Raw genomic sequence first — 288,358 nt, forward strand, 5'->3', positions numbered from 1 at the left:
GTTTCAAACTGCATGCAGAGTTCCATTGTCATGGACCCAAAAATCTCCAATTCCTGAGGTTCTGTAGAAGCCACAGGAAGTAGATGTTTCCAAGCACACCACTCTTTCACAGGATCTGTAATGACCTGCGAAATGTTAACTGCAGAGTGCCCTGGAACTGGACATTCGTCCACTGGCAACCCAACCATGCATGCTGAAAATGGTTTCCCTGGCCTCGAGTGTGTCAGGCAAATACTATCTAAATTCGCTACCTGAGCTAAAGTCTCCCATACATTTTGCTTTGGTTGACTAACAGGTAAATTTCCTCCATTGCTTACTGCAATGAATGAAAGAATGATGCACATAAGCATCATGAAACTCATTACTTCGCTTTTATGTGAAATCCCCAAAGTCCTTAGTCTCTTTTTATTTCTCTTCTGAGTCACTCTTAGCAGTCTGAGTCTCGACTTCTGTCTGAGTACTCATCTCTTTGTTTCTCAGATCAGCGTTCTCGTGTTCTCGTGTTCGAAATGGCTTCACGTGTCGCGCTGACACCCACTTCAGACCTCGATCTGTGGAAACACAAGCGAAACCCTTGCCCCAAGTGATTAGTTTAAAAGGACCCTCTATTTGTCCTGTCTCTGGGGTTCTGATCAAAACTAAAAGATTTTCCCTTAGCTTTGCCTGTGTGCTGTTTAGAAAATGTCTCACGATTGGTGGATTAGGTTCTGAGGATGAGCTATTTAGGAAATTCAACACATACAGTGCCTTATTTAATTTCATGTGAGGTGTTGCCTCTGGCTCACCCCTTCTTTGTCTGTCCAGAAGGGATTTCAGGGTGTGATGTGTTCTTTCAATGATCGCCTGACCTGTGGGCGAATGTGGAATACCAAACATGTGTTTGACACCCCATCTTTCAGGAATCTCTCAAGCACCCTGCCTGGATATGTTGGACCATTGTCTGTTTTTATCTCCTGAGGCACACCTAATGATGCGAATGCTTGCAGAAAATGTCGACAAGCATGGTCCGCTGTTTCCCCTGCATGTGCTGAAGCAAAGACTGCACCTGAGAATGTATCTACAGAAACATGAACATTTTTGAGCCTCCCAAAAGATGGATACTTCGTGACATCGGCTTGCCACAACTGAAGACTTGGCAGTCCCCGCGGATTGACTGCTCCGGTAGAAGAAGGTGGCTGCACAAGCTGACAGTCTGGACAAGCACTAATGATCTCCCTTGCCTGACTCTTTGTGAGACGAAAGGACTCCATCAGCGCTTGCGCATTCTGATGAAAGAACGCATGACTTAATCTTGCCTGCTCAAAAATGTCCGGCAGTGTTTGCGAAATGGGCATTGTCAACCTGTCCGCCCGAGCATTCCCTTCTGCTAAAAACCCCGGAAGTGTTGTGTGCGCTCTAATGTGTGTGATGAAATATTCTCTTTCCTTGCTCTCTAGCAGTGTTTTCAAGCTCGTCAGATATGAGTACAAAACCTCATTACTGACTTCTTTCAAGAGTGAACCCTCCAATCTCTTGACCACACCCGCAACATATGCGCAATCTGTGACCAGATTGAGAGGTTGTTCGAACAACTGAAATGCTCGGACAACGGCTGCCAACTCCACAATTTGTGGAGAGCCCTGAACCATCCTCACATCTGATTCCCAATCCCCTGTCGTTGAGTCTCTCCACGTGATCACCGACTTGTGTGTCTTCCCTGAGCCATCTGAGAACACTGTGATCCCGTCCAAAGGTTCTCCACTTATTCTTGGTTTTGCTCTGTAGCAGATTTGCGATTGCAGTATTCTATGCCGTGGAAAGTGGACTGTGCAAGTTCCTGGGAACGCTAACAACGCGATTAACAGGTCTTTCGATTTTTGCATTGCCCAATCGAAATAGTCTTGCTTCAGAGGTAATCTGATGACTGAGAATTCTTGTCCTGCCATTGTCAGCAACCTTGTTCTCGCCTTTATGATGATTTGTGCTGCCATCTCCAAATCTGTGAGAATTGTTTTTGCGGGCCTGTGTGGTAGGAAAATCCACTCTATGATTATCAAAGAGTCCTTTTGTGATTCATCCCATTGGAAGATCAAACCATGGAACTGTGTTTTCTTCCCCAGCACTGCCAACTGAAAAGGCAACGTTGGAACAAATCGATGTGCCTGCCTTTTCTGTATCGTGTCCGTGACTTTCTCCAACTCTTTTTTCGCTTCTGGCGTGAGCGTCCTAGGAGATCGAATGTCTGTGTCTCCTCTCAAAAGATTGAGCAACGCTGGAATGTCGCTGTTTGTGATTCCCAAAACCGGCCTCATCCAGTTGATTTCTCCCAAAAGCTGTTGCAAATCATGCAAATTGCTGATCTTAGTGCTGATCTCTATTTTCTGAGGTTTTATTGTTCTCTCTGAAATTTTCCACCCTAGATATTTCCAAGGCGTAACCTCTTGAATCTTCGAAATGCTGATTTCCAGACCTGCCTTTTGCACCTCTGCAATCACACAGTCACGAGCTTCTTGCAGCTCCTGTCGTGTTGATGCTGCAATGAGCAAATCATCCATGTAATGAATGATCTTCACCTTCTGAAATTTCTTCCATGCTGCTGCCAAAGCTCGTGCCACGTACCATTGACAGATCGTCGGAGAATTTTTGAGGCCTTGTGGAAGAACGACCCAATGGTACTGCTGCAGAGGCGTTTCCTTGTTGATACTCGGAACTGAAAAGGCAAATCTCGGAGCATCATCTGGATGGAGTGGAACAATGAAAAAACAATCCTTGAGGTCAATGACCACAAGCTGCCAATCTCTGGGAATCATTGAGACAGATGGAAGTCCCAACTGAAGTGGTCCCATGTCTTCTATGACTTCGTTGATCTTCCTGAGATCATGTAACAACCTCCATTTGCCCGATAGCTTTTTCTTGATGACAAACACTGGAGAATTCCAAGGGCTGTCTGTTGGCTTGATTTGTCCCTTCTGCAATTGATCTTGGACCAGGTCTTTCAAAGCACTCAATTTTTTCTGCTCAAGGGGCCACTGATCCACCCAAACTGGATCATCTGTTTTCCATGTCAACTTCAATGTGGCGAGGGCCGCAGTGACCCCTATTAAAAATCCACTTCGATCTTCGCGCCCCATTGTGCCAAAAGGTCCTGACCCCAGACTGTGATCGGCTTTTGGACGACAAAAGGACAAATGATCGCCGTCTTGTCTCCTGGTCCCGTGACAACGACAGAATTCTCACTTTGCAGACACAGAGATGCTCCCCCTATGCCTGAGAGAGAACCCATTGGCGCGACCAAGCTCCAATTGCGTGGCCAAAAGATGTACGATATTACCGTTACATCCGCCCCTGCGTCGAGCATACCCCTGATCGTTATTGTTCTGTCCCCACATGTCAATTGACATGTCAGCGTGGGTCAGTCTCGACCTATGTTCTTCACCCATGTTGTATGTACTTCAACATGTTCCTTCATGGGGAAACCTTCTTCCTCGAAGATTGACATGACCTCTCCAACTGCGTGTGGCGGCAATGCAAAAGCTCTCGCAACCACAGCACTTTCCGGTACAGTCAATGGTGGACGAAGCGCTCTTGCCAAAACTGTTAATTCTGTATTTTTGTCTGCTGAGACAACCGTTGGATAAACAATGAGTCCAAGAATGCTGCATTTATCTTGTCCAACTATCAAGAAATCTTGTTTCTTGTATGAATCCCTGCGGATACCCGTTGGTATCTCCGCATGACTTTCATCTAGAAAGCATACTAGTTTTGAAGCTGCCAATGCACACTGTGCCCCTGGTGGGAGGAGGTCTGGGTCGCTGTGGAATCCACTGAGGGTTTTGCTGAGGGCATCTGCTTGTCGCTCACTGATGATTTCCCTGTCTGCTCTTGTGACACCGCCAGTACTTGTGTCTGAGCGCACTGGCGAGTTACGGCCACGCTGCGCTTCCCGTTTCCTGGATGCAGTAACAGATTTCCGTCCAAGTCTGTCTGGGAGTAACATTCTTTTACAGAGTGTCTTCCTCTCCCGCACTGCGCACAAATTGGCCTTTCCGCCTTCTGTGCTGGCGCTGGCGTATGTGTTCCTGGACAATTCCTTTTCATGTGCCCAAACTCCCCACATTTGTAGCACTGTCCTCTTGGGGGATTGTTCTTTTTCTGCATCCTTGCAAGAACTTTATTGATGTTCTCGTCCTGTTGATGGAGTATTTTTTCGAGCATCTTCTCCAATGTCTTGTCCTCTGATTGCCTTTCTGAATGTCCCTTTAACTGTTCTTCCCATTCCTCTCTTAATTCATTCTTCACAATCGCTGCGACATGCTGAGGTGTCCCCACCTTGCTGCATGCCTCCACCATCTCTGCCAAGGATGGCCGTCCTGGCATGGCGCTAATGACCCGTTGACAACCCGGGTTGGCATTGCCGAAAGCTAAGCTCTCCAAGAGAGGCCTCTTCGCTTCTTCGATCGTCACCTGTCGATCCACGGCTTGCGTGAGTCGATCGATGAACGACATGAATGGCTCTGCGGGAGCTTGCCTGATGCAAGTGAACGGAACATCCGGAGCTCCTGTTGGTTTAATTTGCATGATTGCCATTCATGCTGCTTCTTTGATGTCGCTTAACACTCTTCGTGGAAGCCGCGCTGCTTGTTCCCCTGGGTTGTCATCTGGAGGATCTCCTGCTAACTGCCCTTCTGTGAGGTTCGCGTTTGGCCCACCTTGATATCTATTCTGCAATTCAGAAAGATATTTTCTCCACCTTTTTTCCCAGACGAGACTCTGTGTGTCAGTGAGAATCATTGCCACAATACTTCGAATATCATATGGCGTGAGGTCATACGTGGTGAATGTCCCTCTTAGTAGCTGTTTGAAGTATTGTGAATTCATCCCAAAAGTTTAAGCCGCCATCCCCAAGTCTTTCAGTTTCTCATGACCCATCCTTTCCCACCTTGGATTCTGTCCCTGGGCATCATATGTCACCGGCATTGTCAGATCTCCTGATCCCAGAAATAAATGCTTTTCCTTTGCCAATGCTTTTCTGATTCGCTTCCAATCCATCATCTTCACCGGCTCTTGAAATTCCTCTTCTTGAGATTCCATTGGGATTTGCATGAATAATGGTGTGGTGGATGTCATCGGTGATTCATCGTACCTCATTTTTCGCCTTGAGGTTTTTGACCTCGCTCCTAAGTCCGAAAAGGAAACTCAAGGATCTTGTTGATATTTCTTTTTTGCTGTATCAAATTAATGCAAGAAGCTTTTTGCTGCTTCTGCTGCTGACAGCATCCATGTCAGAACACCTTCCGATGCTGTGATCCTTATGACATCTTCTCCTTGTTGCTGTGCTTCATCTGAACTTTCATCGTCTTCGCGAAATCCCGAAGTCGAAGGATAATCCATTTGTTGTGTTAACATTGTCTTCTTTGAAGTGCTTTTCCTTTTGTATAATGTTGGGAAAAATTGCTGCATTGTTGCAGTCTCGCCACGAGATGGCGCTGTGGCTCCACCGAACTGTTCCGGCATGTCGTGCACTTCTGTCCTCCTCCCACTAGGTGGCGCTGTCACCGGCCTCCCCAGCTCGGATGACGGAATGAGCTTGACTGCCCCTTTTCCGGTCGACTGCTGTATCATCTGCCTGGCTTTTAATTCAGCTGAAAATGGAGCTCGAACACCAGAACGTCTCCCTTGAAGGGATGAGCCTAGGACTCCAAGGGTTTTGACTAAAGGTACCAAGTCTGGAGAGGGTGTGGAGCCCCGGGACGTAGAATCCCGAGCACGGCCCCTCCTCATCCGAGACGTCACAGGGGACCTGGCTCGCCCCCGCCCGCGTTCTGCTCTCCGGGCATGCGTGCTCTCCGAGCCGCTCCCTGTCTCTCCCCAGCTGACTTCACTCTCTCCCCCTTGTTCCACCTCCGAAGTCTCCTCCCCTCGATCTGTCCCTGAATCTGTCTCCTCCTCCTCTGATGCTGTGACCACTCCTTCCACCGGTGTGCGCAGCCCGCCTCCCGCCGGCCCCCGGGCCCGCTCCGCGATCCAAGCCGACCTCCGCACCGGGTCTGAAGTCACAACCACGCGCCTCCTGCGTCTCTCTACGGTGGCCCTTTGGGGCTGCGCAGCTTCCCCCAATTCGCCGCCTGTGCCTAACGCCTCCGCGCTGGTTTGTGACTCCCTCCCCGGGTCTTTGCGAGTTCTGCCCCTCACGTGCATCTCTGCTACCCTGCTGGCCGGGGCAGCCGCCCCCCCGGCGTTGCGCTGACAAAAGCCGCACCGGAACTCGTGTCTCCCGTTATCTCTTCACCCACGCCCCCCGCCTGCACCGCCGCAGCCTGGCCGCCATGCTCCGCCGCCGCGCCGCCGCGAGAAAGCACCCCCCCGACCCCTTCTCTCCCCCCTGCATTCCCCCTTCCGATCCTGACTCCCCTGTACTCTCCGGGGTTTCAGGACGCTTTAGGAGTTTCCTGGGGTTTCTGGGTCTTGGGACCGGAGGTTTTGATACTATTTCCTGCTCCCTTTCCTCGAGAGCCCTTTCCCCCTGGCTATCTGAGGCCAGAGCTAATTTTTTCTCAGAGCTTTGCTCCCCCCTCCTTCTGAGGGTCCCGCCAGTCTTTTCGACTGCACCGAAATGCCTTCTAGCATTATTCTTGCTGGCAAGAGCAGCTTTAACGCTGTCTCATCTTTTTTCGTTGCTAAGAGATATAAATGTCTGTTAATTTCCTGCCAAAACCCCACTTCGAATAGCAGGCATGTCTCTGCAAGTGGATAATTGAGCCTCACCCACAACAATAACTGTTTTAATTCCTTCTTTGGGATCCCTTCCGTGTATGATTCAGCCACGCCTTGTAAGGCGGACAAGATTTCCCGCTGTTCCTGGGAGAGTGTGCCCCCCATGTTCTTATTTTTTTGACCTTCTCACCGAATCTGTCGTCAGAGCTGTCCGAAGGCTCCCAGTCTCCGTCCAGCAGGTCACGAGAGATGGATCCAGAGGCGCCTTTCTGGTTCCGATCTGGGCTGCTCTGCTACGAACTTTCTTCGGCAGAAGCTGAGAGATGTAATTCTCAGTGACTGCTGTTTTTTGCAGACTCTCCTGGCCGTTTTTTTTTTTTTTTCTCTTCTTTCTTCAGGCTTCTCTCCTCAGGAGTTATCAGTGCTCTCCTGGGAACTCGTCCTAGGCCGGAGCTGCCCTCTTGGCTCTTCAGCTCTTCAGCTCTTCAGGGCTTATCCCCCCTCGAAAGGTTGGTGGGGAGTAGCCCACGCAGCGAACGCCACTTGTCGGTTTCTCGGCTGTTTCAAAGACCTGGAAAGGCCCGGGGTGGCCTTGGACAGCCCGCGCTTCAAAGGACGAGAAGAGGCTTCAGGGTTTTTCTCGGTCTCGGTGTTTATTAGTTGTTTATCTAAAAGATTTTCTCTCAGCCCAACAGAGGTCTGCACAGCAAGCCAGCCATGAGCACACTGAGAGCCCCCGGGGCGGTCACCTATCTTTATACTCAAAATTACGTATACAATATTTATCATTTTTCTCCAATACCTTTTACCCTTATTAACCAGTGCACTTTTAGTAATAACCAATCCCAAAGTGCCAACATCACCACAGAAGATGGAGGCCAAGAAGAAGAAGAGGAAGGACAGGACACGCCCCAATTCCTCCATCTTACTTCTTTAGATCCCCCTCTACAGAAATCTTAAACCCTGTGTTTCACTCTAATTAACTTATCCCTTCACCATTCATCCCAGTGAAATCCTCCCATCCTCATACAGGTGTCGTCTCCCATGTAGGATCAAAGTCCAGCCACCAGACACTTCTGGCAACATTCCAGGACTCCCGAGCCCCCCAAGGGTGGTCTCATTGACTCGGTACATCAGTCCTGAGGTGCTGAGATCCCACATTTTTTAAACGGAAAAGGGTGAGATGTCACCCTGGTTTTTTAAGATTTTCTAAGCCTTCTGATGTTGACATTCTTGTAGTGAACTTTCTCACATACTTTCTGTAAATAACTCGTTGTTTTGCATTCCTTTATGGAGGAGGAGAGAGTTGATGGACTGTTGGTTTGACCAGTGTCATTGGAGAGGTGTCACTGTCACCTTCCAATCCACTGTCACTTTTGTAAAACTATAAATATTGGAGTCAGAGAATAAAACTTCCCTTTTTTCCTTCACCTTGAGAACGGTGGTGTGCTTGTGTTCTTTCGTGTCCTATAGCGACACAGGAGCAGACTGTCCCTATGTGCCATAAGATGAGCCAACAGGAAAGATGACAAGCCTGGATGGGCAAGGAACTTTTGAAGGAACTAAGGGGAAAAAAAGAGGGTGTATCACATTTGGAAACAGAGGCAGGTAACTCAGGAAATGTTTAAGGATCTTACTAGGTCATGTAGGAAAAGAAATTAGAACCTAATCTGGCCACTTCTATAAAGGAAAATAGAAAATATTTTTATAAATGCATTAATGGCAAAAGGAGGGGTGAGGACAACCTCCATTCTTTGTTGGATGTTGGAGGGAATTTAGTAACTAAAGATGAGGAAAAGGCAGAGGTACTTAACACCTTTACCTCAATTTTCAACAGTAAGACAGGTCGTCCTTAGGACAATTGGCCTCCTGAGCTGGTAGAGGGGGTCAGGGAGCAGAACAGCCTCCCAGGAATCCAGGAGGAAGCAATTAGAGACCTGCTGAGCCACTTGGATGCTCACAAGTTTTATAGACCAGATGGGATCCATCCTAGGCTGCTGAGGGAACTGGCAGATGAGCTTGCCAAGCCGCTCTCCATCATTTATCATCAGTCCTGGTTAACCAGGGAAGTCCCTGATGACTGGATATGCCAATGTGACACCCATCCATAAGAAGGGCTGAAAGGAAGACCCAGGTAACTACAGGCCTGTCGACCTCACCTCTGTGCCCCACAAGATTATGGAATAGATCATCCTGAGTGTCATCATATGGCCCCTGGAAGATTGCCAAGAGTATCAGACCCAACCAGCATGGATTTAGGAGGGGTGGATCCTGCCTGACCAATCCGATCTCCTTTTCTGACCAGGTGACCCACCTAGTTGATGAAGGAAAGACTGTGGATGTAGCCTATCTGGATTTCAGCAAAGCCTTTGACACTTTCTTCTATAGCATACTCCTGGAAAAGCTGGCAGCCCATGGCTTGGCTAGGTGTACTCTTCACTGGGTTAAGAACTGGCTAGATGGCCGGGCCCAGAGAGTGGTGGTGAATGGTTCTGCATCCAACTGATGGCCAGTCACCAGTGGTGTCCCTCAGAGATCTGTGTTGGGCCCAGTCCTGTTTAACATCTTTATCGATGATCTGGATGAGGAGTTTGAGCCCACCATCAGCTAATTTGCAAATGACACTAAGCTGGGAGCGAATGTCAATCTGTTGAAGGGTAGGAGGGCTCTGCAGAGGGACCCAGACAGGCTGTATAGATAGGCTGAGTCCAACAATATGAGGTTTAATAAGTCCATGTGCTGGGTCCTGCACTCTGGCCACTACAATCCCCTTGCAGCACTACAGGCTGGGGACAGAGTGGCTGGATAGCAGCCAGGCAAAAAGGGACCTGGGGGTGCTGGACAACAGCCGACTGAATGTGAGCCAGCAGTGTGCCCTGGTGGCCAAGAAGGCCAATGGCATCCTGGCCTGTATCAGGAATAGTGTGGCCAGCAGGACTAGGGAAGTTATTCTTCTCCTGTACTTGGCACTAGTGAGGCCGCACCTTGAGTACTGTGTCCACTTCTGGGCCCCTTAATTCAGGAACAATGTTGAGATGCTTGAATGCATGCAGAGAAGGGCAACAAGGCTGGTGAAGGGTCTAGAACACAAGCCCTTTGAAGAGTGGCTGAGGGAGCTGGGGATGTTTAGCTTGGAGAAAAGGAGGCTCAAGTAAGACCTTATCGCACTCTACAACTACCTGAAAGGAGGATGTAGCCAGGTGGGGCAGCAGCCTCTTCTCCCAGGCAACCAGGGACAGGAGGACACAGTCTTAAGCTGTGCCAGTTTAGGCTAGACGGTAGAGAAAACTTCCTTTCAGAAAGAGTGATTGGGCATTGGAATGGGCTGCCCAGGGAGGTGGTGGAGTTACTGTCCCTGGTGGTGTTTACAAAAAGACTGGTTGTGTCACTTAGTGCCACAGTTTAGTTGATAAAGTGATGTTAGGTCATAGGTTGGACTTGATGATCTCAAAGGTTTTTTCCAACCTAGTTGATTCTGTGATTCTGTGATATAGTGGGATGGATTTTAGAATCCATCTTTACTCCTCAAATACCTACCTTTAGGAACAGACTAGCCATATGCAATTTGACTCTACAAATGGAAACTTTATCAAATGCAACTCAGTTGGAATTTACTGAAATAAATGAACAATTGTAAGCCACGACTTAAATGACCTTACAAAACAAATTTGCTTTAGACCTATTGCTGTTACATGAACATGGAATATGTAGTTATGTGAATTTAAACAACAATATTTTTCATGTGCACATTTCAAATGTGACTGCTAAATTGGATGGTCAGATAGAGAAGATAAATTTGGTTGCTGTATCTAGCAGAGAATTAAGAGCAGGATTAGAAAGTAACTGATTAAAAGAAATATTTAGAGGATTTGGATTTTCTTTAGTTGGTTGGTCTCACTTTTGCAAAGTATAATTGTGATCATTGTAATAATTGTGAGTATGATACTTGCTTTAAGGTGCATATAAAACATGATCATCAATGCAATGTGAGGAACTTATGTGATGTTAGTAAAAAAAGCAAAGTGAGGCTTATGAAAGATTGAAGGGAAGACAAGCTACATCAGCCTCAAAGGGGGAGAATGTCGCCAGATGAAAAATTGTTTGCACCTGGTAAGCTAACACAATGCTTATTCTTCAGAAAACACTGGCCTATGGAACTGCACAATGCTTATTCTGTAGGAAGAAGAACTGGAAAGCAACTCGCCCAGTTGTGCCAACTTTTACCAGCTCACCAGGCCGTCAGGTATGACTTTGGGGTCACCGCCCACCAGGGACCACCAAAGAGACCTCCAGGACAGAAGAATGCATGCATAAAGGGGAGGGAACATATGTTAAGGACTTCAGGGAAATTATTATCATATGTATGCTTATTCTGGGAAAATCAATGAATATGAATGTAAAATACAGTATATAAACAGGAGCTTTTCTGTACTCAGAATGCACACTATTTCAGAGGAGCTGTCTCCTCATGCATCTGTCAAAATAAAGAATGCCTGCTTCTTAATGCTGCATTTGTGGTAAGGAGTTTTTATTTTTACTGATTTTTGGTAACAGTACTTAGTAGCCAGCTTGGCTTAAACTATGACACTAGGTGTTCTCTAAAAGATCCTCTGCAACCGAAACCATTCTGTAACTCTATGTGTTGCTGCCTTTGATATAATCTCAATCTGTTATAAATGCTACTTTTAAAAGCACTAAAAGATATCTAGAGAAACAAAATAAAAGTTTAATGTTTCACAAGATACATTTATTTATTATCATAATTACAGAAACATGATTTTGTACAGGAATGTGTAAGTGAACATTAGTCAATACAATTAGTTTTGTTTCAAAGAACAGGTAAACATACTACAGAACACTACTGTAAAGAATAAAAATATCTGCTTTTGGTGCAAAGTATTAAGATGCAATAGTGTTCAATTCAGCAATGTATTGCAGAACATCATGCCACACTGTCCTGGGTTGACTATATGATGCTTTTATCCCCAATCGTCTCATTCTGTTTATGTTGAATAATAAGTTTTGTACCTTTAAGAGTGTTCCAGAGAGTGAAGGGGGGGAGAGAAGAAGTGCACAGTTTGTTTTCAGACACTGCACTCACTCCTCCACATTCCTGCTCCTGACTGTGTTGTCTGCGGACAGACAGCAGGACAGAGAGCTCCTCTTTTGCTTTTTAGTTAGTTTTTAGCTAGCTGAGGCAAAGAAGTTCCCTGGACTGTTTTTTTTCCTTTTTCTTTGGACCTCTTGGAACTGCTCTGGACTGAACACCCAGGAGAGCACTGGCAGCTGCAGCTGTGGCCATCCGGGGCAGGCCTGGCCTGTGACAATTCCAGCACCGGAGGGACTGACCAGAGACTGAGTGAGCTGCTGCTTGAACCCGGGGTTTTCTCAGTTTGTCATCTCTTTTAGAGTGGCAAGGGGTCTCATTGTTTGATATTGTTTTGGTTTTATTGTTGAATAAACAGTTTTTTTCCGCCTTTCTCCAAGGAGGTATTTTTTTTTCCCTCCCGGACCAGTTGGGGGGGAGGGGCCGATTGGATCTTCTTTTCCCACCGGAGCTCCTTGGGGGAATTCTTCCCCAAATTTCCTCTAAACCTGGACAAATAAATGAATGCACTGTTTTTTTCCTTTTTCTTTGGTTCCACCCCTTATCCCCATATTGTCTGCTAACTGTTAACACTAATATAAATTCTAACTCTACAAGTACATACATGATACATCCATTATGCAGCTATACACAGACAATGGTAACAACATTCAGCAAACAGTGATATTTACACAGGTTTTATCCAACAATCAGATCTCCCTGAGGTACACATCGTGTTCTTCCATCTTTTTGCATTATCCACCATGTGCAACCTGGTCCCTGAGCAAAAACAATCCCACGAATGGGTTTTTCTGTATTCGAGGCAGGATTAATCCAAACTGTCTTCCCTAATAAACCTCTGACATGTACCACTGGGACTTTGTCTCCATCTACTCCCTGCAAAGGCTCAGATTGGGCAGGGCCCACTCAGTTAGTAGAGTCTCGGGTGTTAACTAACCAGGTGGCTTTTGCCAGATGCTGCTCCCAGTTCTTGAAAGATCTCCCACCTAATGCTTTCAATGTGGTTTTTAACAGTCTGTTGTACCTCTCCACTTTGCCTGCAGCTGGTGCATGGTAGGGGATATGGTACACCCACTCAATGCCATGTTCCCTAGCCCAGGTGTTGATAAGGTTGTTCTTGAAATGAGTCCCACTGTCTGACTCGATCCTCTCAGGGGTGCCATGTCTCCACAGAACTTGCTTTTCAAGGCCCAGGAGGGTGTTCCGGGCCATAGCATGAGACACAGGGCAGGTTTCCAACCATCCAGTGGTGGCTTCCACCATGGTCAGCACATAGCGCCTGCCCTGGTGTGTCTGGGGCAGTGTGATGTAGTCAATCTGCCAGGCCTCCCCATACTTCTACTTGGACCACCGCCCACCGTACCAGAGGGGCTTCACTCGTTTGGCCTGCTTGATGGCAGCACACGTTTCACAGTCATGGATAACCTGGGAAATACTGTCCATGGTTAAATCCACCCCTTGGTCTCGTGCCCACTTATAGGTGGCATCCCTGCCCTGATGGCCTGAGGCATCATGGGCCCATCAAGCTAGGAATAACTCTCCCTTATGTTCCCAAACTAGGTCTATTTTGGACACCCCTATCTTTGCAGCCTGGTCTACTTGCTCATTGTTTTGGTGCTCCTCATTAGCTTTACTCTTGGGTACATGGGCATCTACATGGCAGACCTTCACAGGCAGTTTCCCTACCCTGGTAGCAATGTCTTTCCACACTTCAGCAGCCCAAATTGGTTTTCCTCTATGCTGCCAGTTGGCCTCTTTCCACCTCTCCAGCCATTCCTACAGAGCATTGGCTACCATCCATGAATCAGTATAAAGGTAGAGCTTTGGCCACTTCTCTCTCTCAGCAATGTCCAGGGCCAGTTGAACAGCTTTGAGTTCTGCAAGTTGGCTTGATCCACCTTCTCCTTCAGTGGCCTCTGCCACCTGTCGTGTGGGGCTCCATATGGCTGCTTTCCACTTCCTGTTAATTCCCACAATGCGGCAAGAACCATCAGTAAAGAGAGCGTATCGTGTATCTTCTGCTGGCAGTTGGTTGTATGGTGGAGCTTCTTCAGCCCGTGTCACTTCTTGTTCCCCTTCATCAGAGAGACCAAAGTTTTCACCTTCCGGCCAGTTTGTAATTATTTCCAGAATCCCAGGGCGATTCAGTTTTCCAATACGGGCGTGCTGTGTGATAACAGTAATTCATTTGCTCCATGTAGCATTGGTGGCATGGTGCGTAGAGGGAACCTTTGCTTTGAACATCCACCCCAATACTGGTAGTCGGGGTGCCAGGAGGAGTTGTGCTTCAGTGCCTATTACCTCTGAGGCAGCCTGGACTCCTTCATAGGCAGCCAAGATTTCTTTCTCTGTTGGAGTATAGTTGGCTTCAGACCCTGTGTAGCTTCGACTCCAAAATCCTAGTGGTCGGCCTCGAGTCTCCCCAGGCACCTTCTGCCAAAGGCTCCAGGACAAGCCATGGTTCCCGGCTGCAGAGTAGAGCACGTTCTTCACTTGTGGTCCTGTCCTGACTGGGCCAAGGGCTACTGCATGAGCAATCTCCTGCTTGATCTGTGCAAAGGCTTGTTGCTGCTCAGGGCCCCAGTGGAAAGTGTTCTTCTTACAGGTGACCAGGTAGAGAGGGCTCATGATCTGACTGTATTCGGGAATATGCATCCTCCAAAAACCTATGGCGCCTAGGAAAGCTTGTGTCTCTTTCTTATTGGTGGGTGGAGACATTGCTGTGATCTTGTTGATGACATCGGTGGGAATCTGACGCCTTCCGTCTTGCCACTTCACTCCCAGAAACTGGATCTCTTGAGCAGGTCCCTTGACTTTGTTCTTCTTAATGGTGAAGCCAGTTTTTAGGAGAATCTGGATGATTTTCTCCCCTTTCTTGAACACCTTTGCTGCTGTCTTCCCCCACACAATGATGTCATCAATATATTGCAGGTGTTCTGGAGCCTCACCCTTTTCCAGTGCAGCCTGGATCAGTCCATGGCAGACGGTGGGGCTGCGCTTCCACCCCTGGGGCAGTCGGTTCCAGGTGTACTGCACGCTTCTCCAGGTGAAAGCAAACTGAGGTCTGCATTCTGCTGTCAGAGGAATGGAGAAAAATGCATTGACAATGTCTATAGTGGCGTACCACCTTGCTGCCTTGGACTCCAGCTCATACTGGAGTTCCAGCATGTCAGGCACGGCAGCGCTCAGGGGTGGAGTCACTTCATTCAATGCACGATAGTCCACTGTCAATCTCCATTCTCCTTCAGATTTTCGCACAGGCTAAATGGGGCTGTTGAAGGGTGAGTGGGTCTTGCTGACCACCCCTTGGCTCTCCAGCTCACGGATCATTTTGTGGATCGGGATCACAGCATCTCGATTCGTTCGGTATTGTCGGCGGTGCACTGTTGAGGTGGCAATTGGTACTTGTTGCTCTTCCGCCTTCAGGAGACCTACTGCAGATGGGCTTTCTGACAGTCCAGGCTAGCTGTTCAACTGCTTGACACCCTCTTTCTCTACAGCAGCTATTCCAAATGCCCATCTGAGTCCCTTTGGGTCTTTGAAATACCCACTTCGAAGGTAGTCTATGCCCAAAATACACGGAGCCTCTGGGCCAGTCACAATAGAGTGTTTCTTCCACTCATTTCCAGTCAGGCTCACTTCAGCTTCCTCCAAATTAAAATCCTGTGATCCCCCTGTCACATCAGCAATAGAAACAGACTCTGTCCCCACATGTCTTGATGGGATTAATGTACATTGTGCACCAGTGTCAACAAAAGCTTTGTATTCTTGTGGTTCAGATGTGCCAGGCCAACGAATCCACACAGTCCAAAAAACACGGTTTTCCCCAGCCTCTACCTGGCTAGAGGCAGGGCCCCTCTAAGCCTGGTTATCCTTCTTTCCCTGGGCATATGTCTTGGAGGTTCCTTCAAGGGGATCAAAAATATTGTCATTATCATCATATGTGACAGTTTGGTTACCGGCCACTGGAGCTGCTTCCCTTTTGGAACTTCCTCTCTGAGTCTTCAGTTCACGCACCCGTTGTGCCAGAGCAGTGGTAGGTTTTCTATGCCATCTCCCCATGTCTTGTCCACAATCACGCAGGTAGAACCACAGCTCAGCTTGTGGGATGTACCTTCTCTCGCTATCTGGGGAACGTCTGCGTTGGGTACCAGAACCTCTGATCTGTACTGCTGAGATTTGGAGAAAGCTCTCTTTAATGTCCTCCCTCAGTTTCTTTTGACCCTCCTCTATCTTGTCCTCTAATTTTTGCAGACGTGTTTCCACCACTGCGATTCTGGCATGTGTTGGGCCATGCACAGCGTCTGCATATGCTCGGATCTTCTTTGCCTTATCCAGCACAGTCTCCTCACCATCATCCTGCTTCGTTATTGCTAAAGCAGAAGCGTATTCTCGTGGCCCAAGTCATACAAGTTTTCTCCACATCACAGATGTGCATGGTACCAAGTCTGGATTTACAGTGTTTCCATCATCTGAGAAGACAATCTTGGCCACTGCCATTTCCCTCAAGTGTCGAATCTCTTGTTCTATGGTTTTCCACAGGGTTTGCTGCATATAGAGATCGTCTGCGCACAGGTATCTTTCTGCTACACTTCTTAGGACCCGTTCCCAGAGGCTGTGAGAGTTAGCCCCCCTGATCATTCCTTGGTCTATGACAGGATCCTGTGACAGGGATCCCAAATGCCTGGCTTCAGTGCCGTCCAGAATTGTAGCCTCGCCTGCAGCATCCCAGAGACGGACCAGTCAACTAATTATGGATTCATCAGGTTGTCGGGTGTAATCCTTCCTTAGGCCACGAATGTCCTTCAGGGAATAAGACTCAATATTTGCGTCTGATCTTGCACCTGCTGCTTTGACTCCTGATTTTATGTCAGGAGGCATTGAGGGTCCTTCTCCTGCATCATCATCATCATCCACTGGTCAATTAGTCTTGTCTGTGCATTTCCCACTTCTAGTACCGGTAGCAACAGCCATGGGTTTAGATGCTGGCTTAGGCTCATTATCTGGTTTGGCTGCTGGCTTTGAGCCTGGGCTGTTGGCTACAGCTTGAGTGACTGGGATAGCTGATTTATCTCCCTGCCCCCCTGCCTCTGTCTTCTGCCCTACACTATCTAACAAAGTGTGATAAGCATAGGCCAGGGCCCAGCTTATTGCAATTAGCCTTATCTCCTTAGAATCGTCATGGCACTTCTCTTTTAGGTATTTCCCCACTTCTGCTGCGTTCTGAATTTGTTCTTGTGGAAAATCCCAGTCTACAGGGTCAGAAAATTCCTTCAGGGTTTGGCCTATATTTTCCCATTGTCCACACTACTCAGGATTTTTCACGCCTGCATCTGCTTCTGAGTCAGGGGTCTCACCAGCTCCTCTGGATATCTCAGCTCTCATTCTAGAGAAGCTGCAGACCATATAGAGGAAGCTTACCAGATTAAATACCAGAAAGATGGTCTCTTTAGCATTCAGCGGAAACTGAACATTCTCAAGAAGTGACATAACCAATCTAAAGGAGAAGAGGGAAAGGGAAGGCTGGGAAGTCTCATTCTTGGCTCCTCCTCCAACAGACTGAGTGTAATTACTAATAAATTCCCAAAACGTACTACTGGAATTGGGATACAGGATAGGATGAAGAAACCATAAACCATACATATTGTAAACAGAGGCCAGTATCTTTGTAAATGCTTTATAAATCATTATCACCAAGGCCAGCACAACAGCTATTCCAATCCGTACCCCTCTACCGTAAAAATTACTTGTTAAGGACAATAATCCTAATGACCAGAAAGGTACTGAAACCGCAAACAGGTCTAGAGCCCAGAGCCACACAGAGGCTTTCACAACTAGACACATCAGGGGTCCAAGCAGCATGGATACTAACTGCTTTAACAACAAGAAACACACAATTAATAGAGCTTTTTTCCACCTTTTCCAGCTGCGCGTTGGGCGCCAATTCATGTATTTGTTCAGGTTTAGAGCAAATTTGGGGAAGAATCCCCCAAAGGAGCTCCAGTGGGAAAACCAGATCCAATCAGCCCCTCCCCCCCAACTGGTCCGGGAGGGAAAAAAAAATACCTCCTTGGAGAAAGGCGGAAAAAAACTGTTTATTAAACAATAAAACCAAAACAATATCAAACAATGAGACCCCTTGCCACTCTAAAAGAGATGACAAACTGAGAAAACCCCGGGTTCAAGCAGCAGCTCACTCAGTCTCTGGTCAGTCCCTCCGGTGCTGGAATTGTCACAGGCCAGGCCTGCCCCGGTGGGCCACAGTTGCAGCTGCCGGTGCTCTCCTGGGTGTTCAGTCCAGAGTAGTTTCAAGAGGTCCAAAGAAAAAGGAAAAAAACAGTCCAGGGAATTTCTTTGCCTCAGCTAGCTAAAAACTAACTAAAAAGCAAAAGAAGAGCTCTCTGTCCTGCTGTCTGTCCGCAGACAACACAGTCAGGAGCAGGAATGTGGAGGAGTGAGTGCAGTGTCTGAAAACAAACTGTGCACTTCTTCTCTCCCCCCCTTCACTCTCTGGAACACTCTTAAAGGTACAAAACTTATTATTCAACATAAACAGAATGAGACGATTGGGGATAAAAGCATCATATAGTCAACCCAGGACACACAGTCTACTTCAAAGAGGGTAACAACATGCAGTTTATTAATAAAATGCTGTGGTATATAATACCACCATGTGTTAATTCATTATATATATAGTGGTTTATTTGAATTATTTTGAAGTTATTTCAGTGTGGAATTTCATTTTTTATCCAGGAGAAACAGCCAGAATCTTTTGCTATTTGGAATAGTCTTCTTTTAGGCAATGGATTTAGCTTCAGGTAGGAATGCTTCCCAGTATTTTATTAGCTTGTAGAGAAGGAAAAAAAAGCTACCTTACTTTAAGTATTCAATGCTGGAAAAACCCACTCATACTCTTCCTCTTGTAATGACCTTGTCTTCACTAGACAAAGTAAGAACACAGATGCTTATCCATTTTCCATTCATTAATTATCCATTCATATTATTATATTATGCAAGAAAAACACTAGTAATAAACACACAAATCTGCTTGTGCAATCAGAGTTATTCTTACCCAGTGAGTACAGAATATAGCTGTACAGAATTTGTTTGCAGTGTGAGTTTGGCATTCTTCCCTCTTTGGGGTTTCTTTAATTATTTTAATTTTTAAAATCAAAGCTGGAGTGCTATATTCCCAGACTGGAGAAAAAAAAGGAAATTAGTTTGGGAACCAGGCCTACTTCTGAGTCACCAAAGGCTGTTTTATTGCTGTACAACATTCAGAACTTTTTTTTCTTTAAGCAGATAAACATTTGAATATTCAAGTCTCTTCAGTAAGCCTAAGCATGTATTTTACTCCAATCTACAAGTAAAAGTATTATTTGAATAGACCCTCTACTCCCTTCCCATCTCCCTGAATTAGGGCTCTGCAAGTAAGAACAGTAATAGCCAGGAAATAGCAATCACTATGTCCTTCTGCAACAGATTACAGACTCGAGTTAGTTCTTCATGTTTTAGAAAATGCTGTACTTAAAGCTTGCCTTTTTTAACTAACCTAATATGGAACTGTTATGGTTTGGGCCTGGCAAAGCCAGAGCCCCCATGAGTACACCTTCTCCCCGGTGTCTGCTGTGAGATGTGACCAGGAATAAGCAAAGCAGGCTCCAAACTTAAACATAAAGAAAATTTTATTAACTAAGCTACACACAAACAATTACTAAACTACACACAAAAGAAGAAAGAAAGAAAAAAAAACAAAACACGAGGAAAATGAAAACCTCACAAAAAACACTCTCCCCCTCCTCCCCCCTAAATTCCCAATACAATACATCCTCCAAAATCACCAATTCTAGGTCCAACACCACCCTTTAGATTGCTCAAACTTTCAGCTCCTCAAGAGGAGAGGGAGTCCTTCCATGTGTCATGGTGGCCTCTTCCGTCCTTGTTCCCGTGCTCTCACCACCGAACAGGGATCAGGGCTGCTTCCAGGGTTGTCTTTTTTTAAGGATGCTTTGTCCAGTTCCAGAAAAGCACAGTATCTCACCTTCCCACCTTTGGGACATCTGTCCCCCCCATATTTTATATACCCCCTGGGGCCGAAGGGTACCCACACTGAATCTTCTTTGGCACTGGGACATTTCTCCCCCTGGACTCAGTCTCTGTATCACACGGAAACATGGCTCTATCCATGGCTACACGAAAAAGTCCAGCATAACATGCCACTCCATCTTCTCCATTCTTTCAACATCTCTCACTCTCTCTCTCTGGTCCAGACCTCCATCACTCGTTCATTTCCTTCATCCTCCTCCACTCTTATCACTCGTCTAGGAAGGGTTAATGTTCTGTAAGGCTTTCATTGTCCAAAAAAAGGGTTAAAAAACTCCTCCAGGCGGCTGGACTCCTGGCTGCACCCCCCCCCCCCCATCTCCTCAGCTGGGCTGCCTGCTGCCCGCACATATTTACTGAATTTCAAGGTAACGACACAGGCTGCACTCTCTCTCTCTCTGTCTGTCTCCAAAGGGGGGGGGGGGGGGGGGGGGGAAAGGCTGCCCGATGTCTCTTGTTGCTCTCCACCTTTTCATCCTCCAAGGCCTCCTCACTCCCATCTCTGTCCAGGCCCAGGCCTACCACATGGCTGCCCCTCCCCCGCCCAGCAGCAGCAGCCGGACGGGGGAGAGATCCGTCCTCCGTCCCTCAAAGTCCCAAGAGAGCCTCCCAGGGCCGAAGCTCTGCTTTTAACCCCTGGGTGTTCTCGGAGGTGTGTCCTAAAACCCACTGGCTATACCAGGTGCCAATATCAAAATCCAAGCACCCATTGGTTTGACCACAACATCCCAGAATTCCCACTTCTTCCTGGTCAAACCACCACAGGAACATAGTAACTTGTTCAAAAAGTTTTAAATTTCTTACCTGCTGTTGTGTTTGCACTAATGATTCTAGGTACTTGATAATACCAGTTTTAAAGTCTTTCAATCGTTCCCTCTGTTAATAAAGTAAATAATTATGGCAGATTAACCTCTTAACCAAGTTTCCTTGGAACATCAATATTATCTAAAGCAAAACTATAATTTATTTTAACAAAATTATACGTGCCTCAAATCTTTTCCTCACGAATGGTTTTGGAGATCTGTTCAAAATTATTTTCCTCTTGCTGAACTTTTGTCTCCCACTGGGAAAGGAAAAACATACAGAAATAAGACAGCATTCCATGTTCAGTCTATCACTATCTGAACTTTTTTTTTAGTATATTAGGTATAGTTATTCAAGATTTGAAAAGCACCTATTTGTTTTTTACATACTTAAGGGAAAGTCTCAGTACAGTAATTTCAAAACAACAATTTATAGAGAAGAATACCATCAGATCATTTAAAACAATTATATCTAGGGCAATATTATCTTCATACCAAATATAAAAATATCTTAATTGTTATCAGCTGTCGCAGACATTTCTCCACAGAAATCCTTTCTTTCGGATTTCTGTGTCTTCTGGAGGCCAGAGGCTTCAGAAGACAAGGTAAACAATTATTATCAGCTGCTGGGGAATGCAACAGGGACACCTTGATTGGCTCATTTCCTATGTTTATAATTAAGGGCCAATCACCAGTGCAAGCTAGGGGACTGAGTCCTTGGTCACAACTTTGTTATGGATTCTTTCTTTTCTATTCTTAGCTAGCCTAGCTGCTCTGCAAACCTCTCTCTATATTCTATTTAGTATAGTCATAATGTATTATATATAATATCTTAATAAATCAGCCTTCTGATCAAGATACAAGATTCACCGTCTCTCTCTCACCAGCTGCGACCCACTCAGGCGCGGTAATAATCAGCAATATTAAGAAACAAGAAATTAAAAAATTCTTTAATGAAAAGAAAGGATCTCTATTAGCTATTCCCTTTACAAGAACTGCTAGGAAAGGAATCTAAACCTTTAAGCTTTCTTATCTGTTCAATCAAATGTGAAAAAGTCTCAAAAAATAGTTTTCTGTACTTTCCTATTTACATAAGAGATTATTAAATCTTCATCCCCACCTATGGTCAAGTAAATGTTTTTTTTGCCACATTTCTCCTGCAGATGACAAGCTAACAGGGATGTGTTTATTGGTCAGAATGTATGTTGTTTAGGCAAGACAAAACACAAGCTCTCTTGCTCAGTGGGAATTGTTTAAGAGACAGCAGGAATTTAAAAAAAAAGAAAAAAAAAAAGAAAGAAATGCAGGTAAGAGCACAGAAGGAAAATTCAGAGGAAGTGAAGTTGGTTGTAGGGTTTTGCCATACTGGTAACAAGGCATTAATATCAATACTACAAAACACTTGGTCATGTTTATCCTTATTTTATGTCAAAAGACATTCAGCTACACAATTAAGAAAGCATCACCAGCTGTATTATCTTATTACTAGACCTTCCTTTGCTCCTGCTTTTATGTAACTGTCATATTGCTAAATTTACACCATCTGTGTTAGTATATTATGAAAAAAGCTATCATCCTGACACTTCAGACATATACATGCTAACAGAAATTATAAAAATGCAGCTGTATCTGTTAATCTCAATATACTAACTGAATTATGGGAGCTAATAGATCTGGTAACAGCTATCTTCCTCTGAAAAAATGCAGCCAAGAATCAACATGCACCAATAAAATGTATTCCTGCTAGCAATCTAGTGGTGCTATTTAATCACCAGAGCATTTTGTGGTGCAGTGTTATCTTACTGTTGTGATATGTAATGAACATCTATTCAAATAAATATCTTGAGATATTTATGTATTTAGTCTGTATTTATTCAAAATTCCCTTAATGTCTTTCCAGATGTACTCTTATGGAGCTATGCAATAAGTCATAACAAGATGTGCTTCAAGGAAACATTAATATGTACACAGCCTAGAGAGTTAGCTAATAACTAAAACTATATAAAATTCAGTCTAGGAAAGAGAGATTAGGACTGCTTTGAAATAACTTGTTCCTTCGTATTACAGCATCTTTAGAGGTGCCCAAGACTTCAGTGATTTTGCCATCTTACAGTTTCTGACAAGGAAAAATCACCTTCTTGTTTATATCCTGTTTTGAGGACTACTCTTTTACCTTTTATCTGAACAAAGGAACTGAGTCACATATGAAGCTCAAGCTGGATAGGCTTCCACTTTTCAATATCCCTGTCAAAAGGACTACTATTAAAGAATTCAGCAACTCTGAATATATTTCAGTGGAAGAAATAATTTTCTGCCAGCATACTCAAATTTCAAGTTTACTTAACAAGCTTCTCTAAGCACACAATAAAGTAGAAAAAAAATCCTTCAAGAACAAAATCATTATTCTTTTTATATTAAGGATGAGAAAGGGACATTTAGTATTTCCTACTGCTCCAAACAGTCAGGAATCAGTTTTGCCAATGAATTCCAGCTCACTTCTGCATGATGGATGGATGACATCAAGAGAGCCAACCAGTAAGAATGTGATCACAAAAAAGTGACTTTTTTTTTCTCCTAGTCAACAAGGTCCTTTTTAAAGAAAATAAGAAAGCCATGTTAATGAGAAACTTCAACACTGTATGTAAAATATATTGAAGTGCATAAAGAACAAAGCAACTTGAGTTAGTGACAAATGAGGCAACCAAACAAAGTACATAAGAGATTGAAATCTGCAATTATGTTCTCCATTATTTAATGAGAAAATAGTGGTTCATGACTAGAATACAATAATGTTAAATAATTATGCTGTCTTACCTCTTCAATTTCCTTAGTGAAGCATGTTTAAAAAAATGTATAATCTCTGAAATTTCTGCATTTTTGATTTTTACTGAAATGATATATGTTTTAAAAATTAAATATAAATGTAAGCAAAACATGAGAACGGTTCTCCTTTAGTCCTTTTAGCTAGATTTTAGCTTTAGAAACCAAGAAATGTCCTTCTGACTATCCAAGTCATCTGTAACAGTTAAAAGCATTTTTAAACTTGTTCATGTTCTCCTCTTCCCATCTCCCTGACTCTTTAGAGACTGTATTTGACTGCCTTAACTATCTCAGAATGGGTAACAATAATATCCATCTCATATTTTAAATAAACTCCATTTAAATATGTCAGTAAATATGGAAAATCGCTAATACGCAATTTGTAAAAAAAAAAATTGTATTAAATGGGACAGTAAAGGGGAATGAATCAATTAAAAAAGTCTGGCTGCCAGAATAATATTTATACTTGACAACATTACCTCTTTTATATCATCTTTAGCTTGCTGCAGTTTATCAGATCTGTTGGCAAGTTGGAACTTTGCTTCAGTTTCACCTTTTTTTGTAAAGTGACCTGAGCTTCTTGCCATTTCTGCCAGGATTTCATCTGATCATCAAACACCTCCTGTAAGTATGGGCACTTATTAAGCAATTGCAGCTGTTAAAGCTGTCTAAATTCCTGTTAGAAAAAGTTATTTCTGGATAAAACTGGAACAAGTGTACTCAAAAGAAACTTCACTGTGTCTTAGATTTAATTTGACATCATCCTTGCACAGCTAAATACCATCTAAAAATAACAGAGGGCGTTCAAGAAGCCTCTTTAGAGCAGACACCTTGATGCTTTAATTTTTTTTTCCTTGTTCCATCACAATACTACCAAAGCAACCACTGTAAAATGCTATAATACCCAAATGCTTATATAAATACAGATTCTAGCAAACCTTTTCATTCACTATATGCATAATTGGCAGTACATTTTTGTTAACAATGGATGGAAGCAGAAGAATCAAAGTATAATTTTTTTTATATATTATGTATTTGATAGACTATAACTATATACATAATGCAAGTGAATGCTTATAAAATTTAAAAATATTTTCCCGACAGTTTGACACTTTCAAAGTTATTTCTGGATAAAATTCTAAGACATCACTGGCTTGACACTTGGCTTGCTGGCTGCCAGACTCTCACCCACAGCTGCTTTCTCATTCCCTCTCCTCAACAGGACAGGGGGAGAAAAAGAGATGAAAAGAAGCTCACAAGTCAGTACAAAGACAGGGAGATCACTTACCAATTACCATCACAGGCAAAACTGATTTAACTTGGGAAAGATTATTTTATTGACAATTAAAACCAGAATAGAATGATGAGAATCAAAGGCAAAAACTAAAACACCTCTCCTCCCCCTCCTTCTTCCCAAGCTCAACTTCACTCCTTCATTCCCAACTCATCTACCTCCCCCTGCCTGAGCAGCACAGGAAGGATAAAGAGGTGCAGTCAGTTCACAACAGTTCCTCTCTGACACTTCTTCCTCCTCACACTTTTCCCCTGTTCCAGTATGAGTCCTTCCCCCAGGCTGCAGTCCTGCAAGGACTGCTCCTGCGTGGGCTCCTCTCCACAGGCCACAGATTCTGTCAGGAGCCTACTCCCATGTGGGTTTTCTAGGACTGAAGCTTTCTTCAGGGCATATCCACTTGCTCAGGAGTGGTCCTCTCCACAGGCTGCTGGGAAACACCTGCAAGCACCTCCTTCCTCTCCTTCTTTGACCTTGGTGTGTGCAGGATTGTTTCTTACACTTCCTTCTCACACACACACTCTGCTAAACAGTAATTTGACCTTTATTAAATATGTTTTCACAAAGGTACCACCAGCTTTGCTGGTTTGCTTTATTTTGACCAATGGTGGGTCCATTGAGGAGCTGTCTGGAACCAGCTGTGCCTGATGTCTTCTCACAGAGGTCACCCCAGAAGTCATCTGCTACCAAAACCTTGCCACATAAACCCAATGCAACCCCTCCCCATGTCAAAATCTAATTGTACTGTACACCAAAATTGAATACTCTTTAATGAGATGTAAATCGTCAAGCAATATTTGTTGCTTCTTTACTGAAGCTATTGGTTATATAATATAGCCAAATTATGTTCTTGAAAACATTTTATGAGCATAGTGTAAAAATCAGTTACTTGAAAGAAACATGTACAGCATGCTAACTAGTATGATATTAACATTAATCAAATTAGAAGATAGTCACCATTTAGATTTTGTCTGGATCTTATTAATCCATGCCCATTTTTTGTTACAACAATTTTTAACATGGGAATAACTGATCATGGATTTATTCATTTTACTTGATTGGAATTTCAAACAAAAACTCAGGAACTCTTAACTGCATAATGAAGTGTGCAAATGCATACAAATATTCATAGAATCATAGAATGGTTTGGGTTGGAAGGCACCTTAAAGATCATCTAGTTCCAACCCCTCTGCCATGGGCAGAGACACCTTCCATTAGTTCAGGTTGCTCAAAGCCCCATCCAACCTGGTTATTTACCTTAAATATACAAACTGCAAAATCTGATAATAAACACAAAAATTATACTTTTTTCCTAGCAGCAGTTAGTTTTACTGCAGCAATAAGATGAATGTAGTCACCAAGTAGTTCTGAGAAGACCTAAAAATCAGCAAAAATTTGTTCTTGATGCAACTCATCTATCTTCTCCTCAACCTCTGCAAGCTGAGACAAAGCTCTAGATAGAGCAGTGTGGTCCTCAGAATTACCTAACATGACAGCACTTTCAGCAAAGGCAGCTGTGTTGGCTGAAAGCTCTGAAATACAGGAGTGACATCCAATAAAATGAAGTTAATTTATTATGTTACTCTTCAAGATAGATCAGTCAACCAAGCAGACCTCTGTCCTACAGGAAATGTAAGTCTATCAACTGAAAAATATAAATTATATTTCCCAAAGCTCATGATAAAATACTCAAGGACATAACAATGAAAAACCATTTAGGAGAATATAGTGAACACAAAACTCTCCAAAACCAGTAAAAGATTTGCTGAGCCTGTTATGTGATATCTATTGTGTTTTGCAAAACACATAGAAGAAACTGTCACTTCAGTATTATCCAATTTCTAAGTTCAGAAAAAGTTCAAACCCACATGATTTGCAGAAACAAACAAACTCCACAACTTTTCTGAAAGTTGTAAAGCTGATATGTGTCCGGTCCGGCTGTTTGTCTCTTCCCGGACACGCGTAGGATGGCATTGGGACAGCCCGCGCTTCAAAGGACGAGTTTGGACTCTTCAGATTTTCAGTCTTCAGATTGTTTATTATTTCTTAGCTACAGAATTTTCTTTCTGCCCGACAGAGGTCTGACCAGCAAGGCAGCCAAGGGCACTCTCACCTCCTACTGGGCGGTCGTCTCTTTTTATACTAAAAACTACGTGCATCATATTTACCTTTATTTCCCAATACCTTTCACCCATATTAGCAAGTGCTCCTTCACCATGGACCAATCCCAAAGTGCCAACATCACCACTGAAAATGGATGACAAGAAGAAGAAAGAAGAAGGACAAGACACGCCCTGATCCCTCCATCTTGTCTCCATAACCCCCCTGTACCAAAACCCTAAGATCTATATTTCACGCTGTAAATACATCATTCTTACACCATTCATTCCCAAGTGACTGTCATGTCCTCAAACAGGTGGCACATCCCTCAAAGGGTCAAAGTCAAGCCACCAGGCACTTTTGACAACATTCCAGGATCTCCGAGCCCCTCAAGGGTTCTCTCGGTAACTCTGGATATCCGGAGTGATGTGCTGAGTTCCCACAGGTATGTTTATTACAGAGCTGGATGCATGTGGGAATCGTTCCCCTAAAATTACATGGGTACCCCTGGGAACTCTAGATTTCCTTTTATCTCCCTCTCAAATATATATGCATGCAATTTCACAATAGGTTCATACATATTCATTCCACTGATTTCGTGTGACACATGCCACTAATTCTTCTTTATCAGAAAGAACTCCTGGGTCAGGTTGCCCTGCTCTGTCTGCCTCCCCCTTCCCCCTTATCTCGTCTTTCAGCTGAAGCAGTCTTTCTAAGCACAGGCCCTTCTTGAGAACAGGCAGTCAGGCTAAACAGCAAGCTACAGACTTAAACATGTACATTGTACTTAAATCAAAATTAATTTCTACTCTGGAAAATTTCAACTCTGCCTCACACAAACCAAAAGTCAAGTCTCCTATACAGCAAATTCAAGACAATCTGAACTGGTCTGTAGTGAAGTTGTTCCATGCAGCTGGGGAAGGGGGAAAGAAGAGGAAGAAAATTATTCAATGGCAACATCAACACCAGAGTAGAATTTGCTTCCATTATGCTGTTCCACTGACTGAAGTATACTTAACAAGACTGTTTATACTGTAATATATTGCCATGTTTAGATATGCCTTTAAAAAAAGGCATGTGACTTTGTGCCTGGCATCCATAAAGCTGATGTTTTGAGCTTATTCATTAACAAACTCTTAGGGAACTGTGTTATCAAACCTCAAGTTGTGTACAATGCCAACTCCTCTGAAGAACCTTTGAACAAAATCTCATTGCAATCCAATTTAGTTAAGGATTAAAAGCATAGGTTTGTTTATAACTGCCACTTTTACTGAATCAGCAGAACATCATATCTGTAGAAATGTCTTCAGATATTTAAAACTATCACAATTTAAATGCCACTCAAAAAAAAAAAAAAGCATTACTTGAAATCTAAGATAAGGTGTCAAATCAGCAGTAATGACATACATTCCCATTTTCATTACTTCTTAAAATACTTTTTAACCTTGAGGACATCTGATATCAGAGACATCTGCCTCTACAGAGAATAATTCCTGGTAGAGGTATGAGAAAGCAACTTAAGACACAGAATTACAGAATGGGTAAGGTTGGAAAAGACCAGTGTGTCATCTGGTCCAACCTCCCTGTTCAAGCAGAGTCATTCTAGAGCATATTGCACAGAATTGCATCCAGATGGTTCTTGAATATCTGCAGTGAGGGAGACTCCACAACTTCTTGGGACAATCTTTTGCAGTGCCCCATCACCTGCACAGTAACAAAGTTCTTTTTCATATCCAGGTGGAACTTCCTGTCCATCAGTTTCTGCTCTCCAACTCTTGTCCTGTTGTTTGACATCACCGAGAAGAGCCTGGCTCCATCTTCTTGACACCCACCTTTCAGATACTTATAGACATTGATGAGGTGCTCTCTCAGTCATCTCTTCTTGAGGCTGAACTCAGCCTATCCTCATAGGAATCACAGAATCATTTAGGTTACAAAAAATCTCTGAGATCATCTACTCTTATTCCTGACACAGGTGGTGAGTTAGCCTAATAGGAGTCATGGCCCACTAGACCTGCTGTTTAGGAACCGAGAAGGGCTCTTAGAAGATGGGGTGGTCAGAGGCTGTCTTGGGCACAGGGACCATGAAATGATAATTTTTAATACTCAATGAAGTAAGGAAGGGGGTCAACAAAACCTTTGCTTTGGACTTCTGGAGGGCAGACTTTGCCCTACTCAGGACACTGGTTAAGAAAGTCCCCTGGGAAAAAGACCTTAAAAGTAAAGGTGTCCAGGAAGTCTGGACATACTTTAATGTTGCAGTGCAAGCTGATCTGTGGTTAGCATTAATCCAGTTATAAATAAGAAATCCAGCCCAGCTCCACGAACCAGACTCTGGGCTGACAGAGGTTCCAACCAATAACAACTCTCCTAAAATGCAAGCATTTGACTGGTTGAGAGTCTGGGAGGCATGGAGATTAGATGAATGGCTGTGTAGCACTGAGAGTTTTTGAATTGCCTATAAAAGGTGGTGGGAAACAATAAACCAGGCTGTTTGGCTGATGAAGCATGGGAGGTCTGTCGTGTGTTAAGTCTTAGACATACAAACACCAACACGTCACTTTAAAGAAGAAATCTTGAAGGCACAGGAGCATGCCTATGTGCTGAAAGATGAGCTGTAGGGAAAGAAGATAGGCCTGGCTGAATAGAAAACTTTCTCAGGAATTCAGGTGAAAAAAGAGGGCGTCTCACCTTTGGAAAAAGAAGCAGGCAACTCATGAAGAGTACAAGAATGTCATTAAGTTGTATAGAAAGAAAATTAGAAAGGCAAAAACTCAACTAGATCTCAATCTGACCACTGCTGTGAAAGATAACAAGAAGTGTTTTTACAAATACATAAACAACAAAAAAGGAGACAAGGAAAACCTCCATTCTTTATTGGATGGGGGGGGGAATATTGTCACCAAGGGTGAGGTACTTAATGCCTTCTTTGCCTCAGTCCTCAACAGTAAGACGGGTTATCCTCACATCAAACAGCCCCCTGAGCTGGTAGACAGGAAGTGGGATCAGAATAAACCCCCTGCAACCCAGGAGGAAGTAGTTACTGACCTGCTGTGCCACTTAGACACTCACAAGTCTATGGGACCAGATGGGATTCATCCCAGGGTGCTGACAGAGCTGGCAGAAAGAGCTCGCTAAGCGTCTCTCCATCATTTAACATCAGTCCTGGTTAGCTGGGGAGGTCCCAGATGACTGGAAGCTGGCCAATGTGACACCCACCCACAAGAAGGGCCAGGAGGATCTAGGAAACTGCAGGCCTGTCAGCCTGACTTGGTGCTCAGGAAGGTTATGGAGTGGATCATCTTGAGTGCAATCACATGGCACATACAGGACAACCAGGGGATGCAGCCCAGACAGTATGGGTTTAGGAAAGGCAGGTCCTGCCTGACCAACCTTATCTCCTTTTATGACCAGGTGACCAGCCTGGTGGATGAGGGAAAGGCTGTGGATGTAGTCCATCTGGGTTTCAGTAAAGCCTTTGATACTGTCTCCCATGGCATTTTCCTGGAAAAGAAGGCAGCCCATGGCTTGGACAGGTGCACTCTTCCCTGTGTTATGAACTGGATGGATGTCCGGGCTCAGAGAATGGTGGTGAATGGTGCCGCGTCCAGATCGAACAATGTCTTTATTGATGATCTGAATAGGGGGATGTTCTGGTTTTGCATGGGAGACATTTATGGAAGTGATGCAAAGCTTTTAGCCACTAGAAAATTGTACATTCCTCTGTGAAAAACGCATGTTAAAGATGAAAAAAACCTGGGAACTACCTCTTTCTCTTCCAGCTGGCAAAGAGGTAACATGCCTCAGCCCCCTCTGTTGGCCAGGCTGGGCTGGGCAACGCCTGTCCCTTTTCCCCCAGGGCACCCACGAGCCACCCATCGGCTGCTGGGCCAGGGAGGGAGTGCCAGGCCGAGCTGGGTCGGACCATGGCTGCGATTTCTAACATCTTGCCACTAGTCCGGGGCCAAGCCAAGTCCGCTGGCCCCCAGAAGCAGCCCTGTGCTGGGCCAGTTCGGCCAAGATTTTGCTACCATGGAAGTTTGCCCGCAACCACCATGCAGGGAGAAGGAAAAACCACCTCCCCCAACCCCACCCCTTCCCCCGGCGTGCTGCTGCTGAGTTCTGGCGTGGCTGAGTAGATCCAAGCCACCCCTCCCAGCCACAATTCCCCCTTCAAGCTGCCCAGCTCAGCCATGCTGAGGTGACCATCTGCAGATATTAACTCTTTCAGTGCTTCAATGCTCCCTTGAGTGAGAGAAGAAGGACAAGTGCAGGCATGTAAAGAAGCAACATGAAGACATCGAGGTCAGTGAAGAAAGAGTCAAGTACCAGATAGGAGGGATGAGGAGATGCCTTGATCTTGGGGCTGAAATCCTCTTGTAAAGCTATGGAGGAAAAGACTTTTTCCCTATAACACATGAAAGTATGGGGAGATGAAAGTGTTCAAATTGTAGGTATTGAGTAAAGGCCTCCATGCTAAGCAAGCAGATGTTAAAGTGGCTGTGATCCTGATTGGCGGAAAGAAAAAAAAAACTGCACAAAATCTCCACAACTTTTTAAAAGTTGTAAAGCTGGTATGTTTATTACAGCACTGGACACATGTGGGGATAGCTCCCTATAAAGGACATGCACACCCCTGAGAACTGTTGTTCCTTTTTTATCCCCTTAACTGGTACATATGCATAGAATTCCACAATAGGTTCATACATATTCATTTTACTGGTTTCCCGTTAAACTTGCAGCGAGTTTTTTTATCAGAAAATAGAGAAAGAACTCCTGGGTCATCTTGCCCTATCTCCCGTAGCCTCAGTTTTGGTTTTCATCTGTTTCAAAGTTCAAGGGGTTCCTCTTGTTATAAATGATCAGCGAGAAAGCCAAATTAATAATAATAGTGAAAGATTTTATTTTCACGATTGAAAAGGCAGTCCTCGATAGCCACAGTCAAAGAGACAGCATCGAGCCCGGGGGACGGCACTGGGTGAACCTAGATCTGACTTCTATGGCATCGGGCCTCCCTCTGTTCATACATGCCGTCCCTGGCAGGGCTGTTTTATACAGTTTTTTATACCTGAGACAGAGGTGCTCTGATTTCTTTTGTCACCCTGCATATGTATGAAGATTCTTTTTACTGTACAGGGCTGGACAATTGCTGTTTCTTGGGTGGTGGCGGGTGCTGATCATGTCAGGAGAACTGTATTCAGATGTATGTTCTTGACGACTTTGGTTATCTTTAATGATGATATTTATCAAGTGCTGATCATCCTTGGGTGTTCCCAGGTGGTTCCTGGGAGAAGCCCATCTCCGCACCATCCACGTCCTTTTACTTGTTAACGAGGCATTCTTTCCTGCTGCCACAAGGAGTTTTGCAACTTCGGTGTGGTAATCTGTCTCTGGGCTGTCCATGGTCAGAGGCTCATTGGATTTTCGTTACATGCTTAATTTATTTTACAATTTTTATTTTATTTTTACATTTTCTACCCAAGCATGAATTTCTTTACATCACATATTACGCTCTTCTCTCTCTTGCATTTTTCCTTCGGCTAAAGCAGGTTTTTTTCGAACATAGGTTTTTTTGTGAGAAAAGGCAGTCCTGGGAATAAGCAAGCTACAGATTTAGTAACTCAAAACAGCACATTTCACCTAAATCAGAAATGGATTTCTACCCTAGTAAATTTCCCCTCAGTTTCATTGCCCCCTTTCCTAGAAAATAAGTAAATTCTTTTACACACTGCCCCAGACATTCCAAGGCAAGTGCCATGTGCTCACAATGGTAGAAGTCACCACGGGATGGATGGAAACCTACCCTGTGTCTCATGCTACTGCCCGTAACACCAAACTGGGCCTCGAAAAGCAGGTCCTTTGGAGGCAGGGGGGCAGTGTGATGTAGTCAATCTGCCAGGCCTCCCCATACTTGTACTTGGACCACTGCCCACCATACCAGAGGGGCTTTGCTCACTTGGCCTGCTTGATGGCGGCACATGTCTCACAGTCATGGATAGCCTGCAAAATACTGTCCATGGTTAAATCCACCCCTCGGTCTCGTGCCCACTTATAGGTGGCATCTCTGCCCTGATGGCCTGAGGCATCATGGGCCCATTGAGCTAGGAATAACTCTCCCTTGTGTTGCCAATCTAGGTCTATCTTGGGCACCCCTATCTTAGCAGCCTGGTCTACCTGCTCATTCTTTTGGTGCTCCTCATTGGCTCTACTCTTGACAACAAGGGCATCTACATGGTGGACTTTCACAGGTAGCCTCCCTACCCTGGTAGCGATGTCTTTCCACTCTTCAGCAGCCCAAATTAGTTTTCCTCTACACTGCCAGTTAGCCTCTTTCCACCTCTCCAGCCATCCCCACAGAGCATTGGCTACCATCCATGAATCAGTGTAAAGGTACAGCCTTGGCCACTTCTCTCTTTCTGCAATGTCCAGGGCCAATTGAAAGGCTTTGAGTTTAGCAAGTTGGCTTGATCCACCTTCTTTGGTAGCTTGTGCGACCTGTTGTGTGGGGCTCCATACAGCTGCCTTCCACGCCCAGTTCATCCCTATGATGCGACAGGAGGCATCAGTGAAAAGAGCGTAGCGTGTTTTCTTTTGTGTCAGTCGGTTTTACGGAAGAGCTTCTTCAGCACGTGTCACTGGTTCTTGTTCTTCATTTCTGAAACCAAAATTCTCACCTTCTGGCCAATTTGTAATTACCTCCAAAATCCCAGGGCAATTCAGTTTACCTATATGGGCTCACTGAGTGATAAGAGCAATCCACTTGCTCCATGTAGCACTGGTGGCATGGTGAGTGGAGGGAACCTTGCCTTTGAACATCCATCCCAGCACTGATAGTCGGGCTGCCAGGAGGAGTTTTGCTTCTGTACCAATCACCTCTGAGGCAGCTTAGAACCCTTCATAGGCAGCCAAGATTTCCTTCTCTGTGGGAGTGTTGTTGGCTTCAGAGCATCTGTAGCTTTGACTCCAAAATCCTAGTGATCGACCCCGAGTCTCCCCAGGCACCTTCTGACAAAGGCTCCAGGAAAAGCCATTGTTCCTGGCTGCAGAGTAGAGCATGTTCTTCACATCTGGTCCTGTCCTGACTGGGCCAAGGGCTACTGCATGAGCGATTTCCTGCTTGATCTAGGCAAAAGCTTGTTGCTGCTCAGGGCCCCAGTGGAAATTGTTCCTCTTGCAGGTGACCAGGTAAAGAGGGCTCACAATCTCATTATACTCAGGAATATGCATTCTCCAAAAGCCTATGGCACCTAGGAAAGCTTGTGTCTCCTTTTTATTGGTTGGTGGAGACATAGCTGTGATCTTGTTGATGACATGTGTAGGAATCTGATGCCTTCCATCTTGCCACTTTACTCCTAGGTACTGAATCTCACGAGCTGGTCCCTTTACTTTGCTCTTTTTAATGGTAAAATCAGCTCCCAGGAGGATTTGGATGATTCTCTTTCCTTTCTCAAACACTTCTGCAGCTGTGTTCCCCCACACAACAATGATGTCATCAATATGCTGTAGGTGTTCTGGAGCCCCACCCTTTTCTAGTGCAGTCTGAATCAGTCCATGGCAGATGGTAGGATTGTGCTTCCACCCCTGGGACAGTCGGTTCCAGGTATACTGCACTCCCCTCCATGTGAAAGCAAACTGAGGCCTGCATTCTGCTGCCAGGGGAATGGAGAAAAATGCATTGACAATGTCCATAGTGGTGTACCACCTTGCTGCCTTGAACTCAAGCTCATACTGGAGCTCTAATATGTCTGGCACGGCAGCACTCAGTGGTGGAATCACTTCATTCAATGCACGATAGTCTGCAGTCAATCTCCATTCTCCTTCAGATTTTCGCACAGGCTAAATGGGGCTGTTGAAGGGTGAGTGGGTCTTGCTGACCATCCCTTGGGTCTCCAGCTCATGGATCGTCTTATGAATGGGAATCACAGCATCTCGAGTGGTTCTATACTGTCGTCGATGCACTGTGTAAGTGGCAATTGGCACCTGTTCCTCTTCTCCCATCAGGCATCCTACTGCAGACGGATTCTCAGAAAGCCTAGGCAAGTTGTTAAATTGCTGGATGCCCTCTGCCACTACAGCTGCTATTCCAAATGCCCACCTGAGTCCTTTTGGGTCTTTGAAATACCCACTTTGAAGGTAGTCTATGCCCATAATACGTGGGGACTCTTGGCCAGTCACAATAGGAGGTTTCTTCCACTCATTTCCAGTCAGGCTCACCTCAGCTTCCACCAAAGTGAAATCCTGGGATCCCCCTGTCACACCAGCAATAGAAACAGATTCTGTCCCCACGTCTTGATGAGATTAATGTGCATTGCGCACCAGTATCTACCAAAGCTTTATATTCTCGTGCTTCCGATGTGCCATGCCAACAAATCCACACAGTCCAGAAAACACGGTTTTCCCTAGCCTCTACCTGGCTAGAAGCAGGGCCCCTCTAAGCCTGGTTATCCTTCTTTCCCTGGACATATATCTTGGAGGTTCCTTGAAGGGGATCGGACATGTCATCATCATCATACCTGGCAATTTGGCTACGGGCAACTGTAGCTGCTTTCCTTTTCATGGAACTTCCTCTCTGAGCCCTGTCTTGCTTCAATTCATGCACCCGATATGCCAGAGCAGCAGTAGGTTTTCTATCCCATCTCCTCATGCTTTCTCCACAATCATGCAGGAAGAACCACAGCTCAGCTCGTGGGATGTACCTTCTCTCGCCATCTGGGGAATGGCTTCGTTGGGTACCAGAACCTCTGATCTGTACTGCTGAGATTTGGAAAAGGTCTCCTTTTAACTCCTCTCTGAGCTTCTTGTGATTCTCCTCTATCTTATCCTCTAATTCTGCAGACGTGTTTCCACCGCTGCGATTCTGGCATGCGTTGGCCCATGTACAGCATCTGCATATGCTTGGAGCTTCTTTGCCATATCAAGCACGGTCTCATCCCTCTCATCCCTCTTCACTATGGCTAAGGCAGAAGCATACTCATGTGGTCCAAGTCACACAAGTATTTGCCACATCACAGACATGCATGGTACCAAGTCTGGATTCCTAGATGTTACGTCATCTGAGAAGATAATCTCTGCCACTGCCGTTTCTCTCAGGCATTGGATCCCTTGCTCTATGGCCTTCCACTGTGTTTGCTGCATATAAAGATCATCTGCACACAGGTATCTTCGTGCAACACTGTCCAAGACCCGTACCCAGAGGCTGTGTGGATTAGCCCCTCTCATCATTCCTTGGTCAATGACAGGATCATGTGACAGGGATCCCAAATGCCTTGCTTCAGTGCCATCAAGAATTGTAGCCTTGCCTGCATCATCCTGGAGACGGACTAACCAACTAATTATGGATTCATCAGGTCTTTGAGTGTAATCCTTCCTTAGGCCAAGAAGGTCCTTCAGGGAAAAGAACTCAATATTCGCTTCTGATCTTGCACCTGCTGCTTTGACTCCTGATTTTATGTCAGGAGGCATTGAGGGTCCTTCTCCTGCATCATCATCATCATCATCATCATCATCCACTGGTCAATTAGTCTTGTCTGTGCATTTTCCACTTCTAATGCTAGTAGCAACAACCATTTGTTTAGCTGCTGGCTTAGGCTCATTATCTAGTTTCGCTGCTGGCTTCGAGCCTGGGGTGTTGGCTCCAGCCTGAGTGACTGGGATAGCTTATGTAGCTCCCTGCCCCCCTGTCTCTGTCTGCTGCCCTACAGTATCTAGCAGTGTGCAATAAGCATATGCCAAGGCCCAGATCACTGCAATGATCTTTTTCTCCTTAGGGTCATCCTGGTACTTCTCTTTCAGGTATTTCCTCACCTCAGCTGGGTTCTGAATTTGTCCATGGGGAAAGTCCCAGACTATAGGGTCAGAGAATTCCTTCAGGATTTGGCCCATATCCTCCCATTTCCCACACCACCCAGGATTTTCCACACCTGGGTCTACTCCTGGGTCAGGGATCTCATCAGACCATCTAGAAATTTCAGCCCTCATTCTAGAGAAGCTGCAGACTGTATAGAAGAATGTTACCAGATTGAATACCAGAAAGATGGTCTCTTTAACATTCAGGGAAAACTGAACATTCTTCAATAGTGATGCAACAGATTCAGAGGAGAAGAAGGAAAGCAAAGGCTGAAAAGCCTCATCCCCTGCTCCTCCTCTAACAAGCTGGGTGCATAACCATAGCCACGAACCATTCATACCTGGAGCAGAACCCAGCATGCTTATAAGCTTCTTACAAACCATTTCCACCAATCCCAGCAGAATAGCTATTCTGGTCACTGGCCCTCTGCTGTAAAAACTATGTATTAGGGACAATACTAGAGCTATTTCTGGATAAGAAAATAATCCTAGGGACCATAGAGGTATTAAGATCTCAGAAAATCCTAGGGACAAGAAATGCATTCAACCCTTCACCCCAATAGACATTATGAATTGAAAAAACATGGCTATTAGCTGCTTTATACCAACACAGAGTAATGGCAACCAAAATGCACTCAAAACAGGTTTTTTTCCACTCTCTCTCGAGCCCTACATGTTGAGCCCCAAATTTTGTCCTGGTTTAGGGCAAATCTGGGAGAGAATCTCCAAAGGGGGGCCCCTCCAGAAAACAAACCCACAGGGCCCCTCCCCCCAACCGGGTCAGAAAGAATTCCTCGGAGAGAAGTGGAAAGAATCTGTTTATTTAACAGGCACAGTACCCCCCAGCACACAAAATAAACAATACCAGATGACACCACTCTTTCTCCGCTCTGAAAAAGATGACAAATTCAGAAAGTCTCTCTCTGGTGCTGGGGCAGCTGCTGCAGGCCACAGGGTGCAAACTCTCACTGTTCCCAGGTCCCAGTCCGGAGCAGGTTTGAGTAGGTCCAAAAAAGGAAAGGAGAAACAGTCCAGGAAGAAATTTGGACTGTTTAGCTAAACCAGCTAATGAGCAGAAGCAAGAGCGAGCAGAAGCAAGAGCGAGCAGAAGCAAAGCAGAAGCAAGAGCAAGAGCAAAGCAAAAAGCCAGGCAAAAAGCAAAAAGCAGCACAATGTACTGTCCCATCTGTATGTCCCGCCGGCTGTGGGGGAGTGGCTGATAACAAACCAATACAAAACTTTCACTCTTCAGAGCCAGTATTGAAGGCACAGAACATAATATCCAGCATAAACAGCACACACGAATGGGGATACAAGCATCCTAACATCACTCTAGGACCTTAATGTAAATCCCTACGCTAACAAGTGTCTCTTAATGCTTTACTATGTACATTTGATAAGGAGGTTTTTTAAGTATACACAACTTTTACTAGTATATACAAGTACAGTTTTCTTATTAGTGACTGGATGAATCTCGAAGTGGCAAATACTTTGTTCGGTGTTGAGACACACATCTTGAGCGCTAATCCTAGTCGTTCCTTAGTAACAGAAGATTCTAAGCTTACTGTTTGCTACTTTTCATTAACCTTTTGTGCCCACACTCTATGTTCTGAGGGGTAGAGCACTGTTTTTTCATTATTTATTCTTAGTGTGATGATGGGGTGGATAACTGTCCTAGGGTGACATTATGATGTTTGTATCCCCAATCGTGTGTTCTGTTTATGCTGGATATTATATTCTGTGCCTTCAAGACTGGCTGAGAACGAAGGCAGGGAGAAGAAGAAGCACAGAGTTTTGATATCAGGGACTGGACTCACTCCTCCACAGTGGGCTGGAACACTGTTGTTGGTTGTCTGGGCATGGATGGAGCAAAACAGAGCACTCCTTTTGCTTTTTAGTTAGTTTAGCTAGCTGAGGCAGTCCGAGTTTCCCCTGGACTGGTTTTCTTTCCCTTTTCTTGGGACCATTCGAACCTGCTCCGGACTGGGACCTGGGGAAACACTGAGAGCTTGCACTTTGTAGCCTGCCGGGGCCTACTCTGCAGCCTTTCCCAGTGCTGGAGGGACTGATAACAGAGCAACCACCCACCGGAGAGACTTTCTGAATTTGTCATCTCTTCAGAGCAGCAAATGAGTTTTGTTATCCAGTACTGTTCATTTTGTCTGCTGGGGAGTGCTTTGCCTGTTAAATAAACATGTTCTTTCCACTCCTCTTGGAGGAAATCCTTCCCGAAACAGTTGAAGGGGAGGAGGGGGGAGGGGCTGTGTGGGTTTGCTTTCTGCAGGGGCCCCTTTTGGAGGTTTTCTCCCAAATTTGTCCTAAACCAGGACAAATAATATAAACAGTGGCATTACATATAGTAAGCACAAAGTCAGTGGCTACATTAGAACTAGGATCATAGGTGAAATTTACCATAGTCCACTAGGACTGAAACTTTCTTTCACAACCAATCACATTATCCAAGACAATCTCTTGAATTTTAGCTGGAAAATTACCTTTACCCCTTCCCGTATGATCAAAGCTGCTGCTGCCTGCATCCATAACTGTGCTTGTATATAACTGAAAGCTAAAGACACATTATCTTGAACTGTACTAAGTGCTTCTACTATTAACTTGTGGTCTTGGTCCTTGGCCTTCTCCTACTTTGGCAGTACTTTTGAAATTTGCCACTGGCTAGTTCCTAATTCTAAAAGAGATGATGGTAAGGGCTGTTTTAATTTTGCTAGACTACTGCAGTGGCCAGAGTGCTCATCATTATTTCTGAATTAATTTCATTTAAAACTCTCAATCTTGTCTCTAATATCTCAGTTAGATCTTTTCTTATTCTGCTCTTGAGGTGCACTTGTCATGGTAACTACGTTGTCCAGCTTTCAAAGGATGTCCTTAGGAAAGAGGAGCAGGCTGGTTGGATTTCTGAGATGTTAATTTGTGGAGAGTCTGGTTCTAGCATGGCTTAAAGAAAGAGGCCATGAAGTTATACAGCAGAGGGAAAAGTAAAAGGTAGTTGTAAAGCATTTCCTAGGCTTGATTCTATAAACAATTAGGCTCTCTCAAGCATCACTTTATAAACAATAAGGTTCTCAGACAGTCTTCCCATAACAAGTTAAACACTCTGTCCCTGGGTTCTCTGGGAAAAGATAGCTCCCTGGGAACAGATATGAAAGTTTTGGGAACCTTTCATATCACAGTGGGAACACTAGTTCTGTTATTAATAAACAATCATAGGTATTGTAAAACAAAAGGAGTGGTTAGAGTTTTATCTGTTAACCTATCGTGAGCTTGGATTTTGCAATATGCATGAAGTTAATTAACACTGTTATATAAAGTGGCTGATCGATCAATAAATTGGAGTTCGATGCATCAATCGGATGGTCGTCTCCCTTCACTTCAATATTAATTTGCATTAGCAATTATAGGATTTATTGTAAATTTAAATGAGAGCTTGATAGCATCATGAGTCCAAAGACAAGTCACTTCCACAGGCTGTATTGATGTGAAATTACACTAACAATTTGATTTATTTGTACAATCAAAACCTCCCGGTACCTGTATACAGGAGAGGTTGAGACACTAATTTGATTTGGTCTCTCATGAGAGGTCCTATTGACCACCTGGTATTCTACCCTGATTTCTTCTTCTCTGATCCACTGAAGTGTCCACAGTTTCTATTCTTTCTACTCCTGCTCCTCATATACCTGATTCCCATGGATTACTACAGTGGATAGGTTTAAATCTTTTTATCTCAGTAGGTTCTCCCATGGATCCAGTATACTGATAAAAAGCTTGGGACTAACGCCATTTAGCATCAGTTTGGATAGAGGTGGTCTCTAATTCTAAGATTCCAATTATAATTATACACAAAACAATTCTGTACATGAAATTACAAACTACCCCTGGCTACAATATACTCATTTTGCCTGCATAAGTTTTAGTCTCAGTTCATTGTCTCTTGGTGTCACTTTCTAAGGGGCTTCTGGGCCTTCTTCACCCGAGAGTGATGGATCCAGGCATTCTGCTCCTTGATTTTGATTGCGGTGAAGGTGGTGAGAAACACCTGGAATAGTCCTTCCCACTGTGGTTCCAAAGTCTTTTCTGCAAGAGGCTTAACATATACATAATTCCTAGGCTGTATGTTATGTACTGATCCATCTAGCTCTCTGCTCTGAGTTTTAGTTACATGTTTTTTTAATTTTTCTGAGTTGTTTACTTAAAGTCACTAAATAGGGGCTAATGTTACTTTTTCAATGTGGGTGGACATTCCCTTTGTATTCTATTTGGTCTTCCATAAAGCATTTCAAAGGGACTCAGCTTTTCTTTAGCTCTAGGTTTAGTTTGAATTTGCAACAGTGCCAGTGGAAGAGCTTGGGGCCAGGGTAGATTAACTTCCTGCCCCAGTCTTACAATTTGCTGTTTAATCAAATTATTCATTTTCTCTACTTGGCTGCTTGATTGGGGGTGGTATGGAGTATGAAGTTCCCAATCTATGCTCAGGTGGCTACTAATCTTTTGCACTATTTTGGAAATGAAATGTGATCCTCTATCCGAGGATGTTGTGGCTGGAACTCCGAAGCTTGGTATTATTTCTTGTAATAATACCCTGGTCACTTTTTGAGTGTTGAGAGTTCTGGTGGGGATTGCTTCTGGCCACCCTGAAAATGTATCTGTCAATACTAATAAATACTGATACTCCCCTTTCCTTGGGAGTTCTGAAAAGTTAATTTTCCACTATTGTCTAGGCCCATGGCCCCTCCCAACCTGACCGAGTCTTGGTCTGGGGGTATTTTTGGGGTTAGTCTGGAGGCAAAGATCACACTGTCGGGTCACTTGAGTAATAGCGGCATATAAATTCTTGGCAATGATTCCTTCACTTAAATAGGTGTTTAGGGCATCTACTCCCTAGTGTGTTTTCTGGTGCTCCTCCCTTACTAGTGACTACAACAAATGGGAAGGAATTACTAGTTTCTCTTGAATGGTAGCCCACCCTTCTTGGTTATATGTCCCTTTTTGAACTTTGATTAGTTTTCTATCTTTTCTGGCTTACCTTCAAGGGAAATTTGTCTATCTGGAATTAGAGCTCTTTCAATAGTTACTTCACCTTTCACTGCTTCCTTTGCCTCTCTATCTGCAAGCTCATTTCCTTATTTTAATTCTGAGCTCACTATCTGGTGTGCCTTAATATGCATAATTGCTACCTTTTCAGGCAGCTGAACTGCTTCTAGCAGCTGGATTATCTCTTGCGCAAGTCTGATGTTCTTTCTTTGTGAGGTTAGCAGTCCCCTCTCTTTCCAGATGTTTCCATGTGCATGCACGACTCCGAATGCATACCTCGAGTCCGTGTAGATGTTTATTATCTTTCCTTTTCCCATTTCCAAGGCACAGGTCACGGCAATTATCTCAGCCTTCTGCGCAGAGGTACCTGTTGGTAAGGGTCCAGATTCTATTACCTCTTGCAGGTAGTCACTGCATATCCAGCATGCCGCTTTCCACTGGTAACGTGGCTACTCCCGTCAGTGAACCAGGTCTCTGCATCATCCAGAGGAGTGTCCTTCAAGTCTGGGCAGCTGGAGTAAGTAGCTTCAATGGTCTCCAGGCAATCGTGGTGTACTGCTTCTCCTTGATTTCTACTGAAAAAGGAAGCTAGGTTGACAATATTAGTCACCACTATCTCTACATCATCTTGTTGTACAGTGATGCTCTGGAATTTCAGGAACCTCTGTGGTGAAAGCCAGTGGCTGCCCTTTATTGCCAGTACTGCGGACACTGTGTGGGACACTAGCACAGTCATTTTCTGTCCCAGGGTAAACCTGCATGCCTCTTGAATATTCAGCACAACTGCTGCTACAGCTCTGAGGCAACCTGGCCATCCTTTGGCTGTTGCATCTAGTTGCTTGGAGAAGTAAGCAACTGCTCTCTAATAGGGACCCAAGTCCTGAGCTAATATTCCTAGGGCAATTCTCTGTCTTTCATGAAAATAGAAAGAATGGTTTACTTACATCTGAAAGTCCCAAAGCTGGAGCTGACATGGGGGCGCTCTTTAGCTGGTGAAAGGCCCATGTGGCTTCCTTTGTCCACTGGAGATCTCTGTTTCCAATGGCAATAGGAGCATAGTGGAGTCTTATGAGCAGTCTGTAATTATAAACCCACAGCCAGCACTACCCTGCCATGCCTAAGTAGATTCGGAGTTCCTTTGTTGTCTGGGGTTTTGGGGTTTGGCATATGCCTTCCTTGTGAGCCTGCCCTAAAGTCCGTTGCCTAGCACTGACTATGTACTCTAGATAGATTACCTTCTGTTTCACTACCTGTGCCTTTTTCATTGATACTCTGTATCCTTGGAGCCTGAGATATTTAAAAGGTTTACCATCTAGACCACACATGCTTCCCTTGTCCGAGTGGCTACTAGATTATCTACATACTGCAGTATCCTTCCTTCTTCTTGTGGAGCTTCTCAGTACTCTAGATCTTTTGCAGGTTTTTCCCTAAACAGAGTAGGGGAATTATGAAGCCTTGAGGACCTTGAGGTAACACAATCTGTGTGAGCTGGGTTTTGCGCCTGCTTATAGGGCTTTTCCATTCGAATGCAAAAATTGTATGGCTGGTTTCATGGAGAGGGAGGCAAAAGAAGGCATCTTTCAGATCTAAAACGGTAATCTAGGTTAGTTCAGTTGTTCAGACATGTTAGCAAGGTGTATGGGTTTGCCACCACTGGGTGTAGATCAGGCTTTTACTGCCTGACTTTAGCTGGTTGTTTTTTTTTAACTTGCACAGGAGGTGCCTTCTCTGCCCTCCCTGGTATGTTAGAGGCCCATACCCCGGGAAACATCGGATTTATTATTTTCTTGTTAATTTCATCCTTATTTTCAATTTCAGTTTCACTAATTGTTAAAATTAAGTCAAGTATGCCTACATATTGTTGATCCTTTACCTCCACAATAATTTCCCCATCTTTAAATGTGTTCTTTGCTTCCAGCTGCTCCAACAAGTTCTTACACAACAGGGCCTTTGGAGAGTTGGGCATATACAAAAACTTATGAATATTTTGATGGTTTTCAAGGTATACTTTTCCAGATTGGCCAGTTGCCCCCTTACCATAACATAATCATCTCTTATAGGTATTGAGGTTTTATTAACACTGAATATGTTGCCCCCATGTCTACTAAAAACTCAATTTTCTTAGCTCTCATCTTTCTATCCCTCCTAACTATTTGCCTTAATTTAAGGCTTGGGGTATAAAATAGGCTGAGCACACTCAGCTTTCATTATTTATGTTTGGTTTCTTAAATTACTTGAAACTCTCTAATAATTTAAACATCCTGTTACTTCTTTGTTTCTCATGACTGATTGCCACTAAAATCCTTATAGCTCTCTGAGCAGCCTTCGTTTCCTTAGAATAACACAAATGACAAAGCGCCTGTCTTGGTCTCCTCCACCAAAATTCTGTTTTACAAAGTCTCAGTCTTTTCCAGTTCTCTCCCCGCATAATCTAATTAAAGCATTGTTCCCACTGACACTCACTTTACTGCCTTGCAAAAGGCTGTGCCTGTTACAGCAAAACCTCTGATATGCTCACAAACACAGACACCCCCCCTCCGCCCCTGCCTCGTATCTCAAATTCATGAGAGTGAGGGCTTAAGTTGCTGTGGGAGGGGAATTCCTGGAATTCCTTTAATTTGTTTTACCACAGTTAAACATAAATCACCATACTGTAGTTCTTCTGCGTAAAATGCTACACTTGTCGCCGACAAAATCCTAAAATCTCCACAAACACAACCATACAATCCCAAGAATCAAATTACTACAATGCTGGGGAAGGACTACACAAACTCACCGGGAAAGGGGCATCTCTCAAAGTGCCCACTTTTCTCAACACAATACAGCATACAACACTTCAGCATTTATCCACATCAGCTTTCTCTGGTCTTCACACACTCTGGACACAATCAAAATAACAGCACACAGTAAAATTCCAGGGATCAAGTCCAAACTACTAGGGCAGAGGAACCCCCTGAGTTTGTCGAGCTACAGTTAAAATGTGCACAATCTACACAAAACACTACCTTTAAACACAATAAATGTCCTCATCCACATTTCTCCACTTGTTCTACTTCTCCACGAGGCACTCCCTGCCCCCACAGGTTGCCCCAGCCAGCGCCCCAGGCCTCCTCACCCGGCCGCTTCAGAGGCAGGTAGAACTGCCCCCCACACACTGTGGGTACACTCACTCGCTGTTTATTATACACTACACATTCACACAATTACAAACACATGTCTGGACACATCACAAGGACACAAAGTTCGGGTTCACTCAACTCACCCCCAGAATCACTAGCGGTCACTCTATCGAACAGTGAACCCATCCCCAAGTTGCTCTATCAACCAGTGACCTCTGCCGCCAACTGTGCTCTCAGCCAATGGCTGTCTGCAAGCACAGGGACAAGGCTGTGTGCTCAGATGTCTCTGAGTGACTTATCAGCACCCCTATATCCCCCGGGGTCCTCTGATATACATACTGTTTATCCGCACACCAGCAGGTCCTTGTCTGTCTTTGCAGGAGGCAAGCTGAGACGGAGGGAGCTCCTCCAGGGAAAATCCTGGGGCACACCTCAGAGGTTCGTACTCCCCTTTGCCCCTGCGGGGAGAGAGATGATCTCCTGGCTGGCTCACCAAAATGATTTGCGGAAAGAAAAAAAAAACTCCACAACTTTGTAAAAGTTGTAAATCCAGTATGTTCATTACAGCACTGGATGCATGTAAGGATCGTTCCCCATAAAGGACATGCACACCCCTGAGAAATGTTGATCCTTTTTTATCCCCCTTACTGGTACATATGCATAGAATTTCACAATAGGTTTATACATATTCATTTTACTGGTTTCCCATTACACTTGTACCTGGTTTTTTTATCAGAAAGTACAGAAAGAACTCCTGGGTCATCTTGCCCTGTCTTCTGCAGCCTCAGCTTTGGTTTTCGTCTGTTCCAAAGTTTAAGGGGTCCCTCTTATCTCTCTCACATTTTTCCTTTGGCTGAGTCAGGTTTTATCGAACATAGGTTTTTTTGCGAGAACAGGCAGTCTTGGACACAAGCAAGCTACAGACTTAATAATTCAAAACAGCACATTTCACCTAAATCAGAAATGGATTTACACCCTGGTAAATTTCCACTCTGTTTCAATCCCATGAGAAGTTTGAACAAAGAAAGAGAGAAGAGCGATGAGACCCTGTGTCCCCAGGGAAAGAAGATCTCTGTTCTCAGAGATGAAGATGAATCTAGACATAGGTAAAAAGAACCTTTGCCTTTAAACAGCTCATGTTTAAAACAGTACCCCATAAGTTGACATGGCCCATAAACACAGCTGTGGGAAGAGCTTGTGGAAAATGGGAGAGAATTAATAGTTGCAGATTTCCCCAGGCGGCTGCTATTCCTGGAAAATTGAGAGCCACAAGAGAACTCTTTTTTCTTAAGGAGAAGTCTCCATAACATTAACAAGAGGGATTCCTCTCCCTAAGTGAACTGAAGAAAGACTATTCTAGAGGTCATAAACTGACTGAAATTTTAGGTTTTGTTTCTTTACATTGTCAGTGGGAAAGAAAAGGTTTGGGACGAGAAGTGTTCTGAAAGTTTTGTTCTGATTCTTATCACTCTTTCTTTTAGTTAAGGTTAATAAATTTCTTTTTATACCCTTTAAAAGTTTTGAGCCTGTTTTGCCTTTCTCCTAATCCTACCTCACAGCAGGAAGTGAGTGCACTGGTGATTGGTCAGCACTGAAACCCACCACACTCATTCGTGAGTTGGCCTGGAAATCTCAAAATTGGCAAAATCTCAAATTAGTGAACTAAAACCACTACAGGGGATCAAGTGCACCCTCAATAAATTCGATGATGACACCAAGTTTGATGAGCGTGTTGATCTGCTGGAGAGTAGGAAGGCTCTGCAGAGGGATCTGGAAAGGCTGAATCAATGGGCCAAGACCAACAGTATGAGTTTCAACAAGAACAAGTGCTGGGTCCTATTGTTTAGTGGAGATAAACAAAACTCCACAACTTTTCTGGAAGTTGTAAAGCCGGTATGTTTATTACAGCACTGGACGCATGTGGGAATCGTTTCACTAAAATTACATGCGTACCCCTGGGAACTCCAGATCTCCCTTTATCTCCCTCTCAAAAACATATGCATGCAATTTCTCAATAGGTTCATACATATTCATTCTACTGATTTTGTATGACACTTGCCACTAATTCTTCAGAAAGAACTCCTGGGTCAGGTTGCCCTGCTCTGTCTGCCCCCCTCCTCCCCCCTTATCTGTTGTCCTTTGGCTGAAGCAGTCCTTCCAAGCACAGGCCCTTCGAGAGAACAGGCAGTCAAACTAAACAGCAAGCTACAGACTTAACTCAAAGATGTACATTCCATCTAAATCAAAATGGATTTCTGCCCTGCAAAATTTCCACTCTGCCTCACTATGCTTCCTCCACAACAACCCCAGGCAGCGCTACAGGCTGGGAACTGAGTGGCTGGAAAGCAGTCCAGCGGAAAAAGACCTGGGGGTGCTGGTCGACAGCTGGCTGAACATGAGATGGCGGTGTGTCTGGGTGGCCAAGAAGGCCAAGGGCATCCTGGCTTGTATCAGAAATAGTGTGACCAGCAGGACAAGGACAGTGATTGTCTGACGCTGTTGAGTCAGGGACGGACGAAATGACTCCATGGTACAGAAGGTGAAAAAGAGAGGTACTTTATTAAGAGGTAGCATCCTTTTATAACCAGGATTGCTAAGGTGAAATCTGATTGGTCTCAAAGTAAAAACCTTCCACACTATTGGTGAACTATGAATAGCACACTCTGAAGGTACATATCTATAAACAACATGAAGAGAAAGAGATAATAATTGTTTTCATTCTTCCTCTCTAAGTTTCCCAGGCCTGAAGCCTGGGATAATTCTCTTCAACTGAACTGAGAATCTCCACAATTGTCCCTCTGTACTCAGCACTGGTGAGGCTGCACCTTGAGTACTGTGTCCAGTTCTGGGCCCCTCAAAGACATTGAGGTGCTGCAGCATGTTCAGAGAAGGGCAACAGATATGGTGAAGGGTCTAGAACACAAGTCCTACAAGGAATGGCTGAGGGAGCTGGGGTTGTTTAGCTTGGAGATAAGGAGGCTCAAGTGAGACCTTATTGCTCTCTACAACTATGTGAAAGGAGGTTGCAGACAGTTGGGGATCAGCCTCTTCTCCAAGGTAACTAGTGACAGGACAAGAGGACATAGACTCAAGCTGTGCCAGGGAAGGTTCAGGCTGGACATGATGTGGAATTTCTTCACAGAAAGGGTTGTCAAGCATTGGAACAGTGTGCCCAGGGAGGTGGTGGAGTCACCATCCTTGGAGGTGTTCAAGAAACAACTGGACATGGCACTTAGTGCCATGGTTTAGTTGACATGGTTTTGTTTGGACAAAGGATGAATTTGATGATCACAGAGGTCTTTTCCATAACCTAATTGATTATCTCATTCTGTGAGTCCATACTTTGATCACAACCTTGTCAAATAGACCATAGCACTAAATGTCACATCCAGTAATTTCCTGACACATAAAGAGAGACACCCTGGTCCCTTATCTTTGTCACCCTTCACTAGACCCACTCCAGGAGCTCCATGTCTCTCTTGTACTGAGGAGCCCAGAACTGGACACAGCACTCTAGATGTGACCTCATCAGGGCTGAGTAGAGGGGCAAAGTTATCTCCCTAGACCTGCTGAAAATGCTTTTCCTAAGGCATTCCAGAATGCCATTGGTCTTCTTGGCCACAAGGGCACACTGCTGGCTCATGGACAGTTGTTGACCAGGAACCTCCTGGTCCTTCTTGGCAGAGCTGCTTTCCAGCAGGTCAATCTCCAGTCTGTACTAGTGCATGAGGTTATTCTTAGCCTGCATTTGTCTTTGTTGGATTTCAGACAGTTCCTCTCTGCTCATCTCTCCAACCTATTGAGGTCCTTCTGAAGAGCTGCACAGCTCTCTGGGGTATCGGTCACTCCTCCCAGTTTTTTGTTGTCCGTGAACTTGCTGAGGAGGCATCTACCCCTTCATCCAAGTCACTGATGCATAAGTTAAATAGTACTGGGTCCAGTACTGAACCCTGGGGGACACCACCAGTGACAGGCCTCCAATTAGACCCTGTGCCACTGATTACAACCTTCTGGGATTTGCCATTCAGCCAGTTTTCAATCCAGTCCACACTTCCTGAGTTTGTCTTTGAGGAAGTCACGAGAGACAGTATTGAAAGCCTTGCTGAACTCAAGGTAGACATCTTCCTCTGCCCTGCCCTTATCCATCCAGGGAGTCATATCATCATAGAAGGCAATCAGGCTGGTCAAGCATGATTTACATTTGGTGATCAGAAGTAGTCAGCATGGATTCACATTCTTGTCATGCATGTGGAGAGAGATTGCCTCCTGAATGAGGCACTATGACAGTGATACAGCTGGACTGGTTTGGTCACAGAGAGCAGACTAGCTAATCCCTGACAACAGATGTAAGCAGGCAGCTATTGGTCAATGAGCTGGGTGGTAACCAATCATAGCCAATCAGTTGAACGCAGAGTCTTACAAATAGGGTATATAAGAGCTGTGTAAGCCATGAAAGCTCTCTCTGCTGCACAAAACCCGATGTCATGTCATCTCTCTGTCTCCCCCAACTGCAACAAGGCACTCCATCCCTTTTCCAGGAATTGACGTGAGGCTGACTGGATGGTAGTTCCCTGGGTTCTCCTTCTTGCCCTTTTTGAAGACTGGAGTGACATTTGCTTTCTTCCAGTCCTCAAGCACCTCTCCTGATCACCACAAACTTCCAAAGTTGATTGTGAGAGGCCTAGCTATGATGTCCACCAGCTCACTCAGCACTCTTGGATGCATCCTGTCAGAGCCCATGGACTTGTGGATGTCAAATTTGCCTAGGTGTTCTCTGACCCAATCCTCCTTGACCAAGGGAAAGTCTTCCTTCCAAGATTCCTTAACCATGTTCTCCTGGGTCAGATATTCCTGAGGGCTGGTTTTGTCAGTGAAGGCCAATGCAAAGAAGGCATTCAGAAACTCTGCCTTCCCTGTGTCCTCTGTAACCAGGGTCCCGCCTCCATATTATCCTTTGTTTTCCTTTTGTTATTGATGTATTTGAAGAAACCAATCTTGAAGTCCTTGACATCATTAGACAGATTTCATTCCAGATGTGTGTTGGCCTTCCTTGTCTCATTTTAACTTATTCTAACAACCTCTCTATAATCACTCCTAGTGACCTGTCCCTGCTTCCATTTCCTGTGTATTTCCCACTTGTGCTTGAGTATTGACAGGAGTTCCTTGTTAATCCATGCATGTTGTCAGAGACAGAAATAGTTCATGCCTCAAACTTTGATATAAGAGTTTTGCCCATTATAACAAACACTGTATAAAGAAGCTGCAACCAAAGAAGCCTCCCTGAAGATACATGACTGGAACTTTGGACTGTAAGTTAAGTAATCTAAAGAACACTTGTTCAATCATCCCAGCCTAGGGAAAAACAAACATGGCTGAGGGAGAAGAATGCATCCACAAGAAAGCCAAACGCAGCAGAGATTCTTCCCAGGCTAAATTTGGGATGGAGGAGACCACAGACCACAGAAGTCATGTTTACTCCCCCTGAAACAAGGTGAGGGAGGAGGTTTCGGGTATAACCTCTGGTTAGAGGCAATGAACACCCATCCTCCCTCACACAAACTGGCCCAGCTGTGGAACCCCCAACCCCACAGGCCACATCCATGGGACATTCACATGAGAAGCAGCTGAAGGGTTGTCATAATCTATCAAAGACCCCCCCGAAGTGCCCCCCAGAGTCATTCCTGAAGCCTTGCACTACAGGACTGCATGTGATGCAACAAACACAGTCTGTTGTTAGAGACAATGGCAACCTGACCCTCCTTTCCCCTCCCTGCCCTGAGAGGTACCTAGCCTGAGCATATATTAACCCATCAGGTTCTATGCTTTTTGGGGGAACCTTCACCACCAAGAAGACCAGCTGAAGAGGCTCAATGGAACATTGCTGAGATCCACAGAGTGGTGATATTTTCCTTATGTCTGTCTCTGTCCCTCTCTTTCTCTCCCTTCCACCTATTCTCTCTTTCTTTCTCTTCTTTCCCCCATCTTTTCTCTCTCTCTCTCTCTCATATTTACTATAAATAAGTAAAACCTATACTATTAACATTGGCATATGGTCTTGTTTGCACTCTAATTTGGGTAGAGCCATTTCTAAGAACTTTAATAACTGGATCATGACACATCTCTTGTCCCTTTATACCTGATTTCTTGCCAGCGCAACAGGTCAGGACCAGGTAATAAGTGACATAGACTCTCAAGACATTCACAAAAGGCTAATTCACTTTATTAAGAAACCCATTGCTTTTTATACCCTAGTTCGCTACAGGTGGATCTGATTGGTCCTTTAATTAAAACACCATCACCATTGGCTAATTAAGAAGCCACCTTTTTTTGTAAACATATCTCCATAACACATTCCTATTGTTCAAAACACCAGGTGCATCAAGTTAAGATAAGAATTGTTTAGAATTCTCTCTAAGCTTCTCACAGCCTTTCCCAGAACGATGCCTGGGAAAGTTGTCTGTTGCTCTCTGTGACCAGAGAGCTGCTGCCACATCTGTTCTCATGGGATTCTTTCAAGAAGATCCCTGAAGTGCCTAAAGTTAGCTCTCCTGAAGTCCATGGTTGCAATCTTACTTGCTGTCTTGCTTCCTCCTCACCAGATACTGAACTCCACAATGTCACAGTCACTGCAGCCAAGGCTGCACCCAACCTTCACATCTCAGAATCACAGAATCACAGAATCGCTAGGTTGGAAGAGACCTTCAAGATCATCGAGTCCAACCCATGCCCTAACACCTCAACTAAACCATGGCACTGAGTGCTGTGACAGTGTTCACAGGGGTTTTCAGGATGAGGGAAGAGACGAGGATTTGACTCCATATTTCAGAAGGCTTGATTTATTATTTTATGATATATATTACATTAAAGCTATACTAAAAAGAATAGAAGGAAAAGTTTCATCTCAGAAGGCTAGCTAAGCTAAGAATAGAAAGGAATGAATAACAAAGGTTTGTGTCTCGGACAGAGAGTCCAAGCTAACTGGGCTGTGGTTGGCCATTAATTGTAAACATCGAAGATGGGCCAATCACAGATACACCTGTTGCATTCCACAGCAGCAGATAACTATTGTTTACATTTTGTTGCTGAAGCTTCTCAGCTTCTCAGCAGGAAAAATCCTAATGAAAGGATTTTAATGAAAAGATGTCTGGACAGAGTGCCACATCCAGTCTTGTTTTAAACACATCTGGGGATGGTGACTCCACCACCTCCTCGGTCAGACAATTCCAGTACTTTATCACTCCTTCTGTAAAAATCTTTTCCCTAATATCCAACTTATATTTCCCTTGGTGCAGCTTAAGGCTGTGTCCTCTTGTTCTGTCACTTGTTGCCTGGAGAAAGAGACTGACCCCCACCTGACAACAACCAGCTTTCAGGTAGTTGTAGAGAGTGATAAGGTCACCTCAGTGTCTCCTTTTCTCCAGGCTAGACAATCCCAGCTCCCTCAGTCATTCCTCATATGGCTTGTGTTCCAAGCCCCTCACCAGTCCTGTTTCCCTCTTTTGGATGCATTCAAGTGTCTCAACATCCTTCCTAAACTGAGGTGCCCAGAACTGGACACAGTACTCAAGGTGCAGCCTCACCAGTGCCAAGTACAGGGGAAGAATGACTTCTCTGGTCCTGTCCTGCTGGCCACACTATTCGTTGTTGTACTTTGGACTTGATTAGTGTAAGATATTTGATAATCAAGTTGCCTTGGCAAGAACAAACTGAGCTTTGAAGACTGCAAGAGGATTAGATCAGACTGGCGACTGGGAAGAAGATTGAATCAATTTGTGCAAGTAGAAGAGATGTTGCAAAAATATATGTTTGTTTGTGTGATGATTAACTCATTCATTGTAGTAAAAAATTACTAGCCTTCCTAGAATGGTATATAAGCATATGTAGTCCACAATAAAATCCAATTCTGATCAACAGTCAGTTGTCCCTGTCTCTCTCCATTGCCAATATTCCTGATATAGGCCAGGATGCTGTTGGCCTTTTTGGCCACCAGGACACACTGCTGGCTCATATTCAGTTGGCTGTCGACCAGTACCCCCAGGTCCCTTTCTGCTGGGGCACTGTCCAGCCACACCATCCCCAGCCTATAGCATTGCAGGGGGTTATTGTGGCCAAAATGCAGGACTTAGCACTTGGACTTGTTAAACTTCATCTTATAGGACTCTGCCCATCTATCCAACCATTCCAAGTCTCTCTGCAGAGCCCTCCTACCTTCCAACAGATCGACACACTCCCAGCTTAGTGTCATCTACAAACTTACTAATGGTAGACTCAATACCTTCATTCATAATGTCAATAAAAATATTAAACAGAACTGGCCCCAGCACAGATCCCTGAGGGATACCACTAGTGATTGCCTGCCAACTGAATGCAACACTGTTCACTACCACTCTGGGCCTGGCCATCCAGCCAGTTCTTAACCCAGCAAAGAGTGCTCCTGTCCAAGCTGTGGGCTGCCAACTTTTCCAGGAGTTTACTGTGGAAGACAGTGCCAAAGGCTTTGCTGAAGTCCAAATAGACAACATCCACAGCCTTTCCCGCATCCACTAGGTGGGTCACCTGGTCAGAAAAGGAGATCAGGTTGGTTAAACATGACCCATTCCTCCTAAACCCATGCTGGCTAGGTCTGATACCCTGACCATCCTGTAGGTGCCACATGATGACACTCAATATAAACTGTTCCATTATCTTACCAGGTACTGAGGCCAGACTGTTTGGCCTATAATTTCCAGGATCCTCCTTCCAACCCTTATTGCGAATGGGTGTCACATTGGCCAGATTCCAGTCATCTGGAACCTCACCAGTGAGCCAGGACTGTTGGTAAATGACAGAGAGCAGCTTCACAAGCTCATCTGCCAGTTCCCTCATCACCCCGGGATGGATCTCATCTGATCCCAAGGATTTATGAACATCCAAGCAGCTCAGCAGTTCTCTGACTGCTTCCTCCTGGATAACAGGGGGACCGTTCTGCTCCCTGACACTGTGAACCAGCCCAGCAGGACAGTTGTCCTGAGGACAAGCTGTCTTCCCACTAAAGAGTGAGGCAAAGAAGGCGTTAAGCACTTCTGCCTTCTCATCTGTAGTCACTAAATTCCCTTCTGAATCCAGTAGAGAACCAAGGTTGTTCTTACCCTCCCTTTTGTCATTAATATATTTGTAAAAACATGTTTTATTATCCTTTACAAAAGTTGCCAAATTAAGTTCAAACTGAGCTTTGGCCTCCCTAATTTTTTTTCTACATGCCCTAGCAACCCCTTTAAATATTTCCTGAGATACCTGACCCTCCTTCCAAAGATGACACATCCTCTTTTTATTCCTTAGTTCCTTCAAAAGCTCCTTGCCCATCCAGGCTGGACATTTGCCTCATCGACTCATCTTTCAGCACACAGGGGCAATCTGTTCCTGGGCCCTCAAGATCTCTGCTTTGAAGCAAGCCTACCCTTCCTGGACTCCTTTGTTTTTAAGTGCTGCTTCCTAAGGGACTCTCTGAATAAGTCGCCTGAAAAGGCCGAAATCTGCCTTCCTGAAGTCCAGTGTGGAAGTTTTATTGATGCCCCTCCTTATTTCACCAAATATTGAAAACTCTATAATTTCATGATCACTGCGCCCCAGACGGCCTTCAACCACTACATCTCCTACTAGCCCATCTCTATTTGCAAACACTATGTCTAGCACAGTCCCTCCCCTGGTGGGCTCACTCACCAGCTGTGACAAAAAGTTGTCCTCCACACTCTCCAACTAGACTTTCCCTTTTTGTTGGTATGAAGTCAAGCAACATACCATTCCTTGTGGGATCCTCCACTACCTGTGACAGGAAATTGTCATCAGTGGTTTTCAGGAACTTCCTGGACTGTTTGTGCTTCACTGTGTTACTTCTCCAGCAGATGTCAGGGCAGTTAAAGTCTCCCACAAGAACCAGGGCCTATGACTGTGAGGCTGCTTTTTCCTGCCTGTAGAAGGCCTCATCTCCTTCTTCCTCCTGATCAGGTGGCCTATAGCAAATACCCATGACAGTGTCACCCTTACTAGTCTGCCCTTTTATCCTAATCTATAAAGTCTCAACTCGCTTGTCATCCACCCCAAGACAGAGCTCAATACACAATGTGTTGCCTCACATAAAGGACAACTACACCACTGTACCTTCCTGGTCTGCCATTCCTAAACAGTGTCACTCTTTCTAGTGGGTTGATGCTGACCAGATGCCAGGCACCTACCAAAGATCTTCTATCACTCCCCTCCACATCAGGACTGAGGAGAGAAAACATAATGAAGAGTTCATGACTTGAGATAAGGACTGGTAGAGATCACTCACCAAATACTGTCACAGGCAAAACAGGCTCAACTTAGAGATTAAACTGGAATTTATTACTAAGAAAATCAGAGCAGGATAATGAGAAGTGTCACGGACATTCTTTCATAAAATCCTTTCTTTTAGGATTTTTCCTCTTCTGGGAAGCTGAGGCCCCAGAAGAAAAATGTAAACAATTGTTATCAGCTGCTGTGGAATGTAGCAGGTGCACCTATGATTGGCCCATGTTCCATGTGTACAATTAAGGGCCAATCAGGACCAAGCTCTCTGGGACAGATTCACAGAGAGCTCTCTTGTGTTTGGAGATTCCTATTCCTATTCTATTCTTAGCTTAGCAGCTTCTGCAACTTCTCTATCTATTCCTTATAGTATAGTCTTAATGTAATATATATCATAAATTAATAAATTCAGCCTTCTGATCATGAAGCAAGATTCTCGTCTATCTCTCTCACCCTGAGGAACCCTTGAAAAGCCATGTAAGAGAGAAGTAAAATAAGACCCTTAAAAACACCTTCCTCCACCCCTCCCTCCTTCCCAGCTCTACCTCCTATCATCCCAGTGGTGCAAGGAGAAAGGGAATGGGGGTTATGGTCAGTCCATCACCCATAGCTTCTCCCACTGCTCAGGGAAAGGAGTCGTTCTCCTGCTCCGCCGTGGGGTCCCTCCCACGGGAGACAGTTCTCCATGAACTTCTCTGATATGAGTCCATCCCATGGGCAGCAGTCCGCCTCAAACTGCTCCAGCGTGGGTCACTCTTATGAAACAGTGGTAATTTACCAGGGTGGAAATCCATTTCAGATTTAGGTGAAATGTGCTGTTTAAAAAAATTGCCTCAGCTGAAGGAAAAATGCGAGAGAGATAAGGACCCCTTGAAATTTGAAACAGATGAAAACCAAGGCTGAGGCTGCAGGAGACAGGGCAAGATGACCCAGGAGTTCTTTCTGTACTTTCTGATAAAAAAACTAGCTGCAAGTTTAACAGGAAACCAGTAAAATGAATATGTATAAACCTATTGTGAAATTCTATGCATATGTACCAGTAAGGGAGATAAAAAAGGATCAAGAGTTCTCAGGGGTGCGCATGTCCTTTACGGGGAACAATCCCCACATGCGTCCAGTACTGTAATAAACATACCGGCTTTACAACTTTTACAAAGTGATGGAGCTTTTATCCTTCTGCAAATCACTTCCATAGGGTGCAGTCCTTCAAGGACAGGCTGCTCCAGCATGGGAGTGGGGCCAGTCTCTCTACAAGTCTTCCACAGGATCACAACCTCCTCCCAAGCATCCACCCACTCTGGCTTGGGGCTCCTCCATGGGCTGCGGGTGGACATCTGCTTCCCTGTGGACCTCCATGGGCCGCAGGAGGACAGCCTGCTTTGCCGTGGTCATCACCACAGCCTGCAGAGGAATCTCAGCTCCAGTGCCTGGAGCACTTCTGTCCCCTCCTTCTTCACTGACCTTGGTGTCTGCATAGCTGTTCTTTGCACATGTTCTCACCCCTCTCTTCTCTGGCTGCAATTACAACTGCGCAATAACTTTTTTCCTTTCTTTTTAAATGTATTATCACAGAGGGGTTACCACCATTTCTAATTGGCCCAGCCTTCACCAGCTGCACGTCCATCTTTGGAGCCACCAGGAATTGACTCTGCTGGACATGTGTCACGGTTTGAGAGGAAATGGGTTTTTTGGGATGCTGTGGTCAAACCAATAGGTGCTCAGATTTGAATATTGGCACCTGGTGTGGCCACTGAGGACATGGATATGCCTCTGAGAACACAGGGGGTTAAAAGCAGAGAACTCCCAGGAAAACTTTCTCTTGGTTCCGGTCAGTGAAAGGTTCAGACCTCCCCTGCCCAGCTGCTGCTGGCTGGGCGGGGGAGGGAAAGCCATGCGGCAGGGTGAGGTAGGGCCTTGGGCAGAGAGGGGAGGTGAAGAGGCCCTTCCAGGATGGAAGGGTGGAGGAACATTGGAGAGTCATTGGGCAACCACTCCTCCCCAGGAGAGAGAGAGAGAGGGAGAGACTGTGCCAGTGCTTGTGCCACCTTGAAACTTGACAGCAGGCCGGCTGAGAAGGATAAGGGGCGAGGGGGGCGGCGAGAAGGTGCCCCGGAAGGGCAGCTGTGGGAGTACTGGACAGGCAGAGCCTGAGATTTTTAACCCTTTTCTTGGATGATGGAAACTTTACAAATGCTGATCCTCCTGGAGCTGGATGAGAAGAGAGATAGAGATGAGATAAGAGGACATGGGCCATGAGAGAAGTGAAGAAGAATCTTAGGTGGGAGGAGGTGATGGAGTGGCCTTTGGCATGACTTTTCTTGTATTTTCTTGTATAGCCATGGACAGAACCATTTTTTTCCCTGTGACACAGAGACTGCATTTAGGGGGAGGCAATGGCTTGGAGCCAAGGGAGTGCAGTGATGTTATGTGGAGGAGTGCGTGAACAGAGACAACGGGTGAGGAGGGTATTTGGTGCGCTCAATCTTCAGTGGAGGAAAAGATCTCTGTTTTTGAGACCCCTCAGCCCCAGGGGGTGAAATTTGGGGGGGACAGGTGTCCCGAAAGTGCTCTTTTTTGGACCTGGACAAAGCACCCTGTCCTAGGGTGACGTTATGATGCTTGAATCCCCTTTCATGTGCTCTGTTTATGTTGGATATTATGTTCTGTGCCTTTTAAGACTGGCTCTGAAAAGTGGAAATTTTGTTTGGGTTTTTCTTATCAGCCTGGCGGGACACAGAGGGCTGCTTTTGCTTTTTTTTTTTTGCTTTTGCTTTTCGCTTTGCTCTTGCACTTGCTTCTGCTTGCTTTTTGCTTCTGCTCTTTAGCTAGTTTAGCTAAACAGTCCAAATTTCTTCGTGGACTGTTTGTCCTCTCCTTTTTCCGACCATCTCGAACCTGCTCTGGACTGGGACCTGGAAACACCGAGAGTTTGCACCTTGTGGCTGCAGCAGCTGCCCCAGCATCGGAAGGACTGATAACAGAGCGACCACCCCCAAGAGAGACTTTCTGAATTTGTCATCTTTTTTGAGAGTGGTCTCATCCGGTATTGTTCATTTTGTGTGCTGGGGGGTGCTGTGCCTGTTAAATAAACAGGTTCTCTCCACTTCTCTCTGAGAAATTCTTTCTGAACTGGTTGGGGGGAGGGGCCCTGTGGGTTTTCTTTCTGGAGGGGCCTTCCTTTGGAAACTCTCTACCAAATTTTCCCTAAACCAGGACACACCCTTAAAAGGAAAACCCTAGAAGCAGCTCTGGTCCATGCACAGTGGTGAGAGCACTGGGCATGGAAGGAAGATGACATGATGGCAAATGATCTCTGGGAGGTGTCACATGTGACATGGAAACACAAGAGGTCTCAACTGTGTTTCCAGGGGAAGTCTATGGCACAAGAAGGACTCCTCACTTGTTGATGAACTGAGAATTGATTATCTAAAGGATGGTGATGGACTGAGAGAGTTGGTGATCTGAGGGATGGATATATTGGAAATTTGGTGGGGGGAGGAGGAATGTTTTTGGAAGGTTTTCATTCTTTCTGTGTGTTTCTTTTTACGTATAGTTGTAGGTTAATAAAGTTTTCTCTTCTTTATTCCTAAGTTGGAGCCTGCTTTGCTCTATTCCTGGTTACATCTTACAGCAGACACCAGGGAGAATGTATTTTCATGGGGGCACTGGCATTGCGCCAGCATCAAACTGTGACAACATGGAAGAAGTTTTTAGCAGCTTCTCATAGAAGTCACTCCTGTAGCCCCCCCTGCTACCAAAACCAGGCAATGCAAACCCAATATACCCTTCATGACAGCAGTCCAATCATGTCAGCTATCCCACCACATCTCTAATTGCAATGAGATCAAAGCCCTGTGACTGCACACAGATCTCTAGTTCCTCCTGTTTGTTCCCCATACTGTGTGCATAGGTGTACAGATGTCGCAGACATCTTTTTTGAAAATCCTTTCTTAGGATTTTTTTCCCTTCTGAGAAGCTGAGGCCTCAGAAACAAAATGTAAACAATGGTTATCTGCTGCTGTGGAATGCATCAGGTGTGTCTGTGATTGGGCCATCTTGAATGTTTACAATTAATGGCCAACCACAGACCAGATAGCTTAGATTCTCTGTCCGAGCCACAGACCTTTGTTATCTATTCTATTCTATTCTATTCTATTCTATTCTATTCTATTCTATTCTATTCTATTCTATTCTATTCTTAGCTAGCCTTCTGAGAGAAAACTTTTCCTTCCATTTCTTTTTAGTTATTTATAATGTAATATATATATCATAAAATAATAAATCAAGCCTTCTGAACATGGAGTCAACATTCTCGTCTCTCCCCTCACCTGAAGACACCTGTGACCACTGTCACATACAGGCACTTTACAGAAGTGGGATTTTGTGTCAATATCTCAGTAGGGTGCAAGGAATTCCCCATACTCCTGTCTTGTGATTGCATCTTTGGCTGCTTGCACTTGCTGGAGGTATCCCCTCTTAAGCGTTCTTTCACTACTTGGGTGAGCACTATAGTTCTCCCCCTCCCACACCTTATCCCTGTCGAGCCTGGCTATGTCCCTGTTCCCCTTCAAATCTAGTTTAAAGCTCTCCCAACAATCCCTGCGAACTCCTGAGTCAGGATCCTTTTATCCATTTGAGACATGTAGACATCATTTGTTGCCAGCAAGCTCAGCGTCATTTAAACTGCCCCATGATCAAAACCCCTAAAATTCTGCTGGTAACATCAGTCTCGAAGCCACATGTTCATCTGCATGATTTTCCCATTTCTTGCCCCACCATTCCCTGCCAATGGCGGGACAGAAGAGAACACAACTTGTGCTCCAGATCCCTTGACCGGTTGTCCCAAGGCCCTGAGGTCCCTCTTTATTGTCCACAGCCTTCTTGTTGCAACTTGGTCAGTACCCTGCTGGAAAACCAGTAGTGAGTAATAGTCAGTGGGCTGTACCAGACTGGGAAGATTCTAGGTGATATCTCTTACCGAGACCCTAAGGGGGGCAGCACATCTCCCTATAGGTTGGGTCCAGTTGGCATATCTAGCTCTAAATTTCTTTCAAAAAGGAGTCACCGATGACTACTACCTTACTTTTTTTCTTAACTGTGGAGGTCATGATGCTGGAGGCTTCTCTGCCCTGCCCTAAGTGACGTCTCCAAGCTGGATGGACCTTCATCTACTTCCTCATTTCCCTGGTCCTCAAATTCCAGGGCCTCATATTTATTGTGTAAGGGCACCTGGGGAAGTGAGGTAGGTTGGGAGAGATTTGTCTGCCACCTGGAGTAGAAACCCATTTCTATTCTCTTCTGTCTCTAAGGTCCCCTCCATCTGGCTAGCGGTAAGAGGGTAGGGGATCCATTGATTCTTGTGAAGTGGATGGCAAGTCTGTTTGTCTGAGGCTTAGTAGAGTGAGGCTTCCCCAGTCAATCTCTTCTTCAGAGTCCCTAATACTTCTTAGTCTTTTTACTTCACCTCTCAGTTAGACCACTAGGCTAAGTATATTGTTGACCTGATTGCATCTCACACAGCTGTTCTTTCTGCGGCCCTCTAAGAGCAGCACCAGGCTCTGGCACTCCCTGCAACCTGAGACATGGACCCCTGCATGCTTTCATGGGCATTCTGTCTGAGTTGCCACATCCTTTCTGGTATGCACAAAGGAAACAACTTTTGCCTGAGTGTACACCATAGCTGAGCTCTCTTTGCAAGGGTGATGACCACTAACTGAGCTAACTGAGGTGGCAATGCCTCAGCCCACTTCCTGCTCTGCCTGCATGAACTTCCACACTCCTGGTCACTTGCTCTCTGTGAGTTGCTTATCTATGAGGGTCTGGGGCACCCCTCTCTGCTCTGGTATCAAGGTCTTGCTGGTTAGGAAAGCTCATCTTCCTCCCTCGGCACGATCTTGAGCTCCAGAGCACATCTGTCCGTGCAGATTGCCTCGGAGTCTTCACTGACATAGGCCACACATTTTCATGTACTTTTAAAAGTGCAGAGTTAAAAGGTGACCCTGTACTTAAATATAATGCATCTGTGTCAGAGGGTACATTTATGGTCTTTAATGTACTAGAAATCAAACTTTGATTTATTTAATTTACAATAAAAAAACAGCTGACTGAAAGCAATATTGACAAAACTGCTACATGGATGATTAAAATATTAAGCTTATGAACACTTCTCTCAAAACTACAATTTCTAAAAAAAGAAAGAGAAAAGGAGGAAAAGCTATCCACACCTTTGCCTAGTGCTCCTCCCATACAGAGAAACTCCTTAAAACCGCAAAAATATCTCTATTTGTCTCCTATCAGAAAGTAGTGTTGGGGAAACTAGACCAGGGATTTGACTTGGAAGAGGTCATAGTAAGTGATAAATTAAAAACTATTTTCCTCAGAGATACTGGAGCACAATCATTCATGGTTAAAGCAGTCCTGAAGTCCTGAAGTCATCCCTCTGACACATCAGAAAATATTAGTGAATCGATTAAATGGAGTAGTGGTTCCTTACTCAATAGTTAAGGTATGATTGGAATTTCCTTTTCTCACCCATAGTCATCCTTGTGCCCCCTCCCCCCCAGTAGTGAATGCTGCTAAGAAACTTAAATATAACGTGTATGGATATTCTGTGAGGCAAAAGCTGGATACAGGGCAAAACTGTGACAGTGGTCACAAGGGTCTTCAGGGTGAGAGAGAGCCAAGAATGTTGACCTCATGTACAGAAGGCTTGATTTATTATTTTATGATACATATTACATTATGACTATACTAAAAGGAAATAGAAGGAAAAGTTCTCAGAAGGCTAGCTAAGGTAAGAATAGAAAAGAAATGAATAACAAAGGTCTGTCTCCTGGCAGAAAGCAAGACCCAGCTCTGCCATGAGTGGTCAGTGTCCTGGTTTAGGACAAACTAGGGGAAATCTCCAAAAGGGAGCCCCCCAAACAAAACAAACCTCCAACCACCCCTCCCCCAACACCGGGTTCGGGAAGGAATTTCTCGGAGGAGCAAAGTAGAAAACAAAATCTATTTATTTACAAGTAACAAAAGAACACTCCCCAACACAAGAAAAGGAAAGAAACACACTGTGTGGTGAGGGCGCTGAGCTTCTCTCGCAAGCTCCGGGTGTCCTGGACGTCTCAGGTCAGGTCCGGAGCCGGTCCAGTATCTTCAGGGGAGGGTAAGAAAGAGGGAACAAAAGAAAGAAAATAAACAGCGCAAAAAGCAGAAAGCAAGCAAGCAAAGCGGCTAGTCAAGCCAAGCAGCAAAAAGCCAAAAACAAAAAGGCCTGGTCAAACACTCCCCCCCCCTCTCTTCCCCGCCCCGCCGCAGCAAGACGGCCGGGGGGGGGGGAAGAGAGAAAAGGCACAGCTGCCAGACACAACACACGATATTGGGATAAAGGCTGTCAACCCACGACACTCCACCCCTTATCTCATATCGTGAATATACAATAAAAACTTTCATTTCACTTGCTCACACCTTTGACACTTATGCATTCCTCTCATCTTACTTGCTCAGACCTTTGACACTTACAGTTTCCTTCTGTCTCACATTCAACAAACAATGACATTCATATATGAGTCTCATCCCACAATCAGGTCTCCCTGAGGTACACACCGTGTTGTTCCATCTTTCTGCATTATCCACCATGTATAACCTGGTCCTTGAGCAAAGACAATCCCACGGATGGGTTTGTCTGTACTCGAGGCAGGGTTGATCCATACTGTCTTTCCCAACAAACCTCTGACATGGGCCACTGGGGCTTTATCCCCATCTACTATATTAAGGAGCTCAGACTGAGCAGGACCCGCTCGGTTGGTGGAACCTCGAGTGTTAACTAACCAGATAGGCTTTGCCAAATGCTGCTCCCAGTTTTTTAAAGACCCCCCACCCAATGCTTTTAAGGTGGTTTTTAACAATCCATTATACCTTTCCACTTTCCCTGGAGCTGGTGCATGATAGGGGATATGGTATATCCACTCGATGCCATGTTCCCTAGCCCAAGTATTAATAAGATTGTTTTTAAAATGAGTCCCATTATCCGACTCAATTCTCTCGGGAGTACCGTGCCTCCAAAGGACCTGCTTTTCAAGGCCCAAGATAGTGTTACGGGCTGTGGCATGAGACACAGGGTAGGTTTCCAACCATCCAGTGGTGGCTTCTACCATGGTTAGTACATAGCGCTTGCCCTGGCGGGTTTGAGGCAGTGTGATGTAATCAATCTGCCAGGCCTCCCCGTATTTGTACTTAGACCACCGCCCCCCATACCAGAGGGGCTTCACCCGCTTGGCCTGCTTAATGGCAGCGCACGTCTCACAGTCACAAATAACCTGAGAGATACTGTCCATGGTTAGATCCACCCCTCGGTCTCGTGCCCACTTATAGGTGGCATCTCTACCCTGGTGGCCTGAGGCATCATGGGCCCATCGTGCTAAGAATAACTCTCCCTTATGCTCCCAGTCGAGATCTATCTTCAACTCCCCTATCTTTGCAGCCTGATGTACTTGCTGGTTGTTTTGCTGCTCTTCATTAGCTCTACTTCTGGGGACATGGGCATCTACATGGCGAACCTTCACAGGTAACTTCTCTAACCAAGTAGCGATATCTTTCCACTCTTCCGCAGCCCAAATTGGTTTTCCTCTTCGCTGCCAGTTCGCCTCTTTCCATCTCTTCAGCCATCCCCATAGAGCGTTGGCTACCATCCAAGAATCGGTATACAAATAGAGCCTTGGCCACTTCTCTCTCTCTGCAATACCTAGGGCCAGTTGAATAGCTTTGATTTCAGCAAATTGACTGGATTCGCCTTCTCCTTCAGTAGCCTCTGCAACTCGTCGAGTGGGACTCCATACAGCTGCTTTCCACCTCCGTTTCATCCCTATGACGCGACAAGAGCCATCGGTGAATAGAGCGTAACATGTTTCTTCTGCCGGTAACTGATTGTATGGCAGAGCTTCCTCAACCTGGGTCACTGGCTCTTGTTCCTCATCCGCGACACTAAAGCTTTCACCTTCGGGCCAATTTGTAATTATTTCCAGGATCCCAGGGCGATTTAACTTCCCAATTCGAGCGCGCTGCGTAATGAGGGCAATCCACTTACTCCAAGTAGCATTGGTGGCATGGTGGGTAGAGGGAACCTTTCCTCTGAACATCCATCCCAGCACCGGTAGTCGGGGTGCCAGAAGGAGTTGTGCCTCTGTACCAATCACCTCCGAGGCGGCTTGGACTCCTTCATAGGCGGCCAAGATTTCCTTTTCTGTTGGGGTATAGTTATCTTCAGGCCCCCTGTAGCTCCGACTCCAAAATCCCAATGGTCGGCCTCGGGTCTTGCCAGGCACCTTCTGCCAAAGGCTCCAGGACAGACCATGGCTCCCGGCTGCAGAGTAGAGCACGTTTTTCACATCTGGTCCTGTCCTGACTGGACCAAGGGCTACAGCATGAGCGATCTCCTGCTTGATCTGGATGAAAGCTTGCTGCTGCTCAGGGCCCCAATGGAAGTTGTTCTTCTTGCAGGTAACCAGATAAAGGGGTCTCACAATCTGACTATACTCAGGGATGTGCATCCTCCAGAAACCTATAGCACCTAAGAAAGCTTGTGTTTCCTTCTTATCAGTTGGTGGGGACATAGCAGTGATTTTGTTAATAACATCCGCAGGAATCTGACACCGTCCATCTTGCCACTTCACCCCCAAAAACTGAATTTCTCGGGCAGGTCCCTTGACTTTGCTCTTCTTAATGGCAAATCCGGCTTCCAAGAGAATATGAATTATCTTCTCTCCTTTCTCGAACACTTCTATTGCCGTGTTCCCCCAAACAATGATATCATCAATATATTGTAAATGTTCTGGAGCCTCACCCTCTTCTAGTGCAGCCTGGATCAGTCCATGACAGATGGTAGGACTGTGTTTCCACCCCTGGGGCAGTCGGTTCCAGGTATACTGCACTCCCCTCCATGTAAAAGCAAACTGGGGCCTGCATTCTGCTGCCAGAGGGATGGAGAAAAACGCGTTAGCAATATCGATGGTCGCGTACCACTTTGCTGCCTTGGACTCCAGCTCGTACTGCAGTTCCAGTATGTCCGGTACAGCCGCACTCAGTGGTGGAGTCACTTCATTCAAGGCACGATAGTCCACAGTCAGTCTCCATTCTCCGTCAGATTTTCGCACAGGCCAAATGGGGCTGTTGAAGGGTGAGTGGGTTTTACTGACCACCCCTTGGCTCTCCAGCTCTCGGATCATTTTGTGGATGGGGATCACGGCATCTCGATTCGTCCGGTACTGCCTGCGGTGCACTGTTGAGGTGGCAATTGGCACTCGTTGCTCCTCTACCTTCAAGAGTCCTACTGCAGATGGGTTCTCTAATAGTCCAGACAAGGTATTCAATTGTTTAATACCCTCTATCTCCACTGCAGCTATTCCAAAAGCCCACCTGAATCCCTTAGGATTTTTGTAATAGCCATTCCGGAGGAAGTCTATGCCCAAAATACACGGAGCCTCTGGACCAGTCACAATCGGATGTTCCTGCCACTCCTTCCCAGTCAAGCTCACCTCAGCTTCCAACAAAGTCAACTGTTGTGATCCCCCCGTCACTCCAGCAATGGAAACAGGTTTTGTCCCCACATGTTCCGATGGCATTAAGGTACACTGTGATCCAGTGTCAACCAATGCTTCATAGTCTTGTGGCTCTGATGTGCCAGGCCATCTGATCCACACCTTCCAAAAAACCCGGTTCTCCCGTGCCTCTTCCTGGCTGGAGGCAGGGCCCCTCTAAGCCAGGTTGTCCTTCTTTCCTTGGGCATATGCCTTAGAAGTTCCTTCAAGGGGATCGGACATGTCATCGGCATCAGCATACTTAACATCTCGGCTACGAGCGACTGGAGCTGCTATCCTTTTGGTGATACTTTCTTTTTTCTTCAAATCACGCACCCGTTGTGCCAAAGCAGCGGTGGGTTTTCCATCCCATCTCCTCATGTCTTCTCCAGACTCACGCAGAAAAGCCCATAACTCAGCCCGTGGGATGTACCTTCTCTCCCCATCAAAGGAGCGCCAGCGTTGGACACCAGGGCCTCTAATTTGTACAGCTGAGATTTGAATAAGGTCCTCCTTAATCTCTTCCCGGAGTTTCTTATGATTCTCCTCTATTTTGTCTTCTAGTTTCTGCAGTCGGGTTTCCACTGCTGCAATTCTGGCATGAGTTGGGCCATGCACAGCATCTGCATATGCTCGAAGCTTCTTTGCCATATCGAGCACAGTCTCATATGTATCATCCCGCTTCATTATTGCTAGGGCAGAAGCGTATTCAGGTGGCCCAAGTCGCACAAGTTTCCTCCACATTACAGGTGTGCATGGTACCAGGTCCGGATTCCTAGTTGTTGTATCATCTGAGAAAATGAGCTCTGCCACCGCCATCTCTCTCAGGCGTTGGATCCCCTGTTCTATGGTCTTCCACCGTGTCTGCTGCATATAGAGATCATCCGTACACAGGTATCGTTCTGCTACGCTTCTTAGGACCCGTTCCCAGAGGCTGTGAGGGTTAGCCCCCCTCATCATACCTTGATCGATGACAGGATCATGTGACAGGGATCCCAAATGCCTCGCTTCAGTACCATCCAAAATCGTAACCTCCCCTGCAGCATCCCAAAGGCGGACTAACCAACTAATTATAGATTTGTCAGGTTGTCATCTGTAATCCTTTCTTAGGCCTCTGAGGTCCTTCAGAGAGAAGGAGTCAATATTAGCTCCAGATTCTGTGCCCCTTGATGTGGCCTCTGATTTTGGTGAGGGTCCTTCTCCTGCATCATCATCATCATCCTCCACCTTTCGATCGGTCTTGCCGTTACACTTTCCACCTCTTGTATTAGCTGCAACAGCCATAGTTTGGGGCCTACTGTCTGATTCAGCTGCTAGCCTGGAGCCTGGGATGTTAGCTGCAGCCTGGGTCACTGGGATAGTAACTAACTTATCTCCCTGTTCCCTTTCTGCTATCTGCTGCTCCACAGTATCTAGCAGAGTACGGTAAACAAATGCCAAGGCCCAGCTCACTGTAGTAACCCTTTCCTCCTTAGTATTACCATGGCACTTCTCCCTCAAATACTTTGCCACCTCGACTGGATCCTGAATTTGATCAGATGGAAAGTCCCAGTCTATAGGATCGGAAAATTCCTTTAAAGTCTGGCCCATGTCCTCCCATTTCCCACTCCAGTCAAGATTTTTCCTGCTTTGTTTTACTCCTAAGTCAGGAGTGTCTCAAACCCCTCTAGAAATCTCAGTCTTCATTTTATACACACTCCAGACAGTATAGAAAAGGCTTAATAAATTAAATGCCAGAAAGATGGTTTCTTTCAAACTCAGGGGAAATTCAGTATTTTCTAATAGAGATGTCAACAATTTGGAGGACAAGAAGGAAGACAAAGGCTGAAAAGCCCCTTCCCCTTCTTCTCCCCAAACAAACTGAGTAAACAACCATAACAACAATCCATACATTCCTGAAATAAAGTCCAGCATTTTTATCCGACACATCATCACACATAAGACCAGCACAATGACTATTCTGGTTAGTGCCCCCCGCTTACAAAAGCTACTTATTAGGGACAACATCAGAGCTATTTTTGGGTAAGGAAATAACCCCAGGGACCACAAAAGTATTAAAACTTCAAAAACCCCTAGGGACCAAAAATACCGGCAAGCTTCCACTCCAAATGACATTATGAATCACCAATATGCCCACAAAATAGCCAAAACCAAAATATTATTGTTATAGGTTTTTTTTCCACTGTTTTTTGGCCTCCGTTTCCCGGCCAACGCACCAAAAAGTATATTGTCCTGGTTTAGGACAAATTAGGGGAAATCTCCAAAAGGGAGCCCCCCAAACAAAACAAACCTCCAACCACCCCTCCCCCAACACCGGGTTCGGGAAGGAATTTCTCGGAGGAGCAAAGTGGAAAACAAAACCTATTTATTTACAAGCAACAAAAGAACACTCCCCAACACAAGAAAAGGAAAGAAACACACTGTGTGGTGAGGGCGCTGAGCTTCTCTCGCAAGCTCCGGGTGTCCTGGACGTCTCAGGTCAGGTCCGGAGCCGGTCCAGTATCTTCAGGGGAGGGTAAGAAAGAGGGAACAAAAGAAAGAAAATAAACAGCGCAAAAAGCAGAAAGCAAGCAAGCAAAGCGGCTAGCCAAGCCAAGCAGCAAAAAGCCAAAAACAAAAAGGCCTGGTCAAACACTCCCCCCCCTCTCTTCCCCGCCCCGCCGCAGCAAGACGGCCGGGGGGGGGAAGAGAGAAAAGGCACAGCTGCCAGACACAACACACGATATTGGGATAAAGGCTGTCAACCCACGACAGTCAGCAAATGCAAACATCCACAGGAGACCAACCACAGATCCACCCGCTGCACTCCACAGCAGCAGACAACCACTGCCCAAACTTTGTTGCTGAAACTTCTCAGCTTCAGCAGGAAAAATCCCAACGAAAGGATTTTAAGGAAAAGATGTCTGCGACACAAAACTAAACAGGCTTTTGAAACAACTGATAAAGAAAAAATGCTTGTTACCTTTTTCAGCATCAAATAGTTAGGGGATAGGAAATAAGTCCCCATGTCCACATGGCAAATTGATTATGTCAAACCTTTCCCTCAAATACCTGACAAGTGATGTTATATCCTTACTGAAGTTGAAATAATATTGGGCTCAGGGAATGTTTTTCCATGCAGGGAAGTTGATAGTCTAACTCCTGTGGCAGGACTTAACGGATAGTTTTCTGACACTCCTATGCCTTCTGCTGTGCAGTCTGACAATGGCTCTCATTTAAAATTGTACAAGAGTGATGTGAACATAATGGAGCTGCCTGAGTATTCTACCTGCCCAACAGACTCCAAAGTAATGGCGTGGTTGAGAGATGGAATGATCTAATAAAATGAACTCTAGAGCTCAACTTATATACAGAAAAACAAAGCAAAGCCCTACCTGAGGCTGTCTGATGCTTAAATAACTGACAGACACCCGCCAGCTGCCCAGTGGAATGAGCTCATTTTTCTGGTCTCCAAACAACAAAACTTTTAAAACCCCTGCTGTCAGCCTGTTGCTTTTCTCAGGGTGATGCTGTTCTTGACTGGAACAATAATCATGTCATACAGTTCATGAACATTATCTCTCAAATGGGTAATTAATCAAACTTTTGGTATTGTTTACACCATTCTCAGTCTTTACATGCTAATTCCGCCTGGTTAGCTGAATCTGTTCCTGAAACATCTTGGTATCAATCTAAACTGGTATACTTACTTCCCAATCCTCCAACTTATGAAGTCCAAACTTTTAAGGCACATTTTTATGATAAAACCCTATGGTGCATTACAATGCCCAAACACATAAATACAGTGTGGGAAAAACAAGCCTTTGTGACTAAGTAAAAACAACAATTGGACCACCTGTAACTGGCATAACATGACAGGCTCTACATATGCAAGTTCTTTTTCATACTATTGTGGTAGCTAGGGAAGAGGCGCTGCGGAAGAAACTTGCAATGTTACGGAAAGCCAGGACCCTCTGTTTCCCGTAGATAAGACCCGCTGTTACTCATAGATAAGAAACTAACATAGGAATGTGGCCCCACTAACAATAGGAATGTGGCCCCACTAACAGTAAAGTCAGCAACTTTCCACTCCTTACCCAGTACTTTTCCATTCCCTACTAACCATAGATAAGAAGGACAAACCCCTTTTTGACGTAGAGACCCCTAAGACTATAAGACCCCATGAGAAGAAGTAATAAACGCCTTTTGACCATCCACCACATTGGTGTCTGCGTATGTCATTGGCCCGAACGGCCCTAGAGAGAGGGCCGTCGAGCTGTACCTCAGAACCAGGTCGCCTGCCTTGATCTAGAAGGCAAAATTTTGGTGCCAAGACCCGGGAAAGCGGCTTGCGCCCGGCGAACGTGGATTCTCCTGGAAAGAGGACGGCGGCTGTGGCAGAAGGTCTGACCACAGCAGAGGGGACGCCCTCGGATCCGCGTGGACTATTGAAGCCATAGCGAAGGTCGTAACAGAGATGCATGCACAATGGGGTATAGAATGTAAACTTAGAGATTTAACTCTCGCATTGAAGAGATTGATTAAGCTTGGGGCTATTGAAAGCCCCGTGGATGTCCTACATTCGGACGTGTGGGATAATTGTACAAAAGCCCTGGCGGAGGACACTATGTCCTTGGGTTCAGGGAAAGCCCTAAAATCGTGAGGCAGAGTTGTCCAGGCTCTGCAAAAAGCTCGACAAGAGCAAGAAACCTGGATGGCCGCTCGAACTTGTTTATTAGCCGTGCCGCAGTTGGGGGTGGGCGCGGCGACACAAACCGCGGAGGTGCTTGACCCGGGCGGACGCGCGGAGGCGCGAACGCCAGATCCCACTCAGCGAGCGGACTCACCATCAGAGGGGGGGGAGCACACGGGGGCGTTCAGGCAGGGGCTTGCGGAGGAGGCGCGGAACGCGGCCGGAATGTCGGACCCCATAGGGACCGATAAAAACGCCCCCCCACCATATGCGTTTGAAAATGGCGCCGGACCGCATGGTCAGGGCGGAAAGGAGGAGGCGGGGGGCGGAAACGCAGTCAGCCAGCCTAACAACGCATGCGCGGGCGAGCGGGGAGACGGGGCGGCCCCCGCGGAGGTGCGTAAGACCAATCATAGCGCTTTATTCAAATTAAGTCCTTGTAGGGCAAGGACCTCCCCCAGCAGGAGGCGGGGCGAACCCAGGGGGAGGGAACGGCCCGACCCCCGCAAGAAGGGGCGGGGTCGGAGACCGAGGAAAAGGCAGAGCAGCCCGGAAGCGTCTTTTTACTCGACTTCCGGCTCGGACTCTGACTCGAGCTCGGAGCCCGAGATAGGGTCGGAGGATTCCGACTCAGATTCTAGCTTTAAAAGAGAGAGAGCAGCGGCATGTAAGGTCATTAGCCACAGCGCTCCCGCACGGGTGAAGGGGTTACCAGAGAAAAACCGAACCCCACTTACAAACTGGCGGAAAATAAAAATGGCTTGCGCGGAATGGGCTCCGTCTGCCACTCTGGTGTTCCCGGTTCGTGTGGGGGGGGGCAGGCGGAAACCAAAGGACTTATTCACCGGTCAATCTGAAAGATGTGCAGGCAATTGTTAAAGCGATTGTGGATAAGGGAATTAACTCTGCCATGGTTTGCACACTCATTGACGGCCTTTTCGGTGGGGACGATATGCTTCCCTTTGATATTAAGCAGACGTGTAGAATGATATTTGATGGTGCGGGGATGATCGTTTTTAAACAAGAATGGGAGGATAATTGCATCAAACAGCTAGCCTTGGTAACAGGGGCAGACAACCCACTGCACGGCTCCAGCATACAGAGGCTAATGGGCACAGACCCCACTATGATCACCCCCCAGCAACAGGCTGAGGGCTTGCGTGCCCATGAGGTCATGACAACAACCCGTGCTGCCCGAGAAGCCATCCGTGATGCTCCTAAAGTGGTAGCTAAACCATCTCCGTGGTCTTCCATAAAACAGGGTGAGAGTGAGAGCTTCACTCAGTTTGTGGACAAACTTCAGGCCGCATTAGATTCCTCTGCGTTACCCTCAGAGGCGAAGGGTCCCGTGCTGGCAGAGTGCCTACACCAGCAATGCAATTCAGCCACCAAAGACATTTTAAGGTCACTGCCGCAGGGGTCTAATATAGCTGCCATGATCAGACACGTTGCAAAGGAGGAACATCTAGCTCCCATTCAAGCAGCAGTTCACACTGCAATAACCAGTGTGGTGGCGTGCCTTAAGTGTGGCCAGGCAGGCCACTTGGCAGTAAACTGCCCCCAGCCAAGGCGCCTATCAGCAGCTGCTCCACCACGCTAAGGGGGAGATAGGGGGCCGTGCTGGGTGTGTGGAAGGAAGGGGCATTTAGCTAAGGAATGCAGATCCAGGCCCCAGGGAAACGGGAGAGGGAGGGGGCACCTGGGCCGCAGCCAGCCCCCTCCCACCTGGAATATGCAGCGGCCCAGCTACAGCAACCCCCAATGGGGCAGGGGACCCTCATACCCTATGCCCCCACAGGGAGCAGTCACCTTTGCATCCCCTCCAACAATACAATGGCAGAGCTGTGCAGCACCCTCAATACCCTCGCACCACCCACCGCCACAACCCGCGCCGGAGTCACAGGAACAACAGGGGACGCCCCAGGGTGGGATCCCTGGGTGGCCTTGGTCATGAAAATAGGGAAGGAACCCCTGATGGTGTTGGGGACATGCCGCCTTTAAGGCAGCCAGGATCCCCACGTCATAGGGTTTCAGTTCTGGGTGGACACGGGATCAGACTGCACGATTATTCCCCAAGCACACTGGCCCGGACATTGGCAAATCAAAGAAGTCCCTCCAGTGAATGGAGTGGGGGGGCAGTCCCGGGCATGGAAAAGCACCCAGCTGGTGGCTATAACACTTCACACGAAAAAGGGACCAGAACAGACAGTAGCAATCTATCCCTACATTTTGCAAAATTGTCCACCCCTGTTAGGAAGAGACGTCCTTTCCATGCTCGGATTTCGGATTACAACTTTATCATGAGGGCCACTGCCGTACACCCCCCGCTGCCAATCAAATTGACTTGGAAATCATCAGACCCTGTATGGGTTGAGCAGTGGCCCCTGACAGAGCCTCGAATGGCAGCATTGCTGGAACTGGTCAACCGCGAATTGCAAAAGGGTCACATAGAACCCTCCACCAGCCCATGGAACACCCCTGTATTCGTGATCCCCAAAAGGTCCGGACAAGGCTATCGTCTCGTCCACGACCTGAGAGAGGTGAACAAGACGATCCGACCCCTGGGTCCGGTCCAGAAACTGCTACCCGCAAACTCAGCCATCCCCGCAGTGCAGCCGTGCGCAGTACTGGACATCAAGGACTGTTTCTTTTCAATACCCCTGCACCCTAAAGACAGAGAACGATTCGCCTTTTCCGTGGCGTTTCGGAACAGCGAGTGGCCCAACCTTCGCTTCCAATGGAGAGTGCTTCCCCAAGGCCTGGTCGACAGCCCGACCATATGCCAGATCACCGTGGACAAAGCACTGATGCCAGTCCGACACTCCAATCCCACCGCAACCATCATCCAATACATGGACGACATCCTGGTCGCAGCACCATCGACAAGCCAAGTGGATCACCTGGTGACCACAATCACAGAGACCCTTCAGGCCAACGGCTTCGAGATCGCGAGCGCAAAGATCAAGAGAGGACCCTGTGTGACCTTCCTGGGAGTAGGAATCACAAGCTCCTACGTGACACCCCCCGAGATGAAGATCAACCGAGACGTCGAGACGCTCCACGACGTGCAACGCCTGGTGGGATCGCTGCAGTGGCTTCGCAACATCGTCCTGATTCCTCCTGAGGTCATGGACCCTCTGTACGACCTCCTGAAAGGGAAGAACCCCTGGGATCCCAAGGAGCTGACACCGCAAGCAACGAGCTCCCTCGACTTCATCGAAAACCAGATATCCACTGGCACACTTGCCAGGTGGAACCCAGCCATGCCACTGGACCTGTACGTCCATTTTACGCCGAAGGGGGGAGTGGGAGCACTGGCTCAAGGACTCGCTGAAAAGGCCCGACCGATCAAATGGGTGGTCCTCGGAAGACCCGCTCGTGCATTTTCCCCAGGAATCGAATGCATCGCCAGCCTCATCATGAAAGGCAGGAGACTCGCCTTGAAACACCTAGGGACAGAGCCGACAAGCATCCACCTTCCGTTTCGCAAGCAGCCGACCTCGGAGTCAGCCACAATATCGGAGTACCTGGCCCTTGCTCTCTCTGGCTTCGGAGGAGAAATCTCCTACGCTTCCAAGCCACCCTGGACTAAGCTGCTGACCGTAGTCGACATGGACATGCCACCGAAGGTCAAGGACAGACCGCAGCTGGGACCAACGGTCTTCACAGACGCTTCCTCCACGACTTCAACCGCAGCGGCAGTGTGGCAGGCAGGAGAGCAATGGCACTGCGTCAAAGCGTGTGACCCCACACTGTCAGTGCAACAGCTGGAGGCAGCAGCAGTGGTCTTGGCGTGCGGACTTTTCCAAGACGAACACCTCAACATCGTAACGGACTCTATATTCGTGGCAAGGCCCTGCCTAGCCATGGCAGGACTAGGAGTGTCAACATCAGCAGCAGCCCTAATGCTGGAAGAAGCACTCTCCTCGCGACAGGGGACCGTGTCAGTCATCCACATCAACAGCCATGACCCAGTCAAAGGTTACTTCCAGATCGGCAACGACAAAGCGAACGCCGCAGCAAAAGGCGTTTGGACCTTGCAAAGAGCTCGTCAACTGCACGAGTCGCTCCACATCAGAGTCAAAGCACTGGCGAAGAGATGCGGAATCTCGACGGCGGACGCAAAACATGTGGTAGCCACCTGCCCTTACTGCCAGAAGTCACCCCTTTGGACCTACGGAGTCAACCCGAGAGGTCTCAAGCCCTCAGAAATCTGGCAGTCGGACTTCACCTGGTGCGAACTGATGAAGCCCCGAGCATGGCTTGCAGTGACAGTGGACACTTATAGCGGAACGATCATAGCCACACAGCACCCCAAAACTAACTCCAAAACCACAATTCAGCACTGGCTGACAGCCATGGCTTGGCTTGGTATCCCCAAGTAGATCAAAACGGACAACGGTTCCAATTTCACCTCCAAACAAGTACAGGAGTTCGCCTCGAAATGGGGCATCACGTTAGTGCAAGGCATCCCATATAACAGTACCGGGCAGGCCATAGTTGAGAGAGCAAACCAGACCCTAAAAACCAAGATAGAAGTGTTGGCGAAAGCAGAGGGCTTTGCCAATGCCATTCCCCCAGGAGATCAGGCACGTATGCTGGCAACCGCTTTGCTGGCACTGAATCAATTCCCTAGGGGAGATGAAACAAACAGTCCCGTCCAAAAACACTGGGCCACTCGAACGCTAGAAGAGGGCCCACAGGTGGTAATTAGAAACGAGCTAGGCGAGTGGGAACGGGGCTGGAGGCTGATGCTCACGGGGCGAGGGTACGTGGCTGTCAAAAAGGACGGCAAAATATGGTGGTGTCCACTTAAGTCGATTAAACCGGACCTTCATAGCGAGCAGAATGAGACTGACGAGAATTGCGAGTCTTTGTTTACAGGACCTGCTCGTGGGACGTCCTCGTGACGCGTACATCCCGGTTCCAGACAAAAGCGACAGACCACCAAGCCATCAGGCAGCACCCGAGAGACCCGCATGGGTGAGACCCAAGCACCAAGGGTGTTTCTGTGTGATTTTGCTGCTGGGGCTTGTCGCCAGAGGGCAAGCCAGCCTAGACCACTACCCCCATCGGCCCTTCAGGTGGGTCATGCGACACCTTAGTAGTGGCAAAGCACTCAGAGAAGTCACCACACCAAACACCCCATCCTTCGTGCTCCACATCACCGACCTGTTTCCAGGACAGCCAAGGGTAAACCCCTATTCCCCACACGTCACACACTCGTACCTATCCTACTGGTGCCCAGCTTCAAACCCTGGGAAAAGCTACTGCAATCACCCAGGGTGGGGATATTGTGGGCACTGGGGCTGCGAAACCATAGTTACAGATGCCAGACCGTCGGGGCCTGGGTGGGATCCACAAGAGCCAGACAAATTCTTACAGTTCACCTGGGCACCCATCGGCTGCGAAACACCCTTCTTCTTTCACGAAAACTTCCATCAAAACCAACATAAATTCCCTAGATTTCGGGCATGCACTGATTACAACATGACGGTCTTGCAGCCAGATCACCCTAGCTGGGCCACAGGCAAGACGTGGACAGTGGTCCTTCAAGGGTCAAAAGAGAGGGTGAACGTGCAAATTATCAGGCTCCAGCCGTCAGCACCCCGAGTGGTCGGACCCAACAAAGCGATTAAAAGCATGCCGAAAGGGAGAAACATAACCTACCCCAAAACCTTACCCACAGGGGTCAGCAACGTCCCGACCGGTCAAGCGGAAACCCTTCAGATGAGTCGCTTAACCGAGTCAGACGCAGACCCAATCCTTCGTATGTTAGAAGCTACCTTTGTATCCCTGAACGAATCCAACCCTAACCTAACCGAATCCTGCTGGCTTTGTTACGATGTCAAACCCCCCTTTTACGAAGGAGTCGCTTTAAACACTCCCTTCAGTTATTCCTCAGCCGACGCCCCTCACCAGTGCAGATGGGACACCCCTCGCGAAGGAATCACCCTGAGTCAAATCACAGGCCGAGGCAGATGCTTTGGCAGTGCAACCCTAGCCAAGCGGGAAGGCAACGTCTGCACCAAAATTGTCAGGCCTAACAGGAAAAACAATAAGTGGGCAGTCCCATCCGCATCGGGGATGTGGGTTTGCCAGCGATCCGGAGTGAGTCCTTGTGTGTTCCTTCCCAAATTCAATGACTCTATCGACTTCTGTGTCCAAGTTCTGATTGTTCCTAGGGTCTTGTACCACTCAGACGAAGAGATGTACCATCTTCTTGAGGGACCCGGCCGGATCCACAAAAGAGAAATAATGACAGGTATAACTATCGCAATGCTGCTCGGCCTGGGAGCAGCCGGAACGGCAACGGGTGTTTCAGCCCTAGCAACTCAGCACCAAGGACTGTCATGCTGCAGGCAACGATTGACGAGGACCTGCAGAGGATCGAGAAATCCATCTCCTTTCTAGAGAAGTCAGTCTCCTCACTCTCAGAAGTGGTCTTGCAGAACAGGCGAGGCCTGGACCTCCTGTTCATGCAGCAAGGGGGCCTGTGTGCCGCCTTGAAAGAGGAGTGTGGTTTCTATGCAGACCACACGGGAGTCGTGAGAGACTCCATGACAGAACTCCGGAACCGACTGGCACAGAGAAAGAATGACAGGGAAGCCCAACAGGGGTGGTACGAGTCCTGGTTCAATCAATCACCTTGGCTAACCACTCTGATTTCTGCCCTGATAGGTCCATTGGCGATGCTGTTTCTAACAGTTACCTTCGGACCATGCCTGCTGAACAAGCTGGTCTCGTTCATTCAGAGCCGCCTAGAACGGACCAACATCCTGTTCATAGGGCGACAACAATTGCTGTGAATTCAACCAGGGAATTCAACCAAGGAACACTGCCAGTCACAAGATTTTCTAAACTTGTCTGGTAAAAGCTTACTCAGGTCTCCCAAAACCCCTTTCCCTTGTCAAGTTACAACCTTATACCTCATTTCAGTACCTATGTACATGACTACCTCATTCATTTGTGAAAAGGGGGGGGGAGATGTGGTAGCTAGGGAAGAGGTGCTGCGGAAGAAACTCGCGATGTTACGGAAAGCCAGGACCCTCTGTTTCCCGTAGATAAGACCCGCTGTTACTCATAGATAAGAAACTAACATAGGAATGTGGCCCCACTAACAATAGGAATGTGGCCCCACTAACAGTAAAGTCAGCAACTTTCCACTCCTTACCCAGTACTTTTCCATTCCCTACTAACCATAGATAAGAAGGACAAACCCCTTTTTGACGTAGAGACCCCTAAGACTATAAGACCCCATGAGAAGAAGTAATAAACGCCTTTTGACCGTCCACCACATTGGTGTCTGCGTATGTCATTGGCCCGAACAGCCCTGGAGAGTGGGCCGTCGAGCTGTACCTCAGAACCAGGTCGCCTGCCTTGATCTAGAAGGCAACATACTATTTGAATGAACCACACTTGCCTACTCAAATCTCATCATCTTGACAATGAAAAGGAGGTTTATCAATGGTATGAGGAATATTTCCCTCAATATTCTTATGAAATCAAATTGGTGGCCTACCATTCTAGCATGTGGATAGTTCTGGCTCTGTAGCAGAAACACATATAAAAGTCTTCCACCACAATGGGAAGGAAGTACTTGAATCATAGCACATCTTGCTTCCTGTGCATTTCAAACCAAAAATTTAACTATTCTGTTTTCACACAACCATTAGCCTGTATGCCATAAGCATTTTGTGATTAAACCTCTGATAAAAACACCTATTTACACCTATATCACAATTAGCTATTCAAAACCATTAGGCCATAGACTATCTTCTAGCATCACAAGGAGGTGTATGCGAACTGCCAAACACCATTTGTTTTTATACTAATGAATCTAAACAAATCAAATATCATATAAACATAATTCAAAGACCGATACCTTGAGAGGCTACCTAGAGCAAAAGCTAGACAGAGTTAAAGGATAAAGTAGGTATTTATTAAAAAGGCCTTCAAAAGAAATACCTTGGGCAGTACAAGAGCCTGGCTGAGGCTACACCCAAGATGGATGATGGGTCACGAATTTTCACACTTTTATAAGTTTGTTCCATTTGCATATTGGGGTTAATTGTCCAATTACAGCTTCAGGTAATGAAGTCACATTCCCCTAGTTTGCTCCCCCCAATTCACTTTTGTTTATACTTTTGGGCCTGAGGCTGCAATGGTGACCTTGTTTCACAGGCTGGAAAAGGATTGTTTTGTCTAACTAAACTGTGAAGAGAACTTGCTAACACTCTATATGAAGTTCAGAGTTGTATACTAATGCAGTACAGAATCTGAAAAATATGAGAGCTAAAACTTAAGGCATCAAGACAAGTTCATACCTTTCACCAAATAACTCGAGCAACTCTTGTCAGAAGGTCTATGAACTGCCTAGTTTTGGCTGTGGTCTTGGTTACTTTACTTCAGACCATGGGCCTGTCATGTTCTGTTAACATTAGCTCTTACTATGGCTGTTGGAATTATGTTATGGAATATGTATGTAAAATATCATATCTAAACAGGAACTTTCCTGTACTCAGCATGCATGACTTTAGGAGGAGCTATCCCTTCATGCATCCAGCCAAATAAAGAATGCATGCTTCTTAATGCTTCATTGGTGTTAAGGCATTTTTATTTTTACTGATTTTTTGGTAACACTGTGCTACTTTATAAAATTGTACTACATTGATTCTGCTTATAGAAATCTTGTATTATTCTGATTTATAAATTATATTCTATACTAATCATAAAATCCTGTTAAGTAAAATAAATCTTCAGCTGTAACTACGACTTAGTGCTGTCATCATTCTGCCAAAGATCCCTGAAAAAACCTGTCTGCCCCCTTGGTTTCAGGTGACACCATGTGATCTAAATACATTTATCGATGGCTACTGTAGCACATCACTTATTAGTTAAGCTATTAAATCTCTGAAAGAAAAAAAAAAGCCATGCTAATCAATACAGTAACTTTCAAGTTCAGTGGAAGGTATGATATATTTTTTATAAAATTAAGATTAAAAACAGATATACGGATATACCAGAAATGCTAGAGCAGTTTAAACAAAAGGTAATGTTAGAAGACTTTTGCATTGAAATTTACTGCAAAAACTATTTGCTAGTTAAGACTTTTGACATACTAAGTTCCTGTTTCATTAACATTTTCTAAAGCTCTAAGCACTTAGGCTCATGCAGTCATGTAAAAGTCAAGCTACCTTTTTTGTGGCAGACTAATGCTTCAACACTGGCATGAAGTTTCCCAAGTTGCTGATCCAGATTCTCAAATTGCTCCTGTTTTTCTTCAAACCACTCACAAAAGAGGGAAAAGTCTAGCATTATAATTGAGATTGCCAACAGCATTCCTTGTTTTAAAGAAGCAAATGATTCATTTATTGCTAGGATGGTCAATTGATACAGCTAAGAATCCAAGCCCATAAAGCAGATTACTATTCTATTTTCTATGTGCACAGCTTTAAAATACAATTGTTGAGCTTCATTAATTTGATTCATTCATTATTTAAGTTTAAAAAAATGAAGCCTTACTGCAACTGATTCATTCATCTTAATTGTCATTTTGTTGACAGCATCAGCAGCCTTGTTTACCATCCTCAATATTCCTGCTCCACTCAGAGCCTGTGTGTTAACCACTCTAGGTAGCTGGAAATTAATGACAAATAAGGGCAAACAGATTGGTTAAAAGGCTGAAGGTTTAACTGGGTGCAAGGGGGATAAAAGGATAAACTATTTTCTTTACTCCTATGTGTTATAATTTAGTGAAATACAATTTCTCAGTTTTACTAATTTTACATTCTCAGAGGAAAACTTAACAATACAGACTATTGACTTTACTTCTACACCTTTATATTTAAATGGAACAAACAACCTACTTTTCAGAAGTTATGAACTAGCCGAAGGCCATAGCTAGTCAACTATATACTACCAAGAACAAACTGCCACTACAGAAACAGAAAAGCTTAGATTTATAATTACATACATAAATTCTGTAAACCACTTCATTATAATGCACGATTCACACTGTGTACAGTTCATAGAAAGTTGATGTCTTTTTGCTTTTAAATATAGGCCAGGTTTCAAAACCTACCTCATGAATATTGAGAGAACTGTGCATTTTGAGGTACTGCAAAAATCCTCATTAATAAGTTAACAAACTTGAAATTGATATTATTCTTTGTTAACATTAGTCTGAATATATCAGTCCATTTACCTTTCATATCGGATACTTTGTGTCAGCAGCACTGACGCTTTTATGTTATCTATCAATTATGCTTCTGTCAGTAATGAGGCCTCTGTGACTTATTAGCATAGCTAAGATACTGACAATGGCCAAAAGATAACCCACTATTACAGCAAATCAACTGTGTACATTTATAGATGTGTTTTTGGAGACATAATAGACAACCACAAAATATTTCATTTTGTGAAAGGGGCCAGATTGATAGTACTGGTGACTCAAGTCCTCAAAATGTCTAGTGTGGCCAGCAGCACGGCATGCTTGTTCACGTTATGTCAATAAACATCAAGCTTGACTCCTAGAGGCAAGAACTGCTTCCAAGCCAGTCTAATTCATTATTTTAATTAACTCTCAGTAGCACTGATTATGGACTTTTATTCTGTGTATGATGAGCTGCACACAGAACCGGAAAGACCAACTCACTTAGCAGAAGTCATTGAACAGCGGATAGCTTTTGGTCACTACTAACCTAAGATTTATCAAAGGCAGTGGGAGTAGGCTTTGTACACAATTACCTAAGTAGCCTTTTGTCACTCTGTCCCATGAACAGTACAATCCAATTTGATTTCATATTAATTTAGGAGATAAGGTCTCAATACAAAGAGTGCATTACTTGGTAGATTACCACATCTTGAAACAAATAAAGAATTTAAAAGACTAAATACCTCAGAACTTTCCAAGAATAGCCTTAAATCTGGTTCTTGCAACAAGGTAGGGTGTTTTACTGTTCTTTGTAGATACCTATGATTTTAAAAAGTTCAAATATTAGGTAACAAAATGGACTTTATGTGCCTGACGGCATTGGAAAGTATCCTTTACATAAAGAATGGGTACAATGCAGGCAGCATGTAACTTTTTTTATTATCTAATGGGGTTTGAACAGTTGTAGTCATCTCTAGAGACAAGTTGTTGGCAGTGGTTTCTAACCTAGTTTGTTTATATTAAATTGAAGGTGTCATAATGTGCCATAAATCTATGTTGCACAGTATTAAAATAATATACCCGTTATTTTCAACACCTCAGTGAAGGCTTCCTGTTCTAACAACTACCAATTTAAATGAACTATTTATTTGTTGGCTAGACAGCCTTCTACCTATATTAGTTTCAAAGGACTCATCCACCCAGAAGTTAAATTAGTGCAAGTCTTTCTTTTAGCAATTTTTTGCATTTCTGCTTGGCTCTAAAAACCATTGATTGTACAAATGAGTTGAAGATGGAAATTTCTACATTTCTAATTCACTAAAAACTGCTGCAAGTTTTTCTAAACTGTTTTTAATATTATATATTAACAGAAAGTGTCTGTCATTTAGAAGAATGCTTTACAGAAACTTAATACTTGAAAATACCATGAGAGCATGGGAAAGTATTCAATATTGCCAATTAAGATGCAATAACAAAACACCATTAGCAGCATTTGTATTTTTTGCAGAGCTTTAAGTTTGCTCAAGCCTCAGCTGTAAAGTACCAAAACTGATCCATTACAGGCACAAATTGCTTGGAAACTGTCCCAGAAAGTTATATAGACTGGGACTTAACTGAAAGTTTGAGTACATCGATATTGTAAACAGAATGTATTGTCTCTATCCTCCATTAGATATGGTCACCAGACCCTTATTTTTCTTCCTAAAGAAGCTAAGAGTTGCAGCAAAACTTTTTCATACATTAGATTGCTCAACCTACACTTGCTTGTTCTGATAGTCAACTGTAGGCACAGTTTGTGGAAATTGGGAGTGGGGCTGTGGCTGAGCCTTATATCTAATGGGTTACAACTGTGTAGGAGAGGTGACCAGTATTGAAGGTAATGAGACATGGAGTGCCCAGGTGTACTGACCAATCACAAAAGGGTACAGAGAGCACACAGGTGTAATGCATGTAAGATGAAGGGTATAAAAGGTTGTAGTGAAGAACAATAAAGTCCTGATGCTTAGAACCATCTTTGGAGTCAATCGTACCTCCACCATGTCAGGGGTTGAGAGGAAGTGAGATTTTTTGGGATGCTGTGGTCAAACCAATAGGTGCTCAGATTTGAATACTGGCACCTGGTGTGGCCACTGAGGACATGGATACGCCTCTGAGAACACAGGGGGTTAAAAGCAGAGAACTCCCAGGAAAACCTTCTCTTGGTTCCGGTCAGTGAAAGGTTCAGACCTCCCCTGCCCAGCTGCTGCAGGCTGGGCGGGGGAGGGAAAGCCATGAAGCCGAGTGAGGTGAGCCAGGGTCCTGAAGATGGAAGGGTGGAGGAGCACCAAGAGACATTGGGCAGCCACTGCCCTCCCCCCCCCCCCCCCCCCCCCCCCCCCCGCCAGGAGAGAGATAGAGAGAGACGGTGTCTGTGCCTGTGCCACCTTGAAATTTGATAACATGAGGAGGAGAAGGAGGAGGGGGGTGCGGTGAGAAGGTGCCCCGGCAGGGCAGCTGTGGGAGTTCTGGACAGGCAGAGCCTGAGATTTTTAACCCTTTTCTTGGATGATGGAAACCTTACAAATGCTGATCCTCCTGGAGTTGAATGAGAAGAGAGATAGAGATGAGATAAGAGGAAATGGGCCACGAGAGAAGTGGAGAAGAATCTTAGGTGGGAGGAGGTGATTGAGTGGCCTTTGGCATGACTTTTCTTGTATAGCCATGGACAGAACCTTTTTTTTTTTCCTGTGACACAAAGACTGCATTTAGGGGGGAGGCAATGGCTTGGAGCCAAGGGAGTGCAGTGATGTTATGTGGAGGAGTGCGTGAACAGAGACAACGGGTGAGGAGGGTGGTGGTGGTGCCCTCCGTCTTCAGGGAAGAAGAAGATCTCTGTTCTTGAGACCCCTTGGCCCCAGGGCATGAAATTTGGGGGGGGGGCAGGTGTCCCAAAAGTGAGAGACTGTGCGCTTTTTTGGACCTGGACAAAGCACCCTTAAAAGGAAAACCCTAGAAGCAGCTCTGGTCCATGCACAGTGGTGAGAGCACTGGGCATGGAAGGAAGATGTCACGATGGCAAATGATGTTCAGGCAGTGCCATGTGTGACATGGAAATACAAGAGGTCTCAACTGTGTTTCCAGGGGAAGCCTATGGCACAAGAGGGACTCCTCACTTGTTGATGAACTGAGAATTGATTATCTAATGGGTGGTGATGGACTGAGAGAGTTGGTGATCTGAGGGATGGATGTATTGGAAATTTGGTGGGGGGAGGAGGAATGTTTTTGGAAGGTTTTTGTTGGAATAATAGCTAACCAGGAATTAGAAAAGTACAAGGCCGTGGCTCAATTGAGTCCCTGCAGCTGCAAAAACAATGTCCTTGAGCATAGCTGTGGTATGATAACAAGTAGTGAGAGAGACATGAGAAAAAGAAATGTACGTTCTAAAGAATGAGGAAGAGCTGATATTGTAGTATAACCAATAGACTGCTTAGCTTACAGAATATGCTTGAGCTTATTACTTGTAAATAAATGTCTGGTGCTCTAATTAATAAATGAAGCTAGCTGATTCTCATATTGACCGTCCCAAATTTCCCTGCGCCGTGACAGGTTTTCATTCTTTCTGTGTGTTTCTTTTTACGTATAGTTGTAGGTTAATAAAGTTTTCTCTTCTTTATTCCTAAGTTGGAGCCTGCTTTGCTCTATTCCTGGTTACATCTTACAGCAGGCACCAGGGAGAATGTATTTTTCATGGGGGCACTGGCATTGTGCCAGCGTCAAACTGTTACACACAATAATCTGCTGACCCTGATATGATTCCAAGGTAATTTGGGTAGACGACTGTGGACCCAAGAGCGGTAAGATGATGGGGCCCAGCAGAACTGAACCAGGCAAGAGCCTGAGGAACTGAGTGGGTGACTTTCAAACAAGCACACCACCCCCAGGTGAGCAGCTGGGATCTTAGGAATGGGGGCTCAGATATCAGCAGAGGAAAAGTCCATCTTGGACATCCTGCTGTGAATTCTACAGAGGAAAGGTAAAAAGTGTAAGGAACGGGTGCTACCATTTTGTTTGTTTGGTTTGGATGAAACAGCATGACTATGAATGCACAGACTGCCTTCATTTTTGAAACATGGGAAGAAGCAGGGCATGCACTGTGGGACACAGCTACACTGGGGGACGAGACAGCTGCAGGGTTGCTTACAATGTGATGTGTAGTTTGGGATACCTTGTTACAAATACAGGCCAAGAGAGAAATGGTAGTCACCGCCATCGGTCCCCCCAGCTCCGCTCGCAGTTGCCGCTTCAGCAGCTGACCCCCCTGCTGCAGCCATGTCCCCTTTGTCTCCCCCTCCCTCCATGACTGCTCCTTCTGTGAACAGTCCTATCCTGATTGTATTGCCTGAGAATTTCCCTCTTCTCCCAGACACTGATGATGAAATTCCAAGATCTTGGGAAGCAGCACTGGTCTAGCCTGGCCATGACAGAACCACTGTGACCCCACCGCCCACATGAGCGTGGAGGCCCACAGAGGTTTGGGGTGGCGGCCAGGAGCCTGCGCGGGTTGCTGAGAAAGGGCTGCCAGCTGCTGCAGCTCCCCTTGGCAAACAACCACCTCTGCCACTACATGGGAAGTATGGAGATAACCAGAAGCTGCTTCTGAGCGCTGCTGCCGCAGACAGAGCTGGGGCTGCTGAGCCCTGGGGAGAATTGGTAGGGCTGTATCAGCAACACTGAATGACTCCTGTCTGTCCTCTGCAGCCATCAGGACACTGTAGCAGAGGCTGCGTGGAGGCTGCAGATGGGCAGGCACACTCCCCACAGGCAAAAGCTGATGGTGCATCCTGTTCACAACCAGAGCATGTTTTGATCGATTCATTTGAGTCAACAGAGTTAAAGGAAGTAAGATGTCTGCCAATCACCCCTCTGCTTCAAGAAATACTTGTACCAGAACCAGTGACAGTTCTGGTAAGAAGGGCAGATCCAAAAAGATTTTAGCAAAAATTCTATGAACAAGCAAAGGAGATGGGGGAACTAGACTTGGCAAATCAGATTCTAGCATGTCCCATGATCTGAAATAATAGTGACAGCCCAGATGAGTGGGAACATTTTCACTGGAGTGTGATCAAAGACTTAAGAAACACGATGATGCAGCATGGTTTTACTTCTCATTTTGCTCCAGTCTATGGTGCAAGGGATCTTTACTACTGAGTTAACCCGCTTCAGTTGTCGGCAGATAGCTCCGATTTGCTTGTCCTCAACTCAGATGTTGATTTTTGAGGCACGGTGGAGATGGTTAGTGAATGAGGTCGTCTTAAGTAATGTAAAACGCTCTCAGGATGACCCTTGCTTTGGAAAGGGTCCGCCCCAGCTCATGGGAGACCCTCCAAATAGCACCCCACAGCTCCAAGCCAGGCTGCACCCCTTAGTGCTAGAGGAAGGAGAAGATCTTGCATTTTTTGCTATGCAGCATGTGCCGGATATGGGGGCTCCTTGTCAGTCATGGGCAACTATTAAACAGAAGCCTAGTGAGCCATATATCACGTTTATAGATTGCCTTAGGGAGGTGATTGAGAAACAAATTGATAATGTAGCAGCCCAAGAGGCTTTGCTTTTACAACTGGCTAAAGATAATGCTAATACAGAGTGTAAGCAAGCCTTATTGCCACTGCAGAATCCTATGCTAGTAGATATGATTGAGGCTTGCAGCAAAGTTGGGACAACACAATATCAAAAGGAGCAGGTTACAAAACAGGTTACTGCAGCTGTGCAAATCTCCAGAAGTTGTTTTCAATGCGGTCAAAGAGGGCATTTCAAGAGAAATTGCTCCAATCAGCCCGGTGGTTTTTCGGTGCCAGGGAACAGCAGGCAACGCCCTGTCGGACTGTGTGTACACTGCAGCTGACCGGGACACTATGCCAAACAGTGCTATTCTAAGTTTGATAGCAAAGTACGAGCATTGCCACCCAGAGGGCCGCCGGGGGCTGGGAATAGGTCCAGATACCCTTTCCAGGCTTATGCGGCACACTCAGTGCCAGAACCAGGGGTAGTGCCGGAGTGGATGTGATCACACCTGCCTAAGTCACCATAGGCAAGACCAAGGCACATGAAATATCGATGGATGCTTTTGGACCTTTGGGATACAGGGTAAGTACATTACTGGTTATTGATGTGGACTATCTTGGGCAGATTAGTGCCATGGTGTGAGTGCTCGTATTGTTCAATTGCCTTACATATGTCTATGTCTATATAGATACATAATTTAGCAGGTGAATAATATAAGGAAGGAAATGAGCCACAGGACATTCCTATTTTCTTTTTCACTACATTATTTTTCAAAAATGTTTAACTACAAAAGGTAGTTTGCACTCATGCACTGATCCAAAGCATCTTGAATAAACCCTAGATCTCAGTTAAAGGTGAGAGGACTCAGGAATTTCAGAGTCACTATAATGCATTTGTAAAAATCTGATGTTGGCAAGAGGTGCAGTTAGATTAGTTGGTCTCTTAAAAATGGACAGAAATAGGTCATTGGAGGCAGTAGGAAAACGGGGAAAAGTATGAAGGATACTAAGAAAGCTGTGATGTCTCAATATGAAGTTCCTCTAGCAGATACATTTTGCAATGCAAGTACCTAGTGCCGAATCTCTTGAAAGAGAAGCTGGAGGTTTCAGATCTACCAGCACCCCCAAGGTCTTTGGACCTAAATGGTTACTGACTCTAGATCTAATAGGAAGTGTTGTTTACACATATGAGGTTTTCCCCCCTACCCGCCCCCCGCAAGTGACTGTTGCTGGTAGACCTGACACTGGAGCTGATGTCACTATTATTTCAAAGACACAATGACCTTTTACTTGGCCCACAGTAATTTCTGCAGCAGTGGCAGGAGTTGGGGCAACAACTGACAGTTGCCAAGGTCCAGTACCTGTGAGTCTTGTTAATCCTGATGGGCAGGTAGCTACAATCTGCCCTTATATAATCTCAGTACCTTTAGATTTGAAGGGATGTGATTGTTTGACTCCATGGTACAGCAACACACTCCCTGGAAGTCTTTGGGAATGGAAATCTTAGACCAAACTGTTGAACTGCAGATGGTGACTATTCTGCATTTTATACAAACATTGACCTACTTGCAAAAATTGCTAAGTGCAATTAATTGGATCAGGCAACTGTTGGAATTATTGAATGTGCTGTTGGCACCACTTTTTGATGTAATAAAGGTGATCCCTCCTTGTTATCGTCCAAGAGCTTATCCCCAGGAGAGCTTGATGCATTAGGACGGGTAGAAATAGTAATGCAAGGGAGACAGCAGAAACATGTGGATGATGGGAACATATAGACTCTATCTTATTCTTGCATGTTACTTTATGAAGCTGTATAGTTATTGATGCAATTAAAGTTGTATAGCTATTGACAGAATTGTATAGCTGTTGTATTTGTTACTATCCTGATATATGGCCTTTAGCTTATTCTTGTGTGTTGTTTTATAAAGTTGTACAGCTATTGACCTTGTCAATATTCTGTAGGTATAGGTATAGGGATTTTGATAGGGTGCGGGAGAACATTACCAACTATGAGGGAGAAGAAAGGGACTTTGAATGCCTGTTGGAGGCTTTTAGGACTAAAGATGACAGGATAAAAGAGTTAGAAGAACTAAACAAAAAAAAAATCTACTATTTGAAATCTAGAAAGTAAAACAGTAGCTCTGCAAGGGAAATATACCAGCATAGACAGAAAACTAAAAGATGACATTAGAAGGACAAGGCCAGACTCAGTTTGAACAAGATCAAGTGCTTGAAGCCAAATCGGAGGAGATCAACAGATTAATTTTGGAACTGGCAGCATGGAAGCCGAAATATTGAGAGCTGAATACTCAGTACAATGTGTTTATTTGCTAGTAAAACCTATGTGTTGTACTTCAACATGTCTTTCTACCTATTAGCCACAAGTGAAAGATGTGAAATATGTCATAATGTCAATTTACCTAAACATGTCTTTCTAGGGATGTTGCAATTTTATAATTAAAGAAGAATGGGGGAGTTGTAGGGGGACAGATAGCGATAGTGCTGAAGGCAGTCTTGCCCCTGATAAATTGCAGCTGTGCCAATTACCAAAGAGTGGGAACAGTCTTGCCCTCACAGCTATGGATGGATGTTATGAAAACAAGTACAAAACTAAACAAGGGGAAGCGTTGAAAAGAACAAGACAAGAGGGAGAGAAGCAGCAAGCAGAGACATTGCTTCAGCAGACAGAAGAACTGAAATTACAGCAGACAAAAGCAACAAAAACTGAAAAAGGAACAAGAGAATTTACTATAGCAGCAGTGGGAGTGAGAGACAGAGTAGATATATTATTCAATACAATGTGTATATTTGCTGGTGAAACATATGTGTTGTGATAGTGAATTGCAGCTATTAATCTTTGTTAATAGTCCGTAGGCATAGGTATGAAAACTGATTCCATAGTCATAAGTATAAAGACTTTGATGGTGCTTGTTAATATCCCATAAGTAAAAAACTTTGATATGTATGTTGGTTTGGGGAAGGAATTAAGGTCAGTACACCAATGCAGTCCAGAATTAGTGGAGCCTACACAAAAGATACTTGTACCATGCTTGTACAATTCCTTCTGCAAGGGCCCTGTAGAAGGATGGTAAACACAGCATTTATTTAAAAAAAAAGAAAGGGGGAATTGTAGGCACAGTTTGTGGAAATTGGGAGTGGGGCTATGGCTGAGCCTCATATCTAATGGGCTACAACTGTATAGGACAGGTGACCAGTATTGAAGGTAATGAGACATGGAGTGCCCAGGTGTACTGACCAATCACAAAAGGGTACAGAGGGCACACAGGTGTAATGCATGTAAGATGAAGGGTATAAAAGGTTGTAGTGAAGAACGATAAAGCCCTGATGCTTAGAACTGGCTTCGGTGTCAATCATACCTTCACCGTCAGTCATTAACAAGTACTATCTGACATGGCAAATAGTTTTTTCTTTTGAACTTTGCTACTAGAGAATAGCACTTACTGCAAGAGTGATAACTAGCATTTTCAGCGGAGACAACTACAGGTATGCTTGAAGACACCTGTCAGGCTTGCAATACTTAAGTTCACTATTCTAAGCCATAACCATCAATGAATTTTAAAAAAAGGCAAATTGCTTTTCTGCCCACTTTTCCCATGATATCAAAAGGGTTAATTAAATTTTTACTGTTTCTGTGAAACTTTAAGCAGAGAAACAAGGCATGCAAAAGCTGCTATCAGCAAGAACCTTTGGAAGATAACAAGAAATCTGGCTCAAGAATACCATGACAGACAAAACAAAGGACTGAATCTCTGGGAACTTGGGATGGGATTTATGGTAATGGGTAAATTGTAATATGTATGTAGTGATTGTATATAAGCAACACACTTGTAGAATCATGTGTCCACATGGGGTTAGAATGTCCTTCGTGAACCTCAGGCCTGAATAGATGATGCTCTCTTTTGATGCCAAACTGATTTTTGCCTTTTTGCTTTGATATATTCTTTATATATTCTTCATATATATTTGTAGCTCTGTAGCCAATTATTGTATAACTACAGAGATTGATACCTAGCATTTCACCAACTCTGTTAGACAGAAAGACAAAACACGTTCTTAAAGGCGCCAATCTCAATCTTGCTTCCTCCGAGAACCAAGGTTAAACCAGCTTCTCGAGACACTTTCCCATAAACAAAGTTTTGTTAGTATCTAAAGGGGATGTACAGAAGAGGGTTGAACCAAGGGAGGAATTACCTCATCACCTGTGTCTCTAATTGGGATTCTTGCCAGTTATGCTAATTTGATAAACTCAGAAAATTGTGCCCACTTTATATCATGGGCCGTACCTTCAGTGCATTTTAAGTGTGTATCTCAGCATGTTGTGCACCAGAAAGGATTCTTTAGAAAGGTAACCACATTTTATCACCTAACTGTGTCTGACTCATGAATTTAGGACCAGAAAAAGGCATCACTAACACAACTTCCGTGTTGGAGACTTTTATTCTGATATTTCAAACAATTGGCAGTGGGAAGAGCTATCACCCCATGCATCCAGCAGAATAAAAAATTCCTGCTTCTTAATGCTACATTGGTGTTAAGGAGTTTTTTATTTTATAGAATTTTTGGTAACAGTTTTGGACACCCAGGTGAAATGTACTCCTGAATTTCAAGGGATCTGAGCCGTCACCAAGGGATTCTCAGGGAGAACCTTTGATTTCCCCCCCCCCCCCCCCCCCCCCACCCCCCGGTAAGAAGGAAATCAGAGCAAGACCCCTGGTAAGATAAAGGCATTCTTTACTTTAAAGGTGTTAACTGTTAACCTGCCTGTAAGGTGCAGCAAAAGCTATGCAGGGTTCAGTTTAAAGGTACCTAAGGTGGGAACAGGGAAGGGTTAGAGTGCCTTTTAGGAGCTCCTAAATGGTAATTGGTTATAATGTGAAACAAAACCTCAAAAGAGGCATCACAGGTGTCACCACGGGAATGTATCTTGAAACATCAGAGACAAATTGAGGGTGATCCCCTTACACGAGAAAAACTAAAAAATATTGTACTCAGTGGTGACCACTTTATACATTGGAAAATAAAGAGAAGTGGCATAAGGATGGAACATTACAGTATACCATATTGTAATTAATGTTGTTTTGTAGAAGGGAGAGTAAGTGGTATGAAGTTCCCTATGTTGACTAGTTTTTCACCTTAAGAAATCATCCAGAGTGGCTGTCCTGGGGTGACTTTATGATGCTTGTATCCCCATTCATCTGTTTAGCCCAGAAATAAGTTTTGCACCTTTAAGACTAGTTCTGAGAGCAAAAGCGGGGGGGGGGGAGAAAAAGCGCTCAGTTAGTTTTCAGAAACTGCACTCACTCCCTCACTCCTACACATTCCTTCTCCTAGACTGTGTTGTCTGTGGATGGACAAACAGCAGGACAGAGTTCTCCTTTGCTTTTTAGTTAGTTTTTAGCTAGCTGAAGCGGAAAAAGTTCCCTAGACTGTGATTTTTGTTTTTCTTGAAACTGTTCAAACCTGCTCTGGACTTAAGACCCAGAAAAACACTGAGAGCTCACACCTGTGGCCCACTGGGCCTGGTTTAGGCCACAGCATTTACAGCACCAGAGGGACTGATAACCGAGTTAGCTGAGCTACAACCCACGAAGTGGACTTTCTGAGTTTATAATCTCTTTTGGAGCGGCAAGAGGTTTTATTGTTAAATATTGTTAATTTTTTTTTTGGTGCAGGTGAATGCTTTGCCTGTTAAATAAACAGGTTTTTTCCACTTTTCTCCAAGGAAATATTTTCCTGAACCAGTTGGTGGAGGGGCCATTTGAATCTGCCTTCTAAAGGGACCCTTTAGAGGTTTTCTCCCAAATTTTCCCTAAACCAAGACAAATATGTTTTTTGGTGCCCAACGTAGGGCTTGATAAAGTGGAAAAAACCTGTACTGATTGCATTTTAGTTGTACTTTATTGGAATAAAGCAGTCAGTAGTCATGTTGCTTGAATTCGTAATGTCTCTCAGGGTAGAGACCTTCATGTGTTTCTGGTCCCTAGGGTTTTCTGAGGTTTTAATACCTTTCTGGTCCCTAGGATTATTTTCTTATCCAGAAATAGCTCAAATATTGTCCCAAACATGTAGTTTTTACAGTAGAGAGGCACAGATTAAAATAGCTATTGTGCTGGGCTCGGTGATAATGATTCATAGGGAGTTTACAAAGGTACTGGAGTCTGTTCAAGATATGTATGGTTTATTGTTTCTTCATCCTACCCTACATCCCAGTTCCAATAACATGCTTTAGAAGTTTATTAGTAATTGCACCCAGTTTGTTAGAGGAAGAGAAGGGAATGAGGCTTTTCAGCCTTTCCTTTTTCTCCTTTGAATCTGTTACATCAGTTTTTGAGAATATTCAATTTCCCCTCAATGCCAAAGATACCACCTTCCTGGTATTTCATCTAGTAAGCTTCATCTATACAGTCTGCAGCTTCTCTAGAATGAGGGCTGAGATTTCTAGATGAGCTGATGAGACCCCTGACCCAGAAGCAGACCCAGGTGTGGAAAATCCTGAGTGGTGTAGAGAATGAGAGAGAATGGGTCAAACCCTGAAATAATTCTCTGATCCCCCAGCCTGGGAATTTTCACGTAAACAAATTCAGAACCAAAATCAGGTGAGGAAATATCTGGAAGAGAACTGCCATAATGACTCTAAAGAGAAAAAATTCATTGCAATAAGCTGAGCCCTGGCATATGCTTAGCACACGCTACTAAATACTGTAGGGCAACAGATAGAGGAAGGGGGGCAGGGGGATAAATCAGCAGCTACCCCAGTCACTCAGGCTACCGCCAACACCCCAGCTACTCAGGCTGTAGCTAAACCAGACAGTGAGCCTCAAACAATGGTTGTTGCTCCTACCACGAGAGGTGAAAAACATGCAACCAAAACCGATCAGCCAGTAGATGATGTACCAGGGGAAGGACCCTCAAAGCCAATTAATTACTGACATAAAATCACAAGTCACAATTGAGTCCTTTTCCCTGAAGGACCTTCATGACCTAAGAAAAGATTGCACTCGATGACCTGATGAATCTATAATTAGTTAGTTAATCTGTGTTTAAGATGCTGCAGGCAAGGCTACAATTCTGGGCAGCACTGAAGCGAGGCATTTGGGATCCCTGTCATATGACCCAATTATCGACCAAAGAATTATGAGGGGGGCTAACCCTCACAGTCTCTAGGCATGGGTCCTGGGAAGTGTGGCACAAAGATATCTATGTTCAGATGACCTCTATATGCAGCAAACCCAGTAAAAAAACATAGAACAAAGGACTCAATGCTTGAAAGAAATGGCAGTGGCAGAGATTGTTTTCTCAGATTACCTAAACACTGTAAATCTGGACTTAGTACCATGTACATCCATGACGTAGCGAAAACTTTTACAACTTTGGCCGCAAGAATATGCTTCTGCTTTAGCAATAATGAAGCGGGATGACAGGGAAGAGACCGTGCTTGATATGACAAAGAAGCTCTGAGCATATGCAGATGCTGTGCATGGCCCAACACATGCCAGAATCACAGCAGTGGAAACACCTCTGCAGAAATTATAAGATAGAAGAGAATCACAAGAAACTCAGAGAAGAGATTAGAGAAGAGAGGAAAGAGGGCTTTCTCCAAATCTCAGCAGTACAAATCAGAAGTTCTAGACCAAATGCAAACATCCCCCAGATAGGGAGAGAAGGTACACCCCATGAGCTGAGCTGTGGTTCTTCCTGCATGGTTGTGGAGAAAACATGAGGAGGTGGGATGGGAAATCTAGTGCTGCTCTGGCACAACAGGTGCTTGAATTGAAGGACAGCAAGACTCAGAGAGGAAGTTCCACGAAAAGGAAAGCAGCTCCAGTAGCCTGTAGCTGAACTGCCAGGTATGATGATGATGACATGTCCAATCCCCTTGAAGGAACCTCCAAGACGTACACCCAGAGAAAGAAGGATAACCAGGCTTAGAGAGGCCCTGCCTCTAGCCAGGTGAGGCCTAGGGAAAACCATGTCTTTTGGACTGTGTGGATTTGTTGGCCTGGCACATCAGAACCACAAGAATGAGGCCTTGGTCGACACTGGTGCGCAGTGCACATTTAATCCCATTGAGACATGTGGGGACAGAATCTGTTTCTATTGCTGGCGTGACAAGAAGATCACACGATTTCACTTTGGTGGAAGCTGATGTGAGCCTAACTAGAAATGAGTGGAAGAAACAACCTATTGTGACTGGCCCAGAGACTCCATGCATTTTGGCCATAGACTTCCTTTAAAAGACCCAAAAGGACTTAAGTGGATGTTTGGAATAGCAGCTGTAGTGACAGAGGGCGCCCAGTAATTGAACATCTTGCCTGGACTATCAGAGAAGCCATCTACAGTAAGACTCTAAAAAAGCAACGAGTACCAATTGCCACCTCAACAATGCATTGCTGACAGGACAGAACAATTCAAGATGCTGTGATCCCCATCCAGAAAATTATCCCTGAGCTAGAAAGCCAAAAAGTAGTCAGCAAAACCCACTCACCCTTCAACAGCCCCATTTGGCCTGTGCGTAAATCTGAAGGAGAATAGAGATTGACTGTGGACTATTGTGCCTTGAATGAAGTGACTCCACTGCTGAGCGCTGCTGTGCCAAACATGTTAGAGCTCCAACACAAGCTAGAGTCTAAGGCAGCAAAGTAGTATGCCACTATTAACATTGCCAATGTATTTTTCTCCATTACTTTAGCAACAAAATACAAGTGTCAGTTTGCCTTCACTTAGAGGGGAGTGCAGTACATCTAGAACCAATAACCCAGCAATGGAAGCACAATCCTACCATCTGCTATAGAGTGATCCAAACTGCACTAGAAAAAGGTGAAGCTCCAAAACATCTGCAGTACATAGATGACATCGTGTGTGGGAGCACAAGAACAGAGGTGTTTGAGAAAGGAAAGAAAATCATCCAGGTTCTCCTGAAAGCCAGTTTTGCCATCAAAAGGAACAAAGTTTAGGGACATGCTCAAGAGATCCAGTTGCTGAAAATAAAGTGGCAAGACAGCGTCAGATTCCCACCAATGTCATCAACAAGATCACAGCAATGTCTCCACCAACCAACAAGAAAGAAACACAAATTTCCTAGGCACCGTAGGCTTTTAAAAAATGCATATTCCTGAGTACAGCCAGATTGTGAGCCCTCTCTACCCAATCACCCACAGGAAAAACAGTTTCCAGTGGGGCCCTGAACAGCAACAAACCTTTGCCCAGATTAAGCAAGAGATCACTCATGGAGTAGCCCTTAGCCCAGTCAGGACAGGACCAGATGTAAAGAACGTGGTCTGCTCTACAGCCAAAACCCATGTTCTGTCCTAAAGCCTTTAGCAGAAGGTACCTAGTGAGACTCAAGGTCCACCTACAATTTTAGAGTCAAAGCTACAAAAAGTCTGAAGCCAACTACACTCCAACAGAGAAGGAAATTTTAGCAGCCTATGAAGGAGTCCAGGCCACCTCAGAAGTAATAAGCACTAAAGCACAACTCCTGGCACCCCAACCACCAGTGCTAGAGTAGATGTTCAAAGCAAAGGTTCCCTCTACCCACCATACCACCAATACCACATAAGGCAAGTAGATTAACCTCATCACACAGCGTGCCCATATTAGAAAACTTAATCTCCCTGGGATTTTAGAGATAATTACAAATTAGCCTGAAAGTGAAAACTTTAGTCTCACTGATGGAGAGAAACAAGAAGTGGCATGGGCTGAAGAAACGCCACCATACAACCAACTGCCAACAGAAGAAACACATTATACTCTTTTTACTAATAGTTCTTATTGCATTGTAAGAATAAAACAAAAGTAGAAAGCAACCATATTGAGCCCCACACAACAAATTGCAGAAGATACTAAAAAAGAAAGTAAATCAAGTCAACTTGCTGAACTCAAAGCTGTTCAACTAGCCCTAGACATTGCTAAAAGAGAGAGGTAGCCAAAGCTCTATCTCTACACTGATTCATAGATAGTAGCCAATACTCTATGGGGATGGCTGGAGAAATCTAAAAAGTCTAATTAGCAACATAAGAGAAAACCAATTTAGACTGCTGAAGAGTAAAAAGACATTGCTACCAGGATAAAGAAACTAACTGTGAAAGTCTGCCATGTAAATGCCCATGTCCCCAAGAGTAGAGCTAATGAAGAGCACCAAAACAATCAGCAGGTAGATCAAGCTGCAAAGATAGAGGTGTCAAAGACAGACTTAGATTAGCAACACAAGAGAGTTGTTCCTAGCTAGATAGGCTCATGATGCCTCAAGTCATCAAAGTAAAGATGCCACCTATAAGTAGGCATGAGACTGAGGAGTAGATCTAACCATGAAAATATTTGTCAAGTTATCCATGACTGAAATGTGTGCTCCCATCAAGCAGACCAGGCAGTTAAAACCCCTATAGTATAGTGGGCGATGGTCCAAATATAAGTATGGGGAGGCCTAGCAGATCGATTATATCACACTGCCTCAAACCCACCAAGGCAAGCACTGTGTGCTCACAATAGTAGAAGCCACCACTGGATGGCTAGAGACCTACCCTATGCCTCATGCTACAGCCTGTAACACCATCCTAAGCCTTGAAAAGCAAGTCCTGTGGAGACATGGTACCCCTGAGAGGATTGAATCAAACAATGAGACATTTCAGAAACAGCCTTATCAACACCTGAGCTAAAGAACACAGCATTAAGTGGGTGTACCATATCCCCTACCATGCACCAGCTGCAAGCAAAGTGGAGAGGTACAATGGACTGTTAAAAACCACCTTAAAAGCAGTAGAGAGATCTTTCAAAAATTAAAAGCAACATCTAGCAAAGGCCACTTAGTTAACACCTGAAGTTCCACCAACCAAGCAGACCCTACCCAATCTGAGCAGCTGCATACAGTAGACAAAGTCCCAGTAGTACTGTTTTGCGGAGAAAAGAAGAAACCTCACAACTTTATAAAAGTTGTAAAGCCCGGTATGCTTTTATTACGACATGCGCAAGCCTCCCCAAAAGGCATGCATACCCCTGAAGAACTCAGGTCTCCTTTTATCCCCCTTCCAAATGCATATGCATACAGTTTCATAACAGGTTCATACATATTCATTCCGCGTGACATTTATCGCCAGTTCTCCTTTATCAAAGGAATTCTTAGGTCGGGGGCAAATTGACCTTGTGGTCATTTCTGTTTTTCTTTCTCTGTCGTCTTGCTGTCTCCGGCATCTGACTTTTCCTTCAGCTTTGGCCTCACAGACTTTTCACCTCTCTTAGACACTTCACCTAATTCAGAATGGATCTCTATTCTGTCTCATTCCCCCCTTTCCTAGGAAATAAGTAAATTCTTTTACTTAATGAAAACTCTCATGACAATAAGTGTCTTTTAATGCTCCACCATGTACATTTGATAAATAGGTTAATACAGCTATTCGTTGGTGTATTCCCCAGTCCCAAATTAACAATATAATAGATAATCCTAAACTTATCCCAACTAATATTAGTAAAACTACAATGGGGTGGCACAACTTATTAAAGATTCCATTTGCAGTTGGTGACCACCCAAAGATCACATCCCACCAGTGATGATCCATATTTTGTTTTATTCTTTGTAGAACTCTGGTTATCTCCTTTGTATCATGTTGGACAGTAATTAAGGTTTTCTTTCCACTTTCTTGGATTTCCTTTAAGAGCTCCAATAGGCCTTGGTGCTTAATTAATTGTTTTACTAATGTAGGGTTCATCCCAATAGGAGTAGGTGGTAGTCTGTGATACATCGTGTAGTTAGCTTTAATCAGCTGGTGGGATGTCGCTGGGGCCAAGTACGAAAAATCACACCCTATAATCTTAAGAAAATGACAAATACAGAAATTAGAATGATTTCTACTAGACAGAATAAAACCATTGCTATCAATTTTTACAGCAGCACAGGAGCACAGGCAGCTCTCAGACATATACACCCTTTTCCAGTATATACGAGCACAGTTTTCTGGTCAGTGACTGGATGAATTTCAAAGTGACAAATACTCTGTTCAGTGTCCAAACACACATCCTGAGCATTAATAGTATTGCTTTCACAAATGAGTCCCATCTGTTCCCTAGTAATGCAGGATTCTAGGTTTACTGTCTGCCGCTTTCCATTCATCTTTCGTGCCCACACTCTATGTTCTGAAGGACAGAGTATTGTTTTTTCATGGTTTAATCCTGGGGACACGATGGGATGGATAACATAAACAGTGGCATTATGTATGGTAAGCACAAAGGCAGTGGCCACATTAGAAACAGGATCATAGGTGAAATTCACCATAGTCCACCAGGATTGAAACTTCCTTTCAAAATCAATTGCATTATCCCACACAATTTTCTGAATTTCAGCTGGAAAATTACCTTCACACCCTTCCCGTATGATCAGAGCTGCTGTTGCTTGCATCTATAACTGTGCTTGTATACAACTGAAAGCTAAACACACATTATCTTGAACTGTACTAAGTGCTTCTACTATCAGCTTGTGGTCTTGGTCCCCGGCCTTTTCATACTTCCTTACTTTGGCAGTACTTTTGAAATCTGTCACTGGCTAGTTCCTAATGCCAATAGAGATTACTATAAAGGCTGCTTCAATTTTGTTAGGCTACCTGCTGCAGTGGCCAGTCTATTCACCAGTATTTCTGAATCAATTCCATTTAAAACTCCTAATCTTGTCCCTAATCTGCCAGTTAGATGTTTGTTATGGGGAACAGGAACTGCTTTCTGTCCATGACCATCCCTCCCTGCCAGAGGGATGTGCTGGGCTCACTGCAAATTCAGACACACTTCACAAGTGTATCTGACAGAGGTTTAGGTCATACTTGAAGCAGATGTTTGCTCTGAAATGCAGAGACCTCAGGGAATCTAACCTCTCCTTCCCCCTCCAAAGCACCAGATTTCCCAGATGTGTGGCAAGCAGGAATGTCTCTCCTGGTCTACAAAACTTCACCCACCTTGCCCCTAGCTAAGATCAAGCTGTGGACTGTGTTCAGGGCAGGTCCAAGCCTCAAGTAAATGATGAAGGGGAAATCTGAGATAAGAGGTCGCAGACTTCCTGGTGTTCATATACACCAGGGGAGGTTCAGACACTAATTACATCTGGTCTCCCATAAGCCGTCCTATTGATGACCCAGCACTTAACTTTGATTTCTTCTCCTCTGATTCCTTGAAGTGTCCACAGTTCCTGTTCCTGCCATTCTTGCTCCTCATATACCTGATTCTCGTGGATTACTACAGTAGATACGTTTAAATCTTGTATCTCAGAAGGTTTTCTCATGGATCTAGTATACTGATTAAACGCCTGGGACCAAGGCCACTCAGCATTGCTTTGGATAGAGGTACTCTCTAGTTCTAAAACTTCAAGGTTTGGCATATGGCGTCCCTGCCTTAAAGTCTGCTGCTCCGCACTCACTTCTTACCCAGGGTAGATTACCTTCTGTTTCACTACCTGTGCCTTTTTCTTTGAAACTCTGCATCCTTGGAGTCCTAGGAAATTCAAAAGGCTTACCGTCCAGGCTTCTCTCGCTTCCCTTGTCCGAGTGGCTACTAGAAGATCGTCCACGTACTGCAACAGCCTCCTTTCCTCTTGTGGAGCTTCCCGGGACTCTGGGTCTTTGTAAGCTGTTCTCCAATCGGAGTGGGGAATTTTGAAGCCTTCAGGCACATGGACTATGTGAGCTGTGTTTGAATGCAAAAATTTTCTGGCTGGCTTCGTGGATAGGGAGGCAAAAGAAGGCATCTCTTAGGCCTAAAACAATGAACCAGGTTAGCTCAGGTGCAAAACAAGTTAGTAAAGTATATGGATTTGCTACCATAGGGTATAAATTCTGTGTCATCTTATTGACAGCCCTTAATCCAGTACTATCAGTTATTGGGCTGATTCCTTCCTTATCTTCCTTTTGAGGGTACTACTCAGTTCTCACTAGTTGTGTTCTTTCCTTAAGCTTGATTACCATGGGGGGCATCTTTCATTCTCCCTGGTACAGCAGAGGCCCATACCCTTGAAAACACTTATTTACTTATTCTAATATCTCCTTACTAATGTCTTTTATTTCAGCATCTGTTAATGTTAAGCCTAACCTCTTTATATCATTTGCCTCCAGAGTAACCTTTCTCATTTGAGAATGTTTAGCAAATTGAGCGAATTTTACAAAAGCTTTTAGGTACACATAGTACACATGTTACTTTAAAGGTTTGCAAAAGTATGCCTTCTCAGACTGGCCAGTTGTTCAGTTGTTCCCCACACTACAACATAAACATTCTCCATAGGTACTAAAGCTTTAGTTAAAACTGAATATATGACCCTTGTATCGACTAAAATTCTTCCCTTTTGGAGAGGTCATCTTTATCCTCCCTTCCTTACCTTGGGACCTTAACAAATCATATGTACTCATTTTGCGAACTGTGATTGCTTTGCATTTCAGCATGATAATCTTTGTTTGACTTCATACATTGCTATCTTATGCTGTATGCTGAGCAAAACGTTTGATTTACATTCTCTTTGCCTTGTTCTCCTTTTCAAGGGCCAAGACCAGAGGGCGGTCTGATCTCAGTCTCTTTGCCATTCTGGGTGATTTCTTAAAACAAAAAGACATATCAGCATACAAAAACCCAACCCCGTTTATCTTCCTATTTTAAAACAGTACTAACTGCAATGAAGTACTATAAATCTTTTTATTTTCTGAGCTGCTCTTACTGGCAACCTCCTCCCAGTGAGCCACTCCCAAAAGGGGCTAGTTTAGGAACCTCTTTGCTCTGGTCAGTTCTCATTATTTATTTCTCCTTGCCCTATCTCGCTTCCACTCAAACCTTTTTACACACACCTTCACAGTAGTTTCTCAGTTTTCCTCCTACACACACACAGCTCCAGGTGGCAGGTATCAGATGTGATTCCCACACACAAGCTCTAAGACCTTAGGTTCTGAATCCGCTTGACCAGAAACCTCTAATTTGCACTCAGGGCATGTGCCCTGACGCTTATTAGAACAGCAAAACAGCAATACCAGCGTTTCTCACAAACACCGCACTGCAATAATACCTGCACATCCAGCTTTTGCCCACAGGTCATTCCCGTGTTCCCTGGGGAGACAGGGCAGCCAGAGCTGTCCCTGTGCCCAGGGGACACCCACTGTCACCTCATGCAGCGTGCCAGCTTCTTGATGCACCAAAGGCTCCCTGAAATCACCCAAAGAGGCAGGCTCTTCTGTTTGTTACAGAGAATTTAAAATCCCTATAGCAGACTATTCTCAGTCCAGACTTGCTATGGTACCAGCTGAAGTGAAGTCTCATTAACTAATTCATATCTTCTATCTAAACTCTCTTTTAAAAAATTATGCACTGTGTCTACTTACACTTGGTTTAGTGCCTTGAAAAAAGTCTGTACTTGTCACAGCCGAAACTCTGATATGCCCACAGACACAGACACACATGTGCACCCCCCCCCCCCTTTATCTCAAATTCACTACAGCCAAGGCTTGAATTGCTGTGAGGGGGAGAATTCTTGGAATTCCTTTAACTCGCTTTATCGTAGTTAAGCATAAATCACTGTACTATAGTTCTCCTTTGTAAAATGCTACTCTTGTTGCAACAAAAATCTTAAAACCTCCACAAACACTACTATACAATCTGAGAAGCAAATTACCACAATGCAGCGGAAGAAAATCACCACACAAAATCACTGGGAAAGGGCATATCTCTCAAAGTGCTCACTTTTCTCAACACAACACAGCATACCATAATTCAGCATTTACTCACATCAGTTTTTCCTGGAAACAATCAAAATAACAGGACACAGTCTAGAGATCAAGTCTAAACATCCAAGGCAAAGGAACTCTCTGAGCTCATACTCACGGTTAAAATGTACCAAATCTACACAAATCACTACATTTAAACACAATAAATACCATCACTGACGTTCCTCCACTCGCTTCTCCGCAGGGCACTTCTCTCCCTGCCCCCGCAGCCTGCTGCAGCCGGTGCCTCAGGCCTCACTCGGCTGCTTTAAACACGGGTAGTACTGACCCCCCCGCACTGTAGGGCACTGTAGATTTACTCTCTTTTATACACCATACACTTATACACTTGCACGATTAGAAACACAGTGCCCTGACCACACAATGCATTTACCTATACAGTGACACAGTGTCCGGACATCACACACACACAAACAAAACACACACGGGCTCAGCAGTTCTGCTCTATCAGAACAATGAACCCCCAATACACACATACACAGGTTCACCCGGCTCACCCCCAGAGCCACTAGCGGTTCCGCTCTATCAGAACGATGAACCCCGTCTCTAATATAGCTGCTCTATCAGCTATACCCAGACGTCTCTGGGTGGTTTACTCCCTTGGTCTCCTTTCCCTCCCTCAGGGGCCCCTCAGTACATACCGTATCTTCCTCCGCAGGCCAGCAGGTCCTTGTCTGTCCTCACAGGGGGCAAGTTGAGACGAGCGGAGCCCCACCAGGAAAAAAAAACCTAGGGCACGCCTTGGAGGTCCGTCTATCCCCCCTGCCCTTGCGGGGACAGAGAACTCCTGGCTGGCTCGCCATAATGTTTTGCGGAGAAAATAAGCAACCTCACAACTTTATAAAAGTTGTAAAGCCCAGTATGCCTTTATTACGACGCGCGCCGGACGCAAGCCTCCCCAAAAGGCATGCGTACCCCTGAGGACTTCAGGTCTCCTTTTATCCCCCTTCCAAATGCATATGCATACAGTTTCACAATAAGTTCATACTGAGACAGAGTAAAGATCCGTTCTGAATTAGGTGAAGTGTCTGGAAGAGGTGAGGGGTCTGTGAGGCCAGAGCTGAAGGAAAAGTCAGATGCCGGAGACAACAAGGAGACAGAGAAAGAAAAACAGAAATGACCACAAGGTCAATCTGCCCCAGACATAGAAATTCCCTTGATAAAGAAGAACTGGTGCTAAATGTCACACGGAATGAATATGTATGAACTTATTGTGAAACTGTATGCATATGCATTTGGAAGGGGGATAAAAGAAGACCCGAGGTCTTCAGACGCACGCATGCCTTGTTGGGGGACTTGCGTCTGGCACGCGTCATAATAAAAGCATACCGGGCTTTACAACTTTTATAAAGTTGTGAGGTTTCTTCTTTTCTCCGCAAAACATTATGGCGAGCCAGGCGGGAGTTCTCTGTCCCCGCAGGGGCAGGGGGGATAGACGGACCTCCAAGGCGCGCCCTAGGTTTTTTTTTCCTGGTGGGGCTCCGCTCGTCTCAACTTGCCCCCTGTGAGGACAGACAAGGACCTGCTGGCCTGCGGAGGAAGATACGGTATGTACTGAGGGGCCCCTGAGGGAGGGAAAGGAGAGCAAGGGAGTAAACCACCCAGAGACGTCTGGGTATAGCTGATGGAGCAGCTGTATTAGAGACGGGGTTCATCGTTCTGATAGAGCGGAACCGCTAGTGGCTCTGGGGGTGAGCCGGGTGAACCCGTGTATGTGTGTATTGGGGGTTCATTGTTCTGATAGAGCAGAACTGCTGAGCCCGTGTGTGTTTTGTTTGTGTGTGTGTGTATGAGATGTCCGGACACTGTGTTGCTGTATGGTTAATGTGTGCATTGTGTGGTCAGTGCACTGTGTTTCTAATCGTGCAAGTGATAAGTGTATGGTGTATAAAAGAGAGTAAATCTACAGATCAACAGTGCCCTACAGTGCGGGGGGAGGGGGTCAGTACTACCCCTGTTTGAAGCAGCCGAGTGAGGCCTGAGGCACTGGCTGCAGCAGGCTGCGGGGGCAGGGAGAGAAGTGCCCTGCGGAGAAGCGAGTGGAGGGATGTCAGTGATGGTATTTATAGTGTTTAAATGTAGTGATTTGTGTAGATTTGGTACATTTTAATGGTGAGTATGAGCTCAGAGAGTTCCTTTGCCTTGGATGTTTGGATTTGATCTCTAGACTGTGTGCTGTTATTTTGGTTGTGTCCAGGAAAAATTGATGTGAGTAAATGCCGAATAATGGTATGCTGTGTTGTGTTGAGAAAAGAGAGCACTGTGAGAGATATGCCCTTTCCCAGTGATTTTGTGTGGTGATTTTCTTCCGCTGCATTGTGGTAATTTGCTTCTCAGATTGTATAGTAGTGTTTGTGGAGGTTTTAAGATTTTGTTGCAACAAGAGTAGCATTTTACAAAGGAGAACTATAGTACAGTGATTTATGCTTAACTACGATAAAGCGAGTTAAAGGAATTCCAAGAATTCTCCCCCTCACAGCAATTCAAGCCTTGGCTGTAGTGAATTTGAGATAAAGGGGGGGGGGGTGCGAGTGTTTGTGTCTGTGGGCATATCAGAGTTTCGGCTGTGACTAGCACAGCCTTTTTGCAAAGCAGTAAAACAAGTGTAAATAGACACAGTTCTTATTTAGATTGTGCAAGAAGAGAACTAGAAAAGACTGATATTTTGTTTGATCAGAACATAGTGTCTATGTCATGTTTTGGATTAGCATGCTGTGTGAGGTGACAGTGGGTGTCCCCTGGGCACAGGGACAGCTCTGGCTGCCCTGTCTCCCCAGGGAACACGGGAATGACCTGTGGGCAAAAGCTGGATGTGCAGGTATTATTGCAGTGCGATGTTTATGAGAAACACTGGTATTGCTGTTTTGCTGTTCTAATAAGTGTCAGGGCACATGCCCCGAGTGTAAATTAGAGGTTTCTGGTCAAGCAGATTCAGAACCTAAGGTCTTAGAGCTTGTGTGTGGGAATCACATCTGATACCTGCCACCTGGAGCTGTGTGTGTGTAGGAGGAAAACTGAGAAACTACTGTGAAGGTGTGTGTAAAAAGGTTTGAGTGGAAGCGAGATAGGGCAAGGAGAAATAAATAATGAGAACTGACCAGAGCAAACGCAAACAGGTTCCTAAATTAGCCCCTTTTGGGAGGGGCTCACTGGGAGGAGGTTGCCAGTAAGAGCAGCTCAGAAAATAAAAAGATTTATAATACTTCATTGCTCTTAGTACTGTTTTAAAATAGGAAGTTAAATGGGATAGAGTTTTTTGCATGCTGATATGTCTTTTTGTTTTAAGAAATCACCCAGAATGGCAATGAGACTGTGATATCAGACCGCCCTCTGGTCTCGGCCCTTGAAAAGGAGAACAAGGCAAAGAGAAATCAAATCAAAACATGTTGTTCAGCATACAGAATAAGATAGCAACGTATGAAATCAGGCAAAGATTATCATGCTGAAATGCAAAGCAATCACAGTTCGCACAATGAGTACATATGATTTGCTAAAGGCTCCTCCCAAGGTAAGGGAGGAAGGTTAAAGATGACCTCCCCAAAAGGGAAGAATTTTTGTTGACACAAGGGTCATATATTCAGTTTAAATAAAGCTTTAGTACCTGAGGAGAATGTTTATGTTGTAGTGTGGGGAATGAACAACTGGCCAGTCTGAGAAGGCATACTTTTGCAAACCTTTAAAGTAACATGTGTACTATGTGTACCTAAAAGCTTTTGTACAATTCGCTCAATTTGCTAAACATTCTCAAATGAGAAAGATTACTCTGGAGGCAAATGATATAAAGAGGCTAGGCTTAACATTAAGAGACGCTGAAATTAAAGACATTAGTAAGGAGATATTAGAATAAGTAAATAAGTGTTTTCAAGGGTATGGGCCTCTGCTGTACCAGGGAGAGTGAAAGATGCTCCCCCATGGTAATCAAGCTTAAGGAAAGAACACAACTAGTGAGAACTGAGTAGTACCCTCAAAAGGAAGATAAGGAAGGAATCAGCCCAATAACTGATAGTACTGGATTAAGGGCTGTCAATAAGATAACACAGAATTTATACCCTGTGGTTACAAATCCATAGACTTTACTAACTTGTTTAACACCTGAGCTAACCTGGTTCACTGTTTTAGGCCTAAGAGATGCCTTCTTTTGCCTCCCTATCCACGAAGCCAGCCAGAAAATTTTTGCATTCAAACTCAAGCTCACATAGTCCATGTGCCTGAAGGCTTCAAAATTCCCCACTCCGATTGGAGAACTACTTGCAAAGACCCAGAGTCCCGGGAAGCTCCACAAGAGGAAAGGAGGCTGTTGTAGTACGTGGATGATCTTCTAGTAGCCACTCGGACGAGGGAAGCAAGAGAAGCCTGGACGGTAAGCCTTTTGAATTTCCTGGGACTCCAAGGATGCAGAGTCTCAAAGAAAAAGGCACAGGTATTGAAACAGAAGGTAATATACCTGGGGTAAGAAGTGAGTGTGGAGCAGCAGACTTTAAGGCAGGGAAGCCATATGCCAAACCCTGAAACCCCAGACAATGAAAGAACTCCGAACCTTCTTAGGCATGGCAGGGTAGTGCCAGCTGTTTATAATTATGGACTGTTCGCCAGACCCCTCTATGCTCTTATTGCCGATGGAAACAGAGATCTCCTGTGGACAAGAGGCGCCACACGGGCCTTTCACCAGCTAGAGAGAGTGCCCTCATGTCGGCTCCAGCTTTGAAACTTCCAGATGTAAGTAAACCATTCTTTCTATTTTTCCACGCAAGGAATTGCCCAGGGAATATTGGCTCAGGACTTGGGCCCATACTGAAGGGTAGTTGCTTACTTCTCTAAGCAACGAGATGCAACAGCCAAAGGATGGCCAGGTTGCCTCAGAGCTGTAGCAGCAGTTGTGCTGAATATTCAAGAGGCATGCAAGTTTACCCTGGGACAAAAATGACTGTGCTAGTGTCCCACACAGTGTCCGCAGTACTGGAAGTAAAGGCTGGCCACTGGCTTTCACCACAGAGGTTTCTGAAATACCAGGCCATCATAGTAGAGCAAGATGATGTAGAGATCGTGGTGACTAATATTGTCAACCCAGCTTCTTTTCTCAGCGGAAATCAAGGAGAAGCAGTACACCATTATTGCCTGGAGACCGTGGAAGCTACCTACTCCAGCCGCCCAGACCTAAAGGACACTCCTTTGGATGATGCGGAGACCTGGTTCACTGATGGGGGCAACTACGTTGCCAATGGGAAGCGACATGCTGGGTATGCAGTGACCACCTACAGAGAGGTAATCAAGTCTGGACCCTTACCAACAGGTACCTCTGCGCAGAAGGCTGAGATAATTGCCCTGACCCGTGCCCTGGAAAGGGCAAAAGGGAGGAGAATAACCATCTACACAGACCCAAGGAATGCATTTGGAGTCATACATGCACATGGAGCCATCTGGAAGGAGAGGGGACTGCTGACCTCACAGGGAAAGAAGAGACAATCCAGCTGCTGGAAGCAGTTCAGCTACCTGAAAAAGCATATTAAGGCACACCAGAGAGTGAGCTTAAAATTGGAGGAAAGAAATGAGCTGGCGGATGGAGAGGCAAAGAAAGCAGCAAAGGGTGAGGTACAGATTTTCCTCGAAGGTAAGCCATAATACAATAATACTAATCAAAAGAGACGTACAACTGCAAGGGGTGGGCTACCATTGAAAGAGAGCTAGTAATCCCTTCCCATTTTCGTGGTTACTAGTGAAGGAAGGGCACTAGAAAGCACACTAGGGCCTAACTACTTAAAAGCCTTTTATAGAGTGTGGCTCCTTTCTCAAAATGACCAAGGCTGCGAGTGATACAGAGTGCATTGAAATGAAGTGTTGACTTTGAAACAGTAATTTCCACATGCTTTCTAGAACACACATCTGATTGAAACAATCGTTGTATCGTTGTCAGGAATTTATATGCCACTATCACTCAGGTAAGCCGACAATGTGATCCTCGGCTCCAGACTAACCCCAAAATACCACCCGGCCAAAACTAGGTCAGACTGGGAGAGGCCATGGGCCTGTACAGCAGTGGCAAATTAACTTTTCAGAACTCCTAAGGAAAGGGGTGTATCAGTATTTACTGGTATTGACAGATACATTTTCAGGGTGGCCAGAAACATTCCCCACCAGAACTGTCAAAGCTCAGGAGGTGACCAGATTATTTTTACAAGAAATAATACCACGCTTCAGAGTTCCAGCCACGATATCCTCAGATAAAGAATCACATTTCATTTCCAAAATAGTGCAACAGATTAGTAGCCATCTGGGCATAGATTAGGAACTTCACACCCCATACCGCCCCCAATTTGCTGATTAAGCAGCAAATCCTAAGACTGGGGCAAGAAGTTAATCTACCCTAGCCCAAGCTCTTCCACTAGCACTATTGCAAATTCAAACTAAACCTTGAGCTAAAGGAATGCTGAATCCTTTTGGAATGCCTTATAGAAAACCATATAGAATACAAGGGGAATGTCCAGAATGTCCACCTACATGGTAGCATTAAGCAAACAGCTCAGAGTAACTGAGAAACATGTGGCTGGAACTCGGAGCAGGGAGTTAGATAGCCTGGGGATGATGTATATGTTAAGTCTCTTACAGAGAAGACTTCGGAACCACAGTGGGAGAGACCACTGCAGGTACTTCTCACCACCTTCACTGCAATCAAAATCAAGGAGCAGAATGCCTGGATCCATCACTCTTGGGTGAAGAAGGCCCAGAAGCCCCTTCAGGAGTGACACCAGGAGACAATGAACTGAGACTAAAACTTACTCAGGCAAAATGAGTATATTGCGGTCGGGAGTAGTTCATACTTTAGTTTACAGGATTGTTTTGTATGGAATTATAACTGCAGTTTTAGAACTAGAGAGTACCTCTATCCAAAGCAATGCTGAATGGTCTTGGTCCCAGGCATTTAATCAGTATACTGGATCTATGGGAAAACCTTCTGAGATAAAAGATTTAAACATATCTACTGTAGTAATCCATGAGAATAAGGTATGTGAGGAGCAAGAATGGCAGGAACAGGAACTGTGAACACTTCAAGGAATCTGAGGAGAAGAAATCAAAGTAAAGTGCTGGGTCATAAATAGGAGGGCTTATGAGAGATCAGATGTAATTAGTGTCTGAACCTCCCCATGTGTATATGAACACCAGGAAGTCTGTGATAACCTAAGTGAATCAGACTGTTGGTGTAATTTCACCTTGATACAGCCTGTAGAAGTGACCTGCCTTTGAGCTCGAATTACTATCAGACTTTCATTTGAATTCAAAGTGGACACTGCACTTTTTACCACAGCAGGGCCTTATACACCCCATACTAGTTCAGACTCTACCCAAACTCCAAACTTGAACCTAACGTAGTAAAGAATGTGACTGAACAACAGCTATTATTCAATCCAGAATGGTCTCTCAAATGTGCGGAGTTGATAATGCAAATTAACATCTCAAAAATCCAACCAGCCTGCTCCTCCTTCCTAAAAACTTCCTTTGAGGGCTGGACAACATGGTTACAAAAACAGGCATATCTCAGGAGCAGAACAAGAAAGGAAGGAGACAGCTCTCCTGGTGCCTAAAACCAGGAACACCAAGAAATCAGTTTCCTTAGGTCATTTTCCAAGCTGGTTGGCTGAACGCTCAGGCAATGGCTGGTAAAGGGTGCTGAACTGCAGGTGGTAAATTAACACAAGCAAGGAAGGTGATTATCTTTATTTATAGCTATCCCTTTTCCTACTGAGATCTGGATCAGTGATTGTCCCAGTCTGAGGCAGTTGGATTCTGCTTAAAAGAGGTAGAGACCCCCCCTCTCAGAGCTCAGCAGCAGGCTGTAGGATTTTGAGCATCACTTTTGTGCTGAGTGTTTCAAGTAGCAGAAACCTGATCCCAGTTTCTTCTGAGGCACTGCAATGAATTTAGGCTCTTCTCTCAGACTTCCCCTTCATTATTTACTTGAGGCTTGGACCTGAAGCTAGGGGCAAGGTGGGTGAGGTTTTGTAGACCAGGAGAGACATTCCTGCTGTCCATACATCTGGGAAATCAGGTGCTTTGGAGGGGGAAGGAGATTCCCTGAGGTCTCTACATTTCAGAACAAACATCTGCCTCAAATAGGACCTAAACCTCTGTCAGATACACTTGTGAAGTGTGTCTGAATTTGCAGTGTGAGCCCAGCACATCCCTCTGGCAGGGAGGGATGGTCATGGACAGAAAGCAGTTCCTGTTCCCCATAACAAACATCTAACTGGCATATTAGGGACAAGATTAGGAGTTTTAAATGGAATTGATTCAGAAATACTGGTGAATAAACTGGCCACTGCAGCAGGTAGCCTAACAAAATTGAAGCAGCCTTTATAGTAATCTCTATTGGCATTAGGAACTAGCCAGTGACAGATTTCAAAAGTACTGCCAAAGTAAGGAAGTATGAAAAGGCCGGGGACCAAGACCACAAGCTGATAGTAGAAGCACTTAGTATAGTTCAAGATAATGTGTGTTTAGCTTTCAGTTGTATACAAGCACAGTTATGGATACAAGCAACAGCAGCTCTGGTCATATGGGAAAGGGGTGAAGGTAATTTTCCAGCTGAAATTCAAGAAATTGTGTGGGATAATGCAATTGATGTTGAAAGGAAGTTTCAATCCTGGAGGACTATGGTGAATTTCACCTATGATCCCGTTTCTAATGTGGCAACTGCCTTTGTGCTTACCATACATAATACCACTGTTTATGTTATCCATCCCATCATTGCCCCAGGATTAAACCATGAAAAACAATACTCTATCCTTCAGAACACAGAGTGTAGGCAGGTAAGATGAATGGAAAGCGGCAGACAGTAAACTTGGAATCCTGCATTACTAGAGAACAGATGGGATTCATTTGTGAAAGCAATACTATTAATGCTCAGGATGTGTGTTTGGACGCTGAACAGCGTATTTGTCACTTTGAAATTGATCCAGTCACTGACCAGAAAACTGTGCTCGTATATACTGGAAAAGGGTGTATGCTTGAGAACTGCTTGTGCTGCTGTAAAAATTGATAGCAATGATGTTATTCTGTCTAGTAGAAGCCATTCTAATCTCTGTATTTGTAATTTTGTTAAGATTATCGGGTGTGATTTTTCGTATTTGGTACCAGTAACATCCCACCAGCTGATTTAAGCCAATTACACAATGTATCACAGACTACCACCTACCCCTAGTGGGATGAACCTTACATTGGTAAAACAATTAATTAAGCACCAAGACCTATTGGAAGGCTTGAAAGGAATCCAAGGAAGCAGAAAGAAAAGAAAACCTTAATTACTGTCCAACATGATACAAAGGAGATAACCAGAGTTCTACAAAGAATAAAACAAAATATGGATCATCACTGGTGGGATGTGATCTTTGGGTGGTCACCAACTGCAAATGGAATCTTTAATAAGTTGTGCCACCCCATTGTAGTTTTACTAATATTAGTTTGGTTAAGCTTAGGATTATCTATTATTTTGTTAATTTGGAACTGGAGAATGCTACAACGAATAGCTGTACCAACCTCTTTGTCAAACATACATGGTGAAGCCCTAAAAGACACTTATTGTCGTGAAGGTTTTCATTAAGTAAAAGAATTTACTTATTTCCTAGGAAAGGGGGGAATGAGACAGAGTAAAGATCCATTCTGAATTAGGTGAAGTGTCTGGAAGAGGTGAGGGGTCTGTGAGGCCAGAGCTGAAGGAAAAGTCAGATGCCGGAGACAACAAGGAGACAGAGAAAGAAAAACAGAAATGACCACAAGGTCAATCTGTCCCAGAAACAGAAATTCCTTTGATAAAGAAGAACTGGTGCTAAATGTCACACGGAATGAATATGTATGAACTTATTGTGAAACTGTATGCATATGCATTTGGAAGGGGGATAAAAGAAGACCCGAGGTCTTTAGAGGCATGCATGCCTTGTTGGGGGACTTGCGTCTGGCAGTCTGGCACGCGTGGTAATAAAAGCCTACCGGGCTTTACAACTTTTATAAAGTTGTGAAGTTTCTTCTTTTCTCCGCAAAACAATACATATTTAATATTTGTGAAAAGCCAATCATAAAATATACATTTTTCATACCTGCTCTAAAGACCCAGAAGAGCACCAGCAGCTCACATCTGTGGCCCACTGGGACTGGCCTAGGCCACAGCATTTCCTGCACCAGAGGGACTAATAACAGACTAAGTTAGCTGAACTACAACCCACAAAGAGGACTTTCTGAATTTATCATCTCCTCAGAGCAGCAAGAGGTTTTATTATTTAATATTGATGGGGGGGGGGCGGGGGGGTTTTGCTAGTGAATGCTTTGCCTATCAAATAAACAATTTTTTTCCACTTTTCTCCAAAGAAATATTTTCCCAAACCAGTTGGTGGAGAGGCTGCTTGAATCTGCTTTCTAGAGGGACCCCTTAAGAGGTTTTCTCCCAAATTTACCCTAAACCAAGAAACCAAGACAGTGGCAAAAGGAATGTGGGAGGACCCCACAAGATTGATTAATTTTAACATTTGAAAAGGAAAAGAAAGGGAAAGGGTTGAAGCAATGTTGTTCTGCATGCAGCATATGACAAGTTTTTAAAGTGTGGATGAGAGGAGGAGGAGGATTTAGAGCTGGTGGTTACTCTGTGGCAAAGAATGGGGGAGGGGAATGATGCATCACTGGGAAATATGTTTAGACCTATGAGTACATTGTGGCAAAGTGGACTGGAATGGAGAGAATGTTTTAGCGGATGAGAGGATTTTAGTCCGATTGTGAGATGCACTAGAAGGCAGAAAGTAAATGTTGGGGGAGATGCCAGGAAAGTTCTTATGGCTCCCCCACAGCAGGCAGTCAGGAATCACGGTCCAGTAACCCCATTTTTAATAGTGAATTTAATGTTTGAAGAAAGGTGGCAGGAGTTTATAAGGCAGATCCAAAGAGAATTGCTAAAGTATTTGAAATCACAATTACGACTCAGGACCCCCTAACTTGGAAACAATTGGTTGAATATTGTAATAGTTGGTGGCTGAAGTATATTTAGCAATTTGTAAAGAAAGGGGACATTGGAAAAGGGAGTGCCCCAAAGCCAGGGGAAATCAGACAGGAAATATAAACCTGGCTCTTCAAACCATTAAGCTCAAGACCTTAAGTGAAAATTAAGCATTTCCCTGAAGGGGACCAGGGGGAATCATCCTCAGATGAGCTCCTGGTTACATTATAGCTGGGGAATGAAAATGTAATTTTTTTTAAATTGATACAGGAGCAACTTATTCAGCACTAAATACGTACAGAGGACAACTTAGCTTGGAACTTGTAAGCATTATGGGTTTGACAAGGAGGAAAGAGAACATGCCTTTTTTAAAACCATTACTATTTAAATTAAGAAAAAAGTGGAGGACACACCAAATTGTATATGCCTGAATGCCCAATCCCCTTGTTGGGGAGAGATTTATTGGGAAAATTGGATGCTCAAATAACTTTGAGGGATGGGGAAATATAAATTCAAATACCAGAATGAAAAACCGTCAAGGCAAAGATATTTATGTTACAGGAATCAAATGAGTGGGAAGAAATCCCAAAGGAGGTAGAGAATGCTGTAACCTCACTGGTGTGGGCAACTGAGATGCCTGGATGATCAAAGATGGCCAAACCAGTGAGGATTACTCACAAACCTGAAACCAGACCGGTAACTCAAAAACAATATCTTATTAAGGGGAAGGCAAGGAAAAAGTTGGAGAAGCTTATAGAAAAATTTTCAGAACTAGGTTATTGAAAGAGTGCGAATCAGAATATAGCACACCAATATTACCAGTTAAAAATCAAACTAGGGAATATATATTAGTACAAGATTTTAGGGCCATTAATAAAAGGTCCCTGATATTCATCTAATAGTAGCTAATCCATACACACTCTTGACAGCACTGAAAGGGGAATACAAATAGTTCATGGTGCTCAATCTTGAGGATGTCTTTTTCTGTAATACCTCTTGACTCCGATGTTAATGATTTTTGGGAATGATTATCATATTTATGTTTATTCTGGGAAAATCAATGAATATGTATGTAAAATACTATATATAATCAGAAACTTTCCTGTACTCATCATGCATGACTTTAGGAGGAGCTACCCCTTCATGCATCCAGCTGAATAAAGAATGCCTGCTTCTCAATGCTACATTGGTGTGTCACAGACATCTTTTCTTAAAAATCCTTTCTTTAGGATTTTTCCCTTCTGGGAAGCTGAGGCCCCAGAAAAAGAATGTAAACAATGGTTATCTGCTGCTGTGGAATGCAACAGGTGCATCTGTGATTGGCCCATGTTGGATGTGTATAGTTAATGGCCAATCAAGGACCGAGCTCTCTCTGGGACAGAGTCAGAGAGAGCTCCTTTGTTATTCATTCTTTTCTATTCTTAGCTTAGCTAGCCTTCTGAGAACATTTCCTTCTATTTCTTTTAGTGTCGTCACAATGTAATATATATCATAAAATAATAAATCAAGCCTTCTGAACATGAGGTCAACATTCTCATCTCTCTCTCACCCTGAAGACCCTTGTGACCACTGTGACATTGGTGTTATGGAGTTATTTTATTTTACTGAATTTTTGGTAACACTCTCACAACTGCTATCCTGAACACTGCTGCATTAACTGTCACCCTCCAGGCAGCTGCTCACCCCTCGATGACAGTACTAGATATTAAAATATATGTTCTTTAAGGTGCTGCTACAGGAGGAAGATAAGGAAAGATTTGCTTTTACCTATGCTTTTGTTTAAAAGATGGGTGTCTGCCAAGGAAGGCAGGCATGTCCCTTGGAATGGAAAATATTACCCTCTTCCCTCTGAATTATTATAACTGTTATAAATTATCAGATCGGTAGCCAAATTTATGAAAAATTTAACAATAACAAAAATAGAAATTTCGAAAAAAAGGAAAAATCACCAGAGCCAAGACAGCATCAGCCCCGGGTACAGGCGCTGGGTGACCTAGGGTTCTGGCTAACAGAGAGACAGCATTTTCCCAGAGGTACATCCCGAGTGCTTCCAGTGGCCAGCTTATATACAGTTTATTCTGCCTGAGGCAGGGATGACCACATATTTCTTTGTGTCTCTTCACATGTAGAGTTGGATCCATACAGGTGTAGGAACAGACAAAGGCGAATCTGGAGATGCAGACAGATATCTGAGTATCCAGGCAGAAGCTGCATTCACATGTAATAGAATGATACCAGTTCCTGAGCACCGCAATGCAATCATGTCCAGGTGCAGGTCCTGTGAGCTCCTGGAGACATTCCATTCCAGGAAGGTCCAGATGCTATCTCCCAGGTGTAGGTCCCATTCATATGGTAACAGACCTGATATTATCTTAAGGCTGTCCAGGAACTGGTTACAATAAGAATAGAACTCTGTTCCCAGACAGAGTGGTCAGAGGCATAACTTTGGATCTTTACAATATTTTATACACATATGTATCTACTTCTATAGCATGAATTATCTCTACCATACACTACATAACTTTGAAATTAAGGGGTTTTCAGGCAAAGATATGGGAAAAGGTATAACAGTTCTTTACTAGTATGTATATGCATAATAAAGTGTCCTGATTTAGGGCAATTTTTGGGAGGAAACTTCTGAAGTTATCTCCTCTAAAAAAAGCAGATTTCAGTAGCCCCTTCCCCAATCAGTTAGGGAGAATAATCTCCTTGGAGAAAAGTGGAAAAAAATGTTTATTTAGCAAGAAAAGTACTCACAAACTTGCGAAAATGAATAATATTTAGCAATGACACCTCTCATTTTTCTTGTTATAAATGATCAATCGAAAAGCCAAATTTATCAAAATGCGAAAAATATTTTTTTTTTTTCACGACCAAAGAGACAGCATCAAGCCCAGGATCGGCACTGGGTGAACCTAGATCTGACCTCCATCACATCAGACCTCTCTCTGTTCATGAGTACCGCTTCCAGCAAGGCTATTTTATAAATTTCTTATGCCTGAGGCAGAGGAGTCCCGATTTCTATTGTAACTCTGCATATGCATGAAAGTTTCTTTCACTGTGCAGAGCTGGACAATTGCTGTTTCCTGAGCAGTAGCCAGTGTTGATCGTGGTAGGGGAAGTCTTAGGGGGAGTCGAGTATTCAGATTTATCTTTCTGGCGACTTCTGCTATCTCCATCGATGGTATCTGATGAGTGATGATCGTTCTTGGGAGTCTTCCAATTACTCTGAGGAGCAGTGATAATCAGCGCTGGCCATGTCTATTCATAAGTAAACGGAGTATTGTTCTCCTGCTGCCTTCAGGAATTTCGAGATTCTGAAGTAGATATCTGCCTCTGGGCTGCTTGTGGTCAGAGACTCATTTGGATTTTACAATCTTATTAATTACATTCTCTATAAAAGCATAAATTATTTCATAACATATATTACATTCTGAAGAGATGGCAAATTCAGAGAATCCTTTTCCTGCGCTGGAAAATGCTGTGTCCCAGGCCCCGGTGGGCCACAGGCATGAGCTCCTGGTGTTTTTCTGGGTTTTTGGTCCAGATCAGGGCTGATCAGTTCCAAGAAAAAGAAAAGCCACAGTCTGGGGAACTTCTCTGCCTCAGCTAGCCAAAAAAAAAACCCTAACTAAAAGCAAAGGAGAGCTCCCTCCCACTGTCTGTGCTGCAGACAACACAGTCCGTGAGAGTGAGGAATGCGGGGGAGTAGAGTGAAGCTTCTGCAAACTGCACACCACAGCTTCCGCCTTCCTTGGGTCTCAGGTCTAGTCTTAATAGCACAGAACTCAACATCCAGCATAAGCAGAACAGATGACTGGGAATATAAGCATCATAAAGTCACCTTAGTGTGAGAGTCTGTCCGAAAATCTTTCATTTTTGCCTCACAATTGTCATGAAGAGAAAGACCACCGAAAGGTTAAAAACTGTTGAGCCAGTTGGGAGGGAAAGTCTTATGCTTATTCAGTGTGTTCACTGGTGTTGTTTGCAGAACATGCCATGCTGAACTCTAAGGGGGCATGCTGCCCTTTCTGAACAATGGATCTGGACTTTCTCCCTACCTCCTGACCTGGCTGGTCTGAGCTCTGGGGTGGTTTCCCCCCTCCAAGAGAAGACCCCTCTTGCCTGCCTTCAACCATTGCGACAGACAAACAGAGATGTGAGCCTTTTCATCAAGGAACCGAGACAAGAAATCCCCGTACAAGAAACCCCCCTGGCACCCCTTCCAGAGACTGGGACTGAACACCCCCCCAGCTCGGGGTAGGTGTGCACGAAGGGGGGGAAAACTGACCAGAATAAATGCACCTGCGAGCATTGGGCCATGAAAACAATGGAGTGAACACCCCCTCCTTCTTTTCCTATTCTTTTCTCTTCTTGGAGACCTTATTTCGGCCACCCTTCCCCCAACGAAAACCAGTATATTTTAGGGTGCAGTTCTGACCGTGCTTTGAGATCTCCCCGGACGTGCCCAGTGAGCTTCGACAGCTGGACCCCGAACAACGGCGTCACGTTTCGGTAGCCATACACCCCCCCCTGTCCTCCTTTCCTCCCTCTTCCCTTATCCTTTTCTTCCCCAGATTCCCTCACCAACGCATATCAGCTGTGGTTATTTCAATAAAATTGCATTTTGTTGATTTATTACTGCAAACCCCCTGTGCCTTGTTGGTTATTTTTGCACAAAAAAATCATCCGTCACCCGTTCACTCGGGTGGACCTCGACACTTAGGACACAAGGCAAACAAGCAACAACAATGGCAGCAACAACAGACAAAAACAGAAATGCAGTAACAGCCTTCTCTCGGTTGTCAAGCACTTTCCCCTTTAGTGTAGTTATGGTCACAGCCGGCAGGGCAGGTGCGATGATTCCCCCCCCCCATGGCTTCAGGGGGCGCTGTGGCGCAAGCTCAGTTGCCTTCTCCACGAAGTTACTGGGGGGCACGCCAGGGGAAGAGATAGAAAAGGGGCTTCCTTTACAACCTCACAGGGGCAGCCGGTCCCGATGTCCCTCCAGATAGCGAAATGGGCTGTAACAGGATCCTTGGAGCAGTGGCTGGAACGGCAGAGGCAAGCACACGCGGGGTAGTACACTAAATGTAGCAGAAACTCCGCAGCTGTAACAGGAGATATGGGGTGTCCCAGCAGGCACAGGGTTCTGAGTTACAGTGTAGCGAAAAACCTGGAGCAGTGGCAGAAAAACCGACAGGGCTGGGCAGCGGCAGCCAGGCTCCCAAACACAGCCGAGAGATGTTACAGGGCTTGCAAGGGTTTTCAGGGTGAAGAGAGAGATGATAATGTTGACCTCATGTTCAGAAGGCTTGATTTATTATTTTATGATACATATACTACATTATAACTATACTAAAAAGAATAGAGAGAAAGTTCTCAGAAGGCTAGCTAAGCTAAGAATAGAATAGGAATGAATAACAAAGTTCTGTGTTCCGGCAGAAAGCGAGAACAGCTCTGCCGTGAGTGGTCAGTAAATCCAAACATCCACAGGACACCAATCATGGATCCACCTGTTACATTCCACAGCAGCAGATAACCATTGTTTACATTTGTTGCTGAGACCACAGCTTCTCAGAAGGGAGAAAAATCCTAAAGAAAGGATTTTTCACAAAAGATGTCCGTGACTGAGTGAGGCTCCCTCAGAGTGGGCTTGGGGTCCTGGGTTTTCCCCTGAGGCATCTGAGTAGATGGTGAGGGTCCTTTCCAGTCAAGTAGGGTGTTCATAGGGTCCCAGTGCAACGGGCACTCTTACGAGCAGAGCCTCACTCACAGTAGAAGACACTAGGAGACGAGACTCTGCAGTAGTGTCGAATTCTTCCCATGGCAACCACTGCCTGTTTCTCCTATCCTGAGAGCAAGAGAGACAGAAGCCAAGCCCAGCCTCTCACCCCGCAACCAAATTTCTCAAGGTATCTCTGCCCTTCCAAAAGAAAGTCCCTCTGCTAGGAGAGTGCAGCTGCCCCCTTTCCCCCCATCTTAGCCACCTCTTTTGTCTCTCTTAAGTACCAGTCATTATTATCTCTTAGGGAACATATGGGGAAAAATTCCCTGAGAGAAAAAGAAAAAAAAATGAACAATTCTAACCTCCAACAACATACAATAGGTTACAATTTACTCTTAACAGACTTTCTCATGGCTATAAACATTCACCCACTATAGCTCATGCAGCTCTTGCTGAATTGTTGGACAAGCTGCTGCTGCCATTTGGCAAGCACTGTACAAAACAAAAGACAACAGTGGAGCTAAACATCATATTAGCTCAGGGTGGATATACCCTAGGCACTCACTAGAAAGGGTATTCAATCCAGTCTCCCTGATGAGACTTGAGTTATTTTTATTTCCCTTTCCAGGAACAGTACCAGTGACAATACCAAAACACCTTCCCTGGAGATGGTCTAACACTGGAAGAATACTTATCCTTGCCACAGGACTAATCATCTCCAGTATGAATCAGATCCAGTTTATACATTGACAAGTCCAACACATGGGGTGGAAGCTCACAATTCTTTTATTTGTACTAGTCAATATGGTAACTGCAGTAGTGTGGAGATTCTCAGTTCAGTTGAAGAGAATTCTCCCAGGCTTCAGGTCTGGGAAACTTAGAGAGGAAGAATGAAAACAATTATCATCTCTCTTTCTGTTCATGTTGTTTATAGATATGTACCTTCAGAGTGTGTTATTCATAGTTCACCAATAATGTGAAAGGTTTTTACTTTGACACCAATCAGATTTCACCTTAGCAATCCTGGTTATAAAATGATGCTACCTCTTAAAAAAGATTCTCTCTTTTTTGCCTTCTGAACCATGGATTCATTTCATCCATCCCTGACTCAACAGCATCACAGTACTTTCTAAATTATACATTTAAGATTGTTGAAAATACAGGAATATTGGGGAATAAAACAAAATATTAACAAAACCAGTCATTAGTCAACAATACAGTAAGTGGCTAAAATCTGAAAAGGTAGAAGGGAACTGTCACTTTTTTGTCCCACAATGCAGAATCATCTTTATTAGACTACACAAACAGAAACACCCTTTTAACTATAAAAATGGTGAATCAGATAGAAATAAAAGAACAGTCTGTCCACAATGCATCCTACTGTCTCTAAGGCCCGTGATAAGACTGGTGACCTTATCCCCACAGGTTTTTGAAGATGGACCTTATGCTATTAAAAAAAGAGTAGCAACAAGTGGTGTGTAATCCATCATGGTCCTTGAGTAATTTCAACTATCAATGCAAGTTAATATCTCTGCAATTAAACCCACCTGCTCACCATTCCTAAATGCATCCTGTGAAAAATGCATATTATTAAAAGAAATACTATATGTGTTATGTTGGAAAGTTATATTGCAATAATTTTGTAGTACTGTATTGATCTTTTTAAGTAGTGTGTTAAATATAGTTTAAGCGATAACATAATATTAAAATAGAAACTATGCGATGTAAGATAATTATTCTAACTAGCTCAAGAACTGGATAAGATAATCACGATATTCTTCGCACAGCGATAACAGCAACAAGACAGTAAAATCGAAAAGAGAAGAATTACTGCCTCCTTATCGGGAAGAATCAGGCTCCTTCTACCTCCTTCCAGACTTCACGAAGCCAAACCATGATTTACAAGATGAAGGGGGGGAAGTTGACAATAAACAGAAAAATTCTTCGATTGAAAGGAATGTTTGCATCATGTATGAGATATATGAATATGCAACAGGTATAGTATATGGTAGAGATAATTCATAATATAGAAGTAGATATATATGTGTATAAAATATTGTGAAGATTCAAAGTTATGCCTCTGACCACTCTGTCTGGGAACAGAGTTCTATTCTTATTGTAACCAGTTCCTGGACAGCCTTAAGATAATATCAGGTCTGTCACCATATGAATGGGACGGTCTCTGCTTATTACAGGGGATTTCCTCTGGCACCTACACCTGGACATGATAGCATCTGGACCTTCCCGGAATGGAATGTCTCCAGGAGCTCACAGGACCTGCACCTGAACATGATTGCATTGCGGTGCTCAGGAACTGGTATCATTCTATTACATGTGAATGCAGCTTCTGCCTGGATACTCAGACATTGGTCTGCATCTCCAGATTCACCTTTGTCTGTTCCTACACCTGTATGGATCCAACTCTACATGTGAAGGGACACAAAGAAATATGTGGTCATCCCTGCCTCAGGCAGAATAAACTGTATATAAGCTGGCCACTGGAAGCACTCGGGATGTACCTCTGGGAAAATGCTGTCTCTCTGTTAGCCAGAACCCTAGGTCACCCAGCGTCTGTACCCGGGGCTGATGCTGTCTCGACTGTGGTGTTTTTTCTTTTTTTCGTTTTTTTTTTTTTTTTTTTTTTTTTTTTTTTTTTTTTTTTTTTTTTTGTTATTGATCTAACAAATCTTTGTTAAATTTTTCATAAATTTGGCTACCAATGTGATCATTTATAACAACAGGCTATTGCTTTCAAGGGTAAATACTTTGCTTGCCGACATGCTTTTTTTGAGGAAAGCATCCGGACCTCTGTAATTCTTTGCTTTTTTATTATCCTAATTCTGATTGTCCAAATTCTTATAGCTCAAATTTGTATTGCTATTTTTATAACCATCTTATTACTATTAAACTTTTAAAATTTTAAAACAAGTGGTTGGCTTTTTTCAAAATCCTGTACAGGGTGGTTGACATGGTTGCATGGGCAAACCCTCACCTCCAAAACAAGCAAGGAGAGATGTGATTGGCATTATGGGAACAGGATTAGGAGTATTAAACAGCATAGATGCTGAAGTTTTAGCAAACAAATTAAGCTTGGAAACAAGTGATTTGTATAAATTGGAACATCTGTTAAGATCTTTGCTGGCACTAGGAACTACTCAATGTCTCTTAGCTGTTTGTCCTAGGGTGACATTATGAAGCTTGTATCCCCAGTCATCTGTTCTGTTTATGCTGGATATTATGTTCTGTGCCTTCAAGACTGGCTCTGAAGAGCGAATGTTTTTTTTTGGTTTTGTTATCAGCCTGCTCCCCCACAGCTGGCGGGACACAGACAGGGCAGTACATAGTGTAGCTTTTGCTTTTTGCCTGGCTTTTTGCTTTGCTCTTGCTCTTGCTTCTGCTTTGCTCCTGCTTTGCTCTTGCTTTTTGCTTCTGCTCATTAGTTAGTTTAGCTAAGCAGCCTGAATTTTCCCTGGACTGTGTTTCCTTTCCCTTTCTTGGAACCAGTCAAGCCTGCTCTGGACTGGGACCTGGGAAACACCAAGAGTTTGCACCTTGTGGCCTGCAGCAGCTATTCCCAGGGCCAGAGGGACTGATAACAGAGTGACCACGCCCAGGAGAGACTTTCTGAATTTGTCATCTTTTTCAGAGTGGTGAAAGAGTGTTGTCATCCGGTATTGTTCATTTTTGTGCTGGGGGGTGTTTTGCCTGTTGAATAAACAGGTTCTTTCCACTTCTCTCCTAGGAATCCTTCCCGAACCAGTTGGGGGGAGGGGCCGTGTGGGTTTGCTTTCTGGAGGGGCCCCCTTTTGGAGGTTTTCTCCCAAATTTGCCCTAAACCAGGACACTGTTATATTGCCTAAATGGGAAAGAATGAATGAGAAGGATCACCAGCTAGTTGTAGACACCATCGCCCAGAAGAATGTTTCTCTAGCTCTTACCTGTATGCAAGTTCACTTATGGGTGTGTATTGGTTTTTTACGGCCTGTTTTTTGGTAGTGGGGGGGCCACAAAGATGGCTCCTGTGATAAACTCCTGGAAGCTTCTACCATGTCCATCAGAGCCAATGGCTGACGGCTTTGAAAATGGACTTGCTGCTGGCCAAACCTGGGCCAATGAGAGAGGTTGGTAATACCTCTGTGATTACATATTTAGGAAGAAAATAAAAAAAAAGTCACAATTTCTTTCTCCTAATCAGAGAAGAGTAGGAGGTGAGAACATGAGGGAAACAACATAGCAACCCCAAGCTCAGTGGAGAAGGAGGGGGAGGAGGTGCCCCAGGTGACAGAGCTGAGATTCCTCTGCAGGCTGTGGTGAGGACCATGTTAAAGCAGGTTGTGCCTCTGCAGCCCATGGGTCCACTGGGGATGCAGAAATCCACCTGCAGCGCATGGGGGAGGTGCCCATGCCGGAGCAGGTAGATGCCTGGAGGAGGCTGTGATCCAGTGGAAGACCCGGTGGAGAGAGAGGGCCCTTGCTTCCAGGCTGGAGAAGCCTGTCCTTGGAGGATGGCATCCTGGGGAAAGAGAGACCCATGTTGTAGCGGTTTTGGTAGGACTGTTTGCCCGTGTGAGGGACTCACATTGCAGCAGGTGCAGTATGGCTGCTGCTCATGAGAGTGGACCCACACTGGAGAAGTTCATGGAAAACTGTCCTCTGTGGGAGGGACCCCATGGTCTCACAGGGGAAGGACTCCTCTCCCAGAGCAGTGGAAGAAAATCTCTGTGATGAACTGACCAAAACCTCCATGCCCTGTCTCCCTGCGCTGTCGTTGGGAAGGAAAGACTGACTGGGGAGAAATGGTGTTTTAAGGGCTTATTTTGCTCCTCATTATGCTACTCTGATTCTGTTAGTAATAAATTTCACTGTGCAACCTTAAGTTGCATCCCTTTTGCCCTTGAAGTGTTTTATCCTGGTCCTTATCTCATCTCATGAAGCATTCGTTAAATTTTTTTCCCTCTCCTCTGCCCAGCTATGGCAGGAGAGGGTAAGCGAGAGACTCTAGTGGGTGCCTGGTGTTGGGCCAGTGTCAAACTACGACAGGGTGCAATCAGCTTCAGCAGCAATTATAAAGAAAGGTGATGAGGGCACATTACCCAGTGAGATTCAAAATTTACTTTGAGAAAATCAACTCAATTTGAAAAGGATTTCCAGTCTTAGTGGTATCTAATCAACTTTGCTTATGACCCCACCAAAAGTACAACCATAGCTTTTGTTTTTATAAATACACAATGCTTTGGTATATACTATATACCTAATCCTTGCACTAAGATTAAATCACCATGGAACTATATCTTTTAGAACAGAGAGTATGGGACCAAAAAATGGGAACAAATGTCACACTGATGATGTTGATATATGTTGTACAGCGTCTTAGGTTGGAAATGGGGGTGTGTATTCTATTTGACATCTGTTAGAGGTGGGGCAGTTATCTTTTGTTAATTGGGCAAATTTCTTTATCTCTTCCGCAACCAATCCTCTGTCTGGAGAGATGTCTTCTGCTAATGGGCCATTGAGTCTCACTGCATGACTGATAATATTACATCATTCCATTGTGAGAAGCTCCGCCCAGAGGGAGGAGACAAGCATTCCAACCTGGATGTAATCTGACATTTGGAACACTACAGGCAGCCTTCTCCACTGGATTCCCAGAGGAAGACCAAGCCCATCTACACCACCACCGGACCTCCAGAGGAAAACTACACCCTTCTACAGGATTACTGCTTCAACAGAACCACATTTGTCACTCCAGGAAGACTGCAGCCACCATTTAATAGGACTGCGACCAACACCCTGACCAACATGGTGTCAGGTCATATTCTGACTCTGTCAGTGGGTTTTTTTTTTTGTTTGTACTATTTGCATATTTGCATTTGCATTTGGCAGAAGGTGCCTAGGGAGACTCAAGGCCGACAACTGGGATTCTGGAGCCAAAGTTACAGAGGGTCCAAAGCCAACTACGCTCTCACAGAGAAGGAAATCTTGGCCACCTATGAAGGAGTCCAAGCCGCCTCAGAGGTGATTGGCACAGAAGCACAACTCCTCTTGGCACCCCGACTACTGGTGCTGGGGTGGATGTTTAAAGAAAAGTTTCCCACTATTCACCATGCCACCGATGCTACATGGAGCAAATGGATTGCCCTCATCACACAGTGCACCCATATTGGAAACCCAAATTGCCCAGGGATTTTGGCCATAATTACAAACTGGCTGGAAGGTGAAAACTTTGGTCTCACTGATGAAGAGGAACAAGAGCAAGTGACACATGCTGAGGAAGCTCCACCATACAACCAACTACCAGGAGAGGAAACACACTACACTCTTTTCACTGATGGTTCCTGTCACATCATAGGGATGAACCAGAAGTAGAAAGCAGCCCTATGGAGCCCCCCACAACAAGTTGTACAAGCTACCAAAGGAGAAGGTGGATCAAGTCAACTTTCTGAACTCAAGGCCCTGGACATTGCTGAAAGAGAGAAGTCGCCAAAGCTATACCTTTATACCGATTCTTGGATGGTAACCAATGCTCTGTGGGGCTGCCTGGAAAGGTGAAAAAAGCCCAACTGGCAGTGCAGAGGAAAACCAGTCTGGGCTGCTAATGAGTGGGAAGACATTGTCTCTTGGGTACAGAAGTTACCTGTGAAAGTCCGTCACGTAGATGTCCATGGCCCCAAGAGTCGAGCTAATGAGGAGCACCAAAACAATGAGCAGGTAGACCACGCTGCAAAGACAAAGGTATCAAAGATAGATTAGCAACATAAAGGGGAGTTGTTCCTAGCTCGATGGGCTCATGATGCCTCAGGTCATCAGGGCAGAGATGCTACCTATAAACAGGCATGAGATCGAGGGGTGGATCTAACCATGGACAGTATTTTGCAGGTTATCCATGACTGTGAGACATGTGCGGCCATCAAGCAGGCAAAGCAAGTGAAGCCCCTATGGTTTGGTGGGTGGTGGTCCAAATATAAGTATGGGGAGGCCTGGCAGTTTGACTACATCACACTGCCCCAGACACACCAAGGAAAGTGCTATGTGCTGACCATGGTGGAAGCCAGCACTGGATGGCTAGACACCTACCCTGTGCCTCATGCTAATGCCCAGAACACCATCTTGGGCCTAGAAAAGCAAGTCCTGTGGAGACATGGCACCCCTGAGAGAATAGAGTCAGACAATGGGACCCATTTCAAGAAGGGCCTTATTAACACCTGGGCCAGAGAACATGGTATTGAATGGACAGGATTCAGAGTAGGTTGAACCGGGGGGGGGAATTACCTCACCATTTGTGCTCCTAATTGGTGATTTTTGTCAATTATGCTAATTTGCTAAACCTCTAAAACTGTATTCACCCCATATGGGAGTGGGCATTTTAGGTATTTTTCATATCTACCCCTTAGAGGCCTCCGATAAAGACCAGCCTTTATATTACCTCCTATATTAATTTTATCTCAAGAGTTTGTTGTTTTATTTGTAGGTTCTTCAAGGCATCACCACCAGTGAGTAGGCTGGGGATGCACAGGAGGTTGGGAGGGGACACAGCCATGACAATTGATTCTGGTGGACCAAAGGAAAATTCCATACGGTATGATGTCATGCTCATCATATAAAGCTGGGGGAAGAAGAAGGAATGGGGCACATCTGAAGTTACAGTGTTTGACTTCTCAAGTCACCATTAGGTGTGATGGAGTCCTGCTTTCTTGAAATTGGCCTGCCTGCCCATGGGAAGCAGTGAATGAATTCCTTGTTTTGCTTTGATGTGTGTGTCTTTTGCTTTGCCTATTAAACTATCTCGACCCATGAGTTTTCTCCCTTTTACTCTTCTGAATCTCTCCCGTATCCCACCAGGGGAGAGTGAATGAGTGAGTGAGTGAGTGAGTGAGTGAGTGAGTGAGTGAGTGAGTGAGTGAGTGAGTGAGTCGCTGTGTGGTGCTTAGTTGCCAGCTGGGATTAAAGCAGGATAGAACCCTTTGCTATTTTCTATTTATAGACAACACCACTGTAGATATGCAAATATCTGTATTTTCAATTTTAGTGAAATTATGGGATGTCATTAGGCATTGAGCTCCTGTTACAATCTAACTATACATTGTATCAAGATTTATTACCTACCCCTATAGGAATCAATCTCACATTGGTAAGAAAACTGTGGCAGTAGAAAGACATGTGTCAGTTGCTAAAATGAGTTAAAAAAAAAGAGGACAAAGTACCTTGATCATGGCACAGATGAGATACACCATGTCTTAGAAAGAGTGAAGAAAGTGGAGAACATCACTGGTGGGAACTACTTGAATGGTCAACAATGTCAACTGAAGCTTTGAATTTGATGTTACACCCAATTGTAGCCTTGTTAATCTTTGTATTTTTGTGTTTATTGCTAACCCTTTGTTTATATATCAAATTACAGTGATTATCTCAATGTATAATAGCTATGAGTACACATGTTGATATTAAAGAATCAGAGAATCTAATATTTTAATGTATTTACCAGCCTATAAAAAAGGTGATGTCTTTGGCACCCTTTATTTATGGCACAGAGGCAAGAAATGACCATACCACCACTCTGGGAATAAAATGGATTGACTGTAGTCACAGGGTGGAGAATATGTTGGGCACACTCTTCCTGTTTAAAATAACTGAACTTTGGTGTGGGCAGGTGCTTAACAAGTAGGCCTATTCAAAGTTAATCCTGTTGTGTGAGGCTATCAGTAAACACAGCATCAAAACCACAAACCTCATTTAGTTGGAAACAGGGCTCATAAGTGCCTGAAACTGCATGAACACAGCACAAAATCTGACTATGAGTCAGTCACTTGACACTACCAATATGTGCAGCCATCAGGGTCTGTTGAGCTCTCCCTCCATAGCAGCTGGCTAAGCAACAGTCATCTCCCCTCAAGTGGAGATGCTTCTCAAGGTTACCCCTCAAAGCTGAGAGATCCCCTACCTGACACCAGGAATCGATGGGTTGCAAAGTGACATTTTTTGCATGCATGTAACATTTAGATACATAGAGTAAGATTTTACAATGGTCTTTGTTTTGCATGCTAACTTTAAGTGTAGTAGATCATAGAGCATTGACTGCTAATCCATCTGTACTCATTAACTATCTTACATACCTACATTTACTGATTAGAACTCAATAAACTAACTACTAGATCAGATCTGAGTGATCTAATCTAGTCTTGTAACACCTTTCCACAGCAAAGGTATGCGAACAATACAAGTTGTATGCCAGTTCTGGGTGTCAGAGATCTGCTATCTCATACCAAAACACAGCTGGTTATGCTAATGCACTATAAGTCATCAGAAGGCTGTTATACAGGAGAGCAGACTTTGGCCTCTTCAGGAATCTGCTTGGTAAAGGACCATGGGATAAAGACCTGGACGGAAGAGAAGCCCAACAAAGCTGGTCAATATTCAAGGATCACCTCCTCCAAGCTCAGGAGTGATGCATCCCAACAAAGACGAAGTCAGGCAAAAATGCCAGGAGGCCTGTATGGCTGAACAAGCAGCTCCTGGAAAAACTCAAACATTAAAAGGAAGCCTAGAGAGAGTGGAAGCAAAGACATGTAGCCTGGGAGAAATTCAGAGGGATTATCTGAGCAGTCAGGGATAAGGTTAGGAAAGCTAAAGCCCTGATAGAATGAAATCTCTCCAGGGACATGAAGGGCAACAAGAAAAGCTTCTGTAGGTATACTGGTGATAAAAGGAATAGGGAAAACATGGAGAAGGATGAGGTACTAAACAATTTTTTTGCTTGTCTTCACCAGCGAGTGTCCCAGTGACATCAGCTAAGTCACAGAAGGGAAAGGCAGGGATTGGGAGAATGAAGAACTGCCCATACATGAGAGACTGGACTTTTATGGGTTAATGACTCAAAGCAATTCTAAGTTGGGAAGGCTCAGAGTGCTTTGCTGGAGCTATGTTTGGAGGTGGGGGAGGCAGGCTTTTGGGTATGTAATGGACAGAGGGTGAATCATTGGCTATGAGTGAAATAAGAGATGGAAGGTCTTGTCAGTCTAAATTGCCCTCCCTTACACAAACCACTGGGTGGTAAAACTCTTCCTCCTCCCTTCCCCTGGGAGATTCTGATGGGGCAGATAATATTATAGATAATAATAATCAAAATGGCTACATACTTGCTTTCCTTTGCAATCAAATTGTTCTAAACTAAGCCCTAAATAAATCTATTTACAAACATCGATCATCCAATGTTGTTTAATTCTAATCCACCCCAAGAGATGTATTAACAAGAACCTGGCTTACTCTCATTTCCCGGGATGTGTTGTAACACCATTGTAGGAGAGGATCTGGTTTGAGACTATCTAAGGAACCTGAAGGTGCACAAGTCAATGGGACGTGATAAGATGCATATGCAGGTCTTGAAGGAACTGGCAAAGTGGCTAAACCACTATCCATCATATCTGTTGTGGCAGTTTGGTGAAGCTCCCACTGAATGAAAAAGGGGAAGCATAACCCCCATTTTTAAAAAGGGGAAAACGATAGACCCAGGGAACTATAGGCTGGTCAGTCTCAATTCAGTGCCTGGCAAATTCATGGAGTCGATCCTTCTGGAAACTATGCTAAGGCATATGGAAAAGAAGGAAGTGCTTGGTGACAGCCACCATGACTTCACTAGGAGAAAATCATGACTGAAATATTTGATGGCCTTCTACAACAGGATTACAGTGATGGTGGATGAGTGACTGTTGTCATCTACCTCAACTTGTACAAAACATTTGACACTGCCCTGCATGACATCCTTGTCTTTAAACTAGACATACATGAATTTGATGGATGGACCACTTGGTGGATAATAATTAACTGAATGTTTGCACACAGCTGTGGTCAATGGCTCAATGTCCATGTGGAGACCAGTGACAAGTAGTCTTCATCAGGGGTCCATATTTGGACTGGCATTATTTAACATCTTTGTCAGCAACATGGACAATGGAATTGAGTGCACCCTCAGCAAGGTTGCCAATAACACCAAGCTGAGTGGTACAGTCAACATGCTGAAATGAAGGGATGCTATCCAGAGGGACCTTGATAGGCTTGATGGGTGGGCCTGTGCAAACCTCATTAAGTTCAACAAGTTGAAGTGCAAGTTCCTGCACATGGGTCAGGGCAATCCCAAGCACAAGTACAGACTGGGCAGAGAATGGATTAAAAGCAGCCCTGAAAAGAAGGTCTGGGAAATGTTGGTGGATGAAAAGCTTGACATGATCTGGCGATGCACGCTTGTGGCCCAGCAAACCAATAATATCTTTTTAAGCATGGCCAGCAGGTTGAGGGAGGGTATTCTCCCCCTCTACTCTGCCCTGGTGAGACCCAACCTGGAGTATTGCATCCAGGTCTGAAGTCTTCAGCACCAGAATGACATGGACCTGTTGGAGCAGGTCCAGAGGGCCACAAAGATGATCAGAGGGCTGGAGCACCTCTTCTGTAAAAACAGGCTGATAGAGTTGGGCTTGTTCAGCCTGGATAAGGGAATACACTGGGAAGACCCTATAGAAGCCTTCCAGTACCAAATGGAGCCTACAAAAAAACTGAAGAAGGACTTTTTACAAGGGCATGTAGTGACAGGACAGGGGGGAATGGCTTCAAACTGAAGGAAGGTAGGTTTAGATTAGATATTAGGAAGAAATTCTTTACTGTGAGGGTGGTGAGGCACTGAAACAGGTTGCCCAGAGAAGCTGTGGAAGCCCTTGCAGCAGGATGCTCTGCCTGGAGTGAGGGTTAAATAATTCAAATAATGCCCTATTTGCAAAGCTTCCAGTGGTGGATGGAGAAGGGAGGTCATGCTGCTTTTGGTGTTGAAGAATGCTGAAACTAGTCTGACTCATCAATCCCGAAGTTAAATAACCTGATAGCAAGGTGAAGATATGGCAGACTTGGCAAAGTTCCTAATAAAGGAGCAAACAAGGGATACTACTGAAAACTTACCTAAAGTTGCTAACCTGACACAGATAGCCTGGAGACTAATGACTAACAGTCCAGTACTTCATACTATAAAATCCCAGTCCCACTTTCTAACTTACAGGGTCTTCTAACATATCTCTTCTTGGACTATGTGTGGAGATTTCCCCCCTTGAGGGGGACATCCCTCAAGTTTACTCCTTGAAGCTGAGTGAAAGAGATTTGCCCACACTCCCTAGGTATGGGTGAGCAACATCAATCTCAATTTAATAAATATTTTTGCTATCTTTAATATAATAATTTGCTATCTTTAATATAATTGCTTTAATATTGCTTTTAAAATAGTGCACTATACTGTACTAATAGTTATAGCTATTTTACTAGTAGCTATAGTTACTATACTATGTAGTAAATAATTCTGATTAAGATATTTTGTTTAAACATTATAATAATAAGCAAATGATTTTTATATAAATATATCTGGGTTGGCATCCTCAATCCTGTGGGACAAAGTTGTATAAAGGTTCAATTACACCTATACAATCTTTTAGACATAAACAATGGTTTATGTCTAAAAGATTGTATAGGTGTAATTGACCAAGTCTGTGACTAGGATTGGATCCAGCCACACCCAGACTCCTCTCTGAGAAGGAGTTTAGAAAGCAAAGGGGTCTTTTCTGCACCTTGTGACTCTAATAAAGGTTTCTCTAATAAACTTTGTCTGAAGCTCCCACTCTGCTCACAGAAATGCCCCATCCCTGGAGGTGTTCAAGGCCAGGCTGGATGGGGCTTTGAGCAACCTGGTCTAGTGGAAGGTGTCCCTGCCCATGGCTGGGAGGGTGGAACTTGATGATCTTTAAGGTCCCTTCCAACCATTCTATGATTCCACTATTCTATAGTTTCAACTGACTAAAGGTTTCTTTCATCCTTCCCCCTGCCCAACAGTCAATTTTATATAAAATGGTTTCACTGAAGTGATTTAATGCCTTAAAATTACAGTGTTTAAGTAAGTTGAAAAAAGTTTTTCTTACTGGAACTCTGCAACCTCAGTTTTAACAAGTTACCTGTTTGAAAAAAGGTAACTATAATTTTCCCTATATATTTCCTATTAATGTAAAGTATTCCATTTCTACACAAAAGTTGTGAAACTGTGTACAGACTCCAGAATCCACCTAAGTACAAGTGGTTCAGATCCCAGTTACAGACTCCATGTAATATATTAAAATTCCTTTTGACGCTAAACAAGTTTTAGTTAGATACATACATTACCTTTCTAATGCTGCTCTTCTTTTTTCTACAAATTCAGCAGATGAAGAATCTTCCTTGCCTATTTTCACCTTGGTCATGCCTTTGAAGAAGAGTGCATCATGCTAATGTTATGTTATCATAAAGAAATCATTAATCTAACCGATATGACTGAAAGATTAAGCTCAGATAATCTTAAGCCAAATTACAATGAAAACACCACATAGGAATGCAAAGAACACAAACACTGTATGCTGCACACTTTTGTGGGAACAGAACTATGAAATATGCAATTTCCTGTAATACATCTATTGTGATCAAAGGTTTTTAGTAACTAGTTGAATTTGCATTTATGAAGACAATCTAAATAAATGTGACAGTTTCACTGGCCACTTGTGCTCTGAAGAAAACAGTTACTACAATAAAGCAGAACAAGAAATTAAATCTTAGTTTATAAGTATATTGCTTGGTATGCTCATAATTAATATTTTGATTATATTATTTTTTATTTCTAAAAAGAAATGTGGAGGATTTTTTGGTTTGAGTTGTTTTTTAGGGTTCCTTTTAAATTAATGCATTGGGTATACATGGCAAAGCTATGCGTGTGGGGGGGGGGAGAGGGTCAGGTCTTGCAGGGGTGATATTTATGGAAGATGGTCAAGTTCTATCCAATGTTGGTCACAGCTGGTTCCATTCAGCTTAACAATGGACCCACCACATGCCAAAGCTGACTCAGAGAAGTTTGTGATGCCTCTATAAAAACACAGAAACAAGGACAGAGCAGTAGGGGCAAGTCCATGCTGGAGCAGGTACATCCCTGAAGGGACTGCAGCCTGTGGAGGGACCCATGCCACAGCACAGGAAACAAGTAGAAGGGAAGAGAAGTGGAAGATAAGGTTAAGGAACAAGGAGTGGCAGAACAAAGCCCCTATGTCTCAATCCCAACCTCCTGCACCATTTGTGGATTTGTGGCCTCACTGAAAAGGGACTGAGTGTAAGATGCACCAATAATAGGAGGAGTAAAGACTATGAAGGGGGGACAATAAGTGTCTGGCCTGAAGTTAAGCTGGAGAAAGACAGAGGGAAAGTGTTTTCTTTAAGTGTTTGTCTTCTTTTTTTTACCCCCCCATTTCCTGGTTCCAGCCCACATCAGTGGGAGGGGGCATGGCCAAGAAACTGTGTTATTCAATACTATCTTATGTTATTGCCAGGTGTGGGGGAAAGGTACTCCCTCTCACTTCCAAGAAGAAAGGACATTCCTTTCTGGTTGAAGGAAAGCATCGTGGGCAGAGGTTCTGTCCACCATTTTTTCCCTTATCTTGGGCTTGGTGAATCACTGGCATGGTTTAAGCCCAGATGGAGATTAAGCACCACACAGCCACTCACTCAACCACCCCTCTCTCTCCCCCAACCCTGGTGGAATGGGGAGGAGAATCAAAGTAAAACTTGTATGTTAAGAACAGTTTAATGATTGAAAAGAAAATCAAATACACTAATAATTAAAAATGATAACAATAAGGGAAAAACAAGTGATGCACAATGCAATTGCTCACTACCCACTGACTGATTGCCCGATCCCCCTTCCCAAACCCAGATTGGCCACCCTTCCGGGTGACTTCCCCCAGTTCATATACTGGGCATGACGTTCTATGGTGTGGAATATCCCTTTGGTGAGTTTGGGTCACCTGTCCTGGCAATGCTTCCTCTCAGTTTGTGTTTTTTGTGTACCTCCTCACTGGCAGAGCATGAGACAAGAAAAAAAAAAAGTCCTTGACTCAGGATAAACATGGCTAAGCAAAAGCCAAAACATCAGTGGGTTATCACCACTATTCTCATTCTGAATCCAAAAGAGCACTGTACCAGCTACTGAAGCTGAAATCAGGACAATCAACCTCTCTTTGTATACTTTTGTTATTAGTATTGTTTCTGTTACTGCTAATTTTCTTATCTCATTGCAATTTCCAGCAAATTGTTCTTATCTCAACCTGTGATCTTTGCCTTTTGTGCTTCAAATGTGAGGGGGAGGGGAAGCAAGTGTTGGTGCAGTTTCAGTGGGAACACTAAATTGGTGAATTCCATTCCTAAATCACTGACAGCCTTAATTGGTGCCTAACATGGTGCATAAAGGGTTGAGATAACAACAGATCTGCCCAGAGTGGGTTAGAAACAAATTTGATCTAAGCATTTGCCGTAATTAAATATGGAGTCATTGGTCGCAATGTTGTTTGGTCTGTTTGTGTGGGTATGGTACCTAATCCTGTATATATTCCCATATGTGCTCCTCACGGGGAGCTGTTCCAGAGTGGGAAAAGAATCAGCATTACTTTGTTGCTGTACTGTGGGATATCAGTTTATCACATGATAACTTCAAGAGAAATGAGGATATTTTGGGATATGTATTCAGTGTTGCTCTCCTGCTCTGGCCTGGAGTGCTATCTGGGAATCTATTAATAATCATACCCAGCCTGTGTGGGGAACAGGGAAGGATGATTTTCTCCAGTCTTTCACTCCCTTTTCTTCCTTGAGGCATGTTACAACAGCTTTTGAGAATTTTGAAATCCCTTTGGATGTTAAGGAAAGTGTGTTCTTGTTGGAGGTAATCTATAGGGAAACAAATAATGAGCAGTCCTCTGTCAATCCAGATGAGATCCAGCGTACACAATCCATGTGGCAGAAGTTTGCGTGGAGCACACCATCATTGTATGCCAACTCACTGGAATTGATGTCAATGAAAGAAAGAAAACAAAGAGTGCATCAGGTGACTACCCAACTCTGTCAATATGAAGATCATCTTTTTCCTCCCTACCGAGCTGCCCCTTCACTGTGGAAAGAGTATCAAAGCCGGCAGACAGACTTGAAAGACTGGAGCAAACTAGAGAGGAAATGTCCCATACCCCTCCAGTATATACCAGTCTCTGCTATTGGGAGCAAGTGACCTCCTGATCAAGAGAGAGGGTACACACCATGAAGTAACCTGTGGTTTTACCTGCATGACCATGGAGAGGACATAAGGAAATGTGATGGAAAACCCACCTCTGCCCTAGCAGCATGGGTACATGAGTTGAGAGGAAGAATAGCCACTGCAGGAAACTCTTCAAGGATTAATCTCGGGATCTCTAGCTGGTCAGAGTGACCCTGAGATACGTTAGAAAGTCTCTTTTCCCAGTCTGGTGCTCAAAGAAGGAGTCAGAGCTCTTCAGTTCTTGGTCTCAAGATTGTTTATTGTATCTTATCTATAAAATTTTTTCTCCTGTCCAGCCGAGGTCCTCTCAGCAAGACAGTCAGAGGCACCCTGCCTGCCTCAGAGGCGGTGTTATCTTTTTATACTAAAAACTATGTAAACAATATTTACAATTCCTTTCCAATACCTATCACCTATGTTAGACAGTGAGCTTCTACTCTAAACCAATCTAAAAGTACCAACATCACACCAGAAGATGGAGGCCAAGAAGAAGGAGAAAGGCTGGACACGCCCAGATCCGTCCATCTTGCCCCTTGAACCCCCATTCTAAAAACCCTAAAAATATATTTTTCCACCCCATGATAAATTCACTATCATTCTACTTAAACTGTTGTGAGTTGCAGATCTTCATATAAGGTTGGTAATTTGCTCCATGGGTCATAATCAAAACCACAAGCATCTTGGGCTCTGTGCCAGGTTCTCTGAGCCCCCTGGCAGGGGTCTTGGCAGTCCAGGACAGCCAGAGGGATGTCCTGAATTCTGACAGATTAATGCCACTCCAGTTTCCCGTGGGCAAGTCCTCAGGCAGAATAGAAGGGATGATGTTATGTCCGATTCTTTTGAAGGGACCTCCAGTTCATATTTACAAGAAATGAGCAATGACTACTATGACCAGGACTAGAGAGGCTCTGCCTCCAGCCAGGTGGAAGAAAGAGACAATTAGACCTATTGGACTGTGGGGATCTGATGGCCTGACACATGAGACCCACAAGAGTATAAGGCTTTAGTTGACACTGCCTCACAATGTGCCACCATCAATACTGCTAAATGTATTTTTCTCCACTCCTTTAGCAACAGAGTGCAGGCCACAGGTTGCTTTCACATGGAGTGGCATCCAGTACACCTAGAACTGACTACCCCATGGGTGAAAACACAGCCCCACTATTTTCTATGGACTCATCCAGACTGCACCAGAAGAAAGGGTGAGGCTCCAGAACCCTTGCAGTATATTGATGACATCATCGCATGGGGCAACACAGCAGAGGAAGTTTTGAGAAAAGAGAGAAGATAATTCAAATCCTCCTGAAGGCCAATTTTGCAATAAAGCAAAGTAAGGTCAAGGTACCTGCCCAGGAAATTCAGGTTTTAGGAGTAAAATGGCAAGATGGACATCATCAGATTCCAATGGACATGGTCAACAAATTAGCAGCTATGTCCCACCAACCAGCAAGAGGGAAACACAGGCTTTCCTAAGCACTGAGGGTTTTTGGAGGATACCAATTCCAGATTACAAGCAGATTGTACACCCTTATCATCCGAGCAGGCGAAACTTTTACAGCATCTTCTTTGCTGGAATCAGATGGGGTACACCTCTCCGTTAAGGGCAAAAGGATTTTAGCTCATGAACTGGCAGACCTCATTGAGCGAGCTTTAAACTAAGCTTGAAGGGGGAATGGGAACCAGCTGAGCTAACTGGAAACAGGCCCAAGAATTGCAAACGTAAGATAGGGGTGAACTCAGTTGCCCAGATGAGGTGCATGTATACAAATGCACACAGTTTGGGCAATAAACAAGAAGAGCTGGAGGCCATGGTACAACTGCAAAGCTATGATGTAGTTGCCATCACGGAAACGTGGTGGGATGACTCATATAACTGGAGTACTACATTGGCTGGATACAGACTCTTCAGGAGAGATAGAAAAGGAAGAAGAGGAGGTGGCGTAGCTCTTTATGTTAAGCAAACCTTCAATGCCATTGAAATTGAAACAAAGGAAGAAGGTGTCGAATGTTTATGGATAAGAATCAAGGGGAAGACCAACAACGCCAACATCATATTGGGAGTCTGTTATCGTCGACCCGATCAAGAAGAAGAAGTAGACTATTTATTCTATAAGCAGTTGTGCAATGTTTCAAGATCATCAACCCTTGTTCTTGTTGGGGACTTTAATCTACCAGATATCTGCTGGGAACTTAATACAGCAGTAAAGAGGCAATCCAGAAAATTCTTAGAAACTACGGAGGATAACTTTTTGTTACAGCTGGTAGATGAACCCACCAGGGAAGGGACTACATTAGATTTGTTATTTACAAACAGGGATGGGCTGGTGGGGGATGTGATGGTTGGAGGTCGTTTGGGGCAGAGTGACCATGAAATAATAGAGTTTTCAATACTTGGCGATATTAGGAAGAGCACCAGTAAAACTCATACACTGGACTTCCGGAGGGCGGACTTTGGCCTGTTTAAGAGATTAATTCAGAGCGTCCCTTGGGAAGCCGCCCTTAAAAATAAAGGAGTTCAGGAAGGGTGGGCTTACTTCAAGGCAGAGATCTTGAGGGCGCAGGAACAAACCATTCCTGTATCCTGAAAGATCAGTCAACGGGGCAAACGTCCAGCCTGGCTGGGTAAGGAGATCTTGGAAGAACTTAGGAATAAAAAGAGGACGTATCAGAGTTGGAAAAAGGGTCAGGTCTCCAAGGATGTATTCAAGAGGGCTGCTAGAGTATGCAGGAAAAAAATTAGGGAGGCCAAAGCCCAGTTTGAACTCAGGATAGTGACCGCTGTTAAGGATAATAAAAAATGTTTTTATAAATATATTAATAGTAGGAAGAAAGGTAGGACCAGCCTTTGTTCCTTACTGGACAAAGGTGGGAATTTAGTATTTACAGACGAGGAGAAGGCAGAAGTGTTTAATGCCTATTTTGCCTCGGTTTTTAATGAGAAGATGACTTGCCCTCAAGACTCCTGTCCGTCTGGACTGGTTGATGGTTTTAGGGAACAGAATGGTCCCCACATTATCCAAGAAGAGGCAGTTATAGAACTATTGAAATGCTTGGACATTCACAAATCTATGGGACCAGATGGGATCCACCCCAGGGTAATGAGAGAGCTGGCAAATGAGATTGCAAAGCCACTCTCTATCATTTACCAACAGTCATGGATTACTGGTGAGGTTCCGGATGACTGGAAGCTGGCCAATGTGATACCTATTCACAAAAAGGGTGCAAAGGATGATCCTGGCAATTATAGACCAGTCAGTCTGACCTCTATACCTGGCAAAATAATGGAACAGTTTATATTACGCGCCATCATGCAAAATTTGCAGGATGGCCAGGGTATCAGACCCAGCCAGCACGGATTTAGGAGGGGTAGATCATGTCTAACTAACCTGATCACCTTTTATGACCAGGTAACCCGGCTAGTGGATGCAGGGAAGGCTGTAGATGTTGTTTTTCTGGATTTCAGCAAGGCCTTCGACACTGTTTCCCATAGCATACTCCTAGACAAGCTTGCTGGCCGTGGTCTGGATAGGAATACCCTTTGCTGGGTTCAGAACTGGCTGGATGGCCGGGCCCAGAGAGTGGTGGTGAATGGTGTCACATCCAGCTGGCGACCAGTCACCAGTGGTGTCCCTCAGGGGTCTGTGTTGGGACCAGCTTTGTTCAATATTTTTATTGACGACATGGATGAGGGCTTAGAGTCTTTTATTAGTAAATTCGCCGATGATACTAAATTGGGAATGAGTGTAGATCTACTGGAGGGGTGTAGGGCTCTCCAGAGAGACTTGGAACGGCTGGACGTATGGACAGAATCAAACGGGATGAAGTTCAATAAGTCCAAGTGCCGAGTATTGCACTTCGGCCACAATAACCCCCAGCACCGATACAAGCTGGGGACGGAATGGCTGGATAGTGCCCAGGTGGAAAGGGACCTGGGGGTGCTGGTTGACAGTCGATTGAATATGAGCCAGCAGTGTGCCCAGGTAGCCAAGAGGGCCAATGCCATCCTGGCCAGTATCAGAAATGGAGTGGCCAGCAGGAACAGAGAGGTCATTCTTCCCCTGTACTTGGCACTGGTGAGGCCTCACTTGGAGTATTGTATCCAGTTCTGGGCCCCTCACTTTAGGAGGGACATCGAGTTACTTGAGCGTGTCCAGAGGAGGGCAACGAGACTAGTAAGGGGCTTGGAGCACAAGCCATATGAAGAGTGACTGAGGGAGCTGGGGTTGTTCAGCCTGGAGTAAAGGAGACTAAGGGGTGACCTCATCACTCTCTACAACTTCCTAAAGGGTAGCTTTAGTGAGCTGGGGGTCAGCCTCTTTCTACGGGCGACAACGGATAGAACAAGAGGACACAGTCTCAAGTTGCGTCAAGCTAGATGTAAGTTAGAAGTAAGAAGGAAATACTTCACAGAAAGAGTGGTCAGATACTGGAATCATTTACCCAGTGAGGTGGTAGAGGCATCATCTCTTGAAGAATTCAAAAAAAGACTGGATGTGGCACTTGCTGCCATGATCTAGTTGAACAGTTAGAACATCGGCTGGACTAGATGATCTTATAGGTCTCTTCCAGTCTTGAAATTCTGTGATTCTGTGATTCTGTGAATGGTTTTAAGTGGGGTCCTGAACAACAAGCTTTTGAACAAATTAAGCAGGAGATTGTTCATGCAGTAGCCCTTGGGCCAGTCAGGACAGGACAAGATGTGAAAATGTGCTCTACACTGCAAGCTGGGGAGAATGGTCCTTTCTGGAGCGTCTGCCTAAAAATACCTGGGGAGACTTGAGGATGACCCCTGGGGTTCTGGCGTTGGGAATAGAAAGGATTCAAGGCCTGTTACACCCTGTGGTGGTTTAACACCAGCAGGAAATTAAACTCCAAATAAGCCACTCCTCTTCCCCTGCCCCTTCTGGTAAGGGAGGGATAAAAGCAGAGATTATGGATTGAAATAACAATTTACTGAAAGCAAAAGTCAATGGAATAAGAAACTCACGGTAACAACAGCAATATTAATATCAAAAGTATACAAAAAGAGAAGATGTTTTACCCACAAAAAAGGTGTTTGCCATTGGGAACAGAAAAAGTTGGTGGATGCTTACTGTAGGCCATGTCTACATGGCTTCCCCAGGCAAAGATAAGATGGAGACTATTCCCGCATGCCATGCCACTTGGCTGTCGGGAACAAAGGCAAGATAGTGACGGCAGTCCCATGGCTAATATTTTCCGCCCCCCCAGCCCGAAACAATGAGAAACAATAATGAACAAAACTCCCCCAATGGTAGGTGTGGGAACTCCGCACATCACTCCTGATGTCCAGAGTTGCCGAGACAACCCTTGGGGGGGCTTGGAAATCCTGTAACGATGCCAGAAGTGCTTGGTGGCTAGACTTTGACCCTGCACGGGATGCGACACCTGTGTGAGGACGAGAGGATCACGTGGAGATAAATGGTGAAGGGATAGATTAATTATAGGGTGAAAACACAGGTTTTAGAATTTCGGTACAGGGGGCTTTTAGGAGACAAGATGGAGGAATTGGGGCGTGTCCTGTCCTTCTTCTTCTTGTCATCCATCTTGATGGTGATGGTGGCACTTTGAGATTGGTTCTTACTGAATTTGCACTTGTCAATAAGAGTGAAAGGTATTGGGAGGAAAAGGTAAATATCCTACACGTAGTTTTTGGTATAAAAATAAGCGGCCGCCCCGAGGGAGGTCAGTGTGCCCATGGCTGACTTGCTGTGCGGATCTCTGTCGGGCCGGGAGACAACATTGTAGATAAGAATTAATAAACAACACTGAAGAACTGAAAAACCTGAAGACTCCTTTCATCCTTTGGAGCGCGGGCTGCCTCAAGGCCATCCTGAGCCTAACCAGGCCGGGACAACAGCCGAGAACGGAGAGGTAGGTCATCTGAGTCAGGTTGTGCTGCCATTTTGCTGGGCTCAGTTCCACACTGGTGCCTGTGCTGCTGCCTCCACCACTCCACTGTGTTTGATGTCAGCCCCGTGGGTCACTGTCACTTTCCCATTGCTCTGCCATTCTCCTTTTAGGTCAGCTCAGCTGGATGGGGCTCAACTCCATTCCTGTCATCTGGGCTCCCCTTGGCTGGACTAGGGGCCACACCCCTGGTCCGCTCCCTGCTGGCAGCCTCCCCACTTGAGCTGCTGTTCAACATGTCAATTTGTGTTTTGCTGTTTTCCCTTCAGCACCATGTCCTGTAGCCATGCTCTATAAAAAACTGGGAAGGGGACTGGTGGGGCAGGAGAAGGACCCAGGTCCACAGGGGCTGATCCTGACAGTCCCTCCACTGGAGAGAGAGAGCAAGACAAAAATGGCAGCCACTTCCTTGGGGTGGGGTCATTTTCATCCCGAAACTATGCCCCCCAGCGATAATGTAAGTGGTATAGAATAGCAATTTAGATGCACCCACACTGCACTAAGCTCCCCCCCCTCCCACCCCCCCCAACCATGACACACCTCAATGGAAAAAGAAATATTGGCATCTTAGGAAAGGGGTTGGAGCTGCTTCAGAAGTAATTGGCACCAAAGCACAGCTCCTCCTTGTAGGAATGTGCCCCCTGTTGACAGAGTGACAAAACTATCCTTTGTCCCCTCAAAAAGGAAAGAAGCCCAGAAGTTTCTCTTCCTAATTAGGTGAAAAAGCCACCTCACAGGCCTAGGGGACTTCACCTCAAACTTAAGGATAGCCAATTGGACAGAAGCCAAAAAGTCCCGCCTGGGCAATTTACTAGAAAAAGAAGTGAACAAAGAAACTAATCACTTTTGTGAGGTGTTTTACCAGGAGCAAGAACCTCCTGCACCTTTCTCAGTTTTTCTCTGTTTATTTTGCCTTTTATTAAACCTTTTTGTTTCCAACACTGCAACAGAAGCCATCCTGCTGGTTTTTATGCCTCCAAGGGTAGCTGAGCTCTCTTGGGTGTGTTATAGACCTCCAAGAGCTTATGAGACCTGGCTCGAGGAGGCTACTATAACACCTCCTGGCACCCTGACTGTCAGCTGGATGTTCAAAGAGAAAGTTCCCTCCACATAAATGCCACTGATGCTACGCAGAGTAAGTGGGTCTTGCTGGTCACACAGTGAGCTCAAATAAGAAAGCCCACTAGCCCAGGGATCTTGAAAGTCATCATGAACTGGCCCAAAAGTGAAAGTTTCATGTTGCAGCTGGCCATTTGTCTCAGTGCAGGGAAGGCTCGAGACCCTCAATATGAGTGTTCAGCAAGCTCCGTTTATTGAAGAGAGCATCAGACACTTATACAGCAAGTAATAAGCTTATGAATATTCTGTAATTTACACCGTCTATTGGCCACACTACAGCATCAGCTCTTCTTCATTCCTTAGGGGTTACATCTCTCTTTTCTCATGTCTCTTTCACTATTTGTTATCATACTACAGCTAGGCTCAAGGACATGCTATCTTGCAGGTGCAAGACTTAGAATTAGCCACGGCCTTGTACTTTTCTAATTCTTAGTTACTCTCCTAACAGTTTCAGACTATCGTCATTATTAGAGGAGGAAAATGTGACTTGTGCTGAGGAAGCCCCACCATATAATGAGCTACTGGAGAGTGAAAGACCATATACCCTCTTCACTGATGGTTCCTGCCATATTGTAGGGATACATCGAAAATGGAAAGCTGCCATATGAAGTCCTACATGACGAGTTGCAGAAGCTTGAAGGACAAGGTGGATCAAATAAGGTTGCAGAGCTGAAAGCCATCCAGTTGGCTTTAGATATGGCTGAATGAGAGAAATGGGCCGTGCTCTACCTCTACACTGACTCATGGATGGTAACAAATGCTCTGGGGAGGGGGAGGTAAACTGATGGAAAAAGATCAATTGGAATTGTGGCAAGACACAGCTGCCTGGATAGAGAAGTTGTCTGTAAAAGTATGTTATGTAGACACGCACGGACCTGAAAGTCAAGCTACTGAAGAACATTGTAACAACAGACAGGTGGATCAAACTGCCAGGATTTGTGTCTCAGATGGATCTAGACTGGCAACATAAGGGTGATTTATGGCTCACTGGGCCCATGACGCCTCTGGTCATCAGGGAAGAGATGCAACATACAGATAGGCTTGTGATTGAGGGGGAGATTTAACCATGGACACCATCTCCCAGGTTATCCCTAACTGTGAAATGCGCTGCAATCAAGCAGGCCTAAGTGGGTAAGGCCCCTCTGGTATGGTGGACAATGATCAAACTATATATAAATATGGGGAGGCCTGGCAGATTGATTACATCACACTCACAGAAACCTACCAAGACAAGAGCTACATGCTTAGTGGTGGAAACAACCACTGGACGGCTGGACATGTACCTTGTGCCTCACACCACTGTCCAGAACACCATTCTGGGCCTTGAAAAGCAAGTCCTGTGGTGACATTGAACCTCGGAAAAAATAAACTTGGACAATAGGACTCATTTGAAAAATAGCCTCATAGACACCTGGGCCAGAGAGCACAATATTGAGTGGGTATATCATATTCCCTATCATGCACCAGCCTCAGGGAAAATTTAATGGTACAATGGACTGTTAAAAACCAAATTGAAAACAATGAGTGGTGTGACCTTCAAACATCGGAATCTACCTTTAGCAAAGTCCACCTGGTTAGTTAACATTAGAGGCCCTACCAATTGAGCTGGCCCTGCCCAATCAAAACTACCATGTATGGTAGAGGGGATAAAGTCCCCTTGGTGCATATGAGAAATGAGTTAGGGAAGACAGTTTGGATTAGTGCCACCTCAAGCAAAGACAAACCCATCCATGGGATTGTTTTTCTCAAGGACCTGGGTGCACTTGCCACCTCAAGCAGACAAACCCATCCATGGGATTGTTTTTCTCAAGGACCTGGGTGCACTTGGTGGGTAATGCAGTGGGATGGGGAAACATGATGTGTAACACAAGGGGATTTGATTTTTGGTTGAGAACAGTCTGTAATGTTGAATTGCATAATATTGGTTGCTGAATGACACTGCCACTGTTTGTCATAACTACCATGGACAATGAATATAGACTGCTCCAGATACATCATCATGAGCTCCTGATGCAGCTTGCAACCAGCTGACAGTACACCAGCCCTCCTGCCCTGAAAGACATTAAGGACATATAGAAGCCACAGTCATGGCCTAAATGAACTCATCAGACATCTTGGAAGGATGGCCATTGACTATGGAAATAATACTTGTGTGTATGTGTGTGTATAGTGGGGAAAAGGGACTCTCTCTTGCCTCTGAGAATAAAGGGTGTTCCTTTCCAGTCAAGGGAAAGCAGTGGGCAGAGAGTTTGTTTGCCATTATTTTTCATTGTCCCGGACTTGGTGAGTATATTGCATGTAAATCACCCTCTCTTTGTACACTTTTGTTATTAGTATTGTTGCTGTTACTCTTAATTTTCTTATCTCATTGCTATTTCCAGTAGATTGCTCTTATCTCAACCCATGATCTTTGCCTTTTTTGCTTCTAACTGGAGGGAGAGGGGAAGCAAGTGCTGGTGTGGTTTAGGTGGCAGCACTAAATTGTGGAATACCATTCCTAAACCATGACACCCCAATACCTAAATTAGTAATTAATTCTTAAAATTTGAGTCAAATACTTCAAGTCAAGTCTGTTTTTCTCACAACAGCCAACAGATGCCCTGTTGTGTTGTGATTTCAGGGTTTACCCCAGAACCTCGGGTCCCTCCCCTGATAATTCCCTCCCAGATGTGTGTCACCTCTCCTTTCCCCTGCCGAGTACTGTCTGTCAATCCTGGAATTCCAGAAGGGCGTTGAGTGATTGGCAGATTCAAAGGATGCCCTCTACCCCTGGAGGGGCATTGGACCATCCAGGTGTCCTTTGTACCTTAAGACCTCCTTCTATGTACCTGGTTGGTGGGATTCCTACCCCTTTTCTCCCCCTCTCCCCGGGGTTAAAAGACCCAGCAACCATGCGGTTTGAGAGTTCTGTTGGAGCTGTTGCTGGATTCAGAGGCCTGTGGGCCAGAATAAAGCTTTGGATCAAAACCCTCCATCAGAACCGACTCCTTTCCTTCACCATCGCCTTAAAGCTTCTCTGCCAAAGGTAAACCCGAGGAGCAGACACTGTTACAGGGAAGCTCCATCCCACAGCCACCGGAGCTCCTGCATGCCTGGACTTGCCTCCAAGTGCCCAGCTGCAGCATCCAGCTAGCCAAAAGTGTCTCTGGGGTGAAACCACCACAGTAGCTGCTATTTGGTTCAGCACCAAGGGCCAGACAAGCTCAGGCACGTCCCATCCGGCTATATTGGTATTATTCCAATAATGTCCATAGAGGAAAATCACTGCTTCAGTTTCTATTTGGCAGAGTAGAAGGGCTGATCTTACTTCTAACCCTAAAGAAGGGACTTCTGGTATGCAGTTACAAAAAATAAGTAATAAATACTCCAACCAGAAATAAATGGGCCCTGCCTCCAGCCAGTTGAAGGAAAGCAACAACTGGGTTTACTGGACTGTGTGGGTTCAGTGGCCTTGCACACTGGACTCAAAGCAGTATAAGGCTGTGGTTGACACCAGTGTATAGTGTACCCTAATGCCATCAGGTTACAAAGGAGCACAACCCATCTGTATTTCTGGAGTGATAGGGGAATCCGAACAACTGTCTGTGTTGTAGGTTAAGGTAAGCCTAACTGGGAGTGAGTGGCAAAAGCATCCTATTGTGACTGGCCAGGAAGGTACATGCATCCTTGGCATAGACTATCTTGGGAGAGGGTACTTCAAGGTGGGCTTTTGGTATAACTGCCTTGAGTATGAAGAAAATTAAACAACTATCTACCCTGCCAGGCCTCTTGGAAGAGCCTTCTGTTGTGGACTTGCTGTATGATGCCAGTGTTTTATGGTGCTGTATGTCACCACTTCTGGGGCTGCCATATGTCAAAGATATTACAGCAAGAATCACACAAACCAATGAAGCATGAATCTCATGAGAAAGCAGGCAAGTACAGCAGTGATGCAACCAGAGCTGGTTTTGTTACACAACATTCCAACACAACGCACAATTCTGCCTGTTTTGAGTGACCACCATAACAGCCAGACCCCAAAGTCATAGAGTAAATAGACTCAACAGACATTTTTATTGCCATTTTATGGACATTTTACAGGGATGGCCCATAAGACTAAAGGAATTATGTCTGTGTGTATATCAAAGGGTGGGAAGAGTGGTGGTAGTTAATAATGAATGGGATAATGTGGGACCTGAGCATGATGTAAACAGTACGAAATAAGGGGTGGAGATGGTACTGGATCTGGCTAGGATGGAGTCAATTTTCTTCATAGCAGTTCATATAGCGCTATGTTTTGAATTTGTGATGAAAACAGTGTTGATAACACTGGGATGTTTTAGTTCTTGCGGAGCAAGGCTTTGTCCTAGATTGCAAGGCAATGTGTATTCTATTTGCCATCTGCTAGAGGTGTGGCATTTGTCTTCTGTTAATTGGGCAGTTTTCTTTATCTCTTCCACAAACCAATCCTCCCTCTGGGGAAACATTTGCTGTTAATGGGCCATCAAATGTCACTGCATGACCAATAAAAATTACAGCATCCCATTGTGAGATGCTCCGCCCAGAGGGAGGAGCCAAGCATTTCTAACTGGACATAATCAGAGATTTTTGGGACACTAGCACAGCCTTTCCACTGGATTCCCAGAGGAGCAGCTGCCTCTTCCATTGGATCTTCAGAGGAAGACTACACCCTTCTACAAGATCACTGCTTCAACAGAACCACATCTGCCACTTCAGGAGGACTGCAGTCACCATTTCAATTGGACTGCTACCAACACCCTGACCCACAGGGTGTCAGGTCCTATTCTGACTCTGTCAGTGTTGTTTTCTTTTACTGCATTGTTTATTTTTTTTAATTTATTTTTTCTTCCCTAATAAAGAGCTGTTATTCCTGATCCCATATCTTTGCCTGAGAGCCCGCCTTATTTTCAAATTTATAAAAATTTGGAGGGAGGGGGTTTACATTTTCCAATTTAGGGAAGGGTCCTGCCTTCCTTAGCACACACCTGTCTTTTCAAACCAAGACAGATTTACAGTGTCAAGGCCTACTCTTACACACTGTCCTGCCAGTGAATAGGCTGGGGGTGCACAAGAAGTTGAGAGGGGACACAGCTAGGACAGCTGACCCCAACTGACCAAAGGGATATTCTCTACCATATGACATCACTTAGCAAAAAAACCAGGTGAGAGGGTGGGGTGTGTGTTTCTAGTGCTGCTGTTACTCAGGGACTGGCTGTGCGTTGGTCAGATGGTAGCGAGCAATTTGGTTTTTTTGCATCACTTGTTTATCTAGGTTTTGATTTTATTTATGCGTTAGGTTTTTTTTTTTCTCTTCCTTTTTGTATTGTCTTTATCATCTCAACCCATGAGTTTTTTCACTCTTACCCTTCTGATTCTCTTGTCAGAGGGAGCGATTGGGCAGCTGTGTGGTGCTTATCTGCCTACCAGTGTTAAATCCTGAAAGCGGGACATTTCACAGAATCACAGAATCACAGAAGTTCAAGACTGGAAGAGACCTATAAGATCCTCAAGTCCAGCCGATGTTCTAACTGTTCAACTAGATCATGGCAGCAAGTGCCACATCCAGTCTTTTTTTGAATTCTTCAAGGGATGATGACTCCACCACCTCACTGGGTAAATGATTCCAGTATCTGACCACTCTTTCTGTGAAGTATTTCCTTCTTAATTCTAACTTACATCTCGCTTGACGCAGCTTGAGACTGTGTCCTCTTGTTCTATCTGTTGTCGCCCGGAGAAAGAGGCCGACCCCCAGCTCACCACAGCTACCCTTTAGGAAGTTGTAGAGAGTGATGAGGTCACCCCTTAGTCTCCTTTTCTCTAGGCTAAACAACCCCAGCTTCCTCAGTTGCTTTTTGTATGGCTTGTGCTCCAAGCCCCTTACTAGTCTCGTTGCCCTCCTCTGGACACGCTCAAGTAACTCGATGTCCCTCCTAAAGTGAGGGGCCCAGAACTGGATACAATACTCTAAGTGAGGCCTCACCAGTGCCGAGTACAGGGGAAGAATGACCTCTCTGTTCCTGCTGGCCACTCCATTTCTGATACTGGCCAGGATGGCATTGGCCCTCTTGGCTACCTGGGCGCACTGCTGGCTCATATTCAATCGACTGTCAACCAGCATCCCCAGGTCCCTTTCCACCTGAGCACTATCCAGCCATTCCGTCCCCAGCTTATATCGGTGCTGGGGGTTATTGTGGCCGAAGTGCAATACTCGGCACTTGGACTTATTGAACTTCATCCCGTTTGATTCTGTCCATACGTCCAGCCGTTCCAAGTCTCTCTGGAGAGCCCTACACCCCTCCAGTAGATCTACACTCATTCCCAATTTAGTATCATCGGCGAATTTACTAATAAAAGACTCTAAGCCCTCATCCATGTCGTCAATAAAAATATTGAACAGAACTGGCCCCAACACAGACCCCTGAGGGACACCACTGGTGACTGGTCGCCAGCTGGATGCAACACCATTCACCACCACTCTCTGGGCCTGGCCATCCAGCCAGTTCTGAACCCAGCAAAGAGTATTCCTGTCCAGACCACAGCCTGCAAGTTTGTCTAGGAGTAAGCTATGGGAGACAGTGTCAAAGGCCTTGCTGAAATCCAAGTAAACAACATCTACAGCCTTCCCTGCATCCACTAGCCGGGTTACCTGGTCATAAAAGGTGACCAGGTTAGTCAGACCTGATCTACCCCTCCTAAATCCATGCTGGCTGGGTCTGATACCCTGGCCGTCCTGCAAATTTTGCATGATGGCGCGTAATATAAACTTTTCCATTATTTTGCCAGGTATAGAGGTCAGGCTGACTGGTCTATAATTGCCAGGATCTTCCTTTGCACCCTTTTTGTGAATGGGTATCACATTGGCCAGCTTCCAGTCATCCGGAACCTCACCAGTAAGCCATGACTGTTGGTAAATTTCATATTAAGACATCAGTCCTAAAAAGTAAAATACAATAAACATGTGAGTGGTGTAAATGCATGTCATCTACTTCAAACTGTTTTGTCAGCTCTCTGCTTCAAGATGCCTCATTTTAAATCAGCCTAGACAACTATATTTTTCCTTCTTCTCTCCAAGATTATAAACATGTGGACTGTACACTTTTAGATGGGACTAAATACTGCCCAAGAAGTGAAAGGTTGGCAGTTTAAGTTTCAAGTAGGAGCTTCGTGGTCTTTAGAGAAAGGTCCAACAGTCTGTGAGTATTCCCAACTTATCCATAGCCAAAGAAAGTCTCTTCATGAGGACCTTAAGTTACACCCAGAGCTTGCTTACATAACAGTAAGTCCCGCCATTTTACCACGTTCCATGTATATTTATTGTACAAGCACAATTGGTATTAAAATATTTCATTTATGTTTTAGTACTGAAATTACAGGCATACATTCAACCTTGCAGAAAGTAGACTTAGCTCCAATACTTTTTTCTGGAGCGGGAGGCACAATGTAACCAATATGCATGTACTTCATTGCTAATTTGCTGTGCAAGCCAAGGAAATCACTGAATCATCTTTTAACAGAGAATTCATTTTTGTGAAACACAGAAAGAGATGTCTAAAAAAAGATTCATTTTAGTTATGACTTACTGATACTTTTACTCAGCTGTGATATAAAGTTATTTGCAAATATATTTGTTGCACTAGTTACCTTTGTTGTTACTCTGTAAGCCATATAAGCATTCATGCCATCCCCTGTAATAAAATTAAAATACTTGTAAGTTATTTTAATCCCTCCACACACTTTATTTTTCCAAAATACACATTAAATAGCTTTTTATTCACATGCTAAAACCATCAAAAGATAACTGAATAAGGAATTGTACTAACATTTCAGAAGTCTCTAAAAGATATGACAGACTAACATAATAGGTTCAAGTAACTTACCAATTTTCTCTAGGACTTATACATTGATTTCTATTTCAAACAAATCTCCATTTGCTTCCTCTTCAATCTAGAAAAATGTATGTCATTTTTTATAAGTTAATGTGCATTAAAGCAACATATTGGTACAAAGATAAGGATATATATGAAGGAAGAGTCAGTGTGTCTCAATGACTAAAAAGCTCTTCTAGATCTACCATCCAATTTAAAGTGAACATAATTTCACATCTTGGTTTCTCATTTTGAGTCTTCCTGAAAATATTTTAGTGTGGCAACTTCTTCAGACTTGTTGGCCTCAGAGCTTTAGTAAACATTTATCTCAGGGCAATGCTCATTTTATCTCCTCCAATCCTAGCAGGCACGGAGGTTCTAAAATGCTCTCACTTGCAATGTTTCTATAAGTTTCTAATCAAAAGACAGCTATATTCCTCATTATTAATGGTATCTGAGGTTGAAGAGTTGGGGATGAGGAAAGGAACATCTATGGAATTTTCAGATACTTCCCTGAGCTGTGTAATAACAGAATTTCCTAATCTTTTGTGCAATATACATAAGTTTATTAGAACAGAAGTAAAGAAAGACCATGACAGAACAATGTGTCAAGGCTGAGAAGGAAAAAAATTCTGAATGAAATGTCAACTTAGGGAATCTGGGAAAGCAGCCATCAAGTCCCAAGCTAGTCTTATTTGCCAAACCTCACTCATCGGTGACATTTTCTAGGAGCATATTGTAGAATAAATGGTATTTGCCAATGCACAGACTTTGAATGGAATGACAAATGTAAATAGCAAATTAAGTGGTAAAACTATGAACAGCCTTATCTGTTTGTTAGTATGCAGAATAATGCTAACAACAGTTTCCTCAATTTCCTTATTAACAGCAGCTTCAGAAATCTGAGTTAAAACCTGTAACATGCTAGCATGAATTAATACACATCTTTAACACATAGCTCAACACCTGTTCCCTTCACACACTTTTGCAATGCCTATCCTGTAGAAATGGAGCATGTTACTCCTCATACTACAGATCTCTCATCACCTAAGCAATGCACACATATGATTTCATGAGTCAAATACATATTAAACACAAAATAAACAGAATAGTTGTTCTCTTGCATACTTCCCTTTAACAAGGAGTGTTCCAGTAGTTAGGAACTGCATTAAAAAACCAAAACCTGCAAATAGTAAACACATGCCACACACACACAAAGACATTTCCATAGTCATCAAAATATAACTTAAAAATTTTCTCAGTACCTCTTCTCTGTACCTATCAAAAATAACAGGGGCTGTTATACTTTTCTAATTCATTCTGGCAGCTACTAATGTAGTAGGTGTTACAGGAGCGATTCCAAGAGTAGATTCTGGTGAAAGTACTGGATCCCTCACTGGACTGTCCAATGAAACTTCTTCTGTGGCTTCTAGATAAAGATTTTGAGTTCACAAAAAAGATATTTTTCATAGAGATATATGTACACCACAAAAGATACCAAGCATGAACATTAAAAAGTGATAATACATAAGTTTAATAAAATAATTTATAAAAAACATCAATTTCTCGGTCAGATAATTTAAATACGTCAGTAAAACTAGAGGTGACATCCGAGCTTCTAGTGAACAATAGGTTTAAGTAAAATTAAGTAGACAATTTTCTCTGCTGCTGCATAAAGTCTTTTGCAGTAGTCACAAACTGCTAAATCATTCATTTCTATACATGATGAATATAAATGACATTTTTTCCACCACAGACTGCTTTTTTTAGCACCTATGTCAAATGTAGTTTTTGCACTCTGAACAACTGCTGATTGTCATATAGGCATATTGAGCATAAAAGTTATACATATACACCCCCTACCAAAAGCCCACAACTCATAAAATAGAAATATTAGTAGATGAGGAATTCTGACCAGTAAAACAAACTACCTATTTTTACTTTCTTCAGATTGTAGATAGTTCATCTATATTTAAAGAGTATGTATATCTCTGCTCTGCAAACCCTTTACGCTTTCTTTCCTCCACTACTTGATTTTGACCACCAGCAAACCATACATTTCAAATTGAATATTTTAGTCGGAAGTGACCTATAATGATGTGTTGGTTTTGCACAGCCTGGTTTTTAGTAGCAGGAGGGCACAGAGATGGCTTCTCTGAGAAGCTGCTAGAAGCTTCCACCATGTAAGGCAGAGCCAATCCCTGATGGCTCTGAAGATGGAAATGCTGCTGGCAAAGCCTGGGCCAATGAGAGATGATGGTAACGCCTGTGATAACATATTTAAGAAGAAAATCAAAACAAAGGGGGACACAGTGTTTTTTTCTAGGCAGAAAAGAGGAGGAGGTGAGAACATGTGAGAGAACATGAAGACACCAAGGTCAGTGAAGAAGGAGAGGGAGGAGGTGCTCCAGGCACTGGAGCTGAGATTCCTCTGCAGGCTGTGGCAATGACCATGTGTCATGCTTTGAAAGACAGGTGTCTGCCAAGGGAAGTGGGAATCTCCCTTGAAATGGAGAATATGACCCCCTTCCCCCCAAATTGTTATACTTTTGAAATTATGGGGCTTTCAGGCAAAGATATAGGAAAAGGAAAACCAGTTCTTTATTACTATACATATGGATAACAAGGCAAACAAACATCAACAGCAGCAGCAGCAACAAACAAAACCAGAAACCCAGTAACAGCCTTCACTTAGCTGTCAGGCACTTTCCCCTTTGGTGTAGCTACGATCACAGCTGGCAGGGGTGCTGGTGGCTCCCCGGCCAGGCAGGCCAGTTGTGATGATTCTCCCGTGGCTGCACGGGGCGCTGTGGTGCAAGTTCAGTGGTGTCTATGCACGTGGTAATGGCGGGCGCAGCAGGCAGAAAGGAGGGAAAAGGGGCTTCTCTTAGAAATCCTCAAAGGCAGCCGATCCTGGTGCCCCTCTGGATAGTAAAAGTAGCTGTAGCAGGGACTTCAGAAGCAGCAAGCTGGAATGGCAGGGATGAGCAAAACCACAGAGTGGTAGATGAGATGTATTCAGTGAAATAAACAAAAAGGGCCAGGAGACTTCTTCTCCTGTGTAATGCCTTTATTAAAAAGTGATCAGCTCAGGATTGGGCGGCTCGACGGTCAGCAGCGTCCGTCGTCTCTCCCAAGGCGACTCAGAGGAGGAGGATATGCGCAGCTCTGTCCACTAGGGGCAGAGCTGGGGGAAATCCAGTCCTCGTGGGAGCCTTTACGGCGTGATGTCCCCATCAGATGTTACCCCTCCCACTCTGTCAGCTTGCTCTCACCGCCGGGGTCACCTCCCATGGTCAGGGCGAGAGGGTCCGAAGGTGTTCCGCGTCTCTGCAGGCTCAGCACTTGGTTCCTCACGTCCAGACATCACTCCAGTCTCTCAACTCTTAGGTGGCTCATTGTTTTTGGGGTTTCTGCATGAGTTTGAGATGGGGGTCCCACAAAGCATTCTGGTCTTGTGAGTCACTTTGCATAACCCCCCCCACCTTCTCAGGTGTCTTCCCTATTCTGAGAAAGGTAAAACTTAGCTTAGGGCAAGGTCCCCACCCAGGAGAAGGGCTATTACCTCGCCCCAGCCAGGGCCTTTACTAATACAAAAACAACCATTAACGACAACGACCCGTGATTACAATAACAAAGGCAGCAGCCCAGCAGTAGTGGTAACTTTTTAAAACAAAAAAAATATTAACCGAGTTTTTGTTCATAACAGTCCCCCCTCTTTTTCTTTGATCGAGCTTAAATTCTAAGCTCGCATCAACTCCCAATTTTTGTTTTGAATCTACTATAAATCCCTTGTGCACTTTGGTAATCATGGTTACTTAACCTTGTTACTTTCCTTGGTTTCTTCAGGTTGGTCTGCACGGCCAGTACTATTTTACTAAAACAGATAAACAAGCATAGTAAAAAGAGCAATCCTCCAAGTATACACACACTGAGAAAAACTACCTTCTCCGATACATCCTTTTTGAAAATCTTTAGGTTCTCCCACCCACTGGGATCAAGTGTAGGAGTTTGTTCCTCATTATTTACACATGCTAACCTTTTTATTTTGTTTGAAATGTTCCTAATAATTGAATTCTTAATTTTTAATACTGCCTGGAGCCGGATAACTTTGTTTAACATAGATATTGGGATCCGAATTTGGCTTTTACAATTTTGGATTTTCTCAATTTCTATTTCACTGTGCCTGTTCTGTTTAATTTCTCCCAAATCATTATATATAGGAACTCCCAAACTTGATCCAGTTTCTTTGGGTAATAAGAAAATTGGTTTTATCACTCCAGCGGTGCAGCTGCCAGACGAGATCAAATCTAGGGGTTTAAGGCTCCCCTGAAATGTGTTCCAAAAGGGGTTTATCTCTTTTCCAGTACACTCATATAAATACTTGTAACTAACAATTTTTCTTACCATTTTCACCATTTCTTTGCTTTTTACTAGATCTCCTGAGCTTGTTTCAGCAGCATCCCATTCAAAGCACAACCAGGCTTCCCCTATAGGGCACTCTCCTAGGAGTGGCTGCCAAAAAGTGGCAGTATTGTATACTATCCAATACACTCTCTTATTTTTCTGATAAAGGACCAATTGGGAGGGGTTAACACAATCAGGGTTAGAACTGATGTGGACTCTCGACAAGGAGCTCACTTCCTCCTCACAGAGGGGTTGGTAGCATTCATTGCACGGCTCAGCTGGGCTCCCCTGAGCACCACCAGCAATCAGAGCCATCAGCACTACTGTTCCCAAGAGTCCGGTATGGGTCATCTCACACAGCCTGCCCACCCGGTCTTGCCTCTTGGGGAACTTTACTGAGGAAAAGCTTCCAAGCTCTTCAGAGTCCCTTCTACCCGTTTCTCTGGTTAAACCTCTCTTGGTCTGTTCCCTACCAATTTTGGTTTCCCCTCCCAGGGGAGTGTTCTGTAGAGGATTAACCTGGAGTCTTTAGAAATAAATTGGAGAATTAACCAGAATTACTTATTTACAGTCTTAAACTTTTTACCAACATAATTTACGCAGAACAGTCTTAAAACATTTTAAGCAATATTAGAACTCTTAACAAACAATTTTTTTCCCACACAGTTCAGTCTTTTTGACTCTTCCTTCTGAGAGTCAACTTTAAATCCTTTGGTCCTTTTACCACAGTGTACTCAGGTGATTTAGCTTGTGAAGCAGATGAATCTCGTCCAGCGCCGGGGGGTGAGAGTGGTGTAGACTCTGGTCCAATGCCAGAGGGGGAAGCTGATGTTGGATCCAGTCCTGTACCTGGGAGTGAGACTGGCCCTTTTATTCTTGTGATATGAGTCCAACCTTTTTCTTTGGTCCGCAGAGCTGAATTTGTGATCAGGAGCACCTGGAAGGGGCCTTCAAATTTAGGCATTAATGTTCCCGTAGTCCATGATTTTATCAAAACCCAATCTCCTGGACTAATGTTGTGAACTTTTGTGTCGAGAGGGGAAGTTTGAGGAAGGTATCCTTTCTTTCTAAGTCCCTCCAGAGTTCTTCCAATTATTTCTAAATACTTTCTGGTAGCTTCTTCCCCTTCCAGATAGTCTCCTGTGCTATAAGGTGTTAACAAGAATGGCAGCCCAAACATCATTTCATAAGGTGAAATTCTTATGTCAGCCCGAGGTCTTGTTCTGATGCGCAATAGCGCTAGGGGCAAACACTTCAGCCAATTCATCTTTGTTTCCTCAATCAATTTAGTTAATACATTTTTGAGAGTTTTGTTCATTCGCTCCACCCTCCCAGAACTCTGGGGGTGCCACGGAGTATGCAACCTCCATTTCATTCCTAAAGCCTCAATTATATTTTGTAATGTTTGGGACACAAAATGTGGACCTCGGTCTGAGTCTATGGTGTTCACAATACCATATCTGGGGATAATATTCTCTAGGATTGCTTTTGCCACGACTTGAGCTGTTTCCCTCCTGGTCGGGAAGGCTTCTACCCAGTGTGTGAGATGATCAACTATAACCAGTATATATCTGTATCCTTGCACTGGGGGCATTTCAGTGAAATCTATCTGTATGCTTTGGAAGGGTCTCAAGGCTAATTCCCTTCCTCCAGGTACTACTTTTCTCATAACTTTCTGGTTCACTTTTTGACAAATGATACACCCTCTGGTAACAGCTTTAGCCAGGCTATATACCCCGATGCATAGGTTATTTCTTAGGAAATGAGCACATAGTCCTTGGACTCCCCAGTGAGTTAATTTATGTAGTTCTGTTAGCACTGTCCGAGCCAGTGCTTTATTCAAAAACACCCGTCCATCTGAGGTTAACCACTTTCCCTGTTGTCCTTGATATAACTTTAAATCTTTTATTGCTTCTAATTCTTCTTCACTAAATATAGGTTCCTCCCCTTTTTCAGGTGTCATTTTTGTCTTCAAAATTTTTACTGGATCCCCTGGTTCTAGAGCTGCTTCTTTGGCTATCTGATCAGCCAGTCGGTTTCCTTTAACTTCTAAACTGTCTCCTCTTTGGTGTCCCTTTATATGGACCACTGCTATTTCTATAAGTTTTTGTAGGGCCTCTAGTACTGATCGGACTAGGTTCTCATGGGCTAAGCTCTTTCCCTTTGAACTTAAATACCCACGTTCCTCCCATATTTTCCCAAATGTATGAACTGTCCCATATGCATATTGGGAGTCCGTATAAATGGTTCCCCGGTCCCCCTCCAGTAAGTCCAGTCCCCTTTTCAGGGCATATATTTCACAACTTTGGGCTGACCAGCTTGGGGATAGTTTCCCTTTTTCTGCAATTTGTAATGTTTCTCCATCTATAATGGCATAACCTGAAGCTCTTTTTCCATTTACTACCCTCGAAGAGCCATCTATGAATAAGCTTCTTCCAGTTGCTAGAGGCTGATCTTCCAAATCTTCTCTTACTTTTGTTTGGAGATTAACCAATTCTAGACAATCATGTTCTAAATTCTCTATAGGCTCTCCCATTAGGAACTGTGCTGGATTGAGGGCATTTGATGTGATAAATTCTAAGTCCTCTGTATTCATTAGTATTATCTCATATTTTAATATTCTAGCATCGGTTAACCACTGCAGAGCTCTCTGTCTCAGTACTGCCTTAAGATCATGAGGAGTATGCACTTTAATTTTTCCCTGTAAGGTCAATTTTTGAGTCTCCTCTATCAGGATTGCAGTTGCTGCTACTGCCTGTATACAAACTGGCCAGCCTCTAGCCACTGGATCTAACAACTTGGATATGTACACCACGGGTTTTCTGCACCCTCCCCACTCTTGAGTTAATACTCCATAGGCTATACCTCCTTCTGCACTCACAAACAGGTCAAAGCCCTTCCTGAGGTCTGGTAAGCTTAGGATCGGGGCAGAAGACAATTTGTTTTTAAGTTTTCCAATTGTTGATCATCTTCAGCTGTCCAAATTAGGGGTTCTGGATCTACTAGTTTATTATACAGAAATTTCACACTCTGTGTGTATTGATCCAACCATAACTTACAATACCCGAACAAGCCCAGGAGTTTTCTCACATCTCTTTTCGTTTTTGGGGCCGGGAGAGCTAAAATACCGGAAATTCTGTCAGGACTTAGTTTCTTATACCCTCCCCCTATTATGTGCCCCAAGTATGTTACTTCTGATTGCACAAATTGTAGTTTCCCTTGGGAAACTTTTAGTCCTTTCTCCCCCAGAAAATTCAAAAGTTTAATACTAGTATGTCTGACCTGATCTTTTTCCTTTCCTGATACCATCAGGTCATCAACATACTGCAAGATCTGCACTTCTTGTTCAGGGACAAATTGTTCCAACAAACTCTCCAAAGCTTGTCCAAAGAGATTGGGGGATTCAGTGAATCCCTGTGGTATTTTGTTGAGACAGGACTTATCTGCCCCTGTATCAACCAAAAATTCAAATTCCTCATTTAGGGGTCCCACTTCAAAATTTACCAAGGGCTCTTCTAGATGTTTCATCGGGTCCCCTATAGTAAAAAGCCCTTGACACCCCTAGTCCTCCCCCTTAAGAATCCTTCCTAAATTGTCCTGTTCCTTGGCTATTGCCTCATCGAGTCTGAGCTTTCTAAAAAACCTCCTAACGTGTCCTGCCTTTCCACAGTAAGAGCAATGTCGTTCTCTCAAAGGACCTTGAGGTGTCTCCATCCCTCTTGCACCTGACAGTACTTGCCTCCTCCTGGTGGTGGACCCGCCCACCCTGCACTCTCTCTAGCTACAGCAACCATGATCTTAGCCTTGGCCTTTGCTTTATCTTCCTCCCTCCTTAAATACACCTTCAATGCCTCTTTTAATAACTCATTAATGTCCTTCTCTTGCCAATCTTCCATCTTTTCCAGTTTTCTCCGTATATCAGGCCGAGATTTGGTAACAAATTGGACTTTTAGTAGCATTTGACCTTCCGGGGTGTCTGGGTCTATTCTAGAGTACAACTGAAAGTTCCGCCTTAGGCGATTAAGCCAGGCAGCAGGAGCTTCATCTTTCTCCTGTGTACCCTCAAATGCCAATTGGGTATTAGTTCCTTTGGGAACTGACTCTTTGATCCCCCGTATTATCAAAGACCTATATTCCCTCATGGCCTTCCTCCCCTCCTCCTGGTTAGGGTTCCAGTTGGGCTCCGTTAGTGGCAATTTCTGTTCACCTGTTGGCACCTGGGGTCCTGGACTGTTATCTTTCTCCCAAATTTTTATGCCAGCCGCCCTTATCATCTGGACCTCTTCTGGGGAAAATAATATACTCAGGATGGAATTCATCTCCCCCCAAGTGTAGATATTTGGACCTAGAAATTGATCCACTTGGTTGGCTATGCCCACTGGGTCCTCAACCAAATGCCCCAACTCTTTCTTGAATCCTCTCACCTCAGAAGCAGTTAGGGGAGCATTCACAAAGCCAACACCTCCCGCTACTCCTCCCATAGGAACCTCTCTGAGGGGAAAGAGTCTCTCTGCCTTGGAGGTCTTGGATCTGGTGCTACAGTACGGCCCATCTTCAGATGCCAAACTACTTTGAGGGTTTTCTGGGTTACCCTGAATGTTCTGCCCATCAGCAGGTGTATTTGCTGATAGCTGTTTACTGGGCAAGGAGGCATTTGTGTCCCAACTAGGAGGAGGTAAAGGGACAGCAATAGGAGGGGGAGAAGAGCCTGAGTAGTTATTAAGCAGAGCTGGAGAAGGGGTGGAGAATACAGCAGGTGGAGTAGGCCCTTGTGGTGATGCAGAAGGGACTGGAGGAGATACTGGGTTTATCATAGCAGAAGCTGAAGAGGTAGAAGGAGGAGTTTGAGCAGGTGGTAATGAGATGGCAGCCGGGGGAGGAACCGGACCTGCCATTTGAGGTGCTTGAAGAAGAGGATTATTAGGTGGAGGGGCAGAAGGAGGCAAATAATCCAGGGGGTCCCATCTTTTACTAGTTCTATCATCCCCTCCTTCATTCCCCTCTTTCTTACTCTGTACCTTACCAATTCGCACCCCTTCATCCCCAACAGCGCTCTTTAACCAGCAAGCCACATACAATAATTGCTCAGGATCAGTATCTCTTCGAGCTGTCAGATAATTATTTAATTGTTGGCACATCCACTTATCCTTTGTCCCACACCAAGGCCATCCTCCTTGCACCTCTAATTCTGGCCACGCTTCCATACAATAATGGATCATTTTCACTTTATCTAATCCCTCCGTGGCCTCTATAGAATCCCATTTTACTAACAGTTCTCCTAAGGGACTATTGGGATGTATATACCTCAGTCTCTTGCCGGTCTTTTTACTACTACAACATCCCATTTTTCAGGTCTCAATAAAAAATCCCAAAGGTGCCTCTACTGACAGGGAATTTCAAAAAAAACCTTCTTTGAGGAGCTCCAGCCTCCTCCACTGAACTTCAAATTTCTGCCTGATGCTCAGGACTTTATACTGAAACAACTGCCCAATCTCTTGATTGCCCAACTTCCCAGCGTCAGGTCTTACATCTATCGGGACTTAAACACACGAAGCCATGGCCAAGAATCCGGGTTGTGCCTGACACCCTCAGTCAGGAAAAACAACTGCCTGATTTTTAGTTTGCCTAACCTGCCAATTTTTAGGCTTCACCGTATCAGGACTTAAAAGCAAACCGCAGCCTCCTTCGCTGGGGTTTGTGCCTGACTCCTTTGTCAGGACTTACTTTGCCTGCAGGGCTTGTGAAACACCTGAATCCTTCTCGGGACTGACAAATCTTACTCAAATCCTTCTCGAGACTTACAAAAGTGCCTGACCTCCCTTTGTCAGGACTTTGGGGTGCGTGCCACTCATACACAGTAATTCACTCCGCACGCCCGGAGTGGGGGGGCCCTTTATTCCCCCTTGGGAGACGACTTCACTCACGCTAATTCCACTCACGTCCCCCTGTTCCTGGCCGCTTTTCTTGCGAAAAGGCGGAACCGCAGTACTGAGGGGTCCACTCTCGCTTCGAAGGTCCAGCTGCCGGCCCTCGTCTCACTCACACACACATGCGCACGTCTCCCACTCCCGCCACCGAGTTTCTCACCAGTCCGGTGCTCCGGTGCTCCTCTGCGTCGCTGTCCTGAGCCGGTCCCTCTTGGTCCTGGTAGCCAGCTGTCCTCTGAAGATCCAAGATGGCCAGTCCTGAGTCCTCTTGCGGCGTGGCTATTCCGGACGAGAGCCCCCAGCTGAAATAAACAAAAAGGGCCAGGAGACTTCTTCTCCTGTGTAATGCCTTTATTAAAAAGTGATCAGCTCAGGATTGGGCGGTTCGACGGTCTGCAGCGTCCGTCGTCTCTCCCAAGGCGACTCAGAGGAGGAGGATATGCGCAGCTCTGTCCACTAGGGGCAGAGCTGGGGGAAATCCAGTCCTCGTGGGAGCCTTTACGGCGTGACGTCCCCGTCAGATGGTACCCCTCCCACTCTGTCAGCTTGCTCTCACCGCCGGGGTCACCTCCCATGGTCAGGGCGAGAGGGTCCGAAGGTGTTCCGCGTCTCTGCAGGCTCAGCACTTGGTTCCTCACGTCCAGACATCACTCCAGTCTCTCAACTCTTAGGTGGCTCATTGTTTTTGGGGTTTCTGCATGAGTTTGAGATGGGGGTCCCACAAAGCATTCTGGTCTTGCGAGTCACTTTGCATAACCCCCCCCACCTTCTCAGGTGTCTTCCCTATTCTGAGAAAGGTAAAACTTAGCTTAGGGCAAGGTCCCCACCCAGGAGAAGGGCTATTACCTCACCCCAGCCAGGGCCTTTACTAATACAAAAACAACCATTAACGACAACGACCCGTGATTACAATAACAAAGGCAGCAGCCCAGCAGTAGTGGTAACTTTTTAAAACAAAAAAAATATTAACCAAATTTTTGTTCATAACATTCAGAAGCTCCACAGTTGTAGCTGGAACCACGGGACTCCTGGCCGGCAGGGGGTGCAGGGCTAAAGTGCAGCAAAAACCTGGAGCAGTGGCAAAGAAACGGGGGGGACTGAGCAGCGACAGCCCGGCTCCTGAAAACAGCAGGAAGAGGTTCCCTGGGAGGTGGAAAGAGCTCAGGATTCTGGGGTTTCCCGTGAGGCACCTGAGTAGATGGTGAAAATCCATTTTTTAGTGAGGTAGGGTGTCACAGACATCTTTTTGTGAAAACCCTTTTCTTTAGGATTTTTCTCTTCTGAGGAGCTGAGGCCTCAGAAACAAAATGTAAACAATGATTATCTGCTGCTGTGGAATGCAACAGGTGGATCCGTGATTGGTCTCCTGCGGATGTTTTGATTTAGTGATCAGTCACGGCAGAACTGGCTCTCGCTCTCTGTCGGATCCAGCTGCCTTTGTTATCATTCTTTTCTATTCTTAGCTTAGCTAGACTTCTGAGAACTTTTCCTTCTATTCTTTTTAGTCTAGTTATAATGTAATATATATATATATCATAAAATAATAAATCAAGCCTTCTGAACATGGAGTCAACATTCTCGTCTCTTCCCTCATCCAAGAACCCTTGTGACCACTGTCACAGTAGGGTATTAATAATGCTATAGATTAGTAATGCAATGGTTGACTCACAGTTAAAGAGAGAATATTAAGTATATGTGAAGAGAAGTTTTGTAGATGTATAGTTATGTTTCCCCTCCCCCTTGCATTGTTATCACAGGATGGCCTTAGTAGTAGGGGCATTTGGGAGGGTCAGCTTGTTGCTATGGTTGCACCTGACCTGCAATCAAGATGTAAGAAAGTGACTTCCACCACTGGATAGCGAAGAAGGAGTCGATTGACAAGACTTTGGGAGGAGCTAGAGATATAAAGGGTGGAACATCCATTTTGTGGATGAGCACGTGGTGATGGTGTCCTTTGCTCCTAGCGCTGTATTTTTCTTTATTCAGTCTTCTGTTGCATTTTTGATAAGGTTTTAATAAACCTTTTACATTTTTTGAAAGAGAGTATTGTTTCTCACAATAAGGTCCCAGTTCAATGGCTGCTCTCTAAGGACGGAAGGAGGAGGACAGGGCTGGGCTCCAGCAGCAGCAGAAGCAGCAGCGAATACTACCCCCAGTAAGCAGAAACTCCACCATTGTCCTTCAAAGCTGAGAGCAAGAGGGCTAAGAGCTGTGCCCAGCCCCCTTTTCCCCAGCCCAATTCTTGTGGTATCTCAGACCCTCAAAGAGAAACCCTCCAGGTAAGGAGTAGTCAGCCGCACCCTTTCCAAGGAAACTTCATTTGTCTCAAGTATCCAGTCGTTAGTGTCTCTTAGCAATAAATGGGAGAAAATTCCCAGAGAGAAAGAAACAAAAGGAAAAATCCTAAACTCCAACGCCATGGTGAAGCAGGCTGCTGGCTTTCAGCCCAAGGAGGTCCACAGGTGTGGTAGATAGGGAAAAGGCGCTGCGGAAGATCACGCGATGTCACGGAAAGCCAGGACCCTTTGTTCCTCTAAGATAAGAGATTACCCTAGGAATGTGGCCCCACTAACAGTAGGAATGTTGCCCCACTAACAGTAATGCCAGTAACTTTCCATTCCTTACCCAGTACTTTTCCATTCCCTACTAACCATAGATAGGAAGGACAAACCCCTTTTGACGTAGAGACCCCTTAGACTATAAGACCCCATGAGAAGAAGTAATAAACGCCTTTTGACCGTCCACCACATTGGTGTCTGCGTGTGTCATTGGCCCGAGCGGCCCTGGAGAGAGTGGGCCGCCGTGCTGATCCTCAGAACCAGGTCGCCTGCCTTGATCCAGAAGGCAACACACAGGGAATGCAGAGATCCACCCGCAGCCCGTGGGGGAGGTACTCATGCTGGAGCAGGTGGATGCCTGGAGGAGGCTGTGATCGAGTGGGGGACTCGGTCGAGAGAGGGGGCCCTGACTGCATCTCACACCCCAAGCTGCCACCCTCCCCGCTGAGCTGGCAGCGCTGGGGGCAACAGCTGGCACTATGCCCGCGCATGTCCCCGTTCCATGTCTGCTCGGTCCCATGCTGCAACTGACCCCGATCCCATCCCCAGCAGCATCGCACGTGAAGTGCCCCACGCACCCTGAACCACCACAGTCTCTCACCGCCCGCAGCCCCCGCTGTCTGCGGCCCCGCTACCAGCGGCTCCACACCTCCAAATCCCCTGGTCCACAAGCGTGGCCCTCACTGCCAGCAGCCCACACCAGTGGACCAGGGCCCCAGGGCCTCTGACTGCTGTGGTTAACCCTGTCAGGTCGGCACCACCCCTCCTCTGCACAACAGAAACAACCCTCTATCTCTGGCAGAGCCAAGCGCAAACTACGCTCTGCACACCCCAAACTGCCACACTCTGTGCACAGCAGTATGGAGCTGAGCATACTAACACGTGTATATAGAGCTATGCACACCAATGTGTGCAGTGTTATACACATCAACACATGTACATTTCACACAGAGCTATACTCACACTTGCAGAGCCTGTGCACACTCACAGAGTATGTACACAGACTTAATTATACCTGAGTGTGCACACAACATGAGTACACTTCAGTACATCTATGCGCATAGTGCTATGCACACTAGCACACATGTTCACTTACACCTAGGTACACTAGAAAACTTATGTGCATGCAGATATGCCTACTAGCACACATGTGTACAGCACCTGTGTGTACACCTGGGGCTCTGCACACTGGCACACGTGCACAGAACTCTCTAGAGCCCTCTTGGCCCTGACCCCCTTCAGGCATCTCTCCTTGTGGGATCACGATATGGTGAGGATGGGGCAGGAGGGGGAAGCAAAACATGCTATTATAAGTTTTATTTTTTTAGCTCTCTTCCTCACACACTTTTAAGATAGGTTCGGTATCTTTGCAGGCAATACAAGGCCACATAGAACCATGTCTTTGGGGTCAATATATTGGTCATCTCCCTTTGGTGAGGTTCAGAAGGGGGGGCAATGAGATAATTAACAAAAGGGCAACTTAGAAATCTCTTTCCTAGCAGAGAATCTGTGCTGGAAAGAGAATATTTGTGGTGGACAGTGAGTTCCTTCTCTGAACAAACAAGAAAGGCTAGACCAGTTTTGACATGAGAAATCTCAGACTGAAAGAGGGAAAGGTAATTTCTTAGAGCTCTTCTGTGTTATACATGGAAAAAATATCCAAGGTTTTGACACTCAAGCTCTTCTCTTAACCTGAAAGAGAAGTAGCACTTTTCCAGTGTTTGAGTGGAAAACAACTGTTCTGTGCTATACTTAATCTAAGATTAGTGTAACACAGAGAAAAAGATAGAAGGTGGCAAAAGAAAGGAAGAAAATGCAGCACTCCCTTAAGCCGAGGCTCGTACTTGGCCTCTGTGTTTTTTCAAGAACAATTACCTAAAGAAACGGCAGGTTTTGTCTAAAATCTCTTCAGCATTATTGATTCGAAGTAGGCAGCCCAAAACTTCTAGCTAAAGGAGTTCAAAGCATGACAGATGTTCTAACAGGACTCTGCTTGCAGGAAACAGAAGAAAATAACATGTTTGGTAAATATAACCCTCCCCACCTCTAGCACAGATCGTTTTCAAGGCTGGAAATGCAAGGACTAGCTTCATTACAGGCACAGGGCTTTGCTGAAGGCTGTTCTTGCTCTTTCCAACACTTGGCAATGTTGCAGGGAAGCAGGAAATGCCCCGGAGAAGGAAAAGAACACAACAGATGAGTTGAGTGATGAAGGAAGCATCTAATCAGTTTATATTAAGCGCCATCATGCAAAATTTTCAAGATGGCCAGGGTATCAGACCCAGCCAGCATGGATTTAGGAGGGGTAGGTCATGTTTGACCAACCTGGTCACCTTTTATGACCAGGTAACCCGCCTAGTAGATGCAGGGAAGACTGTAGATGTTGTTTACTTGGATTTCAGCAAGGCCTTTGACACTGTCTCCCACAGCATTCTCCTAGACAAACTGGCAGGCCGTGGCTTGGACAGGAGCACTCTTTGCTGGGTTCAGAACTGGCTGCATGGCCGGGCCCAGAGAGTGGTAGTGAATGGTGCTGCATCCAGCTGGCGGCCAGTCACCAGTGGTGTCCCTCAGGGGTCTGTGCTGGGGCCAGTTCTGTTTAATATTTTTATTGATGACATGGATGAGGGTTTAGAGTCCTTTTTTAGCAAATTTGCAGATGACACTAAGCTGGGAACGTGTGTTGATCTGTTAGAGGGACAGAGGGCTTTGCAGAGGGACTTGGAACGGTTGGATGGATGGGCAGAATCTAATGGGATGAAGTTCAATAAGTCCAAGTGCCGAGTCCTGCACTTTGGCCACAGTAACCCCCTGCAATGATATAAGCTAGGAACGGTGTGGCTGGACAGTGTTCAGGTGGAAAGGGACCTGGGGGTGCTGGTTGACAGTCGGCTGAACATGAGCCAGCAGTGTGCCCAGGTGGCCAAGAAGGCCAATGGCATCCTGGCCAGTATCAGGAATGGAGTGGCCAGCAGGAGCAGGGAGGTCATTCTTCCCCTGTACTCAGCACTGGTGAGGCCTCACCTGGAGTATTGCGTCCAGTTCTGGGCCCCTCACTTTAGGAGGGACGTTGAGATGCTTGAGCGAGTCCAAAGGAGAGCAACGAGGCTGGTGAGGGGCTTGGAACACAAGCCATATGAAGAACGACTGAGGGAGCTGGGGTTGTTCAGCCTGGAGAAAAGGAGACTCAGGGGTGACCTTATCACTCACTTCAACTTCCTGAAGGGTGGCTGTGGTGAGCTGGGGGTCGGCCTCTTTCTCCGGGCAACAACAGACAGAACAAGAGGACACAGTCTCAAGCTGTGCCAAGGGAGATACAGGCTAGAATTAAGGAGGAAGTATTTTACAGAAAGAGTGGTCAAATACTGGAATCATCTACCCAGGGAGGTGGTAGAGTCACCATCCCTCGAAGAGTTTAAAAAAAGACTGGATGTGGCACTTGGTGCCATGATCTAGTTGAGGTGTTAGAACATGGGTTGGACTCGATGATCTTAAAGGTCTCTTCCAACCTAGAATTTCTGTGATTCTGTGATTCTGTGAAACGACAGGGGAGAGAGGGCTACAAACTATAAAAAATAGTCTGCCAGGAGCCAGCTACTCCCTCAACTCTAAAACAGCAGAGGAAGCCACAAACAAAGGGGAAATGTTACTGCATTAGAACTGTAATGTGCAGTGAGACGTAATCGGGGAAAATCTCCAATTTCTTTCCCCTCTTTCTCAAGTATGTCTGCCAGAAGGAGGACGCACATCCACATGCTGGCAGCTCCTTGACCTTCCCTCTCTCTTCGCCACAGGTGCTGACTAATTAATTACACACAAAGCAAGATCTTCCTGAAGCCACTAGAGCAGGAGGCTGCAGGACACTGCACAGTAAATGACTGGCATGACAGGTCTTAGATGCAGGTACAGATCTGAAATTGTGCTCATTTCACAGTTTTATGCCATGATCCTCTGTAGCTCTGCCACTCTTAAGAGTGTTTGTTCTTGGCTGTGGGAGGAGAGCCTGGAAGGAGAAGCAGAGTGTAGCTTTCAGGACACAGCCCTCAGCTGAAGAAAAACTCCTATCGGCGATGATGAGAGAGATGGGGACTCTGTGATGGTCAAAGAATCCGAATTTATTGTGGAGTACAAATGCTTATATAGTATTTTAGGAAGGCTAGTAATGTTTTACCACAATGATTGGGTTAAAAATCACATAAACAAATGTATGCATTTTACAACATCTCTTGCTTGCAGAGTTTGATGTAATTTTCTTTTTCCTGTAAATCTGTCTGATTTAATCTTCTTGCAATCTTGATTTAATTCTCAAAGTTCTGTTTGCTCTTGCCAAGGCATTTTGTTTATCAAATCTCTTATACTAATAAGGTCTAAAGTATTCTCTGTTTTGTGTACCCCAATAACTCCCAGGAGCTGATCAAGAGAGGAAATCATTAGACATGGGCACAGAGCTGGGCCCAGTGAGTAAAACAGGGCAGGCAGTCTGGTTTGGGCATTTCACACTCTTCCAGCCTCACAGAAATGGGGCTGCACCAGTTTGGAACAATGGGAAGGCAGACACAAAGAGGAAACCAGCTTTTTATACTCTCTCAATGCCTGCCCAACTTAAGGAGCTTGTGCAGTGCTCCCCAGCAGCCCTGTCCTGGGGTGACGTTATGATGCTTGTATCCCCATTCATCTGTTCTGTGCCTTTAAGACCGGCTCTGAAGAGTGGAAGTTTTGTTTGGGTTTCCCTTATCAGGGACACAGAGACGAGCAGTACATAGGGCTGTTTCTTCACTTCTTGCTTTAGCTTGCTGCTTTGCTTGCTCCCTTTTCTGCTCTTGCTTCTGCTCTGCTTTGGCCTCTGCTTATTATCTAGTTCTAGGTAAACAGTCCACATTCCTTCCTGGACTGTTTCTCCTCTCATGTTTCTGTGACCATCTCGAACCTGCTCTGGACTGGGACCTGGGAAACACCGAGGGTTTGCACTGTTCGGCTGCAGCAGCTGCCCCAGCACCAGAGGGACTGAGAACAGAGCAACCACCCCCAAAAGAGACTTTCCGGTTTTGTCATCTTTCTCAGAGCGGTGTCATCGGGTATTGTTCATTTTGTGTGCTGGGGGGTGCTGTGCCTGAAATAAACAGGTTCTTTCCACTTCTCTCCAAGGAATTTTTTCCCGAACCGGTTGGGGGGAGGGGCCGTGTGGGTTTTGCTTTCTGGAGGGGCCCTCCTTTGCAGATTCTTTAACAAATTTGCCCTAAACCAGGACAAGCCCCAACCACAAGGTGGTCAGTGGCTCTGAGAGGCAACAGGGATCTAAACTATGGCAGGAAACAACAGGCACACTCTAGTCTAAAACTCATCTGCCAGTGCGCTCTTTCTTTATTTGCTTGGTAACTACTAAATGAAAAGCCTAAAGATTAAGGAAAAAGAAAAGCTCAGAGCTTTAGCAGCCCACAGGAGGGCAAGGGAAGAGGGGAAAGGATCCTCCTTCTCCTTTTGGGGACTTCTTACTTGCTTTCAGTCCTATCTTAATCAGCCAACTACAGGCCCTCTCAGCAAGGCCCGCCTTCCCAATTAACTACAAGGAGAAAGACAGAAAACAAGTGAAGAAGGAAAAAAGAGGAAGAAAGGAAAGGGAAAAAAAAAGAACCTTACTTTCTTCCTGAAAAGCAAAAATGAAAAAAAACAACCTGCTTGTGATTTGGGGACTCCTGTGCTACCAGGTCGGCTCTGCTGCTCTTTTTGCTGCCACGGTCCAGCTCTCTGATGCCTCTCGGTTTACTAGCACGGAGCAATCACCGAAAGCCACCCACGTGGGCCCCCGCCTGTGGCCCCTGAGACCCCAGCATAACAGAGCTAGCTCTTGACCCCCGGCAGTGCTGAGCGCAAACTACGCCCCATGCACCCCAACTTGCCACACCCAGCCACAGCCCCTCGCCACCCATGGACCCTGTCATCCATGGCTCCCGCTGCTAGCAGCACCATGCCTCCAAACCCCCCCAGTCTATGAGTGCAGCCCTCCCCGCCAGCAGCCCTGCACCGGCGGACTAGTGTTTCTGGGCTCCAGTGTTTCTGGCCGCTGCTGTCACTCTCAGTCGGGTCAGCACCACTGAAAGTCACCATGTCGGGCGCCCCCAGCCCACTACCACCCATGTGGGCCCACGCGGTCCCTGGCCTGGAAACCCCACACAACCAGGCCTGCGCTGCCGGGTGCCCTTACACTCAGCGAAAGCCATCCTAGTCGACACTGGCAGCCCCCTCACTGCCTGTGGCTTTCTGCCACTTCCAGGTGCCCCTACTCACGTAGCGCTCTGGTCTCACAGCTTTATGCTGGCAGGTTTTATAGGGAAGCTGCTGCGGTTCTGCACTTCAGTCTGGGGACACCCATACTGCTTGGCCAGTCCCCAACCGCCAGCAGCGATGTGTGCAATCACAGTCAGCACATTGGGTCTCTGCCGCACCCCCCCCATTGGGTTGGTGTGCACCAGAAGCTTACTGTGACAAGCATGGCCGCGTGCGCCACTCCACGTGGACCTGCTCCCCAGCTTCTTTTGTACTGGTGGGTCAGGGAAGCCACCACAGCTCCGCTCAAGGAAAGCCCGCTCTCCTCCTTACCTGCATTCTCCCCCCCAGAAAACCTGCGCATGCGATTCTTGCCAAACGACGGTTTTGCTGCCGCCAGAGCCGGCCCTGTGCTAAGCTTTACTGAGCTTAGGTCTACTGAACACAGCTTACATGAATCTGCCTCTGCTTTTGGTTCCCCCTGCTGGCGATCCCGCCCGCAGCTTTTTCCTACCCCTCTTTTGTTCGCATCCTGCCGGCCACAGGTCTCCTACCTCCCTTTTTCTCCGCATCCCGCCTTTAAACCTGGTAACTCTCAATCTGACATTCCCAGATGCTCTTGAGTTCTGCCTTATATGTCTAATTGCCCAATTGTCCTTAAGCTCCAATGGACTCCTGGAACAGATCCCGTGTACTGCTTGCTTGGAGCTGATGTTTGTACACCCAGATTACAGCCGAATAATCTGGTCAAAACAATTATGAGGATCTTTTAAGTTTCATACCCACCCCAAGCATACTCCCGGAACTACCTCACTCACACTCCAAGCATACTCCCAACTCTTACACGCATAAATACTCACAATCTTCTATATCTGCAGTTTTTTCAGGGCTTTTTCTCTTCTTCTCCCTCTTCTTTTTCATTATCCAGTCTTTGTTGTCTCCGGGGTGTTGACCTGCAATCACTGATAGTACCAGGAGAGGTTGTTTGAGCCACCAAATTCAGCAGGGATGCGTCATTTGTCCGAAATCTCCTAGGGCCACAGAGATGAGGTTTTATATCCTGGACTGAGCCCGTACTGGTGAGAAATAAAGCTCACTTTTAAAATTTCAAAGGTTTATTAAACCTTAACAAAAAAAATACAACAAAGGACTGAATAAGGAAAAATTACAGTGCTGGGAGTCTCTATGATTAGCAGCTACATGCTCATTTACAAAATGGATACTCTGCTTTTTATACTCTTAGCCCCTTCCAAAGTCTTGTCAGTCAACTCCTTCTTTGACGTCTGTTGGTGGAGACCACTTTCTTACAACTTGATTTGAGATGAGGTGTTGCCATGTCGTGCCTCCTAGTAACAAGCCTGCCCTCCCCTATATGCTTTGACTAGTTACTACAATACAAGGGGGAAGGGAAAGAGGACTATGGGGAGAACATACAAAAATAACACAACTATATCTCTATTAAGTTTTCACTTAACATACACATAATATTTATCTCTTAATTGTGAGAGCCAACTATTGCATTATCTATCTATAACAGTGAGTGAGTGACTCTCGTGGGTGCCTGGTGTTTGGCCAGTGTCAAACCACAACAAACGATCATCTAGTCCAACTGCCTGACCACTTCAGGGCTTGCCAAAAGTTAAAGCATGTTATTAAGGGCATTGTCCAAATGTCTGAAACAGTGACAGACATGGGGCATCCATCACCTCTCTAGGAAACCTGCTTCAGTGTTTGACCACACTCTTGGTAAAGAAATGCTTCCTAATGTCCAGTCTGAACCTCTCCTGGTGCGGCTTTGAACCATTCCAACACATCCTGTCAATGGATACCAGGGAAAGGACATCAGCACCTCCTTCTCCACTTTCTTTCAGGAAGCTGTAGAGAGCAATGAGGTCACCCCTCTGCCTCCTTTTCTCCAAACTACACGACCTAAAGTCCTCAGCCCTCCTCATAGGACATTTCTTCCAGCCCTTTCACCAGCTCTTTTGCCCTCCTCTGGATACATTCAGGGACCTTCATATCCTTTTAAAGTTGTGGGGCCCAGAACTGCACACAGGACTGAAGGTGAAGGTGCACCAATGCTGAATAGAGCAGGATAATGCCCTGTTTTGATCGTCTGGTTAAATTGTGTTTAATGCACCCCAGGATGCAGTTTGCCCTCTTGGCTGACAGGGCTCACTGCTGACTCATACTGAGCTTCCTGTCAACCAGCACCTCAAGATCCCTTTCTGACGGGCTTCTCTCCAGCCACGCCTCTCCCAATTTATACTTGTGCCTTGCATTACTCCATCCCAAGTACAGAATCCAGCATTTCAACTTGTTAAATTTCATCCCATTGGTGATTGCCCAATGCTGCAATCTATCTAGATCCCTCTGCAAGGCCTCCTGTCCCTCTAGAGAGTAAACAGCACCTCAAAGTTTGGTATTATCAGCAAACTTGCTCATGGTACCTTCAACTCTATATTGACCAGAAATGGCCCTAGAATTGAGCCCAAAAGAACACTGCTGGTGACTGGTCACCAGCCAGATGTAGCCACATTCACTACAACCCTTTAAGCTTCTGCCAGCGATTCACCCAGCGCAATGTGAACCTGTCCATCCCACAGCTGGACAACTTCTCCTGAAGAATACTGATACCAAAAAGGTTATTTCAATTTCTACTGTAACTGAGAGCTTTTAGTAGAAAGACACTGACTGTGAACTTTTAGCAGAGAAGACATTGTGTTTGCAGACCTTTATCAAAGAAGCAAGGCATGCAGAAATTGTTCTCCAAGCAAGGATGTTGGAAGATAAAGAAGAGACATCAGGCTCAGGAATGCAGCTACAGCCAAAACAAGTACTGAGATTTGGAACTTGGGGAGGGTTTTTATGGTAATGGGCAAATTATAATATGTGTAATGACTGTATATGAGCAACACACCTGTAACAATCAGGGGGCATGTTAGGATATATTCCCCATGCCACTCTAGGCACCTGAGTTAATTATGCCCTCTTTAACACTAAAATTGGTGTTAGGAAGTTTTATTTTACCCGGTTTTCAGTAATTTGGTGACAGTAATTGTCAACCCAGATGGGACCTCGACCTCTGAGCCTCTGCAGATCCATGGTTGACAGACCTCCAGCCAGCACAGAGGAATTCTTGGGGAGACCCTCTACTGCAGACCACCAAGGGGCTTGAGGCAAGATCCCTGGGCATCAAAAAGGCATCATTTAAATCTTGGGGTTATTGACCAGGGGGTACTAACCCCACACTAAGTTTCTGTTAATTCTGGTAACTGTGGTAATAGGGTTTGAGCCCCTGGTAGGGTTTTTAGTCCCTGTACCATCTGTTGGTAAGCTTACTGGGGGTTAGAGCCACCCCCCCAGGTCCAGGGGACCTGATAAGGGGTCTGATTCCCCTCTGAAAGCCTTGTACCCAGCTGAGCTGCTATAGCACCTTTGTTGTGTCTAGAAACCTAAAGTGTTGTACCTGGCTGAGTAGCTGTAGTGCCTTGGCCATGCCTGGATAAGGGGTTTCATTTTCCCCCTGGGAACTTGAAGCACTATGCTCGACCAAATGTTTCCCAGTAGCCGCACATGCAGTAAAGAGAAAAAGAAAAATAATGCGGAGAGAAAAACTGTTGTCTGTGTGTACTGTTCTGTGTCGTGCTGCTAGACATGCCCCCTGCCCCTTGAGCATTACATGCCAAGCTCCCAGCATGGGCAAGAGCAGGCGGGCAGGCAGTTCCCCCCCCCCGCCCTGCAGCAGCAGCTCAGCCATGGCTCCACTCAGCCACCATGAAGTGCATGGCCTCTGTCATCTTGGCCCTGAGCAGTGGCAGTGGTGGTGGGGGGGGGGGGGGGGAAGAAGAAAAGAAAAAAACCCTAGATTTGCAACACAGAAACCCGAGCCTGAGTCTGAGCCCGGCTGCCACCACCACCCCACACAACTTCCCTGCCCCAAGCAGCACCCATGACCATGCCTGGGCAACCTTCCTCCCTGTCCTACCCCAGCCCAGAAACTGCTGCAGGAATTTTCTGTATCTGTCTGAAGTACCTGTTGAAATCACTTTCTGATGGTTGTTACTTGTATTATCGAATATGGGGATAGTTTCTTCTAAAACTGAAGTGGGAGATGATATTTTTAATTCTCAGTTGAAAAAATTTACTCAGATGCTGTGAATTCTTTTTGGACTCTGGAAGTGTTTGCATGGGAGCAAATAGTTTGTGTTGATTTGAGTTTGACGGCATATGAACATGGGGATGCCTGTGAGATATATAAAGCCTGCTTACTGAGAGAGTGTGGGAATGCACCTGAGTGTCTGTTGGGCTTTTGAAGTAATTGATTTGTACTGTTTTCTGTGTGTATGTAATATGTGCTTTATTTTTTGCGTATGGAAAGGCAAAAAGACTGAAAGAAGTTTGAAAGTGACCATTTTACAGCTGATGTTGTCTCATCCTCACCTTGTGTACTCTGTATGTGCTTTCTGTGCACTGTGTCTGTGCTGTGACTGTGCACTGTGTCTGTATGTGTCTCTTGTTTCAGGGTGTATACACTGTATGTCTGCGTGTGCGCTGTGTGTCTGTGTGTGTGAGGAAAAAAAGAAAGAGATAGTACTCAGGAGTGCAGTACAAAAACTTAATATGTAATCTAAAAGAGATTTTCGGTACAATATTGTACTCAAGTGTTAAATATGCTCAGCTGTTCCAAGTGTAAACAGGAAGTCTTCTTCAAAGATATCAGAAATTGCCAAAGACTGGTTAAACAGACCAGAAGATTGACTTTTAATAGACACTGGGGCTACTTGTTCGGTAATAAATGCAAACCAGGGAGAATTAAGCCAAAGAATGATAAATATTGTTGGTGCAACAAGGAGAACAAAAAACCAAACATTCTTAACACCAATAATTTTAAATTTGGCAAACGATGGACCTATGTGCGCTGGACTGTTTGATTCCTCTTTAAGAAAAAGACCTATTAAGTAAATTGGAGGCTAAAATTATATTTAAAGATGGAGAAATATAATCATTGTCATCTGGGACTAAAGCCATCAAGGCCAGAACTTTTGTTACAGGGTACACTGGAACCAGACAACTCTGAAGGAATACCAGAAGTCATAGAAAATGCAGTAATAGCCTTGGTTTGGGCCAGTGAAACTCCAGGACATACCAATGAGCTCAACCTGTAAGCATTACCCTAAAACCTGGATCAAAACTGGTAAGGAAGAAACAATATCCTTTAAAATTAGAAGCTAGAAAAGGAATCAAGAGACTAATAGAAAATGTCAAGGAATTTGGATTATTGATAGGATGTAAATCAGAATATAACACTTAGTTTGCCAGTTAAAAGCATGGAACAGACAGGTACAGGTTAAAACAAGACTTATGACCAATCAAATAGTTCAGGACATCTACCCTGTCGTAGCCAATTCCTATACCCTGTTAAAAGCCCTTACAAGATTTCACCAATGGTTTACAGTAATAAATTTGAAGAATGCCTTCTTTTGCATATCTCCCGATAAACAAAGTCAGAGCATTTTTGCCTTTGAATGGGAAAATCCCCAAACTGGTCGGAAGACTCAGCTTGCCTGAACTATGTTGCCACAAGGATTTAAAAATAGCCAAACAATTTTTGGGAACCATTTGGCAAAGGAATTAGAGATCTGGGAAAAAGAGAACCCTGAAGGGTTGATCCTGCAGGATGTTGATGACATCTTACTCGTAACTGAAACTAATGAAAAGTGCGTGGAATTGACTATCAGTCTTCTAAATTTCCAAGGCCAAGAAGGCTACAAAGTATCTTGGGAAAAAGCTCAAATCATGAAACAACAAGTTATCTACCTGGGATTTTTTATATTCCAGGACAGTGAAAATTCAGAACAGACAGAAAAAACGCCATCTGCCAGGTACATCAACCTGCAACTGCCCGAGATGTAACAGAATTCTTGAACATGGCAGGGTGGTGTAGACTGTGGGTCTCGAATTATGGACTTTTAGTTAAACCACAGTATGAGCTTTTAAAGGAGGCCCTGGAATGACCTTTGATTTGTATTCCTGAGAGTGAACATGTGTTCCATTACTTAAAGACAGTCCTGATGTCTGCACTCGCCTTAGGACTTCCAGATTTAAGAAAGTCCTTTGAGCCTTTTGTGCATGAACAACAGCACTTTGACCTTGGAGTCCTGGCTCAGAACGTAGGAGACCTCAAAAGGCCTGTGGAGTACTTTTCAAAACAACTTGACACTGTAAGCCAGGGAAGGCCTGGATGCCTGTGAACTGTAGTACACACTGTTCTCCTTATCCAAGAGGCCAGGAATTTGACTTTGGGACAAAAGATAATAGTATACACTTTGGACACTGTAACCACTGCATTAGGCCAAAAAGGGGAGCATTGGATTTCCCTGAGCCGTATGTTGAAATATCACTGTTCTAATGGAGCAAGAGGATGTGGAGTTGAAAGTAACCACAGCAGTAAATGCAGCCCAATTCCTGAAGACCCTGATGCAAGGGGAAGAGCACCTAAACCACGATTGCTTACAGATGATTGAGCAAGTTTATGCAAGCTGACCACACCTACAAGATGCACTCATAGAACACCTAGAGACAGAGTTCTTTACAGATGCAAGTTGTTTGGTGCAAGATAGATATTGAGCTAGCTATGTAGTGGTAACATTAACCAAGGTAACAGAAGCTGCACCGCTACCTGTGGACACCTCAGCACAAAGGGCAGAACTCATAGTGTTACAAAGAGCACTGCAACTGGCAGCAGGGAAAAAAGTAAACATACAGACTGAATCAAATTATGCTTTTAGCATTGTTCATGCCCATGGAGCCATATAGGAAGAAAGAAGTCTATTAACAGCATAGGCATCTCAGATTAAATATAAACAAGAAATATTGTCCCTTCTTCATACTATCCAACTGCTCAAAGAAGTGGCTGTAATACATTGCAAAGCAAACCAATGTAGGGATTCCCAAATTCATATAGGCAATAGACTTGAAGATAAAGCTGCATGAGAGGTTGCACAACAAGACATCCTGGCATTAATACCTGAGAAAGCTATTTCGCTTCCAGAAGTTAGCCCTGGATATAGTCAGGAAGATTTAAAATTAGCTACTTACCTAAAAGCCCAGAATAAAGAGGGTAGATGGCTAGTAACTTCCAATAACACGGTGATAAACCCACCACAGCTAATGTTACAAATTGAAAGGAGAAACACCAAAAAACACACTAGGAAATCAATGCTATGGCTATGGTGACAAGTCTATGAACTCAGATACTGTCTCATTTTTGAAACAAATATAGGAAAAGCCACTCTGGAATGAGTCGTCTCTTCTAAAAGGGTTCTAATACTCCCTTTCCACCAATAGAAAATGAATACTAATGGATGAAGTGGAAAAAACCCCCCACAAACAGTTTATTAACAAACAGAATGCCCACAAGGAAAAGGGAAAAAAAAAAAGTAAATAACTGCTATAACTGCTAGATATTAATCTGTCAGACCTTACCCCTCCACATGCACACCGGAACAAAAACCCAGAATGCCAGGGAAAATACCTGCTCACAACAAGCGGTACAAGATGGCGCCAGTTTCTCTCTTAGGGAAGAAAGAGGAAAAAAAAACACCCAACCGACCAACCAAACAGGAGTTTCACGCAGCAGTTCGGGAAGCAGATGAAAATCTGGTGACTCTAGCATCAACCACCTCTCCACGGCAGACAAAGTAGCTGAGCTGGAGTCTCTTTGTGTGCTGTCTCTCCCTGGCTCGGCTTCCTGAGGTTTGGGGGCTGGAGTGGAGCAATCCCTCCCTTACTGGTCCCGATGTTCAGTTCACCTCAAAAGGTAGCTGAAGGATTGCTGCTGCAGCTTCTCCAAGGCCAGGGAAGGGAAAAGCTTCTTGCCTGGACCAACAAAACCAAGCTAGCCAAGCAAAACTACAACCACGCCACACCACAGAACGCCAGGAAAGTGAGGCATTGAAAAAACCTGCCAAAGATCCCAAAACTCCCCCCTCCCCTGGCCCACACCTTAAAGATACAGCAACCACTTTTGGGCATAAAACAGAGGATCATGGAATAGACCATCATCATCATGGAATAGACCATCATCATAAATCACTCCAAGGCAGATACTCAGAATCCATATGACAAAAACTGTCAAGTCTGTTAGAGAAAATTGCCTAATAAGTATTAAAAATAATCCTTGGAATTTAAAAAGACTACATCCAGGGATCACTAAAAGAGGAAACACTCACAGAAATTACTGGCAAGTTGATTTTTCTGAGCTACCATGACAACAAGGATATAGGTATCTCTTAGTGTTAGTAGATACCTTTTCCGGGTGGCCAGAAGCTTTCCCCTGCCACACCAACAAGGCTAGGGAAGTAACCACGACACTCCTCAGAGATCATACCCAGGTTTGGGATGCCTATAGGAATGTCATCTAATAGGAGATCTCATTTTATATCTGAAACATTATAGTAACTTTGTAAACAGTTGGGTCTAAATTGAGATTTACATACTCCATGGAGACCACAATCTAGCAGAAAAGTTGAGCAAATAGAATCAAACTTTAAAGAGACAAATTAGCAAACTGTGTCAGGAAACTTCCTCGAAATGACCACAGGGGTTACCACTAGCTTTGTTATTAATTAGGGTGCAACCCTGAACTAACCTGACAGTAAGCCCATATTGATGCCTAAGACTTTTAGCTTTTTCATATTTTTCAAATATGTGTAGCTTTGTAGATTTCTAATGCATGGCTGTAGCTCCTAGTACTTTTCTTACCTTTTTCCCCTACATTTAGGAATAAGCTAACCTTCTAACACATTCCTAAAATACTGTTTAGTCTTATTCCGAGAAGAGAACCAGCTACAAGGATGTTCTGTTTTTCAACCAGAACCTGGAAAGACCGAACAAAAGTGGGGCAATGAAGCCCCTGGACCACTTCCAGTAGGGCAATACCCAGGGAATTATTACCTAACCAACTAACTTAATTGGACAATATATGATAGGCATACTAATCAACTAACCTTATAAAATTGTAGAATTACTGTACCACGGGCAGTTTTCACCATATTGTGTATCTGAAGGCTTTCAAGTAAAAGTTTGCTTTTATATTATCACTTCAACATTTTTTGGGAAGATTTGTTCCATTTCCAGGCAACAGTATGAGTTGATGTTTGGGAGACAGTATTCCGTTAAAACTTTCCCAGGATCTGAGGAACAATTTGGGAAACAGGAAATGGAACAATATTTAATTTGATTGGGAAAATCTTTGAATTAACTAAAAAGGTTTATCATTCTCTCAGAACCTCTTACTCTGGACACTCCAGTTCATTAATTTCAGCCCAGGGATCACATATACATCAAGACCTGGAAATTTGAGCCACTTCAGGAGCAGTGGAAAGGACCTTATCTAGTTCTGTTGACTACAAGAATGGCAGTAAATATAAAAGGACTTAACTCCTGGTTTCACTGCATGCAAATTAAGAAGGGTCTCAACTCAGAGTGAATGATGGAAAGTACTGGACCTCTGCAGCTGAAAATCTCAGACATCTGTACACAAGTAGTGAAATGCATAGACTAATATTTATGGGAATCTTTTTGTCTTTAGGGGAAGGGGCTGAAAAAATTTCATATTAACTTTAGTCCAAGGGTTTGGTAAGATGCACAATCTGTCCAGCATTACAGACTCCCTCCCTATCCCCAGTTCAACAGGGAAACATTCTTTAGTGAATTATCCATATAGATCTGTCAATAGTAATTGCAAATATCACCCATTTTTCGGATGGGAAGGAGAGATGTAGGTAATGAGGAGATGGTATTTCTGAAGATCTGATAACTTGGGGGCCAGGAGATGATAGAAATATTTTTTTGGGAAAAAAAAAAAGAGGCAAGTGTGTCCAACAGGGTCCCATAATCTGGACCAACATCAGGAGAAGAAGCAGCTGGGTTGTTAGATTTATGTGTTACTAAAAATCACACCCAAAATGTTTCAGACATGCCAGAATGTAAAACTCTCCAAAGCAAACCTCGTACCTGGAAAAAACCCTTAGAAGGACGATGGAAATACTTGGGGAAGGTTACACTGTCTGGGTTACTTTGGATGGATACTGGACCACCTGACTCCTGCTTGGACTGACCACCTAGCTAGTTACCTTAGGGTTGTTAACTTTATGCCCAATGTGGAGAAGCAGCTCATAAGAGCCCAATATCAGAGTAAGGTAGAAGGAGACACTGAGGATGAATGGACAGGGCCTTCAGCTTCCATACAGTTTGAATGGGCCCTACAGAGTTTTCTCTTACCAGGAAAAATGGCTCTAGAAAACAGAATTTTGTTAGGTAATCTAACTCGGAAGTAAGGAAACTATCCAAAGCCACAGAAAGGGGGTTTCAAATTATAAATAGGCAAATACTAAACCGACATTACAAAACAGGCTAGCCTTAGATCTATTGCTGGCCAAAGAACAAGGGCTTTAAAATTTTAAAATTGGATAGAGAACAGTGTTGTGTACACATCCCAAATGTAACAGATCTTCAAAAATAACTTAAGAAAATGCGGCAAGTTGCTGAGGATAGCAAGGCTATCCAAAAGGCCTTTGAAACTAATTGGTTAAATAAAATTCTTCAAGGAATTGGGGGATGGTCCCTGAGAAGATGGCTAGCTGGAATACTGGAAACCATCACAATTATAGTTGTAATCATAATAACTATCAGTCTTACTATTAGCTGAGTACACAAAATGATCATTCATAACCTTGTGGGAATGTATGCTACTATAGGTAAAGATTGAGTTGAAATTTGTCAAATGGCTTTAAGGAAATTGAGAAGTTTCAAAGAGGGGAACTGATACCAAAAAGGTTAATTCAGTTTCTACTGTAACTGTGAGCTTTTAGTAGAAATACACTGTGACTGTGAAATTTTAGCAGAGAAGACACTGTCTGTGCACCTTTAGCAGAGAAGCAAGGCATGCAGAAATAGTTTTCCAAGCAAGGATGTTGGAAGATAAAGAAGAGACATTGGGCTCAGGAATGCAGCTACAGCCAAAACAAGTACTGAGTTGGGAAATTTGGGGAACATGGGGAGGCTTTTTATGGTAATGGGAAAATTATAATATGTGTAGTGACTGTATATGAGCAACACACTTGTAACAATCAGGGGGCATGTTAGGAAGAGTTATCCCCCATGCCACTCCAGGTGCCTGAATAAATTATGCCCTCTTTAACACTAAAACTGATGTTAAGGTGTTGCATATAGGTAAAAACATTATAAAAGAAAGGCCTTCTGATACTATGGCTTAGGCCTGCTGATTCAGGTGGGTGCAGCTAGCAGCTAGCCTGTTAAGCTCCCATGAGAAAGAATTATGAGAATGAAAATCAGTTTGCATAACAATCTATTCTTGTAAGAAAAATAGGTTGCACCTGCAAAACCAAGAAATCTATCTCATGAGAATCAGTGAACAAAAATATGTAAACTATCTAAAAATAAAGAGGTTTGATGGACATGCACAATGGCCATTTAGAGATCAATGAACTGTCAGTGTATCGTTAACCAATTGGATTTAACGCATATAAAAATATGAGCTATGCAATAAAGATTGGGCTTTTCTGCATGAAGAAACAAGAGTCCTGTCTGCTTATATTGTGACATTAAGGAGTTTTTTTTTTTACTCAGTTTTCGGTAATTTGGTGAAAATACTGTGAGGGACAGTATCAAAAACCTCACTAAAATCCAGAAAAACTACATCCATCATGTTTCCTTCATCCACTAGGTGAGTGACCTTATCCTAGAAGGATATCAAATTACTTAGAGGACTTTTGCTTTGTGAATCCATATTGACTGTGCCTGATGATTACACTGTACTTTAAATGCCTTTCAATATTACCTAGTATAACCTTCCCCATAATTTTTCTTGAAGCCGAGGTTAGACTAACAGGTCTGTAGTTCCCTGGGTTTTACCTCGCTCCCTTCTTGTAAAGTAGAATAACACTGCCAAGGTGTGACAGGACCTCTCATCCTGACAAAGCAAAAGCTTATCTGCTTTCCCCCCAGATGGCTAAGCCAGGCCAGAATGGTTTGTCTTGTGGTGAATTATCTTGGCTGAGAACATCCTTAGCCAGCAATAAACATTCTGCCTTGAATGCATGGGAAAGGAGAAGAAAAAATTCATGACTGACAGACATCGCACTTTTACAAACTATAAAAGATCACTATAATTTTCATAAAATCACAAATCTCTTATACACTCTCTGAGTGTGTGAAGAGCTCTCTTCAAAAGCCGAGACGTCGGCCTTGAGTTACTTTCCTGGTGATTGAGAAGAAGGAGATTTCTGCACACCACTATAATTCGTTAGTATGTGACATTGGCTCCTAATCTATACTATTTCTTCACTAGCTGTAATATAGGTACCTTTATTATCGTGCACTGCCTCATGGACCTACTAGTAGTGTCTCTTTTGTTTATTTTGTGCAGTAAGTAAGACTGTTAAAGTCTAATGTCTGTTTTCCTTGTGTCTATTGAATAAATAATTCATGTTATAATAGACCTGATCAGTCATTATTAAGAACTTGTGAAGAAGAGTAAGTTTTGGGGTGCTGGCCACCTCAATAAAACTGCTGCCTACCGCCAAAAACCTGGGCAAAGGCAGGGACTTATCTAAACTCTCCCCTCTCCATGAGGTACCAGTCAGCAGGGAACTCCCAAGACCTTTGGTAGATGATCAAGAGTGTCCTAGCATAATAGCTGATAGCTCCTTCAGTACTCTAGGATGCTCTGAAGGCAGAAGAAAGAACAGCTGTGTGAGGTGCAATCAGGTCAACAATATACTTAGCCTAGTGGCCTAACTGAGACGTGAAGTAAAAAGACTAAGAAGTATTAGGGACTCTGAAGAAGAGATTGACTGGGGAAGCCTCACTCTACCAAGCCTCAAACAGACTTGCCATCCACTTCACAAGAATCAATGGATCCCCTACCCTCATACCACTAGCCAGATGGAGGGGACCTTAGAGACGGAGGAGAATAGAAATGGGTTTCTGCTCCAGGTGGCAGACAAATCCCTCCCAACCTACCTCACTTCCCCAGGTGCCCTTACACAATAAATATGAGGCCCTGGAATTTGAGGACCAGGGAAATGAGGAAGTAGATGAAGGTCGATCCAGCTTGGAGACGTCACTTAGGGCAGGGCAGAGAAATCTCAAGCATCATGACCTCCACAGTTAAGAAAAAAGTAAGGTAGTAGTCATCGGTGACTCCTTTTTAAAAGGAATTGAGAGCCTGATATGCCAACTGGACCCAACCTATAGGGAGATGTACTGCCCACCCTAGGGTCTTGGTAAGACATATCACCTAGAAACTTTCCAGTCTGGTACAGCCCACTGACCATTATTCACTACTGGTTTTCCAGCAGGGTACTGACCAAGTTGCAACAAGAAGACTGTGGACAATCAAGAGGGACATCAGGGCCTTGGGACAACTGGTCAAGGAAACTGGAGCACAAGTATTGGAACCCTGGATGCTGAGAATTTTAGACTTTTTGTGCTGACAGGCTGTCATGGTTTGATGCTGGCGCAATGTTAGTGCTTCTATGAAAATATTTTTTTTTAATGTCTGTTGTGAGATGTGACTAGAAATAGAGTAAAGCAGGTTTCAACTTAGGAATATAGGGAAAAAAACTTTATTAACTTACAACTATATGTAAAAAGAAACACACACAGAACTCAGAATGAAAACCTTCCAAAGACATTTTTCCTCCTCGCCCCTCCCCCCAAATTTCTAACACAGCACAGTGAGACAAAACTTTGGATATCAATCAAGTTACTACCCCTCAGATAATCAATTCTCAGTTCATCAAGAAGAGAGGAGTCTCTCTTGTACCACAGGCTTCCCCAGGAAACACAATTGAAACCTCTTGTGTTTCCATGTCACATGTGGCACTACCCGGAGATCATTTGCTATCGTGACATCTTCCGTCTACGTACAGTGCTCTCACCACTGCACATGGACCAGGGCTGCTTCTAGGGTTCTTCTTTTAAGGATGCTTTGCCTAGTTCCAAAAAAGCAACAGTCTCTTACGTTCGGGACTCCAGTCCCCCCCAAATTCACCCCTTGGGGCCGAGGGGTCTCAAGAACTGAGATCTTCTTCTCCACTGAAGACAGAGGACAACACCTTTCTCATCCGTCTCTGTTCATGCACTCGTTCACATAACATCACTGTACTCTCTTGACTCTAAGCCGTTACCTCCCCCTAAATGCAGTCTCTGTGTCACAGGAAAAAATTGTTCTGTCCATCGCTATACAAGAAAAGTCCAGTCAAAGGGGACTCCATCATCTCTTCTCACTTTGGATTCTTCTCAACTTCTGACATCTTTCACTTGCACAAACTTTCATCACACTTGCCCATTTCTTCCTATTTCATCTCTCTCTTCTCATTCAGCTCCAGGAGGATCAACATTTGTAAGGTTTCCATCATCTAAGAAAAGGGTTAAAATCTCAGGCTCTGTCTGTCCAGAACTCCCACGCTGCCCTGCCGGGCACTTTCTCACTGCACTCCCCTTCTCCTTCTCGGCCAGCCTGCCCGCACATGATATCAAATTTCAAGGTAGCACAGGCACAGGCTCTCTCTCTCTTCCGGGGTTGGAGGGTGGCTGCCCGATGCCTCTCAGTGCTCCTCCACCCTTCCATCCTGCAGGGGCCTTCACCCCCCCTTCTCTGTCCAAGGCTCCGGCCTACCTCACTCCGGCCGCATGGCTTCTCCTCCCCCGCCCAGCCCGCAGCTGGGAAGGGGAGGTCTGACCTCTTTCACAGACTGGAACCAAGAGAGCTTCCTCCTGGGAGTTCTCTGCTTTTAACTCCCTGTGTTCTCAGAGGTGTATCCATGTCTTCAGTGGCCACACCAGGTGCCAATATTTAAATCTGAGAACTGATTGGATTGACCACAGCATCCCAAAAAACTAATTTCATTTTCAAACCAGGACACAGGCACTGACCCCAGGAGAGCACTGCATTTGACCTGAGGCCATGGAACCGGCTTCCAAAATTTATTGATAGCACTGGGATTTGGGGTGTGTAGTTGGTTAGAAGTGTGTAATATCACAGGGTAGAAAACTTAGAGTTTGGGGTTTTAGGTTGTAGTAGCCGCAGGGCCTGCAAGGCCTCCCTGGCAGTCTGTTGCCTAAGATAAGAAATGCCTAGTCATGATGACTGGACCATAAGACCCCTCTTTCGCCTTGGACCCTTGTTATGTCTCTGTGTAAAACCATTGGTCATATCCACCTTGACCCTTACTATTGGACTGTTTCCCAAAACCCACGTACCCTATATAAACCCCTGCCTCTGCCCAGCTTGGCAGAAGAACTGTCCCTGACACTCTTCACAGAGACTGCCAATAAAGACACATCTGTGGAACCTCACACAGCTCTTCTTCTCTCTCATCCCTGCATCTGCCGAGGCACTTAGCAAGCAAAGAGCTGTAATCACTAAAGAGCTGAATTCACCGAAGAGCTGATCTCACTTAAGAGCTAAGCTACTTGCTAAGGTGGCCTGTGGCTGGGAGCCTGCCTGGAAAACCTAGACAGATTGTGCTTAGGGGGACTTCGTTATCTGGAACACCTACGACAGCCGGGGTCAGACAGACCCCAAGAACCCAGATCGTAATATTAGACTATAGAAATAAATATGAAGAAAGATGGAGGTTTTAGGGCAGAGACAGGTTGTTCTTCTTTACCTTCTTCTTCCTTCTTCATGGGTTTGGGTGGTATTTTGTAATTGGACAAAAAAGTCCGCATTGCGGATTTCAAGTGATCAGTTAGTGGGTTAAAAGAGAAAATAATTTACGTGTCATTTCTTAATTGGATAGTTTAGCCTTAAAAGACCTTGTAACGAGATAGTTAGCCATTTTGTGCCTTGCTAATGAAAGACTGCAGAACTCACTGCTGTGAGACTGTAATATTGATAAGAAACAATAAACACCTGAGTCTGAACACGAACTAGCGTCTCAAATGCCTTCAATCCTGACCTCGACAGAGGTAGAAAAAGAAAGCAGAAAACCGACACACAAGTTGTGTTCTCTTCTTTCCTTCCATTGGCAGGGAATAGTGGGGCAAGAAATGGGAAAATCATGCAGATGAATACCTGGCTTTGAGAGTGGTGTTACCAGCAGAATTTTGGGGGTTTTGATCATGGGGCAGTTTAAATGACGCTGAGCTTGCTGGCAACAAATGATGTCCACATGTCTCAAATGGATAAAAGGATCCTGACTCAGGAGTCAGCAGGGATTGTTGGGAGAGCTTTAAACTAGATTTGAAGGGGAACAGGGACATAGTCAGGCTCACTAGGGATAAGGTGTGGGAGGGGGAGAACTATAGTGCTCACTCAAGTAGCAAAAGAACGCTTAAGATGGGATACCTCCAGCAAGTGCAAGCAGTCAAAGATGTAATCACAAGACATGAGTATGGGGAATTCCTTGCACCTTACTGAGATATTGACACAAAATCCCACTTCTATAAAGTGCCTGTACACCTATGCACACAGTATGGGGAATAAACAGGAGGAACTAGAGATCTGTGTGCAGTCACAGGGCTTTGATCTCATTGCAATTAGAGACATGGTGGGATAGCTCACATGACTGGACTGTTGTCATGAAGGGTGTATTGGGTTTGCATGGCCTGGTTCTGGTAGCAGGGGGGGCTACAGGAGTGGCTTCTATGAGAAGCTGCAAAAGCTTCTTCCATGTCCAGCAGAGTCAATTCCTGGTGGCTCCAAAGATGGACGTGCAGCCGGTAAAGGCTGGGCCAATTAGAAATGGTGGTAACCCCTCTGTGATAATACATTTAAAAAGAAAGGAAAAAAAGTTATTGCACAGTTGTAATTGCAGCCAGAGAAGAGTGGGGTGAGAACATGTGCAAAGAACAACTATGCAGAAACCAAGGTCAGTGAAGGAGGGGACAGAAGTGCTCCAGGCACTGGAGCTGAGATTCCTCTGCAGGCTGTGGTGATGACCATGGCAAAGCAGGCTGTCCCCCTGCAGCCCATGGAGGTCCACAGGGAAGCAGATGTCCACCCACAGCCTGTGGAGGAGCCCCACGCCAGAGTGGGTGGATGCTTGGGAGGAGGCTGTGATCCTGTGGGAGACTTGTGGAGAGAGGGGCCCTGCTCCCATGCTGGAGCAGCCTGTCCTTGAAGGACTGCACCCCATGGAAGAGCGACCCACGCTGAAGGAGTTTGAGGGGGACTGCTGCCCATGGGATGGACTCATGTCAGAGAAGTTTGTGAGGAACTGTCTCCTGTGGGAGGGACCCCACAGTGGAGCAGAGGAATGACTCCTCTCCCTGAGCAGCGGGAGAAGCTACTGGTGATGGACTGACCATAACCCCCATTCCCTGTCTCCTTGCAACACTGGGATAGGAGGTAGATCTGGGAAGGAGGGAGGGGTGGGGTAAGGTGTTTTTAAGGGTCTTATTTTACTTCTCATTATCCTGCTCTGATTTTGTTAGTAATTAAAATTCAAGTTTTATCTCTAAGTTGAGCTTGTTTTGCCTGTGACAGTATTTGCTAAGTGATCTCTCCTGGTCTTTATGTCAACTCATGAATCCTCCATTATAATTTCTCTCCTCTGTCCAGATCCAGAGGGGAGTGTCTGAGTCGCTTTCATAGGTACCTGGCATCTGGCCAGTGTTCAAGCCACGACACAAGGCAGCAAGTAATATTGTAACCATGGACTTCAGGAGAGCTAACTTTAGCCTTTTCAGGGAGCTTCTTGGAAGAATCCCACAGTGTAGCAGGGCATCTCATCCCCCCCCCCCCCCCCAGCTTATCTGTTGTTTGTTAACAGGTCAGATAACTCAAATAGGACAAGCTGACTTGTAGTGAGTTATTTTGGTGCCATGGAGTTAACAATGGTCTGGCATTTCCCAACCACCAATAAACATCTTACTGTTGAAGTAAGATCTGGAAAGATAAGCTGGATTTCTGACTGACAGACACTTCACTTTACAAACTATAAAAGCCACACCAGACTTTCACAAAGCAGAAATCTATACATTTTCCTGGAAACATGTGGACTTTCTCCCAGGAGTAGGGATGCCTGATTTACAGTTACTCTCCAGAGGTTAAGTGAAAGGACTCTGTGTACACTATTGTCATTTTGTTGGCAAGTTACATTGAACTAATCAATACTATTTCCTTTGTTTGCTTTAATACAGGTACCTTGATATCATGTACTGTTTTATGTTATGCTGTAATCTACTGGTAGTTCTTTAGTTTTAATCTGTGTAGTAAGTAATTCTGATTAAGAACTTTCACCCGTTACCTCTTGTCTGTTAATTAAATAATTCCTTTTTTATAAATAAATCTGATTTGCCATCATTTGAACACATCATTAGGCCAGAGTGATTCATTGAATTTAAACTCTTGCCAAATCTGAGGCTAAGGCAGGGCTTGTCTGAAGTTTCCACTCGTGCCATGACACATGGGAACAGGTCCTGCAGGCAAAAGAGGTCCGAGAGAGTTGGTTGGTATTCAAGGATCACTTCCTCCAGGCAAAGAAATAAGGGGCAAGAGACCTGCATGGATAAATAAAGAACTCCTGTCGTTACACAAGCGTAAGCAGGAAACACACAGGAGATGGAAGCAGGGACAGGTCACTTGGACTGAATATAGAGAGGTTGTCAGAGTAAGTAGAAATGAGACAAAGAAAGCAAATACCCATCTGGAATTAAATCTGGCCAATGATGTCAAGGACAGCAAGAAGGGCTGCTTCAAGTACATCATTAACAAAAGGCAAACAAATGACAATATGGACCTGTAACTAAATGGAGGCAGGACCCTGGTAACAGAGGATGCAGAGAAGGCAGAGTTACTGAATGCCTACTTTGCATCAGTCTTCACTGACAAGACCAGCCCTCAGGGATATCTGTCCCAGGAGACCAGGGTAAAGGAATCTTGGAAGGAAGACTTCGCCTTGATCAAGGAGGATTGGGTCAGAGAACACCTAGGCAAACGTGACATCCATAAGTCCATGGGCCCTGACAGGATGCATCCAAGAGTGCTGAGCGAGCTGGTGGACATCATAGCTAGGCCACTCATGATTATCTTTGGAAGGTCATGGTGATCAGGAAAGGTGCCTAAGGACTGGAAGAAAGCAAATGTCACTCCAGTCTTCAAAAAGGGCAAGGAGGACTCAGGGAACTACCACCCAGTCAGCCTCACATCAATTCCTAGGAAGGTGATGAAGTGCCTCATTCTGGAGCCATCTCTCCAGATGGATGACAAGAAGGTGATCAGGAGTAGTCACCATGGACTCACTAAAGGGCAATCATGCTTGACCAACATGATTGCTTTCTACAATCAAACAATTGCCTGGATGGATGAGGGGACAGCAGTGGGTATTGTCTACCTCAACTTCAGCCAGGTTTTTGACACTCTCTCACAGCACACTCGCAGGCAAATTTGGGAAGTATGGAGTGGATGAGTAGACACTGAGGTGGATTGAGAACTGTCTGAATAGGAGATTCCAGAGGTTTGTAATTGGTGGCACAGGGCCTAGTTGGAGGCCTGTCAATAGCCTCCAGGTAGAATAGGTTCAGTATAGGCCCATTATGGTTAAAGTTATTCATCAATGACTTGTGTTATAAATGATCAAATCGAGAGCCAAATTTATAAGAAAATTTAGCAATCATTTATTAGATTTTCAGCAAAACAGAGGTTCGATCAGAAAAAAAAACCACCACAGCCTCGGGCAGCGTCAAACCCGGGATCGGCACTGGGTGAACCGGGATCTGACCTCCAAAGTGTCAGTCTCCCCCTCAGTTCACCCCGACTGCTTCATGCAGTGAGCTTATATACAGTTTATTCTGCCTGAGGCAGAGATGCCTGAATGTTCCTTTGTGTCCCTTCACATGCAGAACTGGGGCCATACATGTACAGGGATAGACAAAAGTGATTCCAGGTGTCTAGATGTTTGTCAGAACACTTGGGAAGAGTCCGCATTCACATGTAGCAAGGTGGCGCCTCGGTGCTTGATTGTAGTAGATGCAGTCTTCAAGGTGCGAGATCACTCCTACATTCCAGGGAAGTCATTGATCATTGCCCAGGAAGGTCCCATTCATACATTAACAGACTTGATATTACCTGAATGTTGTCCAGGAACTAACTGAATACAAATAAGACTCCTGCTCCCGGCTGGGGTGGTCAAAAGACATAGCTTGGATTTTACAATATTTTATACATAAACAGCATGAATTATCTCTACCATATACTACAATCCCTCCCCATTTATTTCACCAATTTAATTCATGCTGATGAATTGCTAAAATTTTTAATTTCCTACATCTACCCATCACCATTAAGGGTTCCTCACAGAGTACTCCTTTACACTATTCGGTACTCCCCTTGTGAGATGCCCTGATACCCTACATCATTAATTTTCACATTTGTTTGTTTTTCAGATTTTGCCAATGCCTCTGCAGCATTGCTGGCATACTTCCTTTCTCCCAATCTCATGATCTTAGATGTGTTGCCTCCGGAAGCTCCTTCCGAATCCACTGGAACTATTGCAATCTGCATTCCCTGGACCATGGAGTGGATCAGTCTGATAAAGCATGGAATCAGACAAGGGAGGAATAGGATTCTGGCTACTGAACAGAGTACAAAAAAACATCACTTTGTTCCATCATGCCCCATCAAATAGTTTGTCCCACCAGGAAGACTGTAAGATTGAATTCTCTTTTTGAACAGGGACATGGGCCACTTTTTTGATTTCGGCCGCCAAACCTCTTATGGTGTCCCCATAATCATCGATCTCAATACAACATTCCAATTCATTGAACTTTCCACACACTCCCCCTTCCTCAGCCAGCAAATAGTCTAAAGCTATTCAATTTTGGTACACAAAGGCCCACACCTGGGTGTGCTGCTGACTCAGTAAATCCAGGGCTTCAGAGGTGTGATTTGACACAATTTCCACTACTCCCTGCAGCCTAATCAGTCTGTTCAGCAGATAAATCAGAGTCCTATACCCGTAGCTTCCATCCTGGGCCCACATGGCCGGCCCATAATAATCAATTATTCTTGCCACTGGCCATTCTTCCTCTCCCCAGGTTTGTTTAACACTTATCACTGGTATTATCTTTTTCAAGCTTCTTCTCTCCCTTCTCAGGGTCTCGTATAACGGAGCCCCCAACAGATTGCTTTTTGTCCTCAGGAGAGTACAGAAAACTGGTCAGATCATGCCTAAAGTGCATGATGCCTTCCACCTTGGGGGTAACTCACTGTATGCCTTCTTCCCACAGATCCAGCAAATTCCATCAGGGGCTTTCCACTTAATATTTATTTTCCCTGGGTCTCCCCAATATTCCCTCATACCTTCCAGGGATTGGAAAGGGTTGGCTCCTGGATTTTTGACCCAGCACAATCTCATCCTTTTGTCCCACTCACAATTCGTCTTGTTCTTCTGGCTCCAGTACCCCAAAGGAGGGGCTGGGTGCTAGACCTTGCTTTTCGTGTCTGAGTTCACTGTCAGGGTAGATGCACACGGAGTGTATCCCACCATCTCAGTGTACTCTCTTCCTTCCCGACTGACACAGATTGTACCAATCACCCTTTGATCCAAAATCCACCCCTCAGGTCTCTGCACCAATTTTGAGACCCTCGGATTGTCCCACTTCAAGAGCTGTTCTGGAGTCAAACCTTCCCCTTTCCAAGGCCATTTTTTTGCAGATTTCAGCCCCCCACAAATCCACCAATTCAACAGACCCAATTCTGTTGCCATTTCTTGCATCAAATCAATGAACAGGTTCCTGTCTGGGGATGGTAATTCCCCATCAGCATATTGTTTTTGCAGTATTTCATACTGTTCGACCAATGTTTTCAATCGTTCCTGTTCAACTCTCTGCTTCCTCAATTCTGACTCCCTTCGCCTTAGTTCCTGAGTTATCTCTCTCATTCTTCTGTCAGGATCCTCATCATTTTTGTTTTTCGTGAAACAAACAACCCTATCGTATTTCAGGCACACTCTGTCATCATTTGCTGGTGCAAGGTCCAATATGAGTGGCTCCTTGTTCCAGGTAAATTTGTTGTCAAATTTTGCATTTTTCGCCATCTAGTACATTTTCCCATTCATCATGCATATTCCCAGCCTCGCATTGTCATAGCACAATGGATTCACCTGGTGATATGCAATAAAGATAAATTCTGTCTTCCCCCTGACCCACATGGTTCGGTTACATTGGTTACAAATGGGGATTGACATTGTTTGACATTGTTTCCACACTTCGTTTTCTCATTTGATGCTTGTGTTCATCTGACTGCCTGTTCCTTAACCCTGCCTTGGGATTGATACACCAAATCCTGGTTTCCAATTCGCACAATTTCACCCGAGTGCCATTCTTCCAACAGTACCTGCCAGGTTCCCTGAGACATTCCCTTGGGGCTTGGTATGCTGAGTGTCCCCCGTCCCCTGGAACCGGGACCACCTGAGCGCAATTTCCACACTTGTCTGCGGAGCTCTCACTTCTGCCTCTCGTCAGTATCTCAGTATGCAGGCTCTGCGTCCCGCACATGACTAGGCTCAGGCCAATCAAGATTCCCACCAGGCGTACTCCTCTGCCTTCGCCTCTGCCCCCTGGGGTGCCACCAGCAGCGAAGAAGACCATCTTCATGGCAGCAGGAGTATTCTTCAGGGAACACACCCTCAGACCTAGCCGCATACCTCCTCTTAGAGGCGCCACTCTGATTGCATCGGAACTGCATGGTACCCTGATGGATTTCTGGCACTCCACATCCAAAATTTTTCTGCTTGAAATCTAAGCTTCCCATGCACCTTATTTTGAAAAATGGAAAACCACTCCTGTGAGTCCACTTCAATGATCCCCAAATTGGTGGCTAAGGTCAGGATACGGTCAGTCAGTTCAAGCTCTTCCTCCAAACACTGAGTAGACAGCCCCTTTGGCCTCTGTCCTCTTCAACAATGAATAGCAAAAAACCCTCGACAATATCCATACTTAAAGTGTACAAACGGATAGCATACACAATCTGACAGTATACAACTTATCCGCTCGCTGTCGGTCATTTATAAGAACGTTGGAGTCTGATCTTCAAGTCTCTGGGTGAAGAAGTGACCCTCCACTCGGGTGCTTCCTCCTGCAGTTTGACTTTCTTCACTCTAGATGCGTGCATCCAGCCTTTCTCCGTTGTCCAAATGGCCATGTCTGTTGTCAGGAGCACAAGAAAAGGACCTTCCCAGTGAGGAGAGAGCGACATCTCTTTCCACACTTTGACAAACACTTTGTCACCCAGTTAGATTTTGTGAATAGCGAACCCCAGAGGAGCACTCTGGGCCACTATTCCCTGTTTTCGGAGTTCCTGTAAATTCCTGTTGATTGCAACCAGATATGGTTGAATCTGACCATCCTCAAACCTGGGGTGTCCCACCGGCATTCCATGTCTATATGGCATTCCATATAGCATTTCGAACAATGAGAGCCCCGTCTCTGAGTGAGGCATGGTTCGGATATTAAGCAGTGCCAAAGCCAGGCACTTCAGCCAGGACATCTCTGTTTCTAAAATCAATTTAGATAACTGTGCCTTCAAGGTCTGATTCATTCTTTCCACTTGTCCTGAACTCTGGGGGTGTCACGGAGTGTGGTACTCCCATCGGATGCCCAGTGCATCAGCCATTTGCTTAATAACCTTTGATGTGAAATGTGTTCCTTGATCTGAATCAATGCAGTTCACTACCCCATAACGGGGTACAATTTCCTCTAACAATTTTCTGGCCACGGTCTGGGCTGTTGCCCATGAGCTGGGAAAGGCTTCTACCCAGTTGTCCATGTTTAGAGCAAATTTGGGGAAGAATCCCCCAAAGGAGCTCCGGTGGGAAAGGCAGATCCAATCGGCCCCTCCCCCCAACTGGTCCGGAAGGAAAAAATACCTCCTTGGAGAAAGGTGGAAAAAACCTGTTTATTAAACAATAAAACCAAAACAATATCAAACAATGAGACCCCTTGCCACTCTAAAAGGGATGACGAACTGAGAAAAACCCCGTCCCCAGGTTGCAGCTCACTCAGTCTCTGATCAGTCCCTCCGGTGCTGGAATTGTCGCAGGCCAGGCCCGGCCCGGTGGGCCAGAGATGCGAGCTGCCGGTGCTCCCCTGGGTGTTCAGTCCAGAGCAGGTTTCAAGAGGTCCAAAGAAAAGGAAAAAAACAGTCCAGGGAACTTCTTTGTCTCAGCTAGCTAACACTAACTAAAAAGCCAAAGAAGAGCTCTGTCCCGCTGTCTGTCCGCAGACAACAACAGTCCAGGAGAAGGAATGTGGGGGAGTGAGAGCAGTGTCTGGAGGAAAAAAAACCTGCACTTCTCTCCCCCCTTTACTCTCTGCAATAAGTCTTAAAGGTGCAAAACTTACTATTCAGCATAAACAGAACATGACGATTGGGAATAAAAGCATCATACAGCCAACCCAGAACATCAGTGCGTCAATTTGTCCACAATCACCAGTACAAATTTGAACCTTCCCACTTTTGGCAATTCCGTGAAATCAACTTGTGTTCTTTCGACTCTGCAGGGCAGTCTGTTTGGCCCTTGATTTGTTTACCTTTTGACAAATCAAACACCCTTGTACCTCTTGTCTCGCCTATTCATAAATTCCCTTGCACCTGAAAAGTTTCAGAAATTGCTCTGCCAGGGCTTGTGCCCCTCAATGCATTTTCTGGTGCAATTTCTGCAAAATCCTTCTGGTAAAACCTCTGAAAACTAATTCCCTCCCATCAGGTAACCTCCACTTACCTTTCTTCAATTTTCCTCCGATCTTTTCATAACATTTGATCTCTTTTTGGGAGAGCTGAGGAGGACCGTCAGGGGTTTCTTCCCTTTTGATCTCCGGGGTACTTACCATCATCAACACCGTGGTTTTGGCCTCCTGGTGTGCCAACTTTTTCCCCCTGGTCCAGAACTGAATACCTGTCTGGTGTCCCTTCACATGGACCACCGCAATTTCCTCCGGCCCCCTTAGAGCTTCTAAAATTTGCCGGATTAACTCCCCATGCATCAGTCCCTTTCTTCTTGTGTTGATCAATCCTCTTTCCTCCCAAATTTTCCCAAACATGTGAACCACCCCAAAGGCATACATTGAATCTGTGAAAATCGTTCCCTTTTTCCCTTTCAGTCCCTTCAATGCTCTCAGAACTGCGTACAGTCCGCATGCTTGCGCTGACCAGCTCGCATTCAGGGGGCCTGCCTCAATCACCTTTCCCGTTCTCCCATCCACGACTGCGTATCCTGATTTCCTTTTCCCTTCAATCACTCTGCTTGACCCGCCCACAAACCACTTCTCTCCTTCATCCAATTCCTCTTCTTCCAAATCCTCCCTGATCTTGGTCTGCAACTCGACCACCTCCACGCTGTCATGAACCAACTCCTCTGCAGCTTCCCCAAAGAGAAACTGCGCAGGGTTCTGCGCAGTCTTAGTTCTCAATTCCAAGTCCTGCGAGTGAATCAAAATGGCTTCATATTTTAGCAACCTTGCATCAGTGAACCATTTTTTCGCTTTCTGCTGTAGTATGCCCTGCACATTGTGCGGTGCGAATACTACCAGAGGCGCCCCAAAGGTTACCTTCTTTGCCTCCTCCACTAGCAAAGCCACGGCCACAGTTGCCTGCAGGCACGTGGGCCAACCCCTGACGACCGGCTCCAAAAGCCAGGACAAGTAATCCACAGGTTTCCTGACCCCCACCCAGTCCTGCGTCAACACCCTGTGTGCCGTAAGATTGCTGGCGTCTACAAACAACTGAAAGGGTTTTCTCACGTCAGGGAGACTCAGCACTGGTGCTGCCGTGAGTGCCTCCTTGACTCCCCTGAATTCTTCTTCATCCTTCTGTGTCCATTTGATCCGGTCTGTGGTGAGTTTCTCATATAGAAATTTCACCTTTTCACTGTAACTCTCAATCCACTGCTGACAGTATCCCAACAACCCCAAAAGCTGTCTGACCTCCCTCTTTGTCTGCGGGGGTGGCAAGGCAATAATCCCTGCCACCCTTTCCAGATCCAGTTTCTTTTTGCTCTTGGTTAACCAATGTCCCAAGTACCTGACCTCGGGCTCTGTAAACTGCAATTTTGACTTTGAAACCTTCAACCCCCTTTCCCCCAAGAAATTAAAAAGTTCAATTGTGCTTGTCCTTACCGCTTCCTCCCTTTGACCAGTGACCAACAAATCATCTATGTACTGTAGAAGCTTTGTTCCTTCTGTTGGTACAAAATGACTTAAAACCTGTTCAAGTGCCTGTCCAAATAAGTTTGGAGAGTCCATGAAGCCCTAAGGCAACGAAGTCCACCTGAGCTTCTGTCTTCCCACTGAAACGCGAAATAATCACGACTGTCCTCAGTGAGAGGGCGGGTCCAGAAAGCATCTTTTAAGTCAATTACACTGTACCAAGTGTCCTCAGGAGAAATATTATTCAACAATGTGTAAGGATTAGAAACTGTGGGGAACAGTCTTAGTTCTCTGGTTCACCGTCCGCAAGTCCTGCACCAGCCTAAAGCTGCCGTCGGCTTTTCTCACCGCCAAAATTGGGGTGTTGTACCTTGACATGCAAGGCTCCAGTGTACCTTTCTTTATTAATTCATCAGTCACTGGTTTCAAGCCCCTCCTCCCTTCCATGGAGAGGGGATATTGTTTGACCCTTATCAGGTCATGTGGTCTTTCAATTTCAACCTGAATTTGTTCTATGTCCAGCCTCCCAACTTCCCCTGGAACATACCACACCCTCGGGTCTGTCTTTTCCTCGTCTGAAACAGTGAGGCTATAGAGCCTCACCTTGAGCCGGGATCTTTCCACTGCTAACCCAATTCCCAGAGCAATCATCATGTCCCGCCCCAGCAAATTGAAGTCCGCGTCCTTTACCAACAATATATTTCCGTTGTGCTTTCTGTTTCCCGTGTCTATTTCTACATTTTTTATGATTGGAACCTCAAAAGGATCCCCTTTTGCCCCAGTTACCATCATGGAGTCATTGCTCAGAGAGCATCCCTTTGGTAACTGTAGCACTGTTGTCCATTCTGCCCCTGAATCTACCAAAAACCACATTTCTTCTTTGTGGGGTCCCACTCTTAGTTTTATCAAGGGCTCCCTAAATGTTCCGGAACCCAGACTGAAAAGCCTCTGACACCCCTAATCCTCCTGAAACATTGCCTGGTCCTTGGTTTGTTGGGACAATTCCGTCCGATATGCCCCTTCTGTTTGCAGTAAAAGCACTCAAAATCCCATTTCTGTTCGCCCAAGCCCTTCCCCTGGGACGGACTCAGTTTCTTCGCCGGTGCCTTTTTCGCCATGTCTTTCCCCTGCTCCTGCTTCTGTGCCTCCCTTACTGCCGCCACCAGAACCCTGGCTTGAATCTTCTGTTTTTCCTCATCCCATCTTATGTACACTTTCTGGGCTTCCCGCAGCAGTTCCTGCAACCCCTGCTCTTGCCACCCATCTATTTTCTCTAGCTTTTTCCGAATATCTTCTCAAGACTTCGCCACAAACTGCATTTTCAACAACACCATTCCCACCGGGGAATCAGGGTCTGTTCCTGAGTACATTCTCAGACCTTCCCAGAGCCTTTCTAATCTCCAATCACTCTGTGGGGGTTTCATCTTTCCCCTGACATTCTCTGAGTACCTTGCTCATGTTCTGCCCCTTTGGTACCGCCTCCCGGATCCCTTGAATGACCATATTTCTTAAATTTATCATTTTCTGCCTCCCCTCGTCTGTCTGGGCTTCCCAAGACGGCTTCTGGTTTAGCCACCTCTCATCGCCACTTCCCCTCCCCCCCCTCCCCCCCCCTCCTCCACCCCCCCCTCCTCCCCCCCGTTAGGGTTCCTCATTTGTTTGACGCCTCTCCTGATGGGCCGGGGAAGGGCTGCCTCCAGGGACGGCCACCCGCCCCCTCCCTGGTTCTGGGAAGTGCCTGCGGCAGCGACTGCCCACGTGGGAATGGAGTCGCCGTTTGTTCATGTGGAAGGGAGGGTGCCCCAGCCCGCTCTGGTGGGGGGGGGGGGGGGGGTGGCGGTGTCGTGCCCTGATCCAGCAGGGAGCGCCACCCCGGGGGACAGTGCAGGCACCGGCCGTGCCTGAGGCGGTCCAGGCTGTGGTGGAAGAGCCAGGTAAGGAGGTGAGTGACTGCCCAGAGGTTTTCCCTTCTCCTCCCCCCCCCGCCACTCATCTGAGGGCTCGCACGGGACACAAACCCGCTCCAGCGCACCCCCATACCTCGGCACTCTCAACTTCCTCCCAATCCTGTGGGCAGCGATCAAAGCAAGTGATCACACCAGGACTCGCAAGCCCCAACAAGCGCTGAGAATCGGCCACATCACGTATTTTCCGATTTCTCTCCCTCCCCATTTTTCCATGCAAAAATGGACCATTTTTTCTTTGGGCTTCCCCACCCTGCTCGGGCTTTCATCCCGATGTTCTAGCATTCATCGCAGTGGACTATCTCTTGGGATTTCTGGTAGAATTTTCCCTGGGACCCTGGGGAGGTTTTTCCTGGGTTTTTCTCTGGAATCTGCTCTTTTCCAACCCCATTTTCTCAAGGATTGTTACGATTTTTCTTACCTTTCTCCTTTCACCGGGACGTCCGTTGCGGGTCCCATTTCTCTTTCCGATGTCGGATTTTCTGGCTTGTGAAAAGTTGCCAGCCTGAGCCAGTCGAACAGCGAACCGCTGTGCTGACTTTTTAGGCTGATTTTTACCTGTTTCTTCCGTTTTCAGAAGGCAGACAAGTTCCTGGAATTTTCCAGGCTCGTCTCTCACCCCCTCCTGATCCCAACCATGACTGGTTTTCCCCCTAGACTCCCCCCGAGCCTCGGGTCTCATGTGTGTCCGGCAAAGCCTTCCGCTTCCCCTGTGACCAAGTCACGTCTCACAGACGTGTCCGGTCACACTTCACTCAACCACATGATGCTCACGGTTCCTTTTCCCGTGTGGATTTCTTCGTGCGTGTCAATTTTCCGAGTGAAAAAAAACCTCAGGTCTCGGAGATCTCTCTGGATCGTTCCGAGTTTCCTGAGAATTGGGCCCATTTTATGCCCCTTGGCTGTGGCTCTGATTGCAGTTCTTTGTGAATTTGATTGGTTTTTCAGGCTCCCAATTCTGCTTGGGCCGCCGAAATCAGCGGGGCACCTCCCGGGTGGGAAGGGGGTCCTAAACCCCAATATCAAATCACGTTGGGGTCACCAAATTGTTAAAAATTATCAAATCGAGAGCCAAATTTATAAGAAAATTTAGCAATTATTTATTAGATTTTCAGCAAAACAGAGGTTCGATCAGAAAAAAAAACCACCACAGCCTCGGGCAGCGTCAAACCCGGGATCGGCACTGGGTGAACCGGGATCTGACCTCCAAAGTGTCAGTCTCCCCCTCAGTTCACCCCGACTGCTTCATGCAGCGAGCTTATATACAGTTTATTCTGCCTGAGGCAGAGATGCCTGAATGTTCCTTTGTGTCCCTTCACATGCAGAACTGGGGCCATACATGTACAGGGATAGACAAAAGTGATTCCAGGTGTCTAGATGTTTGTCAGAACACTTGGGAAGAGTCCGCATTCACATGTAGCAAGGTGGCGCCTCGGTGCTTGAGTGTAGTAGATGCAGTCTTCAAGGTGCGAGATCACTCCTACATTCCAGGGAAGTCATTGATCATTGCCCAGGAAGGTCCCATTCATACATTAACAGACTTGATATTATCTGAATGTTGTCCAGGAACTAACTGAATATAAATAAGACTCCTGCTCCCGGCTGGGGTGGTCAAAAGACATAGCTTGGATTTTACAATATTTTATACATAAACAGCATGAATTATCTCTACCATATACTACAACTTGGACAAAGAGGCAGATGCCTCCTCAGCAAGTTAGCTGACGACACAAAACTGGGAGGAGTGGCCAATACCCCAAAGGGCTGTGCAGCCCTTCAGAAGGACCTCAACAGGTTGGAGAGACAGGCAGAAAAGAACTCTGTCTGAAATTCAACAAATGCAAGTACAGAGTCCTATACCTGGGGGGAATAACCTCATGCAACAATACAGGCTATGAGATGGCCAGCTGGAAAGCAGCTCTGTGGAGAAAGACCTGGGGGTCCTGATGGACAATAAGCAGTCCATGAGTCAGCCGTGTGCCCTTGTGGCCAAGAAGGCCAATAGTATCCTGGTGTTCATTAGGAAGAGCATTGCCAGCAGCTTTAGGGAGGTGATTTTGCCCCTCTACTCAGCCCTGGTGAGGCACATCTAGAGTTCTGTGTCCAGTTCTGGGCTCCTCAGTACAAGATAGACATCTCTTTTCCATGTTGAAAAAACTCAATTCTGTCAGCCTTTCCTCATAGGAAAAGTGCTGCATCCCTCTAATCAACTTGGTGGCCTTCCTCTGGATCCACTCCAATGGGTCAATGCCCTTACTGTGCTGGGGACTCCTGAGCTGGATGCAGCACTCCAGGTGGAGTCTCACCAGAATGGAGTAGAAGACGGGCAGAATCACCTCCCTTGCCCTGCTGGCCACACTGCTTTGGATGCAACCCAGGATACAATTGGCTTTCTGAGCTGCAAGTGCACATTGCTATCTCATGTCCAGCATCTCCTCCACCAGCATCCCCAAGTCCTTCTCAGCAGGGCTGCTTTTGATTTGTTCATCCCCAGCCTGTATTGATACTGGGGATTGCTCTGACCCAGGTGGAGTACCTTGCCCTTTAGTTTGACCAGCAGGTCCCTACTCAGCCATGCTGGTCTCTTGCCTTCCATGCTCAATTTCTTGCTCCTGGGGATTGCTGGCGCTTGTGCTCTATGGAAAACATGCTTAAAATCTGCCAGCTCTGTTCTACTCCCTTGACTCTGAGGGCAGTCTCCTAGGGGATCCTATTGACTACCTCCTTGAAGAGCTGGAAGTTTGTTTTCCTTTAAGTTCAGGGGCCTGACTTCACACCTAACCTGACCCATATCCCTCAGGACTGCAAACTCCACCAGTGCACAGTCACTGCAGCCCAGGTTCCCTCCAATCTTAATATCCCCAATTAGCTCACTTGCATTGATGATAAATGCATCCACTATCACATCCCCTCTGGTAGGACTGTCAATTACCTGGATCAGAAAGTTATCCTCTGCAAGAGCCATAATGAGGGATGCGGGACTCCTGGCGGCTCTTCAAAATGCAGTTTATTACATCCAAGACGTTACAGCAGTCCAAGATCATGGGCAACAGAGCCTGTGCCTACAGCTGTCAGCTCCAGCTGCAGGCAAGCCTGGACACCCTTTAATTTTGGCTACAATGCATTATATACTTTTCTTTGCTGAGCATCTTAATACATAAGAACCAATCTAAACCTTAACTTTTATCTGTAGTCTATGTGGTAGATAGGGAAAAGGCGCTGCGGAAGATCACGCGATGTCACGGAAAGCCAGGACCCTTTGTTCCTCTAAGATAAAAGATTACCCTAGGAATGTGGCCTCACTAACAGTAGTGCCAGTAACTTTCCATTCCTTACCCAGTACTTTTCCATTCGTTACTAACCATAGATAAGAAGGACAAACCCCCTTTTGATGTAGAGGACCCCTTAGACTATAAGACCCCACGAGAAGAAGTAATAGACGCCTTTTGACCGTCCATCACATTGATGTCTGCGTGTGTCATTGGCCCGAGCAGCCCTGGAGAGTGGGCCGCCGTGCTGATCCTCAGAACCAGGTCGCCTGCCTTGCTCCAGAAGGCAACAAGCCTATCATAACTACTATAATTACCACATTCATGTTACTATTCTCCAATCACTAAAAGTTAGTACATTACAGTTTAAGCTAGAACAGTTTTCTTGCAGTGGAAAATTCTGAGACCTTTTTTCTACTTGCAACATTGGCAGTCCTGTTTGCCTGTGGTATCTTTCTGCTTGGTAAAAATATCTTCTTGTTTGAGGTGGGTTTATCCTTTGCTCTAAGTCATAAAAACTCCCTTCTAACTAACATACCCTTTGCCTTCTTAGTTATCCAGTAAGACTGGCTCAGCAATTATTTTCTTCTATATCAAAACTTGCTTCCATGTCTATTCCTTCTTCAGATTCTACATTCAAAAATCTTTATGATGAGCATATGTATCTGTGAGACTTTCTTGTCATTCATACTTCCCAACAATCCTCCATGCATTCCAGGAATCATTTGGATTGTCTACAGCTCACCATGCTACTTTTACAGCAGATGTCAGGGTGGCTGAAGTCCACCAGCAGGAAAAGAGCCTGTGAGCATGCCTCCTGTAGCTGGAACAAGAAGGCTTCATCAGCAGGTTCCCCTTGATTGGGCAGCCTGTAGTAAACACCAACCACAAGGTGCCCTTTGTTTCCTTGGTTTCTTATTTTGACCCACAGGCTTTCAACCCACAACTCTTCGCACTCGATCTACCTCTCGATGTAGAGGGCAATCCATGTGCCTCTCCTTCCTCTCTTGTCTCTTCTGAACAGCCTGTAGCTATAAATAGTCACACTCCAGTCATGGGATTCATCCCACCAAGTTTCAGTAATGGCAACAAGGTCATAACTTTCTAGCAACATAGTGGCTTCCAACTCCTCCTGTTTGTTGCCCATGCTGTATGCATTGGTGTAAAAGCACCTCAGTTGGGGCGTCAGCCATGTTGCCTTCCTAGAGGAACACCCTTTTATTTCTGTGAGATATTTCCCTGGTGTTTCCCTGTTGACTTCTGTTACCTCAGGAGTCCCTGGCTCATCTCTGTAAGACTTCAAGTGTACTTCAATGTGACCAGTACATTTCAGAGTTACCAGCAGAGGGCCCTCACTAGCACCCTGTTCCTCAAACCTTTGCTTCTCATCCCACAGCTTGCCAGGGACAAGCCTCATATTTTCCCACTCCCCTATCACATCTAGTTTAAAGCCCTGCCAATAACCCCCACTAGTTTCTGGGCAAAGACTCTCCTCCCTCACTAAGAATGGTGAATCCCATCTGATGCCAGCATGCCCAGTGCTGTGTAGGCCATTCCATTGTCAAAAACCCCAAAATCTTGGTAGTGACACCAGCTGCAGAGCCATGTATTAATAGACAGCCCATCTGTTTCTTCCACCGTTGCTGCCTTCAACTGGAAGTATATAGAGAAATATACATTGTGCCCCAGGTTCCCTTACCAACCATCCCAAGGCCCTGAAATCCTTTTTGATTGCCCTCAGACTATGTGCTGCCACTTCATCCCCCTCTTCATGGAAGATCACTAATGGGTAGTAGATACAATATTATATTATGTCCTTCAGGGGTGTGTATTAGGACCAGTGACATTAATGACCTAGACAGAGTGCACCCTCAGCAAATTTGCAGATGACATCAAGTTATGTGGTGTGGTTGACATACCTGAAGGACAGGATGCCATCCAGAGGGATCTGGACAAGCTCAAGAAGTGGCCCATGGAATTCTCATGAGGTTTAACAAGATCAATTGCAAGATGCTGCACCTGGGTCAGAGCAACCCCCAGTATCAATACAAGCTGGGGGATGAACAAATAAAAAGCAGCCCTGCTGAGAAGGACTTGAGGATGCTGGTGGAGGAGATGCTGGACATGAGCTGGCAATATGCGCTTGTTGCCAAGAAAGCCAATTGTATCCTGGGTTGCATCCAAAGCAGTGTGGCCAGCAGGGCAAGGGAGGTGATTCTGCCCATCTTCTACTCCATTCTGGTAAGACTTCACCTGGAGTGCTGCATCCAGCTCTGGAGTCCCCAGCGCAGTAAGGGCATTGACCCATTGGAGTGGATCCAGAGGAAGGCCACCAAGTTGATTAGAGGGATGCAGCACTTTTCCTATGAGGAAAGGCTGAGAGAACTGAGTTTGTTCAGACTGAAAAGAAGACTTTGGCATGACCTAATTATGGCCTTCCAGTACCTGAAGGGAGCCTACAAGTAAGATGGAGACAGACTTTTAACAAGAGCTTTTAGTGACAGGACAAGGGGGAATGGTTTCAAACTAAAAGAGAATAGGTATAGATTTGATATAAAGAATTTTTTTTTTTACTTTGATGATGGTAAGGCATTGGAACTGGTTGCCCAGAGAAGTTGTGGATGCCCCATCCCTGGAAATGTTCAAGGCCAGGTTGGATAGAGCTCTAAGCAACCTGGTGTAGTACAAGGTGTCCCTATTCTTGGTAGGGGGACTTGTAACTAGAGGATCTTTAAGGTCCCTTCCAACTCAGGCCATTCTATTGATTCTATAAAAGCTCAAATACATAAAAGATGGAGCTTCCCTCCACAGACAGAATCTGTGTAGCATGCCATGAGAGAAACACATCTGAAGTCCATCTGTTTCTGCATGATCACAGGGTTCCCACCAACTGAAAGGACATATGATTTGCTCTTTTTATTTTGTCTTAGTAAAATGGCTATTTCATTAATCCATTTGTTGTTGGGCCTTTCCTATTGAGATACAGAAAGAACACACGAATATGTACATGAACTGACCTTTTAAAAATCACTTTTAGTCATATTAGACCTGCAGTGCAGTACAGTATGTGAGATGCTTTCACAGCCGGATGCTGCTTGAATTTAAAAATATGTTTTCCATAGTAAAACTCAAACTCATTAAATCATTTATCTGTCTTTTCTGTATTCCATTCACTTGCAACAATCTGGCTGCTAACATCTTGTTTCTGCCTGAATTCCACCAATATTCAGTCCAGCCACCTTTTTTCTTAATTTAATATTTTCTAGCTAAATGGGAATCTGATTTCCTAAAATAAATATTCCAGATGGCCCTACAATTATAAAAAGCTGGCTTCATATACTGAAACTATATAACCAAATTTAAAATAAAGCTTTCTTGTACTATTTAAGTGTTCCTAGACTTTGTAGATCACAAGATCAGGTAATAGAAATACAAAACTAATAGAATTATCACTGAATTCCTAATTATTCTCCATTTCTCTTGAGACTGTTTTAGAGAGTTTGCAAATGAATCAATAAACTTGCTTATGACACTGATAGAATGTAAGTTCAAATATATGCAAATATAAATTTGATAAGAACAAAGGTAATGGGCACATGTATACACTTATCTATATAAAGCAGCCCAGAACTAAATGCTATGAACTTTATTTCAAAATAATTACACCAGGGTACAAACAAAGATAAGATTAGGAATGTATTCAAAGCAGACTGTCAACTGACTTGCTAATAGGAAAAGCATTAGCATTGAGAAGAAATATTTAAAACCATGTTTTGTAATGTTTAGAATATGTACTGTGACATCGCCTTTCTTGAATAGTACATGCTTCTACACCTGTAATTGTGACAGTAACTATAATTCATGTGCGGAAAAAATAGGTTGTAGAAAACCAACATCAAAGCAGTGACTGATCAAGGATCAAAAATAAGTATCATTGACTGATTACTTATCAAAACTTTCATACATCTCTCCAAAACATCCACTAATGTTAAATCTTACCCTAGTGAAATGCCAGGACTGATCCCATATGTCTGTTTCTCATCTTCTTTTTTAATAATAAAACAAGTCTTTTAATAAATAACAATACCCTCCAGCTTGCAATATGATTGGAATTATCAGTCTTCATATTTGTAAAAAAGGACTGAAACAACTACAAATGTTTTTACAGTAGAAAACAAGTCTTTAACTTGCCCAGTGTTTTTAGACACACACCAAGTTGAATATTATTACATAACAAGACATGCTCTATTACCATCAGCAGAACAAGTTATTAAGTAGTCAGTACTGCCACACTATGCGGTGACAGTACATATTACAGACAAATACGTGTCGCAGACATTTCTTCACAGAAATCCTTTCTTTCGGATTTCTGTGTCTTCTGGAGGCCAGAGGCCTCGGAAGACAAGGTAAACAATTATTATCAGCTGCTGTGGAATGTAATGGGACGCACCTTGATTGGCTCATTTTCTTTGTTTATAATTAAGGGCCAATCACAAAGTGTAAGCCAGGGACTCAGTCCTTGGACACAACTTTGTTGTAGATTCTTTGTATCGATTCCTAGCCTAGCCTAGCTGCTCTGCAAACCTCTCTCTTATTCTATTAGTATAGTAATAATGTATTATATATAATATCTTAATAAATAAGCCTTCTGATTCAAGAAACAAGATTCACCGTCTCTCTCTCACCAGCTGCGACCCACTCAGGCGCAATAAAATCTGGTGACCCGACGTGTCAGAGCAGAAATTAATTTGATAAGACCAGAGGAGCAAAATTGCTGCACTGGGTAAAATCCTGTATGTGTAGCATTTGATGGTTGCTTTGAAGTGACCACAAAAGTGGATTCAAGCCAGGAACTGAAGAACTGAAGATCCTGATTTGGACAGAGTTCACAGCCAAGGCTGACCACAACAGAACCTTCTTCTGGAAAACCATCAGGAAAGATGATGGAAAAGAGCAGCAGACCTGTGGAGCTGGCCAGAGCAAGCTGGACATTTGAAAAAGGTACTGTGGGCTTTTCTATCCCTGATGAACCAGCCCTTCGTAGCTTGTGGCTGTTCGTATGGCAGACACATGCCTTGCCAGAAGAGATTCAATTCTCCCCTTCAGAGGAGAAATGTTATTGCCCTCTGGAAACACTGGTGTAGGGAAGATGGTTTCCTTTTGTCAGAAACAGATATCTATAGGTTCTTTAGATGGGCAAAGCTTTTTGGGTTCTTTACTGATGTCCTGTACGCTTTAGATGTTTTTGTCTGGGAGTGCATGGACTCGATTATCCAGTGCGTCTACAGTCAGGGACGCGTGTTGCCTTCTACCTACCCAGCATTTATAAAGCTTTTCCCAGTTTTGAGACGCAGAGCAGCTCTTTTCCAATGGATCTCTAACTGTTATGGACAAGCTCCGTTTCCACCGCCTTTGGCAGAAGACGCAGTGGGGGAGGACATTCTGCTTCCCACCCCCCCTGCTTCGCGGCGAGGGGGGCTGAAACTTCGCAGGGTGAAGAAGTTTTTTTTACTCTTTCTCCAGAGCATGCTCAGATGGAGTTTTCTCCTCCCCCCCCTTCTCCCCCGCCGGGGGGATGGGAGTGGCCGCTCAAGCCACAGCCGGCCTCTCAGACTCCGCCTTCAGACATGGGGGCGGCACCGGTCTCTGAGGCTTCCTCCACGCCCCTGCCAGAGCCGTCACTCCAGGAGATCCCGTCTCCGCCTCTCCAAGCTGTCCTGCCCGCGGTTTCACCGGCCTCCTCACCCCCGCAAGAGCCTGTGTCGGAGAAGGCAGAAGAGACAGCACTTCCGGCGATTGACCTGTTGCTAAGCAACAGCGATGCTCCGCCGCTTCTCCCGGCTCCGCCGCTTCTCCCGGCTCCGCTGCGCCTCCGCAGCGGACCCCGGAGTCAGCGGCGGGGGACGGCGCCGGCCCCATGCCGTGCCTGCCGCCGCTTTCAGGGTCGGGGGATGCGGCAGCGGCGTGTTCCTGCGCGTCCCCGCCGCCTCAAGCCGAGACAGTCCCAGAGTCAGCGGCAGAAAACGGCGCTGAACTCGCGGGACCCTCGGAGCAGCCCGCGTCTGATCTTACGATCAGCGTGATTCCCTCCCCAGTTCCGGCTTCCCCCTCCACTGCTTCCACCGGACGTCCCAGCATCTTTGCCGTTGTCAGAGACTGCCATGGCACCGGCGGCTTGTTCAAGCTCAGGCCGTCCCGGGCCGGCTGCCCCAGCAGCCGCCCTGGCGGGGGGTCTCTCCTTCAGTGGAGCGGGGGCTGCCCGCCAGCTGACTCTTGCGGCAGTCCAGCTGCCAATTTTTAAGATCAGCGGTGGTTTGGGGGGTGGTGTTTCGGTTGCTGTCCCATGGAGGCTGTCATCTCTGCCACCTCTCTTGTACCCTAGTAGCAAGGGGCAGGTGGGTTCTGCCGAGAGCCCTGCCTTTGGTCCCCAGCCCGGTGGGGGTGGTGCCGTGTTGCTGTGGGAAACAAACATTCCCAGACCCGAGATGAAGATTCTCGGGGCAGCTTCTATTTCCTCACTGCAGGCATGCCTCAGTGGTATTGGGGAAAGGAAGCGTCTCACCACCCGGTTTGGCTTGGGCCGTTGGGCTCAGGAAGTTCCTGGGCTGGCCCCACTGCGTGGCCTCCTGATGTTTTTGGGGACTCTGGTTTCTCCTACCGGTCCTGGTCCCCCTTTGTGAGCCAGTTTTGGGGTTCCTGGTCCAGCATGGGCCAGGGCCCTCAGGGCCTTTCCTTCTCTGGCACTGCTCTGCTGCTGCTCTTTTGCTTTTCGATCAAAAAAAAAAAAAAAAATTTAAAAATTAAATAAAAAAGATTGAAAATCGCGGGCAGCAGCTCTGAAGCGCTGAAGCACTGAAGGGCCAGAAAAGGACATTCTAAAAATTGTTCAAATTGTTTTAAATTGTTTTAAATTGTTTAAAATTGTGTTATGCTGTTTCAGGACAAAAAGGACTCTCAGATGTCCAAAAGAAACAACTTCAGCTGATGGACTGTTCCTGAAACTCAGCTGCATGGATTTGAATTTTCCTTGCATTGTTTCTTGCAATTTTCTTATATTGTAGGATTGTTTTAGTGATTTATTAGTCTTCTATATTTTATAGGTGAAGAAGTTTCCTGTTCATTCCACATCAGCATTTTTCTTTTAATTTATACAATTTAGAAAGGTGAGATGTCGCAGACATTTCTTCACAGAAATCCTTTCTTTTGGATTTCTATGTCTTCTGGAGGCCAGAGGCCTCGGAAGACAAGGTAAACAATTATTATCAGCTGCTGTGGAATGTAATGGGATGCACCTTGATTGGCTCATTTTCTTTGTTTATAATTAAGGGCCAATCACAAAGTGTAAGCCAGGGACTCAGTCCTTGGACACAACTTTGTTGTAGATTCTTTCTATTGATTCCTAGCCTAGCCTAGCTGCTCTGCAAACCTCTCTCTTATTCTATTAGTATAGCAATAATGTATTATATATAATATCTTAATAAATAAGCCTTCTGATTCAAGAAACAAGATTCACCGTCTCTCTCTCACCAGCTGTGACCCACTCAGGCGCAGTAATAAATATGTATTTAGTAATCAAACTTAACTAAAGCTAGAGTCGCACAAGAAAAAATTCTGTACATCACTGGCAAAAGCTTAAGACATTTAAATTTAACTTTTCTACCAAATTAGCTTCTCAAAGTGACATTGCTTTGGTATGTAATTCTTACTAGTTCCATTTTAAAAATGTATATCATCAAGAGTGTAATAAAGTGTTTACTGCTCAGATGACAACACACAAATTTGGTGAGAAAAATCCCCAATTTTAATTTACGACTAAATTTAAATGAGACTCATCTACCCTTAAGCGAAGTCACATATCACTTTAATTTCCCTAATAAGCAAGATAATTTCTTCTACTTCCAGTTCAAAAAGAAAAGGCTACACTACAAAACAGTTTTACAGTAATATTCAAGCAGTAGCTAAATTTGTTAACAACAGTAGAAAAAATTTTGTACAAAAGTTTTACTCAGCTGTTTTTCCTTTTATAGTATGCCACTTTTCTTGCAAATTATTTCAAGTTCATAAACGACAGTATATTGCAGAAGATAATAGGACTTCAATTAAATAGGTGATCATTAAATCAAATAAAGAATGATCGAAAAAGACTAGCAATACTCTTACTATCCAAAGGAACATATTACTTACTGAATTTTCCAGAAAGTATATCTTCAGAAGGTTGAACAATGGCTAAGATTTACAATGTTAAATTGCTTAAGCTTAAAATCAGAATTTTAATTGCATTTCATATTTACTTAAAGACATGGAAATTACCTTTTACAGCATAAAAAGGTTTTCCTCCTCACAAAAGCACACCCCTTTAAGTCTAAGAAGAAAAGAGTCTATGCAGACATATTAGAAGGGAATAAAAAGGCAGTTACTAGCAAAGAAGTCTTCGCTATTGTCATCTGGCATGACTTCTACTGGCTTTGGGCCACTGGCGTTTGTGCTGTGGTCTTTTGTAGGAATACTTGCTGGCTCTGCAGATGAAGGACTTGACTGTTAAGAAAAAAGGGAAATAGCAGAGAACTAGTTGTCACATATCAATATATAAGTGTTGCAGTAAACATTCTTTCATTGCAAAGAAACAAGCAAGATGTACAGAAAGGAAGCCCAGTCAGCTATTTCCATTTCCTAGAATAAGAACGAAGAAAGTTTACAAACTAGTCAGCAGCTCTTTTTCTTTGTCATGAAAAAAAAACCAAGAAACAAACAAACCCCAAACCACTTCCTCAAGTTTCATTTACATTTAAAACTGTTACAGAAATATCTAGAATAAGCTTGATAGCATTCTGAATGTAGTTTGATTATAAAGGTCTTTTTGGAAAGGCTTATATCTAGATTTTGTGTAGTAATTTCTTCTATGCAGAAAAAAGTCTCCAAGTCCTTCTTACCAGTTTTTCAGAGATTAAGTGAACAAGTTAGCTTCATTCAAGCAATAGACAGCTCCTTGCAGCCATAGGAAATCTCAAAGTTTCATTTTTACTGTTCATAATATACATGAAATTTATATTTTGTTGGAACAAAGGTAAGTTAACAAAATTTCCTCTTATAAAACAAATGTTAACACTGAAGTTATATGGAAGAAGTATTAGCAGTTTTGCAGCTTTCCCACAGATTAACTTAGCCAAATTGCAGGTATGTTCCAGACATCTTTTATGAAAAATCCTTTCCTTAGGATTTTTCATCCTGAGAAGCTGAGAGGCCTCAGAAACAAAATGTAAACAATGATTATCTGCTGCTGTGGAATGCAACAGGTGGATTTTTGATTGGCCCATGTTGGTTGTTTCTAATTAATGGCCAATCCACAAACCTTTGTTATCATTCTTTCCTATTCTATTCTTAGCTAGCCTTCTGATGAAATCCTTTCTTCTATTCTTTTAGTATAGTTTTAATGTAATATATATAATAAAATAATAAATCAAGCCTTCTGAAACATGGAGTCAAATCCTCATCTCTTCCCTCAACCTGAGACCCCTGTGAACACCGTCACATAGGTAAAAACAAAACAGCATGTCTTCTGTCAGGGGCAAAAAGAATGAAAAAAAAAAAAAAAAAGGGGGGGGAGGAAGAGAGGAAAAGGGGAGGGGAGGGAGGGGAGGGGGGGAGGGAGGGGGGCAAGAACAGAAATTAATAATGCAAAAAGCAAGGTAGCAGCTCCAAGATTAAAACAGTTAGAAACTCTCTTAAAGCGCTATAATCTTCACATAAATTGGATTTGGACCTCACTGTAACCTGTCATACTCTCCTCTTAGTTAATCAGCAAGCAAACATATGATCAGGATTAAGTCAGCTCTGTTTTCATTTTAATAGAGCTGCCATTGCCATTTACAAACAGGTACTTTATTATAGGACTATAGCAACACTCAAATGTATAAGTTTAATTAGACCCATACCATGTCAAATCATTCTTCTCTGGACTAAGTGCCCTGTACACTTAAACAATCTCGCTTTAAGATAGGGAGAAGTTCAAACTCAGTCTTCATGGCCTCTTCCTTCCAAATTGGCTACAAATTCACAAGAGGAGGATTCTTTCCTAGGCACTCTATTTGATTAAAAGTAAAAACATGCTTTGTCTTCAAAGTGCCTCTTGAAGCAAGGAAGCTACTCTCCACTACTTAACTACTTTCTTCCAAATAAACTGACCACAGAAGCAACGCAGCACAACAGAGCTGTCAACCAAACCACTCAATATGAAGTGCATTTCTTCACTTTTTTCCCCAGCTATAGAAGTTTTCAGTAACTATTTTTAATCATTAAGATGAGGACTTTTCATTGTTAGACTGCAGATTAGGCATTAATTCTATCACATATCTTAGGAGTTTAGTCAATAAAGAAATTATTTATGTTTTATTGGTTTTTCTGAAAGTACAAAACAAGATTCCAATAATACACCCTGCACCACACACAGATGTGCATAAGTCCTATTAAAACAGTTCTTGACAACTGCAGGTGAACAAATCACATAATTTGTTATTCCTTTACAGTATTTTTCCTCAATTTTTCTGTAGCATTGCACAAATTATCTACAAAAAAAAACATCCCAACATTTTTAAACTACTTCACAGAATGCAAGTGCCTTTAAAAAACATAGTTAAGAGCCTCTTTCTTTACTTACTGATGTGACCAACAAGAGAGCAAAATAGAAATACACAGTGATCCTATCATAAGGGGCAGGAAACTCTTCAGGAAGAGGAACACAGACAATTCTCTTTTAAAATAGTTAACTATGTACAGGGGAAACAAATATTTTCCATAAGAACCTAGTTGGGGTGAAACATGGCTACACCTTAGAAAAAAGTTCCCATGATAATGAAGATATAAGCATTTTTCAGAACTAGACAGTATTTACATATACAGTTGTAATGGACTTTATTAGACTCCTAACATAGAAAGCAAGAGTGATCTATAGATGCATTCACGAGACATTTTTAGGTCTTTCAGACTCTTGATTTCTTTGAACAATTATAGGTGTGATATTTGGAGAAAGACTTTCCTGTGGTTTGGTTTTGTTTTTTGCTCTTTTTTTGACAGAAAAAAAGACTTGAGGGGAGCAACTGAGTCCACGTGGGGCTGAGGGCCCCAGAGGGCCCCTGGTGAGGCAACTCTCCCCACCAAATGACACAGGCCGAGGAGCCGCTGCTCCCAGAGGGCAACAGCTAGAGGCCGAGATGGGGTAGGAAGAGACCTCCGGTAATTGGAGAGAGCCCCCTTGGCACCGGCACCATCACACTCTACCACAGGGGTCTGGGCAATGACTGAGCCCCGCAGTAACAGACTGCACCAGGGAAGGAGGGAGGGAAGCTGCAGGACGGGCGGGCTCTCACCTCCAAAGTGGACACGGGGCTAGCAAAGACATTCTTGCCATCTTCCACCTCCTCAAATTCGGTGGGACGTACAGCCGCCAATAACAGAAACACTCTCTCCACCACCATCTTCCCCTTCAGTCTGGGTCATCAATCCCAAACTCCTGCTCTCACGTGACACCTTGACCCCTGCCTCCTCGCAACATGTGATTGAAAAAGCTATAGGAAGGGAAGGAGAGGGGGAAAGGGTAGTAGGTGTGTTTATATCGTCGCAGCTCCTTGTCTTTCCTGCTGCATTAGGGGGAGTGTTGCTGCGATTGGACTGGAATGGTTCTAGCCTCTCGCATTGCTGGGGTTGTGTGTATTCGCCTTCCTTCCTCCTCCGCGTTCTCTCCTCATAGGGCAAGATGGGAATGGTGAGCTAGGGGGAGAGGAAGAGGGGTGTGAGTGCCTGTGCCTGTGCTCGCTGAAGTCTGCCACCTCTGGAGCCTGCAGGCTCCATCGCAGGGAGGTTGCACACTGACATAACAATTTTTCGACCTTGCTAGAGGTGGGCTCTGTGGAAGCACTGGGATGGCTGTATACCTGCCTAGGCCTGACTGGGATTAATTTACCTGGTATGAGTAAACCTGTAGATGTAAATTCCTGCATTAGGTTACAGCATTACCAGTACAGCACTGCAAGCAACTTGCCCAGCTTTTGGTTTCCTTCCCCTTCAGTTATAAATACATATTATGTTGTTGGCTTTTTGCAAATATTAGGATGAATGTTATATGCATAATGTTAAAATAACTTTGCTTTTATTTCTGCTATTAACAAAAACTTAGACATAGTAGTAGTGGTAGCTGATATAGTTGTGAGTGAACTGTCTGTTTGATCAGGATAACATCCAGTGAACATGTAATGAGGACACCCACGACAGATATGCCAACTATCAGCACTCACCATCTGAAGAAAGTGTGGACCAAGGCCCAAACTTGAAGTGATAAGGAGAAGGAGCCAAAACCACAGCCAAGAAACACGCATGCTCTAAAAAGGCGGACCCAAGGAAGTGCCATGTAAAATAGTTCCTAGAAAATGTAAACTAGTTTATGGATATGCATAAGGGTCTATGAATATGCAACGGACTGATGTAATGGAAAAGGTATTTAAGGGGTATCCCCGAAGGTGAAGGTGTGCTCTTCAAGGCCGTAATCTTTGCTTTACTGTCTTTGTCTCCTATTGTCCTTTATTAAACTGTTTAAATTTTCACAGGAGAGTGGATGTGTTTTTCACACCTTCCTACAAAAGGAGACAGCTGTAGGTGCACCATGTTAGGGCATCTAGAAAAAGTGAGAAGCTAGATGTTTGCTGGTAGCTGGGATTTGAAATTGTTATTGTGAAAAAAATAGTTTAATAAGACTAGTAATTTTAGTCTAGATCCAACAAAGCTTTTTTTCCCCATAAAATGCAAAGTCTGTGTTCCAAAATATTTGTAATTTAAGAATCTCATGTCACAAAAATTTTGTAACTGCCTGTGCCAACTGAGGAGAGAGGCTAGGACACAAAGTATGGAATTATAAGGGTAATTATTTTATTCATGTGCATGAGGTATCCCATTCAAACTGGTGTCATGGTTTGACACTGGTCAAACACCAGGCACCCATTAAAGTCACTTGCTCACCCTCCCCTGCCACATCTGAACAGAGGAGAGAAAAATTTAATGAAGGTTTCATTAGTTGAGATAAGGACCAGGAGAAAAACACTACAAGGGCAAAATCAACTCAGCTTAGAGGTACAAAGTGAATTTATTACTAACAAAATCATAGGAGGATACTGAGAAGTAAAATAAGCCCTTAAAAACACCTTTTCTTCCTTCAACCCCTCCTTCCTACCCACCAACAGCACAGGGGACAAGGTGTGGGGTATTTGGTCAGTTCATGACCTGAGGTTTTCCACTTGGCTAAGCAAGAGAAGTCCTTCCCCTGTTACACTGTGGGGTCCCTTCCCACAGGAGACAGTTATCCATGAACTTATCCAACATAGTTCCAATCTCACAAGCAGCAGTCCTCCCAAAACTGCTGCAACGTGAGTCCCTCCCACAGGCAAATAGTCCTGCCAAAACTGCTACAGTGTGGTAGTGTGGGTCACTCTTCCATGGGGTGCAGTCCTCCAAGGACAGGCTACTTCAGCCTGGAAGCAAGGGCCCTCTCTCTCTCTCTCCCAGGTCTCCAATTGGCCCAGGCTTGGCCAGCAGCATGTCCATCTTCAGAGCCATCAGGGATTGGCTCTGCCAGACATGAAAGCTTCTAGCAGCTTCTCAGAGAAGCTGCCTCTGTGCCCCCACACACAAACTATAAACCCATCAATGCAAATCCAACACAGCTGGGCAGCCCAATGTGTTTTACACCAGGCTCTTTTATGTTTCAATCATCAAGGTACAATATGATTTGACCAATTACTACTTAACTCATACTGCTGTTTTGCAAAGCAAATATAATTTTATAGCATGTTGTCCTGGTTTAGGGAAAATTTGGTAGAGAATTTCCAAAGGAGGGCCCCTCCAGAAAGCAAACCCACAGGGCCCCTACCCCCAACCGGTTTGGGAAGAATTCCTCAGAGAGAAGTGGAAAGAACCTGTTTATTTAACAAGCACAGCACCCCCAGCACACAAAATTAACATTACCAGATGACACCACTCTGAAAAAAGATGACAAATTCAGAAAGTCTCTTGTGGGGGTGGCCGCTCTGTTCTCAGTCCCTCTGGTGCTGGGGCAGCTGCTGCAGCCACAAGGTGCAAACTCTTGGTGTTCCCAGGTCCCAGTCTGGAGCAGGTTCCAAATGGTCAAAAAAAGGAAAGGAGAAACACTCCAGGAAGAAATTTGGACCGTTTAGCTAAACTAGCTAATGAGCAAAAGCAAAAGCAAAAGCAAGCAGAAGCTAAGCAAGCGACAGCGAGAGCGAGCAAAGCTAAAAGCAAAAGCAGAAAAAGCAAAAGCCGCAGTCTCTGTGTTCCGCCAGGCTGATAAGAAAACCAAAACAAAACTTTCACTCTTCAGAGCCAGTCTTAAAAGTACAGAACATAATATCCAACATTAACAGAACACATGAATGGGGATACAAGCATCATAACGTCACCCTAGGACACATGTGCTGATATTGGCTGGGCTAGAGTTAATTTTCTTCACAGTAGCCAGTATTGTGCTGTGTTTTGGATTTGTGCTGAAACAGTGTTGATAATACAGGGATGTTTTTCATTGTTTCTGAGCAGGGCTTACACAGAGCAAAGGCCTTTTCTGCTTCTTGCACTGCTCTGCCAGTGAGTAGGCTGGGGATGCACAAGATGCTGAGATGGGACACAGCCAGGACAGCTGGTCCTGACTGACCAAAGAGATATTCCATATCAAACAATGTCATGCTCAGCATATAAAGCTGGGGGAAGAAGGAGGCATGGGGACATTTTGAGAAATGGCATTTTGTCTTTCCATGTAACTGTTAGCTCTGCTTTCCTGGAGATGTCTGAACACCTGCCTGACAAAAGTACCTGATAATGGCTTTGCTTGCATATGTGGCTTTTGCTTTACCTGTTATACTGTCTTTATCTCAACCCACAAGTTTTCTCACTTTTACTCTTCTGATTCTCTCCCCCATCCCATCGCAGAGGAATGAACATGCGACTGCGTGGTGCTTACTTACCAGCTCATGTTAAACCACAAGAGGCATCATCATCCATCTTGTTATTTCTTGATCTAAACATCCCTGCAGTCAATCTTGCTACAGTTACTTACCTATGATGCCAGAAAATGGGAGTGTTTCACAGAGGTATTAGAGTAGCTAGGATGCTGGTGTTAACTCTCAGTAGTCTAGGGGTATTCTTTATGCTTCAGGGTGGGGACTGTCCTTCTCTTTGCAATGAGATGGCATCCTTTAATCATGCTTACTTAACAACGACTGTGCAGTAAACAATGTAAATATATATATATCTAAATACATATATATCTTAAAGTTCATACAATTACATTCTATAAAGACTAATTGGTACAATAGTTAGGGAATTAGATTTTACTAACATTATCCTGAGTAATGTTATTTCTTTCAACAGTACTCAAATGGATAAAGAGCAGCTGCTTATATGGTTTAAGATAAAAACTTTTGTAGAGAATGAGAATTAGAAGTATTATGTCCTATTCTTGCAGACCTGTCATTTAACCAAGTATAGTAGTTGTCACAGTCACTAAAGCAGTATTTCTCATGTAAATAAAGTATTTGCAGGCCATCTCCATATATTACTATTTCTAAATTGATTTTCTTTTTTCTCCTTGTGACTTAGCTCACAAAATTTTAAATTCTTCACAAACTAAGATGTCAATATTGTCTAGATGTAAGAATTAGCTAAAATACCAGTACTTTATTTGAACCATTATTTCTGTTATATTGAAGACAAGTTTTTAAAAGTATATTTTGACTTTCAGTTTGGTCAAAGTATGGCATTCATCCCCTCAGATCTTTGTGAGGACTTGGCTAATATTTGCTGTGTTAATTTTTTAACTTTGTCCACTGTAGAATAGTAAGATTGAGTCTTGTTCTACAGACTACAAGCTCTTTGGGGCTGTATCTCTCCAATGTTGGCAAAGTGCCTAATAAAGATTAAGAGGAAATTATACAGTCATACACAGTGTTTTCTTTCAGCTTCTTTCCAATCATGACAAAGTCATAAATACATAGAAATACATATCACCTTGTGTGTTGATTTGGCATGGCCTGTTTTTTTGGCAGCGGGGGACTGCCAAAGAAGTAGTTTCTTTGAGAAGCTACTAGAAGCTCCCACCATGTCTGACAGAAACAATCTATGATCGCTCTGAAGATAGACATGCTCCTGGCCCAATTAGAGAGGTTGGTAATGCCTCTGTAATGACCTGTTTAAGAAGAAAGTCAAAACAGTGCACAAACAGTTTTTTCCAGGGGTGACGAAGTGAAGGGAGACAACCATCTGATTGATGAGCATCGAACTCCAGATTTATTGATCCAAAAGGCACGTTTTTATAACCGTGTTAATTAAGTTCATACATATCGCAAAACTCGAGCTCACCATAGGCTACAGATCAAACACTTACCCCTCCCTTTGTTTTCAATACCTGTGGTTTGTTTATTGAAACCAAGATTTGTGTTCTCACAATGATATGAAGGGTTCTCAAAACCTCCATGTCTGTTCCCAAAACAGCCAAGGAGAGAATGTTTACCTGTTATGAAAAGACTGCCTGAGAATCCTGCTGTTTATAAAAATGTGCCTGAGAACCTAGTTATTTACAGAAACAGGCTTGGGAGCTGCTGCGTACAGCTGCCTTTTACTTTTCCATCAGCTGTATATTTTCATGACCTCTTTCTTTAAGCCATGTTTGAACCAAGCTCTCCACACTTCCCCCGTTTCTTTCTTTTTGAGAAAGGAGGTTAGTTTGCCAAGTTTTCTCTATCATCCTACCAACCATATTTTGGACACAACTACAAAGACAAGGTAAAATAAGTAAAAGCACTAAAAGCACACCAAATATCCCTATAGCGTACATCACAAGGTTTCTTAACCATGGTCCCAATCCTAAACTTTTAAGCCATTCATCAATTCCCAATCCTTCTTCTTCCTTGAGATTGTGAAGCCCTTGCTGTAGCTCTTTTATCTTAGCATGAATAGATACAGAATGATCAGATAAATTCATGCAGCACATCCCTTCAAACTCTTCACACCCATGGCCTTGTGCTAAAAGCAGAAAATCTATAGCGGCTCTATTTTTTAAAACAGCATGATTAACACTTTGTACATCTGCAGTTAACATATCTTATATCTGTGACGTTTTATTTATTCACCCTTAGCCCAGCACCCTAGTTGTTTTGCTAAATTCATCGCTTAGTTCGTGGCACCTCCTGGCAGGATAGTTGAAATCACCACTTGTTTCAGCTTACTCCAGAACCATGGATCCCCTATTTGACTACAGTCTAAGTTTTGTAAGCTACGCCTCTGTCGGCTTGTATTTTGGCTTAGTTGCATTAATATAGATATATTGGGGTGAAATAATGATAATTTGCCTAAGTAACGAGGTCCACCCTGCGGCTGGGCTGGTATACCATTCCAGGCTCTATCTCCACAAATTAAAAATATCCCTGTGGGTAATTTCTTAGGTGTCATGATACTAGAGCCTTTACATTGGTTATAAAGTTGCTTGGACACCGTGTCCAGACTTAGGGATGAATCCAGAGTAGCCCATGTCCGTCTATGCTGATTCACCTTTTGAAGATTTAAGGAATCAAAGCTGAACCATCCGCCGTTGGAAGTGCTGGTCATGCTAGCGTTTGCACTTCCGAAAAGATCTAACTCCTCAGGAGGGGAGTGCAAAGGAGTATTAAGTGATTGAATTAGTAAACATCGGCGGTAGCCGTCACTCTGACTGGCAGTATACCCTCTTTGTGAGGGCAATTTAATATTCGTCATATTGCGCATGCATAAAGTGCGGTTATTAATAAGACTGCAAAATTCTTGAGGAGACCATACTGGAAGTCCTACCAAACACGTTCGAAATGGGTTAGTAACTCCTCCAAGGCTAAGACAAAGCGATGACTGGTTAATCTGTCTAGCAAGTGTTATCCATATATTATCTCTAGGTTGATCAAAGTGTGTGACCCTTACTTCTTCAGCCACCACTACACTAAGCAACATAACAAAAACGAACCTCATTTTTCTGTTCTTTCTCTTACCTTCTTTTTCTTATCAGTTTTTAACCTTACTGTTCCCGATACCTGTAGTCCACACCTCTGCAATCTCCTAATGCAGTGATGTAATGCCTTATTGGGATCTCCTCTTATGGGCCCTACAATGGAAAGCTGTGTTAAGGGTACCAGTTTTCTACACCTTGCAGAGGCTATGTATGATCCACTTTGAGCTTTAACTCTTTTCAAAATACACTGTACCTCCCACCGATAGTAGGCCAAGATTTTCTGCTCATGAGATTCATAAAGGTCTAAAGCTGAGGCAGTGTTTAGCCCTGTCTGATTCTGTAGTGCCCACTCCCAATTATGTTCCCATGTATGTCTATAGTTACAGGGGCTACATCACAAATGCAAAAGTGACGACTGTTCCACCCAAAAGGTCTTATCACAACCCCCACAACACAGTGCAACCCAAGTAGCACAATTCAGGCTGTGGCATTCAAGGCAGTTCTCTTTTGCCGGTCCTCTTATGTGGAAAGATGATAATGATTCGACAATGTCAATCAGTTCCCTGGCCATCCGGCAACGGCGTGTTATGGCCCTGTCGATCGCTTTCGAGTGTCCCTTCAGTTGTAGCAGTAGTGGTCGCAGGATCAGGGGCAGCTTCTTCTCTAGACGGTCCTTGTCCTCTTCCGTGAGTTGGTCCACCAATCGCTGCATCAAGAACAGGTTTAGTCCACTTGACAGGTACCCACAATGCTCCTGCAGGGGTGGAAATACAAAGATATCCCCTTCCCCAGAACAGGACCTTAGCAGGATCCTTCCATAACCCTGTCTTGGGATCTCGGTATTTTACCCATATTTCCTTTTTCTGCTCAACAATCTCTTGTGGCTTATAGTGCAGTTCTGCCGGGAGTTGCCCTACATCTCCGAATACACACAAGTGATTAATCACAAATAGACTTTTTAACAATCTCACCTGGGGGTCAGTTACTTCCTCATGCTTGGCTAAATACTTTTTCAAGGTACCATGTGCCCTTTTGATGATAGCTTGCCCTGTTGGGGAATTTGGGATACCTGTAACATATTCAATTCCACAACTTCTTAAGAATCTCCCTATCCTTTGACTGATATAGGCAGAATCATTATCCGTTTTAATTCTTTTTGGTGTACCCATCACTGCAAAGCAACTGTACAAATGCCTTTCCACGTGTATAGCTCTTTCTCCTGTCTGAGCCATTGCCCATATATATTTGCTATAAGTATCGATAGACACATGTACGTATTTTAGCCTGCCAAAACTAGGGACGTGTGTAACGTCCATTTTCCATAATTCGTTTGTTTGCAGGCCTCGTGGGTTTACTCCTAGGCCTAAACCACTTCCCCCATTATGGTGACTACAAGTCGGGCAAGCCCTCACAATGGCTTTTGCTTCTGTAAGTGTTATCTTAAATTCTCTACTTAAGCCTTTTGCATTTTGGTGAAACATTGAGTGGGCTTCTCGTGCCAATTGGTGTTTTGACAGAGGTGTGCTTTGGGGGATGGTGACCAATCTATCCGCCCTATCATTCCCTTCTCCTAAGACAACATTCCATTTGTGACTTCTAATATGAATTATGGCATAAGCATGCTCCCTGGACCTTGTAGCCCTCTTCAACTGCATTAATAGTTCATACAGTCTTTGATTTTGCACCTCTTTTATGGAAGCGTCTTCAATTCTTGCTACAACTCCTGCAAAGTACAGAGTCTGTAACAACATTCAAAGGTTCCTTAAGCTGTGCCATTGCCCATACTACTGCTAACAACTCCATGGTTTGTAAGCTGTCCACTGCTTCTGCTTGCAGAATGTGATGTTTCCATTCTCCCTTTTCCTGCCAAGTTATTGCAGCAGTTCTTGACTTCCTGCCAGCATCTGTAAATGCAGTAATGGCACCTGATATAGGAGAATTTTCTCACTTTGGGCGAGTTATCCCGTCCCAATCCCCTATCCACTGAATCAGAGCTGGTTGAAGTTTATCTATTTCAATGGGGCAACATGCACCTAAGAGAGCTTCCTGCAGTTCTTCTGAATTAATCAAATACCAGTCCAAAGTATCCTTTTTCATTGGCATCCTGATGGTAGCTGGTTCTGCCCCAGCCACCTGCAACATCCTTTCTCTGCCTTTCTTTATTAGATCCGCTAACATTTCAATTTTTTGAAAAAGAGTCTTAGTTTGCTGTAGCGGAGGGGAGATCCATTCTAATATCCGTGTTTCCCCCGTTTCTTGTTTACATTGCGTAAGTGCTCCCAAAAATATTGTGGGCCATTCCAAATGGTCAAGTCTATGGGTAAGTCTGGATCCCCTCGATAAACATGCCCATAATTAACACAGTCCATAATTTGCTGAATGACCCACTGTTGTTTGTCAGTGATACACACCGGACAAGTTGGGTCAGTTCCTTTTAACAGTGGACGCAACTCATTGAGTAGTTCATTGGGTATTCCCACTATTGGTTTTAAACATTGTAAATCACCCAAAAATTTTTGAACATCATTTAAAGTGGTCATCTTTGTTTTTAATTGTAATTTCTGAGGTTTGATGGTTTGTTCTGTCATGGACCATCCCAGGTATTTCCAGGGGGCTTTTGTTTGGATTTTCTCAGGAGCTACTAGTAGAGAATATTGTGCCAGTGTGGTCCTTATTTTCTGGATTTGTTGTTGTGTAAAAGGCATAGGCTGAGCAAATAATACATCATCCATATAATGATAATGATATATCACTGTATTAGGCCATTGTTTCCTAAGTGGCTGCAATGCTGCATTAACATAAAGCTGACACAAGGTGGGGCTTTTGCGCATTCCTTGCGGAAGTACGGTCCACTCGAACCTTTGATCAGGTCCTTCTCTGGTAATCGCAGGCAATGTGAAAGCAAACCGTCCCATATCCTGTGGATGGAGGACAATAGTGAAAAAGCAATCCTTTAGGTCAATAATTAGCAGAGGCCAATCCGTTGGAATCATGGCCGGGTTAGGTAATCCAGGTTGTAATGAGCCCATAAATTCCATCTGATCATTAACAGCACGCAAATCGTGGAGCAACCTGTATTTTACAGACTTCTTCTTAATTACAAAAAGTGGAGTATTCCAGGGGCTGGTGGATAAGCGCATGTGTCCCTGTTGAAATTGTTCTGAGATGAGCTGATGTGCATGTTGAAGACTTTCCCCTTTCAAAGGCCATTGCTTAACCCATACCGGGGTGTCAACAATCCAGGTAATGGGAATTGGGAAAGTCCAAGCAATGGCTTTTACTCCAAAGGGTGTTCATTAGTCAAAACCACCCCTAGCTGGGCCATAATGTCCCGACCTATAAGGCATTGAACAGTGGGTGGTAGCTGGACCACTGAAAAAATCGCTGTGAGCTGTTTTCCGTCTATGTGAACTCGGAGGGGAGGCGAACGGCTAGCTAGGGTAAATCCTCCGACCCCTGATACTGCAGTGGCTGCTGGCTGCAAAGGCCAGTGTTGAGGCCAGCAGCTAGGACTAATGATGCTGGAATCTGCTCCAGTATCCAGTAGGCCTGAGAATGACCTTTTTTGTCCTTTGAACTCTACTTCCACCCTTTTCTTGGGTCTTTCAGAAAGGTTTAGAGTCAACAAGGTAAGGCCTCCCGTAGAGCCAAAACCACTTTCTCCCCTCTCTTGACCTTTTATGGGTTGTATTCTTTTAGTCATTTGTTCAAGTGGTACCAACTGAGCAATCCTTTGTCCCTTATTAATCTGAAGTGGGGGAAAAGAGGTGTATGCCATCACCATAATCTCTCCTGTATAGTCTGCATCAATAACGCCAGGCAAAACAAATAGTCCCAACATAGATGCAGATGATCTTCCGAAGAGCAAAGCACCCACCACTTTATTCTGTATGATAATACGTCCTTGGATCCCTGTCGCGATTTTTTGCGGGTGCGGAGTCATCAGTGTAACATCTACTGTGGCTGCCAGGTACATGCCGAGGCTCCCTGCTGTGGCGCGTTGGAGGCAGGAGGGGGTGCTGTTGCTGCTGCAGCAGCGACTTGTGTCGGGGCGCAGCCACTGCGAAGCGCGCTCCTGGGGAAGTTTCCCGATTTCCATCTGCAAGCGCCCGTATTATGAGTGTCCAAACAGCATTTCTGGCACCAGAGTCCTGCAGCCTGGCATTCCCGGTGCATGTGGCCCATGCCTCTGCATGGGTAACATTTCATGCGGCCTCCTCTATTTGCTGGTGTCAATGCAGCTGACGCTTGGAGCGGCGCAAGAGCAGCTAACACCTGACTCTGAGAGGACTTTGCCTGTTCTTGCAAGCCTATTCCTAACTGTTTGATCACATCTACCACAAAAGTCTGCTGTCCGGTAGGTATTAGGGCCATCCTCTCTAATGCCTCTTCTATAGTCCAAGTGGCACCTAGGGTATTAAGTACGTTCCTAGTAGCAGAATTACAATTTTGAAGGGCGCACTGTTTGAGTAGCGCCCCCCTCATATATTCTTGTAACCCAGCTCTTTCAATTGCAGAAACAGCTTTATCAATAAATGAGCCAAACGATTCTTCTCTGCCTTGTTTGATGCCCATATACACAGGTACCCCTCCTGGTTCTTTCACCCTTTCTATAGCGAGTCTAACTAACCTCATAGCCTCCCGGCACTTCTCCTGGCCCAATAGAGCTTGTACCTCAGTACGAAGAAAAGATCCCAGGCCCATAAGCTCGTTAACAGTGATGCCATGGAGAGGGTCACCCGGCTGCCTCTGAACTGCCACACACTCATTAACAAGCGCTTGCCAATGAGCATTAAATAACAATTGCTGATGTTGGGTAAAAATCAATTTAGCTAATCCACGACAATCATTAATGAGAAGGAGGCTAGTATCAAAAACATATTCTAGCATTTTTTTGGCTGGCTCACTTTTAACTCCAAACTGACTAACAGTAGCTCGTAGTTGCGACAACAATTTCCAATCAATAGCAGTAATAGTCGCCTGCATGCCCCCCCGTCCTGAGGACTGAAAATAACCGGACAAGCCAGCTCAGTAGCCACACTTATAATCTCCTGATCTCCCTTTTCCATTGCATCTCTTGCCAAGGCAGCCCAAGCGTCCCGTCTTTCCCTCGCAATAGCCACCGCTTGGTCGTTTTCCGCCCCAGGGATCGGCTGATTGCTTTTCGGGAACTGACTAGGCAGTTTCGGCCATGGCTGCTGTGATACAGCAGGTACAGGAGGCTCAGAAGCGCTCTGTGTAGCCTGCGGCGAAGCAGGTAATAAAGCGCTCTGCGTACTCGGCTTGTTGTGGGGGGCGGCGAAGCGGGTAATAAAGCGCTCTGTGTAGCCTGGCTTGTCGAGGGGGGCGGTGAGGCAGGTAATAAAACCGTCCTCATTGCGGGGCCCAGTGGAGTTCCCGTCTCCTTATCAAATTCCCTATCTTTGTCGTAATCCTTATTACGGTCATGAGCGGCAGTAGCCTGTTGAGCAGCCTTTTTTTCAGCCTGAAACTGCAACAAGTCATTCTGAATGACCCGCCATAATTTACCCAACTTCTTGGCAGTTTTATCGTCCTCTAAAGTAGCCTGCCATAATATATCACCGAATTTACGCCACTCCATTAACTCATGAACCGTATGGGGGTTAAGGAAAACTCCTCTATCATAACCATAAGCTAAAAGTCCCGGTAATTCTTTCTGCAAATCTATCCCTTTATTCTGCCTTTTCTGCAAAAAAGCAATAAAAAGATCATATGCAGCTTGCCTCTCCATACCTATAAATCATAAGCGCTTTTGCAGCTCCTCAAGGTCGCGGCCGCACGTTTCGGCCAGGCTCGCCTTTACGATCACCTAGTGCACGGCGCGTCTCGGCGTCTATTTTTCTCCGCTTTTTTTTTTTTTCTTCGCGCTTTTGCTGTCCCGGCTGCTACTTCGGAACCCGACCCGTTTCTTTACTCCTCCGTGGTGCGTCGTAGTATCACGTCGGGTTTACCATTTGACGAAGTGAAGGGAAACGACCATCCGATTGATGAGCATCAAACTCCAGATTTATTGATCCAAAAGGCACGTTTTTATAACCGTGTTAATTAAGTTCATACATATCGCAAAACTCGAGCTCACCATAGGCTACAGATCAAACTCTAACCCCTACCTTTGTCTTCACTACCTGTGTTTTTTTTATTGAAACCAAGATTTGTGTTCTCACCCTGATATGAAGGGTTCTCAAAACCTCCATGTCTGTTCCCAAAACAGCCAAGGACAGAATGTTTACCTGTTATGAAAAGACTGCCTGAGAATCCTGCTGTTTATAAAAATGTGCCTGAGAACCTAGTTATTTACAGAAACAGGCTTGGGAACTGCTGCTTACAGCTGCCTTTTACTTTTCCATCAGCTGTATATTTTCATGGCCTCTTTCTTTAAGCCATGTTTGAACCAAGCTCTCCACACAGGAGTGGCAAGGTGCTACCGCTGGGGCCATCCCAGCGCAGTGTGTAGCTATGCGCCTATTATGGTTTGAGAGGAAGTAGGTTTTCTGGGATTCTGTGGTCACACCAATAGGTGTTCAGATTTTAATATTGGCACCTGGTGTGGCCACTGGGGACAATGGATATGCCTCTGAGAACACAGGGGTTAAAAAGCACAGCACTCCCGTGGGAAGTTCTCTTGAATTCTGGCGAGGGAAGCAGGTCAGACTTCCCCTGCCCAGCTCCCGGCTGGGCTGGGGAGGGGAGGCCATGTGGCCGTGAGGTAGGCCGGGCCCTGAGGATAGAAGGGTGAAAGAGTGGAAGAGCACCGAGAGGCATCGGGAAGTCCCTCCCCCCGAGAGACAGAGAGAGAGAGATCCTGTGCCACCTTGAAATCTGATTTCATGTGCTGGCAGCCCCAGCCGAGAAAGTGTGGGGGGGGGGGGGGTGCAGTGGAGAGCCCGAGTCTTTTAACCCTTTTTTGGACAATGAAAACTTTACAGAACATTAACCTTTCCTAGAAGAGAGAGAGAGATAAAATAGAGGAAGAAATGGGCAAGTATGGGAGATTCATGCGAGCGAAGATGCGGAAGAGTAGAGAAGAATCTTAAGTGGGAAGAGATGATGGAGTGGCTTTAGCTGGACTCTTCTTGTTATAGCCATGGACAGAACCATGTTCCTTGTGACACAGAGACTGCATCCAGGGGGAGGCGATGGCTCAGACCCAAGAGGGTTCAGTGTTGAGACCCCTCGGCCCCAGGGGGTGAAATTTGGGGGGGACAGGTGTCCCAAAGGTAGGACTCTGCTCTTTTTGGAACAGGACAAAGCATCCTTAAAAAAGATGACCCTAGAAGCAGCTCTGGTCCATGTTCAGTGGTGAGAGCACTGGACATGAAAGGAAGAGGTCACGACAGCAGATGTTTTCCCAGCGGTGCCATGAGTGACATGGAAACACAAGAAGTTTCAACGGTGTTTCCAGGAAAAGCCGATGGCACAAGAAGGACTCCTCTCCTCTTGATGAACCGAGAATTGGTTACCTAAAGGGTGGTGATGGACCGAGAGTTGGTGATTTTGGGGGATAGATGTATTGGAAATTTGGTGGTGGGAGAAGGAAATGTTTTTTGAAAGTTTTCATTTTCCCTGTGCGTTTCTTGTTACTTAGAGTTGCAGTTTAGTTAATAAAGTTTTCTTTATTTCTAAGTGAGAGCCTGCTTTGCTTATTCCTGGTCACATCTCACAGCAGACACCAGGGAGAGTGTATTTTCATGGGGGCACTGGCATTGTGCCAGCGTCAAACCACGACAGCGCCACAGCTGCCACCATCTCAGTGCGTCCTGTGGCAAGTCTTGCCTGCCTGGCTGCCCCTAGCCAGCCACACCATGGGCAGAAGGGCAGGGGCAGAGGCTTCTCCTTCCTAGCACCCGGCATGAAGAGAGGCATTAAACAGTGCTAGTGCTACAGCGGCCACCACTGCCTGTGTGGTGGTGGCAGAGCTGCCTGATCGGTGGTGGAAACAGGGTGAACAACTCCCTGATACAGAACCTGACGAAAATCAACCTCTTGACACTGCAAAATTCTGTAAGAATCTTTGAATTAGTGGAACTTGTTGGCAATGGTACCTACAGGCAGCAATTTTTCTTCTAGTCAGAGTAGAGAAGGAAGTGATGACAGGTGAGGGAGCACAACATGGCAGCACCAAGTTCAGTGGAAAAACAGGGGGAGGAAGTGCTCCAAGCGCCAGAGCCAAGATTCCTTTGCAGGCTGTGGTGAGGACCATAGTAAAACAAGCTCTCCCCCTGCAGTCCATGAGGTCCATGGGGGATGCAGAGATCCATTTGTAGCCCATGGGAGAAGTGCTCATGCCAGAGCGGGTGGATGCCATAGAAGGCTGTGATCCAGTGGGAGACCCAAATGGAGAGAGAGGGCCTCTGCTTCCAGACACAGAGAAAGAGGGCCTTTGCTTCTAAACTACAGCAGCCTATCTATAATTCGGAGGAAATAGTGATATTTTTAGTAGCATGATGAGACCCACGTTAACATCCCTTGAATTTTGTCCTACTTTCCTCCTAGATCTTGTCCGGTACCTGCTTACCCAGTCAGAGTTTGATCTATGGGAAAGCTCCTGGAAGAGATCTCTGTGGAGACTCCTGGTGCAACTTAAGCAAATCACACAGGGGGCCAAAGATTTAGAAGACACTGACATCACTTATGAACATCTCTGTGGCGAGGAGGAGTGGGCTAAGCCCGAGGACCAAGCTCTGGTATTATCAAAATTCATTCTAGATAAGATCTCGAAAGCTGTGGACAAGGCTTTTAACCAGCTACCAACTGTTGAAGGTAGGGGTAGTTACCTTAACATTAAACAGTCTCCTTCAGAGAGTTTCTTGCAGTTTGTCGACCGGCTCCATGCACAAGTTGAGAGACAAGTACAAGATCCCAAGACACAGGTGGAGATAGTGAAAGAGATGGCACAGAGAAATGCCAGTGAGGTCTGCAGCAGGGTGCTCCTGGGACTGCCTCTTGACCCTCCACCTTCACTGGCAGAGATGATCAAGGCATGTGTTAGGAAGGCGGAACTGTTTTCTACACAGGAGGCATGGGCAAGGCCGACAAACTCAGGGACTGTGGCAGCTGTATCTCCAGGAGTGAGGAGGCAACAGATGTCACCAGAGCAGCTTCAACATGTCATCTGCTTCCAATGCAAAAAGCCAGGACACTTTGCCCGAGACTGCCCCCAAAGCCAGCAACACAGGAAGAAAACCATCAAACCAAAAAACTAGGATCCGAGCACAAGCCCGTACTGCGCCATGACATAAATGCAGCAGGCTTCGCCAAGGGGAAAATCTCCCTCAAAACAGAGAAAGGGGAGGAAGGGAGGCGGGGTGCGGTACAGCAAAAGAAATATTTGCCTAAAAAAATCTGGTAACCTCACAAGCGTTTCAAGCTTGTGACCCCCAAAGCTTTTGTTTTCAGGTCTACCCAGTGGACAGTCATTGGAGTGGATCTACCAGAGGACTCACAAGACTTGACAAAAGATCACACAGGACTGGACAGTGAGTACTTTGTTATTGGGGACACTGCACACACACCCATGGAGATTGAGATGGCTCCCATGACCATCAAGGGAGACATACCTAACCTCATTCTCCTGGTGTGCTGTCCACAGCCACCCTTCTATTTGGCCAAGGGGCAAATCATCGCCCAGGACATTCCTGTTCCAGCAGATGTCAGTAGATGACAAAGCACCAGGTGTCTACTGGGCTGAAGTGGTTGGCGAGGACAAACCCATTATGGGATGCAACCTAATGCGTGGAGCAGACTATCTCGACGTGGAAGGGTTGCTTGACATGGGGGCAGATGTGACAATCATACCTGAAAGGTTGTGGCCGTCACATTGGGATTTGGAACCCATGGCTGGCAAAATCCAAGGTGTAGGAGGTTTCACATTGGCTAAGATCTCAAAAAGCATTATGAAAATTGAGGGGCCGGACGGAAAATTGGCCAGTGTCCATCCATTTGCCACTGATTATAAATCTCCCTTGTGGGGGAGAGGCACCATGTCCCAGTGAGGGGTCAAATTGGTCATGCCTTAGACACCCCAGGATTTTTAGAAGCAGCCACTGTGGAGCACTCTACCCACAATTTAACATGGTTGGATGATAATCCAGTCTGGGTAAATCACTGACCACTCAGCAAGGAAAAGCTGAAGGCACTTGAGGAGCTTGTAGAGGAGCAATTGGCTAAAGGATACATTGAAGAGACAACTAGCTCTTGGAATTCCCCAGTCTTTATAATAAAAAAGCAAGGAAAGTATTAGTGGCATCTCCTTCATTATTTATGGGAAATAAACAAGGTAATTTAGGACATGGGGTCGCTCCAACCAGGGATGCCTTCCCCAACGATGCTTCCCCAAAATTGGCAATTGGCTGTCCTGGACACCAGGGACTGTTTTTTCCAAATTCCCATAGACCCAGAAGATGCCCCATGGTTTGCCTTCTCAGTCCCAAGCATCATTTGAGAAGCCCCAATGAAGTGCTACCACTGGAAAGTATTGCCTCAGGGGATGAAGTGCTCTCCCTCCATCTGTCACTGGTACATGGCTTCATTGCTGTCCCCAGTGCATGCAAAGGAAAGGGAGGCAATCATCCTACACTTCATGGATGATGTGCTTATGTGCGCCCCCAATTATATAATACTCCAAGACACACTTAACCTAGTGGTTAAAGTTTTAATTTCTGCTGGATTCCAAGTGGAGGAAGACATTGTTCAGAGGATGTCACCTTGGAAGTACCTGGGCTTGGAGATCACTGCACGGACCGTTGTTCTGCAGAAATTGGAAATCAAGAGTGATCTCAGAACCCTTGCATATCTCCATTCCCTGTGTGGGTCTTTGAACTGGGTCAGGCCTTGGCTAGGCCTCTCCAACGAGGACCTAGGTCCCCTCCTCAATTTATTGAAAGGGGAGAGAGAGCTAGTTTCTCCCGGGGAACTGACCCGAGGCAAAAACCACCATCAAAAACCCACAGAAGGCTTTGGCCGAGAGGCAGGCTTGTTATCAGCCCGAGCTGCCTTTCAAATTCATTGTTTTTGGAAAGTTACCACACTTACATGGTCTGATATTCCAATGGATCGAAGGGCAGAAGGATTCACTCTTAATCATAGAGTGGGTCTTCCTTTCCCACCAGCAATCCAAAACCATTACACAGCCCCAGTGCGGCGAGGTGTAACTGGCCTCCAAGGTCAGTGTCCGGCTAGCTGAGGTTAAGGCCGACACCCAGCTGCATATCCTTCCAGCACCCCTCGGCATCGTAAGGCCTCAGGCTGTGCTGGTTGTGGACTGGATCACTGCTAAACTACAAGAATGAAGGAGTTGGACACTCGCTGGGGGCGAAACAGGTTTATTGGAAAGCCCACGATGCCAACCAGGGAGTGACCCCCTGATGTACCAGCGAATGACCCAGAACAAAAGGTGCATCAGGGTCATAAAGGGAAGGAGTGGATCTGGGAGGGGTTTACAAAAGACCAGTAGGGGGAGAAGAGGGGATGAGCTTAACACAAATGATATAGTGGAGAGCCCAACAGGTACAAGGTATGGGAGGGGCCCCAGGACCACAGCCAACCACAACCCCCAAAGAGGAGAAGCTTCTGGAATACTAGGTGGAGTGGGGGGGTGATTGACTTGGCCCAGGGAGGAGAAAAAGCATACATATAAGGGAAAAAGGGGAGGAGGAATTATATAACCCAAAAGATTGACAATACACGTAGCAAGGGTTGCTAAGGGAACAACATAACTGGCAGGACTGTGGCGGGAAAACTGAGGAGGGCAGAACCATTTTACACAAAATGGGGGAGAGCAAATACATAAAATGGGGGAGGAATTAAATGAACTTATCGAACACACTACAACACCCCAGAAGCTGATAGCTCAGATAATCCAGAAGGCCAGGGTGAGATCGCATGAACTGGCCAATTGTGACTTTCAGTGTATTCACCTCCCAGTCCTCCTTGCTAAGGAGGGAAATAACTCTCCTGAGAGGCTGACCAAAGAGATGTTTGAGCACTTGCTCCAGAGCAATGCCAGTCTCCATCTATCTCTGGACAGCTACAGTGGACAGGTATCAGTCCACGCCCTGTCACACAAGCTGTTTAATGAGGAATTCCACCTCATTGCTCCTGAGAAAAGGAGTTGGAGGCCACTCAAGGTGCTTATAGTGTTCACTGATGCGTCCGGGGCATCCCACAAGTTGGTGATGACAGAGAAATCCCCAGACTCAGCATTGGGAAGCTGATGTTGAGTTTGTGGAGGGGTCGCCTCAGGTCGCCGTACTGGCCGCAGTCATAAGAGCCTTTGAGAAGTTCTCAGAGTCAATTAATTTGGTCACTGATTCACCCTACGTGGCATGAGTAATGTCCAGGGCAGAGCAGGCAGTTCTCAAAGACATTGAGAACAAGCATCTCTTCAGGTTGCTCTCAAAACTAATTTAATTTCACAGCTGGAGCATCCATTCTATGTGATGCACGTGAGGTCACATACTGATTTGCCAGGTGAGATCGCAGAAGGTAATCGTGAAGCAGATTCCCTTGCCACCCCAGCAGAAATGGCACGCCTTCCGGATGTCTTCCAACAGGCAAAGCTAAGTCATCAGCAATACCATCAAAATGTGCCAGGTCTGATGCATCAGTTCCAACTAACATGGAGTCAGGTTCGAGCCATTGTGGCCACTTGTCCCAGTTGCCAGCTCCGGGTAGTGCCATCACTGGGTGTTGGGGTTAACCTCCAAGGCCTTGGAAGCTGTGAAGTGTGGCAGGCAGACATTACACACATTCCCAGTTTTGGTTGCCTGAAATATGTACATCTCAGTATAGACACATATTCATGTGTGGTTTATGCCTCTGCCCATGCAGGGGAAAGGGCTGTGCATGCCATCAAAACTTGCTGCAAGCCTTTTCAGTGTTGAGGATCCCTAGGGAGATTAAGATTGACAATGGCCCAGCGTATGCCTCCAAGGAGTTTCTAGAGTTTGTCCAGCAGTGGGGAGTGGAGCATAAGACAGGCATTCCCCACTCCCCCACAGGTCAAGCTGTGATTGAGCGTGCCCACCATGCACTCAAAGAAGTCCTTGCTAGGCAGGGCAGTTCAGCAGTGTGGATGACACCACAACAAAAGCTCTGCAAAGCCCTGTTTACCATCAATTTTTTTAATTGTTCATTTGAAAACATGAGTCCTCCAGTAGTACGGCATTTCCACAGTAACAATCGGTTTAAGTTGTCACAGCATCCACCAGTTCTCATTAAGGACCCAGAAACTTGGGAAACCAAGCATCCTTATGAGCTTGTCACCTGGGGGCGTGGCTATGCGTATGAATCCACCCCCACAGACCCACGATGGATACCTCAAAAGTGGGTAAAACTTTTCATCCCCAAAAATCCAGCTCCAGCAGATGGGGATGAGAAGCAAGCAGCCGTCGCCTCAAAGAGAAGATGCCACCAGAAAGAGGAGGGAAAATCTTCCTAATAGATTTAGCTACATTCCAGCAGATCCCTGAACTTTAATGTGCTTTAAAAATCTTTGTTTTCCTTTGTAGAGAAGAAAATATACCTCCCACTTAACCTCACAATGAGCCCTGTCCGAGTTGTCATCCTGTTCATGCTGAGCAGTCTGGCAGCTGCGTGGATCATCCCACAGCCACGCCAAAACATCTGGGTGATCCTGGCACGGATTCTCCAACAAGAAAATATATGCCTGTCTACTGCAGCAGTGAGACACCCTATGTCTATCTGCCTGATAGGGATTCTGTTGCAAGCTGGAGAGTTTACAGACAGGTTGGATGCACCTATGCCTGACTCAAGTCCCAAATCACATCATGCAACCACACAATACCCATCAGTGGTGGGCTGTAATGATTAGGAACCCCATAGAAGAGTGGCTGCCAAAGTTACCCAGAGCTGCTAAGGAATTCCAAGAGTTAGAGCTGTTGGGTTCCTCTCCTGCATCAAACTGCGTACACTTTGTCTTTACCCCACGTTCCAATACCAAAACTTTTTACAGCATACTACAGTATGGAGAGGAAATTACTGCCAGAAGGTGGTGTAAGGTTTTAAGCCATGTCACAGCAGATAACCCATACTACTCACATACCAAAAAGTTTGCTTTTAATTTGTGGGGACCGGGCATGGGCAGGAAACCCTTCTCCCCTTTTAGGAGGGCCATGTACCATCGGGCGGTTGTCCCTGTTGGCACCCAACCAAACAATGATTGGTGAGTGGACTCAAAAGAACAATTCGGTCAGCAAAATTCATAAGAGAAGCGTAGACAATTTGGACCCAAATTGTGATGCAGAAATTTTCCACTGGGCCAGGTCAAAGCAAATCGCTGTATCCCTGTTCCTTCCATGGGTTGCAGCAGCCAAAGCTCTTGGGGAATTGGGCCACCTAGAGTGCTGGGTAGTCAAACAGGCAAACTTGACATCTGCTGCCATCAGCTCACTCCTAGAGGACGAGGAGATTACCAGGCAGGCCACACTCCAAAATTGTGCAGCCATAGATTTCCTCCTGCTGCTGCATGGGCACAAGTGCCAGGAATTTGAAGGACTTTCTGCTTAAACTTAACATCAAAAGCACCCAACATCCATGTAGCCCTCCAAGAAATTAAAAGCCTGGTTGGACAAGTCAAGCAAGAATCCAAGGACTGGTTCAGCAGACTGTTCAAGGACTGGGGACTCTCAAGGTGGTGGGCTTCCCTAACAAAGACAATTATGTTCCTTTTTGTTGTTCTTTTTCTAATCATGTTAGCATTCAGAATTCTATGTCGCATGCTTTTAAAAGCTATCAGTGGTTTAATCTCCACTACCTCAGAAGTCAACCACACTGAGTTTGTGGACCTAAAGCAAACTGACAGGTCTGCAAATCATAAGTGGTGGATGAATTCATAATCTGTATCAGAATAGCCCCGACACTTTCTTTTAACTTTGTTTTTAACAGAAAAGGGGAAGGTGTTGTATTGCACTAAATAGTTTATTTAGGTGCAGTATTTTACACTGAGTGTTTGGTACATGGTCTGTCCCATTATCCCCTTCCCCCCAAAAGCCCTGGTGGTAATGGTTTGTCCCAGGTTTACCCCTCCCCTCACCCCTTCCTCACTTGTATCCCATTGGCTGTGGTCCTCTTCCTCCGCCCTCCATTTCCCCAAGCTTAAAAGTCTCATTCCATGAGGCATTCCCTCTCTCTTTTCCTGGGACATCACCTGAATCCCGAGGTGACTCCTATCTAGGAATAAAATAGGACTTTGTTCCTGAGAAGAAGAGCACCTCCTGTCTTTTGCTTTTGTCCTATGTAAGATTGTAAGGGCTAAGGTCCATAGCTAGCCAGATTGGACCCGAACTGTCCGCCAGATCAATCTTACACCCTTTGTAATTTTTTTCCCTCTCCTCAGCTGAAAGCAAGAGAGAGTGAGTATAAAACTTTTTTGTGTGCCTGGTGTTTGGCCAATGTCAAACCATGAGATCTTGAAACCATGGAAATGTCATGCATAATTTTATCTGTACTGCTCAAGCTTGAGATATTAGAAGTTGTTGTGTATTGTAAATGCAGAACTACCGATGAAGGAAGGAATTATGAGGAGGACTCTATTTAATCAGAAGGCTAATTTCTTACTTTATTATACTATATTATATTAAAGAATACTATACTATACTAAAGAATACAGAAAAGATACTTACTGAATGCTAAAAAGATAATAATGAAAACTCGTGACTCTTTCCAGAGTCCCAACACAGCTTGGCCCTAATTGACCAATGAGTTAAAACAATTCACACTGGAATCCAATCAAGCAATCACCTTGGGTAAACAATCTCCAAACACATTCCACATGAGTACAACACAGGAGAAGCAAATGAGATAAGAATTGTTTTTCTTTTCTCTGAGGCCTCTTGTTGCCTTTCAGCTTCCCAGGAGAAAATCCTGGGCGAAAAAATTGTAGTCAGGAAATGTAAATGCCACAGTTGTGGAGAGGTCTCTCCTTTGAGATTGATGAGTTTGGAAAGAACGTCTCTCATTACTGCTGACATCTGAACAAGTTTCAAATGTAATTTCTTGGCAGGAGGTATATAAGTTGACACAGGCAGGCAGCTGGGACAACTTCATACTCACAGCTAGAATACAGAGTAATTTCATATCCCTTACCTTGCAAACAGGGAAATCCCTGAAGAAACACTTGGGCCGAGGCACACAAGCAGAAAGACAGACACCATTAAACTCGGTCTACACTAGATCACTAGCGTGCTGTTCACACTGGTTTATCAAAAGTTAGTCCCAGCTGCAAGGTCACTTGAGGAGTTTACAGTCCTCCTCACCAGGCTTCTGGTTTTAACCCATTTCTCCCAACAGGAGGTCATGGAGTAAGACCTTACAAATCTAGCACTTGCTAAATTTGTGGTTTGGAACTCCAATTTAACAATTGCAAATAGCTAAGAACTTTTCAAATAAAAGATATTTATGACAGTAGAAGTTCTAACAAAAGAGCAATATATCTTCTTAGACTAATAAATGTAGATGGAAAAGGAACAGCAAACTTTTGTATATTTCATCAGGTCTGAAAAAATTGTTCACTAATCTTAGAAATAAAAGACTCATCTTCAACATACCTACAATAACACTGTTGCTGTAAGATCTAATACCTTGCTTCTCATCATATTTGATTGTAATTTTAAGTTTCTTAGGAATGGGATATTTAACCAGCATATTCATATTTCCTTTTCTTCTCAATATAAAAATAGTAGGTTGTATAGATATGTCATAAATTATACTCTATTCACATTTTTATTCTTAAACTCAACCCATTCACATTTATTTCTAAATAATTCTCAGTTATTATTAAGATGTAAAAATATAGACTTAGAAACCAAAATAACTGAAGAAATCTGTGAGACTCCTGGAGTGCATTGAGTATAATTTCTTGGTCCAGGTAGTAGACCAACCAGAGGTGATATGCTACTGGACCTGGGGCTCACCAATGCAGATGAGCTCATGTACTGGTTTGAAAGCAAAACCAGTGAGACACTCCAAGTCAGAAATACAATTTATTAAGGAAAAAAAAAGAAAGCCAAAATACATGCAGCAATCAAAAACACCAACCCACTGACAGAGTCAGAATACAACCTGACACTCTGCTAGTTAGGGTGGTGGTAGCAGTCCAGATGAAATGGTCTTGTTGAAGTGGTGATCCAGTAGAAAAGGCCTGGTAGCTCTTGTCCTCTGGAAACCAGTGGGTAAGGGCAGCTTGTTCTGTCCCAAAACCCGGATTATATCACGGTGGGGATGCTTAGCTCCTCCCCCCTGGGTGGAGCATCTCACAATGGGCTGTTATTCTGTGAGTCATGCAGTGGGTCCTTGATTGCCAGTTAAACAGAAATGGCTCCTGGAGGGAGTTATCTCCAAGTCATGCTGCAAGGCATTGATGGGCCCATTAACAGGAGATAAGGAAAAACAATGCCCCTCCTGGTTTTAACCGCTCTTGAGGATGGGAATAGAATACATCTTTATATTGTAACCTAGGACAAAGGTGTATTGCTTCAAGTGCCCACTTTTCTCAGCACAACACAGCATACAAAACTTCAACATCCACTCAGATTAGCTTTCTCTGGCCTTCACACACTCTGGACACAATCAAAATAACAGCCCACAGTAAAATTCTTTACTGGATCTAGTGATTTACTTGATTCACAAATTCTTAGGGGCCAAGCCCGAACCACTGAGGCAGTGGAATCCCCTCAGTTCATGTAGTCATGGTTAAAACATGCACGATCTACACAAACCCATTAAAACACACTAGATGTTCTCACCCACACTTCTCCACTTGTTCTGCTTCTCACCAGCTGCCTCCCTGTGGGACACTATCTGCTCTCACAGCCTCCCAGCCAGCATACCCCAGCTACCTCCCCGGGGCCCGCTCGACTGCTTCAGACGCGGGTAGAACTCTCCCCCCCTGCCCCCTCCCCCTCCCCCATGCCATGGGTACTGAAACAGAGTGGAAATTTACCAGGGTGGAAATCCATTTCAGATTTAGGTGAAATATGCTGTTAAAAAAAACTGCCTCAGCCGAAGGATAAATGTGAGAGAGATAAGAGGGACCCCTTGAACTTTGAAACAGACGAAAACCAAAGCTGAGGCTGCTGGAGACAGGGCAAGATGACCCAGGAGTTCTTTCTGTACTTTCTGATAAAAAACTTGCTGCAGGTGTAATGGAAAACCAGTAAAATGAATATGTATGAACCTATTGTGAAATGCTATGCGTATGTACCAGTAAAGGGGATAAAAAAGGATCAAGAGTTCTCAGGGGTGTGCATGTCCTTTATGGGGAATGATCCCCACATGTATCCAGCGCTGTAATAAACATACTGGCTTTACAACTTTTACAAAGTTGTGGAATTTTTTTCCTTCCACAAATCAGTACACTCACTCGCTTGCTCCCCCTTTCATATAACCGAGCCCACCAAGCCACTCACTCACACAATTACAAACTACACTAACAATGTCCGGACACCACAAACGCACAATAGTAGCATTAAGGTCCAGGTTCACTCGGCTCACCCCCAGACCTGCTAGCGGTCGTGCAATTGACAGTGAACCCCTCCACCAGCCTCTCTATTAGCCAGTGGACCCTTCCCCCTGCCGCTCTATTGGCAAGCAGACTCTTCCCCTTCCCACCAGCCATGTTCGGCCGGTGGCTGCTTGCCAGCCCCAAACTTTTACTCACACAGGGACTGAGCTCTGTGCCAGATGTCCCTGAGCAGCTAACCAGCAATCTTTTTGGCCAAGGCCTCTTTAAGCTTGATACATACTGTTTATCTGCACACCAGCAGGCTGTTGTCTGTCTCTGCAGGGGGCAAGCTGGGACACGGAGCCCCTCCAGGAAAAGTGCCCTGGGGCGTGCCAAGGAGGTCTTCCTCCCTGCTCTGCCACTGCGGGGCACAGAGACGATATCCTGGCTGGCTCACCACAAATGATTTCCGGAAAAAAACTCCACAACTTGTAAAAGTTGTAAAGCCAGTATGATCTTTCTGATGTATCCTTTCAATAATAGCTTGTCCTGTGGAGTTACCTGGAATACCTGTGCTATGCTTCACTCTCCAACAAGCCAAGAAATCCTGGGTCTGTTGGGCTATGTATCCTGCCCCATTGTCCATCTTGATTTCCTGAGGCAAGCCCATTATGGCAAAGCAGCCTTGCAAATGTCGAATGACAAAACGAGACCCTTTGTTTGCCATAGGAGTGGCCCAAACCATGGCAGAAAAGGTATCTTTGGTTACATGAATGCGTTTAAAGTTACCAAAAGGGGGGTAGATAGTTACATCAGTTTGCCATAACTGCAGGGGGCCCAGGCCATGAGGGTTGACTCTAGGACCCAATCCGCCAGTCATGCCCTGGCATTGCAGACAGGTTGTGAAAATTCCTTGAGCATCCTGGAGCAATATTCCAAATTCCTTGTGTAAAACTTTTGCATATTGGTGAAAAAACTTGTGAACCCTTCTGGCCTGGCCAAACTTATCAGTGTTGGGAGAATCACAGGCCCAGAGTGGGGCCACCAATTGGTCAACCTTCTCGTTTCCTAAGGCCAGGCCTCCCATCAATCCAGAGTGACTCCATATATGGATAATAAAATAATTCTGTTTGCAAGAATTAACTGCCATAATTGCAAAAAGAGTTGCCCCAACTGCCAGTTTTGAATTTCCTTCAGTAATGCTTGCTCCATGAGCTCGACAACACCTACCATGTAGAGAGAATCAGAAACAATGTTAACAGGATCATTGGGCCATTTTTCAAACACCCTGATAACAGCACATAGCTCAAGAACTTGTAAAGAGTCCCCTGGTCCCTCAAGGATTTCACTGAGCCATTTGTCTTTGTCCTGTCAAGTAAGACTGGCTTTAGAAGTCTTTCAGCTGGTATCAGTAAAATGCGTGAGGCCTTGTACAAGTTGCCTTGATAACCAAGGTAGTTCTTCCACCTGTTGATGCAAAGAAAAAAGCTTATGAGGGGGAAAATGAGTGCTATTGAGACCTGGAAAGTTCAACAATGCCCATTGTAAGGTGTCTGAATTCAGAAATGACCATTGCAAATAGTCCTTTGCTAATGGGAGAAGAATATTTTGGGGTTCCGTTCCTACAATTTTCAGTGTCCGCTTCTGTGCCTTGATCACAATTGTTGCTATAGCCTGGTCAAGGATTTGTTCAAATTAAATGGTAAGAACGCCCATTCCAAGATTTTTAGTGGCTGTTTAGCCTAGTCATCCCACTGTATTAGTATAGCCATCACGTGTTTTTCTCTATTCAGTACAGCCACCCACAATGGCAAAGTAGGGGACCAACAATCTGCAAAGGAATTACCCGAATTAGTGGAAATTTGAGTCAGAGCCTTCTGTTGTTTTTCAGTCAGTTCGCACAGCAAATTGGCCTGATTTCCACCTTTCAATTATGGCATTAGGGGCTGAAGGTCTTAATTAGTAATGCCACAGGTTCTACGAATCCACTGTATATCCCCAATTCATTTTTGAGCATCCATCAAAGTCCAAATTTCCATACAAATAGTTAATTTTTGGGGCCAAATTTGGGCTTCAGTGATAAGCATACCCAAATATTTCCACGGGGCCTGTTGTTGGGCATATTCAGGGGCAATTTGAAGGCATGCCTCTTGTAATTGTTGCTGTAAGGCAGGTAGCAGGTTTGCTGTATCTATGTGTTCTCCTGCGATAAGAATATCATCCATGTAATGATAGATAAGATACTGTGGGTACTGTTTTCTCAGCAGGGCTAGTGCCCAGGCAACATACAGCTGGCACATCATGGGAGAATTTTGCATCCCTTGTGCCAATACAACCCATTGATACCTCTTTACTGGCTCTGCCTTGTTAATGGATGGCCCTGAGAAGGCAAACTTCTCACTGTCGCCCTCGTGCGGGGGGATTGTGAAAAAGCAGTCTTTTAGGTTGATATTAACAGTCGCCAATTGACAGGTAAAATTGATGGCGAGGGTAGGCTGGGCTGCAGAGATCCCATATCCTGCATTACAGAAGGTCATGTAATAATCTCAATTTTCCTGATTTTTTAGGGGCTGTAAAAATGGGTGTGTTCCAGGGACTTGTAGAGGGTATGATATTGCTCATCAACCAATTCATTAACATGGGCAAGCTTTTCTTTAGACAGCAGCCATTGATCAACCCTGTTGCAGTTTTCCAGCCATTTGTCTGGTGCAGGGAAAACTCGGGGCTCAATATGAGTCATCAGCAAGTTCCGTTTATTGAAGACAGCATCAGACACTTATACAGCAAGTAATAAGCTCATGAATATTCTGTAATTTACACTGTCCATTGGCCACACCACAACATCAGCTCTTCCCCATTCCTCAGGGGTTACATCTCTCTTTTCTCATGTCTCTTTCACTATTTGTTATCATACTACAACTAGGCCCAGGGACACACTATCTTGCAGGTGCAGGACTTGGAATTAGCCACGACCTTGTACTTTTCCAATCTCTAGTCAGCTAAAATCCCAACACAACCCAGATTGACATTTCTGTTAACCTCAATGGCCACTGCTAAAAACCCTCATTGGTGAGACAGAAACCCATCTGGCTCAATGTGTCCCATCCAAGTAGCCAGATTGTTGTATTCATCACGTAAGGTCTCACCTGGGCCCAGAGGTGCATCTTCATCAGCCCACACTGTTAAGAGTGTTTTTACTTACTCAAGTCTTTTGCATGCCGCCCCCCCCCCCCCCCCCCCCCATAACTGGTGTTCCCAGGGTATTCAGAGGCCATGTTGTAGGCCATGCAAATGAGGGAACAATGGTTACATCTGAACCTGTGTCCAGCAATGTGGCTTTTGTCATAAGAGTTCCTCCATTGGGGTGCTGAAAAGGAATGGGTTTAATTGGTTTTGCTCCCGATAATGGCAATGTAAACATTACCAGAGGCATTCCTGTAGACCCAAAACCTCCATGCCCCATCAGCATGACCCCTTGTCTAGGAACTGTAGCATTAAAGGGTACTAACTGTGCCAATCAGGTGCCTTTTGGAATGTGGATGGCTGGCCTCAATGTTTGCACCATTATCCCAATATTGCCCAAATAATCTGCATCAATTATTCCGGGCAAAACAAAAATGCCTTGCTTTGATGTGGATGATCTCCCTATCAGCAGGGCACTGACCCCATACCCTAAGGGTCCCTTTGCTGTTGATGGAATGACCTGTACATCTGTGTTTTCCAGGGTTACTTGTGCTGCTGCTGCCAAGTCCACTCCGGCGCTTCCTGCTGTTGCTAAATGGAGGATATCCAGGCAGCCCCCTGGTTGTGGGGGAGCATTTGTGTCATTGTGCATGCCCCCTTCACGCTCTGTCTTTCTTTTCCCAACGGTGTTCTGCCTTTCTTCCATTTCAATAGACATTTACTGGCCCCATGACCAAATTTATCATATCTATTGCAGTTCCCTGTGAAACCAGTAGATGTTGCTGTTGCCTTACTTTGCTTTACAGCTTTAGCTCAGCAGTGGGCGTTAAAGTGACCAGGTCTTGCACAGTTGAAACATTTTGGGCTAGAGTTGTCTTTTCCTTGTTGAACCAGTGGTTTAAGGGCAACTGCCATTGCTGTGCTAGGTAAGTGGTTTTTTCCTCTGGAGTTCCAACCCTAGAACAAGCTTCAATCATGTCCATCAAGGTGGCTGCTCGAGGCAAAGTCTGCAAGATCCTCTGACAAGTGGAGTTAGCATTTTCCACAGCCAGCTGCATTCCCAGTGCGGCTTTAATATCTGGAGACATTCCTGGAACTTGATCAATTGCACATCTAAGACAATCTAGAAAACTCATTGAAGTCTCCTTTGTCTCTTGTTTAATGGTTGTATAGGATGGTGGTGGAAGTCTCATGTCTGGGACAGCGTGGAATGCTTCCTGGGCCAGCTTCTGAGATTGCTGCAAAATTACTGTATGTAAACGTGCTTGAGTGTGCCGGTCGGCAAAAGGCCCTTTCCCCAACAATATATATGGGGTGGCAAACTGACGAGGGTCCCCTTGAGGGAGCCTGAGAATTTCAACCACAGCAGTATCTACCTGCCTTTTCCAGTCTGCTTACCACAGCAGTCTCTGTGTGGGTTTTAAAAAGGTTTCTGCCAGCTTTTTACAATCGAACGGAGACATTAAACAGCTAGTAAAAATGTAGTCCAGCAAGGTCTGTACGTATGGATTAGTTAGTCCATACTGCATTACAGCTTTCTGCTCCTCTCAGACAAGCTTCCAATCCAGCCCAACCCACTGGTTTTGATTTGGATTACCAGGGACAGAGATTACCAGAAGTGCTTGTGGAATAAACTCACCCTCGATCAGGGCCTCTCAGATTACACCTTGCCACTGATGACCCAGGTTGCATTCATTGTCAGACACAGGGCAGCTAGTGAATCTCCGCTCAGGACTCTCCTTCGCTCTGGGCTTCTTTCCTCTTTCTGCTGTAGCGTCTGCTCCTGGTTGTCGTGTCAAGTTGGGGGATCAGTCATTCTTTGCATACCATGGTACTGGTCAAAATCCTGCTCCTGCTGCACTCTCTCCTCTTCAGCTTCTCACTCCCATTGTTTTCTCCGCTCCTGCCTGGCTCGCGATTCTGTTTCAACATCAGGAATCATAGGGTGGGCAGACCTTCTATTAGGGCTACCTTCTCCAGAGAGCCGGGCTCGGCGATCCTCACTGCCATTACGGTATGGAGGATCGGTAATGCGATAAGCCGATCTCACAATTGATCCATTACTCCTTCCTTCTGCCATCAGCAACAATCTGTTTTTTTTCTCTTTCCCTTATTTGTAGACCAATTAAAGCTCTGAGTTCAGCTATTTTCCTCTCCTGCTGCTGACATTCCTCCTCAAAGCAGCACAAGCATTCTGCATGTGAATACTCGCTTTCTGCATTTGAATACCCATGATGGCTAGGCAGAGGTGAGTCAGGCAGCGAGGGGGTAGCGGGGAATATATACGCCCTCTTGATGCTGTTTTTAATTCCTTAGGGGGATACCACGGGGCACCCTGTGGGTAGTCCCGGTGCTGGAGGAGGGAGCAGCACATCAATGTCCATTTTCTCTGGTTTACGTGCAGGCTGTGGAGCCAGTGTGGGCTGTGGCACCGTGTTGTTACTGTCTGAGACTGCCTGTTAAGCCTGTAACTTCGACTCCGGGGGGGTGCAGAAGGTAGGGATGGTATAATTTGGTCCAGCCCCATAAAAAATTCTCATGCAAACATCAGGAAGGCAACCACAGGGTTGTCTGGCTCTAGGGCAGCTGCTGCCCCTGCCGCAGTTGTTCTTTCTGCTTTTAACTGCTTTAGCACCATTATCATTAAGATCCATGCTGTGCTAAGTCCTTTGGTTTCTTTTGACCCTTCACTTACGGCATCCCAGAGAGCTAGTCCCAGCCTTTCTCACTTGGGGGCGTCGAAAACACTCTTAGGGGTGGCAAAAAGTCCTGACCCCATCTCAACAGTCTTTTCAGAACCTCTGGATCATACTTAATTGCTGTCCTGGTTTAGGGCAAATTTGTTCAAGAATCTGCAAAGGAGGGCCCCTCCAGAAAGCAAAACTCACACGGCCCCTCCCCCCAACCGGTTCGGGAAAAAATTCCTTGGAGAGAAGTGGAAAGAACCTGTTTATTTGACTGGCACAACACCCCCCAGCAGACAAAATGAGCAATACCCAATGACACCGCTCTGAGAAAGATGACAAAATCAGCAAGTCTCTTTCGGGGGTTGTTGCTCTGTTCTCAGTCCCTCCGGCGCTGGGGCAGCTGCTGCAGCCAAACCTTCGGTGTTCCTGGGTCCCAGTCCGTAGCAGGTTCGAGATGGTCACAGAAACAGGAGAGGAGAAACAGTCCAGGAAGGAATGTGGACTGTTTAGCTAGAACTAGCTAATAAGCAGACGCCAAAGCAGAGCAGAAGCGAGAGCAGAAAAGAGAGCAAGCAAAGCAGCAAGCTGAAAGCAAGAAGTGAAAAACAGCCCTATGTACTGCTCGTCTCTGTGTCCCTGATAAGAGAAACCCAAACAAAACTTCCACTCTTCAGAGCCGGTCTTAAAGGCACAGAACAGATGAATGGGGATACAAGCATCATAACGTCACCCCAGGACATTTGCTCTCTTAGAGAGAATAATCTGGAGGACAGTTAATGTAGCCTGTTCTTCTTTTGACAGTGCCTTTCCCATCCTACCAGCCCCCGCTTGCCTCACCTTTCCCAGTGTCTGCTGCAGCATAAGCATCCTTTTCCTGGAGCCGTCCTCCAACTACCCCGACCGTGGTCCTGCCACAGTGCTCTCTGACTAAGGCCTCCCACCTTCTTGCTCAGCAGATCCCCTTCAGAATCCAATGGGTCCGGTCTACATCATCACGTTGTAGTTCACCAGCATGCGGGAGCACAGGACTCCTGGACAGCTAATCAATGTGATTTAGCAGAAGCCACTTTATTGTTTACATTATGCTCTATTTATACATTTCAATACTACTGCACACGCAATCACGCATTTCTTGATTGGTGCCGCTATCTTGTCCATGCGGTCTGTGTGCACTTTTCAGGATATATGATTGGTTGCAGTCCAGTGCTTCAAGGCCCTCCTTTATCTAGTTCTTGTGGTCTTGGCATTTTGTTTTTCAGCCTCTTCTTTCATAATTTAGCACAATTTATGTCTTAGTAACCTTGACAAATTCCAGAGGGTTCTGATAAGAATAACTAAAAATGGTTTGCCTGGAGCACACCGTAGCCTAAGCTGTTTAAGTACATTGCTACAGAAGGGTACACTCAAGCTGGTAAATTCCTGTATGAAAAACTGGTAAAAGAAGAGATGACATGGGAAAAAGAGGATGGGCAGAGATTTAAAAGTTCAAAACAAAAATTGATTACTGCCCCTGCTCTAAGTCTTCCTGCTTTAGATGAAACTTTTTACCTATTTGTAGATGTGGAAAATGAGGTAGCCCATTGAGTCCAGCCCAAGAATGGCAGGGGTCCATAAAACCAGTGGCCTATCTGTCAAAACTGTTAGACCCTGTTAGCAGAGGGTGGCCAACCTGTAGCCAGGCAGTAGCCTCCACTGCCTTACTAGTAGAAGAAAGCACAAAATTACCTTCTGAGGAAATTGAAAGTGCACACCCCACATACAGTTAGAAATATTTTGAACCAGAAAGCTAAAACAATGGCTCACTGATTCCCAAGTGCTAAAACATGAAGCAATTTTAATAGACAAAGATGATCTGGAACTAATTACAGATAAGTACCTCAATCCTGCCCAGTTTTTGTATGGAGAAGCAGTAGAAGAACTACTGCATGATTGCTTAGAAATTATAAACTATCAAACCAAAGTGAGAGAAGATCTGACAGACCAACCCCTTCAGGGGGAAAAGCGATTACACATTGATGGATCCTCAAGGGTGATTCAGGGGCAGCGAATGTCAGGATATGCTATAATAGATGAGAAGTTAGTAACCATAGAAAAGAGAATATTGCACTCCAGCTGGTCAGCTCAAACATGTGATTTATATGCTTTGAAACCAGCCCTTGAGAAATTAACATGAGAGGAGGACTGTGTGTACTGACTCCAAGCACGCCTTTGGAATGGTGCATACTTTTGGGAAAATCTGGGAAGAAAGACGACCACTAAACTCAAAAGGGAAAGGATTAATTCATTAAAAGCTTATTTCAGAAGTATTGAAAGCCTTACAGTCGCCAGAGGAAATTGCTGTGGTGCATATTCGGCGGTACCAGAAAGGGATCCCCTTAGAAATAAGAGAGAACAACTTAGCAGACTTAGAGGCTAAAAATGCAGCTGAGTCAGGGGAAGAGAAAGTTATGATGATCCTGACCCCTACTGGAGAAATTCAGGATATACCAGTATTCAGTAAAACAGAGGAAAAGAAATTCCTTGAAATAGGAGCAAAAAAAGGCAATAAAGGGAAGTGGATGTTATCTGATGGGAGGCAGTTGTTAAATAAACCACTGGCAAGGAAAATATTAGAAAGCATGCATAATAAGAGTCATTGGAGTACCCAAGCACTGAGTGTTCTGTTCCTGAGAAATTTGGGTTGTATGGGAATTTTTGGAGTAGCTAAGCAAATAACTGAAAAGTATGCAATATGCCAAAAAGTAAGCAAAAAAGTCATGAGGGGACCACACTGACGAGGGTGAGAATTAGCCTTATGACCCTTTCAAAGTATCCTAGTAGATTTCACTGAACTCCCTCAATTGCAACGGTGGAAATTTTTGTTAGTAATAACAGATCATCTAACCCACTGGGTAGAGGCTGTACCAACAGTTAAAGTTATGCCAATGTTGTATGCAAAACTCTTTTCTAGAACTAATCATTCTCCAGTATGGAATAGTGAACAATATCGTCTCAGATCGAGGAACCCGTTTCACATCAAAATAATACAGCAGGTGGTCCAAACTCTGGGTATAGAATGGGAGTTACACACTCCATGGCACCCACAGAATTCAGGGCGGGTTGAAAGGATGAATCAAATTCTCAAGAGAACTCTGCCTAAACGGATGATTGAAACCCAAATGTCAGGGGTCAAGTTCCTACCCCTAGCCTTGCTGAGAATCAGAACACGACCTAGATCAGATTTAGGGATTTCACCCTATGAAATGATGTTCAGCTTACCCTTTCTGATTTCACCAACTAATATTGACACTTATGAAGAAGGGGAAGACAGTGTCAAGAAATATGTTCTGTCTAGAGGAACTGTGAGGAAAAGGGATACTCCCTGAGACTACTATCCTAGATTTCAAAACTCATAATGTCAATCCTGGGAATTGGGTAATGGTTAAATAATGGAAAGAGCAACCTTTAATCCCCCAGTGGGAAGGTCCCTTTCAGGTGTTGCTGACCACCAAATTGGCTGTACGAATGGCAGAACGAGGATGGACTCACACTAGCAGAATAAAAGGACAAGTAGAAGAACCCCATGACTGGAAGATCATCACTTCCACAGAAGGACTAAAAGTAACTTTGAAACTAAACATGCGGGCTCAATGTGGCAAGTAAACTACAGGCAACTGCACATCAATCCAGACTGAGAGGGAGTTCCCTGTTGGTTTTATTGGTTCTTGTGTATGCCCAAAGGCCAGAGGCTCTCCAAACTCTGAAACAACCTAGTGGTAGTGATTTTGGTTTGCTAATTTTAGATTTCCCGATCAATGTACTAATTAATGTGGTGGGTTCAGTGTTGGCTAATCACTAATGCACTTACTAGAATGTACTTACTCATTTCTTGCTGTGAGGTAGAATTAAGAGAAAGGCAAAGCAGGCTCAAAACTTTGAAAGGATATAAAGAAAATTTTATTTACAGTAACTAAAAGAAAGAGTAATAAGAATCAGAACAAAACCTTCAGGACACTTCTCCTCCCCCTACAACCTTTTCTTTCCCACTGACAATGTAAAGAGACAAAACCTAAATTTTTCACTTAGTTTACCACCTCTAGAATAGTCTTTCTTCAGTTCACTTAGGGACAGAAGTCCGTCTTGTTATGGAGACTTCTCCACAAGAAAAACAGTTCTCTTGTGGCTCTTAATTTCCACGAATAGTAGCCACCTGGGGAAATGTGCAATTGTGAAATCTCTCCCATTTTCCACAAGTGTTTTGCTGAGAAAAGAAGAAACTTCACAACTTTATAAAAGCTGTAAAGCTCGGTATGTTTTATTACGGCGTCAGACACATGCGGAGAAAACCCTCTTCAAAAGGCATGCGTATCTCTGAGAACTTCAGGTCTCTTTTTATCTTCCCTTCTAAATACATATGCATACAGTTTTACAATAGGTTCATATATATTCATTCTGCATGACATTTATCACCAGTTCTTCTTTATTCAAAGAATTCTTAGGTCGGGGGCAGATCGACTTCGTGGTCATTTCTGGGGTTTTTTCTGTCTCTTCACTATCTCTGCTCTGCAGTTTTTCTCTTTAGCTTTGGCTTCACAGACTTTTCACTTCTCTTAGACACTTCACCTAATTCAAAATGGATTTTTACTCTGTCTCATTCCCCCCTTTCCTAGGAAATATGTAAATTCTTTTACTTAATGCAAACTTTTACGACAATAAGTGTCTTTTAATGCTTTACTATGTACATTTGACAAAGAGGTTAATACAGCTATTAATTGTAGTATTTCCTAGTTCTAAATTAACAATAAAATAGATGATCTTAAGCTTATTTCAACTAATATTAACAAAACTACAATGGGATGACACAACTTATTAAAGATTCTATTTGTAGTTGGTGACTACTTAAAGATCATATCTCACTAGTGATGATCTGCATTTTGTTCTATTCTTTGCTGAATTCTAGATATTTCTTTTTTATCATGTTGGACAGTAATTAAGGTTTTCTTTACACTTCCTTGGATTTCCTTTAAGATTTCTAGTAGGTCTTGGTGCTTAATTAATTGTTTTACTAATGTAAGGTCTATCTCAATAGGGGTAGGTGATAATCTGTGTTACATTGTGTAATTGGTTTTAACTAGCTGGTGGGATGTCACTGGGGCTGAGTACAAAAAATCACACCCAATAATCTTAATAAAATTACAAATACAGAAATTAGAATGATTTCTACTAGACAAAATAACATCATTGCTATCAATTTTTACAGCAGCACAGGCAGTTCTCAGGCATACACACTTTTTTCTATTATATACGAGCACAGTTTTCTGGTCAGTGACTGGATGAATTTCAAAGTGGCAAATACTCTGTTCAGTGTCTAGACACACATCTTGGGCATTCATAGTATTGCTTTCTCAAATGAATTTCATCTGCTCTTTAGTAATGCAGGATTCTAAGTTTACTGTTTGCCACTTTTCATTCATCTTTTGTGCTTACACTCTATGTTCTGAAGGGTAGGGTATTGGTTTTTTATGGTTTAATCTTAGGGCAATGATGGGATGGATAACATAAACAGTGGCATTACATATGGTAAGCACAAAGGCAGTGGCTACATTAGAAACAGGATCATAGGTGAAATTCACTATAGTCTACTAGGATTGAAACTTCCTTTCAAAATCTGTTGCATTATCTCACACAATTTTCCGAATTTCAGCTGGAAAATTACCTTCACTCCTTTCTCGCATGATTAGAGCTGCTGTTGCTTGCATCTATAACTGTGCTTGTATACAACTGAAAGCTAACGACACATTATCTTGAACTGTACTAAATGTTCTACTATTAACTTGTGGTCTTGGTCTCTGGCCGTTTCTCACTTTGGCAGTATTTTTGAAATCTGCCACTGGCTAGTTCTTAATGCTAATAGAGCTGACTGTAAAGGCTTCTTCAATTTTGTTAGGCTACTTGCTGCAGTGGCTAGTTTATTCATCAGTATTTCTGAATCAATTCCATTAAAAACTCTTAATCTTGTCTCTAATATGCCAGTTAGATATTTTCTTATTCTTCTCTTGAGATATGCCTGTCTTTGTAACTACGTTGTCTAGCCTTCAAAGGATGTTTTTAGAAAGGAGGAGCAGGCTGGTTGGATTTTTGAGATGTTAATTTGCATTATCAACTTCACACGTTTGAGAGACTATTCTAGATTGAATAATAGCTGTCGTTCACTCACATTTTTTACTACGTAGGGGCCTATTTCATACACTTTGGGTTCAAGTTTGGGTAGAGTCTGAACTAGTATGGGTTGTATAAGGCCCTGCTGTTGTAAAAAGTGCAGTGTCTACTTTGAATTTAAATGAAAGTCTGATAGCAACTCGAGCTCAAAGGCAGGTCACTTCTACAGGCTGTATCAAGGTGAAATTACACCAACAGTCTGATTCACTCAGGTTATCCCAGACTTCTTGGTGTTCATATACACTAGGAGAGGTTGAGACACTAACTGCATCTGGTCTCTCATAAGCCATCCTATTGATGACTTGGCACCCTACTTTGGTTTCTTCTCTTCTGATTCTTTGAAGTGTCCACAGTTCTCGTTCTTGCCATTCTTGCTCTTCATATACTTGATTTTCATGGATTACTACAGTAGATACGTTTAAATCTTTTATCTCAGAAGGTTCTCTTATGGATCTAGTATACTGATTAAAAGCTTGGGACTAAGGCTATTCAGCATTGCTTTGGATAGAGGTACTCTTTAGTTCTGAAACTTCAGTTACAATTACATACAAAACAAATCTGTAAACTAAAGTATGAACTACTCTCGACTGCAATATACTCATTTTGCCCGAGTAAGTTTTAGTCTCAGTTAATTCTCTTCTGGTATCACTCTCTAAGTGACTTTTAGGGCTTTCTTCACTCTAGAGTGATGGATCTAGGCATTCTGCTCTTTGATTTTGATTGCAGTGAAGGTGGTGAGAAGTACCTGCAGTGGTCTCTCCCACTGTGGTTCTAAAGTCTTGTCTGTAAGAGACTTAACATACATCATCTCCAGGCGATCTAACTCTTTGCTCTGAGTTCCAGCCAGCCACATGTTTCTCAATTTCTCTGAGCTGTTTGCTTAAAGCTACCATGTAGGTGGACATTCTGGATATTCTCTTTGTATTCTATATGGTCTTCTATAAGGCATTTCAAAAGGATTCAGCATTCTTTTAGCTCAAGGTTTAGTTTGAATTTGCAGTAGTGCTAGTGGAAGAGCTTGGGGCTAGGGTAGATTAACTTCTTGCCTCATTGTTACAATCTGCTGCTTAATCAAATCATTCATTTTCTCTACCTGGCTACTTGATTGGGGCAGTATGGAGTGTGAAGTTCTTAATCTATGCCCAGGTGGCCACTAATCTGTTGCACTGCTTTGGAAATGAAGTATGATTCTTTATCTGAGGATATCGTGGCTGGAACTCTGAAGCGTGGTATTATTTCTTGTAAAAATAATCTGGTCACTTCTTGAGCTTTGACAGTTCTGGCGGGGAATGGTTCTGGCCACTTTGAAAATGTATCTACCAATACCAGTAAATACTGATACCCCCCTTTCCTTGGGAATTTTGAAAAGTTAATTTGCTACTGCTGTGCAGGCCCATGGCCTCTCCCAGTCTGACTGAGTTTCGGCCGGGGGGGTATTTTGAGGTTAGTCTGGAGCCAAGGATCACATTGTCAGCTTCCCTGAGCAATAGTGGCATATAAATTCCTGACAACGATTCCTTCAATCAGATGTATGTTCTAGAAAGCTTGTGGAAATTACTACTTCAAAGTCAACACTTCATTTCAATGCACTCTTTGTCACTGGCAGCCTTGGTCATTTTGAGAAAGGAGCTACACTCTATAAAAAGCTTTTAAGTAGTTAGGCTTTAGTGTGTTTTCTAGTGCTCTCCTTTCACTAGTAACCACGAAAATGGGAAGGGATTACTAGCTCTCTTTCAATGGTAGCCCACCCCTTGTAGTTGTGCGTCAGTTTTGATTAGTATTATTGTATTATGGCTTACCTTCGAGGAAAATCTGTACTTCACTCTTTGCTGCTTTCTTTGCCCCTCTATCTGCCAGTTCATTTCTTTCTTCTAATTTTAAGCTCACTCTCTGGTGTGCCTTAATATGCTTTTTCAGGTAGCTGAACTGCTTCTAGCAGCTGGATTGTCTCTTCTTTCTCTGTGAGGTCAGCAGTCTCTTCTCTTTCTAGATGGCTCTATGTGCATGCACAACTCTGAATGCCTTTTGCTGTTTCTAAGGCATGGGTCAATGCATTTATCTTAGCCTTCTGTGCAGAGGTACCTGTTGGTAAGGGTCTAGACTATTATCTCTCTGCAGGTAGTCACTGTGTACTTTGCATGTCGCTTTCCACTGGCAATGTAGCTGCTCCTGTCAGTGAACTAGGTCTTTGCATCGTCTAGAGGAGTGTCTTTTAAGTCTGGGGGGCTGGAGTAGGTAGCTTCAATGGTTTCTAGGCAATCATGGTGTACTGCTTCTCTTTGATTCTGCTGAGAAAAGAAGCTGGGCTGACAATATTAGTCACTACTATCTCTACATCATCTTGCTCTACTATGATGGCTTGGTATTTCAGAAACTTCTGTGGTGAAAGCCAGTGGCCACCTTTTACTTCCAGTACTGCGGACACTATGTGGGACACTAGCACAGTCATTTTTGTCTTAGAGTAGACTTGGGTGCCTCTTGAATATTCAGCACGACTGCTGCTACATCTCTGAGGCAACTTGGTCATCTTTTGGCTGTTGCATTTAGTTGCTTAGAGAAGTAAGCAACTGCCTTTCCGTAGGGACTCAAGTCTTGAGCCAATATTCTCAGGGCAATTCCTTGCGTGGAAAAATAGAGAGGACGGTTTACTTACATCTGGAAGTTTCAAAGCTGGAGCCGACATGAGGGCACTCTCTAGCTGGTGAAAGGCCTGTGTGGTGTCTTTTGTCCACTGGAGATCTCTGTTTCCATCAGCAATAAGAGCATAGAGGGGTCTGACGAGCAGTCCATAATTATAAACTTACAGCTGGCACTACCCTGCCATGCCTAAGAAGGTTCTGAGTTCTTTCGTTGTCTGGGGTTTCGGGGTTTGGCATATGGCTTCTCTGCTTTAAAGTCTACTGCTCAGCACTCACTTCTTACTCTAGGTAGATTACCTTCTTAGATTACTTTCTGTTTCACTACTTGTGCTCTTTTCTTTGAGACTCTGTATCTTTGGAGTCTTAGGAAATTCAAAGGCTTACTGTCTAGGCTTCTCTCGTCTGAGTGGCTACTAGAAGATCATCTAAGTACTGCAACAGCTTCCTTACTTCTTGTGGAGCTTCTCGGGACTCTGGGACTTTGCAAGCTGTTCTCTAATCGGAGTGGGGAATTTTGAAGCCTTCAGGCACATGGACTATGTGAGCTTGTGTTTGAATGCAAAAATTTTCAGGCTTGCTTCATGGATAGGGAGGCAAAAGAAGGCATCTCTTAGGCTTAAAACAGTGAACTAGGTTAGATCAGGTGTTAAACAAGTTAGTAAAGTATGTGGATTTGCTACCACAGGGTATAAATTCAGTGTTATCTTATTGACAGCCCTTAATCCAGTACTATCAATTATTGGGCTGATTTCTTCCTTATCTTCCTTTTGAGGGTACTACTCAACTCTCACTGGTTGTGTTCTTTCTCTAAGCTTGATTACTATGGGAGGGGGGGGCATTTTTCACTCTCTCTGGTACAGCAGAGGCCTATACCCTTGAAAATATTTATTTACTTATTCTAATATCTCTTTAATAATGTCTTTCTTAGTTTCAGTGTCTTTTAAGGTTAAGCTTAACATTTTCATTTGCTTCTAGAGTAACCTTTCTCATTTGACAATGTTTAGCAAATTGAGCGAATTGTACAAAAGCTTTTAGGTACACATAGTACACATGTTACTTTAAAAGTTTTCAAAAGTATGCCTTCTCAGACTGGCCAGTTGTTCAGTTGTTCTCCACACTACAACATAAACATTCTCCACAGGTACTAAAGCTTTATTTAAAATTGAATATATGGCCCTTGTGTCGACTAAAATTCTTCTCTTTTGGGGAGGTCATCTTTATATTTCCTCCCTTACCTTGGGAGGAGCCTTTAACAAATCATATGTGCTCATTTTGCGAACTGTGATTGCTTTGCGTTTCAGCATGATAATCTTTGCTTCACTTCATACGTTGCTATCTTATGCTGTATGCTGAACAACACGTTTGATTTTCTTCTTCTTTGCTTTGTTGTTACATGACTTGTGAGGGTTCCTCAGGGTGAGAGAGATAGACAAGAATCCTGCTTCATTATCAGAAGGCTGGATTTATTAATTTATGATATATAATACATTATGACTATACTAAAAGGAATAGAGAGAGAAGTTGCAGAAGCTGCTAAGCTAAGAATAGAATAGGAATCTAAAACAAAGTTCTGTATCCAGGTAGAAAGCAAGGACAAACTCTCCCGTGAATGGTCAGTAAATCCAAACACTCACAGAAGGCCAATCACAGGTGCACCTATTGCATTCCACAGCAGCAGATAATAATTGTTTGCATTCTTCTTCTGGGGCCCCAGCTTCCCAGAAGGAGAAAAATCCTAAAAGAAAGGATTTTTATGAAAGAATGTCCATGACACTTTTTTTTCCTTTTCAAGGGCTAAGACTAGAGGGCGGTCTGATCTCACAGTCTCTTTGCCATTCTGGGTGATTTCTTAAAACAAAAAGACATTTCAGCATACAAAAACCCCATCCCATTTATCTTCTTATTTTAAAACAGTACTAACTGCAATGAAGTATTATAAATCTTTTTATTTTCTGAGCTGCTCTTACTGGCAGCTTTCTCTCAGTGAGCCCCTCCTAAAAGGGGCTAATTTAGGAACTTCTTTGCTCTGGTCAGTTCTCATTATCTCTTTCTCCTTGCCCTATCTCGCTTCTACTCAAACTTCTCTTTACAAAGCTTCACAGTAGTTTCTCAGTCTTCCTCTTACACACACACAGCTCCAGGTGGCAGGTATCAGATGTGATGCCCACACACACGAGACTTGAGATCTTAGGTTCTGAATCAGATTGATCAGAAACCTTTAATTTACACTCGGGGCATGTGCTTTGATGCTTATTAGAACAGCAATACCAGTGTTTCTCACAAACACTGCACTGCAATAATACCTGCACATCTAGCTTTTGCCCACAGGTCATTCTTGTGTTCCCTGGGGAGACGGGGCAGCCAGAGCTGTCCCTATGCTCAGGGGACAGCCACTGTCACCTCACGCAGCGTGCCAGCCTCTTGATGCACTCAAGGCTCTGAGGAATTGCCCGCAAAGGCAGGTCGTTCTGTTTATTACAGAGAACTCAGAATCCCTACAGCAGACTGTTCCCAGTCCAGACTTGCTATGGTACAAGCTGAAGTCTCATTAACTAATTCATGTCTTCTACCTAAACTCTGTTTTACAAAATATCAGTCTTTTCTAGTTCACTTCTTGCACAATAATTAAGCACTGTGTCTACTTACACTTGTTTTACTGCCTTGAAAAAAGGCTGTGCTTGTCACAGCTGAAACTCTGATATGCCCACAGACACACATGCACCCCCCTCTTTATCTCAAATTCACTGGAGCCAAGGCTTGAATTGCTGTGAGGGGGAGAATTCTTGGAATTTCTTTAATTTGCTTTATAGTAGTTAAGCATAATTCACCACACCATAGTCTTTCTGTGTAAAATGCTACTCTTGTTCAAACAAAATCTTTAAATCTCCACAAACACCACTATACAATCTGAGAATCAAATTGCTACAATGCAGTGGAAGAAAATCACCACACAAAATCACTGGGAAAGGGCATATCTCTCAAAGTGCCCACTCTTCTCAACACAACACAGCATACCATAATTCAGCATTTACTCACATAAGTTTTTCCTGGACACAGTCAAAATAACAGCACACAGTCTAGAGATCAAGTCTAAACATCCAGGGCAAAGGAACTCTCTGAGTTCGTACTCACGGTTAAAATGTACCAAATTTACACAAATCACTACATTTAAACACTATAAATACCTCACTGATGTTCCTCCACTTGCTTCTCTGCGGGGCACTTCTCTCCCTGCCCCCACAGCCTGTTGCAGCCAGCACCTCAGGCCTCACTTTGCTGCTTCAAACACGGCTAGTACTCACCCCCCCCCCCCCCGCACACTAGAGCACTGTAGATCTACTCTCTTTTATACACCATACACTTATACACTTGCACGATTACAAACACAGTGCACTGACCACACAATGCATTTACCTATACAGCGACACAGTGTACAGATGCTACACACACACACACACACAAACAAAACACACACAGGTTCAGCAGTTCTGCTCTATCAGAACAATGAATCCTCAATACACACATACACGGGTTCACTCGACTCACCTCTAGAGTTCTAGTGGTCTGCCTTATCAGAACAATGAACCCCGTCTCTACTGTAGCTGCTCCATCAGCTGTACCCAGACATCTCTGAGTGATTTACTCCCTTGCTTTCTTTCCCCCCAGGGGTCCCTCAGTACATACCGTATTCTCCTCCGCAGGCCAGCAGGTCTTTGTCTGTTCTCGCAGGAGGCAAGTCGAGATGAGCGGAGCTCTACAAGGAAAAAAATCTTTGGGTGTGCCTTGGAGGTCCGTCTATCCCCCCTGCCCCTGCGGGGACAGAGAACTCCCTGCCTGGCTTGCCATAATGTTTTGCAGAGAAAAGAAGAAACCTCACAACTTTATAAAAGTTTTAAAGCTCGGTATGTTTTATTACGGCGTCGGACACATGTGGAGAAAACTCTCTTCAAAAGGCATGCGTACCTCTGAGAACTTCAGGTCTCCTTTTATCTTCCATTCTAAATACATATGCATACAGTTTTACAATAGGTTCATATATATTCATTCTGCATGACATTTATCGCCAGTTCCTCTTTATCAAAAGAATTTTTAGGTCGGGGGCAGATCGACCTTGTGGTCGTTTCTGGTTTTTTTTCTATCTCTTCACTATCTCTGCCCTGCAGTTTTTTCCCTTCAGCTTTGGCCTCACAGACTTTTCACCTCTCTTAGACACTTCACCTAACTCAAAATGGATTTTTACTCTGTCTCACAAGCTTTTCCCACAGCTTTGTTAATGGGCCATTGTCCAGCTTTTACTGGGTCTAGGGTCTTCAAAGAGACACAAACAGTTGTTGCTTGCTATAAGGTTGTTTATTACATGAATACATCACTCTCAAATGCAAAGAATTCAAGGTGTTAGAGTCCATGTCAAAGCTTTCTGGCATAAAGTCCCCAGCAGGAGCAGCAGCTGCAAGGCTGCTTTCTGGTATAGAGTCCCAGGTTCCATGCAGGAACAGTGGCAGCAGCAGCAACAGTTGTTCCCTGGCGTAGAGCCCGATATCCAGGGCAGCAGCAGCAGTAAGAGTCCGATGTTCCAAGAAGCAGCACCAGCAGGGACCACAGCTTTTCTTTCTTCTTTCCTCTTTTTGTCTTCTTCTGTTTTCTTCTTCTTCTTTTTGTGGTTGCTGATGTGTTGATGCTATGGTGGTCGATGATGCTGAAGATGATGTTGCCAATGATGATGATGATGATGATTCTTGTACCCCGCTATGGGACTTTTTATTTATAAAACATCCAATCAGTTAAAATCATTATTCTAAAACATTCTTTCTGAACCAATCTGAACTTGATTCTATTGTGCGAAACTAGCATGAAAGTAGAGTCAGTTCTTACCTAAAAAACTACGCATATAATATAATCTATTTACGCAAATGTACCATCTGTTTTCTTACTTTAAATTTACGTGAATAAATTTATCTATTTACATGAATAGTTCTATCTATTAACACATGTAGTTTTGCCTGTTTTCCATGAATAAGTCTATCTGTTCTAGTGGCAATGTTCTGCTATGGGTTTTTTATATCTAGGACTAAGTTACTGAACTTTAAACTAGGTCTTAGGGCCTTACTAGCTAGCTAATGCAGTTTCGTAGGGTACTTAAAATATATTTCTACTTGCTTAAAACCTAAAACTTAAACTTACTTAAAACTATAACTTACACTTCTATTTACTTAAAACTTAAACCTACACTTCTACTTCATATCTATGTGGCTTAATATATCTTAATTTCTGTAAAGGCTTTAATTCAACCCCTGCATTCATCTCCCTCTCTGAGGAACTCAGAGAGGCTTGCATTCCAACAGGCCATGTCAACTTATGGGGTACTGTTTTAAAGATGAGCTGTTCAAAAGCAAAGGTTGTCATTGTCTCTGAAATCATCTTCATCTCTAGAAACAGAGATCTCTTCCTGGGGCACAGGATCATCATCGCTCTCCTTCTCTGTTCAAACTTCTCATAGGATCACAGCTACTTTAACATCTGCTTACTTTAGTATGGAGGCCTTTGCTCGATATCTACAATTTGAAGACTTTCATCTACCCATACTTTCATGCGGTACAGGGAAAAAAGTCCTTCTCCATATCTTTACTAGAGTATTTCAGCCTAAAACTAAAGGCATCTCCTCATCTCTGCCATCTGGGACTTGATTTCTTCTTCAGTGACCTTGGTGTTCTCATGTTGCCCCTCTGCATGCCTGCATTTTGTTCCTTTCTCTCACTCGAGGAAGGATTGAAGCACTGAAAGAGTTAATATCTTGCCCAGGGGCTGCAGATGGACACATGACCCTGGCCTGGCTCAGTAGCTTGCAGCAGGACCTGAGTAGAGGGGGGGGAAGCAGCTAGGATCTCAGCAGCCAGCACACCAGGGCTGATGGCTTCTCCTCTCCCCCTGCCCGGCAGTGGATGGCAGGGCCTGATGGGCACCCCGCAGCAGAGGCTGCCTGGCATGGCCTAGCCAAGACAGGGGCCAGGCCAGCCATGTTACCTCTTTGCCAGACGGAAGGGAAAAGAGAAAGTTCCCAGGTTTCTTTTGTCTATAACATGTTGTCCTGGTTTAGGGCAAATTTGGGAGAAAACCTCCAAAATGGGGCCCCTCCAGAAAGCAAACCCACACAGCCCCTTCCCTCAACTAGTTCAGGAAAAATTTGTTCAGAGAGTGTTGGGAATTTAGCTGACTAGAGACTGGAAAAGTACAAGGCCGTGGCTAATTCCAAGTCCTGCACCTGCAAGATAGCGTGTCCTTGGGCCTAGCTGGGTATGATAACAAGTGGACAGAGAGACGTGGGAAATAGGGAATGTAGGCCCAAAGGAATGAGGAAGAGTTGATGGTGTAGTTTAACCAATAGATCGCTTGGCTTACAGAATATTCATAAGCTTATTACTTGCTGTATAAGCGTCTGATGCTCTCTTCAATAAACGGAACTTGCTGTTGACTCATATTGAGCCCCGAGATTTCCCTGCACCCGACAAATGGCTCATCCCCGACAAAGGCCGCATTCTGTGACAAGAGAGAAGTGGAAAAAACCTGTTTATTTAACAGGCAAAGCACTCCTCAGCACAAACAATTAACAATACCAGATGACGAAACTCATTCCCCACTCTGAAGAGAGGACAAATTCACAAAGTCTCTCCTGTGGGTGGTCGCTCTTTTATCAAGTCCCTCCGGCCCTGGAAAAGGCTGCTGCCCAGAGTAGGTCCCGGTAGGCCACAAAGCACAAGCTCTCTGTGCTCCCCCTGGGTCCCAGTCCAGAGCAGGTTCGAATGGTTCCAAGAAAAGGGAAAGAAAAAAAAAAAAAAAAACAGTCCAGGGAAAACTTCTCTGCCTCAGCTAGCTAAACTAACTAAAAAGCAAAGGAGCGCTCTGTTCTGCTCCGTGCCCAGACAACACAGTCCCCAGGGCAGAATGTGGAGGAGTGAGTGCAGTCTGATAACAAACTTCGTGCTTCTTCTCCCCTCCTTCCTAGAACTAGTCTTGAAGGCACAGAATATAATATCCAGCATAAACAGAACACGCAATTGAGAATACAAGCATCATAACATCACCCTAGGACACGTGCATTTTTCACAGAGGCGTGTACACCTTTCCAGTGGTTCAACAGATTGTCAATTCCCAAAACCAACCACTGATTGGTTTCCTATCAGACATGAAGGAAACTGCCAGCTGCTGTAGTGAAACAATCAGGTTTTGCTACAGCCCCATGGAGAATCTGAATAATAGAATGCTGACATAGCAACAAAGAAGCTTCCTGACTCCAGGGACATCCGCCCTATAATCTATCCCTATAGCCATGTAAGGCAATATCTTGTTAACCCTACTATTGGTCACTTATGGTCACTCTAACACCTTGCCATTGGTCAGGATTGGAACTGGGCCAAGGGTATAAAAGTAGCATACTGTACCCCTACTAACTCAGAAGAAGAAGTGCCGAGACCCTTCACAAACCCCTCCAATAAAGCCTTACTCATGGAACATCCAGCATCTTCTCCTTCTCCTCTCTACCGTCTGCTGGAGCCTTAAGCCAAGGGAAAAGCTACCTAGCAAGCAAAGCTGAAATCATAAGAGCTGCCTAATCACTATAAGAGCTGAATACTCTCTGCTTGCTAGGGGCTGACCCGTGGCCTTGGTCTGAGCGAGCTGGCTTCTGGCACTCAGTTCTCTTGGGGGCCGAGCTCTGGAGCTGTAATAGCTTGCCCTAGAATAAGACCAATCAAGGCTCATTTAAGCTGCGTCTACCAAAACATCTTTCGTGATGCAAAACCAGCACAGGTACGGAAATTTACAACCTTCTCAATCGGGGGCATCGGGGTTTTATAAATTAATAAATACTGGGTCCTTTGGCAATCCTAGAGTTTTTGCCGTTCCCTGTGAAAAACCACCATCTCTTCCTGCTGAGACATCTCCCAGATTTATTCCTTGTCACATACCCTGCTTAAAGCACCCTAGGATGAGACACAATCTAAGTACAATGTCAGTGTGAAAATTGTGGCCAGCTCTGGCGTTGTAGCTCCCCCAGGTGGCAAGCACGTTGCCAAATTTGTTGAGAGAAAGGGAAAAGTTCAAACACAAATTAGGGTCAAGTACCAATTTTTTAGCGCTTTGTTGTGGAGTTGAATAGATGCTCCCTAATGCTGACAAGCTATTAGAAGCTGAGTGGGAGGCTGTAGTGTATCAAAAACTGGGACAATATTTTGAGTGCAGACAACAACTCCATATGGTGGTGAGGTATTAAGACCTAGATCTGCAAATAAAATTAGTAAGTGCTGGCTGACTAAGGAACAGTAAAAAACCACAATATAAGTAAAGCAGGTGACATAGATAATTTTGTAGTAAGGAGATGAGGAGCAAGACCAGATTAACCACTATACTCGCCACCAAGAAATCATACTTACATGCTGTAGGCAGAAATCCCATCAGGCATGGAAGGTGGGGGTACACGTTGTACTGGACTCCTATTACTCCTTCTTAGTCTTCTCCCTCTTGGGAATCTGGATGACCCATGTCACCGATGCTACAGACCACTGTACCATGGAAAAACTCAGGGCTCCTCTTTTACTTTTCATACCTTCCTGTGCCATCACTGTTATAATTCATCTAAAGTAGACACCTGCCTACAAAATGGCCTAATGTATGGGGGTTATGAATATTCTAGGGTCAAAACATGGATGCCCACAGGGAGACAAATGGGTTTGTTTCTCCATGGGTCAGACTCAAGAAAATAAAAAGAAATGAGATTTGATACGAGATTTGATACAAGAACCAATAATAGGCAGACAAAGAAAGAATATACAGCAATCCAACTTGGAGCCAACTTCACGTGGAGCTTTTTATACAAAGCTCAAACAACAAATAGAAAATTAGATAGAAATCCCAAGGTTAGGGAAGAATTTGTAGATCTGGGAGAAAGAATCAGCAAAGAACTAAATGTTGCCAACTGCTGGGTATGGGTGTGGGCTTTAATGTCCAAAGAGTGGCTATGGAAAGGTAGTAGCCTAGGATCAGTTGAATTTCTCAAATGGAATTGAACCAACCTGAAAGGAGAAAACCAACCAGAGGAGTGGATATTAAGTTCAGAAATAATAGGAGAGGAGTGCCTCTGATGTATGGGAAGAAAATTCTTAGATAACGTAGGACAAACCTCCAGTAAAATATATTAAGTCTATAATGGAACTTCAATGTGGTGGATTCCTGAAAAAATGACACACTATTGGGCTGAAGAGAGGAAAAAGAATTGTAACTATGAAAAAGAAATTCAAGTTTTCCTGTGTAATGATCCTGGGGAAAAAAACCCTATTATGGGATCCCCAAAATATCTAAATTTTGGGAAAACATGAATAACCAAAGAAAGGAGTACTGGAAAGCACGAGATGGCTTATTCTGGAAATGTGGAAAGAGGGCTTATCCAAAACTCCTTCCCCTATGGAAAGGAAGTTGTACTCTAGGAATTATACAACCAGGAGTTTTCCTGTTACAAAATCAAGATGGAGATAATTTAGGAATACCAATCTACGATGCCTTAAAAAGGGACAAAAGACAATTATTCAGAGAAATTGGGGGACATAAAAAGTGGGGTATTAAGGTGTGGCCTCCTGAACGAACAATACAAATTTTTGGTCCAGCCATCTGGGCACAGGATGGGAGTTGGAGATATCGTATCCCCTGTCCTGGTTTAGGGTAAATTTGGGAAAAAAACCTCCAAAGGGGGGTCCCTCCAGAAAGCAAACCCACACAGCCCCTCCCCCCAACCAGTTCAGGAAGGATTCCTCACAGAGAAGTGGAAAGAACCTGTTTCTTCAGCGGGCAAAGCACTCCCTAGCACACAAAATGTACAATACTGGATGACAAAACTCATTCGCTGCTCTGAAGAGATGACAAATTCAGAAAGTTTCTCCCCTGGGTGGTTGCTCTGTTATCAGTCCCTCCAGCACTGTGAAAGGCTGCAGAGTAGGCCCCAGCAGGCTGCAAAGTGTTCTCAGTGTTTCCCCATGTCCCAGTCCAGAGCAGGTTCGAATGGTTCCAAGAAAAGGGAAAGAAAAACAGTCCAGGGAAAGCTCAGACTGCTTCAGCTAGCTAAACTAACTAATCAGCAAAAGGAGCGCTCTGTTCTGCCCCTTCCATGCCCAGACATCAATAGTGTTCCAGCAGACTGTGGAGGAGGAGTCCAGTCCCTGATAACGAAACTCTGTGTTTCTTCTTCTCCCCACCTTTGTTCTCAGCCAGTCTTGAGGGCACAGAATATAATATTCAGCATGAACAGAACACACGATTGGGGATACAAGCATCATAACATCACCCTGGGACACCCCCATATATAAGTTTAACTGTATCATAAGACTCCACGCAGTTGTAGAAATCATAACTAACGAAACAGCTGGAGCCATGAAATTAATCATTAGCCAGCAAAGGCAAACTAGAACTGCAGCGTATCAAAATCGGTTAGCGGTATTAGCAGAAGGAGGTGTTTGCGGAAAGTTTAACACATCTGGTTGTTGCCTACAAATTGATGAAAATGGGGATGCAGTTTTTGATATAGCCAAAAACATCCAGAAAATAGCCCATGTTCCAGTCCAAAAGTGGGAATCTATAATGAATAAAGGATGGTGGGAAGACCTTTGGAATATTCTCATGGAAAAAGGTGGGATTTATAATGCTATGTGGAATAGCAGGTTCAATTTTTCTTCCATGTTTAATGACATGTCTTATCTGATTAACTAATGCTGTTCAAGATATGCAATTAATAACAATGCCTACCAATCCCAAGTCAGGAACCTCGAGATGAATGCAGAAAACTATGGTGTTAAAGAAAACAAAAGATGATAAAAATCAAAAGGAGGTACTTATGATCTACAAAAGGTATCAGTGTGCCAAGAGCACAGAGGTTCAAAAGCTGCAGCTCAAGGCAAATAAAGTAAGAAAGCGAAAAGGGAGGGAATTGTTATAGATGACAATATAATATTGGCTTTTGCCCTTCTGTATTAGCTTTTGCATGTTGTTATTAACCACAAGTATTTTGATATGGTACAACATATAATTACTTTTAACTGCTTTTGGTATAGTATAATCTGTCAGTTTATGTACGCACCGTATAGCTTCTATAAATAGTATTAAAATATATATATTATATCTTAGACCATAGCATAATAGAGACGGTGGGATGTTGTCTCAGTTTGAAAAGACAGGTGTCTGCTAAGGAAAGCAGGACCCTCTCTTGAAATGGAAAATGTAAACCCCCTCCCTCTGAATTATTATAATTTTGAAATAAAGGGGCTCTCAGACAAAGATATGGGAGTAGGAATAACAGTTCTTTTATTAGAAAACTAAAAAAAAAAAATAAAAATGCAGTAATGCAAAACAACACTGACAGAGTCAGAATACAACCTGATGCCCTGTTCGCCAAGGTGTTGGTACGGGTTAGATTAAATGGAGGCTGCAGTCCGCCAGGAGTGACAAATGTGGTTCTTTTGAAGCTGTGATCCTGTAGAAGGGGTTAGTCTTCCTCTCAAGGTTTGGTGGTGGTGTAGATGGGCCTGGTCTTCCTTTGGGAATCCAGTGGAGAAGAAAGCTGCTCCTCTGGGAATCCATTGGGAAAAGGCTGGCTGTGGTGTTCCAAATCTCTGATTATATCCAGGTAGGAATACTTGGCTCCTTCCTGTGGGCAGAGCATCTCACAATGGGATGATGAAATTTTATTAGTCATGCAGTGATACTCAATGGCCCATTAACAGAAGATATCTCCCTGAGGGAGGATCGATTGCAGAAGAGATAAAGAAAACTGCCCCACCTGGTTTTAACAGGTGGCCCAATTAACAGAAAATAACTGCCTCACCTCTAACAGGTGGCAATAGAATACACACCCTCAGCTACATCTTGCAACCTAAGACATGTTAAAATGCTTTTTCATGTAACTAACTCAGAGAATGGTGTAAAATAATTAGGTGATTTCCCTCATTTAGGGACTATCTTTTCTGAAAGACAAGATAACAGAGACAAGAACCAGAACACTAAGAAAATTAGATTTTATTGACTCTCGTTATCAGGGAGTGAAAATACAACAGGATGGAACCACAAGAAGAAATAAAATTTATTGATCTAATCAACAGGATGGCATGCAGACAAGTCAAAGGTTAAAACAAAGCTGGAAAATCACTGAAACATCTAAAATCACAAGAATGTTTAAATAATGCATGAAACTCATGAATATGTATGTACCCCTGTAATGTAACAGTATATAGGGAACATTGTTTTATACTAATGGTTTGTTTTCTGGCCCATCACCAAAACCACCCCAGCGCTGGATTTGTCCTTTTTTTACCCCTTATTAAACTTTTACAAATTCGGAAGCGAACTTTGTTTTTCACAGGACTAACCGAAATTCTCCACCCTGGCTCCATAATAATCCAGATAGGGGTGGGGATGTATCCTGGAAGCTGGGAATACAAAAGACTTGCAGCTGGCCCTGTATTAGACTGCAGATTTTGAAGACAAGGCATAGAACTTCCCAGTCTTTCCTTATCACATAGCCTCCCACCTCTCTTTGCTTTTTCCGTATTTCTCCACACTCTCCTTCGACCTGTTATAAATGACAATATAGCATTTACTTTCACATTTATGTAATGACTTTTGCATATTATTATTAATAAAAAAGATTTTGATATTGTACAATTTATATTTCCTTTTAACTGATTTTTGGTATAGTATAATCTGTCAGTTTATGTATGGACCATATAGCTTATATAAATAGTAGTGTGATAAATATATCTTAGACAGTAGCATAATATTAAAATAGAGACTGTGATGTTAAAATGCTTTCATTCGTGTAACTAACTCAGAGACTGGTGTAAGATAATTAGGTAGTTGTGGTATTTGCTGGGTCCCCAGGATGAAGGAGGAATTGAGAAATCTGACTCCATGTTCTTAGAAGGCTAATTCATTATTTTATTTACTATATTAAAGAATGCTATACTAAAACTATACTAAAGAATAGAGAAAGGATACAGACAGAAGGTTACTAAGAATGATAATGAAAACTTGTGACTGCTTCCAGAGTCCTGACACAGCTGGACGGTAATTGGTCATTAAGTTAAAACAATTCACATGAAACCAATCAAACAACCACCTGTTGGATAAACAATCTCCATCCACATTCCAAAGCAGCAAAACACAGGAGAAGCATTCAGATAATTATTGTTTTCATTCCTCTCTGAGGCTTCTCAGCTTCCCAGGAGAAGAAATCCTGGTGAAGGGATTTTTCCAGATAATATGACAGTGACAGGTAGCTCCTCACATTTGTGGAGTATCTTATCTGAATGAAAAGATAGTGACAAAAGCCAAAACACCAAGAGAAGAATTCGCTCTTTGTTATCAAGGAGTGTATAAACAACAGGATGGAACCACAAGAAGAAATAAAATATATTGATTTAATCTACCAGATGGCATGATAACAAGTCAGAGGTTAAAACCAAGCAAAAGAATTCCTGGAACTTCTAAACTCACAGGAATGTTTGAATAATGTATAGACTCTCATCAATATGCATGTAACTCATGTAATTGAATAGTATATAAGAACATTGTTTTCAGCTAATGGTGTGGGTTTTGGCCTATTGCAAAACACCCCAGCGCTGGATAGTGTCCCTTTTATTCCTTATTAAACTTTTAAAATTTCAAAGACAGAGTTCTGTTTCTCACAGACCAATCCTTTCCCAAACCAACACCATTTTGCCCTCTCTAGGCGTGGTTTGTGAGACCCTTTCTCAGTGCCTCTTATTGCCCCCTCTGGGCACGCATGTCCTTAACTAGGAGAATGTGCAAACCATCTCAGCATTCTCCTAAAGGAGCCTTTGGAGGTATTTTGGGATCATCATCCACATAGTTAAGACCCTTTTACTCTTTTCTTGACTTTCCTTAGTTGCGTATCCTGGCTGTCCTGCCATGTTTTCCTCCCAGAAGTTGTAATCACAGGTGAGATTTGATGAGACCCTTCTTTACTCTCCCTTACTGCCCCCTCTGGGCATGCATGTCCAGATGCATGTTCAGTGGTCCTTTCCTATGGACTCTTCACTGCCTCTCCCCCCACCCCCCCCCCCTCCTCCGTTCACCTCTCCCTGCGCACTGTTTTGAGGAGATAAACAAAACTCCACAACTTTGTGAAAGTTGTAAAGCTGGTGTGTTTATTACAGCACTGGACACATGTGGAGATTACTCTCCTTAAAAGATGCATACCTCTGGGAACTCTAGATCTCTTTTTATCTCTCTTTCGAATACATATGCATGCAATTTCACAACAGGTTCATGCATATTCATTTTTTACAAATTTTGTGTGACATTTGCCACTAGTTCTTCTTTATCAGAAAGAATTCCTAGGTCAGGTTGACCTGCTCTTATAGCAGTTTTTCTTTCTCTCTGTCTCTCCCCCCCCTAATCTTGGTCCTTCATTGAAGCAGTTTCGCTAAGCCTAGGCTTTTTACGAGAACAGGCAGTCAGACTAAACAGCTATGTTTTCAAACTACAGACTTAACTCAAAGATGTACATTTCACCTAAATCAAAATGGATTTCTACTCTGGAGAATTTCTACTCTCATTTCTCCCCTTTTCTAGAAAATAAGTAAATTCTTTTACTTAATGCAAACTTCTAAGACAATAAGTGTCTCTTAATGCTTTACTATGTACGTTTGATAATGAGGTTAACACAGCTATTCGCTGTAGTATTTTCTAATTCTAAATTAGCAATATAATTGATAATCCTAAAGTAATTCTAACTAATATTAACAAAACTACAATGTGATGACACCACTTATTAAAGATTCTATTTGCAGTTGGTGACTACCTAAAGATCCCATCCCACCAGTGATGATCTGCATTTTGTTTTATCCTTTGCAGAATTCTGGTTATTTCTTTTGTATCATGCTGGGCAATAATTAAGGTTTTCTTTCTGCTTTCTTGGATTTCTTTCAAGATCTCTAGTAGGTCTTGGTGCTTAATTAATTGTTTTACCAATCTAAGGTCTATCTCAATAGGAGTAGGTGATAGTCTGTGATACATTGTGTAGTTGGTTTTAATCAGCTGGTGGGATGTCACTGGGGCCAAGTATGAAAAATCACCTTCGATAATCTTAACAAAATTACAAATACAAAAATTAGAATGATTTCTACTAGACAAAATAACATCGTTGTTATCAATTTTGACAGTAGCATAAGCAGTTCTCAAGCACACACAACCTTTACTAGTATATACGAGCACAGTTCAGTTTTCTGATCAGTGACTGGATGAATTTCAAAGTGGCAAATACTCTGTTCAATGTCTAAACACATCTTGAGCATTAATAGTATTACTTTCACAAATGATTCTTAGTTGTTCTCTAGTAATGCAGGATTCTAAGTTTACTGTTTGCCACTTTTCATTCACTTTTCATGCCCACACTATGTTCTGAAGGGTAGAGTGTGACAGTGGTCACAGGGGTTTTCAAGATGAGGGAAGAGACGAGGATTTGACTCCATATTTCAGAAGGCTTGATTTATTATTTTATGATATATATTACATTATAACTATACTAAGAAGAATAGAAGGAAAAGTTTCATCTCAGAAGGCTAGCTAAACTAAGAATAGAAAGGAATAAATAACAAAGGTCTGTGTCTCGGACAGAGAGTCCAAGCTAACTGGGCTGTGGTTGGCCATTAATTGTAAACATCGAAGATGGGCCAATCACAGACGCACCTGTTGCATTCCACAGCAGCAGATAACCATTGTTTACATTTTGTTCCTGAAGCCTCTCAGCTTCTCAGCAGGAAAAAATCCTAAGAAAAAGATTTTCATAAAAAGATGTCTGCAACAGGTAGAGTACTGGTTTTTTATGATTTAATCTTAGTGCAATGATGGGTTGGGTAACGTAAACAGTGGCATTATGTATGGTAAGCACAAAGGCAGTGACCACATTAGAAGCAGGATCATGGGTGAAATTTACCATAGTCTACCAGGACTGAAGCTTCTTTTCAAACCCAATCGCATTATCTCAGACAACTTTCCAAATTTCAGTTGGAAAATTACCTTCACCCACTTCCCGTATCATCAGAGCTGCTGTTGCCTGCATCCATAACTGTGCTTGTATACAACTGAAAGCTAAAGACACATTATCTTGAACTGTACTAAGTGCTTCTACTATTAACTTGTGGTCTCGGTCCCCAGCCTTTTCTTAGTTTGGCAGTACTTTTGAAATTTGCCACTGGCTAGTTCTTAATGCTAATAGAGATGATTGTAAGGGCTGTTTCAATTTTACTAGGCCACCTGCTGCAGTGGCCAGTTTATTCATCAGTATTTTTTAATCAATTCTATTTAAAACTCTCAATCTTGTCTCTAATATCTCAGTTAGATGTTTTCGTATTCTGCTCTTGAGGTATACTTGTCTTTGTAACCATGTTGTCCAGCTCTCAAAGGATGTTCTTAGGAAAGAGATGCAGGCTGGTTGGATTTTTGAGATGTTAATTTGCATTAGCAGCTTAACACTTTTGAGAGACTATTTTGGATTGAACAACAGTTGTGGTTCATCCACATTCCTCACTACGTAGGGGCCTATTTCATACACTTCAGGCTCAAGTTTGGGTTTGGTCTGAACTATCGGAGTAATAGCGTGAGTTGTATATGATCCTGATGTTGTGAAAAGTGCAGTATCTATTTTAAATTTAAATAAGAGCTTCTCAGAACTTCTACAGGCTGTATCAAGGTGAAATGACACCAACAGTCTGATTCACTTAGGCTATCACAAACTTCCTGGTGTTCATATACAGAAGAGGTTGAGACACTAATTTCATCCCGTCTCTCATAAGCTGTCTTATTGACTACTTGGCACTCTACTTTGATTTCTTCTATTTTGATTCTTTGAAGTGTCTACAGTTCCCGTTCTTGCCACTCTTGCTCTTCATATACCTGATTCTCATGGATTACTACAGCGGAGAGGTTTAAATCTTTTATCTCAGAAAGTTCTCCCATGGATCTAGTATACTGATTGAAAGCCTGGGACCTAGGCCATTTAGCATCGCTTTGGATAGAGGTACTCTCTAATTTTAGGACTCCCGTTATAATTCTATACAAAGCAATTCTCTAAGTGAAAATACGATTTACCCCTGGCCGCAATATACTCATTTTGCCCAACTAAGTTTTACTCTCAGTTCACTGTCTCTTGGTGTCATTCTCCAAGGGGCTTCTGGGGTCTTCTTCACTTGAGAGTGATTGAGCTAGGCATTCTGTTCTTTGATCTTGATTGCAGTGAAGGTGGTGAGAAGCACCTGGAATGGTCCCTCCTACTGTGGTTCCAGAGTCTTTTCTGTAAGAGACTTAACATATACATAATCCCCAGGATGTATGTTATGTACTGGCTCACATAACTCTTTGCTCTGAGTTCCAGTCACGTGTTTCTCAATTTCTCTGAGCTGTTTGCTTAAAGCCACCATGTAGTTGGCCAATGTTACCTCCCCAATGTGGGTGGACGTTCCCATTTGTATTCCATATGGTCTTCCATAAAGTATTTCAAAGTGACTCAGCTTTTCTTTAGCTCTAGGTTTAGTTTGAACTTGCAACAGTGCCAGTGGAAGAGCTTGGGGCCAGGGTAGATTAACTTCCTTCCCCAGTCTTACAATCAGCTGCTTAATCAAATGATTCATTTTTTCCACCTGGCCGCTTGATTGGGGGCGGTATGGAGTGTGAAGTCCCCAATCTATGCCTAGGTGGCTACTAATCTGTTGCACTATTTTGGAAATGAAATGTGATCCTCTATCCAAGGATATTGTGACTGGAACTCTGAAGCGTGGTATTATTTCTTGTTATAATACCCTGGTCACCTCTTGAGCTTTGACAGTTCTGGTGGGAAATGCTTCTGGCTACCTTGAAAATGTATCTGTCAATACCAATAAATACTGATACCCTACTTTCCTTGGGAGTTCTGAAAAGTCAATTTGCCACTGCTGTCCAGGCCCATGGCCTTTCCCAATCTGACCGAGTTTCGGCCTGGGGGTATTTTTGGGGTTAGTCTGGAGGCAAAGATCACACTGTCGGGTCACTTGAGTAATAGTGGCATATAAATTCCTGGTAATGATTCTTTCAATCAGATGGGTGTTCAGGGCATCAACTCCCCAGTGTACTTTCTGGTGCTTCTCCCTTATTAGTGACCACAAAATATGGGAAGGGATTACCGGCTTCTTTTCAATGGTAGCTTACCCTTCTTGGTTATACATGCTTCATTGATCTTCAATTAATTTTCTATCTTTCTTATTATATTCTGGCTTACCTTCAACGGAAATTTGTCCATCTGAAATTAGAGCTCTTTCAATAGTTACTTCACCTTTCGCTGCTTCCTTTGCCTCTCCATCCCCTAGCTCATTTCTTTCTACTAATTCTGAGCTCACTCTTTGGTGTGCATTAATATGCATAATTGCTACTTTTTCAAGCAGCTGAACTGCTTCCAGCAGCCAGATTATCTCTTGTGCATGTTTGATGTTCTTTCTCTGTGAGGTTAGCAGTCCCCTCTCTCTCCAGATGGCTCCATGTACATGCACTACTCCAAATGCATACTTCGAGTCCGTATAGATGTTTATTCTCTTTCTTTTTGCTATTTCCAAGACACAGGTCAGGGTAATTATCTCGACCTTCTGCGCAGAGATACTTGTTGGTAAGAGTCTGGATTCTACTACTTCCTTGCAGGTAGTCACTGCGTATCTAGCATGTTGCTTTCCACTGGCAATGTAGCTACCCTTCTCAGTGAACCAGGTCTCTGCATCATCCAAAGGAGTGTCTTTTAAGTCTGGGTGGCTGGAGTAGGTAGCTTCAATGGTTTCTAGGCAATCATGGTGTATTGCTTCTCTTTGATTTTCATTGAGAAAGAAGCTGCGTTGACAATATTAGTCACCACTATCTCTACATCATCTTGCTCTACCATGATGGCCTGGTAGTTCAGGAACCTCTGTGGTGAAAGCCAGTGGCTACTCTTTACTTCCAGTACTGCAGACACTGTGTGGGACACTAGTACAGTTATTTTCTGTCTTAGGGTAAACTTGCATGCCTCTTGAATATTCAGCACAACTGCTGCTACAGCTCTGAGGCAACCTCGCCATCTTTTGGCTGTTGCATCTAGTTGCTTGGAGAAGTAAGCAACTGCCCTCCAGTATGGACCCAAGTCTTGAGCCAGTATTCTCAGAGCAATTCCCTGTCTTTCATGGGAAAACAGAAAGAATGGTTTACTTACATTTGGAAGTCTCAAAGCTGGAGCTGACATGAGGGCACTCTTTACTGGTGAGAGGCTTGTGTGGCTTCTTTTGTCTACTGCTGATCTCTGTTTCTATTGGCAATAAGAGCATAGACGGGTCTGGCGAGCAGTCCATAATTATAAACTTACAGCTGGCACTACTCTGCCATGCCTAAGAAGGTTCAGAGTTCTTTTATTGTCTGGGGTTTGGCATATGGCTTCTTTGCGAGCCTGCCATAAAGTCTGTTGCCTTGCACTCACCTCGTACCTCAGTGTCTTGGTTTAGGGCACATTTGGTGGAGAGTTTCCAAAGGAGGGCCCCTCCAGGAAGCAAACCCACAGGGCCCCTCCCCCCAACGGGTTCGGGAGGAATTCCTCAGAGAGAAGTTGAAAGAACCTGTTTATTTCACAGGCACAACACCCCCCAGCACACAAAATGAAAAATACCAGATGACACCACTCTGAAAAAAGATGACAAATTCAGAAAGTCTCTCATGGGAGTGGTCGCTCTGTTCTCAGTCCCTCTGGCGCTGGGGCAGCTGCTGCATCTACAAGGTGTAAACTCTCGGTGTTCTCAGGTCCCAGTCCGGAGCAGGTTCCGGATGGTCGGAAAAATAAGGAAAGGAGAAACAGTCCAGGAAGAAATTGGACTGTTTAGCTAAACTAGCTAATGAGCAAAAGCAGAAGCAAGCAGAAGCGAAGCAGAAGCAAGCAAGAACAAGCGAAGCGAAAAGCAAAAGCAGAAAGAAAAAAACAAAAGCCGCAGTCTCTGTGTCCCAGCCAGGCTGATAAGAAAACCAAAATAAAACTTTTGCTCTTCAGAGCCAGTCTTAAAGGTACAGAACAAAATATCCAACATTATCAGACCACATGAATGGGGATACAAGCATCATAACATCACCCTAGGACATTCAGGTAGATTACTTTTTGTTTCACTACTTGAGCTTTTTTCTTTGATACTCTGTATCCTTGGAGTGCTAGGAAATTCAAAAGGCTTACCATCCAGGCCACACGCGCTTCTTTTGTCCGAGTGGCTACTAGAAGATTATCTACACACTGCAACAGTCTTCTTTTTTCCTGTGGAGGTTCTCGGGATCCCAGATCTTTTGCAAGTTGCTCCCCAAAAAGAGTGGGGGAATTTTTGAGGCTTTGAGGCAACACAGACTATGTGAGTTGGGTTTTATGCCTACTTTTAGGGCTTTCTCATTCAAATGCAAAAATTTTCTGGCTGGCTTCGTGGATAGGGAGGCAAAAGAAGGCATCTTTAAGTCTAAAACGGTAAACCATGTCAGCTCAGGATTCAGACAAGTTAATAAAGTATATGGATTGGCTATTACAGGATACAAATCTTCTGTTACTTTATTGACAGCCCTCTAATCTTGTATTATCCGGTATGACTCATCAGTTTTCGGAATGGGTAAAATGGGAGTATTGAAATCAGATTGGCATTCTTTAAATAACCCTAACTGCAGAAAATTTTAAATTATTGGGCTGATTCCTTCCCTGTCTTCTTTCTTTAGGGAGTACTGCTAAATTCTCACTGGTTGTCCCCCTTCCTTGAGCTTAATTACTATGGGGGAGGCATTTTTCGCCTTCCTAGGTACATCAGAGGCCCATACCCTGGGAAATACTTGACTTAGTATCTCTTCATCAATTTCTTCTTTGATTTAAATAGCTGTTAAGGTGGAACTTAATACTTCTATGTACTTTTGATCATTCACCTCCAGAGTAACTTCTCCATTTTTGAATGTAATGGTTGCTTGTAACTGCTCCAATAAATCTCTGCCTAAAAGTGCCTTTGTTGAATTGGGCATATGCAAAAACTTATGAATACCTGTGGTGGTTTGATCAGGAAGAAGTGGGAATTCTGGGATGTTGTGGTCAAACCAATGGGTGCTTGGATTTTGATATTGGCACCTGGTGTAGCCACTGGGGTTTTGGACACACCTCCGAGAACACACAGGGGTTAAAAGCAGAGCTTCGGCCCTGGGAGGCTCTCTTGGGAGTTCGAGGGACTGAGGTCGGATCTCCCTTCCCCCGTCCAGCCGCTGCTGCTGGGCGGGGGAGGGGCAGCCATGCGGTAGGCCTGGGCCTGGACAGAGATGGGAGTGAGGAGGCCTTGGAGGATGAAAGGGTGGAGGAGCCCCAAGAGACATCGGGCAATCGGGCAGCCATTCCCCCCCCCCCCCCCCTTGGAGACAGACAGAGAGAGAGAGAGAGTGCAGCCTGTGTTGCTATCTTGAAACTCAGTAAATATGTGCTGGCAGCAGGCAGCCCGGCTGAGGAGATGGGGGACGGTGCAGCCAGGAGTCCAGCTACCTGGAGGAGTTTTTAACCCTTTCTGGACAATTAAAACCTTACAGAACATTAACCCTTCCTAGACGAGTGATAAGAGTGGAGGAGGACGAAGGAAATGAACAAGTGATGGAGGTCTGGACCAGAGAGAGAGAGAGAGTGAGAGATGTTGAAAGAATGGAGAAGATGGAGTGGCATTTTATGCTGGACTCTTTCATGTAGCCATGGATAGAGCCATGTTTCCGTGTGATACAGAGACTGAGTCCAGGGGGAGAAATGTCCCAGTGCCAAAGAAGATTCAGTGTGGGTACCCCTCGGCCCCAGGGGGTATATAAAATAGGGGGGGGACAGATGTCCCAAAGGTGGGAAGGTGAGATACTGTGCTTTTCTGGAACTGGACAAAGCATCCTTAAAAAGACAACCCTGGAAGCAGTCCTGATCCCTGTTCGGTGGTGAGAGCACCAGAACAAGGACGGAAAAGGCCACCACGACACATGGAAGGACTCCCTCTCCTCTCGAGGAACTGAAAGTTTGAGCATTCTAAAGGGTGGTGTTGGACCCAGAACCGGTGATTTTGGAGGATGTATTGTATTGGGAATTTAGGGGGGAGGAGGGGGAGAGTGTTTTTTGTGAGGTTTTCATTTTCCTCGTGTTTTCTTTTTTTCTTTTGTGTGTAGTTTAGTAATTGTTTGTGTGTAGTTTAGTTAATAAACTTTTCTTTATGTTTAAGCTGGAGCCTGCTTTGCTTATTCCTGGTCACATCTCACAGCAGACACCGGGGAGAAGGTGTACTCATGGGGGCTCTGGCTTTGCCAGGCCAAAACCATAACAATACCTCATTGTTTTCCTAATTTATACCTCAAAGGTCTGCAAAAATATGCCCTTTCAGACTGGCCAGTTGCCCCCTGCACTACAACATAATCATTTTCCACAGGTACTAAAGCTTTATTTAAAACTGAATATGTGGCCCTTGTGTCAACTAAAAATTCTACCTTTTTCCCTTCTTCCCCCATCTTCATTTTTATAACTAGTGAATCTGCTGGGGTAGAATCTCTCGGTCTTCTTCAGTTTTTTTTGTACATGTGTGCCTACTTGTTGGTCACGTTGGCTCTGCGTCTGGGCATTGCTCATTCTAGTAACCAGTTCCTTTGAAGATTGCACACTGGTTCTTGACTAGCCAGGGTGGTCCTTGTCTGGGTGGTCCCTGGTTGTGTTTTCCTGTCCTTTCCTCCTGTACCACTGCTACTAACTTTTTCATTCCTTGTTTATATCTTTCTTCTCAGTTACAAAATACTTTTTATGCCTCCTCTAGTAAGACTTCGAGATTTCTTTCTTCTGGCCTCCAAATTTTCTGAAGTTTATTTCTAATATTTCTAGCAGCCTGCCCTAAAAATGAATTAACTAGTTGATTCATCCCTATCTCAGACCCTGGATCTAATGATGGATGACGATGCATAGCATCTCTTAAATGCTCTAGAAACTCAGATGGAGTCTCAGAAGGCCTCTACTTAAGGGAATATAAGGCAGACTAATTTATGGTTTTTGGAATAGCTCTTTCTACTTCTGTTGCTATCTACTCTTGATAATATGCTCATTTCTTTACTCCTGCTGATACATTAGGATCTCATTCTGGGTCTTGGAAGGGGAAATATTCTTTTACATCTAGCTGCTTGCTCTTGCAGTGATCTTCTGCTAAAGTCCTTGCTGTCTTTAAGATCACCTGTTTTTCTGTATCAGTGAAAGCATCCAGTAGTAACTGGATGTCAGCTCAGTCTGAATTGTGCTGTTTATAACATATCGTAGATGTTTGGCAGTAAGTATCAGATCAATAGGATAATCCTCAGCAAACTTTTCTTATGCTTCTAAATAAAGAGTGGTAAATGGCACTTTAATCATTAATCCCTTTTCTTCTGGTCCCACTGCCTTTCGCAGAGGGGCCTGTAACACTGCTTGCTTCTTAGTTCTAGATGCAACTGGACTATCGGGGGGGAAAAGTGGGGGAGGGGGGGTTCTAGTGGATGTGCCTTCCCAGCCTGAGTCCTTCTCCCTTTTGGGGAAGTCCTCTTCATCTTGGTCTTCAACCTCCCTTCTCCTAGGAGGAGCTTTTATCAATTTAAATGTACCTTGTTATTGCCCTTCGGAATGATAAATCTTGTTTGATCTCATACATGGTTGTCTTATACTGCATGCTAAACAACGTTTGATTTGCCCCCTCTTTGCCTTGTTTTCCTTTTCAAGGGCTAAGACCAGTGGGTCCGAGGGGGGTCTGATCCCACAGTCCCTTTGCCATTCTTGGTGATTTCTTAAAACAAAAAACATATCAGCATATGAAACTTCATCTCATTTACCTTCCCGTCTCAAAAACAACATTAACTGCTCTAAGGTATTATAATCGAAGGTTCCAGTGGGTGGCCACTTCGCTCCATCCTCTAACCTGTATAATGGCCACCAGCATGTGCACTATTGGATTAGATCCTTTTTATTCTCAGAGGCCCCCTACTGGTGACTCCCTTCTAGTGGGCCAAGATGTACCTCAAGGGGCTAGCCCGAGGAACTTCTTTGCTCTGGTTAGTTCCCATTATTTCCTTCTCCTTGCCCTAGATCGCTTCTACTCAAACTTCTCTTCGCAGAGCTTCACAGTCATTTCCCAGTTTTCCTCCCACACACAACTCCAGGTGGCAGATATCAGATGTGATCTCCCACACACAAGCTTTAAGATCTTAGGTTCTGAATCAGCTTGATCAGGAAACTTTAATTTACACTCAGGGCATGTGCCCTGACGCTCATTAGAACAGCAATACCAGCGTCTCTCACAAACACCACACTGCAATAATACCCACGCTACGTGCCAGCCTCTTGATGCACCAAAGGCTCCCAGGAACTGCCCGCAAAGGCAGGCTATTCCATTTATTACAGGGAACACTAAATCCTCTACAGCAGGCTGTTCTCAGTCCAGACTTACTATAGTACCAGCTGAAGTCCGGTAGAGTCCCTCTAAATAAACTCGTTCATCTCCTCTATCTATCCAGTAATTCAAAGGATTCACAAACTCCCAGGGGTCGAGTCTAAGCTACTGGGGCAGAGGAACTTCTTGAGTTCATCTAGCCACGGTAAAAGCGTGCACAATCTACACTACAAATCATCACCTTTACTCAGTGAACGTCTTCACCCAGGCTTCTCTACTACTTGCTCTACTTATCTGCCGGGCACTCCCTGCCCCCACAGCCCACCCCGGCCAGTGCCTCAGGCCTCACTCAGGCTCTTCAGTCGTGGGTAGAAATCTCCCCTGCACTGTAGTTATACTCACTCGCTCACTCTCTTTTGTACACCACGCACTCGCACGATTACTGACACATTAACCACACAATGCATTAGCTATACAATGATACAGTGTCCAGACACCACACATACACACACACACACGAGTCCACTCGATCCACCCCCAGGATCGCTAGTGGCCGCTCTATCAGAAAGTGAACCCTTTTCTCCCAGTCACTCTATCGACTGGTCTCCCTGCAGGCACAGGAATGAGGCTCAGCACTCAGACATCTCTGAGTGACTTATTCAGCTGTCCTATCTCTCTTTTTCCCCAGTTGCCCCTCAATACATACCGTATCCTCCACAGGTCAGCAGGTCCTTGTCTGTCTCCACAGGAGGCAAGCCAAGACAAGCAGAGCTCCTCTAGAAAAAATCCCAGGGTGTGTCTCGGAGGTCCGTCTTTCCCTCTGCCCCTGTGAGGACAGAGCCAGTCTCTCCTGGCTGGCTTCCCAGAATGTTTTGCAGAGATAAACAAAACTCCACACCTTTGTGAAAGTTGTAAAGCCGGTATGTTTATTACAGTGCTGGACGCATGTGGAGATTACTGTCCTTAAAAGACATGCACACCTCTGGGAACTCCAGATCCTTTTTTATCCCCCTCTCAAATACATATGCATGCAATTTCACAACAGGTTCATGCATATTCGTTTTTACAAATTTTGTGTGACATTTGCTGCTAGTTCTTCTTTATCAGAAAGAATTCCTAGGTCAGGTTGACCTGCTCTCATAGCAGTTTCTCTGTCTCTCTGTGTCCCCCCCCTAATCTCTGTTCTTCACTGAAGCAGTTTCTCCGAGCCTAAGCTTTTTACAAGAACAAGCAGTCAGACTAAACAGCCATGTTTTCAAACTACAGACTTAACTCAAAGATGTACATTTCACCTAAATCAAAGTGAATTTCTACTCTATAAAATTTCTACTCTGTCTCAGGACCACTTCATGGACCCCTCTTGACACGCGGAATAGAGATTCCACAACCAGCGGGTTTGTGAAGTAGGTATGTTTATTCAGCGCTGGGCACACGGGGAATCCCTCTATCCCAAACATGCTGCCAAACAGAGCAGACGCTCTTTAAATACACTTAAGATCTTACATATTTACGAAAGTTTCAACATCACCTATACATATTCATGATCTATCATGCCTGCTCTCGCTTTGTATGTTAATCAGCCTTTCATTGTTCTGTGCTTGCACACTTGCACTTCTGTTGGTCTGGGGTAGGGGTTGCTTGATGAACTAAGTAGTCATCCTCACAATGTCCTCTGGATTAACCTGGTCCCTGCACAGGGTGTCTTGGTGTCTGGTAATCATTCAAGGCTTTTGGCCACAGTCCAAACTAAAGATACAGTTTTTACTGGTTTTTTAGCGCACTAGTTCCTGCTTTATCAGTCTTAAATAATAGACAAAATCCTGTTGTTGCATAGCAGAGGATTATCTGTTCTTAACACATTTGATTACACAGCAAACTAGTCGCATAAGCTTGGTTATAAGTTCCCTATATCAATCCCTCCTTTTCTATACCATAGGCAAATTCTTTTGCCTTCTAGGTGATACTGTGATTACTTCTTATTGTATTTTCATGTGCTTCAAACATGGTGATCATTACATTTATATATTTCATTATTTTAAAAATCCAAATAAGCATAAACAATAATAAAATGAAACTTATGAAAACTAAAATCAAAATAACTATTATAAGATGACATGACATATTTAAGATTCCAGTGGAGGTAGGGGACCATCCAAAGAGTACATCCCACCAATGGTGAGTTGTGTCATCTCTTACTCATTTTAAAACCGTCTCTATGTCCTCAGCATCATGGTGGATTGTGATTAAAGTTTTCTTTCCAGTCTTCTTCACTTTTTTGAGAATCTTTTCTAGGTCTTCATGTCTTAATAATTGTTTTAATAAAGTAAGGTTCATCCAGATGGGTGTAGGTAATATCTAGTAAAAGTAATTTTTATATACTGGTATGACAAAACTGGTGCCTGATAAGAAAAATCTCACCCGTCTATTTTGACACAATTGCAGATATGAAAATTAGAATGGTTATTGTTCATAGTTGAATTATCTACTGATGCAACCACTGGAGTCTTTAGTTAGCTCTCTAAGAACACCAGCAGCCACGCCAAGGTATATGGAACAACTGCAGGACAAATTCACCAGGAGCTGAACTTCAGAGCTGTGGCTCTGCAGTGGGATTAGCTTTACCAGCATCAGGAAGAAAAATTAGAGTTGACAGATGCTGTCTGCCTGATATTCCAGAAAGTTTTTAATTCAGAGATTCAGAAGCAAAAGAGAAAGAGCACAGCTCTGCAGCGGTTTATATACACGCCAAAACCAGTAGGTGGGTACAAACAGCCAGCCAATGGGATAACCTTAGGAGATGAGTGAGGGGAGTGGTTTACAGAGCCAGTTCCAATGAGAGCAAAGGGGAGGAGAAAGGGGAGTGGTTTACATCAGAGGTAGATGCAACTTAGGGAGAAACCAACTTGGAACAACATAGGGGGGGCTTTGGAAGCAACCATTATCAGCAAACCCAGATTATGAAACTGAAAACTGGGGTAACACAAACACTAACTGCAACAGTGCCCGATAGGAGAAGTCACATCCTTCAATTTTGACAAAGTTACAAATGCACAAGTTAAATTGAGTTTCATTCACAGTAATCTCATCCACCATTGTAGTGGGGCATGCTGTTGTGAGACAGATACAACCTTGTCCTGTATACACAAGCAAGGTTGTCTGGTTAATGGGATGCATTACAAAGTGACAAATGCTTTACTCTGTATCCAAATATCTTTATCATCACCCACTTTGCCTTCACATATAAACCCCAATTGTTCCCTCATTGAGCAGGGTTCTAAGTTAATAGTTCACCACCTTCCTTCAACTTTTTGTGCCCACATTCTGTGTTCAAAAGGATATAATATGGTCCCCTCATGATTTAACCCTAAAGGAACAATTGGATATATTAAACATACTGATGCATCATATATGGTTAAAAGAAAAGCCGTTACCATACTTGTCATGGGATTATAAGTAAAATTATTTAAAAACCCATCTGGATTGAAGTTCCTTTTCTAAATCCTAGGCATTATCACAAACAACTTTACGCATTTTGGCAGGGAATATGTCTTCTCCCGCGTCCCTAACGACTGAGGTCACCACTGATTGCATCCATAATTGTTCTTGTGTACACCCGAGAGCTAAAGAAATGCTCTTGCTAGTTTAGCCTAAGGTATTAATTATCAGCTGATGATCCCTCTCTTCTATATTTTCCCATTCTGGTAATATCTTGGACAACTTCCACTGACTGGTACCTAATGCCAATAAGGAAGATTGTAAAGGTTGTTGCAATTTAACCATATCATTGTCAATTATTGACAGTTTGTTCATTAATACTTCTGAATCCATTGTGTTTAGAACCCCTAGTCCCATTCCCAATATCCCAGTAGGGCCTGTCTTCTGTCTGGACATATAGGGCATATGCTTCTGCAGCCAGGTGGTCCAATCCATTAAAGAGGTCCTTAAAAACGGAGCACACTCGGGCCGAATTGTTGCAGCCTGAATCGCTGCTGGTAAAGTCCAGGGTAAAGAAGCAAAAAAGGCCTTTGCATAATATCCATGGATGTTTAATTCAGCTGTGAGGTGAGATGTTCAGGTCCCTGGCGCACACATACCCAAGGTCCACCTCTATCTCTCCAGGGGCCCTCGGGGCTGACCTTGGTCTCTGGGCAGTATAAAGGTGAGGGCCAATCAGGGAAATAGGAGGGACTGTCTCAGGAACACCTATGTTCAGATATAGGAACAGGGGAAGCAGCCAATGGGGTGTAACTTAGGAGATGCCCCCCCAGGGCTTCCACACCAAATGGCAGACGCATTCACTTGCATTGCCATCTCTACCCGTTTGAATGACCACTTTGGATTAACTAGCAATTTTTGAATTGTTGTCTTCTTAACAGCATATGGCCCAATTTTGGTAATTATGGGAACTGTCGATTCCAAAGTAATTTGTGTAGCTGTGGTTTCTCTTAGTGTTGACACTGGTCAAGTTATCTTAACCTCATCTTTTCGGGAATCAGTACAAATTTGAGTTATACTATAATCAATCTTAAAATCCTTGATTGCACAACCTTCTATTGTGAGCCTAAACTCGGAACAATTGGTTAAGCATTTGTCACAGCATTCAGGACCAATTCGAATAGGTTTCTTGGGTTCTTGATGAGATTTATGAAATCCATCCTGGACAAATACACATTCACATCCCCAAACATCCCTTCCTTCCCACACAGCTGCATTTGTAACTTTTAGCATCTGACCCAGAGACCTACAGGAGTCAAAATCATAGGCTTTCCCTTGGCACTTTATATATACCCGTCACATTATATGCAAGTGGTACTGCAGTAGCTGTGGCTATAGTGATAGTCACAAATGCCACAACTCTCCAACTCTCCAAGCTACACCTACTTGATTATCCATTAAAACTACAAGCCTTTCTATTCTTTGGAGGATTGTTAAACTATGATTATAATTTCACCCACACTTTATTTATTTTCCTGAGAAAGTTTTAATTTTAGTTTGTTGTCACCCGGTATAACTTTCCAAAGTCCCTCAGGAGCCTTCTTCACTCAGGAGTGATGGATCCAGGTGCTTTGTTCCTTAATCTTGATTGCAGTAAAGGTGGCGAGGAGCACTTGGAATGGTCCCTCACACTACAGTTCCAGAGTCTTTTTTGCAGAAGGCTTAACATATACATAATCCCCAGGCTGTACATCATGCACTGGTGCATCTAATTCTCTGCTTCGAGTCCCAGCCACGTTTCTCAATTACTCTGAGTTGTTTGTTTAGGGCCAATATATATTTTTATAGGGTTTCTTCTCCTACTTGAGTAGGTGTTGTCCCTTTTTGAATTCCATATGGCCTTCCATACAGTATTTCAAAGGGAGTTAATTTTTCTTTTACTCTTGGCTTGGTCTGAATTCGTAATAATGCTAATGGAACAGCCTGAGGCCAAGGTAACTTTGCCTCTTGTCCCAGTCTTACTATTTGCTGCTTAATCAAGTGATTCATTTTCTCCACTTGGCTGCTTGACTAAGGATGATATGGAGTATGAAGCTCCCAGTCTATGCCTAAATGGCAGCTAAATTGTTGCACAATTTTTGAAATAAAATGTGGCCCCCTATCTGAAGTCATTGTGGCTGGGACTCCAAAATGCAGTATTATTTCTTGTAACAATGCTTTGGTTACCTCCTGCACTTTGGCAGTTCTAGCAGGGAAAGCTTCTGGACACCCTGAAAAGGTATCTGTTAACACCAATAGGTATTGATCACCCCCTCTCCTGGGTAGGTTGGAAAAATCAATTTGCTATTGTTGCCCAGGTCCATATCCTCTCCAAATTTGCCCAAGCTTTGGTTTAGGAATATTTTTGGGAATAGTTTGGAGGCAAAGGCTACATTGGCAAGTCACCTGAATCACTGTACTTTGTAAGTTTGTGGCTATGATTCTGTCTTTCAAATAATTATACAAGGCATCTATTCCTGTTGCCTTCTGATATAAGGCAAGGCGACCTGGTTCTGATGAACAGCACGGCGACCCAAACTCTCCAGGGTCGCTCAGGCCAATGAGCACACAGACACCAATGTGATGGACGGTCAAAAGGCATTTATTATCTCTTCTCGTGGGGTTTTATAGTCTAAGGGGGTCTCTACGTCCGAGGGGGGTCTGTCTTTACTATCTATGGTTAGTAAGGAGTGGAAAGTTACCAGGGGTGGAAAGTTACTGGGTGTGGAATAGAAAGTTACTGGCACTACTGTTAGGGGGCTACATTCCTAGGGTAATCTCTTATCTTAGGGGAACAGGGGGTCCTGCCTCTCCGTTACATAGCGTAATCTTCCGACTGCCTGTCCCTATCTACCACATCTCCCCCCCCTTTTTCACAAATGAATGAGGTGGTCATATACATAGGCACTGAAATGAGGTATAAGGTTGTGGTTCGACAAGGGAAGGGGTTTGGTAAACCTGAGTAAGTTTTTGCCAGACAAGTTTTGGAGACCTTGTGACTGGCAGTATTCCCTGGTTGAATTCCCTGGTTGAATTCACAGCATTTGTCGCCGGCCTATGAACAGGATGTTGGTCCGTTCTAGGCGGGCCTGAACGAATGACACCAGCTTGTTCAGCAGGCCTGATCTGAAGGTAACTGCTAGAAGCAGCATTGGCAATGGACCTATTAGGGTAGAAATCAGAGTGGTTAGCCATGGTGATTGATTGAACCAGGACCCGAACCAACCCTGTTGGGCTTCCCTGTCTTTCTGTCTCTGAGCCAGTCTGTTTCGGAGTTCCACCATGGAGTCTCTAACGACTCCCATGTGGTCCGCGTAGAAGCAGCACTCCTCTTTCAAGGTGGCACACAGGCCTCCTTGCTGCATGAACAGGAGGTCCAGACCTCGCCGGTTCTGCAAGACCACTTCCGAGAGTGAGGAGACTGACTTCTCTAGGAAGTAAATGGATTTCTCGATCCTTTGCAGGTCCTCGTCGATGGTCATTTGCAGCTGGGACAGTCCTTGGTGCTGGGTCGCTAGGGCTGAGACACCCGTGGCCATTCCAGCTGCTCCCAGGCCGAGCAGCATTGCGATAGTTATACCTGTTATTATTTCTCTTTTGTGGAGCCGGCTGGGTTCCTCAAAAAGGTGATACACTTCTTTGTCTGAGTGGTACAGAACCCTAGGAACAATCAGAACTTGGACACAAAAGTCGTTAGAGTCATCAAATTTGGCAAGGAACACACACAGACTCACTCCAGATCACTGGTAAACCCACATCCCAGATGCGGATGGGACTACCCACTTATTGTTTTTCCTGTTGGGCTTGACTACTTTGGTGCAGACGTTGCCTCTCCGCCTAGCTAGGGTTGCATTGCCAAAGCATCTGCCTCGGCCTGTGACTTGACTCAGGGTGATTCCTTTGCGAGGGGTGTCCCATCTGCACTGGTGAGGGGCATCGGCTGTGGAGTAACTGAAGGGAGTGTTTAAAGCGACTCCTTCGTAAAAGGGGGGTTTGACATCGTAACAAAGGCAGCAGGATTCGGTTAGGTTAGGGTTGGATTTGTTCAGGGATACAAAGGTAGCTTCTAACATACGAAGGATTAGGTCTGAGTCCGACCCGGCTGAGTGGCCTATCTGAAAGGCTTCCGCATGGCCGATCGGGACATTGCTGACCCCTGTGGGTAAGGTTTTGGGGTAGGTTGCGTTTCTCCCTTTCGGCACACTTTTAATCACTTTGTTGGGTCCGACCGCTCGAGGTGTCGACGGTTGGAACCTGATAATTCGCACATTCACCCTGTCTTTCGACCCTTGAAGGACTCCTGTCCACGTTCTGCCTATGGCCCAACTGGGGCGATCTGGCTGCAAGACTGTCATGTTGTAGTCTGTGCATTTCCGAATTTTTGGGACTTTATGGCGATTTCAATAAAAGCTTCCCTGGAGGAAGACTGGTGTTTTGCAGCCACTGGGTGCCCAGGTGAACTGTAAGAATTTGTCGGGCTCTTGTGGCTCCCACCCAGGCCCCGACGGTCTGGCATCTGTAACTATGGTTTCGCAGCCCCAGTGCCCACAATATCCCCACCCTGGGTGATTGCAGTAGCTTTTCCCAGGGTTTGAAGCTGAGCACCAGTAGGATAGGTACATGTGTGTGGCGTGGGGGGAATTGGGGTCTACCTTTGGTTGTCCTGGAAACAGGTCGCTGGTGCGGAGCACGAAGGATGGGGCGTTCGGTGTGCTGATTTCTTTGAGCACCTTGTCGCTACTAAGGTGTCGCATGACCCACCTGAATGGCCGATGGGGGTAGTGGTCTGGGCTGGCTTGCCCTCTGGCGACAAGCCCCAACAGCAAAATTACACAGAAACACCCTTGATGTTTGGGTCTCACCCGTGCGGGTCTCTCTGGCGCTGCCTGGCGGCTTGGTGGTCTGCCTCTTTCCTCTGGAATGGGGATGTACGCGTCACGAGGACGTCCCACGGGCATGTCCTGAAAACAGAAACTCGCAATTCTCATCAGTCTCATTCTGCTCGTTATGAAGGTCGGGCTTGATTGACTTAAGTGGACACCACCTGATTTTGCCGTCCCTTTTGACAGCTGCGTAGCCTCGCCCCGTGAGCATCAGCCTCCAGCCCCGTTCCCATTTGCCTAGCTTGTTTCTGATTACAACCTGCGGGCCCTTCTCTAGTATTCGGGTGGCCCAGTGTTTTTGGACGGGACTGTTTGTTTCATCTCCCCTAGGGAATTGATTCAGTGCTAGCAAAGTGGTTGCCAACATACGCGCCTGATCTCCTGGGGGAATGGAATTGGCAAAGCTCTCTGCTTTCGCCAACACTTCTAGCTTGGTTTTCAGGGTCTGATTTTCTCGCTCAACTATGGCCTGCCCGGTACTGTTATACGGGATACCTTGCACTAATGTGATGCCCCATTTTGAGGCGAATTCTTGCACTGGTTTGGAGGTGAACTTGAAACTTTTTTCAGTTTTGATCTGCTTGGGGATACCAAGCCAAGCCATGGCTGTCAGCCAGTGCTGGATTGTGGCCTTGGAGTTTGTTTTGGGGTGCTGTGTGGCTATGATCGTTCCGCTATACGTGTCTACTGTCATTGCTAGCCATGCTCGGGGCTTCAGCAGTTGACACAAGGTGAAGTCCGACTGCCAGATCTCTGAAGGCTTGAGACCTCTCGGGTTGACCCCACAGGTCCATAGGGGTGACTTCTGGCGATGAGGGCAAGTGGCTACCACGTGTTTCGCATCTCTTCGACAGTGCTTTGGCTCCAATGTGGAGCGACTCGTGCAGTTGACGAGCTTCCTGCAAGGTCCATACACCTTTTGCTGCAGCGTCCGCTTTGTCGTTGCCGGTCTGGAAGTAACCTTTGACTGGGTTGTGGCTGTTGATGTGGATGACTGACACGGTGCCCTGTCGTGAGGAGAGTGCTTCTTCCAGCATTAGGGCTGCTGCAGATGTTGACACTCCTGGTCCTGCCATGGCTAGGCAAAGCCTTGCCACGAATATAGAGTCCGTTACTATGTTGAGGTGTTCTTCTTGGAAGAGTCCGCACACCAAGACCACTGCTGCTGCCTCCAGTTGTTGCACTGACAGTGTGGGGTCACACACTTTGACGCAATGCCATTGCTCTCCTGCCTGCCACACTGCTGTTGCAGTTGAAGTTGTGGAGGAAGCGTCTGTGAAGACCGTTGGTCCCGGCTGCGGTCGGTCTTTGACATTTGGCGGCATGTCCATGTCGACTATGGTCAGCAGCTGAGTCCAGGGTGGTCTGGCAGAATAGGAGATTTCTCCTCCGAAGCCGGTGAGAGCAAGGGCCAGGTACTCCGATATTGTGGCTGACTCCATTGTCGGTTGCTTGCAGAACGGAAGGTGGATGCTTGTCGGCTCGGTTCCTAGGTGTTTCAAGGTGATCTTCCTGCCTTTCATGATGAGGTTTGCGATGCATTCGATTCCCAGGGAGAATGCACGAGCAGGTCTTCCGAGGACCACCCATTGGATTGGTCGGGCCTCTTCGGAAGGTCCTTGAGCCAGTGCCCCCACTCCCCCCTTTGGTGTAAAGTGGACGTATAGGTCCAGTGGCATGGCTGGGTTCCACCTGGCCAGTGTGCCAGTGGACATCTGGCTTTCGATGAAGTTGAGGGAGCTCGTGGCTTGCGGCGTCAGCTCCTTGGGTTCCCAGGGGTGCTTTCCTTTCAGGAGGTCATATAGAGGGTCCATGACCTCGGGAGGAATCAGGACGATGTTGCGAAGCCACTGCAGCGATCCCACCAGGCGTTGCACATCGTGGAGGGTCTTGATGTCTCAACTGACCTTCGCCTCGGGGGGTGTCACGTAGCAGCTTGTGATCCCTACTCCCAGGAAGGTCACGCAGGGTCCTCTCTTGATTTTTGCGCTCACGATCTCGAAGCCGTTGGCCTGAAGGGTTTCCGTGATTGTGGACACCAGGTGATCTACTTGGCTTGCCGATGGTGCTGCGACTAGGATGTCGTCCATGTACTGAATGATGGTCGCGGTGGGGTAGGAGTGTCGGACTGGCGTCAGTGCTTTGTCCACAGTGATTTGGCATATAGTGGGACTGTCGACAAGGCCCTGTGGTAGTACTCACCATTGGAAGCGGAGGTTGGGCCGCTCGCCGTTTTGAAACACCACAGAAAAGGCGAATCGTTTTCTGTCCTCAGGGTGCAGGGGTATTGAAAAGAAACGGTCCTTGATGTCCAGCACTTTCCATGGCTGCCCTGCGGGGATGGCTGAGTTCATGGGTAGCAGTGTCTGGACTGGACCCATGGGTCGGATTGTTTTGTTCACTTCTCTCAGGTCGTGGACAAGATGATAGCCTTCTCCGGACCTTTTGGGGATCACGAATACAGGGGTGTTCCATAGGCTGATGGAGGGTTCTATGTGACCCTTTTGCAGTTTGCGGTCGACCAGTTCCAGCAAGGCTGCAGCTCGAGGCTCTGTCAGGGGCCACTGCTAGACCCATATGGGGTCTGATGATTTCCAGGTCAATTTGATTGGCAGCGGAGGGTGTACGGCAGTGGCCCTCATGATAAATTTGTAATCCGAAATCCTAGCATGGAAGGAACGTCCCTTCCTATCAGGGGTGGAGAATTTTGCAGTATGTAGGGATAGATCGCCACTGTCTGTTCTGGTCCCTTTTTCGTGTGATGTGTTATAGCCACCAGCTGGGTGCTTTTCCACGCCTGGGACTGCCCTCCCACTCCGTTCACTGGGGGGACTTCTTTGAATTGCCAGTGTCCGGGCCAATGTGCTTGGGGAAAAATCGTGCAGTCTGATCCCGTATCCGCCCAGAACTGAAACCCTATGACGTGGGGATACTAACTGCCGTAAAGGCGGCATGTCCCCCACACCATCAGGGGTTCCCTTCCTATTTTCATGGCCAAGGCCACCCAGGGATCCCGCTCTGGGGCGTCTCCTGCTGGCCCTGTGACACCGGCACGGCTTGTGGCGGTGGGGGGTACGAAGGTGTTACTGGCGGTGCTGCACCGCTCTGCCATTGCACCATAGGCGGGGATGCGAAATTGACTGCTCCCTGTGGGGGCATGAGGTATGAGGTTCCCCTGCCCCACTGAGGGTGGCTGTAGCTGGGCCGCTGCATGTTCCAGGTGGGAGGAGGCTGGATACAGCCCGGCTGCCCCCTCCCTCTCCCGTTTCCCTGAGGCCTGGACCTGCACTCCTTAGCTAAATGCCCCTTCCTTCCACATGCCCAGCACGGTCCCCTAAGTCCCCCTTGGCGTGGTGGAGCAGCTGCTGATAGGCGTCTTGGCTGGGGGCAGTTTACTGCCAAGTGGCCTGCCTGGCCACACTTAAGGCATGCCATCACACTGGTTATTGCAGTGTGAACTGCTGCTTGGATGGGGGCTAGATGTTCCTCCTTTGCAACGTGTCTGATCATGGCTGCTATATTTGACCCCTGCGGCAGTGATCTTAAAATGTCCTTGGTGTCTGAGTTGCATTGCTGGCGTAGGCACTCTGCCAGCACGGGACCCTTAGCCTCTGAGGGCAATGCAGAGGAATCTAATGCAGCCTGAAGCCTGTCCACAAACTGAGTGAAGCTCTCACTCTCACTCTGTTTTATAGAGGACCATGGGGAGGGTTTGGCTACTACTTTAGAAGCATCACGGATGGCTTCTTGGGCAGCACGGGTTGTTGTCATGACCTCATGGGCCCTCAAGCCCTCAGCCTGTGCCTGCGGGGTGATCATAGTGGGGTCTGTTCCCATTAACCTCTGTATGCTGGAGCCGTGCAGTGGATGGTCTGCCCCTGTTACCAAGGCTAGCTGCTTCGTGCAATTGTCTTCCCACTCTTGTTTATAACTATCATCCCTGCCCCATCAAAAATCATTCTACACGTCTGCTTAATATCAAAGGGAAGCATGTCGTCCCCACCAAAAAGGCCGTCAATGAGTGTGGAAACCATGGCAGAATTAATTCCCTTGTCCGCAATCGCTTTAACAATTGCCTGGACATCCTTTGGATTG

The 288,358-nt window shown here is 44.6% G+C and overlaps 1 pseudogene; it reads right to left on the reverse strand.

Moving 5' to 3' along the window:
* Positions 1 to 18,595: 18,595 nt before the first annotated feature.
* Positions 18,596 to 211,703, reverse strand: LOC134431531 (sorting nexin-2-like; annotated as a pseudogene).
* Between the last annotated feature and the right edge of the window lie 76,655 nt (positions 211,704 to 288,358).

This window comes from Melospiza melodia, chromosome W (assembly GCF_035770615.1).
Source record: "Melospiza melodia melodia isolate bMelMel2 chromosome W, bMelMel2.pri, whole genome shotgun sequence".
In the NCBI taxonomy this organism is placed as follows: Eukaryota; Metazoa; Chordata; class Aves; order Passeriformes; family Passerellidae; genus Melospiza; species Melospiza melodia.